This window comes from Aethalodelphis obliquidens, unplaced genomic scaffold (assembly GCF_003676395.1).
Source record: "Aethalodelphis obliquidens isolate GAN/ISIS:26980383/991018 unplaced genomic scaffold, ASM367639v1 scaffold8, whole genome shotgun sequence".
Lineage (NCBI taxonomy): Eukaryota > Metazoa > Chordata > Mammalia > Artiodactyla > Delphinidae > Aethalodelphis > Aethalodelphis obliquidens.
The window spans coordinates 6023537-6298578 of record NW_020837952.1 but is presented as its reverse complement, the minus strand read 5'-3'; the positions used below and the strand labels follow the sequence as shown (position 1 = coordinate 6298578).

General features: G+C 47.3%; 18 protein-coding genes across 44 annotated transcripts in view; 8 read left to right on the top strand and 10 right to left on the bottom strand.

Annotated features, from left to right (window-relative positions):
- The window catches only part of SUOX (sulfite oxidase), a 4601-nt gene extending 2403 nt beyond the window's left edge, over positions 1-2198 (bottom strand). Inside the window, exons 1-2 of one of the 2 annotated variants that reach the window (XM_027106605.1) lie at positions 1908-2198; positions 217-276 (exon numbers count right to left, since the gene is read on the bottom strand). In XM_027106605.1, coding sequence (XP_026962406.1) covers positions 217-266 — 50 coding nt within the window. In that variant the 5' untranslated portion in view covers positions 267-276; positions 1908-2198. Of the gene's footprint in view, positions 1-216; positions 277-1191; positions 1874-1907 lie in introns of those variants that run through there. The other variant, XM_027106606.1, reaches the window with a different exon arrangement.
- A 1691-nt stretch (positions 2199-3889) lies between these two features.
- Positions 3890-21529, bottom strand: RAB5B (RAB5B, member RAS oncogene family). 2 transcript variants are annotated; one of them, XM_027106608.1, is made up of 6 exons: positions 21406-21529; positions 9729-9991; positions 7844-7995; positions 7441-7563; positions 6782-6875; positions 3890-6462 (listed from the first exon to the last, which is right to left on the bottom strand). In XM_027106608.1, the coding sequence occupies exons 2-6, from the start codon at positions 9889-9891 to the stop codon at positions 6347-6349; spliced, it is 648 nt and encodes a 215-aa protein (XP_026962409.1). In that variant the 5' UTR covers positions 9892-9991; positions 21406-21529; the 3' UTR covers positions 3890-6346. The 2 variants fall into 2 exon arrangements, with proteins under 2 accessions (XP_026962409.1, XP_026962408.1); XM_027106607.1 differs by lacking the exon at positions 21406-21529 and adding an exon at positions 21211-21395.
- Positions 21530-22959: 1430 nt separating this feature from the next.
- Positions 22960-28650, bottom strand: CDK2 (cyclin dependent kinase 2). Of its 3 annotated transcripts, XM_027106592.1 has the most exons (8): positions 28297-28473; positions 27480-27557; positions 27251-27371; positions 26380-26550; positions 25806-25907; positions 24987-25130; positions 24480-24683; positions 22960-24204 (listed from the first exon to the last, which is right to left on the bottom strand). In XM_027106592.1, the coding sequence occupies exons 1-8, from the start codon at positions 28410-28412 to the stop codon at positions 24100-24102; spliced, it is 1041 nt and encodes a 346-aa protein (XP_026962393.1). In that variant the 5' UTR covers positions 28413-28473; the 3' UTR covers positions 22960-24099. The 3 variants fall into 3 exon arrangements, with proteins under 3 accessions (XP_026962393.1, XP_026962394.1, XP_026962396.1); XM_027106593.1 differs by lacking the exon at positions 24987-25130 and having other exon boundaries at positions 28297-28650; XM_027106595.1 differs by lacking the exon at positions 22960-24204 and having other exon boundaries at positions 24571-24683; positions 24987-25039; positions 28297-28650.
- A 469-nt stretch (positions 28651-29119) lies between these two features.
- On the bottom strand, positions 29120-58117 carry DGKA (diacylglycerol kinase alpha). Of its 4 annotated transcripts, XM_027106587.1 has the most exons (25): positions 57937-58096; positions 52178-52325; positions 51684-51757; positions 51229-51361; positions 50904-50978; positions 50398-50447; positions 49965-50039; positions 49646-49765; positions 49418-49532; positions 48759-48847; positions 48503-48622; positions 48209-48307; positions 47951-48034; positions 47674-47747; positions 47295-47369; positions 46799-46884; positions 46618-46707; positions 40079-40239; positions 39738-39802; positions 39409-39499; positions 38927-39125; positions 38693-38813; positions 38441-38501; positions 34404-34464; positions 29120-29232 (listed from the first exon to the last, which is right to left on the bottom strand). In XM_027106587.1, exons 2-24 carry the CDS (start codon positions 52239-52241, stop codon positions 34453-34455), a joined length of 2133 nt encoding a protein of 710 aa, XP_026962388.1. In that variant the 5' UTR covers positions 52242-52325; positions 57937-58096; the 3' UTR covers positions 29120-29232; positions 34404-34452. The 4 variants fall into 4 exon arrangements, with proteins under 4 accessions (XP_026962388.1, XP_026962387.1, XP_026962386.1 ...); XM_027106586.1 differs by lacking the exons at positions 29120-29232; positions 34404-34464; positions 57937-58096 and adding exons at positions 37815-38166; positions 56899-57041; XM_027106585.1 differs by lacking the exons at positions 29120-29232; positions 34404-34464 and adding an exon at positions 37819-38166 and having other exon boundaries at positions 57937-58117.
- PMEL (premelanosome protein) lies at positions 29387-37736 on the top strand. 3 transcript variants are annotated; one of them, XM_027106590.1, is made up of 12 exons: positions 29387-29508; positions 32266-32376; positions 32536-32682; positions 33494-33628; positions 34011-34172; positions 34425-34832; positions 34950-35183; positions 35930-36046; positions 36284-36368; positions 36479-36684; positions 36787-36874; positions 37485-37736. In XM_027106590.1, exons 1-12 carry the CDS (start codon positions 29433-29435, stop codon positions 37624-37626), a joined length of 1911 nt encoding a protein of 636 aa, XP_026962391.1. In that variant the 5' UTR covers positions 29387-29432; the 3' UTR covers positions 37627-37736. The 3 variants fall into 3 exon arrangements, with proteins under 3 accessions (XP_026962391.1, XP_026962392.1, XP_026962390.1); XM_027106591.1 differs by having other exon boundaries at positions 34710-35183; XM_027106589.1 differs by having other exon boundaries at positions 34425-35183.
- A 2631-nt stretch (positions 58118-60748) lies between the features above and the next one.
- Positions 60749-77682, top strand: PYM1 (PYM1 exon junction complex associated factor). Of its 3 annotated transcripts, none has more exons than XR_003432834.1 (3): positions 60749-60990; positions 76055-76148; positions 76538-76556. XR_003432834.1 is itself a non-coding variant. In XM_027106584.1 (3 exons), the coding sequence occupies exons 1-3, from the start codon at positions 61501-61503 to the stop codon at positions 77019-77021; spliced, it is 612 nt and encodes a 203-aa protein (XP_026962385.1). In that variant the 5' UTR covers positions 61050-61500; the 3' UTR covers positions 77022-77682. The 3 variants fall into 3 exon arrangements, 1 of the variants encoding a protein (XP_026962385.1); XM_027106584.1 differs by lacking the exon at positions 60749-60990 and adding an exon at positions 61050-61534 and having other exon boundaries at positions 76538-77682; XR_003432833.1 differs by lacking the exon at positions 76538-76556 and having other exon boundaries at positions 76055-76531.
- A 28449-nt stretch (positions 77683-106131) lies between these two features.
- Positions 106132-111986, top strand: MMP19 (matrix metallopeptidase 19). The gene is made up of 9 exons (XM_027106577.1): positions 106132-106368; positions 106661-106746; positions 107636-107766; positions 108013-108228; positions 108701-108946; positions 109529-109654; positions 110475-110639; positions 110801-110928; positions 111109-111986. Exons 1-9 carry the CDS (start codon positions 106279-106281, stop codon positions 111442-111444), a joined length of 1524 nt encoding a protein of 507 aa, XP_026962378.1. The 5' UTR covers positions 106132-106278; the 3' UTR covers positions 111445-111986.
- Positions 111987-112205: 219 nt separating this feature from the next.
- On the bottom strand, positions 112206-116665 carry LOC113620574 (transmembrane protein 198-like). Of its 5 annotated transcripts, none has more exons than XM_027106579.1 (5): positions 116471-116664; positions 115194-115453; positions 114040-114621; positions 113438-113595; positions 112206-113315 (listed from the first exon to the last, which is right to left on the bottom strand). In XM_027106579.1, exons 2-5 carry the CDS (start codon positions 115366-115368, stop codon positions 113178-113180), a joined length of 1053 nt encoding a protein of 350 aa, XP_026962380.1. In that variant the 5' UTR covers positions 115369-115453; positions 116471-116664; the 3' UTR covers positions 112206-113177. The 5 variants fall into 5 exon arrangements, with proteins under 5 accessions (XP_026962380.1, XP_026962379.1, XP_026962383.1 ...); XM_027106578.1 differs by having other exon boundaries at positions 112319-113315; positions 113438-113598; positions 116471-116665; XM_027106582.1 differs by having other exon boundaries at positions 112319-113315; positions 113438-113598; positions 115194-115301; positions 116471-116665.
- Positions 116666-117406: 741 nt separating this feature from the next.
- On the top strand, positions 117407-124984 carry DNAJC14 (DnaJ heat shock protein family (Hsp40) member C14). 2 transcript variants are annotated; one of them, XM_027106569.1, is made up of 7 exons: positions 117407-118049; positions 118495-119960; positions 122666-122772; positions 122980-123099; positions 123452-123612; positions 123716-123818; positions 124028-124984. In XM_027106569.1, exons 2-7 carry the CDS (start codon positions 118551-118553, stop codon positions 124236-124238), a joined length of 2112 nt encoding a protein of 703 aa, XP_026962370.1. In that variant the 5' UTR covers positions 117407-118049; positions 118495-118550; the 3' UTR covers positions 124239-124984. The 2 variants fall into 2 exon arrangements, with proteins under 2 accessions (XP_026962370.1, XP_026962371.1); XM_027106570.1 differs by lacking the exon at positions 123716-123818 and having other exon boundaries at positions 124028-124188.
- Positions 124985-125215: 231 nt separating this feature from the next.
- Positions 125216-127825, bottom strand: ORMDL2 (ORMDL sphingolipid biosynthesis regulator 2). 3 transcript variants are annotated; one of them, XM_027106576.1, is made up of 4 exons: positions 127718-127825; positions 126634-126808; positions 126313-126464; positions 125216-125705 (listed from the first exon to the last, which is right to left on the bottom strand). In XM_027106576.1, exons 2-4 carry the CDS (start codon positions 126805-126807, stop codon positions 125570-125572), a joined length of 462 nt encoding a protein of 153 aa, XP_026962377.1. In that variant the 5' UTR covers position 126808; positions 127718-127825; the 3' UTR covers positions 125216-125569. The 3 variants fall into 3 exon arrangements, with proteins under 3 accessions (XP_026962377.1, XP_026962375.1, XP_026962376.1); XM_027106574.1 differs by having other exon boundaries at positions 126634-127473; positions 127718-127822; XM_027106575.1 differs by lacking the exon at positions 127718-127825 and adding an exon at positions 127271-127703.
- A 135-nt stretch (positions 127826-127960) lies between these two features.
- On the top strand, positions 127961-180525 carry SARNP (SAP domain containing ribonucleoprotein). The gene is made up of 11 exons (XM_027106573.1): positions 127961-128185; positions 141173-141272; positions 143982-144028; positions 144252-144319; positions 147955-148006; positions 148846-148919; positions 149370-149398; positions 152586-152611; positions 154123-154191; positions 177223-177312; positions 180233-180525. Exons 1-11 carry the CDS (start codon positions 128150-128152, stop codon positions 180272-180274), a joined length of 633 nt encoding a protein of 210 aa, XP_026962374.1. The 5' UTR covers positions 127961-128149; the 3' UTR covers positions 180275-180525.
- Positions 172837-194223, bottom strand: GDF11 (growth differentiation factor 11). 2 transcript variants are annotated; one of them, XR_003432832.1, is made up of 4 exons: positions 193735-194223; positions 188412-188809; positions 185438-187883; positions 172837-173060 (listed from the first exon to the last, which is right to left on the bottom strand). XR_003432832.1 is itself a non-coding variant. In XM_027106571.1 (3 exons), the coding sequence occupies exons 1-3, from the start codon at positions 194189-194191 to the stop codon at positions 187503-187505; spliced, it is 1236 nt and encodes a 411-aa protein (XP_026962372.1). In that variant the 5' UTR covers positions 194192-194223; the 3' UTR covers positions 184494-187502. The 2 variants fall into 2 exon arrangements, 1 of the variants encoding a protein (XP_026962372.1); XM_027106571.1 differs by lacking the exon at positions 172837-173060 and having other exon boundaries at positions 184494-187883.
- An 11366-nt stretch (positions 194224-205589) lies between these two features.
- On the top strand, positions 205590-208854 carry CD63 (CD63 molecule). The gene is made up of 8 exons (XM_027106568.1): positions 205590-205764; positions 206327-206403; positions 207324-207512; positions 207680-207754; positions 207857-207952; positions 208059-208196; positions 208441-208524; positions 208694-208854. The coding sequence occupies exons 2-8, from the start codon at positions 206338-206340 to the stop codon at positions 208757-208759; spliced, it is 714 nt and encodes a 237-aa protein (XP_026962369.1). The 5' UTR covers positions 205590-205764; positions 206327-206337; the 3' UTR covers positions 208760-208854.
- A 1108-nt stretch (positions 208855-209962) lies between these two features.
- Positions 209963-213796, bottom strand: RDH5 (retinol dehydrogenase 5). 2 transcript variants are annotated; one of them, XM_027106567.1, is made up of 5 exons: positions 213423-213796; positions 212544-212871; positions 212118-212376; positions 210658-210821; positions 209963-210362 (listed from the first exon to the last, which is right to left on the bottom strand). In XM_027106567.1, the coding sequence occupies exons 2-5, from the start codon at positions 212851-212853 to the stop codon at positions 210139-210141; spliced, it is 957 nt and encodes a 318-aa protein (XP_026962368.1). In that variant the 5' UTR covers positions 212854-212871; positions 213423-213796; the 3' UTR covers positions 209963-210138. The 2 variants fall into 2 exon arrangements, with proteins under 2 accessions (XP_026962368.1, XP_026962367.1); XM_027106566.1 differs by having other exon boundaries at positions 209964-210362; positions 212544-212890.
- A 1029-nt stretch (positions 213797-214825) lies between these two features.
- On the bottom strand, positions 214826-218518 carry BLOC1S1 (biogenesis of lysosomal organelles complex 1 subunit 1). The gene is made up of 4 exons (XM_027106565.1): positions 218358-218518; positions 217550-217622; positions 215310-215442; positions 214826-215028 (listed from the first exon to the last, which is right to left on the bottom strand). The coding sequence occupies exons 1-4, from the start codon at positions 218416-218418 to the stop codon at positions 214918-214920; spliced, it is 378 nt and encodes a 125-aa protein (XP_026962366.1). The 5' UTR covers positions 218419-218518; the 3' UTR covers positions 214826-214917.
- Positions 218519-219645: 1127 nt separating this feature from the next.
- Positions 219646-244488, top strand: ITGA7 (integrin subunit alpha 7). Of its 7 annotated transcripts, XM_027106558.1 has the most exons (26): positions 219646-219687; positions 225758-225875; positions 229972-230099; positions 230199-230278; positions 231377-231632; positions 232124-232255; positions 233500-233707; positions 233817-234010; positions 234387-234475; positions 234600-234727; positions 234860-234955; positions 235102-235163; positions 235286-235455; positions 235877-236026; positions 236672-236787; positions 237368-237560; positions 237643-237723; positions 237830-237909; positions 238048-238122; positions 238275-238377; positions 238862-239038; positions 239205-239336; positions 241108-241221; positions 241450-241548; positions 241637-241762; positions 243789-244487. In XM_027106558.1, the coding sequence occupies exons 2-26, from the start codon at positions 225784-225786 to the stop codon at positions 244017-244019; spliced, it is 3312 nt and encodes a 1103-aa protein (XP_026962359.1). In that variant the 5' UTR covers positions 219646-219687; positions 225758-225783; the 3' UTR covers positions 244020-244487. The 7 variants fall into 7 exon arrangements, with proteins under 7 accessions (XP_026962359.1, XP_026962358.1, XP_026962357.1 ...); XM_027106557.1 differs by lacking the exon at positions 219646-219687 and having other exon boundaries at positions 225450-225875; positions 243789-244488; XM_027106556.1 differs by lacking the exons at positions 219646-219687; positions 232124-232255 and adding an exon at positions 232516-232635 and having other exon boundaries at positions 225482-225875; positions 243789-244488.
- A 110-nt stretch (positions 244489-244598) lies between these two features.
- On the bottom strand, positions 244599-248236 carry TMT1B (thiol methyltransferase 1B). Its single transcript, XM_027106563.1, has 2 exons — positions 246367-248236; positions 244599-245115 (listed from the first exon to the last, which is right to left on the bottom strand). The coding sequence occupies exons 1-2, from the start codon at positions 246862-246864 to the stop codon at positions 244879-244881; spliced, it is 735 nt and encodes a 244-aa protein (XP_026962364.1). The 5' UTR covers positions 246865-248236; the 3' UTR covers positions 244599-244878.
- A 6992-nt stretch (positions 248237-255228) lies between these two features.
- Positions 255229-258599, top strand: OR10P1 (olfactory receptor family 10 subfamily P member 1). Its single transcript, XM_027108205.1, is given in 7 exon segments — positions 255229-255318; positions 257735-257799; positions 257801-257837; positions 257840-258070; positions 258072-258424; positions 258426-258550; positions 258553-258599. Coding segments are annotated over 7 exon segments (948 nt in total).
- Positions 258600-275042: the final 16443 nt, after the last annotated feature.

Here is a 275042-nt window from a genome sequence, read left to right as displayed (position 1 = left end):
AGAAAGGGCTAGGGAAGGCCTGGGGTGTACCTCTCCCAGGTTAGCCATTGGTTTCTTCAGTTGGGACTTAGTTTCTCAGGGATGGGTGGGACAAGTGGGACATGGCTTTCCCTTTCCTCCCTGGCCACTACCTCAACCATCTTAATCTGGCAGATAAGATAAGAGTCATAAAGGTACAGGGAGTAGGAGATATGGGCTAGGAACTGGATGGCCTACCTGTAGGCCTGTCGGAGCCCTGGGACCACAGTTCTGTGCAGCAGCAGCATTACGGCAGACCTAGGATAGGAGGAAGATTCCAGGATCAAGACAGGGAGTCCTGCATCAGGGATGCGATTAGGGTAGCTTGAGGGAATGGGTGGGAGGACACAGAGATCAGCTAGGAGCTCTCTGGACAAATGGGTAAACTTTTTCTGTGGTAATGAGGCCAAAGAATGGAAGTGGGGGTCCAAATGGGCCCTTAGAGAAAACTTGGAGAACTTCGGAGACAGAATATGCTGACAGGATGGAAAGGAATGGGGGGTGGGAGAGAGTCTCCTAGAATCACCTGTCTCCCATCCTCCACTCTCTACTTTGTCCACTACAGAGAACAATGGGGGCCAGGGCCTAAAGGGCAGAAGCCAAAAGTCTACTGTCCAGTTTGTCAGTTTATTATTAATTTATTTATTGTTTATTTTATTTTATTTTTGGCTGTGTTGGGTCTTCATTTCTGTGCGTGGGCTTTCTCTAGTTGCAGCGAGCGGGGGCCGCTCTTCATCGCGGTGCGCAGGCCTCTCACTGTCACGGCCTCTCTTGTTAATTGACAGGCAGATTCTCAACCACTGCGCCACTGGGGAAGCCCTTGCCAGTTATTTCTGAAGTCAGCAGAGGACAACCGCGGGGTGTACTCACTTAAAGAGAGACAAAAAGGTGAAAAAAGAGTGGGAGGTGAAGGAGCTCGGATGCTGGAGTCAAACTGCTTTGCTTTTATAAAACCAGTACTGCCCTTAACCAGCCCTGCTCCTGGGCAGGATACCAAGCCTCTCTGAACTTGTGTCCTCATCTATGAAATGAGATCTACCTAGCAGAGCTGCTGTGATGAGCAAACAAGTAATAGCATTATCATTGAAGGCTTTTCCCTCCACCCACCCTAAAAAAATAAAATTGAACCCGGCTGGGAACTGGACCCCAATCTGGACCAACCCCAACCCCTACCTTGTCTATGCCATTCCATTGAGCTCAGCAAATTGAGGAGTTAATGGCCAGGATGTCAGGGGATGGGCTAGAGAAGGAAGAGGGTAATTTTTCTGCTCTGGCCTGCAGCAGTTTCTTCCTTACAGCACTGAGCAGATCACTGACCCCAGGAGGGCCAAAGCAGGGAGGGGTGAGAAGAGTCAGAACTGCTGATGAGATGCTAAAGAGGGGTGCCGGCACAGAAACTGCGAGGAAGCTAGGAATAGGAGCAGAGTCTGCATTTTACTCCTGGGCCTTGGGACCCTCACTCTCCCTCCCACTTTCCCTCAATCCCAGCAGCCCACTATAACCAGACTGGCAGTGCAGGTAGAGCTGACTTGTAGGTGAACTCGGTCAGCCCAGTGTCCCAGGTTTGGGAGAGGCAGTCTTCTGCTGCAAAACGGAGGCCACCCCCTTGTGCGGGTGGTGGCCAGTCACTTTGGGTAGAACATGGATATGTCCAGCACCGGGGCCCACGCACCCGGTTCCATGTCACTGCCCAACAGCTGGCCCAGGAGTGTCTTGTAGCAACGCCCCGCCGCGGCCCAGGAGCACAAAGCTAGCGGGAGTGGAGGCAGGTACTGGCAGTTTTGCTGTCCTTAGAATTCGGAGCACCCCTGGGTGCCAAGACCGCCGCCGCCGCCCAGGTTACTAACCCTGCTTCCTCCTCTTCCCTCTCCCGGCCCCAGCCTCCTTACCCAGCTCGGCGTCCGCAGTGTCTCTTTTACCCGCTCAGCGCCCAGCGGCTGCCGGTGAAGGGGCGGGGCCTGCGCCGTGACGTTGTGCCGGAGTAAAGGACCACTCTCTCCCCTCGGCTCGTCCCCCAGCCATTGGCGCGCGGCGGGCCGCCTCCCAGCTGCTGTGCCCGCCTCCTGGAAGCCGAGGCAGGCGGCGCGCCACCGGGGCTCGGAGCTAGGACGGGCTGTTTTTGCTTCCACCCCCGCCAGACGAGGAGTGGGACCTCATGTCGTCCGGAACCCGGGCAGTGGAAGGTGATGAGGACTCCAAAGGTTGGGCTGAGAGATGTCCCCAACCCGCCCCACCAGCTGAGACACAAGGTGCTTTCACTAGAGGCCTCGGGATCCAGCCGGCTTTCTCCCGGTGGTGAGCTCCGTCTCTAACTATTTTTTGACAAACGCCTGTGTTGCAACTACAACAGCCCTGTTTGCCTTTTAGAGAAAACAAGATCAAGCGCTCAATTCTTTTATGTCCAGGAATGAGATCAGAAATGGGGCCTAAAATGGTGGTTCAAAGCCTTCGAGATCCCTTGGACCAGCTGCATTTCTCCTCAAATTATAGAACCAACACTAAACAGACATCTTTTTAATTTTGCTTAGTTGTCAATTTATTTTAAAAAGTCGTCACTTGATGACATTTTAACGCCCCAAAGTAGGAAGACTGTAACTGCTCATGTCAGAATAAAGGATACTAACAGAAATTGTTTGCTATTACCCTTTTATCATTTGGTGTGGGAGTGAAAGCTTGTCATTGGCTAGCTGTGGACCCGGGGCAAACGTATCCACACTGCCCTCTAGAGACTAAAAGGTTGAGTTACAACCTTACTTTAAGTGAGGATCATTTCCCCTGCCTTTCTGCTTTCCTAAACTGGAACTAGAAGAGCTTTTTACTAGGAATGAAGAAGCCGTGGGGGAGTCCTAAGAGATATACAGTAAGGGGAATTAACAGTGAAAAGGTGATTTTGGCTCTAAGGTTTTTGGAAAAAGAAAGATTCCCAACTCAACTGTGTACAGTTAAATCATCGGAGAGGCCTGACGCCCAACCTATCCTACCCAGGATACAGAAGTCAGTTAAGGACTGTCTGAAGCCATGGGATGAGACTTCTGCCCAATAACAGTGTCACCCTACATAAAGCCACACACATGCTTTATATAATTGACGTTTAAATCTCAAATTTTCTTCATTTTACAGAAGAATCTGAGGCAGAAAGCAACTAAGTAACTTGATCAAGACCACAGCTGGTAAATTGTCAGAGATGGGACTGAATTCCAGGCTCTGTCTTTCCTGTCCTGCAGATTCTTTGGAATTCAAAACTCCTCCTGCAACCATACCTAATCTTTTCTCTGTATCATGCCCCCCCACCCACTTCCACTTAGACTTTGAGGGACTGAAGGCTTCAAGTACAGCAAGAAACGAGCAGAATTTCCTGCTGAAATTTTCCTGTTGGGGTAGAAGCCACATGATCAATCAATAATGTTAACTCAGTGATGTTTAAAAAACTTTCTTAGGTCATGGACCCCTTTGAGATACTAATTAAGGCAGTGGGCCCTCTCCCTAGAAAGCTGCACATAGATATTTGCATAATACTTCAAAGTATTCACAAATACCACCTCTCCCTCCAATCTCATCAATTGTCTGCCCAGAGGTCCACAGACCACCACCCCCTTCCATGTTAGGATGGCCTAAAAAAATTAGCTAGGAACAGATTTGGTGAGCTCTCTAGTGGCCTGGGAACAGGAGTGATTAAACAGCAATAAAGGGCCTATTTTCCAAATTGGGTTATCTCACTATTCAAGAAAATATTAATGAGAATAAGGAGGTACCAGGATGCAAGGGAGGGTGTGTTTCTGATTCAATAAAACATTACTGGGTTGCCTTCCAAATTTCTAGTAACAGACAGAGAAGTAGCAAAAAAAAAAAAAAAAGCAACACTCCAATACACTTTTTTTTTCTCCTTTTTTACTTACATTAAATACATTGGTAAATCAGCAGTCGCATTCTGTTACCACGATTGTTATGTTGGGAGAGGAAGAAAGGGGAAAAAAGGCAAATGCTTTCTTAGAAGCAAAAAAAAAAAAATCAGAAGAAAAAAATGAAGAGCTGGGAAATAAAAACTAAGATTCCCTAAGCCCAACAGAGCTCAAAGGAAAGCAGAAGAGCTAATAGGAAGTAGAAGGAAGGCAGCAGATAGGCCCAGAAGCTAAGGCCAATCCTGTTCCTAAGGGGAGGGGAGACGAAGCCTGGAGAAATGGTTTCCCAGCCCCAAGGCAACGAAACATCTTCACTACTGCTCCATGGGGAAAACTACACAGAGAAAGAACTTCATTTCTAAGAAACTTAAGAGAGCCATCGTAGTTCTTCCACTTGTAAGGATGCACTGGCTGCTCTAGGGGGCTAGTGGGTGCTGGGGAAAGGAGGGGAAAATGTGTATGTGTTTCAGGGCCATGGGAACTAAGGCTGCCCCTGGTAAAGGAAGGGAATTTAGGTGTAAGTGGAAGAACCTAAGCTGGGTCTTTCAGAATCTCAGCTTCATGGATTTCTCAGCTTCTCTGGGACAGAAGGCAGCTGCAAGCCAAAAGGGCAGAAAGGTTCCAATCCTAGGTCACTATGGCCTCTCCTCTCTTATTCCCCCCAAACTCCTCAAAACCCTGGGCTAGAACAAGAAGGATTTAGAGTTCTCTCTTGCCTTGATGGCTTCCCAAACACATCTTAAAATACCTGATGAGGGATGTGAAGAGAGACTAGAGATTTAGAAAGGACCAACAAACTCTGTTGATGTGAGACAGCTGTGAGGGACCTTCAGTGCCAGTCGTTCCCTGTCCACAGGAACAGGTATTATATTAGGGGGCCACAAGTAGGCCTCTGTGGTACTACCCCCCCTAGTGGTACGTGGATTAAACCACTGGTTGCATGGGGGATGGGTTTGGGGGGTAAGCATGGAGGGACCAAACTGAAGATACTAACAAAGGAGAAAAGAAATAGGGCCTGATGGGAGGTGGGGAACAGAACAGACTGTACAGTGGGAATAAAGATCATACCTATTTACAGGGAAGTAGAAAAGACATGGTAATGGGTGGATCAAATTGAATGGGAACCCTGGGAAAGGACAGAAAACTCCTCCCTCTTGCTGACTCCTCTTCACTCCCCTACAACGGCCTATGCTATCCTGAGACTGCTCTCCAGTTGCTCAGTTAATTCCTCAGGAAAGGTAAACCTATACCCAAGAGTTAGGCTGGCAAGAATACAGGTGAAGTAAGAATCAGAGTTGGAGGAAGCTAGCAGTGGAGACTGGGCTTGAGTAGCTGCCACCGGTACTGTTCTCTACAGCCCCTCCCCTAACCTCATATACACCTCGGATTCCACTTAATTAAAAAGTTAAGAGGGCAGGTAAATCAATCAAAACCCCCATAAAACAAGTATCACAACTGAACTACCATCAATTAAAGTGCAAACTGCAGGGGGATATCGTGGCTGGGGCTGAGGCCATCTGAAGGCCAGAGAGAAAAAAATGCATATGTGTAAGTCAGAGGATGGGTGTCAGAAACTGGTCCCTCCTCCATTTGATCACAGCAGAGCCAAAGATGCAGGCAACCAGTGAAGATTCTTTGGAGGACTCTGGGGTCCAGAATCTCCCCCACTATGGGGAAGAAGCTACCTAAGAGGCTGGGTGAGGGGAAAGTAAGCCTTAGAAGAGTTCCTGAGCCACAGATGACACTGCATCTCCACCTCTTCCACCTCTGCCCAGTTAGCTAACAAGACTCCAACCTGGTGCCTGAGAGCTTGCCTTCACATTCTCACCTCTACCTAGAAACACCCTCCACAAGGCCAACTCAGTGTTTTCAAATATGAGAAACTCCAACCAAATAAAAACAAAAAGGAAATGTTTCCTTACTCCCCCTTGCTCTGAGCCTTACTTTCCCCCAGGGTCCTTAATGTGACTGAACTGGAAACCTCCTTCCTCACTTCCTGGGTTCACTACCTTCTCCATCCTGGGGAGAGGAAGAAAAGGGAATCAAGAAGAGAGACTGACCAAAAGCAGAAGGGGAAGGGGCAGGAGACAAAAAAAGAGTTTTCTGAAAAAATGGGGAGGAGGAGGAAAGATAATTAGGTCACTGTCTTGCACCTATAATACAAAGTGAAGAAAGTTTGTTTTGGAAGGTAAGTCCTGGGGGATCTGACCCCCAAGCCCCAGAGCAGGGGTAGGAGGCCAGTGGCAACAGCTGCCTGGTGTTGTTGCTGAAGCGTTAAAAAGTGCCATGACGGAGCTGTCAAGAGGCAGCCCTTGGGAGCCAGGGCCCAGTGTGCTGTTACCGTAGGGGCTGTGTGCTGAGCGGTGGGGATGGAGGTTATTTCTGAGCTCTCGTGCTAGCTCCATACTTGTTTGCCGCTAGCCACCCCATCAGTTGCTACAACACTGGCTCTTGTTCTGCTGGGACTGCTCATGGAGATCCACACCCCGGCTTCGGCCTGCTGCACCCCCCAGATTCTGGGGTTCACTCTTTGGCAACTTCTTAGCTAGAGATAAAAACAGAAGGGAACAAAGTATGGTAGATTTTACTCATCCCCCCAGAAAAAGACTATTGGGGGAAAGTGGAAATGCGAGAAACTAAAAGAATGCTCCGAAGAGGGGAGGGTTCATTGTAAACTACATTGAAGATGAAGGGGCTCAAACTGCAGCCAAAGGATGGAGGTCACAATGGAAAGTTAAGGTATTTCCACACCTGAAGTTTTCATAAGAGGAGACGCTCCCATTTATCCTTATGACTTGGGTTAGTCATCTTGCCTAGAGGCAAGGGAAAACACACAGGAAGACCTTAGGCTGCTCTGACCTTACCTATTGCCAGGAAGAGATCGTTCACGTTCATAGCTGTCTTGGCTGAAGTCTCCATAAACAATAAGCTGTTGTCATCTGCATACGCCTGGGCCTCCTGCAAGGGGTGGGGTGTACTGGTACTCAGACTGTAGGGCAGGAACAAGTACTGCCTTTCCACTCCCACGTAGCACCAGAGCTAGACAATATCCTAGGTTCCCTCCCCTTAACTGCCCCTCTGAGCCAGCTGGCCCTGGACCCATATTTTGGAGATGACTCCCTCAAGGGATAACCCATGGTCTAAAGCACTTAATCCAACAAATAGATGTCAGGAATCTTAATTACTGGGGAGGAGGTTAAGTTGGTTGGGGGCTTTTGGATTCTGACACTTGAGTATCCCTTACCTCAAATTCAACTGCTCCCTCCTTCCTCTTTTCATACTGGTACCCCCACAGCTGGTACTGGTACTTCCCTACCCCTCTGCTCTGGAATTTTCTTCTGACTCCTCTAAAATCTCCTGGCTGGCATTAGGGTCACAGTGTTGCTGTATTTAACTTGGTGCAGAACTGGGGAATGAGATGATGAATGTCCTGAGATGAGATTTTCAGAAAGGGCAGGTTTGGTAAAAAGAGGTCCCAAGCACAGAGGGAGTGTGTCAGAGAGGGACTCTGTGGCCACCTTACTTCGTACTCCACCATGCGCTTGTTGGCCAGGTCAGCTTTGTTCCCCGCCAGGGCAATAACGATGCTAGGACTGGCCTGTCGCTGTAGTTCCTTTACCCATGTCTTTGCTCGGGCGAAGGTTTCCTAGGAAAACACAAGGATGAGAATGAGTAGGCTGGCTCATTCAGCCTACTGACTGCCAATCCAGGCCCATCAACTTCAAAGCCCAGTCTCAAAACTCACCTCTTCTAAGCAGCCTTCACTCATTGAAACCACCTGTCTCTGGTAATTCATTACCTGTCTTCTCAGCACTTGGAAGCATAATCTGTATTCTTATTTTGCTATTTCAAGAACAAGTTTTCTCTCCCCCACCTATTTTAATTCCTATAAATAAAAGCAAGGACAATCTTCTCGGCCCACTTACCTGATTAGTAATGTCATAAACGACAATTGCAGCTTGGGCACCTCTGTAGTACATGGGGGCCAAGCTATGGTATCGCTCCTGCCCAGCTGTGTCCCAGATCTCAAACTTGACTGTTGTGTCATCTAAACAAACCGACTGGGTGAGGAAGGCCGCTACGAATAAGAGAACAGAGAAGTTGTTGTAAGTGGGAGGATGCATGGGAACATCCCACCCTCCTTCAAAATATCTCTACTTTGGGTCTAAGACAAGTCACCACCCAGGCCATTCAGCTACAGGGAAGGTTTAGCATTCTCCTCCTTACACACAAGAAAGGTTTAGCATTTTCCTTCAGATCTTGGAACCAGAATTAAGCCTGCTCTTGGCTAAGTCCTCCCTGCCAGAAGTTTCTCTAGCTAAGGAATGGGGGAACATCATAAACTCTGAGGGACAGAAAGAACTGGCACTTATACCAGAGTCATCCCTCTTCTAACCAAAATAGAGGAGTAAGAGATAATGACGGAGATAATAAGCTTCAGATAAAAGTCACATCAAGAACTGATTAGAGGGCTTCCCTGGTGGCGCAGTGGTTGAGGGTCCGCCTGCCGATGCAGGGGACACAGGTTCGTGCCCCAGTCTGGGAAGATCCCATATGCCGCGGAGCGGCTGGGCCCGTGAGCCATGGCCGCTGAGCCTGCGCGTCCAGAGCCTGTGCTCTGCAACGGAAGAGGCCACAACAGTGAGAGGCCCGCGTACCGAAGAAAAAAAAAAAAGAACTGATTAGACAGGGACTTCCCAGGTGGCACAGTGGTTAAGAATCCGCCTGCCAATGCAGGGGACACGGGTTCAAGCCCTGGTCCGGGAAGATCTCACATGCCGCGGAGCAACTAAGCCCATGTGCCACAACTACTGAGCCCACACTTTAGAGCCTGTGAGCCACAACTGAGCCTGCCTGCCACAACTACTGAAGCTCACGCGCCTAGAGCCCGTGCTCTGCAACAAGCAAAGCCACTGCAATGAGAAGCCCGCGCACCACAACAAAGAGTAGCCCCCGCTCGCCGCAACTAGAGAAAGCCTGCACGCAGGAACGAAGACCCAACACAGCCAAAAATAAATAAATAAAATAATTAAAAAAAAAACTGATTAGACGATTTTAAAGCCTGTTGTGAGGTCCCACCATTATCAGTATTATTTGGCTGTTACTTTTCATATTACCTCTGCTGGTCAAAGAACACATTTCCAAGGTGACTTGGAAATAAGTCACCCCCCCAATAAAAGTGGGGAAGGAGTTAACATGGGAGTTCTCATAAAAGACCCTTTATTGAATTACCACCCTATTTTGGGGTAGTGGCAAAGAGAAGGTAGCAAAGGTGGGAAAAGCAGATTCCTTTACGTTTTGTATTTAGTTCTAACCTCTATTTTACCAGATATGTGCATCAGGATCAGCTAAGGAGCTTTTCCAAACATACATGTCTACACTGCCACCAACCTCACTCTACCTCCAATACTAATCAGTAGATCTAGGGTAGGGCCCAAGCATGCATAGGATGAAAATGCTCCCTAGGTGATTCTGATGTACATCTCTGATTATGAGCCACTGCCCCAAACCAACCCTGCTCAAGATGACACTCAACTGAACTTCACTGGCATTAAGATGAGAGTGGGAGGAGGAAAACAGATAAAAAAATTAGTGGTTTTCTTGCTGCTCAAAGGCCAACCTTTCTAACTTTCTTCTAGGAAGTAAGAGGATGAACATGGACTTGCTTTTGGGCATTATGGCAATTTTTTTTGTTTCTTAAAGGATTTCCATTCCAGGGAGCTAAGAGGGCCAGCTCCACAAACAGATCCCTAGATCTCCCTTCAAAAGCCCTTCTAAGCATTGAAACTCTTCTCTCCCTGAAGTACTCACCTCCAATGGTGCTCTCCTGGTACTCGTGGAACTGCCCTTTGACAAAACGTAATACCAGGCTAGACTTCCCCACTGCAGATTCACCCAGCAGGACCAATTTGAATTGGCATATTTTGCTGGCCTGGGGCTGCCCATTGGGCCTGGCTGTGCTTCTGCTAGTCATGGCTAGATTATCAGAATGGGAAAGGGTAGAGGGAGGGGGATGCCACAGAGCGGCAGAGGGGGGAGGGGGGAGGGGAGGGGACTTCCAGGCTTCAACAGTCCTGCAAGAAAAAAAGGAGGTAAAATTAAACACAGGGCCATTACAGCTGCAATCACTTTTTAGAAAAAGGACAGAATCTCTTCATTTCTTTGCTCCTATGAGGACTTAACTCTTACAATCACCCACCATTAAAAGGTTACACCACTGAGAGGGTCCCAGGCACCTGACACTCACTGGTAAGACTGGGGAACAGTAAAATAAGAATTGCATCTAAAGTAGAGTGTGCTGAAATGGAGAGACTGAAAACCATGTGAGAGTAGTTTTTAATCTCCCAATCATTCCCCACCAGGTCTTCAAAGAACAGCATATTGATCAACTTTTAGTTGGCTTGAAGAGCACCAGATCCACCCAAAAGTATCCTAGATCCCTCCTATCTCCTTGGTGTCCTGGTGCTGTCCTTTTTTTATCCCCTCTTTTTTCTAGCTTTCAAAATGAGAAATTCACTCTAGGGGTATGGGATAAGAGTCACCCATCCTAAGAGTAGAGGGATAGCTTCTGGTTCTATATCCTTCTTACACGACCATTTCTGAAAATTGACATTTCTGAAAATATAACCAGGGTCCAATGATCAGAAAATCCATCCTTTCTCATTTCTGATCAAAGGTAATAGAGAGGGCCTCCCTGGTGGCGCAGTGGTTGAGAGTCTGCCTGCTGATGCAGGGGATGCGGGTTCGTGCCCTGGTCCAGGAAGATCCCACATGCCGCGGAGCGGCTAGGCCCGTAAGCCATGGCCGCTGAGCCTGTGCGTCCGGAGCCTGTGCTCCGCAACGGGAGTGGCCACAAGAGTGAGAGGCCCGCGTACCGCAAAAAAAAAAAAAAAAAAGGTAATAGAGAAACAGACCACATTGAGTATTAATTCTTTCACTTTTCTTCTGCCACCTCTCCAAGTCTGAAAATCTATCAAGTCTGAGTCAGTAGGCCTGACTTACTCTCAACTTGCAGCTGTCTTCCTGGTGCCTAGGGATTAGATTACCCTCCACACTGAAAGGGCCTAACAGCTGTAGCCCTCCAAGTTAGAGGCAGAGAAAGAAGGTGTACCTTCTAAACACATGCGGGAATCTCCGGTAGATGGTATAGGGGATAAGTCTTCAAGCAATAAATACTTGATGAAAGAATAAAACTGAACCACCTTCTCTACCTTCCAAGCGGCTAGGAAAGCTGGTGGTGGAGGAGGAGACAGAGAGAGAGAGAAAGTTGGGACTTTGAGTGTCCAATCATCCAAACCTGAATATATTTCATCATCCTGACTCTGGCGGGAAAGGAACTGTGAGATTCAAAGAAGTGTTAGCATGATCACAGCATGTAAACCTATCCCCAAAACCTAAGCGTTGCTTGGATTATACTTTGCTTGTTCAAATTAATCTTTCCCTTCTCCAAGGTTGATTCTAGTGACTCCATAAACATCATACTCTGTGACATATATGGGGAAACATTATTTTTTCACTATAGCAAATTGCTTTGGGATCAAATCAGGGCTAAAAATATCTGCAATCCTAGTAAAGACAGAAAAACCATACAGGAGGAGGTGTAGAGGAACAAAGGCTGTGGAGTCCAATTCACTGGATTTATTTTATAGTTCTGATTACTAGCTTTAAATCTTTGGACAATTTACTAAATCTACCTGTGCATTTGTTTCCTCATCTGTAAAATGGGATAATAGCCTATGAGTACCTAATTCATAAGGTTGTTGTGAGGATTAAATGAGATAATACAGACAAAGAACTCAAATATTTGACAAAAAGTGCTATATCAATGAATATAAAGGTACTAATCATTACTAATATGATATCAAGAAAATTTCTCTGATGAGCCTTACCTTCCACCTTTTTTAAAAAAATTTATTTATTTAATTTATGTATTATTCTTGGCTGTGTTGGACCCTCGGTGCTGTGTGCGGGCCTTCTCTAGTTGCAGCAAGCGGGGCTTCTCTTGTTGTGGAGCACGGGGTCCAGGTGTGCAGGCTTCAGTAGTTGTGGCACGCGTGCTCAGCAGTTGTGGTGCACAGGCTTAGCTGCTGCGAGGCATGTGGGATCTTCCCGGACCAGGGCTCGAACCCGTGTCCCCTGCATTGGCAGGCGGATTCCCAACCACTGTGCCACCAGGGAAGCCCTCACCTTTATAAAATGGAAAAAATACCTACCTCATAGAGTAGCCCTGAGGATTAAGTGACACATTTGTGTAACATAGTATTAACGAATAGTAAGACAGGTATTGTTGGGCTTCCCTGGTGGCGCAGTGGTTGAGAATCCGCCTGCCAATGCAGTGGACACAGGTTCGAGCCCTGGTCTGGGAAGATCCCACATGCCACGGAGCAGCTAGGCCCGTGAGCCACAACTACTGAGCCTGTGCGTCTGGAGCCTGTGCTCCCAACAAGAGAGGCCGCAATAGTGAGAGGCCCACGCACCGCGATGAAGAGTGGCCCCCGCTTGCCGCAACTAGAGAAAGCCCTTGCACAGAAACGAAGACCCAACACAGCCAAAAATAAATAAATAAATTTTAAAAAAGAAAATAAAAAATGAAAAAAAGAAACTGCCAAAGTGTTTAAAAAACAAAAAGACAGCTATTGTTATTTAATGACCCTGATTCACAGAAAAGATCAATTTAATATATTAAAGGATATCTCAATATTAGTTGTTATCAATATATGCCTAATGAGCAGCCATGATATGAAAGAGGTAGAGAAAAAAACAGAAAAAAAAAGTGTAAAGAGGAAGTTAACGGAGAAATGAGATTGAAATGAGAACACAGACAAATCCCAAAGTAGACCAGATTAAGACAGAGGACTGTAAGAAATTACTCTGACCCTACTGGGTATTTTGTAGTCCCCTAGGCCAAGGAGTCCCAAGAATCCAGATATACATGTGCCACTTTGTGATGAAGTTTTCACTGGTCTGTGATGAAATGATTAAATAAAAATGATATATTGGGGACCTCCCTGGTGGTCCAGTGGCTAAGACTCCGAGCTCCCAATGCAGGGGGCCCGGGTTTGATCCCCGACCAGGGAACTAGATCCCGTGTGCCACAACTAAGACCTGATGCAGCCAAATAAATAAATAAATAAATAAATAAGTTGGGCTTCCCTGGTGGCGCAGTGGTTGAGAGTCCACCTGCCGATGCAGGGGACATGGGTTCGTGCCCCGGTCCGGGAGGATCCCACATGCCGCAGAGCGGCTGGTCCCGTGGGCCATGGCTGCTGAGCCCGTGCATCTGGAGCCTGTGCTCCGCAACGGGAGAGGCCACAACAGTGAGAAGCCCGCGTACCGCAAAAAAAAAAAAAAAAAAAAAAAGATATAGCAAGTTCTTCATAAAGCTAAATTTATTCATTTTAGGAGTTTCCTTTATAACAAGATTTCTAACTTACATTTTTTGTATCAGTTTTCCCTCAAAGGTAAATATGTATTTTTTGCATGGATAAACCTCTAAGACCTATTGTTAAAAGTTAAAAAAAAAAGTTGGAGAACAAAACATGTGGTTGATCCTGTTTCTATAAAACAAAGCAACATTCTGCAGAGAAAAAGGTACGGAAAGATACACACTGATCTGTTAACACTGGTTATCTCCCTCTAAGGGGAGTGGGATTGAGGAAAACGGTATGTGAAGGACTTAGGTGTTTTCATTCCACATAATTCTTTCTTTTTTTAACAGGAAATATATATTTTTAAAGTTTCCTACATAACTTTTAAAAAAATTGCTTTTTTTAAAAAAAATTACAAATAATGGTGTTGATAGGCAGTAGTAAGCTTTCTAAATATACTTATGTGGAAAAATAGAAACCCCCAAATTTAAATTAATTGGTCCATTAAATCCAAAATTCTGGGAACCAGTACTGCAAAAATCAGTATTAATTAGCTTCTTAACCACTAGTCACAGTTCTTTAGCTCTTTTCATCCTCAAACCTTTAGAGCAGTGTTTCTCAAACTGTGGGCTGTAAGCCAATAGTGACCTTGAAATCACTTGCTGGATCATGATCAGTATATTGAAAAAAAGAAAAAATAAATAGAAAAAAATCAAGTGGATTGCAAATAATAAGCATGAGAATAATTTTGTGAAAATGTTTCACTTGTGGGTGTATGTACATACACTGAATTATGATGTAAAAAAAATTTTTTTTTTAATGAGCCACAATCAAAAAAAGTTTAAAAAACACTGCTTTGGAGAGGCCTGAAACTGAAAGATGGGTTAGTAGGAAGTCTAGTCTCTGGCCAGCCTAAAAAAGCACTTCCAGGTGAAATTAAGATGAGGGTTTAATATAGCTCTCCAGGGGTCAGAGGTTCTCCAACCTGCTACTAAAGTTATAGAGCAATTATGAAAATGGAAAGTTAAAGTCGACAGAGGCAGTCCTGCACAGTGGTAAGGGCTCTGGAATCAGGCAAGCCTGAGTTTTATTCTCTGCTTTGCCAATTAACCCACTGTGATTTAGGCCACTCACTCCCTTTGCCTTTCTAAGCTTCAGTTTCCTTACCTATGAGGATCCGGGGATGGGGTAGGGAGTATAATAGGTGAAAGTAGTAAAAGGCAGAATTTGAATTCAATTCCAAAGTTCTGGGTACATTTAAGAAATGTGTTTCTCTTAGGGTTTCTCAGCATCTGCAAGAATTATTTTTAAAAACACATTTATGGGGCTTCCCTGATGGCGCAGTGGTTGAGAGTCCGCCTGCTGATGCAGGGGACACGGGTTCGTGCCCCGGTCCGGGAAGATCCCACATGCCGCGGAGCGGCTGGGCCCATGAGCCATGGCCGCTGAGCCTGCGCGTCCGGAGCCTGTGCTCCGCAACGGGAGAGGCCGCAACAGTGAGAGGCCCGCGTACTGCAAAAAACAAACAAACAAAAAAGACAAAAAAACACATTTACGTAGTACTTCATATACATTGTTTCATAGGAAAAGAGGATAGGCCATCATAACTCTACACTTTACAACAGAAAACAGATTACACAATAAGAAAAAAACCTCTACAGATCATAAGCTGATCAAGTTTCCTTTAGGTTGACACACATACACTATACTCTTAAAAAACAACAGAAAAAAAGTTACTAGATTCTTCAACTTACTCCCTCACATTTCAAAGCATGTGATCCAAAGAGCAGAACACTAAGTTAGAGTGGACTGAATTCTCATCGGCAGACACGTCTCTCTAGGCCTGGGAAAACAGTAGGGAGTTGGAGAAGTGTGAAGATAGGAAACAGTTGGGAATTCCCTGACGGTCCAGTGGTTAGGACTCTGTGCTTCCACTGCCGCAGCCCGGGTTCAACCTGCAAGCTGTGCAGCACGGCCAGAAAAAAAAAAAAAAAGAGGAAACAGTCACAGACACACGGATTGGTCACTAACCCCCACAGATAAGTCAACCCAGAGCCAATCGGCAAACTCTATTGAACTGTCAGAGATTAGTAACTATGGGGTTAGAAAAAACTATCTCCCATTCCAATGTTTCAGCTCAAGAATATGTCCTACCCTCTCTGTTCACAGTAATTGATGGGCTGCCCATCTCTGTGCCTTGATCTTTAATCCCAACATGTTAATAAGGGTATCATGTTTCTTACGCAATAGCTAGACTCTCAAAAGATCAGGGGTACAGAAATGGAATAATACATATAAGATTCAATTGATTTCTCCCCTATTCTAGCAGTGATTTTTTTGCTAACAGTTGACAGTGGGCAAATGATCCATCCAAAGGCAAAAAATAAATCACAGCCAACCAGTCAAGTGGTGCGATGATTATTACCTTCAAACCTGAGGCAAAAAAAGAGAGGTTTTTCTTCCCTTCAACACTTTCAGTTCAGATGAGAAGAAATGACAACTTCCCTCAGAAGTGCAGCCCCACAAGAATGGCTTATCAAATGACCATTAACTGGGCTTCCCTGGTGGTGCAGTGGTTAAGAATCCGCCTGCCAATGCAGGGGACACGGATTCAAGACCTGGCCGGGGAAGATCCCACATGCCGCGGAGCAACTAAGCCCGTGAGCCACAACTACTGAGCCTGCGCTGAGCCCACGTGCTGCAACTACCAAAGCCCATGAGCCTAGAGCCCGTGCTCCGCAACAAGAGAAGCCACTGCAATGAGAAGCCCACGAGCCACAAGAGGAGCCCCCGCTCACCGCAACTACAGAAAGCCGGCGTGCAGCAACGAAGACTCAACGCAGCCAAAAATAAATAAATAAATTTATATTAAAAAAATGACCATTAAGGAGGATTAAGGCATGACGTCATCAGTCTATTGGGGAAGGGAGAGGTGGAGGATGAGGGGCAAGTTCTTTAGTGTGAGCAGCTCTCCCAGCAGCACAGGGAAATATGAATAGGAAAGGTTTCTTAGGGAGTTCCCTGGCAGCCCAGTGGTTAAGACTCTGAGCTTCCACTGCAGGGGGCACGGGTTCAATCACTGGTTGGGGAACTAAGATCCCGCAAGCTGTGACCAAGAAAAAGGAAAGGTTTCTTAGCCTGCCGAAACCTGAGGAATGGAGTCTACCTAGGGCAAGACTCCATTCCTCAGATTCCTTCCCACTTGGTAGCTTTGGGTTCCTATGCCAACTACATATGAAGCCTCCAGAAGTCTGTCATCTACCAATAGAGACTGAGTTCAAGGCACAGAGCCACTGGAGTCTAGCCCCCTCCCAAATGTTAGCCCTGAAGTTCAGTTTGCCAGATAAGAGGCAGTTTAGAGGTCATCTAGTCCAGTCTATATTTTACAGAGAGGAAACTGAGGCAAATAAAATGAACCAGCTTGCCAGGTGTTATCACACAGCCAGTTTTCACACAACTGCTTAGTAGCAAGTCTCCTTCTAGCACATACTCTCAGCCAGGTACTCCTGCTCCTGTTATACCACTATACCTCTTCAGGAAGCAGGAGATGCTGAACTCTGAACTGAAATCCAAAGAAGGCACCAGGACAGGAACACGAGCTTAGATTGGATAGTTTCTGCTTCTATTCATTTTAGATAAGTACTTCCTTTGGGACTGAAAACAAGTTAGGAAGGCCCAGGCCTTTGCTGGGAACTGGAATCTACTCCCATATCCTTCTGACAGAAGGACTCACTCATTACTGTGCTTCTCTAAAAGGTCTTGACCAACTCCTGCCAGGACAGTTGAAACAGAAGCAATTCAATGGAAGGTGCTAGGAAAGCAATGGTAATTTCTGCAGAATTCAATGGGCTGTGGGATTAATGTGAGATTTACTGAGCTGGGAAGATAGAGCAGAAGCCAGTAAACACCTTCAACTCTCCAACTTTGTTTAGACCCCAAATTACCAAAACCTTAAACTGAATTCCACTACTTGGCTCATTGTGTTGATCCAATGTTAACCAATGAGTCACAGGCTTAAATGAGAGTCCTTCCACTTCACCCTCTCCCTTATATTTCCCCAACAGGCAAAAAAAGCATACTTATCTCTTATCAGCATGGTACTGCAAACTCCCTATTATTGACCTATGAAAGACTGGAATGCCTTTCCCCACTTTGTCTGCCTAGCAAACACCTAATGTGTCTTTTAAAGCCAAGCTCAAATGTCACCTTCTCTGTGAAACTGCATAATTACTCTCTCACCCCAGCAGAATTCATCACTGCTTCCTCTAGGATCCCACAGTATTAAAACTGTATTCTTGGGAATTCCCTGGCTGTCCAGTGGTTAGGACTCAGTGCTTTCACTGCCAGGGCCCGGGTTCAATCCCTGGTTGGGGAACTAAGATCCCACAAGCCGTGTGGCATGGGCAAAAAACAAAAACAATCAAACAAAAACCCTGTATTCTTATCACAGCATTTATTACATTATTTGACTTAATTGTTTGTGTCTGTCTGCTCTGCTAAACTATGAACTTCTCAAAAAGTGTGACTATTTTTTTTTTTTTTTTTTTTTTTAGTGTGACTATTTTTTATGTCATCTTGAATCTCCGGAGCAGAGCACAATGCCTGGTCCCTAGTAGCTGTTCATTAATTAAGGCCAAAGTAATCCTGCTTCCTTCCTCCATCTACTCCTCCCCTTCTGTGCCATCTAAATAGATTCTTACTCAGTTCCATTTGGGAATGTTTTTAACAGGCCAGTTCTCCCTCTTGCCTCTTTGTGATCTCCCCTGGATGGAGGGGCCTCTTGGGACCCAGCCCACAAGGTACTGTTGCAACTCACATGGGCTAACTGCTTTTCCTGTCACCGGTTACTATACCTCAGATGGCCTAATCACACCAAATATGCAGCCCTCCCACCGTAACACTGAGGCAACTGTGGCTAAAAACAAAGTTCTCTGAATCTTCAGTTGATGTTAAATGTTCAAAAAACTTCGGATCATTATCTCTATTAATTCCTGAACTTCAGAAACACAAGTTTAAAAAAAAAAAAATCATACTACCACTCTGACAAGGTACCCACTGCCCCTCAACAGAAACTACAACCTGGCCCAGAAATCTGCACACACTTTGCTCACCTAGGTGGCTCCTTATTCAGCTCAGTTACCATTGAGTCAGTGACTAAATCTTTCCTAAAACATTCTTGGGAAGTGGGAGTGTATTGTGTAGGGTTTCAAGGTATCCCTCCTCCAAGACGGCTGTTGTGTTTCCTTATTTTAAATTCAATGTCTCACACTTTGGTTACTTTCCAACCTGAAATGCCTTAGGATTAGGGAGCAGGCTATACACTTGCTTCTCCTACCCCACGTCTCCTCATAAGTCAAATTCGTATCAATGCGCACAAACAAGTAAACTATAAAAGAGCAATCCTTGCTCCTGGGCAAAGTAAGAGTTAGAAGGGATGAGGTATGACTTCAAGGGCAATGGGAAAGTCCTCTTCTCCAAATATATTTTTGTAACTCCAGATCTATGTTTGAAATTCTATATTGATGATTTCCACTCCTTAGCTCCCTCTTTAAGAAGCAAAAACTCTTGGAAGGATTAATACTTTAAGTGACTATTTGTTATTTACACCTTAATATGGAGCAATTCCAGATCAGTTTTTGAAAGAAGGCTTTGATTACAGGGAAGGTGGAAAAGACAAGAAGGGATGTATAGAAGAGGGACAGGATATCATCAGGATGTAGGAAATGGCAAAGCTTAGTGAGGATTTAAAAAACAAACACACACACACACATCTACACAACTTTCTCTAGGACTGGCTTTGCAGGAGAGAAAATAAAAGTTCCTGGGGGTACAATAATCAAGGTTTCTGAGGGCACTGTATAAAGGCTGGACACATCACAGGGCTTCTAAAGCCAGTAAGGACAAATTCAATTAATAAGGTGGTAAATAAAATGTCCCAGCTGTGCTGAGGTTTAGAGGAAAACCAGTTTCAAAGCCAGAGAAATCTGGAAGCTTCTCATATCATTATAGAAAGACAGACACAGGGGCCCCTTAGGAGAACCATCATCTTCTTCTGGGATAATGACGGGACAGTCGTATAACCTGAACATGCAGAGACCATGAACCAGAAGATAGAAGTCCCAAATTCCTCACATTAGCAGAGATGCCAATAATTCTCCCAAACAAAATCATTCACTTTAATGTTTCCTTCCTGCCCATAAAAGAGAAAGACGTTTTGGCCATCTATTTGGGCATTTCCTGGGATACCCAGTGCACAAGTGGGGTGTGTGCGTGTGTGTGCGCATGTGTGCGTAAGGATGTGAGTGATAACCCAGACTATAGCTCTCTGCTTGTCTGAATTTGATAAAAGCAAGACAAAATGAACTGGGAAAGGAGCATAATAAATAACAGAGTATGGTCCCAGAAGGGAAAACTGGAAAGAATGAGAAACCAGAGTTTGGTGGGAACATGAAAACAGAATTGCCTTTGGTGGCACATCCCCCAAAGTGAAGTAAGATTAGTCTCTACTGTCTCTTATCTCTGACCTTTCTGGATGAAATGAGTGAGGTATATGTGGGAGGATCTACACTTTTTACACTTCTATAAAACTTGAATATTTTAAAATACGTACTTATTACTTTTCTAATTAAGAAGAAATGTATTTATAAAATACAGTGGTATAAAAGGGAAAAAGGAGGAAGTATAATAAGGGAAAATCCAATAAGCTCCAATCTATGGGGGGGAACTAAGGAGGTCAGTAGACCGTTAAAAATATCTGGGAGGAGGGGATCCCTATGTCTTAGAAATCCATCTTCCTTTTCTCTACTCACCTCCTTCCCCAAGTGCCTCTCTGTTTGACCCAACTTTTTAATAGCTCAGAAACCCGGGCTCCTGAAGAAGTAGACAAAAAACAGGGGTGATGCCAACCTTCCGGAATGGAATTTCTCACTCTTCCCCAAATCCCTTCCTCAGTGATATCACCTCATATTTCCAGGCTTGGTTCCACATAACCATTACCTGCCTGTGAAATACCCAAGCCTAAGTGCCACAAAAGTTTCACCAACTATGGTCAGGAGATCTCTGGATGGCTGGGGATCCCTAAGCCCAGTTCCAATGCAGAAAATGAGTCACTGATTGCCCACGTCTAGGTGAGAGATATGGTCTCCAGTATAGACCACATTATTAAGTAGGAAAGACACGAACAAACATCCCCCAAATCTAACTTCTTAGCTTTTTCACAGGACATGAGAAACAGGAGGTTAGAAGAAATCCAGAGGCTGCAGCCTAAACCAGCTCGAGGCGAGGCCAAGGGAAAGTGCAGGGGCTGAGTCTGGAATAGCCAAGAGTCACAGAAAAAAAAAGTTACTTTTGTCTTCATTGGCTACCCTAGGAGTACCAAAAAACTTCAAGTTGCCACATCTCCACACTAATGGGAACAAAAGCGTGATTACTCGCGAGCCCCAGAGCCTCCAGCCCACCCTTCAGCATTCCCAGAAGCTCCCATTACTGATGGGAGGCCCTGCTTCCACTGCCCCGGCTACCTGAGTCTTCTAGATTAGAAAAGCTTTCTTCGCTTGTCTCAGTTCTCCCGCACTGAACCCAAATCCCTCTCAGCTCAACTTTGGGGCACCCTAGTTATTTTTATAAGTCACTTTCCCTGAAAACAATGCCTCTTACCCAGCTAAAAGCCCTTCCCTGGCCCTTGCAATGAGACCTCTCGAGAGAGCCCCAGCCCCGGTTCCCCTCCGGGCCCGGGCGCCGAGTCTGACCCCTCCTTACCTCCGGGAGAATGGACTTACCTCACCCGCCGCCCAGTCCCTTTCCCCCAGTTCCTCCCTCTTCGGCGCCGCTCAATGAGGCCTGCCCCTGCCCGCACACGAGCCCCGGCCTCCCGCGCCGGCCCCCATCCCGGCCGCCAACACCACCCGGCCGCCTCCCCGACTCACCAACTTCGGGCGCCCAGCCCGCCCGGCCCCCTCCTCAGCGCCCCCATTAGGCCTGCCGGGGCCCGGCCCCCTTCTCCTTTCTCTGGTGGGCCACTCTAACCCCTCGCAGAGGCCCAGACCCGCCTCTGCCCTCAGGCCGCACTCCTCTCCGGGACGCCTCCGCCCCTGCCCTTGCGGGCTCCATCAGCCCGGTACCTGGGGCTCCGTCTCCTCCGTCGGGCCCAAGCCTGTGTCGAACAGACAAACAGCTGCAGCTCAACCAAACCCTCCTGCCCCTCCTCCTCCTCCTCGCCCTGTGACGGGGGCCCCAGCCAATTGCACGATTACCCGCCTACCATCAAGGGTGGGCTCTGTGCGTGCTAATCCGCCAATCCTCTGGAGAAAGGCAGTGCTGTCACCGAGGCGTAAGAGCAGAGGACTGGACAGGCGGTGCCCCAGACCAATATAGAGAGGGAAACTTTGAAGATGGACGAGGTGAGGAGCCACTAAAGAGCGAGCTCCCCGAGATAGGGGGCGGTACCCTGTTGACAGGCGTATACTCTAACCAGTAGGCTCGCGACACCCTCATGACCCCGCCTTTTAACTCATAAACATCTAATCAGGTGAGCGATGGGGGCGGGTCAAAGTGAAACTTTAACCAGTACTGAGAAAATTCGGGACTTGAATGGCAGGCAAGGCGGGGTTGAAAGAGGCCTTAGGAAGGCCGCTACTGACCTTCGCCCCTCCCCTGGGATTTGGCGGGGCCTGCCTCTGGCGCCCCGCCTTCTATCACAAATTCGCGGGCGTGAAGGGAAATACCTCTCCTAGGGACCCGGAGCCTAGGAATTTAAGCGGCCCTCACGTCGGTGCTTCCTCCTTCTGGTGGGGCCCCAGAGCACAGGAATTTTAGGGATGGCCCGCGGCAGTCTGAGATGTTTTTTGGTGAGCTGAGACAATGGCACCTCCAAGAAGTGGTAGCTTGGGGAGGCTTTAGCCCCTTTATAATAATTTTTCATACAGACGATTGATGTATTCTAAATCGCATGTAAATGTGAATAAGTATTTTTAGAAAACTTTTCTGTTTGTGATATGGAACAAAAAGAAAACAAGACGAGGGCTTCCCTGGTGGCGCAGTGGTTGAGAGTCCGCCTGCCGATACAGGGGACGCGGGTTCGTGCCCCGGCCCGGGAGGGTCCCGCGTGCCGCGGAGCGGCTGTGCCCGTGGGCCATGTCCGCTGGGCCTGCGCGTCCGGAGCCAGTGCTCCGCGACGGGAGAGGCCACAGCAGTGAGAGGCCCGCGTGCCGCAAAAAAAAAAAAACAAAATAAAAACGGTAAAAAGAAAACAAGACGAGCTTACTGGGAAATGCAGCGTCAATGCGAATTAACCCTGGAGCCCACTTCCAACCATACTGCTGTTCCTGAGCCCTAACATTGAAAATCTGGAACTGGAGCCTTGTGTGTATGCGTATGTGATATGTGTGTCTGGGGGTGGGGTGGGGTGGGGGAGATGCTGGTTTAGGGGAAAGTAAAGTAGGAAATACATAAGCTTCACTTTCCTCAGCTGTAAAATGGGGGCAATAATTCCCACTTCACCCACCCGTGGCACTATCCCAATTGCATCGCAGAGGTTGAAATGGAGTGGGGTGGGTAGCCCTGCATAGAGTGATTAAGAAAAGGGGTCTGAAACCTATTATCACATGCACACATTCATATTCTCTCACACCATTCTTTCAGTAAATATGCAAAAGTAAAGGAGGAGAGACATGAACTATAAAACCAGGAACTTTTTTTTTAATCAATTACAAACTAAATTACAAATAATGTTAATAGCAAGAACACTCAAGGACAAAAGGTGGGAGAAGAGAGACAAAATCATAAAAAAGAAAAAAAGCTTTTTTTTTTGAACATTCGCGTTACAAACCCCAAGGTGCACATGGCAACAAATCCCCACCGATTCCCACTTAAAAAACTGCTATAACCTGAAATATAAATATAATTGTTCATCCTTCTTTTAAAGAAATATTTTTTTCCCAATGTCCCCACTCAGGCACAGCCCTAAAAAAGTGTCAGCATTCTCAAAATGAGGTCTTAACCTTAACTTTCACTCCTATGGGCTGGCCTTCAGAGGGAGATGGAACCTAGCACCTGAAGAACTAAGAATCTTAAAAAGAAGAGAAAAATTCAAACATCTTTCACTTGCCTCATAAGGCCTCAGTGAAGCACAGTCCCTGACCCAGAGCCTCCCAGAGACCCCTTGCCTGTAGGAGGGACAGGCAAGAAGACTAGGAGCAATCATTTCTACTGCAGTCCCACCAGGACTGCAGAGACTGGGAGTCTGAGACAGGGAGTCTTGAGTCTCCCAGACTGTTAGGTGAGATGAAGCACTAAAACTAGGGTATAAACTGGTTGGATCTATTTTTTTAACCTAATTCTTTAAAACAGACCCCTCGCCATGTTTTTGTTTTGCTTGGTTTTCAAAAGTTCCAACTTAGTGCCCCTGCTATCAGTTGGCCTTACACAGGGCTGTGGGAGGTTTGGGGTCTCTGTCACCTGAAACACAGAAAATAATAATTGCGGGGCTTTCAGAGACTGGGATGGCAAACCCTATGTGGAGGAAGGAGAAACAGTCTTTTAACTTTTTTTTTTTTTTAAATACCAGCCCTCCTAAGCAATGACTAAGAGGAAGGGGAGAGCATGGTGCAGATTAAGTGCATGTAATATTGACGCTTCCTTTCCATTTCACCTATTTCTCCCCTCCACCCCCTCTCCCCAGAGTTGGCTGGCTAAGAGGGGCAGGTGAGTGCTAAGGCAGCCAGACAAGATCAGTGAGCTAAGAGCCCTGGGCCAAGCCAGATCATGCCCCCACTGGAGGAGAGGGTGAGACTGGGAGTAGGGGCTTGAGAAAGCCATCAGAGTCGAAGGTGAGGTACTGGCTTGGTCACATCCTGGAAGAAAGGGTGAGCCAAAGCTGCCTTTGCTGAAATCCGCTTGTTGGGGTCGTAGTGCAGCATTTGCTGGAGGGAGAGATGTATGCTGACGTCAGTAATGTGATAATGGAGTAAATGAGCAGCAGGTGTTTTGAGAAATCGGGAAACAATTCCTTTCACCCAAGGCAGAGTTCCCATTTCCCTCCTTCCTGTATCTAATGGGTGCACAACAGCGAGAGGGAAGCAGGTGCTAGGGAAATGCTAAGACCAGGAGTCCAGGGCCTCATTCTTCCTTCATCCTGGAAAAACCCTGCCCTGGGGGAGTGAATGAGAGGAAATGGGTGCCCACTCCCCACTCTCACCGATAACAAGCTCCGTCCATCTTCATCCAGGGGGGGCACAACTTTGCTAAAATCTTGCCTGGCCCACTTGGGGAAACTTGGCTTATAATCAGGCATAGAAGTAACTCCTGGCCAAACCACCTCATCTGGGGTCCCCAGAGTCCGAAAGATCCGGAAGAGTTGGTCGATCTCAGAATCTCCTGGGAATAGGGCCCGCCGGGTCACCTGAAAATGGGGAAAGAGGAAAAGCCAAGACCCACATTGACGTCAGTCAAAACTGCCCACTGGATGATGGAGGTTCCCACAGGCAGTGGAAGGTCAGCAGGGCCCCATGACTCCCTCCCCAGGGCCTTTCATGGGGTCAGTCAAACAGAGCCTGAGACAATGAAGTCCCTTCATCTGTCTCCTCGCCCCCTCCTTCCTTCCCCCAACCATGGCTTTGCAGATCCCCAAGGCTGGGTGGGGCTGGGAGGGGGTGAATGTCTGGGGTGCCACTGACATGTAGCAAAGGGATCCCAAGCCACTCACGGGGTGTGGGGTAGACACTGCGGTCATCCCCCCTCCTTGTGGTGCAGACACTTCTAGATAGGAGCACAGCGGGCAGAGACTGTGTCTTCCATTTCTTCTGTGTTCCCCACAGCACCTAGCGTGGTGCTGGGTACACACTAGGTGCTTAACAAATATTTTTTGATGAATTGAGAGATGAATATGGGCAATTGTAAAGTAATGCACTGGGGGATAAATGCACATTATATATATGGGCTAATGGTCTCCATGCCCCCAGTTACAACCCAGATAAGGGACCATAAAACATACTGCTGCTTTGATTTGGAAACTTAGCTCACTCCACTGTTGTATTAAAGGGGATGAGAGCTCCCTTATAAGACTGGGCCTCAGGGATCCTTCAATCTGAAAAGCCAGAGGTTGAGGGGGGATGTGATGTAAGTCTGCAGTTTAAATAAAAGGTGTGGGTAAGGTGAACACAGTTGACCTCACCACATTCCTGGTGCCCTACAATAAGGTCTACAGGCCAAATGAAGGGGACACTAAATGGAACTCATTTCCCAAGTATATGCAGGCTAAAGCTAAAACAGTTGCAGAAATGATTTAGCTCAATTCAGAGATAAGATATGTATACTGCATGCTAAAGCTGTTTGAGGATATCCTAACATTGTGGTTGACATCAGGGATGACAGTCCTATCCTTTCCCCACCACCCACTTTGTGCTACTCTAGAGGAAGGACCCTGTGATAAGAGAAGGGCCATGGGTCTAGGCCAAGAAACAGTTCTGTTGTTCTTGAATGTGGGGAGGAGGGGGCTGGGTAGAACTCGGGCATGCCTCCGTACCATCTCAGCAAAGATGCAGCCCAGGCTCCAGATGTCCACAGCTGTGGAGTAGTATTTGCAGCCCAGAAGGATTTCAGGTGCTCGGTACCACAGAGTCACCACCTGAGGACAAGCGTAGGAAGGGGAGGGGTGGTGTATGGGGCATGGAGATTCCCACATCTCACTTCCTCAGGACTACTCTGCTAACTCAGCTTCTTAACAAGCAACTTCTTTCCCTCCATCCTTCCCTTCCCTCTGATTTCCCCTAAGTAAAATAACTGGGTACAACTTCTTAGCCCAGAGTTAGCCTAGTCCATGGTTCTGGGGACCATATTTTCTGAACCCCCAATTTGCAACCTTCTTGGAAAACTTGAGGCAATCGGTCATAATTTTAATGGTGTGCCATCCAGCTCTCCTGGCTTGTTATCTATCAAAATGTGAACTCCGTGTATACTCTAAGACCTCTTAGGGTGTCAGAGATACTTTCCATCTAGTGAGAGAGAAACTGCTGGCCAGATAGTTACTAAAAACGTTGTGAATGTCCCTGTTAACACCTCCCAGGAAGTTCAGAGAAGACATGCAGAGAGGGACTCACCTCGTGGGTGTAAGTACGAACAGGGACTCCAAAGGCTCTGGCTAGTCCAAAGTCTGCTAGCTTGATGGCCCCCTCTGCGTTGATAAGCAGATTCTGAGGTTTGAGGTCTCGGTGCAGGACCCGATGAGAATGGCAGAAAGCTAGGCCCTGGAGCAGCTGGAACAGGTAGCTCTGACAAGGGGAGAAAAAAGAATGTGTTTTTCCATCACCGTGAGAACATTAGGGTCTCCTCTGTGCCTCCATAGTTCTACTAAAGCCTTCACTAGTTAGATAATAATTCCATGTTTACAAGCCATTTCCCTGATTGGACTGTAATCCCAGTGAGGATAAGGATCAGGTTTTATTCAGTTTTGCATTTCTTTTCCATATCCTGTGTTCAGCACATTGAAGGTGTTCAATAAATGTGTGTTGGATAAACGTTTGTTGATAGATGGAAAGTAGCTCTGGGAGTAAAGAACCCAGAAAAACAGACAATAGAGACTCACTGGCTATTTCTCCCACCAAGCAGGTGGAAAGGCTTTTTGGAGGGGTCTACCAAGTGCCCTCCAGTCCCATTTATCTGAGTTTCATCTCACCTTCCACCTGAGCTGCTAAGCTGACTCACTAGAGTTTCAACTTCTTTGATTCTCCTGCCCAGCCTTAGGGTTAATAAGTATAATGAGCAGTGAAGGAGCCACAAAAAAGGTATGTGTGATTGTGTGTGTGTGAGTGAGTGTGTGTGTATGTGTGTGTGTGTGTGTGTGTGTGTGTGTGTAGGGGGATGAGGGCTGGGAAGGAAGCTAAGATCACAAATCAACACTCAGTCTGGATTGCCTGCCTTCAGTCCCCCCAAGACACGCCCATGTTGGGAGGAGTTGATGTGAAGGATTACCTTTATGAGGGGAAGAGGAATGCCAGTGAGAGCAGAGGCATCCATGAATTTCTTGAGATCCTGGTGCAGAAACTCAAAAACCAGGTAGAGTTTGTTTTCTGTATGAATGACATCCAGCAGCCTAGGGAAGGGAGGTCCAGGGATAGAGGTGAGGGAGAGAAATGCCCAGACAACACAAACAGAAGGCATCCTCCTTTACTGTCAGAGCACCTCCCAGATACATACTTACTTGACAATATTAGGGTGGTTAAGCTCCTTTAGCAGAGAGATCTCTCGTATGGCAGTACTGGGTACACCCTCCGTCTCACTTGGAGAAGTTGGGAGAGCAGAGATGGGAATGTGGTTACAAATATTCCTTTTCTCCCAGCCCAGTGATTCTACCCCACCCCCTGCCTCCCCAGAGACACCACCCCAGCATCCCCTAGGAAAGTGAGAGAAGAGAAGGGGTGCTTCAGGGGTTAATTCATGGATGGACAGGACTGGCTTTTGGACACATTAAGGTCATTATTTCTTCTTTGCCCAGGGTTAGGTTAGCAAAGCCTCCTGGTGAAGGTGAAGAAGGTAACAGGTAAAAAAAAAAGGGGGGGGGGCGGGAGTAGCAGCACCCAGCCTCTCTAGAGGGGCCAGTGAGGTTCAACTGCCATTCTTTTGAAAGGGGGAGAGAATTCTAAGATGGGGGTGGGGTTGGGGCAGCGAGGAGGGCTCGTCATTCAAAAAGGTGCTCTTTACAGCTTACTGCAAAACCCAGCTCCACAGGGAGTCCTGGAACCCCCATCTCAGAGGCCTCCTTCCTCTTCCTGAGTCTTTCTGACTGTACATTTAGGGGCATCACCCGCCTTTAGGGAGGAAATTTTCCATGGATTCTACACTACCCTATAGTCTCCCCCGGGAAACCCTCTACTCGTCCTTCAACCCACCTCTCCACTTCAAAAGAAGTCCCTCCCTGCTACCTTCCGGTCCCTGGATGGCCACCGCCGGTTGGGGTGGGGGTAGGGGGCACTCAAGGAGCTCCCGAGTAAGGAGTCCCGGGTACAGAGGCCACTCACGTGTCCAGGCGGATTTTTTTAAGCGCCACCACTTCTCCCGTCACCTTGTTTTTGGCTTTGTACACAACTCCGTACGTGCCCTCTCCGATCTTTTCCACTTTTTGGAAGTTCTCCATGAAGCGCTAGCGAGTCGGGTCAGCCCGGCCCTGGAGCGGGGGCCTGGGAACCCTGCAGAAAGCGGCACCCAGCTCTCGGGGGCCGAGGAGGGGAAACAGGGCCCAGTACCGTGGCCCCAGGTCGGGATGGAACGCAGTGTATCTCTCGCTCTTGTCAATTTGTCCAACTTGAAACAATGTTACCGCCTTCCCCCAGTTCCCTACCGCCACCAGAAGCCCCGCCCCTCCTTCCCGCGTTTCCCTGGCTCCGCCCTCAGATCTTCCTATTGGTCAACGTCAGAGCGGGAGGGGCCAGCCCTGCGTCCCTCTCTGCAAACGACCCCGACCCGCGCAAGTTTGGTTCCGAGGGGCATTAAGACAAGTTTCAACGTAGGTGGGGAGGCTGAACACCTTTTTCCAAGTATCTGATTTGGGATCGAGTTTCCTACCTGTGTCCTGAGTCTATAGGGATTTCCTGATCTCTAATTCGCCGTTTTCACCACCCCTAGGAAAATGTGTATTGACCTAAGATTGAATGCCACCTGGTCCAGGGAGCCTCCTCTGAAAGCAGGAAGCTGGGAATCTCATTGTAAGGGTCTCCCGGGCCTCGGAGGAGTCGTTGCCTCCGTCTCTCAGCCTACCCCGATACTGTCTCTCTTTGATTTTGGATACAGGGTCACTACTTCTACAGTCTTTTTGAGAGGTTCCTGGTTTGACTCACAATAAATTGATCCACTCTCCCATGATGAATCGTGTGTGTCCGGTACGTGTTTTGTTTTGTAGCTGCCCTTCAGTCAGTTCTTTCCACGGGGGGATGGAGTGCTTTAAGATGAGCGTGACCCTGTGAAACCAGAAACTGTCACTGAGTAGCGGGATGTTCAGGGACCAGGATCCCTCCTCAGTTCTGCCTTTCTCAGGTCCTCCTGCTCCTCCCAGGCCTCCCCTGCAGGGAGAGGAGGAAGGGCTATGCAAATGAGCATCCGTTTCTTATATAGGGGCTTGTCCTACGCCCTAGCGCCTTTGGTTGCTGGAAAGAACAGGATGGATCTGGTGCTGAGAAAATGCCTTCTCCATGTGGCTGTGATGGGTGCTCTTCTGGCTGTGGGGGCCACAGAAGGTGAGTGTGGGGTGTGTGGACATGAGCAAGTGTGAATTTGGGGTTGCACACTTGCTCTGGTTTTCCCTTCCCTAATGGGAGATAACCAGCAATGCTTCTGGCATCTTCCACCCATTTGATTCAGTGAGGACATGGGCAACTGAGCTCCCTCCCCACATGAAGATTTGGGACTCAGCCTGAAAATAACTCCATTTGCTTGGAAGGGCAAGAGAATAGTGGGTCTTGGTGGCCCTAATTCTGAGACCCCCTGGGCAGTGAGCTGGAGCGGGGGCTCCAAGGGAGTAAAATGAGTGGGAGACTCTTTTAGGCAATGTCTCAGGCACTTGGGATAGGGTATTTAAAGTGAGGAGCAAGAGAATGTATTGGATAGAGGGTAAAGAGGCACCACATCCCCTCTTTGGGATGGGCATAGACGATCACAGCCCAGGCTTTTGTTCTGGGGCTGGGAGAGACAGGCAGAGGGGTCTCAGCTGAGCATCACATGAAAGAGCTCTGGGGGATTGGGGCCTCGTGACAGGAGCAAGGGGGGGAGGTGGTGGTGAGAGGGTCTGGAATGTCCCGTGCTGCTCTGAGGAGGGAGGGTTGGGAGTGGAGAAAGAATGGGGCATCTTATAATTCTCTCGCTCTCATGGTGGGATGCTCAGTGGGATGATTCCAGATCCTCCCCCAGCAGAATCAACCAGGTTTCTGGTACATATTAGAAATGGAGTGAGGATAGTCTCTGCTGTGCTGAAATAGCTGCATCATATTCCAGTGCCCCCCTTTCTCTAGATCCCTGGTCTCACAGACTTCTAGGACATTCTCCTTGATCTGACTTCCCTCATTCATGGTGCAGTTTCAAGTCTTTTTCTTTTACTGTGCTCCTTATTGTACTCTGGAAACATTCTGTTCATACGTGTCCACCTGAGGCTCTTAAAATATTGTGCTTACTTTTTGGATCCTGATTTTTAAGATCATAAGAAGACATTTTTAGATATTCATGAAATTTTGTACGGACTGGTTTCAATAATTTTGTCTAGTGTGAACTAGCATTGTGTTTATTCAAGAAAATATTTCTTCTTTACAGATACATACTGAATTTGTACGGTTTTAAATAACATTATGTCTGGGATTTGCTTGTGAATGCTTTAGCCAGGGACTTTCCTGGTGGTCCAGTGGTAAAGAATCCACCTTCCAATGCAGGGGTCACGGGTTAGATCCCTGGTCGGGGAATTAAGATCCCACATGCCGCGGGGGAACTAAACCTGCACACCACAACTACTGAGCTCGCGCGCCTCAAGGAGAGAGTCCACGTGCCACAAACTACAGAGCCCATGCGCTCTGGAGCCCCCACATCCTGGAGCCCACGCACCACAACTAGAGAGAGAAAACCCACACGCCACAACTAGAGAGAAGCCCGCACGCTGCAACAAAAGATCCCACATGCTGCAACTAAGACCTGACACAGCCAAAAAAAATAAAGGAAGGAAGGAAGGAAGAAAGGAAGGAAAGAAAGGAAGGAAAGGAAGAAAGGAAAGAAGGAAAGAAAGAAAGAAAGAAAGAAAGAAAGAAAGAAAAGAAAGAAAGAAAGAAAGAAAGAAAGAAAGAAAGAAAGAAAGAAAGAAAGGAAGGAAGGAAGAAAGGAAGAAAGAAAGAGGGCTTCCCTGGTGGCGCAGTGGTTGAGAGTCCGCCTGCCGATGCAGGGGACACGGGTTCGTGCCCCGGTCCGGAAAGATCCCACATGCCGCGGTGCGGCTGGGCCTGTGAGCCATGGCTGCTGAGCCTGCGCGTCCGGAGCCTGTGCTCCGCAACGGGAGAGGCCACAAGGGTGAGAGGCCTGCGTACCGCAAAAAAAAAAAAAAGAAAGAAAGAAAGAAAGAAAAGTACAGCATTAAAAATGAATACTGTAAAAGAGAAAATTAAATGCTTTAACCAAAAAACAAACCAACAACAAAGGATCGATAAAGCAAATGTGGCAAAATGTTGATAGTTGTTGGATCTGGGTGAGGCATGTGGAGAGCCATCATATCCTTTTCTTTCAGACCTCTCTCTTGGTCAGTTATAATAATTTTGTTTGTCCCCACTCCCAATTTCTACCTGCCTCTGGTCCATCCTCCTCACTGCTTGCTGAAGTGATCCTTCTAAAACGCAAATCTGATCATATTCCAAAAGTTCTGAAGGGTAAATTTTATGGTATGTGAATTACATCTCAATACAACAAACAAAAATCATCTGAGGTGGTCTTGCCTACAAGATAAAGGCCAAACTCCTTCGCCTGGCACTCAAAGCCCCCACCCCATCTTCTTGGCCTCATCTCTCACGGTGTACCTCAACCACATTGCTGGTGGTCCCCTATCATGCCATGTGCTTCCATGCCTCCATGCATCTGCTCATGCTGGGCCTTCTGCCTAGAATGCTTTATGCCACAGGCCAGCTCCTCATTGGATCCTTCCCAGTCTACCAGAGTGGAATTAATCTGTTTATTCTGTCATTTTGTTGTACATCGTGCATGTTTATTATGGCTCATATTAAGCAGTGCCTTGAATTATAGTAATTTATGCATATGTCTGTTTCATCTACTTTAACCTGAATCTCTTTAGGACCATTTCTTTTTCATTTCTTAAGTTCTTTGCACCTAGCACAGTGCCTGGTACATGGTGGGTATTGGGTAAATTAAAATGCACTTTGAATGTGAGAATGAGTGATGTGACATGGGACACTGTGGTCCCCTGAGAAGGGAGTGATGACCTGAGGGTCCTCATTATACCTTCCTTTTAGGACCCAGAGACCGGGACTGGCTTGGTGTCTCAAGGCAGCTCAGAACTAAAGCATGGAATAGGCAGCTATATCCAGAGTGGACAGAAAGCCAGGGGCCTCACTGCTGGAGAGGTAGGAACTTGGCAATTTCTGGGAGGGTATGGTGGGAATGGGGTGGGGAGAGGAGAGGAGCAAGGACTGGGTTGAATGTCGGTTGAGAAGACAGAAAGGGAAAAGGCATATGGGGAGGGGAAGCCAAGGAGTCCCAGCTAACGCAGCTGCCCTTTCCAGGTGGCCAGGTATCTCTGAAGGTCAGCAATGATGGGCCTACACTGCGTGGGGCAAACGCCTCCTTCTCTATTGCCCTGCACTTCCCTGAAAGCCAAAAGGTGCTGTCAGATGGGCAGGTCATCTGGGCCAACAACACCATCATTAACGGTGGGTACCACTCCACTCCAGGCCTCATTCCCAGGGCTCAGCTCATGCCCTTTCTCCTTCTTCTTCTTTTTTTTAAACAAATTATATATGTACTTAGATTAGAAAACACAGATAAAGCACAAAGAAAAAAAAAATTGTAGTCCCCAAAATGGGGGACAGAAGACCCAGTGGATTTAGAAGTTGGACAGACTTGGATTTAAACCTGTTACCAGTATGTGACCCTGGGCAAGTCACTTAATTGTCTTGTGCTTCCATTCCCTTAATCTGTAGAATAGGGATGATACTACTTTAAAAGGTTGTTGTAAGGATTAAAATGTGATAATATATAAAGAATTTAGCATAATGCCTGCCCTAGCCTACAGTAAAGGCTCAATAGATGTTAGCTGGTGCTGTTATTTTTACTTTTATCCCACTAGCCAGAGCAAATCTTTCTAAACATTTTGATACATTTCCAATCTCTTTCTCTCCAATCTCTATGTATTATACTTACATAGGTATCTTTTTTTTTTTTTTTTTTTTTGGCCGCTCAACATGGAGGATCTTAGTTCCCTGACCAGGGATTGAACCCATGCCCCCTGCATTGGAAAAGTGGAGTCTTTTAACCACTGGACCACCAGAGAAGTCCCTACAAAGGAATCTTTAATTATAGTTTCCATTCTCCCCACTACCACCCACAGTGGGTTATATCAAGGAGAATATATTTTGTAGCTAGGGAGTATTCCCAGAGCCCTGCTCTGGGAGCCATGTTAAAGGTTTTGGTGTATAATAAGGAAAGCCAGGGTTTGCGGGTGACTTTGTATCTTCCTTTCAGGGAGCCAGGTGTGGGGAGGACAGCCAGTGTATCCCCAAGAACCTGATGATACCTGCATCTTCCCCGATGGGAGGGCCTGTCCGTCTGGCCCTTCACCTCAGAGAAGAAGCTTTGTTTATGTCTGGAAGACCTGGGGTGAGAGACTCCCTTCTCTGGCCTGTCACCCACACTTGGATTCATCTCTTCCTACCTGATCCCTTTTCTTTTGGTCCCACCCCTAAACTCTGTGAGTTTCCCTAATCTTCACCTCCCCATGATTCCGTCTTCTTCCACAGCACCTAGCTAACTCTATTACACTTCTTTCTGGGAACCCTTCTCCAATTACAGTCCCATCCCATGGAACCCCTCGTTAGGACTCCTTTCCTGCCCTCATATACAAACTTCCAAACACCCTCTGAAATAACCATCCTCTCAATATATCTCCTGACCTTCCTTCTCTGGTGCCCTGTCTCTAACCCTTCCCCAGTCCCCTTTGACCAGTAACCCCCTTCTCTACTCTTCTTTCTGAAAACCTCAGGCCAATACTGGCAAGTTCTCGGGGGCCCAGTGTCTGGACTGAGCATTGGGACAGGCAAGGCAGTGCTGGGCACACACATCATGGAAGTGACTGTCTACCACCGCCGGGGGTCCCAGAGCTACGTATCCCTCGCTCACTCCCGCTCAGCCTTCACCATTACTGGTAAGGACTTAGGAAGGGACAAGATGAGTCTCAGGGCAGGAGGAGGTGGGGAAGCTTGGCTGGGCAGGAAAGGGGAAAGAGGAAATGGTGTGTAGGGGCACCTTATAGGGGCAGAGCCAGGAAGACATGGGCAGAGGAATGTGGGGCTTGGAGCCAGTGAAGGGCCAGGCAGCTTGGGGTTAGAGGATGTGGCTGTGAAAGAAGAAGCTGTGGCCCAGACCTGGTTCTCACCTTTTCTGGCTCCAATCTCAGACCAGGTGCCCTTCTCTGTGAGCGTGTCTCAGCTGCAGGCCTTGGATGGAATGAACAATCACTTCCTGAGAAAGCAACCTCTGACCTTTGCCCTCCGGCTCCACGACCCCAGTGGCTATTTGGCTGGGGCTGACCTCTCCTACACCTGGGACTTTGGAGACAGTACTGGGACCCTGATCTCTCGGGCACTTGTGGTCACTCACACTTACCTAGAGTCTGGCCCAGTCACTGCACAGGTGGTGCTACAGGCTGCCATTCCTCTCACCTCCTGTGGCTCCTCCCCAGTTCCAGGCACCACAGCTGGGCATGTGCCAACTGCAGAAATCGTGGGCACTACACCTGCTCAGGTGCCAACTGCAGAGCCCTCTGGAACCACAGCTGTGCAAGTACCAACTGCAGAGGGCACAGGTACCACAGCTGGCCAAGTGCCTACTGCAGAAGTCGTGGGCACTACACCTGCTCAAGTGCCAACTGCAGAGCCCTCTGGAACCACAGCTGTGCAAATACCAACTGCAGAGGGCACAGGTACCACAGCTGAGCAGGTACTAGCCTCAGAAGTCATAAGTACCACACCTGCAGAGATGCCAACTGCAGAGGCCATAGGTACGACACCTGAAGTGTCAACTGCAGAACCCTCTGGAACCACAGTTGCACAGGTAACAACTACAGAGCTGGTGGAGACCACAGCTGGAGAGGTACCCACCCCTGAGCCTGACAGTCCAGATGCCAGCCCATTCTTGTCTACAGAAGGTATTACAGGTAAGAGGGCCAGAATGAATGAGGTTCATTGAGGTGGGGGCATTTGTCACAGCTCTAAAGACCTGAAAGACTTATTCTGGATCCAGATGTTACCCAATCCTTAGCTTACCAGTGGAGTCCCTTCAGAGTCTGCACTGGTTTTAAAGCCCCCCAAGTTCCCCTTAATGGTATGGAAGAGATCCAGAGTTCAGGAAACCAGGGTCTTCTCCTAGGCCATGGGGAGAGAGCTTGTTGCTCCTATGTCTCTGAAAAGACCTGTTCCCTAAAGTGAAGGTCAGGGAGCAGTCTGTGATCATTTACATAATACTTATATCTCATTTTCTGATTAAGTGTAAATGCATAGAAATCTTTCCCAGTTTCTAACACCATTTCCCACCTCTGGATTCCCATCCCAAAGTAGGTTTACCTGGAATTGTGGTAGAAACACTGAAAAGGGAGGAATAAGATAGTGACACTATAATGAGTTAACATACATCAAGTGTCTAACCCAGGACCTGGCACAGTGTGGGGTGTGATAAACATTTGGGATTTTTAAAACTCCAGCTCTACCCCTAAGTGTGACTCTGGGGCAGTCATTTCTCCTTCTGGGCCTCAGTTTCCTTATCTATAAAATGAGATTTCCCAGCTCTTGCCTGATTCCAAGCCTGGATCCAGTAGCTCTGGCTCTACCTGGAAAAATGCCTGCTTGGCCTGTTTCCAGGTGTCATTTGTCTCATGACTTTGCCTCTTCAATCCTCTCCTGCCAGGCTCCCAGAGCCCCCTGCTGGATGACACAGCCACCTTAATCCTGGTGAAGCGACAAGTCCCCCTGGATTGTGTTCTGTATCGATATGGCTCCTTTTCCCTCACCCTGGACATTGTCCGTGAGTCTTGCCTACTTTGGGAGCTGGTGGAGGGAAGGCGTGTGCGGCTTAGGGCTGCCCAGTGGAAGCACACCCTGGAAGGAGTTACCCACCTGAACAAGAATACCCAAATCCCAGGGTTTTCATTTGAAGGCATGAGGATGGGATCGGGGAGGTAGCCCGAGGACCTTCCTGTCCGTGGGCCTTTAGGGAGGACTGGTAGAGGAGTCCCAGACTTAAAACCTTGCACCTTTGCAGAGGGTATTGAGAGTGCTGAGATCCTGCAGGCTGTGCCATCCAGTGAAGGAGATGCATTTGAGCTGACTGTGTCTTGCCAAGGCGGGTGAGTGTCCCACTGATTGCCCCGAGAACTCTCGGGTTGACTGCTGCCCTGCTCTCTGGTGTCTACTGTTCCTTCCCAGACTCCCTGACATAAGCTGACATCTCTCCCAGGCTACCCAAGGAGGCCTGCATAGACATCTCATCGCCAGGGTGCCAGCCCCCTGCCCAGCGGCTGTGTCAGCCTGTGCCACCCAGCCCAGACTGCCAGCTGGTTCTGCACCAGGTACTGAAGGGCGGCTCGGGGACCTACTGCCTCAATGTGTCTTTGGCTGATGCCGACAGCCTGGCAATGGTCAGCACCCAGCTTGTCATGCCTGGTAGGTACTTGGACAAGAGGTAGGATGAAGAAGGGGAGTGGTAGAGGATATGTGACAGGAAGCAGATGCTGACTATAGCTATGTCTGGGATTCTGCCTGTAGGTCAAGAAGCAGGCTTCGGGCAGGCTCCCCTGTTCTTGGGCATCTTGCTGGTATTGATGGCTTTGCTGCTCGCATCTCTGGTATATAGGTGAGAGCCACACCACGCCGCTCACACCCCCTTATCCCTTAGCACCACCGCTCATGATGGAACCACCACCCCCTTCAAGAAAGCATAGTGTCCAGGAAAGAGCCCAGATTTGGAAGTTAAACAGGTCTAGGCTGCATGCAGTCTTGCTGGTGGGATCTTGGGGAAGTAGCTTAACCTTTCTGAGCCTCTGAAAGGTAGGAAAACTGATACCTGCCTTGTGAGGCTGTTGTCAGGATTCTGGACAATGGGTAAAGCACCTGGTTCTGAAGCAAGAGTGCAATAAATGATGATCTTGATGATTTTTGTTATGAATAATATCAAGAGTGGAGAAGGCTGGGTGAAGTGAGTTCTCCACCTGCATGAAGGGCAAATCCCTAGGTCTGGGGTGCCAAGGGCCTCAAAGCAGGGAAGCTTGTAGGGTGAGAGGGGAATGGACAGAGGTTACCACAGAAATAAGAAAGGATGAACTCTGTTGGTGAGAAGGAGGGGAAGGAGCCAGGATCAAGGCCAAGGAAACCTGGGATATGATTTATCCTCTTGGCTGGAGAAGCACAAACAGGTTGCCATTGACTACCACTAACCAGTATCCCTGCTTTTCTCCCAATATCAGGAGAAGACGTACAAAGCAGGGCCGAGCTCTCCCCCTTCCCCAGCTGCCACCCGGCAGAACCCAGTGGCTACGTCTGCCCTGGGTCTTCCGTTCTTGCCCCATTGGTGAGAGCAGCCCCCTCCTCAGTGGGCAGCAGGTCTGAGTACTCTCACGTGATGTCATGATTTACCCAGCGTGGACAGCAATGCCTATCTTTTCTCCAGTCTTCCCTTGGAAACTACCATTGCCTGAAATAAAGACTCAGAACCTGGAGCTGTTATTTCCTTACTTCTGGGAGAATCTATGTCAATAAAGGAGTGGAGGTATAAAGGAAGGAGGTGTACCACTTACTTAACAGATATCCCAGTGGGAAAAAAAGTCATTTTATTCAGATGAGGCACTTTCAATGTATTGTTTGTGACGTGTGTGTGTATGTGTGTGTGTGCACATGTGCATGGGGAATAGTGGAGATGGTGCAGGATAATAAATACTGTGAGGGTGAAGGAACACTCCCCTGAGCTGGCAGGAGTGTTTGGCAGCAATGTACAGAGCCTAGGGAGTAGAGTCCAGGCACAAGGAGGTGGGCTTAAGGCTGGCTTGGAGGCTGAGATGTCCCCCCTCAGCATAAGAAGCCAAAGAAATTGGAGGAGCGGGGGGGTGGGCCCACGAGCATGGGCATCTGGTTCCTGTGGGTAATCTTGATCTGGAAAGGAAGGAGGCGCATTCAGAGATAAGACCTAGTGCCTTGGGGCTGGAGCAGCAGAGATTTAGGGGAAAATCTGTAGGGTTCAGGGTGGGTTGCCAGGGTCCTAAAGAGGCCATGGTAGGAAGGCCAGGGGCTGAGAAATCAGGATTTGGGAGGAAGGGTGCACAGGGGAACTTGAGGCCTCAGCAGGAAGTAAAGAAGCTGTGGAATGGAAATTTAGGATCCACGGAGCCTGGGGGTTCAGTTTTTGGCAGGCATAGGCAATACTCACTGTACAGGGTGTCTGCATCCAGGGTTCTCCATCAATTTGCATGGGGAGGGTTTTTGTGGTGCTGTGTGAGGTCAAGGCAGATTGGTGGCAATTTCTTTATCAACCGAGTACCAAAACTCTGTTCTTAGGTTGGCCTTGAGACCCTTTGTTACTGAGGAAGGTCTGGTACAGTCCCTCCCCACCATTCCCATACCCTTCTGCTTTCCTGGTCCCACTCCTTCCCTCAGAGCCCCCAGCTTGAGTTTTCCTTACTGGAAGGTGATCTCAGAGCACTTGGCTAGCCGATGTCCAGCATTCTTGAGCTTGGTATAGATCTGGCCCATCTCAATTGCACCCTCCAGCCCTACTACTTCCAGCCGCTTGTCGCTTAGGTCTGGGGGGGTGGGAGGTAGGGAGACAGGTTTTGTAGAAGCAGGGTTCCTCTGAAGAGAGTCACACCTTCTCCTTAGTCCCCCCCACCTCAGCTCCCAAGGCTGCTCCTCTTACCTGGTACACAGGTTTTCAGGATATCAGGGTCGGTGATCACTTTGGCTGTAGCACCTAAGGCCTGGTTGATTCCGTGGATATCGCTGTGCGGTCTCTTGGTGTCACCCCAGAGATTGGAGCCCCCATGCGTGCTCGGGATGTTTAGCACTGCAATGCCTTCTAGGGACAGGTTGCTCAGATCCAGTGGTTTCCCACAGATCTGAGGGGAGGAGAGCACAGATCCTTGCCTCACGGCATCATGATGGACGTGACCGCTCCCTCCACCAGATAACACACTGGGATGACTAGGATTTGGAGGTTTGCAAGAGGTGGAGGGAAGTAGGGACTGGTGTATCTTACAAACTTGGGAAATCGGGATTAGAGAGCAGGGAGGTCAAAGTATAGGTTCAAGAATATGAGAAGTTCCTGAGGGCTCCTGTGGAGGGAGAAAGTAAGATATAAGGGGCTAAAAAGGATGTGGGGTTGGCTCTCATCACACCCACCTCAACTGTCAAAGATTCCTCCAGCTTTTTGCACGTTGAGAAGATGGATTCAGAAGTGGCAAATTCGAAGTACCATAGCTTGTTCTTCATTCTGTGTCGGCCCCAACACCAGGCCCAGGAGGGAGGGGACAAATTACACAGTGATGGCACAGGTGGGCTAAGTGACAGGGAAGGGCATCAACCTCCCAACTGCAGTCCCGTGGGGAACAGGGAAGCTTGGTTGAGGGGCTTCCTAGAGGTGTCACTGCCCGTCTAAGCACCGAGTCAAACTTGGCCACCACGTGGTCCCTGCTACTGTGTATGCCCACACCCGCCCCCTCTCCCCTCACCTGCTGTTGAACTTCTCAGGATATTTCTCCCGCATGATGTGAAATCGGTGAGCAATAGAGGCATCCTGGGGAGTCCAGGGCACATGAGATCAGAGGCTGCCTCATTCCTCAGCACAGAACCCTCTCTCTCTTTAACTCTCCAGTTTGGGAGTGATACGTCCCACATTCTGATTTTTTTTTTCGTCCCACATTCTTTTCTTGCAACTCACACCACTGTGCCCACTTCTGATTTCCCTGTGTCACAGCTCCTTTACCCTCTACCTTCCTTTTCTGCCCTCCTCCAGCCTCTGCCTGCTTAACCCCCACTTCCTCCCGTCCCCCCCATGCCCCACTCCACTGACCACACCAATGGAGAAGTAGTTATTGATGATTTGAAAGGGGACTGGGTCACTCTTTTCTTCAGTTTGTTGGGGTATCACCTCCACAGACCATCGATCCATGTGTACCACCTTACTCGTCTCTAAATCCTTGAGGATCTTGCCCAGATTCTGTCCCTCATACCCTAAGGATGGTATGAAGACAGGTTAGCACTGAACCCTGGGTCCCAAATGGACCTCCTCTCAGCTCCCAGATCCACAGATTCCCAGGGATCCTCTGCCCTGGTTCTGCAGATCCTCCAAGCCCTAAGCAGTGAAAGGGCAGGGTGTTCAGTCATGGCTCCCATGGACCAATCTTAAGGTCAGACTCTTACTGACCCTTTTCTCCACACTGTCACTGTCATGGAGGGTGAAAGTTCCCAATGTGTGTGCGCATCTAACAATAATGCCAAAGTTCATTTGGAAGAGTAAAGAAAACAGCCAGGAAAATGAAAAGTGCTGAAAAAGATAAGTAATGAATGGGAATAATCTCTCTCTTTCTCTGACGCTTCCTCTCCCCATTCTACCAGATAGAACACAGTATAGAGCAAGAGTATCAAAACAGGGTAATAACTGGCACAGTGACTGGAATAAAAAGTTCAATAGTAAAGAACAGAGTGCCCAGAAATAGACTCAAGTATATACGGGAATTTAGTATATCATGACATTTTAAATAAATGGGGAAAGATAGATTATTCAGTAAATGGTACTGGATGTAGAAGTCACCCCTTACACTAAAATAAATTCAAGATGGGTCAAAGAATTTAAATGTAAGCAGAATATGTACTAGCAGAAAACATGAGTGGATGTTTCATAATCTTTGAGCGGAAAAAGCCTTTCTAAAGCATAGTACAAAACTCAGAGCCAAGCAAGAAAAAGACTGAGAAATACAATTATATGAAAATTAAAAACTTCTGAAATCAAACAGAAGTAAAGCAAATATATTTGGAATTTTCAAAATTGCCACAAAATAAACTGAAATAGTTCTGACAAATAAATAAATAAAAAGACCTAAACAAGCAAACAAACAACTTCTGTACAGTTAAATAAACACACACCTAAATAAAAGACAAAAGACAAACTGGGAAAAAATATCTGCAGCACACATAACAGACTAACTTCTTCAACATTCAAAAAGTGCTTACAAATCACTATATTTAAAAAGTCAGGGGGACTTCCCTGGTGGCGCAGTGGTTAAGAATTTGCCTGCCAATGCAGGGGGCACGGGTTCGAGTCCTGGTCCAGGAAGATCCCACATGCCGCAGAGCAACTAAGCCCGTGCACCACAACTACTGAGCCTGCACTCTAGAGCCCGTGAGCCACAACTACTGAGCCCACGTGCCACAACTACTGAAGTCCATGCGCCTAGAGCCTGTGCTCTGCAACAAGAGAAGCCACCGCAATGAGAAGCCCGCGCACCACAATGAAGAGTGGCCCCTGCTTGCCACAACTAGAGAAAGCCCGCGTGCAGCAACAAAGACCCAATGCAGCCAAAAATAAATAAATTTAATAAAATATAATAATACCATTAAAAAAAAAATTAGGGACTTCCCTCGTGGTCCAGTGGTAAAGAATCTGCCTTCCAATGCAGGGGACACGGGTTCAACCTCTGGTCTGGGAACTAAGATCCCACATGCCACGGGGCAACTAAGCCCGCGCACAGCTACTGAGCTCATGCGCCTCAACTACAGAGTCCACATGGTCTGGAACCCATGCACCACAGCAAGAGAGAGAAAACCCGCAGGCTACAACTAGAGAGAAGCCCGAACGCTGCAACGAGCGCTGAGAGGAAAGATCCCACGTGCCGCAATGAAGACCGGAGGCAGCCAAATAAATAAATAAATATTTTTTTAAAAGTCAGTAGAAAAATGGCAAATAACTCAAGCCAATCACAGAAGAAATACAAATGGCCAATATTCATATTAAAGATGCTCAATATTACTAATAGTTAAAAGAATTGTAAATTAAAATTGTAAATTAGTTAACTTTTTGTGCCTATCAGATTGACAGACTATGAAGACACTGAGAAAACCAAACGCTAATGGGATTATTAATAAACTGGCACTCTCATTTGCTGTTAGTTGGAGCATAAATTGGTATTTCATTTTTGGAAGACAATTTGGCAACTTTTACCAAAACGTTATCAAATTTTATCAAAACATATTCTCCGACCCAGCAATTCCACTTTTAGGAATTTCTCCTACAGAAACAAAAATCCACAGAGATGGATGTATACGGATTTTTGCTGAGGTACTCTGTAAAACAGGAAAAAACTGGAAACAATCTAAATGTCCACCAGGAGGGGAAGGTTATATAAATTATGCCAAATCCATGCTATGAAATAATGTGCAGCTATTGAAATCAGAATGAAATCTCTATGTAGTATCATGGAGAGTTCTCCAAGACATATTCAATGAAAAAAGAAGTCCCAGGACAATGTGTGTAGTATGATCCCATTTATGTTTGTTTAAAAGTTATGTGTGTGTGTGAAAACAGGAAAATGAGTGCAAATAGGAAACAGTTATCTCTGGGGAGGAACGTGGAATTTGGTGAGGGGGTAGGGAAGAGGAAACCTGTATGTGAAGGCTCACACATTTTACTTTTTAAAACCTTCCACGGTGAAAATGTACTGATGCATTACTTGTGTAATTTTTAAAAAATAAAATAACTAGTAAAATATTTATACTTTGAGCCAGCAATTCCACTCCTAGAAATCTCTTCTAGAGAAATTCTCACATCTGTGTGCAGAGATAGACTGCAGTATGGTGTGTAATAAAAACCTGAATGCTACCCAAATGTCTATCAATACGGGACTAGTTAGGGAATTCCCTGGAGGTCCAGTGGTTAAGACTCCACGCTTCCACTGCAGGGGGCACGGATTCAATTCCTGGCTGGGGAACTAAAATCCCACATTCCGCGTGGTGCAGTAAAAAAAAAGAAAAGAAAAGAAAAAAGTCTTCACTTCCTCACATTCCACCAATGGTTCAACCCACTATAATTTGCCTTTCTCCATACCACCCTGCCGAAACTCTTTTGGCAAAGATTGCCAGTGATTCCTGCCAAAACCAATAGTATATCTTTAGCTCTCATTTTAACACATGAAACTCCTCACTCAGCCTCTAAAATACCACTAAAGTTACGGAGGACCTGTTCTGTTTTTTCTTAGTCTCTGTGGTAAGCAAAACAACGGCCTTTCAGAGGTGTGCACAACCTAATCTCCAGAATCTGTGCATATGTTGCCTTAAATGGCGAAAGAGACTTTGCAGATGTGATTAAGGATTTTAAGATGAGATTATCCTGGATTATCTGGCTGGGCCCTATGTAATCACAGGGCTCCTAATAAGTGAAAGAAGGCTACAAGAAAGAAGAGTCATGGAAGGAGATTTGACAACGGCAGCAGAGCTTGGAAGGATAACATTGCTGGTTGGAAGCGGGGGATATAAGCCAAGGAATACAGGTAGCCTGCAGTAACTGGAAAAGACAAGGCAAGGGATTCTCCCCTAGAGCCTCTAGAAAAAATACAGCCCTGCCAACATCTTGATTTTAGTACAGTGGAAATGATTTTGGATTTGTGCCCTCAAGAACTGTTAAGATAATACATTCGTGTTGTTTTAAGGCACCATGGTGATTTGTTACAGCAGCAAGAGGACACTAATACAGACTCCTTTAATAATTCATCTTCTTCTGTTCAACCCTTAAATAGGGTGTTTACCAGGATCTGGCTGTCCTTATCCACTTTCTCTTCTTACCTCTTTCCCTGGGTAACTCATCTACTCTGAGGATGTCAATTACCTCCTAGAAGTTGACTCTCAAACACATATCTTCATCCCTGACTTCTCTCCTAAATTCCTAACATCAATTTCTGACTACCCACCACACATCTCTACCTAGGTGCTCCACTAATACCTTAACTCAGTACATCCAAAACCAAATCTATCTTTCTTCCTTAAACTGGTCCTCCTCCTATATTCCCTATTTTTAAAAAAAATTTATTTATTTAATTTATTTTTGGCTGAGTTGGGTCTTCTTTGCTGCGCGCCGGCTTTCTCTAGTTGTGGCAAGCGAGAGCTACTCTTCGTTGCAGTGCGTCGGCTTCTCATTGCGGTGGCTTCTCTTGTTGCGGAGCATGGGCTCTAGGCCCGCAGGCTTCAGTAGTTGTGACATGTGGGCTCAGTAGTTGTGTCTCATGGGCTCTAGAGTGCAGGCTCTGTAGTTGTGGTGAACGGGCTTAGTTGCCCTGCAGCATGTGGGATCTTCCCGGACCAGGGCTTGAACCTGTGTCCCCTGCATTGGCAGGCAGATTCTCAACCACTGCGCCACCAGGGAAGCCCTATGTTCCCTATTTTAATAAATGGTATCCCCATCTGCTCAGTCCACAAACCTAGAAAATGTCTTAGACTTGTCTTTACCTCTTCCTCCACAATCCACTAGTTACCAAGTATTGTGGCTTCTACCCCATGACTCCACTGGTGCTGCCTTTGCTTTTGTGCTCATCATCTCTTGACTAGACAATTGCAATTGAGGTCCTGCCTTCTTCCTCCAATCCATCCTCCACAGAGCTCCCATAGCAGTATTCCTTCCATCAATCCCCCTTTGAATCTTAGGATTTTTTTCAATATCAACACAAGTTTTCATTAGTGCTGTATTTATATCATTATTTTCATGATTCAGATGGAATTAGCAGAAACTGCTATGAGAGTCTCATTTGCAAAACACAAAGTGAAGACTCAGGGCTTCCCTGGTGGCGCAGTGGTTGGAGGTCCGCCTTCCGATGCAGGAGACGTGGGTTTGTGACCCGGTCCTGGAGGATCCCACATGCCGCGGAGCGGCTGGGCCCGTGAGCCATGGCTGCTGAGCCTGCGCGTCCGGAGCCTGTGCTCCGCAATGGGAGAGGCCACAACAGTGAGAGGCCCGCGTACCGCAAAAAAAAAAAAAAAAAAAAAAGTGAAGACTCAAAGTTCATGATTTCAAAGTGTCTAATACTGTTAATGAAAAAAAAAGATGTTGAGGATTTAAGCATGCCTCCCCCACAAATGGTCATATGTTTACATACAAGATTTAAATTATATTATGCAGAGATATTTCTCCTTTCTGGAATAATATTTTATATAAAAAGTAATTTTTATTATATACAAACTATAATTTATATATATAAAGTATTATATATGCATACACACACACACACACACACACACACACCTATTTTTTCTTTTAGTTACATCTTTCATGAGTTCCAGAGCTCCCCATGGTTCAGGGATTGCACATTCAAACGCCTCAGAGGCTAGAAACGTAAAGTGAGTGACTGGAAGGGAGGTAAGAGGATTGTGGTGAATTGAAGGATACATGACCCACTTCTTAGAAATAACCAAGGTCAAAAAAATTCAAAACACTGCAAGACAAACAATACAAAACACTACACATCATTTCTGTCAGTTTTCAAACTCTGGCAGGATGAAGTTAAAAACTCCTCACTACAGCATTCATGACCCTGCATTTTCTGGACCCTGCACAATTCAGTCCTCCCTCTTCTCATTGCCCACTGTGCACCCTATGTCCCAGTCACAATGAACAACTCGCTTTCCAAAATGCACCACCATGTTGTTTGGTGACTCCTCTGGCCTTACACAACTTCTTCCACCTAGAATACTTTCTGCTCTCCTTAGCAGCCTCCTATTCCATAATCTCCTGTAAGATCTCAGAGCTGGACTCTGAATCCAAGAGCCTCAATTCCAAGACAACTTCCTCAGTTCCAGGACAATTTCAATCTGCCCCACACTGACCTCTTTATCTACCAATTACATCTCTCAAACTTTCTCTTTGAAGGGAAAAAGAGACTAGAAATGGGAGAGCAGCTAGGAGACTGTTGCAAAAGACATGGGAAAAATTATGAATGAATGAATGACCCTTGATTACAGCTGACCCTTGAATAACATGGGGGTTAATCTGTGTATAACTTATAGTTGGCCCTCCGTATCCACTGTTTCTCCACATCTGTGGATTCAACCAATCATGGACTGTGTAGTCCTATAGTATTTACTACTGAAAAATATCCTCAATAAGTGGACCGGCACAGTTCAAGACCATGCTGTTCAAGGGTCAACTGTAATTGGTTGGATAAATGAATGAATCATGGCCAAGCTCCCTGCTAGCTCCATCACTCAGCATCTGGCTTAGCTCTTATACAACCTTCCTTATTCCCACATTGTCCTCTCTACCCCCATATTCTTTGATTCTGAGCCCTAAGACTTGGGAGAAACAGAAGGATATTTTTAGGTTTATAGGGAAGAGGACTGTCACCCTTGACCCTTCTAGGTTCAGACTGTCATCCTTGACCCTTCAGGTCTTTGCTTCTTCCAGAGCTCTCTTCCTTTGGGACAATCCACTTTGGGACCCCCCCCCCCATCTGTGCCTCTCTTTTCCACCAAGGCTTTTTCTTCACCAGATGCCTAAATGCCTTCTCTGTGTGCCTTTCCCTACCTACCCAACTCCCCCATTCCCCAGGAAAACAATTTCTAACCACTTACCTCCTCCCCATCTTAGGCAACGAGCCAGATCATTTCCAGTGCCCAGGGGCAACACAGCAACAGGAGGCACAAAAGGCAAGTTGGCTTTGTCTGTGGAGGCAGGTAAGGAGACGGATGAAGGGAGTTAGCTCTGGAAGGCCACTGCCCCTGGGCCCAGCCCAGAGCCGCTCCCTGCACTGACCAATGGTCTCTAGAATCCAGCCTACTGTGCCATCTCCTCCACACACCAAAACCCGGTAATCAGGAACATCTCTGAAGAATCTGAGCCTGAGACAAAAGGTGAGAGAGAAGATGAGGAAGGATAACTGGACTGAGGCTACCCAACTCTTGGACAGGCAGAGTAAGTACTTCTTGTCTCTCGTTCCTTATAACACCCTTCCCCTTTGTCAAACGACTTGTTTCTATTAAGGGTAGAGAAAAAGTACAATGGGGAAATCTTATAGCCACTTCTTAGTGGTGAGGGAGAGACTGGTATCTCCATTCTTTGAGAGCAGAACAGAGATGAGCTGGAGAATTCAGAGGTAGGGATACCCAGCAAAAGGAGCATTCTGAAGTCTGGTTTCTTGGGCTTCCCCTGGACCTCCCCTCCCAACAGGCACTCTTTCCTGCTCTTTTCCAACATACACAGATAGGCAGACACACACAAACCTGCGATACAGCCCCTAACCTATACTCACCCTGGCTCGGGACCATCCTTTAGGAGGTTGAACACCTGTCGAGGGTTTAGTAGATACTGGAATTTCCAAAGCACCCTGTGTGGGGAAAAAGGAAAGCTCATGGCAGGGCACAGCATGGATATTCTGTACTCCACTCTCTCTCTCTCTTTTTTTTTTTTGGCCGTGCCGTGCAGCATGCAGGATCTTAGTTTCCCCACCAGGGATGGAACCCCCGCCCCCTGCAGTGGAAGCATGGAGTCCTAACCATTGGACCGCCAGGGAGGTCCCTGTACTCCACTCTCTTGATGTCCTCAAGGTATGTCCCCTGCATACACACAGATACCCAACCTCTGTCCATCTTCCCTCTCTATTTTACAAGACCTAGTAGAGCTCTTCTCACCTCTCCCCTTGCTTCCCACCACTCTTGGGGTTGACAAAGACCAGAAGTGGGTGGGTGTTAGAAACAGGGTCAATCTGCATTGAGGGAAGAAAACAAGGATAAGGAAAGCAGGATTTTGTCAGAGTTAAGATGGGTCCCGGAGACAGGAGCAGAGGGCTGGCATTCCCCCCAGGTGGCTTTCCCCTCCCCCAGGGAGCAGGAACCAGTCCCCAGGTTCCCCACTTCATTCCCTCCCATGAGGTCCCCACCACGAAGCCCAAGCCTCTCAGCCCTGTACCCGCAGTGCCTCAGAGGTGCTCAAATTTAAATCATCCACGGTCTTCTGGTTTGTTTTGCTAATTTTACGCTCCTGTCCAGAGGCCTAGGAAGGGAAGGAGGCAGAAGGAAGGAAAACTGGATTGTGTGAATCCATAAACAGATGAGAGTCTGACTTGAATCCTAAAAATATAGGCTCTCTGCTCTAAATGGCATTGTGTGCGTGTGTGAATGGGGGAAGCATTCCTGTCCCCTCCCAGCCGCTGTCCAGGGATCTCACAAGGACGCTGGGATAGATGGAAGATGGACGCAGGATGTGATCGCGGAGCAGCCCACAGTCACACTCATGGCCCATGGCTGGCAGGCAGTCGTCATGGATCTGAAAGACAAGGCAGGCACGGAGAGATTGTGGAGGGAACCTCGTCACCTCTCAGCTTGGGGTCTGCTACCGAAAGAGAGCCCTTGGGAGTAGGGCAACCAAGGCTGTAAGGGAGATGTGCCCGAGGGGGCCACCGGAGAGGGCAGCTTAGGGAGGGGCCCAAAGCAAGGCTGGAGGGATAGCTCCCGGACTGACCTCTAGGTGGCACCACACACAATGCAGCCCAACCAGACTGTGGTAGATCCGGATCTTTTTCTGGCAGCGGTCGCAGCGTCCAGACTCACAGCCTCCTCGCACCCACACATGTGATTGGACCTTGGGGAGAAAGGCAAACTCTTGTCTGAGAGGGTCTGAGCAGGGACTAGGGGAAGGCCTGAGGGCAGCAATGGGCCAAGAGCCAGGACCAGGGCCAGGACGGGGGTGGTGATCTGGTGGGCGTGGGGTCACTCACACCAATGTCCTTCCGAGACTTGGCATAGGTGCTGACTTCGCAGGGCTGGGCCTTCATGGCACAGTGGTCGTGAACGACGTATTTACAGACTGGGCAAGAGTGAAGAAGGTCAGAGGCTTAGCTGCAGCCCCTCCCCCTATTTCTTCCTTACCTGGGGGTGAGACAGCATCACTCACTGAAACATGGCATATAACCCCTTGCTGTGAGGGTGTAGTACAGAACTCAAGTTTGGGCTGGGAGCTCACCTCCAAGACCTGTGCTTTTTGCTCACTCTTCCCCTAAAAGAGCAATTGCTACTATATGCCCAACCCCACTCCATTCATGTGTCAGGAACTGAGCTGGATGATGTAAAGGAGGCCCAGATACAACAGCAACAATAACAACAACAATAATAATAGCTAATTTTTATTGCAGACTTAATAGTATGTACATGCACTACATGAAACACTTTTCTTGCATCAACTTATTTAAAGCTCACAATTACCTCATTCTCAGTTGAAGAAACTAAGACTTAAAGAAGTTATGTGGCTTTCCCAAGGTCACATAACCCCTCACTGGCGGAGCCCAGGATTCAAAGTCAGGTCTCTCTAAGTTCAGTGCTGTGTTCCCACAGATAGCTGGGCTGCCCCCCTCTTCCCACACTCCCAGGTTACACTCACGGTTACAGCTCAGCCCCTGTTTGCCAAGACCAATGCTCGACTCGCACAGGTTGCAGTAGACTGGTCGGGGGAACCTCTTGGGTCTCCACATGTGCTGCCCATTGTCCTTCAGGGTCTGGGAGGGCACAGCAGATGATCGGGAATGTCTAAGCCCTTAGAGTGCCAACCTCTGGCAAGTACAACCCAAGGCAACTGTTTTGCCCATCCTCACAAGTCTCTCCTACTCACCATCTCCAGACCCAGTAGCACTAGCAGTGGCACGGTGGTGGCACCAGCCCGGAGCCACTCAGCTAGGGAGACAGAGCCACTGCCATCATAGTCAATCTCTTTCATCATCTCCTGAAGAATCTGAGCAGAGAATGTGGGGAGGTGGACTTCTGGTGTGAGTAACCCCTCAGATCTCACACTTCTCCACTGTCCCCTAGGACAGCCAGCCTAGCCATCCTAGCCAAGGGCACCAGGCTGCCTGTCAGAGATGGGGGGAGGTAGATAAAGGTCTCACTAGGGAGCAGGTACAACAAGGGACATGCAGGAAGAATTGCCTTACCGGCCTCAGCTCAGACACCTCCCAATCCAGGTATTCAGCCACTCGCATCATCTGTATGATGATTTTGTCCACTTCCTGAGGGCCGAGAGGGTAAGAGCCACAGCCATACCCTGCCTCACTACCACCATCCAAACCCTCCTCTAGAAATCAGGGTTCCTGAGTTCCACCCACAGACCCCCTCTCATTCTCAGGTGTCTCTGCCAAGTAAATGAATGTCTATGTGTCTGTGTTTGCAACGGAGCCCCCAAGTCGTGTCTCCAGCATCCTCTTTTAGGGGTCAAGAGCTTGGGACCTACTCCCAGATTTAGTCCTAGAGGACTCAGCTTCTCCCTCTTGCTTCCTCTGCTTCTTAAGATCCTGAAAGAGTTGGGACGGGGGGCACAGACAAATGGACACATATTCCCTTGCACAGCATACAGGTCCCCCAACTCACTGAGCTGTCCAGGATCCCATTTCTGTCCGTGTCGTACAGCTTGAAGGTGACTGTGGGGTGTTTTAGGGGGCCAGGGTCAGTTTGTGAGGGATACCCAAAGAATTCATAACAGAATACAGGGGAAACAAAGAGATAAGGAGAGACTTTTTGGATGAAGAGCCCAGGACTTGGGGCTGGGACTGAGATGGGAGACAAAAAGGGAGGGGAAACAGGTCTGGATTCCACCCTTGGTGAACCTGATAGGCAAGACAGTACACACCTCCCACATCCCATCCCAGGTCCTCCACACGAAAATATACAAGACGTGGGAACTAGGGTGACTATGGTGGATGGCGTTAGGTATAAGGAGTCTGGGGAAACAGAGGAAATGGGTCCATTCTCTGGCCCCACCTTTGTCTGGCCTGTCAGCCTTTAGGAATCCTGAAAAAATGAGGGAAGGAAGGCTGGGGAATACCCTCTCTCCCTTCACCTTTCCTTCCCTCTCCCAGTCCAGAATGGTAACTCACACTCTAGCTTGTCTTCTGGCCGGCCACCCTCCAGAAGGGAAAAGTAGCAGGAGACATCACTGAGACACACCACATCTGGTTACAGAAAGTACAGCAGATCTGAGGTTGGGGCTCCCTCCAGTCTGGCTCTTCTCTTTTCCTTTGTTCCAACTCTTCCCTTTAACTTTCCTCCCTCTGGCTCCTAGGCAAGCCTGGCTACCCTCTACCTCTCCCTCCCACCACCCTGCCCCCAACATGTGACTCAATTCCACTCTCACCCCAAAACCCACACTTAATTTCACTTTTCCTCAGGAGGCCCAGCGCAGTCCCATCTACGTGACCATACCTTCTTTTACAGTCTCTTCTAAGCAGTAACTAGTCTGGAAGGATTGAAACAGTGCCAGGCTTAGGGGACTGGGAACATTATCCACTTCCAGATAGATTTTCAGGAATTGCTGGAATCCTTCGTACCCAATGGCCTACGATGAGAGCAAGCATTACCCTGGGGAGATCTGCAGGATGGGAGCTGGGGACTGAATTGGGAGTGGTGGGGACAGTGACAATAAGTGCAGAGTTGAGAAGCACCCAAGGCAGGAGTATGGTTTATTGGGCTAAGTCCTGAGTTACTAGAATCTCTTGTTTTGTCCTAAAGCAATAGTTGCAGTAACAATGGATGCTGGGGAGAGAGGATAGCAAGGGTTGGGCCCAGAATAATCCCTGGAAGTTGGGCATCCCGATGGAGTAGCAAAAACAAAGGTGGGAGGAGTTGGTGAAGGAGAGGATTTCCCAGCTGCCACTCACATCTCCTTGGAGATATTCAGCCATTTCACCATCCTCAAAGAGCTTTAGGACATCACTGACCTTTCTGGTGGAGTCTAGGATGTGAAGAGAGTGAAGAGAGCATGAGTTTGGTTCAGCTCTCCCTGCCCTCTGCCACAGTCCCACCCAGACATCCAACGGGAAAGAAGATTCCAGTGAGATGAAAAAGAAACTCCAAGAAGAAACACAGAAGTACAGAGAGAAAAACATTTCATGTCCTCCAAGGTGGTTGCCCTCTTTATCTCTCTTCTCTGAGATGTGGTGCAGGCAGTCAAGATTCAGAGAAGGTGGGTAGAGAGCTAAGACCACGGGCATCTTCCTATTTCCCTCGCCTCTTGCTCCCAGCCAGGCATATCTCAGGAGCATCCCGTCTCAAGGCCACTGGGGAAAAGAGGGGGAACTTGGGGGAATGAAGAGGAGGAGGTATTGTCTAAGGGTAAGGTCCCCAGGACTGAATGACTGAGAGGAAGACTCACATTCCATGTATTTTTGCAGCTGGGCAAAATCACTGGGGCTTATTAGGCCCCTCTCCTTGGCCATCTTTCTTTTTTTCTTAAGGATGGACACGAAGACAGCTTGGTAGTAGTACTTCTGGCTCCTGGAACTCTGCTTCCAAGGGTAGCTCTGGAGGAAGATGACAAGAGCATGTGGCAGGACTGGCCAGCTGTCTGGGTCTCTTTGCTTCTGTATACTCTGTTCATTTTCCACTCCTACTACTATTTCTGTTCTTTTCTTGTCTCTGAGTCCCTCCCTAAGTCTCTTCCTTTTCCTGTGTTCCTCTCCTCTGTGTCTCTGTCTCTCCCTGACAGTGTCTGTCCGCTGTCTCTGTTTCTCTGACTCATCCCTGACTTTCTCTCCAACGTTTCTGTATCCTTCTCCAGCTCTCTGATTTCTTCCCCAACCTGTCTTGATTCATCTCTGACCATCCCTCACATCCCTGCCCCCCACCCCTCTTTCCCAGGCTATACACGTCTCCGGGTGTGTGTCCCTCGCCTGCTCCTACCTTTTCTCCCTCCAACCCCAATCTCTGTAGTCTCTGCCGGGCCTAAGCTCTGTCCCATCTCCCTTCGCATCCCGCATCCCGCAGACCCGGCCCTCCGGCGGTTCTCACTGAGATGGCGGCACGCCTCCCGGGCCACTACCCCATCTTGCTCCGCCTCCAGCCCCGGTCCCCAGCCCTGCTCAGTTACCACTCCCAGAGCCACCCACGCCCCGCAGCAACGACCTCTAGCGCTCCTGGCGCGCGCGACAAAGAACCAGCTCTAGCCGGGTCCCCAGCCCCGGCCCCGCCTCGTCTGCGTCCCGCAGCGCTCCACTGGGGAAGGGCGGGACCCAGGCACGAGAGATTGGGGAGAAGGTAGGGGAAGAAAGCTCTGAGCATCTGCCGGGCGTCTCAGCTCCAGGAGGGTTGTGCTGAGTGCGGGAGCCTTCCTTCCACCCTGCTAGGTTAGCAGTGTTTAGGGAGCCCCAACTTTCAGCTATGGGACCCAGGGACCAAGGAGGAGCCATCACGTGGATCATGCTGACCACTGACCCAGGGGCCAAGCTGCAGAGGGCAACTTGCCTTGCGGATTCAGTAACAGCAATAACAATATCTTACATTAGCATAGTACAACACCACTTTGGAGTCAAACAAAACTGGGGTTAGTCATATCTGGGTTCCATTCTTAGCTGTGTTACCACTGTGTGACTTGGGCAAAGTACAGCTATAAAATGGCAGAATGCTACCTATCTTTCATAGTTGTGAGGATTAAGTCAAATAATGTATGGAAAGTACCTAGTATAACACCTGGCATATAGAGGGCCTACAAGGAATGGTAGTTATTGTATTAACAAGTAAAATCAAATTCTATGAGATAGGGAATTATTGGTATAGCCATTCTACAGATGAAGAAACGGGAGCTCAGAGAGGTTGGGACTTCCCAAGGCAGGTGACAAGGGGAGGAGCCAAGGCTCCAACCCAAGAACTTCGTGGTGCAACCCCCTCCCCCACCACCTCTCTGTCCTCCTCTTGTTCCACTCTCCCCTTCACACACTGCCTTCTAGTCTCACTGCCCTCCTCTCTGTTCCTCAAGCATGCCAAGTTTTTCCCTGCTCAGGGTCATGAGACTTACTGCTCTGTCGGCCTGGACCACCACTTCTTGCCTAAGCTGAAATGTCAGCTCCTCCCTGATCATTCTGTCCTAAGGTAGCCCCCCTCCTTTGCGTAGCACCCTCCTTTGTTTCCTTCATAGAATTTATCACAACTGGAGATTATCTTGCCCATTTATTTGCTTCTTTGTTTACTGTTTGTCTTTTCCTACCAAAATGTAAGTTCCACAGGGCAGGAACTTATCAGTCTTATTCACCACTGTATCCCCAATACCTAATGCCCATCATGTTATAAGTGCTCCATATTGGTTGTACAAATAGTTGTATGAAGCTAGGGAGTCATATATGGGGACTCTTAATCCAAGCGCGGTTAAATGGGATGCCAGAGTATCCATCTGGACAGTGAGGGGAACATGAGACAATGTGGGGCACGTATAGTAGGTGCTAAATTAATATTTGTTAAATGAATGAATGATGCTAAAAAGCACTTATTGTGGTACTCCATCCAAGGCCCTGACCTTCTGTCTCCGCTCCGCCCACTTATTTAGGGTGGTTGGGGCAGGCTTAAGGAGGCAGTTAGGGTCTACTAGAATTTTTTTTCTGATGGTGCAAGAAACTTCTCTGTAACCTCTGCCCTTGGGACATCTCTGCCACTCACCTCCATGTATAGCATTCCTGTTCTGGAGGCTCTCTGGGAACACTTAGAAGGGGGTTCTGAGACACTAATATTGTGGAGAAAGGACTCCACCCACCTGGTCCTTTCAATGACTATAATCTAACTTCTCCTCCCAACAGATCTAATGAATATATAATAGTCTTATGGCTAATGGGGTCTGTAAGGCTTAATTAGCCTCTCTGATTACCCCTGGGGATTCTTAGATGGCTCCAAGGTTCTAGGAAATGGAATCTGAGAGAGAAAGTGACAGGGAGAGAGCAAACAAGAGACAAATGGGAGAGAAGACAGAATACTTCTCTCTTGCCTGTCTTTTCACAAGCCCCCCCGGTCTTACATGTAGTATATAGGAGAAGTTCAAAGAAAGGACTTTTGAATTAGGTAGGCTTGGATTAGAATTCTAGCTCTTGGGACTTCCCTGGCGTTCCGGTGGTTAAGACTGCGCTTCCAATGCAAGGGGTGTGGGTTCGATCACTGGTCAGGGAACTAAGATTCCACATGCCACGCAGCGTGGCCAAAAAAAAAAAAAAAAAAAGAATTCTAGCTCTTGGGTGAGTTATTTCATCTCCCTGAACCTGTTTTCTTATCAGTAAAATGGTTACCTGGAGAAATCAGTCACCATGGGGGGGTTAAATAAGGTAATACATGCAATATACTTAGCAAACTGCATGGCACAGAGAAAGAACTCAGGAAACATTAGCTATTATTATAATTATTATTATTATTATTATTATACAAGGGTGGTACCTAGAGAAACATATCTGGAGATTAGGAAAAATGATGCCTTGGACCCAGGATGGCATAAATTCTAGGGACTCCCAGCAGCAGTGAACCCCAAGTTGTATACCTTCCCACTTGTGTCATGTCTCAGGCACAGGCATGTAATATCAGGATCCTGCATTTTGCCTCTGGGAGGGAGAGGAGGTGGCTATAGAAACTAGACTATCAGGGTCCAAGGACACTCCTGGGCTGGGACCTTGGACATAAAGGCTCCTGCGATTTTTTCAGTTGTGCAGGGCCTTAAAAATCTGGAACAAGTCCAATTTTGTCCTGCTCCATCCCAGCCCTGAGGCTGTAACCTGGGCTAGTCCAGACCAAGGCTAGGGCTAGGAGGGTGGGGTCTGCTGCCCAACCGCCAGCTATTTGTGACTCACCCTTCCCCTCCCTCCTCTGGTTTCCCTGCCTGCCCCTACCAACTTGGGGTGAGAAAGTAAGAAGTTGACTTGGAGGCAGAGAATCCTAGAACGTCCTCAGAGCTGGGAGGCACAAACTGTCTTATTTTACAGAGGAAGAAACTGAGGCCCAGATAGAGAGCCACTCTCTCAGGGTCACACCCAGACTCTAGACATAGTGTCCTTAGTCCATTCCATTAAATCTTAGTGTCTCTGGTCTTCTAGATCTTATTTTAAACATTAAATACTAAAATTGCTGGTAACTGAGAGATAACTATGATTTCCAAAGCCAGTGCTAACATTTAAAGTTTCCTTTTTCACATCAACACTCATTGCTCACATTCCAAGTCATGTAGGTTTACCATTACCCAAGAATCAGCTATGCCCCCAGAACACTCAGGCTGACCCAGCAAGGATCCCCAAGGGGCAGGCACTCCCTTTTGAGGGCCCAGACCTGATTACCTGGACTTCTGAATCCCTTAACCACACCAGGGCTTACATCCTCCTCCTGTTTCTGAAGACTGAGGGAGGGTCTCTTCCTTCCTGCCCATCCCTGCTACCAGTCAGTGGCCCCTGAGAGGGAATCATTTGGCTTGAAGCCTTAATATTTGTTAAGCCTCCACAAACATGGCAGATGGTAGTGTTGCCTGATTAAGGGGGTGGTGTTTGTGTGTGTGTGGGTGGGTGTCATTGTGCAGTACAGGAGGAAGTTACGATGTTGGCACGCTTGGGGGATGTGGGCTCATGTGGTTAAGAGGTTGAGGAGATGCCCAGCAATATTTGCATTTCTTCCTCAGTAAAGCTCATTTCCCCCACTGAAAGGTGAAAAGTAGGATTCAGACCCAGGTAGTTTCAGAAACTTCCCGGTGACAGGTGTGGAAAGGAGAGGGGTGGGAAGTTGGGGACCAGGAGGCCAAACAAGAACCCTTCTCCACCCGTGCAGCGGTGTGCAGGTTCCAAAATGGACTTTCCTCCGACTCGGGTCCCCAGGAGCCAGCTTCAGCATCTGTCCGAATCATCGGGACAGATGGAGGGCAAGGTCTGCGGGAAACACTACTTACGGGGTTCTGGGCCAGTCCTCCCGCTGCCCCCCGCTCCTGGCGCAAACCCTTCTAGCTACCCGCTCCAGCTGTCACGCTTCCTCCTTCTCGGCCCAGCAGCCCTACCCTAGCCCGTGGGGCGTCCCCTCCCGCGGCCCCCGCCCCGGCCTGCTCCGGTGCGGGAGGGCGGGAGGCGGCAGGGGGCTCGCGGGGGTCTCTACCTTGCCTGCGGAGGGCGCGCTGTCGGAGCTGGAGCGCCGGCGCGGGAGCTGGAGCCCGAGCTGGGCTGGAGGGGACGGGCCAGGCAGACGCGGCTGCCGCGGGGCCGCCCCGCTCCTGACGACACAGCTGCCCGCCCCCCACCCCAGAAGGCCCGCCCGCCGGCGCCCGCGCCCGGCGCCGGGCGCCCCTAACTCTGGAAACTTCTAGTTCACCAGACCCGATTCCTCCCTCCCCCGATTATCTCCAGGGCTCTGGTCTGTGCCACTTTCTCCACATTCCTGCGCAGCTCATCTTCCCGCCCCGTAACAGCTCTGTATCTGTCTTTCCAATCACTCACAGCCTCTCCCCGCATCCCAACCCTGGGAGGCCAAGGTAGGGGGCGGGGCCGCTGATGAGACAGCTTGGCTGTTGCCCACCCAACCAACTTCTCACCCTCTCCTAATTGCTGCCACCAGGGGCCTTCCCAGCTCCTTTCCATCCATCCACCATGGATTGAATTCACACTCAGGAGGCTCCGCAGGAGCAAGGCCAGAGTTTCAGACTGCACATCCTAAGACCAGACACCTCCCTGCCACCATGGGCTCCACACTGCTTGACACTACTTGAGAGAATCTGCCCATCTTTGCCTCCAGGTTCCTCACCTCCGTTAAACCCAAACCCCAGGTGCCTCAGATTTGTTTTCCCCAGGCTAAGGACACCTCCTTCTCTCAAGACTCAGATTCTTCCCTTAAGTCTGGGGTTGTGATTCAGGTGCAAAGAGCATTCTGGTCTGGGGGCTTCCCTGGTGGCGCAGTGTTTGAGGGTCCGCCTGCCGATGCAGGGGACGCGGGTTCGTGCCCCGGTCCGGGAGGATCCCGCATGCCGCGGAGCAGCTGGGCCCGTGAGCCATGGCCGCTGAGCCTGCGCGTCCTGAGCCTGTGCTCCGCAACGGGAGAGGCCACAGCAGTGAGAGGCCCACGTACCGCAAAAAAAAAAAAAAAAAAGAGCATTCTGGTCTGAATCCACCCTTTCTCCATGCCCTAACCCTCCCACTTTACCTGCTGGCCTTGGCAGGTGCTGTGGAAGGCCCTGGACAACAGTCGGGGTGAAAGGAGATCCTTTCAGCTTCTCCTGTCTGGAATCTGTTTGTAGTTAAGGCTCTTGGGGCAGCATGGATGGTGGTGAGGCTGGTAGAGCAAGGGAGAGAGGCTGAGGCCTAGGGACTTACTGGTAGGAACTGAAGACCCAGGCATCCTGCTCCCTGGCCCCGCCCCAACTCTGTCTAACCGCCTCCTAGCCTTCATTGAAGTAGGGCACAGTAACAAAGGCTTGAGTTCCTGGAATCTTCCCTCATACACCTGGTGGTGGAGAGGGGGAGGGAGAGCTCTGATTGGAAGGGTGTATGTGGGTGTTGTGTGTATGTTGTACGTGTACACACATACAAACACAAATGTAATATATACATACTTTTGGTGGAGGTTGGAGAGGAGAAGGAATGAATACACGAGGCCCTCTAGTGGAAACAGAGGGGTCTAAGCAGTTCTTGACTGTTCTGAGACTTGTTGGAAGAGAATCCTCCATTTTTATCAGAAATATAGCTGCTGAGTAATAGGGTTTGGAGTATCGTTGTTGCATCTGAACTGGAGATATGAGGCAGCGGTTGGAGAGGACCTGTCTCTCTGCTCCTGTCTCCCCTCTAATCTTAAAAAGACAAAGACACTCCCCATCCTTCATCTCCCCTTCCTACATGACCTCCTCAGTCAGTAAATCATAAGCACTTTTTTTTTAATTAAAAAAAAATTTATTTATTTTATTTATTTTTGGCTGCATTGGGTCTTGGTTGCTGTGTGTGGGTTTTCTCTAGTTGTGGCGAGCCGGGGCTTCTCTTGTTGCGGAGCCAGGCTCTAAGCATGGGGGCTTCAGTAGTTGTGGCATGCGGGCTCAGTAGTTGTGGCACGTGGGATCAGTTGTAGCACGTGGGCTCAGTAGTTGTGGCTCTCGGGCTTAGTTGCTCTGCGGCATGTGGGATCTTCCCGGACCAGGGCTTAGAACCCGTGTCCCCTGCATTGGCAGGCGGATTTTTAACCACTGTGCCACCAGGGAAGCCCCAAGCACTTTTGAAGGTTTATTACGCACCAAGTCCTGTACTTTGTTCTGCAGGACAGCCAAAGACATAGATAGCCCAGCTTAAGGACTGCACCAAACAGTGGCTTGGTTGTGTGGGTATGTGTATAAGCCATCCTAAACAAACATACAATATAAGTAAGAACAGGTCCCCTAGTTCCTCTTCCAATCAGTTTTCTGCCCCTGAGCCCCTCATCTAGAAATCCTGGAATGATACTAATCCTTAAGGCACTCAGCTTTCCTTGCAAATAACACTTGCAGTGCTACCACCCTATGTACGACCTGTGTTTTTTCACTCTGTCATCCTCAGCTATGTTCCTACATGAAGTTAAAGATGCTCCTTCTAAGACATTTTTTGAGACTTCAAAGTGGGGCATGAGGTGATCTCTCTAATAAGCAATAAGTTGGAATCGGTCATACTCTAGGCTTGCATCTTCTTTTGGATCTGTGCTCCATCATACCGCAGTCAGTTATTGGTGGGGGTGGGAGGAAGAAAGGCCAAGAAACATCTAAGGAGGAGGCGTCTAATGCCTACAGTTCCAGGTGCTCATTTCTTTAATCAACCACATCATAAAAATCAGAAAGAAAGAAACCGCAATGAACAAAGGGAAAGGAAAAAACAACAGCTTTGTTCTCCCCAGCCTCTTCGTTCCCCTCTTCCTCTTCAGGGTGGTGGGGGACACATCCGGGGTTCAGGGCTGGGTCCCAGGCAGGTCTGCTAGGCAGACAATTGAGTTTCACTTCCCGTCAACCCCAGAGCTGAGGCAGGATGTCTGAAGGCATAGTGGGGGGCCTAGGGTAGGGTGGTCAACAGGGGCCACTTTACGATTGCTTCTTGCAGAAAGGTCCTTTGATTAGCCCACTAGTACTCCTCAGGTAGTACAGTCAGTACCAACACATCCCTCTAGTTTTTAGATGCTTCAGCTCACTCTTACCTTTAGTAACAAGGCTATGGACAGGATACTAGACCAGCAGGGCTGAAGCACAATTGGTGAAAGAAGAGCAGGGATGAAGGATGGCAGTGTTAGAACATTTGCAATGACAGTGTATTGAATGCAAATCAGTTTTTAAATGAGTCTTTTTGAGATCTTCTGAGCTGGGCCTCTGGTGGAACTCAGGAAGGTGGAGTATGGAAGAGAAGCCAAGCTGTGACCCCATAAAACTTCTGAAGCTTCATTTCAAAGCTTTACTAAGTTCCTAGTCAGCCATTGCTTTGTTTTTTGTTTGTTTGTTTTTTAAGTGGGACATGCAGCCTAGTGTTGGAGGTGGTCACTAACTGGTTCTGTTGGACATTAACCTAAGCCAAAGTGGGGGATTTGGAGGAAGGTAAATGGGTTGATGAGGAAAAAGCAACATGGGGGGGGAAGGAAGAGGGCAGGGCAGACACCTGAGGAGAGGAACTTGCAGCCGGCCCCTCCCAAGCTGTGAGGGAAACGAGTTTAGCAGGACTTAGCCCAGAAGGAACAAGAGCTGCTGAAAGAGCGGGGGAGGGAAAACGTTTGGGTTCCTCTAAAGAATAGGGAGGCACGGGGCAGGGTAGGGCTGCAAAGGGAGTGACTGTACGGCTCAGATTGTTGGCGCGTTGCCCCGATATCGATCCCCATCGCCCAGAGACTTGGATGAGGTTAATTAGAATACTGACTGGGTCCGCCCAGAAGCCTTCGCCTTGCCCTCTGACCCTGGGGCGAAGCCCGAGGAGACTCCCGGGTCAAAGGCCAGAGCGGACTTGGGCCGTCGTCACTTCGCCGCCCGAGTCCCTGGGGCCGCCCCAGGGGCAGGGCCAGGCCCGGGCTGCCCGCCCAGCCCGGCCCGCCGCGCCTCCTCAGCCGTAGAAGCCGCCGGCAACCCTGAGGCTGCGGGGACAGGTGACCGACCGGCAGCGCCTTCGGCCTTGCACTCCCCTTTCTCGGGTCTCCGTCCAGAGGGTTGAGCTGAGCGGCCAAGGGCAATCGGCACGCGATTTCGACCTCCCCACCTTCTAAGAGAGGGTTAGTTGGGGTCTTGCGTTCGCCCCCAACATTGGTGCGCCCCAGTGCGTTCCCGGAGTTTGCCTGTCCCGTCCTATGTCCCCAAGCTGCTCTGGGACCTGGATGAAGGCCAGGGCCTGAATATTCTTCTTTTCCTCATTTATTAGCCGCCCCCCGCCCTTTCTGGATGCAGGTGGGCCTTGCCCCCTTTTCTCCCGCAGGTCCTAGACAGTCGAAGAGTGCCTTGAGGAGAGGGGCTGTGCCTCGGAACTTCTCTCGGCGCCCAGAGAACTGCTGTATACGCAGCAGGCGCTCACTAATGCTATCAGTGGCAGTAAAAGAGCCCACGGCTCTTATTTTTTAGAGTCTTCAGCTTCTACCCCATTCCTCCTCCTTCACTGCTGTCCATGAAATGGTGCACTCTTCCTTTAAGACTAAAATGGTGGCTTGCTACGATCAGGACTCCACTTCCGGTGGGGAGGGGGGCGGGACCCCAGCCCGCTCACGCCGGAAGTGGTTTGCGTTTTCAAGATGGCGACTCCCTATGTAACTGATGAGACCGGCGGTGAGTGCGGGAGATGTGGAGCCGCTTCTCCCCGGGCTCTCGGGGTAGGGGTTCGGACTTGGAAAGGGGTCTGTGCCCCGCCCATCCCGGGGCCCCTCCTTTGCCCCGCCCTCCGGACCGCCTTCCCCATTCATTCTCTCCTACGGGGTGTCACCTGCGCCCCCTTCTGGTCTCGTGTTTGGGGGGTCTCCGCTTCCGGTCACCCAAACCGTGGGGTCCTTCAATGCTGGACCTTGCTCCAGGACCCTCACGGGCCCTTAGCTTTCGTCCAGAAGTTGGAGCTGCCATATTTCTTTTGGGTTTTTCAGGCTTGGGGGCTCCTACACTCTCAGTTCCCTCCAATTCCTGCTCTCCCCCTCTTCCCCTCCCCCATCTCTCAGTGTACCTGCTTTCTGCCCTACCCTAGCCCCGTTTAAATTCTTTTTCTTGAAGCTGTATTTGTTGGAGACCTCCTCATTGCTACATAGTTCTTTTTTCCACTCTCCCTTATTTTCATTGTTGGGTCACTGAGGTACAGAGGTGTGAAGGGAAGAGGGACCTAATACAACTTTCAGCTAGAGTTTTCTCCTTGATGGCATCACCCTTCTGTACCTTCTCTGGCGATGGTGATGGGAGTTGAGGGATCTAAGGTGGTAGAAGGTGAACAAGAAGGTGTCTAGTGGCCTCTCAAGCCGTGTGACAAGTTTACAGAGCCCACTGTGCCTTCTGATCAGAGAAGATTTTCCAACCTGGCTGATTGAGATGCTGAAATATCTGTTGTGTATGTGAGGTTTATGTGTTGAAAACTGAAAATCAAGATTTTCATTTTGGCTATAGCCCATCCTAATTTCCCCACCTTCAGAAAAATGTGCATATCTACCCAGTGACAGTCAAATAAGATAGTATATGTGAAAGCAATTTATAAAACGCTGTGCAAGTCAAAGTATTACTGTTTTTTGTAGCCCTCATTGTGTATGTGTATTCTGTAGAAGTGACAGTGTGTGTGTGCTTTGGTACATGCGGTCTGTTTTAAAATGTACCTTTTATGCCTCTTGCTTTGCTTGTTCTCCATGTTACTTACATCTCAACCCACCCCTCCTATGGTATCTAATGACAACCCAAGTCTCTGCTACTTCTCTGCAGCCTCACCTTTCAAAGTGGTACAACCTCTTCTCTTGCTCTCTACATAGTAGGTACTTCTTCAGTTTGCTTCTTTTAATGTGTGCTTTGGATACTCGTTGTCCAGTACACTTCTCTTTATTCTTAATCGTTTTCTTTAAACTGATTTAACGGACATCCAGATATCACATCTCACCCTACCCTCCCACCAAGAGGTATCTTCTGTTCTCTGTGACTGTGTGGAAGAGAAGGAATCACACTGCTTTTTTGCTTTCTCTTACTATTTCCAGATCATTGATCTACCACTGTCACTGTAAGTCTCATGGAAGGTACTGCCATGCAATTATAGCATTTTCTCTAAAACCTGCCCATTCACTGCCCACAAGGACCCTGGTGTAGCATATCTTTTTCTTTTTTCTTTTCTTTTATTCTGTTTCTCAGTGTCTTCACTCATTCTCAGTGTCTTCAGCATCTTTGGAATACTCTTATTGTATAGTTCCTCAGCATGAGACCATTAACTTTCCTTTGAATTTTCAAACCAGCCACACATTAGAATCACTACAACCTGGACCTACTACATATCCTACCACATAGGACATCACCTACGACACTGCTTTCCCCTTCAGGTGTTCCCCATCACTTATTTTAGCTTCCTTACCCAGTCACCTTTTTTACTTCCACATGCCCATAGAATCAGCTTTTTGCCCTCCTTAGGTTCTCTGGTCCTTGACCTTTCCCATTTCATTGAGTCTACCAGTATCTTCATGACTACTTTTTTGTTTGGTTTTTTTTGCGGTTCGCGGGCCTCTCACTGTTGTGGTCTCTCCCGTTGCGGAGCACAGGCTTCGGACGCGCAGGCTCAGCAGCCATGGCTCACGGGGCCAGCCACTCCACGGCATGTGAGATCTTCCCGGACCGGGGCATGAACCCGTGTCCCCTGCATCGGCAGGTGGACTCTCAACCACTGCGCCACCAGGGAAGCCCTTCATGACTACTTTTGATGCTACCCTGCTAGACCTCTGTGAACAGTCACTATCGTCATTGCTTTCCTCATTCATTTTGATCTTCAATACTAAGCAAGCACTTCTGTTATCTTGAATCATACCCATCAACTGTTTTCTTGGCTTCAGCTTCTAGGCCACAGCACATGGCTAGAGAAAAGGCACAGACAGTAGCACATTCAGTATAATATAACTTAATGTTAACTTCTGCCAAGATCACAGCTTTTTTCCAATTCTTCTTTGTTGGTTTGCTTACATTCTACCATGGCTATTTCCCTTACCTTTCTCAGCTCTCGGTGACTTTCCCTTTTAATTCCCCTTCTTGTGGCAGATGGCCTCATTTTCTGTTTCATTGAGAAATCAAGGTCTGTTATTTCTGTTTCTTTCCTCTTCATAGCCTGATTTCTTGAATATCAGGCCCACACATACTATTTCCATTTCCTCACTGCTTACTTGTTCCTTAACTTTTTTTTTCTGGCCTTGTGGCTTTCAGGATCTTAGTTCCCTGACCAGGGATTGAACCTGGGCCACAGCAGTGAAAGCACCGAATCCTAAGGACTGGACTGCCGGGAATTCCCTGTTCCTTAACTCTTCAAAATGGTTTCTTTCTAGCACTAGCCTCTCTCCTGAGTTGTCAGTTCTAATTGTTTGGTGAGTAGCTTTCATTCTTGGATATACTGTCACACCTTAAATCCAGTCTGACCATAATCGATATCAGTTTTTCCTTCCTTATTTCTGTTAAAGGCACCATTGTTCTAGCCAACCCAAGATCAGCTTATTGCATCATTTCTCTCTTTCTTTATTTTAAATAGACTTTACTTTTTAGAACAGTTTTAGATTTATAGAAAAATTGAGAAAATGATACAGTTCCCATATACCTTAAACTCAGTTTCCCGTTATTAACATCTTACATTAGTATGGTATCGTTATTGCAATTAATGAACCGATATTCATACATTGTTATTAACTAAGGTCCATACATTATTAAGATTTCCTTAGTTTTTACCTAATTTTTTTTCTGTTCCAGGATCCCATATTACGTTTAGTTCTCGTCTCCTTAAACTCCTATTGGCTGTGACAATTTCTCAGACTTTCTTTGTTTTGGATGACTTTAACAGTTTTGAGGAGTATTGGTCAGTTATTTTTGTAGGATGCCCCTCTATTGGAATTTGATGTTTGTCTCATGATTAGACTGGGGTTATGTGTTTTTTAGGGGAGGACCATAGAAGTAAAGTGAGGTTTTCATCATATCGTATTGAGGATACATAGTATCACAAAGATTGTTTTACTCTTGATATTTACCATGATCTCCTGCCTGAGGTAGTGTTTGTAAAGTTTCTCCACTGTAAAGTTACTTTTTTCCCCTTCTCCTTTCCATTTTGTACTCTTAAGAAAGTCACTATTCACAGCCCACACTTAAAGAGTGGGGAGTTATGCTACCTTCCTTAAGGATGGAGTATTTATACACATCATTTGAAATTCTTTTGCACAGATTTGTCTCTTCTCTGCCATTTATTTATTTTTTCTGCCATTTATTTATTCAGTCAGTTATGTGTATCAATATGAACTTCGGGTTATTTATTTTATTGCTCAAATGTTTCAGCTTTGAACATTGGGAGCTCTTTTAGTTGGCCCTGTGTCCCTTTGACATATCCCCATCAGTGTAGGTTTTTTTTGTTTGTTTGTTTTGTTTTGTTAGCTCTTTCTTACTTTCTGGCACTAGAAGCTGCTCCAGGCTCATCTTGCATATTTCCTGGCCCAGTCCTAGAATCAGCTATTTCTCTAAGGAGCCCTCGTTCCTTTTACTTAAGAATGGTGTGGGAAACCAAGATCAGAGCACTAGGTGTTTTTGTTGTTATTAACAAAATGAACTGGGGTGTTGTTTTTGCATTGTCTTTTACTCCCTCTTCTACCCCCCACCCTCCAATTGTCAAAGTATCATTTTCTGTTTCTGCTGTTGTTACCCTTATCCCACCTTCAATGCTTGTTAGCTACATGGCCTGGGAATTTTAAGCCTAGGGAATCCAAGTTTTAGTTTTCTCATCAATGAAATAGGAATAATAACTCCTACAACATAGGATTATTGTGAGAATTAAAATTTAAATGAAATAATGTACATGTCTAGCACATAGAAAGTACCCAAGAAATGGTTCTGTAATTATTACTGTTATAAAGATTATGGATTAGAATAGATTACATGTGTAAAGTATCAAGCAGAGTACTTGAGTCAATCTAAGTGCCTGATAAAATTCTAGTTTCCTTTATCCTGCAAATATTGCTGTGACCTCCTAAACAGTTGTCCTACCTCTGTCTCTCTCTGTTTCAGTTCATTTGACACACTGTTACCAGATTACTGCTCCTTAAGTACAAATTTAATTATTTAATTTTTGTTCAATATAATTTGTCCACTGTTCAATTTGGCATATACCCTTTTGATCTCTATTTTTCTGTGCATTTTTAAAACATTTTTTAATCAGACGGTATTTACATTTTTATGTGTTGCCTTTTCGTTTAACCTCACGACATAAGTATTCTTCTTTGCTATTAAAAACTCTTTGAAAACATCTTTTAAAATACTGGCAGAGTGTTTTATTATTTGGGCATACACCCTCTCTTACCTTTCTTCTGTTATTGGACTTCTAGATTGTTTCCAGAATTTTTGTTATAAGAACTCTACGAATATTTTTGTACATAAATTTTTGTCTGCATTTAGGGTTATTTTTTCTTTTTTAAAAATTAATTAATTAATTTATTTTTGGCTGCATTGGGTCTTCGTTGCTGTGCGCGGGCTTTCCCTAGTTGCAGCAAGCGGGGGCTACTCTTTGTTGTGGTGCGTGAGCCTCTCACTGTAGTGGCTTCTGTTGTTGCGGAGCACAGGCTCCAGGGATGCGGGCTTCAGTAGTTGCAGCACATGGGCTCAGTAGTTGTGGCTTGCGGGCTTCAGAGCGCAGGCTCAGTAGTTGTGGCTCACGGGCTTAGTTGCTCCGCGGCATGTGGGAGCTTCCCAGACCAGGGCTCGAACCCGTGTACCCTGCATTGTCAGGCGGACTCTCAACCACTGCGCCACCAGGGAAGCCCTAGGGTTATTTTGTTAGGACAGATTTCTCAAAAGTCGAATTACTGGATTGGAGGATACAAACTTTTATTTATTTTTAAGTAATTATAAAATTAATTTATATTGATTGTAGAAAACTTGGAAAATATTTTCATAACTAGTATAAAATATAAGTCCCATGCATATTTGGTAATTGCAGAGCCCAAAGATAACTACAATTACATTTCCTTTTAGTTTTTCTTTCTCTGCATATATATAGCATATCTATTTAACATAATTTGGATCATACCGAATGGCTGTACTTCCCCAAGTATGATTCTCAGAACACTTAGTAGTCCTGTGAGATGTGCTGTAAAATAAAAAACTAAAATAAAAATAAGCTTCCTGTGGTCAAATAAATTTGGGAAACACTGTAAACCACATTTCCATTGGAATATTCACATGAACGAGAACATAACTCATTTAAGTCTTGCTGATAAGAACAAAAAAATTTTTTTCCTATGTTTAACCCAGAATTTCTCAAACTTATTTAACAATTTTTGGGGGTAACCTTACAGAAGTAGTGTTACAATATCTACAACACTACAGAAGTAGTGTTTTATTACATAACAATATTTAGGAAATGCTGCTCTATGTTAGGACTACCTTATACTCTCTCTCTTAGTTAGCCAGATTGCTTTCTTTCTTTCTTTTTTTTTGCGGTACACGGGCCTCTCCCATTGCGGAGCACAGGCTTCAGACGCGCAGGCCCAGCGGCCATGGCTCACGGGCCCAGCCGTTCTGCGGCATGTGGGATCTTCCCGGACCGGGGCATGAACCCGTGTCCCCTGCATCGGCAGGCGGACTCTCAACCACTGCGCCACCAGGGAAGCCCCCACATTGTTTTCTGAAGGGTTTTACCATTGACAGGATATGAATATACTGGTTTCATCACTTCTTGGACTACACTGGTATTCTGATCTTTAAAAATTCTACTGCTTTGATAGGTAAAAATGATATTTTATTGTTTTAATTTGTATTTCCTTTGATTACTAGTGAGGTTGAACTTTCTGGTATTCTTCTTCACTTATAACACAATACACAATAGTGTAAAAAGCACAGCCTTTGGAACCCACAGCCTGGATTCGAATTCTACTGCAGTTTACTGACATTGTAACTTCGGGCAAATTATTAAATTTCTCATCATCTGTGAAACGAATAATCCTTCATGGAGTTGTGAAAATGAAATAATATATATAAACAGGGACTTCCCTGGCAGTCCAGTGGTTAAGACTTTGTCTTCCAATGCAGGGGATGCGGGTTCAATCCCTGGTCAGGGAGCTAAGATCCTACATGGCTCGCAGCCAAAAAACCAAAACATAAAACGGAAGCAATATTGTAACAAATTCAATGAAGACTTTAAAAATGGTCCATGTCAAAAAAATCTTAAAAAAGAAAAATTATATATATATATATATATATACACACACACACACACACACACACACACACACAAACACTGAGTACTATCCTTGTCATGAAGCAAGCACTCAATAAGGGGTAGCTGCTGTTATCTTTTTGGAATTGACTCTCAAATTTACATATGGACCATTCACTTTTACATTTAAGATACTCCTCTCTAATATGAGCACAAACCACTTTTCAGTACAATATCATCACATACTATATCTCTGCCTAAACCCTGTAGTGAAACTGGGCAGTATAGTATAAAACAGGTGGAATAGGAATGTTCTGGTATGTAAGCTTTGGCGTCAGGACTGAGTTCAGACTGCAGCTACATGCTGCCTTTGTGATCTTGGACATATCTTCAACCTCTTGAAGGCTGTTTCCTCAGCTGTAGATCATAATAATCTACCTATTGTCTAGATTCAGTCAGGTAGTGTATGTAAAGTTCCTGGTGTAAAGTACCCACTCATTAATAAACATTCTTTCCTAATTGTTCTTAACATACTGTGAGTTTTACACTGCCATCATTTTGCTTGTTGTTATTCCTCTTAGAATGCCCTTTCCCTTCCTTTCTCTGCCTGCAAAAATATCAGCCACTGATTTACTGTTGTTATTATTACTACTGCTTCCTACTCTTTGAGGTCAAGTCCCTGAGATTTTCCTAATTTCCTGTCACCTTCCCCCATCAAATGGGGTGTGGTTATTTATTCTCTTGAAATCTCCTATTGGTTATGTGTCAGTGTCTCTTAGGGATACCTAAGACATTTATACTTTTGTCTTATTCTTTGTTTGCCTAACTTGCCCACCTTTTTCCTTACTTAAACTGTAAATTTCTTGAAAGTAGGGGCCATTTTACTGATCTTGATAATCCCTGTAGCACTTCATATAGTATTTTTCTCATAGGAGGCTTTCAATAAACATTCATTGCACTTAATTACAGTCTGGCTTCTGACCACTCTACTTGTCTGAGGCTGTATTCTTGAACATAATTAGGGATTTCCACATTTCCAAAATCAATAACCTTTTCCTACTCAGTTCTGCTTTTCCTTAATCTCTCTGTAATATTTAATACTGTTAATCACCTGCCGTTACTTCAAACTCTTTTGGTCTCCATGGAGTAGTACTGTCCTGGTCCTTTTTTTCTAAGAATTATTTCCTAGTGTTGCTGACACCTTTTCTTCTTTGAGGAAAATAATCATGACCGTTTTTCCAGGGTCATTCCTCCAGATTGGATCTTCTTTTTAATATTTTCTCTATGTTAGAAACCATGTCTGGATGACTAATAAAAAAAAAAAGAAAAAAAAGAAACCACATCTAAGTCTTATAATTGTTGGCCCTCAGGTCATCCTCAGGCTCAGATCTGTGACCCAGATCTCCTTTCTTAACTTTGAAACAGGCTCCAGAGATTCAGCACACCTTTAAGAGTCACTTCCACCTAACCCCTTGGAGTTCTTTCAAGCCTTGCTGTGTTGTCTTTTCACTGTCTTCCTGCCACCCCTGAAAACAAAGCCCTTTTCAGTTTAAGGAAATAGATTGAGGATTACAAAATAGCAGATGTGGGGAAATAACAAAGCTTACAAAGTTCTTATAGTAGCAGTCTCTAACCTCTAGTTTCTGGTTCTCTCAAAGATGCTACTGAAAATCATGGTATTCTGCCCATGGTTTTTATTTCTAGGGTTAGGAATCAGCAAACCTCTCCCCTCTTTTTGACTGTACCTTTGGATACCATCAAGGCCAGAGACTGAAACCAAGATAACATAAAATAGGTATTCCTTTGTGATAATGGGCTATTTGTATCTCTGAGGGCTTCCAGTTAGGATGGCCATTCAAGAAGCTTCTGCCCTATCTTTTCTCACACTCCATCTTTTTCTTTTTCTTTTTTTTGCTGTGTTTTATTATTTAATTTTTTTATTGGAGTGTATTTGCTTTGCATTGCTGTGTCAGTTTCTGCTGTACAGCTAAGTTAATCAGCCATATGTATACATATATCCCCTCTTTTTTGGATTTCCTTCCCATTTAGGTCACCACAGAGCACCGAGTAGAGTTCCCTGTGCTATACAGTAGATTCTCATTAGTCATCTATTTTATACATAGTATTGTATATATGTCAATCCCAATCTCCCAGTTCATCCCACCCACCCTGCCCTTTCTCCCTTGTTTTCCATACGTTTGTTCTCTCCGTCTCTGTCTCTATTTCTGCTTTACAGATAAGATCATCTATACCGTTTTTCTAGATTCCACATATATGCGTTAATATATGGTACTTGTTTTTCTCTTTGTGACTTACTTTACTCTGTATGAAAGGATCTAGGTCCATCCACGCCTTTGCCATCTTTACTAGTCTTAAGGCTTCAACTATAATCTCTGCAGTGTACTTAAATGTATGTTTCTAGCATTGTCCCTTTCTCCTTAATTCCATGTAAAAACACTGCCTGTCTAGAATTGAATTAGTTACTTTCACAAAACTGTCTTCTCCTATGGACTCTTTTTTTTTTTTTTTTAAATAAATTTATTTATTTTTGGCTGCGTTGGGTCTTCCTTGCTGTGCATGGACTTTCTCTAGTTGCGGCGAGCGGGGGTTACTCTTCGTTGTGGTCCGTAGGCTTCTCATTGCGGTGGCTTCTCTTGTTACAGAGCACAGGCTCTAGGCACAGGCTTCAGTAGTTGTTTCATGTGGGCCTCAGTAGTTGTGGCTCGCAGGCTCCATAGCTGTGGCTCGCAGGCTCTAGAGCGCAGGCTCAGTAGTTGTGGCACACGGGCTTAGTTGCTCTGCGGCATGTGGGATCTTCCCGGACCAGGGCTCGAACCTGTGTCCCCTGAATTGGCAGGCAGATTCTTAACCACTGCGCCACCAAGGAAGCCCTGCCTTTCTTTCTTTTTTTTTTTTTTTTTTTTTGGTCTACCTTTCTTTTTAATTGGAATGCATGCTCCAAGAAGGCAAGACCCTTGCTTGCTTTATTCATTCATTTTTGTATCCCTAGCTCCTGTTACATTGCCTGCCACAGCAGCAAGTACTCAATAAACATTTAAAATCCATGTGTGAATAATGTTATTACTATACGCACTACATGCCCACAGGGATGTTGTGAAAAATAAGAGAAAACGTGAAAAGCACCAGATTAAATCCACTGTAGCACAATGATTTCCTCTCTCTCATTCAAATCTTGGCAGTCTTCAGATCCTGACTACTTATTCTTCATAATGAATTTCTCTTTCATTTTCTTTTCAACACTTATAGAGACCATTTAAATCAAGTCTTCTCACATTGCAGCTATTGCTTTCATTTTTTTCTACCTTTAGTTTATGTTACACATTTTTCAGGTTAATCTTCTTAAAGCAATGCTTTGTGCAGATCATATGCACTCTCTTAATGGCCTTCAGTGTTCTCCCACCTTCTGAAGCTTGAGTCCAAACTCAAGAGGAGATTGGATACCTTTCATATTCTGACTAATTTACCTCTAGTCTCTTTTTCCATTACATATGCTTTTTGCCAAAACATACTGGATTCTTGCTATTCCCTAATATGATGCTTAACTTTATTTATTCATTAATTTGAATTAATTACAGTCTTTCATGGACCAGGCCCTTTGCTTCAAAGATCAAAGGCAAAGTTTCTGCTCTTAAGCAAACAATTATTTTAAACATTAGATCATGATAAAAGGCCACACCAGGTGCTGTGGGTGCACAAAGGTCAACTTCTAAACTGGTTTGGGTTGGTGAGGTCAGGAAGGACTTCACTGAGGAGTTCATACTTGAACTGGACCTTTAAAGACCAATAGGCGTTAACTAAGATAAGAATCAAGAAAAGTCTATTCCAAGCCAAAGGAAGATTGTTTTAAAAGCAAAAAGGCATAGAGAATAAAGACACAGGTGAGATTTGTGACTATTTCAGTGTCTGGAGCAGAGAGTGTGAATGACTGGGTGTGAAGAGGCTGGAGACTAGCAAGAGCTGGGTCAAGAAGGCCTTTGTGTGTGGTTCCATCTTCCATGTAAATACCCTGAGGGCAACAGGAATCCAGGAAGAATTTTAAGTAGGGGAATGACTAGTCTGATTTGTCCCTTTGTTTATGTTGTCCTATAAGCCTGAAATACTTCCCTTTCTCGTCTTTCCTCATAACCACACCCCAACGTCCACCTGTCTAAATCCTGCTCATCTTCCAAAGATCACAAAGATGCTTTGTCCTCCATAAAATTTTTACTTTACCTGGTCAAAAGTAATTTCACTCTCCTTTGTGTCTCCAAAGCCGCTTGGATTTGAAACCCAAAATGAGATTTTTAAAAACCTACAATATAGCAACAACATTAATTGGAATTTTTAAAAGGAAAAGTTATTAATAAAAAAAAAAAAAGGAAAAGTTATTTATAAGCCAATCACCAACATAACTTTTCGTATTGCATCTTCTTTTCTAAACTTATGAATATGCATAACATTTAATAATAAATCATAGTGTATATAACTTTATGTTTTTTTGGCGGTACGTGGGCCTCTCACCATTGTGGCCCCTCCCTTTGCGGAGCACAGGCTCCAGACGCACAGGCCCAGCGGCCATGGCTCACGGGCCCAGTCGCTCCGCGGCATGTGGGATCCTCCCGGACCGGGGCACGAACCCGTGTCCCCTGCATCGGCAGGCAGACTCTCAACCACTGCACCACCAGGGAAGACCTAACTTTATGTTTTATATTCCGTTATATCATATTAATGATTAAAATTTTTTGGTCATTTTTAATGGCTATATTATAAACCACTCCTGTATAACTGGATGTGAAGTTTGTTTTTAATTTTTAGCTATTTATAAATAATGCCATAGTTTTCACATGATTACTGTCCCATTCTTCTTTTTTCTGTTTTCGTTTTTTCCTGTTCGAATTATTTCCTTATGCTAAATTTTCAAGATTGGCATTGCTAAAACGAAGTGTGTTGAAGTGTCTTTGGCTTTAACCTCTTTACGCTTCCCCCAGTCAGTGAATTACCAAGAGAGGTTGATCCTTTGGTAACGTGGCTGGCATCATTCTCTTCCTTTTCATTCTCAGTCAGTTCTGTCTCTCATGCCAGGATTATTGCAGTCGTTTTTTTGAAAGATGACTTTTTAAAAAATTTACTTATTTTATTTATTTCTTTTTGGCTGCATTGGGTCTTTGTTGCTGTGCGCGGGCTTTCTCTAGTTGCGGTGAGCGGGAGCTACTCTTCATTGCAGCGCACGGGCTTCGCATTGCGGTGGCTTCTCTTGTTGCAGAGCACGGGCCCTAGGTGGACGGGCTTCAGTAGTTGTGGTGCACGGGCTTAGTTGCTCCACGGCATGTGGGATCATCCTGGACCAGGGCTCAAACCCGTGTCCCCTGCATTGGCAGGTGGATTTTTAACCACTGGGCCACCAGGGAAGTCCCTGTTTTTTCATTCTTGAATTTTTACTCTTGTCTCTAAACTGTTGCAGCTCAGCAAACAATATTCTCAGTGGCCCTCTTTTATTCACCAGATAAATTCCAAATTCCTTGACCTTGTTTTTAAGGCGTTCTACGGTCTGGCCCCATTTTTAATTTTCAACCTAGCTTCATGTTATTCCCCATCATGAACTGTCTGGTTCTCCTGGGCTCCTCTGTTTTCTGTTCTTTACATACTCAGGCCATCCCCACATCCAAGCCTTTCTTGGCGCATGTTTGTTCTCTCTCCCATCCCCTCTACCTGTCAAATCTTACCCATTTTCTTTAACATTTTTTGTTTTAGTTTTAATTTATTAATGATATTTGCCTTTTGAACAAAAACCCAATTCATGTAACAATGTATAATCCCCGTGGGAGGCTCTGGACTGGACTTTTTATTTTGTTAATCTTTTTTATTTTCTTCTTTTTCCTTTTTTTTTAACAAATTATACTAAAAAAAGTTATACTAAAAAAAAGAAAAACAAGACTAACACAAGATATAAATATATATATGTGTTTTTTTTAGGAATATGTTATTAAAGCTTAATGGTTTCTACCACCTCTTCTTCCAGGTTATCCCTCTTAAGGTAATCAGCATTAAAGTCTTGGTATCTTGGTATGTGTCCTTCCACACCTTTCTCTTTGCCCCTGTACACAAACTGTCTGGACCTCTAAGTGCTGCTCCTTGCCCCAAAAGGAATGGGAGCACCCTCTACACCAGCAGTTCTCAAAATGTTGTCCAGGACCCTTGGGGATTCCCTAAGACCCTATCAGGAGGTCTGCAAGCATAACTATTTTGATAATATACTGAGATGTTATTTGCCCTTTTACTGGGTTGACATTTGCACTGAGGGTACAAAAGCAATGGTGGGTAAAACTGCTGGCCTCTTAGCGTTAATCAAGGTGGTGGCGCCAAACCGTACTGGTCATTGTGTTCTTCACTGCCACATGCTTGCAGTAAATAATGCCAGTTTCACTTAAGAGTATCCTTGATGATGCAATAAAAATTATTAATTTTATTAAACCCTGGCTCTTTAATACACATCTTTTTATCTATTTTTCCAGGTTTATTGAGATATGACTGACATTTAACATTGTGTACAATGTTATAGGTGTACAAGGTGATGATTTGATACACATATATATTGCGAAAGGTTTACCACAATAAGGTTAGTTAACACATCCTTTACCTCACATAATTACCTTTTCATTGATTTATGGTGAGAACACTGAAACTCTACTCTCATAGCAACTTTCAAGTGTACAGTTCAGTTTTGCTGACGATAGTCACCATGCTGTACCTTATACCCCCAGAACTTACTCATCTTATAACTGAAAATTAAACATCTTTTTAGAGTTCTCTGTGAATTAAATGGGAAGTAAGCATGAAACACTGCTGCACACTGAAGTGGTGTCTCAAGGAAAAGCACTGGCGCAGTTGTTGGAGTTGTAAGCTAAACAAGCTTCCTTTTCATGGAACTCTATTTTTCCTTGAAGGAACCACTGACAAACTATAGTAATTCAGACCTGAGTACCTGATAGGCATTTTCCTGAAAAATGAAAGAAGTGAGCCTGTCATTTCAAGGAAAACAACTCTCAGTGTTTGTTGCCAGGGATAAGATTCAAGCCTTCAAGTGGAAATTAGAATTTTGGAAAACTTGTAACTGCCACTGGAAGCGTGACAGCTTTTCAGTAAAGGGTTTTCTGATGAGATTAACGGATGTGATTTTTTTAAAAAAGATTGCACAGTGAAATGCATAATATTACAAAATAAGAGCGTATGGGGGATTCTGAAAAAAGTTTAAGGATCTTTACACATTATTCTGCAACTTGCTTTTTCACTTAGTATATCATGAATACCATTCAAGGTCAGTACATCTGTATCTAACATTCTTTTTCATAATGGCACGGTGTTCCATCATGTGGATGACCCACGTCTATTTAGTCACTCATCTATTGATGGTCATTCAAGTTGCTTTCAGCTTTTTGCCAATTTAAATAATGCAGCAACATTATTATAATGCAAACATCTTTACATATAGCCTGTGTACTGGTGCTTTTATATCTACACTATGGATTCCTGAAAGTTGACCTATTTTTCACCATCCACCTTAATAAAACTTCCCCTTTTCTACATCCCTGGTCATTTCTCCTTCCTATGATTCTTGTTTTTGCCCTTTTTAGCCTCTTATTCATGTACTGTCCTTTGATGTCCTCATGCTGTTTTGTTTTTTTTAAACTTCCTCTATGCCTGCCCTGTCTTGCCAACTAGATTATAAAAGTAGAAACTCCCTGAGGGCAGGGATGGTGTATTATACAGTGTATAGGCACTCAGTAAATAATGAGAGTGGGATTGACGGTTGATATGAGAAAAGAATGCCTTAATGGATGCATTTAGTGGAAGGTGCTGGGGGATGCTGTGTGCATTCATGCATTCTTTCACCTTGGGGGCTATTTGAAAATTAGAAAGAGTAACTCTCCAATTTAATTCTCCCATTTCAGGCAAGTACATCGCTTCAACACAGCGACCTGACGGGACCTGGCGAAAGCAGCGGAGGGTGAAAGAAGGCTATGTGCCCCAGGAGGAGGTCCCAGTGTGCGTGGTTAGGCGTGAGGAGGGAGTATTTAGTGGGGTCCCTACAGCAAGAAAGAACATGTGTGCCTATGAGATCAGGGAAGAATTTCCTGATCCCAGGATCCTAGGAAAGGGAAGGAGGGGGCTGGGATTCAGGGATGAGTGAGGGATGAGTAACCAAGTGACTGACAAGTCCTGTTGCTATGGCCTCTATTCAGCAGAACCTGTAAATAGCATTCAGAGATCCAGAGCTTTAGGACCTAGGGATCCTACAACCTGCAGAGCAGAGGAAAGTTGGGGAGGGACCAGAGGCAGAGGAAGGAAGCAGGAAAGTGAAAAGGGTGAAATAAATTACAAGGTTAGGAAAAGGGCTCGAAAAGTCAGTGATTCTTTGACACTGTTCCCCGCAGGTATGAGAACAAGTATGTGAAGTTTTTCAAGAGTAAACCAGAACTGCCTCCCGGCCTGAGCCCGGAGGCCACTGCTCCGGTCACCCCATCCAGGCCGGAAGGTGGTGAACCAGGCCTCTCCAAGACAGCCAAACGCAACCTGAAGCGGAAGGAGAAGAGGCGGCAGCAGCAAGAGAAAGGGGAGGCAGAGGCCTTGAGCCGGACTCTCGAGAAGGTGTCCCTGGGAGAGACAGCCCAGGTCCCCAGTGCCCCACAGGCCTCCCGGGCAGCGCCTGCAGCTGCCTCCGACCAGCCTGACTCAGCTGCCACCGCTGAGAAGGCCAAGAAGATAAAGAACCTAAAGAAGAAGCTTCGGCAGGTGGAAGAGCTGCAGCAGCGGATCCAGGCTGGGGAAATCAGCCAGCCCAGCAAAGAGCAGCTGGAGAAGCTAGCGAGGAGGAGGGCATTGGAGGAGGAGCTAGAGGACTTGGAGCTGGGCCTGTGAGGCCTTTGGGGAATAGAGGATGGACAGCAGAACAAACCATGGGGCTCTCTGGGGTCCTGGGGAATGTGGGCAGCAGCAGTCAGGAGGGGTACCCCCGTACTGGCTCACTTTCACCTCTCATGGCCCAATTCCGTCCTCCAGAGCCTAACCTCTCCCTCATTCCTTCCCTTTTTTTCCCAACTCCTATTTTTTTGGACTTTTCTCCCTCCCATTCCCAGTGTTCAAAATCTCAGTGACTATCCCAGGTACCTTTGCTGCTGATTTGGGTGTCTTGTTTAAAAAAAAATTGGGTGGGTGGGAGTCTCTTGGAGAACTGAGGTTGAGGGTAGGGGGAGTACGCCCAAGTCTTGGAGTCTTGGTTCCTGTTCACAGTGTTTATGGGTTATTTCCCCCTCCATCCCTAACCTCTTTTTTTTTTTTTTTTTTAAAGAACAGAATAAACTCAAGTAGACAACATGTTTTGCCTCTCTTCTTTTCAGCTTCTAGTAGGTGTTTTATCCCCTTCAGTTTGGCACAGGAAGATAAGTATTGAGAGTAATATTCTTTTTAATTTTTAAAAATAATGTGTATCACCAAATTAGCAACACTGACTTCTGTACACATTTGCTCAGACTTCAGTGAATAGAAATTAGTGTTACAATAAAATGAAACTTAAAACAAATTTAATTTGATATTAATTTACATGTATCATCATTATTGTGCTGCATAGCAGTGGGGCCCTAGTATCTCCCTTACTGTTTACTTCTGAAGATCATTGACCTAATTTTTTTTTTTTTTTTTTGGCTGCATCACAGGGCTTGCAGGATCTTAGTTCTCCCACCAGGAATTGAACCGGGCCACTGCAGTGAAAGAGCCGAGTCCTAACCACTGGACCACCAGGGAATTCCTGGGACAGCTCTTTTGAAATTTTATCTTCTCAGATGCCATCCCAAGATGGCATTGTGGGGCAAACTAATGACACAGGACGAGGAATTTACAGCCAAAAAGAGCTGTCACTTAATTTTCGCATACCCTCTGATTTCCACACCTTCACTTGTCATCATCTTTCTTTCTAGCCAGCTGCCAGAATAGAAACCCACGGAGGAGAAGTCAGCCTTAGTTCTTAGCCTGACTCTTAAGGTTCTACCCAATCTGGCCTCATTTCTTGCCATTCTTTTAACTCTAGTCAAACTGCTTCAACTCTACTGAACTTTCATTTCATCGAATGAGCCATATTCTCTGAGCCTTAGTCCTTTGCCCCTGCTGGTCCCTCTGCCTAGAATACTCTTCCTGTCCCCTTCTCCCTAATCAACTCTTTCTTAGCCTTTGGATCTCTGCTTAAATGTTATCTTCTCTGGGAAGACTTTTGTTACCCTCAAATATTAATTAAGGTGTCTTTCTTAACCTGCTTCCTTAACACTCCACGCTTACATTTGTGGTGGCATTTATTATATTGTCACTTGTTTTCTTGTTAGCCCTTCTCCTCCTTATTAGATCATGTGCTCCTCGAGCATTGGGATTGTGTTTTTTATCATTGCATCCCGGTGCCCAATATAGTAAATTCTCAAATGTTTGGCTGAATGAATGAAGACACAAGCTATGTGGGGAAACAGAAGACGAGGGAAAATGTATGCCTTCCACACCTGAGCAGTTACTGAGAACTTGATTGGGCACATCAGTGTGAGACCAAAAGTTCAACTTCCCTTGTGTAAGAAAGACCCCTATGCAATTATAAAGATTTTAAATAAGATTTTTCAATACAAATTTATTTATTTATTTTTGGCTGGGTTGGGTCTTCGTTGCCGCGCGTGGGCTTTCTCTAGTTGTGGCGGGCAGGGGCTACTCTTCGTTGCAGTGTGTGGGCTTCTCATTGTGGTGGTTTCTCTTGTTGCAGAGCATGGCTCTAGGCGCGCGGGCTTCAGTAGCTGTGGCTCTCGGGCTTAGTTGCTCCACGGCATGTGGGATCTTCCCGGACCAGGACTCCAACACGTGTCCCCTGCATTGGCAGGCGGATTCTTAACCATTGCGCCACCAGGGAAGTCCCTTAAATAAGATTTAATTGGCTTATAAGTAGGTATTTGATGCTTTGTAAGTTCAGATGTTATAGAGGAATCTATACTTTAAAAGTCATTATTAGGGAGAGATTACTTGCTTTGCAAAAGCACAGTATTTACCACAGTAAACCTTTAAATTTCCTGGATCTTTAGTAGCTTGGTTAAAGTTTATTTTGATATTTTTTGGGTCCCATCAATCATTGCACTAGTCTGGAGGGATGAAATTAGGAACACATTTTACACAATTCTACACATTGTAGAACCTTCATTTAAGGAAGCTCTTAAGTCATGTAAATCACTAAGCACTGGCCAGATTTAATTAAGTGCTGTGGTAGAGGTATCAGCAATGAGTTGAGGGAGAGCTAAGAAAGAAACTGTTTATTCTAAGTGCGGGGATGGTGAGCCTTAATGGTGAAGTTGGATCTTAAAGAAGACTATGACTGGCATCTCAAGAAAGACAAGTAGTGGGGAGCAAGTATGTACAAAGGCTTGGCAGCATGAAAGGTATGTGGTAAATTTGCTTTCAATTTTGATTTTTTTTTTTTTTTTTTTTTGGCCGTGTGGCATGCAGGATCTTAGTTCCCAGAGCAGGGATCGAACCCACACTCCCTGCAGTGGAAGCGAGGAGTCTTAACCACTGGACTGCCAGTGAAGTCCCAATTTGCTTTCAATTTTGTAGGGGCACATTTTCTTACATAAAATCAACGTTAATTACTTGATTAATATTACACTAACTAAGTTAGTGTTTTTCTATATGTGGGTAATGAAATCAATTTAGAAACTTGTGACCAGTACTGCTTCTTAAGTAGAATATAATAGAGCAGAGACTGATGCTTTATAAGAGTAAATATGTCTCACAATAATTTTGTTTCAGATATATACTATATGAGTATTGGGTTAGAATGTAAGATGTTTTCCTTACCTTTGTTTGCAGGAAAATAAATTTCAAAGCCACTAATGAAATCAATACTGAGGGGCTGAAGCACCACACACACTTTCCTTCTGGTCTTTATATTTGGGATGGGTGGAATAGAAGGATATTAGTTTAATTATTTCCTCAAGGACCCTTATTGCTTATGGTGAAGGACATTAGCCCCTGGCTTTCTTTTTAATCCTGAGACTATATTACTATTTACTTACCATTTCTTTCCTCCTTGCAGATGAATCCTCTCTCCTATTGTGTAAATAGCAAAGATTCTAGGGATCCAGAAGTGAATTATTTTAGGATTGGCCTTTTACCCTCACAGGCTCAGAATCCACGTGTTAGTTTCTTATTGTCCACTAGGTGGTACTGTGAGGGGTCAATGTTTGCGACTTATCTTGTCCCTAGACTCCAGCTTGTTTTGAAATTAGCAGATAGGTTTACTCAGCTAGAAAATCTTTTTTCTTCAGGCTCCCAGGCACTCCAGGATGGGATATATAGATCTCCCTTCCCTACCCAACTATAACCTAGAGCTACAAATTGAGGAGGATAGAGAATCTGGGATCGAGAGGGTACCTTTTTTTGTCAGTAATGCCATCTCTCAAAAGAAACAGTAATGCTTTCCATTCTCTCCTGGAAATCAAAGATGCTGAACTGCAGTGGGAGGGAAGGAGATTATAACCCCAAATAGATAACTGACTGAGTGGGGGTAATAGAATTGGCTGAGAGGTGGGGAGAGAAATGTTAAAGGATCTCTTTTTTTGGGAAAGCAACAAGACATAGATTTTGATTAAATTCAGCAAACATTTTTCAAGAGTCTTCTACAGTCCAGGAGAACCCAAAGTTGGATAAATTTTGGTACCTCCCTTCTAGAACCTCAAGAAAAACAAAGAAGAAAACACTCAACAATAATAAAGTGTAAAAGATACTCTATTAGGGGCAAGCCGAGAGGGGACTCCTAAGTCCCCCATCTGCGGGGGTGGGGACAGGCAGGTGGTGATCACGGAAGGCTCCCCAGAGGACATGACTAGTCTGAGTCTGGAAGGATGAGTCCAACATTCTAGAAATCTACAAGGTTCTGCTGTACTCAAGTCTCCCCTGGTGACTTCATTTACTCTTGTGATTTCAATAATTACCTCTGTGCTAATAACTCCCAAACTTTCTCTAACCCGACCACCTCTAAAACCTGCCTATCCAATATCTCCTATTCGGATGTTGGTGCTTCAGATTCAATTTGTCTAAAACCCAGAACTGAAAGAAGCTTGAGGCTATTGGTTTTTACAGTAGTCATATAATTCTTATCCTTATTCATTATCTAGGTGGATATCCTAGTCACTATTTGTCTGAACTACTGCAAAAGCACACTAACTGGTCTCCAACTTAGATCTCTCTCCACCACCCACTTCCCCCAGTCAGTCCCACACACTTTGATCTTCAACAAGATTTGCTTCCTTTAAGCCCAATGTTGATGGTGTCATTTCATCAAACAACAACCTTTAATGCGTTCCGTTTGGTCTACCCAATGGAGATCAAGCTTATTCATCAGATAATCAAGGCAGTTACTATGGTCTGAATGTTCATGTCCCCCCCAAATTCATATGTTGAAATCCTAGTCCCCAAAGGGTATTAGGAGGTGGGACTTTTGGGAGGTGATTAGGTCATGAGGGTGGAGCCCTTGTGAATGAGATTAATGCTCTTATAAAAGAGACCCCACAAAACTTCCTACCCCCTTCCACTATGTGAGGATACAAGAAGTCTGAGACCTGGAAAAGGGCCCTCACCTGACCATGTTGGCACCCTGATCTCAGACTTTCAGCCTCCAGAATTGTGAGCAATAACATTTTTTTCTTTTTATCAAGGTATATTTGATTTACAATATTATGTAAGTTTCAGGTGTACAACATAGTGATTCACAACTTTAAAACATTATGCTCCATTTATAGTTATTATAAAATATTGGCTATATTCCCTGTGCTGTACAATATATTCTTGTATTTTATTTATTTCATACATAGTAGTTTCTACCTCTTAATTCCCTACTTCTGCCTTGGACTTTCCCACTGTGAGCAAAAACTTTCTGTTGTTTATAAGCTACCTAGTCTGTGGTATTTTGTTATAGCAGCCTGAATAGACTAAGATAGCACTCAATGTTTTGGTTCTGAATTACTCTTTCTACCTTATGTTCTGATTCCCTTAAGTGCCTTTTCTAGCTAAACTAACCTATACAATATTGATTTTCTAAATACAGCTCTTTATTTCTCAGTGTTTAAGCTTTTTTTCATTTATTTTTTAATTGAAGTATAGTTGATTTACAATGTTGTGTTAATTTCTGCTGTACATCAAAGTGACTCAGTTATATACATATATACATTCTTTTTTATATTCTGTTCCATTATGGTTTATCCTAGGATATTGAATATAGTCCCCTGTGCTATACAGTAGGACCTTGTTATTTATCCATTCTATATGTAATAGTTTCATCTACTAACCCCAAACTCCCAGTCCATTCCTCCCTCCCCCTCCCTACCCCCTTGGTAACCACAAGTCTGTTCTCTATGTCTGTGAGTCTGTTTCTGTTTCATAGATAGGTTCATTTGCACCACATTTTAGATTCCACATATAAGTGATACCATATGGTATTTGTCTTTCTGTCTTCACTTAGTATGATAATCTCTAGTTGCATCCATGTTGCTGCAAATGGCATTATTTCCTTCTTTTTTATGGCTGAGTAGTATTTCATTGTATATAAGTGCCACATCTTCTTTATCCATTCCTCTGTTGATGGACATTTATGTCGTTTCCATGGCTTGGCTATTGTGAACAGTGCATGTATCTTTTTGAATTATATGCCTAGGAGTGGGATTGCTGGATCATATGATAATTCTATTTTCAGTTTTCTGCGTCAGTGTTTAAGTTTATACTAATCTCATCTCCTTGTCAAAGTGCTATCTATTTTGGTCAGGGAAAGGTTTCCTGAGCATAACATTAAAGGCAGAAAACATATATAACAAAGCATTTATATTTTATTATATAAAGAGCTCTTGCAAATCAACATGAAAAGACAACCTCTCCAATAGAAAGATAGGCAAAATCCATAAAGAAACAATTCCAATTGATATGGTCAGGTTTAAGTTCCAACCACCATGCTATTTGTTTTCTACTTGTCCTATCCATTTTTACTTCTTTATTCCTGCTCACCTTGGACTATTTTTAATATTTCATTTTATCTCCTATTATTAATTATATTTCTTTAATTTTTTCAGTAGTTGCTCTAGGGTTTACGATATGTATCTTTTTTTTTTTTTTTTTTTTTGCGGTACGCGTGCCTCTCACTGTTGTGGCCTCTCCCGTTGCGGAGCACAGGCTCCGGACGTGCAGGCTCAGCGGCCATGGCTCACGGGCCCAGCCGCTCTGCGGCATGTGGGATCTTCCCAGACCGGGGCACAAACCCGTGTCCGAGACGGGAAGTCGGCAGGCAGACTCTCAACTACTACGCCACCAGGGAAGCCCAGCTTGCGGGATCTTAGTTCCCTGGCCAGGGATTGAGCCTGGGCCATAGAAGTAAAAGCACTGAGTCCTAACCACTGGACCACCAAGGAACTCCCTAAATTTTTAAAATGTCTTTTATATTTACCCACATGCTTACTATTTCCATGCCCTTAATTCTTTTGTGTAGATCTGTTTCCACTTGGTATCATCTTTCTTCAATCTGAAGAACCTCCTTTAATGGTTCTGGTAATGCAAGTGATATATATATATATATATATATATATATATATATATAAAATTTATTTTATTATTTATTTATTTTGGCTGCATTGGGTCTTTTGTTGCTGCACATGGGCTTTCTCTAGTTGCAGTAAGTGGGGGTTGCTCTTCTTTGCGGTGCACGGGCTTTTCATTGCAGTGGCTTCTCTTGTTGTGGAGCATGGGCTCTAGGCACGTGGGCTTCAGTAGTTGTGGCACATGGGCTCAGTAGCTGTGGCTCACGGGCTCTAGAGCACAGGCCCTGTAGTTGTGGCTCACGGGCTTAGTTGCTTCGTGGCATGTGGGATCTTCCTGGACCAGGGCACGAACCTGTGTCCCCTGCATTGGCAGGCGGATTCTTAATCACTGCACCACCAGGGAAGCCCGCAAGTGATATATATTTTTTCAGCTTTCGTTTGTTTTAAAATTTCTTCTTTGCTTTCATTTTTAATGGGTATTTCCACTGGGTATAGAATTCTAGATTGATACCTTTTTCATTTAGTACATTTTAAAGGTATAATTCCATTGTTTTCTGTCTTGAATTGTTTCTGAAGAGAGTTAATGGTTATTCTTATATTTGCTTCCATATACATAATGATCTTTTTCTCTGGCTTCTTTTCAGATGTCCTTTTTCTCATTGGTTTTCAGCAATTTTATTAATGCTGTGTCTTGATATAGTTTTCTTTGTGTTTATACTGCTTGTGGTTCATCAAACATTTTGATCTGGGTGTGTTGATATTTTCTTCATTAAATATGGTGAATTTTTTGCCATTATTTCTTCAAATATCCTTTTCTGTTCCTACTGTTTTCCAGTACTCCAAGTCACATGTATGGTAGTGTACTTGATATTGCCCAACAAGTCACTGAGGCTCTGTTCATTTTTCCCCCTTTCTTTTCTTTCTATGCTTCACTTTAGATAGTTCTTATTTCTATGTCTTCAAGTTCACTGATCTTTCAACTGTGTTGTGTAATTTGTTGTTAGGGCCATACAGTGGTATTTTTCATTTCTTTTATGTAGTCTCTATTTCTTTCCTCATTTTATTTATTGTTTTCTTTTCTCTTGAACTAATAATAGGTGTTGAAAAATTCTTATCCACTAATTCCATAACTTCTGTCATTTCTGGTTCTATTTTTTTTAAATTTCAGCATTATTGTGGTTTTTTAAATTTATTATTTTTATACAGCAGATTCTTATTAGTTATCAATTTTATACATATTAGTGTATATATGTCAATCCCAATCTCCCAATTCATCACACCACCACCACCACCCCCGCCCCTGCCACTTTCCCGACTTGGTGTTCATACATTTGTTCTCTACATCTGTGTCTCTGTTTCTGCCCTGCAAACTGGTTCATCTGTACCATTTTTCTAGGTTCCACATATATGCATTAATATACGATATTTGTTATTCTCTGACTTACTTCACTCTGTATGACAGTCTTGATCCATCCACCTCTCTACAAATGACCCAATTTCGTTCCTTTTTATGGCTGAGTAATATTCCATTGTATATATGTACCACATCTTCTTTATCCATTCATCTGTTGATGGGCATTTAGGTTGCTTCCATGACCTGGCTATTGTAAATAGCACTGCAATGAACATTGGGGTGCATGTGTCTTTTTGAATTATGGTTTTCTCTGGGTATAGGCCTAGTAGTGGGGATTGCTGGGTCATATGGTAATTCTATTTTTAGTTTTTTAAGGAATGTCCATAATGTTCTCCATAGTGGCTGTATCAATTTACATTCCCACCAACAGTGTAAGGGGGTTCCCTTCACACCCTCTCCAGCATTTGTTTTTTGTAGATTTTCTGATGATGCCCATTCTAACCGATGTGAGGTGATACCTCATTGTAGTTTTGATTTGCATTTCTCTAATAATTAGTGATGTTGAGCAGCTTTTCATATGCTTCTTGGCCATCTGTATGTCTTCTTTGGAGAAAAGTCTGTTTAGGTCTTCTGCCCATTTTTGGATTGGGTTGTTTGTTTTTTTTAATATTGAGCTGCATGAGCTGTTTATATATTTTGGAGATTAAACCTTTGTCCGTTGATTTGTTTGCAAATATTTTCTCCCATTCTGAGGGTTGTCTTTTCGTCTTGTTTATAGTTTCCTTTGCTGTGTAAAAGCTTTTAAGTTTCATTACGTCCCATTGGTTTATTTTTGTTTTTATTTCCATTACTCTAGGAGTTGGATCAAAAACGATCTTGCTGTGATTTATGTCAAAGAGTGTTCTTCCTATGTTTTCCTCTAAGAGTTTTATAGTGTCCAGTCTTACATTTAGGTCTCCAGTCCATTTTGAGTTTATTTTTGTGTATGGTGTTAGTGAGTGTTCTAATTTCATTCTTTTACATGTAGCTGTCCAGTTTTCCCAGCACCACTTATTGAAGAACTGTCTTTTCTCCATTGTGTATCTTTGCCTCCTTTGTCATAGATTAGTTGACCATAGGTGCATGGGTTTATCTTTGGGCTTTCTATCCTGTTCCATTGATCTATATTTCTGTTTTGTGCCAGTACCATGTTGTCTTGATTACTGTAGCTTTGTAGTATAGTCTGAAGTCAGGGAGCCTGATTCCTCCGGCTCCATTTTTTCCCTCAAAATGGCTTTGGCTATTCAGGGTCTTTTAGGTCTCCATACAAATTTTAAGATTTTTTGTTCTAGTTCTGTAAAAAATGCTATTGGTAATTTGATAGGGATTGCACTGAATCTGTAGATTGCTTTGGGTAGTGTAGTCATTTCACAATATTGATTCTTCCAATCCAAGAACATCTCTCCATCTGTTGATAGCATCTTTAATTTTTTTCATCAGTGTCTTATAGTTTTCTGCATACAGGTCTTTTGTCTCCCTAGGTAGGCTTATTCCTAGGTATTTTATTCATTTTGTTGGAATGGTAAATGGGAGTGTTTCCTTAACTTCTCTTTCAGATTTTTCATCATTAGTGTATAGGAATGCAAGAGATTTCTGTGCATTAATTTTGTATCCTGCAACTTTACTAAATTCACTGATTAGATCTAGTAGTTTTCTGGTGGCATCTTTAGGATTCTCTATGTATAGTATCATGTCATCTGCAAACAGTGACAGTTTTACTTCTTCTTTTCCAATTTGTATTCCTTGTATTTCTTTTTCTTCTCTGATTGCCGTGGCTAGGACTTCCAAAACTATGTTGAATAATAGTGGTGAGAGTAGACATCTTTGTCTTGTTCCTGATCTTAGAGGAAATGCTTTCAGCTTTTCACTATTGAGAATGATGTTTGCTGTGGGTTTGTTGTATATGGCCTTTATTATGTTGAGGTAGGTTCCCTCTATGCCCACCTTCTTGAGAGTTTTTATCATAAATGGGTGTTGCATTTTGTCAAAAGCTCTTTCTGCATCTATTGAGATGATCATATGTTTTTTATCCTTCAATTTGTTAATATGGTGTGTCACATTGATTGATTTGCATATATTGAAGAATCCTTGCATCCCTGGGATAAATCCCACTTGATCATGGTATATGATCCTTTTAATGTGTTGTTGGATTCTGTTTGCTAATATTTTGTTGAGGATTTTTGCATCTATATTGATGAGTGGTATTGGTCTGTGATTTTCTTTTTTTATAGTATCTTTGTCTGATTTTGGTATCAGGGTGATGGTGGCCTCATAGAATGAGTTTGGGAGTGTTCCTTCCTCTGCAATTTTTTGGAAGAGTTTGAGAAGCATAGGTGTTAGCTCTTCTCTAAATGTTTGATAGAATTCACCGTGAAGCCATCTGGTCCTGGACTTTTGTTTGTTGGAAGATTTTTAATACAGTTTCAATTTCATTACTTGTGATTTGTTTGTTCATATTTTCTATTTCTTCCTGTTTCAGTCTTGGAAGGTTATACCTTTCTAAGAATTTGTCCATTTCTTCCAGGTTGTACATTTTATTGGCATAGAGTTGCTTGTAGTAGTCTCTTAGGATGCTTTGTATTTCTGTGGTGTCTGTTGTAACTTCTCCTTTTTCATTTCTAATTTTATTGATTTGGGTCCTCTCCCTCTTTTTCTTTATGAGTCTGGCTAATGGTTTATCAACTTTGTTTATCTTCTTAAAGAACCAGCTTTTAGTTTTATTGATCTTTGCTATTGTTTTCTTTGTTTCTATTTCATTTATTTATGCTCTGATCTTTATGATTTCTTTCCTTCTACTAACTTTGGGGTTTTTTTTTGGTTCTTCTTCCTCTAATTGCTTTAGATGTAAGGTTAGGTTCTTCATTTGAGATTTTTCTTGTTTCTTGAGGTAGGCTTGTATTGCCATAAACTTCCCTCTTAGAACTTGCTGCATCCCATAGGGTTTGGATCGTCGTGTTTTCATTGTAATTTGTCTCTAAGTGTTTTTTGATTTCCTCTTTGATTTCTTCAGTGATCTCTTGGTTATTTAGTAACGTATTGTTTAGCCTCCATGTGTTTGTGTTTTTTATGTTTTTTCCCTGTAATTGATTTCTAATCTCATAGCATTGTGGTCAGAAAAGATGCTTGATATGATTTCAATTTTCTTAAACTTACTGAGGCTTGATTTGTGACCCAAGATGTGATCTATCCTGGAGAATGTTCCGTGTGCACTTGAGAAGAAAGTGTAATCTTCTGTTTTTGGATGAAATGTTCTATAAATATCAATTAAATCTATCTAGTCTATTGTGTCATTTAAAGCTTGTGTTTCCTTATTAATTTTCTGTTTGGATGATCTGTCCATTGGTGTAAGTGAGGTGTTAAAGTCCCCCACTATTACTGTGCTACTGTCGATTTCCTCTTTTATAGCTGTTAGCCGTTGCCTTATGTATTGTGGTCTCCTATGTTGGGTGCATATATGTTTTTTTTTTTTTTTTTTGTGGTATGCGGGCCTCTCACTGTCGTGGCCTCTCCCGTTGCAGAGCACAGGCTCCGGACGCGCAGGCTCAGCGGCCATGGCTCACGGGCCCAGCCGCTCCGCGGCATGTGGGATCCTCCCGGACCGGGGCACGAACCCGTGTCCCCTGCATCGGCAGGCGGACTCTCAACCACTGCGCCACCAGGGAAGCCCCATATATGTTTTTAATTGTTATATATTCTTCTTGGATTGATCCCTTGATCATTATGTAGTGTCCTTCCTTGTCTCTTATAACATTCTTTATTTTAAAATCTATTTTATCTGATATGAGTATTGCTACTCCAGCTTTCTTTTGATTTCCATTTGCATGGAATATCTTTTTCCATCCCCTCACTTTCAGTCTGTATGTGTCCCTAGGTCTGAAGTGGGTCTCTTGTAGACAGCATATATATGGGTCTTGTTTTTGTGTCCATTCAGCAAGTCTCTGGTTTTTGGTTGGAGCATTTAATTCATTCACATTTAAGGTAATTATCGATGTTTATGTTACTATGACCATTTTCTTAATTGTTTTGGGTTTTTTTTTGTAGGTCCTTTTCTTCCCTTGTGTTTCCCACTTAGAGAACTTCCTTTAGCATTTGTTGTAGAGCTGGTTTGGTGGTGCTTAATTCTCTTAGCTTTTGCTTGTCTGTAAAGCATTTGATTTCTCCATTGAATCTGAATGAGATCCTTGCCGGGTAGAGTAATCTTGGTTGTAGGTTCTTCCCTTTCATCACTTTAAGTATATCATGCCACTCCCTTCTGGCTTGTAGAGTTTCTGCTGAGAAATCAGCTGTTGACCTTATGGGAGTTCCTTTGTATGTTATTTGTCATTTTTCCCTTGTTGCTTTCAATAATTTTTCTTTGTCTTTAATTTTTTGCCAATTTGATTACTATGTGTCTCCACCTGTTTCTCCTTGGGTTTATCCTGCCTGGGACTCTCTGCACTTCCTGGACTTGGGTGGCTATTTCCTTTCCCATGTTAGGGAAGTTTTCAACTATAATCTCTTCAAATATTTTCTCGGGTCCTTTTTCTCTCTTTTCTCCTTCTGGGACCCCTATAATGTGAATGTTGTTGTGTTTAATGTCCCAGAGGTCTCTTAGGCTGTCTTCATTTCTTTTCATTCTTTTTTCTTTAGTCTGTTCCACAGCAGTGAATTCCACCATTCTGTCTTCCAGGGCACTTATCCATTATTCTGCCTCAGTTATTCTGCTATTGATTCCTTCTAGTGTATTTTTCATTTCAGTTATTGTATTGTTCACTCCTGTTTGTTTGTTCTTTAATTCTTCTAGGTCTTTGTTAAACATTTCTTGCATCTTCTTGATCTTTGCCTCCATTCTTTTTCCAGGGTCCTGGATCATCTTCTCTATCATTATTCTGAATTCTTTCTCTGGAATGTTGCCTATCTCCACTTCATTTAGTTGTTTTTCTGGGGTTTTATCTTGTTCCTTCATCTGGTACATAGCCCTCTGCCTTTTCATCTTGTCTATCTTTCTGTGAATGTCTCTGGGTCTATTTTTATTGTCTGATTTTTCTGATGGCTATAGATCCCATTTTCCCTTTTTATGTTATTTATTTACTTATTTATTTATTTGATGGTTGCAAGGAGTATGTCTAGTAATTTTTTTTTTTTTTTTTGTGGTACGCGGGCCTCTCACTGTTGTGGCCTCTCCCGTTGTGGAGCACAGGCTCCGGATGCGCAGGCTAAGAGGCCATGGATCACAGGCCCAGTCGCTCTGCGGCATGTGGGATCTTCCCAGACCAGGGCACGAACCCGCGTCCCCTGCATCGGCAGGTGGACTCCCAACCACTGCACCACCAGAGAAGCCCTATCTAGTAATTTTTTATTAGATGCTGGACATTGTGAATGTTACATTGTTGAGTTTCTGGATTTTATTTCCTTCCTTTAAAGAGTGTTGGGCTTTGTTCTGGCAGGCAGCTAATTTACTTGAATATCAGCTTGATACTTTTGAGGCATGTTTTTAAACTTTGTTAGGGTAGGTCTAGGGTAGCTTTACTCTCAGGCTTGTAGGTGCCCTACTCCTAAGGCATAGCTTTTGTGAAGTCTCTACTGAATACTCTGAGTATTCAACAACGTCTCTTCAGTCTGACTGGTTGGAAGTCTAATTTTCCCATCCCTGTGTAAGTGCCAGTAATTATACACTTTGTAATTCTTCAGCAGTTTTTTTTTTACCTGATAGTTGATTTTTGGCCAGTTTCATGGAGTCTCCCCTCTCATTCCCATTCATGAGCAGTCTATTGTTCAGTCAAAGACTCACAGGGCCACTATGAAAATTTGTGGAGCTCTTTCTTCACATAGCTCTTCTTTCTAGTACTCTCTTCCACAGAACACACCTCTTCAGCCTTCCCAAAATCTAATCTCTGTCCCTTTATTTCAGCAAAACCACTGTACTCTGCTTGGATTTCCCATTCCTGTGATATTGTCTGGAATGTATCTCTGGTCAGATAGATAGTTGGGAGAATTGAAAGGCTCACATAATTTGTTTTCTTTCCTTTTCTCTCATGGATTGTAATCCTGTGTTGCTTTTGCCCAATATCTGAAAACAGTTCATCTATTTTGTACAGTTTTCTAGTTTTTTTTTAAATTAAATGGTGGGATGGCTAATTTGTCGGATTACTTTGCCATGTAGAAATAAACAGACAATTCAATTTTCACTGGATATAGAATTATAGGTTGGCATTTTTTTTTTCAGTACTTCAAAGATGTCATTCCATTGTCTTCTGACTTGCACTGCTATCTTTGTTTTTCCAACTATAGTGTGTCTTTATCAGGAATGAAAAGTAAAACAACAATAGGATATACTTGATTATTATGTTGTTAAAAAAAAAAAAGAGTATAGTGTTCATAAGTACCAGAGAAATGGGCACAGTCATACTTCCGCTGGTGCAAATTGTTAAAGTCTTCTTGTAGGGACAATTTGTCAAAAATATTAAAGGCCTATAGCCAAAAGTCAGGAAAAGCCCAAGTTTCTGTCAGCAGATAAATGAATAAAGAAAATGTGATATATACATATAATAGAATGTTATTCAGCCATAAAATGAATAAAATTCTGACATATGCCAAAAATGGATGAATCTCGGTAACATCATGCAAGTGAAAGAAGCCAGACACAAAAAAGGACAAATATTATATGATTCCACTTAAATGAGGTACCTATAATAGGAAAATTCATAGAGATAATAGGTAGAGTAGAGATTAACAGGGGCTGGGAGAAGTGGAATGAGGAGTTACTGTTTTATGGGTAGAGAGTTTTTGCTTGAGTTAATGAAAAAGTTCTGGAAATAGATAGTGGTGATAGTTACACAATGTTGTAAATGTACTTAATGCCACTGCATTTTTACTTATAAAATGATTAAAATGTGTATATTTTACAACAATTTTTAAAAATGTTAATGAGAGGCCTGAAAAAGATATTTTTTGGACAAAGAAATTATTCTTGCAAGAAATTGTCCTAAGGAAAATACAAGGAGGTATGTAGAGATTTAGTCACAAGGATGTTTTGTTAAGAGTATTTTTACAAAAACAAAATGAGAAAAAATAACACAAAAATAAAGAATACAATTTTTTTTTGGCCATACCACATGGCTTGTGGGATATTAATTCTCCAACCAGGGCTTGAACCTGGGCCCTCAGCAGTGAAAATGTGGAGTCCTAACCACTGGACCACCAGAGAATTCCGAAGAGTACAATTTTAATGTCCCCAAACAAGCCATTGATGAAATATACTATGATGTATAACAGACTGCCATAGAGAAATTTAAAAAAACAACTATGTTCTTTTTAAGAAGAACACTTAATTACATGGAAAGACTAAGAGGAGATACTGCAAAATGTTAGTGGTGGTTATTTCTAGGTAGTGGGATTATAGATGATTTTTCTTTTCTTTTATGTAATTTTTATGTTCTAAATTTATTACAGTAAATATGCATTTTTAATAAACTAAAAATTGAAGTTTGTTTTATTTTTTATTTATTTATTTATTTATTTATAGCTGTGTCGGGTCTTAGATGCGGCACAGGGGATCTTCATGAGGCATATGGGATCTTTCGTTGTGGAGCAGGCTCTTCACTGTGGTGCACAGGCTTCTTTCTAGTTGTGGCTCGTGGGCTTCTCTCTATTTGTGGTGTGCGGGTTTTCTCGCTCTAGCTGTGGCTGGGCGGGCTCCAGGGCATGTGGGTTCTGTAGTTGTGGTGCGTGGGGTCCAGAGCGTGAGGGCTCTGTAGTTCGCAGCAAGCGGGCTCTCTCTTTGAGGCGCACGAGCCCAGTAGTTGTGGCGCACTGGCTTAGTTGCCCCTTGGCATGTAGGATCTCAGTTTCCCCACCAGGGATCAAACCCGTGTCCCCTGCATTGGATGGCTGATTCTTTACCCCTGGAGCACCAGGGAAGTCCCTGAAGTTTATTTTAAAATGTTTTATCCATCCTTCAGAGATCAGCTGCGAAGTTACTCATCTGTTAACTGTTCTCAGAATCTTCCAACTGAAAATGGTTGTTTCTGTCTCCAAATTCTATGGCCTCTTATATGTCTCTCATGGTACTTATCACATAGGCCCATGTATTAAAGTAATTTAAGAGTCTGGTTTAGCTCTCCTGCTCAGCACACATGAGACTATCTCACCAGGCACTACCTAAATCAGGAATATTGGTCCCCAGCTTTTTTGGCACCAGGGACCGGTTTTGTGGAAGACAGTTTTTCCACGGATGGCAGGGGTTGGAGGATGGTTCAGGCGGTAATGCGAACGATGGGAGCGGCAGATGAAGCTTCGCTCACGAGCTCACCGCTCACCTCCAGCTGTGCGGCCTGGTTCCTAACAAAACTACAATGAGGTATCACCTCACACCGGTTAGAATGGGCATCATCAGAAAATCTACAAACAACAAATGCTGGAGAGGGTGTGGAGAAAAGGGAACCTTCTTACACTGTTGGTGGGAATGTAAATTGATACAGCCACTATGGAGAACTGATCTAGAGAAAGGGTCGGGTCTTCCTGAGTTCAGGTATTTCTAAGGTTAATGATATTTGAATGGATTATTTAACCTAATTTAGAAACATGAAATTATTGGGAAGAACAACACTTTATAAACTACTTATATATTCAGCAAGCAGTTAACGTAGACAGACATAGAATTAGTTCCAAGTGTGTTTTTGTTTAATGTAAATCCCTCTGCTTAGAGTTCCTCTTCTTGGGTGGCAAGCTTGTTTTAATTGGATTGTACAAACAATATTTTATCTAGCAATAATGTCCCAGATAATAATGTGCAGGCTGTAACAATGCTAAAACACTCAAATACAAACACAGATTCAGTGAATTATAGTTTCTAATGTGCAACGTAAGGTACAGTGATTTCTGATCCACTTGTTTCTGCCCTTGGTATAAACATTTTTGCATTTTTTACATACTTATTCCTACTAGACTGGAAGCCCCTCATGGCAGTAGAAACAAGACTAGTTTTATTCGTATCTGAATTCCTGGTTCTTGGTACCTAGTGCATAATGAAACACAATATAGATGTTTGTTTGTTGAATGACTCTAGTCACTAGGGTTCAGACCTAGAAGACCTGGGTTCAAATCTCAGTTCCACTTGCCATGGGCAAAACTTAGTTGATCTGAATGTTACTTTGCTCCACTATAAAAATAAGAATAATGATAGGGCTTCCCTGGTGGCGCAGTGGTTGGGAGTCCGCCTGCTGATGCAGGGGGCGCGGGTTCGTGCCCCGGTCCGGGAGGATCGCATGCCGCAGAGCGGCTGGGCCCATGGGCCGTGGGCGCTGGGCCTGCGCGTCCAGAGCCTGCGCTCCGTGGTGGGAGAGGCCACGGCAGTGAGAGGCCTGCGTACCGCAAAAAAAAAAATAATAATAATAATGATAAAACCTAGTCTGCAACATTGTTATTATGAGAATTAAATGAGATAAGGAATATGAAGGCTTTTTAAACTGTCAGTCCCATGATAAAGTTATTATTAATGAAGTTTTGAAGTAGAGAACTGATGGTAAGATCATGGAATAACCAGGAGAGACCAGATATATGCCTCTCAAAAGACCTCAACAAGATGGTGTTAATTTTCTTGGTGTGTTTACCATGGCCAGGATCTTGCAAATAACCCCACAGGGTCAGACATCTGGTTTTGTCAGCACAGAGAGGAGATCTTGGGGTCAGACTCATATTAGTCAAGCTCACAAGACTTGCATAAACCAGAATATATAAACTATAGTGTCAATTTACCAATTTACACATACTACATCTGCCATGAGAAACAGAATACTTGGGTCAGCACAACCAGCCCTCTACCTTCCCACAAACATTGCTCCTGATTTGGTTCACCAAATTATATTCAGAAGGTCTCTTGGTGAACATGCATGTTTCCCATGACTGCTGTAACAAATTGCCACAAACATGGTGACTTAAAACAGCCAAAACTTATGCTCTCACAGTTCTGGATCCCAGAAGTTCAAAATCAGTGTCACTGGATCAAAATCAAGGTGCAGCAAAGGAGCACTCCCCTCAGAGGCTGTAAGGGAGATTCTATTCCTGGCCTTTTCCAGCTTCTGGTGGTCGCCAGCATTCCTTAGCTTGTGACAGCATCCCTCCAGCCTCTGCCTCTGTCGTCGCACTGTCTTCTCTTATTTGTATGTGAAATCTCCCTTTCTCTCTGTTTTGTAAGGATACATCTGATTGCATTTAGTGCCCATTCAGATAATCCAAAATAATCTCCGCTTCTCAAAATGCTTAATTTAATCACATCTGCAAAGTCCTCTCCCTCTTTTTTTTTTTTTTTTTTTTTTTTTGCCGTATAAGGTAATAAGTTCCAGGGATTCAGAGATGGATGTCTTTTTCGGGAGGCACATTTTTCAACCTACTGCAGGATGGAAATTGGGATTTGAAAAGTGAATTATACTACTAGAAGGACTGAAGGCATCAGACTACACTATGTGGTGCATTTACTTTCACAGTAGGAATGGCCTTGTCAAATGGCCTGAATACTCAAGTCTATTGCCAAGATTCATTTTCTCAATACAGTTCTTGGATGGCCATTGCCAGTGTCTGCTTCTGTGACTGCTATTTTTTTAAATAATTTTTAAAAAATTTAAAAAAACTTTGGCTGCGTTGGCCTTTCGTTGTGGCAAGCAGACTTTCTCTAGCTGCGGCGAGCAGGGGCTACTCTTTGTTGCAGCGCGCGGGCTTCTTGTTGTGGTGGCTTCTCTTGTTGCAGAGCACGGGCTCTAGGCTCACAGGCTTCAGTAGTTGTGGCACACGGGCTCAGTAGTTGTGGCTCGTGGGCTGTAGAGCACCGGCTCAGTAGTTGTGGGGCACGGACTTAGTTGCTCTGCGGCATGTGGGATCTACCCAGACCAGGGCTTGAACCCATGTCCCCTGAATTGGCAGGCGGATTCTTAACCAATGCACCACCAGGGAAGCCCCTGTGACTGCTTTTTAATGCCTCCATGACTAACAAAACTCCTTTCGATGGGCCTACTTTTTCTTTCCTCTTTTTCCTTTCTTTCTTTCTTCCTTTTTTTCCTTCTTCTTTTTCTTTCTTTCTTTTTTCTTTTTTTTGTCTTGCCTGGGAACTATTCTGTTTCTTTAATTGGAGGCCTTGCCTACCTCTGTTATGGTCCACTATCTGTCAATGTTTATAGTTTAATTTTTTTTTTTTTTCTTCACTGTGCAGCTTGCAGGGTCTTAGTTCCCCGACCAGGGATTGAACCTGGGCCACGGCAGTGAAAGCGTGGAATTCTAACCACTAAGCCACCAGGGAACTCCCCTAATTCATTTCTCTTTAAATTGAAGTATAACTGAACTACAGCACTATGTTAGTTCCAGGTGCACAAAATAGTTTCCATAGTTCTGTATGTTAGAAAATGATCACCACTATAGCATAATTTTAAAAAATTAATTAATTAATCTATTTGGCTGCTCCAGGTCTTAGTTGCGGTATGTGGGATCTTTGTTACTGAGTGCGGGATCTTCGTTGCAGCATGTGGGATCTTTCAGTTGCGGCCTGCGGGATCTAGTTCCCTGACCAGGGATCGAACCCAGGCCCCCTGCATTGGGAGCAAGAAGTCTTAACCACTGGACCTCCAGGGAAGTCCCATTAGCATGTTGAACTTTTCTTGTTTAAATTGCTATGTGGTTTCTCTTTCCTGGTTGGACCTGGACTGATACAATAACTCATCAGAACTATCAGGCAAGGACTTTAAAGGAGCTATTATAACGATTCTGAATGAAGTAAAGAAAAATATGTTCATAATAAGTGGAAAAATAGAAAATAGCAGAAGACTAGAAACTATAAAAAAGTGCCAAATGAAAATTCTAGAACTGAAAAATACAGTATTTGAAATTTAAAAATCACTGAATGGACTTAATAGCAGTTTGGAGATAGGAAAAATTCAGTGAACTTGAAGATAGTTCAAGAGAAATGATCCAGTGTGAAGAATATAGAGAAAAAGAAAAGACTGAAAAATGTGAACAGAACTTCAGAAACCTATAATGTCAGAAATCTAATATACATTTATTTAATTGGAGTCACAGGAGAGGAAAGGGAGAATGGGGTAGAAAACTCTGTGAAGAAATAATGGCTGAACACTTCCCGAATTTGGTGAAAGACATAAATTTTCAGATCAAAGAAGCTCAGCAACGGTTAGTGGAAATGTAACTTGGTCAGCCACAGCGAAAAACATTATGGAGATTCCTCAAAAAACTAAAAATAGAACTACCATGCTACCCAGCAATTCCATGCTTAGGTATATATATATGCACCCCAATGTTCATAGCAGCACTATTTGCCATAGCCAAGATGTGGAAGCACGGCTTCCCTGGTGGCGCAGTGGTTGAGAGTCCGCCTGCCGAGGCAGGGGATGCAGGTTCGTGCCCCGGTCCGGGAAGATCCCACATGCCGCGGAGCGGCTAGACCCGTGAGCCATGGCCGCTGAGCCTGCGCGTCCGGAGCCTGTGCTCCGCAACGGGAGAGGCCACAGCAGTGAGAGGCCCGCGTAACGCGAAAAAAAAAAAAAAAAAAAAAAAAGATGTGGAAGCAACCTAAGGGTCCATCAACAGATGAATGGATAATGAAGATGTGCATATATATGTATACACACACACACACACAATGGAATACTACTCAGCCATAAAAAGAAATTTTGCCATTTGCAACAACATAGATGGACTTGGAGGGTATTATGCTAAGTGAAATAAATCAGACCAAGAAAGACAAATATATCACTTACATGTGGAATCTAAAAAAATAAAACTAGTGAATATAACAAAAAAGAAACAGACTCACAGATATAGAGAACTAACTAGTGGTTACAAGTGGGGAGAGGAAAGAAGGGAGGGGCAAGATATGGATAGGGGATTAAGAGGTACATATTACTTTGCATAAAATAAATAAGTGGGACTTCCCTGGTGGTCCAGTAGGTAAGACTCCGTGCTCCCAATGCAGGGGGCCCGGGTTTGATCCCTGGTTGGGGAACTAGATCCTGCATGCATGCCGCAACTAAGAGTTCTCATGCTGCAACTAAAAGATCTCGCATGCTGCAAGTAAGAGCTGGTGCAGCCAAAATAAATAAATATTTTAAAAAATAAATAGGACGTCCCTGGTGGCGCAGTGGTTGAGAACCCGCCTGCCAATGCAGGGGACACGGGTTCGAGCCCTTGTCCCGGAAGATCCCACATGCCGCGGAGCAACTAAGCCCGTGTGCCACAGCTACTGAGCCTGTGCTCTGGAGCCCGCAAGCCACAACTACTGAAGCAAGCCTGCACACCTAGAGCCCATGCTCAGCAACAAGAGAAGCCACTGCAATGAGAAGCCTGCGCACCGCAATGAAAAGTAGCCCCCTCTCGTTGCAACCAGAGAAAGCCCGCAGCAACAAAGACCCAACAAAACCAAAAATAAATAAATTTTAAAAATAAATAAAATAAAAAAAGAAGCTCAGGGACTTCCCTGGCGGCACAGTGGTTAAGAATCCTCCTGCCAATGCACGGGACACGGGCTTGAGCCCTGCTCCCGGAAGATCCCACATGCCGCAGAGCAACTAAGGCATTGCGCCACAACTACTGAGCCTGCGCTCTAGAGCCAGCGAGCCACAATTACTGAGCCCATGTGCCACGACTACTGAAGCCCGCGTGCCCAGAGCCCATGCTCTGCAAGAAGAGAAGCCACTAGGTTGAGAAGCCCGCGCACTGCAGCGAACCACATTTAAGCACGTCACAGTCAAACTGTTGAAAACCAAAAATTAGAGGCAATCTTGAAAGCAGTTTGAGAAAAATGACACGTTACTATATAGAGGACCAATGATTTTTTTTTTTTTTTCTTTTTGGCTGCGTTGGGTCTTTGCTGCTGAGCGTGGGCTTTTTCCAGATGTGGTGAGCGGGGGCTACTCTTTGTTACGGTGCACGTGTTTCTCATTGCGGTACCTTCTCGTGTTGCGGAGCACGGGGCTCTAGGTGCGTGGGCTTCAGTAGTTGTGTCTTGCGGTCTCTTCAGCACAGGCTCAGTAGTTGTGGCACACAGGCTTAGTTGCTCCGCGGCAGGTGGGATCTCCCCGGACCAGGGCTTGAACCCGTGTCACCTGCATTGGTAGGCAGATTCTTAACCACTGCACCACCAGGGAAGTCCAGGACCAATGATTTGAATTACCATGGGTTTCTCAACAGAAACTGTGGAGATCAGCAGACAGTTTAAAGTACTCAAAGGAAAAAAAAGAAACCTATTGACATAGAATTCTATATTTAGTTTTACATGGCATAAACATGGCTGCTGGAAGTCACCCATTTGACCCTGTGGAAGGGGGACAGAGAAGGGGTAATCATTGTGAGATGGACAAATACCCTGAGGAAGTAACCACCACAGTTATGTACATACACCTCTACCCTCTACATACTCATTTTCATGATCTATCTGGGAATTTTGTCAGAAAAGGTTTTTCCCCCCGGGGTTTATGATATACTTTATTTAAAAAAAATTTTTTTTTTTTGGCTGCATTGGGTCTTCGTTGATTCTCGCGGGCTTTCTCTAGTTGTGACGAGCGGAGGCTACTCTTCACTGCGGTGCGCAGGCTTCTCATTGCCATGGCTTTTCTTGTTGTGGAGCACAGGCTCTAGGCACTCTGGCTTCAGTAGTTGTGGCACGTGGGCTCAGTAGTTGTTGCTCGCAGGCTCTAGAGCGCAGGCTCAGTGGTTGTGGCGCATGGGCTTAGTTGCTTCTCGGCATGTGGGATCTTCCTGGACCAGGGCTCGAACCCATGTGCCCTGCACTGGTAGGCGGATTCTTAGCCACTGCACCACCAGGGAAAGCCCCTATTTTTTAAATTTTTATTGGGGTATAGTTGATTTACAATGTTGTGTTAGTTTCAGGTTTACAACAAAGTGCACCTGTTATACATACATATATCCACTCTTTTTTAGATTCTTTTCCCATATAGGCCATTACAGAGTATTGAGTAGAGTTCCCTGTGCTATACAGTAGATCCTTATTAGTTCTTTATTTTATATATAGTAGTGTGTATGTGTCAATTGGCAGGAAAGTTTAAAAAGCGCTGACAGAGTCAATAAGTAAAGCAATGAACGACAGCTGAATACTCATTCCTTGTATTTGTCTAGTCAGAAAAGCAACTTTCAATTTGCCTTCAATACATGACCTTAATCTAAGCTGGGTTTGGTTTCCTGTGCTTCTTCAGCTCCCCAACCTGACTGCCCTTTTCTCTTGCTTCTCTTTTACACTCTTTTTGCCACTGGCCACTACCATTGGCCTCACATTGGCCTCTTGCCAACCAGTTCTTTCTGATCTTATTGATCACCATGGCTACTCTGGTCAGTGGCCAGCCTTATTTTGTGGCCAGCGATCAACTGGATAGTTTTCCACCTGTTCCAGCTTTTGGTTTTCAAAGATCTCTCTGATTTTTCCTCCCAGTGTGCTTCCTTCCCATCAAAATCTGGCTTCCTTTTTGAAAGTAGGCAGATAGTTATGTATCATCCCAATTTTTTATAACATAGAAGCATCACTCCTGTGATAACACACATGTGCACACACACACACACTAGGGGTCTTACAAAACTGGGTAACAGGCAAGCGCACATTTGTAGGAATAGCTTCTGTATAAAAAAAAAATCTGAGAATACAGTCTTCCTTAGGATCAATGGTCTTCTTTCTCAGCTATCTTTTCCCATTTCCCTTTTCAGAAACTTCCTTCACAGCTGAGGAGTGGTGCTCCCTACGCCAAAGCAGCTCCGACTCAGGCTGAAATATGGTGTCTCTGTCACTTTTAAGTCCTTGAGCTCTTTCGTCCTCACTCTGTGCAGGATATACTTGTAATGTGTCAATGCTTCCCCCATTGTCAAACTAATGAGTTCACTACAGAGCAAAAACAAAACTACACTGGTGAACACCCACTATTTTTCTGAAGTAAGTTAGGGGCAAAACAGGGGATGCAGAAGAGAACTGTCTCCCTACATACCCCCTCCACCCAGGTCAAGGGCAGCCTTCTCACCCCAACATCCCTCTCCTCCGCAGTTGCTGCCCTGACAGAAAACAGAGAAACTTGTGTCTTTCCCAAGGTCTCCGTCCCACATCTGGTTACTACCTTCTTCAAAAGGGGAAGTCAGTGTTGAACTCCTTCCCTGGCTAACCCCCTATCAAACACTTTTGCCAACACCAAAGGGAGCCAAATGTGGCTTTTCCAGGCCCATGACAGTCCCCAAACATTGCGGCAGACCTGGGGTCACAGAGTGAGGACAGAAGGCCAAATTGCTCCCCAACATCCCACTTCACTTGGGAAAATCAATAAAGATCAGTTTGGGTTTTGTTAAGGAAAAGGCTGCCATTCCCGGAAGGAGGAAAAATCCTTTGTGTTACCATCATTTCCTTATCATCCCAGATGCTGAAAGAACACTTACACTCATTCCTCTACTCCCTTCCTTATTTCAGATGCTAGAATTTATCCTCTCATGCAGCCCTTTGGCACTGTGCTGGGTAATGGGACCACCAGCAGAAGCCTCCAGCATCTCCAGGGGAGTCCTGTGGGATAACACCTTTGTATGTGGATTGGAGAAGGGGAGCAGACCTTGGTCTCCCCAACACTTGACAGGAACCGAAGAGCTCAGGGATTTGAGTCTGATGTCCTCTCAACCGAGCCAGTTTAGGCTAGTGCCTGTGCGGGTGGGAGGGAATGCCAGAAAGTGTTTGTAATGGGGGTTGAGGAAGTTTGGGGTATCCTGGGAACAGAATATGCTGGCCCAGGCCTGAGCCATCCCCACGCCCCTCCCACTTCCCGGTTAGTAACCAGATCCAGCTGTGCACAGTCCTGGCCATTGCTTCCCATCTGGCTTCTAGGAACTCATAACTAATTAAAGGAGTGTGTGTGTTTGTTGGGGGAGGGGTCCTCTTAAAAACAGAGGTTTCCAAGATAACAACTTGGCGAGAACTCAATCCCATTCAGCCAGGCAAACTGCCCTCTCTCCTGACCCCCTCAGGGCCCTGAGGGGAAAACAGGCCAGAGGCTGACACTATATTTCTCCCACGTTTCTCTAGATCAAGAGCAGTATCTAGGCCAGCCCTAACTTGGTTACACCCTACGTTTTTCTCACCTCCAGTTTCCAGTTTCAGACCCCAGACTTGCTCTTTATATACCAGAATGTCCAGCCCTCCAGGTCACCCCGTTAGGGTGAGGATGCTGTCAGAGGGGGGCGGGTGATGATTCGGAGATTGGCTTCTCCTGGGCTTAGAGAGCTCTGCCAACCTTTGCCCTTCACCCACAGCCCCATAGCTCCTGAACATGAGAAAATACTCTCAGAATCTTACCTACTTCCTGCCGCTACAGTTTAAAATATTTTAATTAAAAATATTTCTATACAAACTCTTCTCCCACAATCTGTGGGCAGAGAGGGAAAGCAGTTTGCAGGATGGGAGCAAGCCCGCCAAAGAACCCAGGAGTTATTTCTCTCAGACTCAAGTTCTCTGGGGCAGGCAGACCGCATGTCCTAACCCTTCGCACACATTCACACATGTCCCCCAGTGAGAGATGACAAATTCAGAGGGAAAAAGAGCTGGGTCAGCTCGGCTCAGGGGGTGGGGACTGGCGGAAATGGAGGTCATTATGCCGTTATGGGAACAGTTAGTCACGCAGTCTTGCACACATGCCCAGCTTGCAGTTCCTGGCTCTAAGGGGTTTGTTTGGGGGCCTGTGGAAACTCTTGGGAGACTGCGAAGATCATAGCTTGGGCCTGAGGCTCTGCTGCTTCTTCCTAGCTGTGTGACCCAAAGTAACCTGTTAGAGACTCAGTCTCCTTTTCCATAGAAGGTGATAATACCAGCCCACAGGGCTGTTGTCGAGAGTTAAATGAGATAAACTATTTGGCAAATTTTACTGTTTCACTCTGTTCTTTCCCTGGCTCCTTAGTGTCTAGAATGTGGCTCCGAGGCCAGCATGAGAGCCCACCCTCACTAACGTACTAACATACACTCCTAAGCATTATTCCCCCACCCCCGCTTTTTTTTGTTGTTGTTGTTGCTATATGAGGTGCCCAAGGGGAGGGAGTAATCTGCTATCACATTCATCTTACTTTACTCCTTTCCCTTTCCCCACACCCTTCTCAGCTCCTGTCCCTCCCCCACTATGCTCACTACTTCCTTTCACTTTCTGTCTCATCCCACCCACAGTCTCCATCCAGGGGCTGAGGCTGGGCTGGCAGAGCTGGAGCTGAACTCTGAGCCACTGACAGTTCCAAGTAAATGCATCAAAATATTACTAGTGGTTTTCTTCTGGGTAGAATTTACTGGTGGTTTTCATTCTCTTCCTTGCTTATTTTGGTATTTTCCAAATTTACTATAATGAGCAATGGATATCTTATTCAGAAAAAAAAGAAATAGAAGGCTTCCCTGGTGGTGCAGTGGATAAGAATCTGCCTGCCAATGCAGGGGACACAGGTTCAATCCCTGGTCCAGGAAGATCCCACATGCCACGGAGCAACTAAGCCCGTGCGCCACAACAACTGAGCCTGTGCTCTAGAGCCTGCAAGCCACAACTACTGAGCCCGCGCACCTAGAGCCCGTGCTCCACAACAAGAGAAGCCACCACAATGAGAAGCCCGTGCATCGCAACAAAGAGTAGCCCCTGCTCGCCACAACTAGAGAAAGCCCACGTGCAGCCACGAGGACCCAACACAGCCAAAAGTAAATAAAATAAAAATTTTTAAAAAAGAAAAAAAATAGAGAAGACTTTAATCAGAAAAAAATATATAATTTTCAATTGGCCCATGTCCTCTTCTCAAAAGAAGAGGGATTGAGGGATGGAGGGGTGGAAAGAGGAAGAGAAGGGCAGGGCTGAGAAAAGCCCTGCAGGGGGCTGAATGGAGCTGGTTCCCAAGCTTCCTCGTTTCCTGGGGGCAGCAGCCTTGATCATGGCCTCAGTCACGGCCTCTGTTACTCATCAGTCAGAGGCTATGTCCTTGCTTGCCTGTCACTGGCCATTTGGGACTTAGTCACTTTATTACTCAGTTGCGTGCTGAGTGGGTCAAGAGGACCAGCATCATTGAGGGCAACGATATGAGTCAGGAGGATCCCCCGCCTCCATCCTGGGGTGTGAAGGGTTCCCCTGTGGCCTGCCAGCCTTGCAGTCTGGGATGTGGGGAAGGGCTCAGAACTGGGGTCCCACTGAAAACATGAGTTCAGTAACCCCTTCCCCCATTCCTATCCCTACTTCCCTGTGCATTTGAATGGTATGTAAGTGTTGTGTGATGCACTAAGAGTCAGCTTGGTGCATGGAAAGAGTGCGGGTTAGGAGTTGGCAGAGGGATTTGAATATATGCCAGGCCAGTTAGGAGTTCCATGTCCTTAGTCAAGTTTCCCTCTCTGAATCTCCATTTCCTCTCTTTAAAAAATGGCCAGAGGGACTGCCCTGGTGGTGCAGTGGTTAAGACTCTGCCTGCCAATGCAGGGGGCACGGGTTCAAGCCCTGGTCCGGGAAGATCCCACGTGCCGCGGAGCAACTAAGCCCGTGCGCCACAACTACTGAGCCTGCGCTCTAGAGCCCCCGAGCCACAACTACTGAGCCCATGTGCCACAACTACTGAAGCCCGTGCTCCTAGAGCCCATGCTCCACAACAAGAGAAGCCACCACAATGAGAAGCCCATGCACTGCAACAAAGAGCAGCCCCCACTCACCACAACTAGAGAAAGCCCATGTGCAGCAACGAAGACCCAACACAGCCATAAATAAATTAATTAATTAATTAAAAAAAAAGAATAATTCCTCCCTCATAGGAGGATAGTGAGAATTAAATGAGATAATATATGAATCACCTAACACAAAGTAGTTCTTTAACTGTAAGGTTTTCTTTTCTTTCTTACATAGTATTCAAGACCGTCTCTAAACTCTGGCTCCCAGCCACTCTCCCAGCCTGGTCATTCATTTGACAGACATATTAAGCAGCACCCGAAGCACTGACCTAGCCTGGGGTAGGAACGAAGCACAGCCTCAGAACCTCTCACTGGGTACAGCTGGCTTTTTTCCCCTCTGCACTTTTGCTCAAGACCTGCACTGTCCCTGTTCCTCAGGACTCTTTTACTCCATCCAACTCATAGCCAGCCTTCACAGCCCAGCTCAAAGCCTGCCTCCTCTGTGAGCCTTCCCACAGCCCCATGGCCCTCAGGCTGGGGCACCCCCTGCCTGGCACTCTGGTTCCCCTCATTTCAGGTGCTTGTGTTGGTCTCACCCTACCTGTAATGTCCCTGCAGGCAGGCTCTGGCCCTTTATTTCCTTGTATCCTTGTTATCCCTCCCCGCAACCCACACATTCCAGGTACATTAAATGCTTGAAATGATGACTTTTTTTTTTTTTTTTTTTGCGGTACGCAGGCCTCTCACTGCTGTGGCCTCTCCTGTTGCGGAGCACAGACTCCGGACGCACAGGCTCAGTGGCCATGGCTCACGGGCCCAGCCGCTCTGCGGCACGTGGGATCTTCCCGGACCGGGGCACGAACCTGTGTCCCCTGCATCAGCAGGTGGACTCTCAACCACTGCGCCACCAGGGAAGCCCGAAATGATGACTTTTTATTAAAGCAGACACAAGCAGGTTTCAAGAGCATCTGAATTCCCAACTTGGTTTTGGATGCAAAGAAACTGAGATCTCATCCTTCATTCCTTCACCTGAAACCCAAGCACCTAAGCAACTTGCTTCCTACCTCTTAGTTTTATTATTATTTTTCCTATCCTAGAGCAGACAGGGAGACATGAAGGTTGCAGACGAGGGGTTTGCTACCCAAGGGTCACTGGGGCACAGGAATGTCCAGCTTCAGAGGATGGCCATGGTCCCTATCCCTAGTCTTTGCAGATATTCTGCCTCTGATCCTGCCAGGATACCCACCCACAGGACAATATGGAAAGTCTTTCGGTCTCCAGCAGAGGACCCTGGGGGATAGGGTTGGAGGCTCTTCTTGACTTCCGCTCTCTGGCAGGGCAGAGGTTAATGGTGAATTGCAACACATCTCTGGGCTGAGTCACCTCCTACTGATGCTCCCCCCAATTGCCCTCCTCTGAAGTTTTATGAAGAGGACCAGAGACTAGAGAGTGAAAAGAACTGAAGGGAAGAGACCCCCACCTAGCCCTGCTCCCCCAGGCTCCCAGAAATCTCAGGGCAGAGGGCACAAACAGCCTCTGGAGCTCTTGCCTGGTGGGACCATGAACTGGCAGCGGCTGTGGCTGGGCTTCCTACTCCCCATGACAGTCTCGTGCTGGGCCCTGGGGCCTGGAGAGAGGGAGGCAGCAGTGGTGAGTGCCCTGGGAAGGTCAGACCCAGGCTGGGGGAGGGATGGAGGAACTGCTCCATGGTCCCATCCAAGCCTCCCTTCTGACCTACAACTGCCTTCCTTTCCCTTCCTTCCTCTATTCCATGATCCACCCCTACCCATCTCCACTCCTTCCCCTTTTTCCTCCCCTAACGTGCCTCTCCTTTAGTCCTTCCACATCTGTCCCCTCCTGTCCTTATGGGCTGTTAGGTCACTTAGAGCTTCACCCAGAGACTGACCTCCTTTTATTCTGCTGACCCCTACCCTCATCATAGGATTACTTGTTGCAATACGGGTACCTACAGAAGCCTCTAGAAGGACCTGATGACTTCAGGCCAGAAGATATCACAGAAGCTCTGAGGTGAGAGGTCATAAGGTGCATGCCTTCAGGGTCAAGGTCACAAGGTCTCCTTTCTCTCTTCTAAACCCTTTCAGTCCCCAGGCCCACCTCTGCTTAACCCAGGTCCACGCTGGGGATCTAGAGAATGGGTGGTGGGGCCTGGGGTGAGATGGGGATTCAAAGATGAGGGCACAGTCATTGGATCTTCCTAGGCCCTAAGCACTTCTTTGGAGGCTCCATGCCATGTTATATCCAAAATACTATTATTTGGTCACATTCCACATGAAGTATAATTTATATGTAAAACTGTGAGTTGAGTTGGAGCTGAGTTGTTGACATGATGTTGCCTTTCGTAGACATTTAATATGGGATTTATTTATTTCTATTTTGAAGTTTTCATATTTTGGATCTAATGGGTCATTTTTCTTTCTGCTCTCAGATATGTTCCCAGGCCCTTGAAAAGTCACAGTACCTGTGGCGCCTGATGGATGAAATTGCCCCAGAGCAGGCTGGGCTGGGAGGGACGGGTCCAGCCAGGAGGGGAGAAAGCAAAGGGAGGACAGGCCCTCAGGTGGCAGCAGTGGTGGGAGAGTCTCCAGAGCAGGAGGCAGGACACTTACCTAGATCAGAAGGAGGTTAGAAATTGCAGTAGAGGAAGAAGGCAACGCCAGATGGCACTTTACCCAAATAAGAGCATGAACACAGGAGGTGAAGCTGGAGTATTGCCTTTATGCAGAACAGGAAGTCCCAATTATGAGGACTGGATCCTGGAGTGATCCCATCAGCTTCAGAGCTTTTGGGCCATTCTCAGCCACCACCTTGGGCAGCGGGGGGCCAAAGAGCTATCCCCAGTTCTCAGTCATTCCAGATGCCCCTTCCCTGCTGGATCCATCCCTCTCCCTCTTTCTAGAGCTTTTCAGGAAGCATCTGAGCTGCCAGTCTCAGGTCAGCTAGATGACGCCACGAGGGCCCGTATGAGGCAGCCCCGTTGTGGTCTGGAGGACCCCTTCAACCAGAAGACCTTTAAATACCTGCTGCTGGGTGAGGGCTGAGCCTGGGAAAGGGAGGGAGAGGAGGGGTTGGCATGGCTGTGGAGCACAGGTGGCACTGAGACAGCCTGGATGAGCTCAGTGTTGAATGGATGGTCACCTGGTTATTAACTGATCATCACTTGCCTGGAGGGGTTGTTTCACAGCTTTGCTAAGGGAGTGCCCAGACTCAGGGGAACTCTTCGGAGCTGGCAAAAGTATCTGTGCTTCTAATCTATTTTCTGGTCCAATTAACCAGGCCGCTGGAGAAAGAAGCACCTGACCTTCCGCATCTTGAACCTGCCCTCCACCCTCCCATCCAACACAGCCCGGGCAGCCCTGCTTCAAGCCTTCCAGTACTGGAGCAATGTGGCTCCCTTGACCTTCCGGGAGGTGAAGGCTGGCTGGGCTGACATCCGCCTCTCCTTCCATGGCCGCCAAAGCCCATACTGCTCCAGTACCTTTGATGGGCCTGGTAGGCACCAGCTCTCAACTCTCACTTCACAGACCTCTGTCCCCTTGAGTCAGTGACTCTGGAACCTTAATGTCAGGCCACCCCCATGCTCAACTGTACCCTACACTCTCTAACCACCTTCTAATATTCCCTTGGGGAGCAGCATGTCACCTCCCTGGGGCCTTACCAAGCCTCTTCTTTGAAGCTTATGCCTTCTTTGTTGGTTTAAGTTCCTCTGCTCAAGGCATACCTCAAAGAGGACAGGGCCAGAGATGACAGAGTGGCTGGGAGGTAAAGGGACAGAGTGATGGGCATCCCTGAGAGAACGGAGTGATGACAGCAGAATCTGAACGGAGTGAGAGGTATCCAAGAGACAGTGAATATACATGGGGGAATTTTAAGGGAATGGAGTAATTGGAGTTTATAACAGGCAGGGGATGCTCCACCCTAGGAGACTCTGACCTCCTTCCTGTCTACCTTTGCCTTTGTCCAGGGCGGGTCCTGGCCCATGCCGACATCCCAGAGCTGGGCAGTGTGCACTTTGATGAAGATGAGCTCTGGACTGAGGAGACCTACCGGGGGGTGAACCTGCGCATCATTGCAGCCCACGAACTGGGCCACGCCCTGGGGCTTGGGCACTCCCGATACACCCAGGCCCTCATGGCCCCTGTCTATGCTGGCTACCGGCCCCACTTCAAGCTGCACCCGGATGATGTGGCTGGGATCCAGGCTCTCTATGGTCAGTCCTTTCCCCTAGTGATCGTGAAGGTCAGTCTGACCAGTATCTCTTCAGGCATGAAGAGACAGGTCTAATCTTCATGGAGGGAAATGGCTTGGCTTCTTTCTCTTCCTCCTGCCCAGTTACTTGGCCTTCTTCATTTCAGGAGCTGTTTTTCTTTCCTTTTTTTTTTGGCCTTGCCGCATGGCTTGTGGGATCTCAGTTCCCCAACCAGGGATTGAACCCAGGCCACGAGACCGCTGCAGTGGAAGCCCGGAATCCTAACCACTAGGCCACTAGGGAACTCCCAAGAGCTGTTTTTCTGACACTTCTAGATCTAATCTTTCTGCCAGAGCTCTCTCCCCTCATACCTGTTCTAGGGGATGAAGAATGAACATTCCAGCAAACCCCCTTCTCCCTTTCTAGTGCCTCTCAAAACTAAAAACATGTCTCCTGCTGATATCAATATGATCTTTCCTCCCACCAAGGAAAGCTCTCTAGGTTTCCCTTTTCCTCTCTATGGGACCTCTGAGCTGAACTTACAGTAGAAGAGTGGGGAGGCCAGTGCCTTCTCTCCCTGAGCAGGATTATGTTACCTTGCAGGCAAGAAAAGCCCAGAGACAGAGGATGAGGAAGAAGAGACGGAGCTCCCCACTGTACCCCAAGTGCCCACAGAACCCAGTCCCATGCCAGACCCCTGCAGTGGTGAACTGGACGCCATGATGCTGGGTAAGACCCTTCTCCTCTAGGCTGTAGGCAGGCAGTGGGGTGGCCTGCTGACCTTGAGATGGGAGTGACATTGGACCTCGGCGTGAGCAATGGCAGTTTACCACCAGACAGGGGTTTGTGGCCATGGAAGGAGGCATGTGGTATGGGGAGGGAGGATTCAGAACCAAATTAAAGGTGGGCCAGGCTGGAATTTACCTCTGCTGCCACCCTATGAGGGCCACTAAAAAATATCTGGAAATACAGCAGGATGGAGAAAACAGTCTTAACTGGAATGTCTATTAGAGAGGGTGTTATACCCACATGGAAGTACAACTTGGAAGCCACCTGGGGTAGGAGGGGAGGTCCCCAAGGGGGAACAGCTACCTGCAGGGCTTTTGTTTTGTTTTGTTGGGCCAGGGCTGATTTGCTGTGAACAATAAAGGAGAGGCTGAACACTGGGTCCTCCTTCTCTGCCCTTAATCTTCTCTCTGAATTAAAGTTGAATGAATTTTTGAGAAATCAGCCTGTGAGAGGACAGCAAATGATTAGTCTGCCTGAGATACCCACAAGTCTTTATTTGACCTCTGCCTTTTTTTTTTTTTTTTTTGCTTTACGCGGGCCTCTCACTGCTGTGGCCTCTCCCGCTGCGGAGCACAGGCTCCGGATGCGCAGGCTCAGAGGCCATGGCTCACGGGCCCAGCCGCTCCGCGGCATGTGGGATCCTCCCGGACCGGGGCACGAACCCGCGTACCCTGCATCGGCAGGTGGACTCTCAACCACTGCGCCACCAGGGAAGCCCGACCCCTGTCTTTTTGACTTGTTGACACGCTTATGCTCTCAGGGCCCCGAGGGAAGACCTACGCTTTCAAGGGAAACTACGTGTGGACCGTGACAGATTCAGGGATGGGTCCCTTGTTCCAAGTGTCTGCCCTTTGGGAGGGGCTCCCAGGAAACCTGGATGCTGCTGTCTACTCTCCTCGGACGCAATGGATTCACTTCTTTAAGGGTGAGGGGACTAGTTTACAGTGTGTTACCTGAGGAGGGCCTATAATCAGAGAATCCATAAAAGGAGGGAGGGATGAGAAGTTTCTGAGACGGTGGAATGGAGGAACTGAAAGCTATCACCTGGCGACAGAGGTGTCTTGTTCTTTCCTTACATGCTCTCAGGAGACAAGGTGTGGCGCTACGTTAATTTCAAGATGTCTCCTGGCTTCCCTAAGAAGCTGAATAGGGTAGAACCCAACCTGGATGCTGCTCTCTATTGGCCTCTCAACAAAAAGGTGTTCCTCTTTAAGGTATAAAGTTCAAAGCAAGGGCAAATCCCTTCTTAGGAGGGGCGGGCTACCTCACACGGAGAAGCAGACTTGCTCTTGAAGGGAGTTCTTCTGCAGCTGCTGTGGGCGGAGGGTAGACCTCTGGGGGGTCCCTAAGCTCTCTTCTCATCCTCCTTTTCTCCCTGTCTGCCCCACACCTAGGGTTCCGGTTACTGGCAGTGGGACGAGCTGGCCCAAACTGATTTCAGCCGCTACCCCAAACCAACCAAGGGGTTGTTTACAGGAGTGCCAGACCAGCCCGCAGGTGCCATGAGTTGGCGGGATGGCCGCGTCTACTTCTTTAAGGGAAAACAGTACTGGAGCCTCAATCGACAGCTTCGAGTAGAGAAAGGCTATCCCAGAGATATCGCCCACAACTGGATGCACTGTCGTCCCCAGACCCCAGACACCACCCCATCAGATGGGGATACCACTTCCTCAGCCACAGGAACAACCTTGGATACCACTTCCTTGGCCATAGATATCACATCACTTTGAACACTGACCACTCAGCCAGAGATACGATCTTGGACATTACCCCCTCAGTCACAGCCTCCACCACCCTTTTATTCCGTGGCAACGTCACCCTCCCAGAGATCTAAGACCTCAATCAAACGTCTGCTGCAGCACGAGCATGAACCATGGACCTCACGCCTCTAAATGTCCCAGCCCCAGCCACCACTCCCCTGTATTCTTTCCCTCCTGGGCAGTGACTCTCTAACTCAGCCCCCAAATCCATCCATTTCTTCCCCGTCTACTCTCTGGAGGACATTGGTAGAGGAAAGGCAGCCATTAGGCCTTTAGCTGACAGGAGGCCACAACTGGGAAAGCCTGGGTCCTGTTTTTCCTAGATAAAGTGCAAGAAAACAGCATAGCCAGTAAAATGAGCAATGGCTTTGTAATCCTTGAGAATCACATTTACTTGCTTATGACTTTGGGCAAGTTAATTAACCTCGTTAAGCCTTGGATTTCCCGTCTGCAAAATAAGGTTAATACCAATCCTGCAGGGTTGTTGCATTAAATGAAATACTATATGTGAAGTGCCTGGAGCATTTGTGCTTAATAAAGGTTAACTTCATGAGAGAGCAGTGAACAACTCTTCCTCTGGCTGTGCGTGTGCAGCTCCTACGGTAGTCCAGTCTGATAAAGGTACCCTCATCAGATCTTTAAGGGACAGAGGACTTGTCAGTATGGCTAACCCTTTGTTCTGGGGTGCAAAGAAAGAAAAGAGCAGCAACAGTAGAGGCTGGACTCCCTGATTCAATGTTCAATGCCATTTTATTCACATGCTCCCGTGTTCTTCCTCCCTCCCATCATAACCCTGCTTCCCCAGGGCAGGGACATATCTTCCTTCATGCTGTCTGGGGAATCAGGGTACAGACTTTGGGCAGGAGAATCAGGGGTAGTGGAGAGTTAGAATGGGTTAGTGGCTGGGACAATGTTCTGGTTAAGGAGATTAGTGTCACCTATGATGAGAGGCAGAGAAGGCACTTGTCTTCCACGCAGCCCTGAAGACCAGGCTCCTTTGGGCAAAAGGGCAAGACTCTGGCATGTGGGCCAATGCTCTCTCCTTGGAGCAAGAAGCCAGCTTTGGGAGAAGGGGGGTGCTGAGCCAGGCACTGCCCTGTGGTCTTCCCCACATTAAGAAGAAGGGAAAGGGAAGCACCATGGAGGACAGTACCCCCAACTGAGGTAGGAGAAGGGGGCTTGAGCCTACGGGGTCCAGAGGGAAAGGCTAAGCAGGAACCCAACTGCCCCCTAATGAGGGACCTGGGGATTAGGGACCCTTGAGCTCCTCTGTTGCCCTTCTCCCCATCAAAAAGCTATCAAGTGCTTTAGGAGGCTTCCTGATTTTCTTTAGGTCCTACAAAAACGAAACCCCTTATTTTACCATTGTGAGGCAAACTGAGGCGGGTATATAGAAGGCTATCTGGGTAACGGTCCTCCTTGGTTTGGTTTGGAGGGAATTAGGGAGTCAGTTACTTTAGGGACCAGGGCACCTCTATTATTGGACAGAGGTATGTACTCATATTTCCATTCGTCTCCCTTCCCTAAAAGATTCTTCTCTATCTATACCTAAAACATATCCCTACAGGGCTGCTCTGGGTTGGAGCACAGATTCCATCCCCAAGAGGTGGGGAAGTTTGTGTTGGATCCTGTGGGCCCAGGCCCTGCCCACCTAGTGTTCCCAGGCCCTTGCTAGGGGTGAGGGCATCAGTGGAGGTTTAGGCTCAGGTCCGGGTGGAACCAGAAGGTGTGGTGAGGGGTACAGTGGAACCACAGTCAGAATCCAGGTCCAGGACAGTGTGGGGAGCTGTGGCCTGGGTGCCTGGTCCCAGCTGGCGCTCTCGAAGGCTCTGGAGATAGCTCTGGAGGGGCACAGGGCAGAGAGGGCAGAAGAAAGGGCCTGGGTCAGAGCCCCCCTCCACCCTGAGCATCCCCATGTGCCCTCTCTCCCATGCCCCTGAGCACCCCCTACCCCTCCACTCACTGGAGCCAGACTGTCAGCAGGGCTCCGGGCGCTGGGGTGGAGCGGGCGCCGGTAGCTGCCCTCACAGAGCCCCACCCCAGGGGAGGTCCGGTGCCACTTAGCCTCTTGCTGACGGATCCGAAGGAGTTGGAGATGCCTTCGCTGGTGGCTCAAGACCACTGCTTGGGAGGGGGCAATACAGACTCAGGGAGGCCTCTTTAGACTCTGAAACCCACCCCCAAATACACTCATATTCTAGAGAAACCCATTCAGTGTCCCTGTTACGTCTCTCTCAAATCTCATTCCCCCTCCAGTTATTCTAAAGAAAGTTTTCTTTGTAATCCTCCTACCCTTTCCTTCTGGACTTCCCTGACACCTTCCTTTTCTTCCATATCAGTCCCCAGTAACTCTTCCCTGCACCCCCCTCCCCCGACATGACTCTTCTCATTCTTACCCAGAACTTTGGCTCCTCCAACTCTGTCTTCAAAGCCCTGCCCCATTCACCTTAGACACCTCTGCCTTTTGCCTCAAGTGGATTTTCCCCCTTCCCCTCCTCAAGTCTGGGAACCAGGGACAAGAGAAGGCACAGGTTGGCTGCTTTCTGTACCATGGCAGTAACTCACCATTGGCGTGGCCTCCACGTTCGTCATCCATGAGCTTCCACTGGGCCAGGGCCCCAAGGGCCCCCAGGGCTGGCCAGGTCCCCAGCAAGACCCAGCTATACCAGCAGAGAGGAGGCAAGGCTGGAAGTGCCTGCAAGCGCTGGCCCAGCCGACTGCCCAGTGCCAGCCCCTCCAGGAAGTAGTCAGCACAGGCCACCAGCACCGCAGCACCCAGCAGGGCTGTGCCCAGAACTGTGAATGGACGTGGCCACCGAAGTGTGAGCAGGGCTCCCAGCAGTGCCAGCCCCACCAGCCCCCCGGCCGGCACCCAGGCTGAAGGTGGTTGGTAGATGGGCTCAGTGCCCAGCAGGACCCCGGCGCCCAGGGTTAGGCCTAGCAGGAGACCAGTCAGGAAGAGACCGACACTGCGAACCAGCATGGTGACTAGGCCGCAGAGGAGTCCGATGCCTAGCGCAATGCCCGCGCTCACCTCCAGGCTCAGCTGTGTCTCTAGCACACGCTCCTTGTGGCACAGCAGGAAGATCACCAGGGCTCCTGATAGCAGGCCGGAGAGAAACATCACTGCCTTGAAGCAGCGGTAGCCTGGGAAGGGAGGCAGGAGGCACTGAGAGGCAGAAAGAGGTCTCCAGGGATGGCTCTGATGAATCAGGAGGGAGAGGAATGGCTGACCAGAGGAGCAGAAGGCAGGAGCAGCACACACAGGGACCTCAAGGCAAAGGGCAGAAAGGGATCATCTAGGGAGGGTAGGGACTTTTCAGGAACTGAGAGGGGATGGGAGAGCAAATCAGCAGGTAAGACGGTAAGACGGATGCATTGAGGGGAATAAGTACAGAAACAAGGTTTCGTCCTTCCAGGGATGGTAGATGGGAAGAAATCGGCACAGTCTGGTTCAGATTATTGGGGAAGGGTGAAGAAGCCTTAAGCATAGAGGGTAATTTGGGAATGGAATCCTGAGGTAGGAGGCAAGGCTCAGAGCTGGAGGGTGTGGGCATGGGGGATGAAAAAGAGCTGGCAAGAGCAGATCAGCCACACTGAAGGTAGCATCCCCCGACAGAGGAGGAGAGGTGGCTCAGGAGCAAAGGAGAAAGTTGGCATCATCCTTGAGGGTGACGGTCTTGGGCAGCTGCCCCCCAGAACCCTGGCCCTGCCCTCACCGAAGCAGCAGTAGATGATTCCAAAGCAGCAGCAAAGAGCACACACCAGGGCGGGTGCCAATTCAGGATTGTCCTGGGGTTCCAAGACACATCTTGGGTCTGGAGGCTCTGGGAGTTGTTGATTAAAGGGCCTGGGGTCAGAGGTCATGGCCAGGGGCAGCAAGGCTTCCTCCATGGCCGAAGAGAAGGTGGTCACAGAGAGGAAGGTCAGTGTCAGCTCCTCTCATCCATCCATGAATGTCTTGAGGGGGCTGGGAAACCTGCAAGGGGGTAGGGGGCAGGAACTCAGGTGCCCATGAATCTTGAGGACTCTGTACCTCTATTTCTTTTAAAGAAAGGCCAATTTCAGGACGGAGCTTAGCCCTGCTGGGGTAACTGAAGAAACCTACAGGACCGGGTTAAGGGGAGCCAGCTGTCTCTTTATCACCCTCTGAAACAAGGACATTAAGTAGGACTTCAAATCTTATAAAGGTAATGAGTCTTTGTCCCCTGGCTTTTCAGGATGGGGTGGGAGCAGTAGGAAGTCCTCGGTCTGTGGAGGGAGGGGCCCAGGGGTACTAGTGAGACTGGAGGCTAAAGACTCAGCAGCTTGTTCCAGCCGAAAAGAAAGCTTGCCCCATCTGCAGCTGGGACTCAAAATTATCACACTGGACTGGGAAGAATGGACTTAATAGAGGGGGGAGAAGGAGAAGGAAGGGGAGAGAATGAATCATGGTGGGGGTCTCCCGACAATTGCTCCAACCCAAGAGAAGGAAGAGGGGGAAAAATCAGACACCAAGAGTTTGAGACAAGAAATCAAGTAGAGACAGAAAGCCACACTTTATCAGGGTTTTGAAGCCTTGGCTTCAGGTGGAGGAGTTATTGGGGGAAGGGGCGTTCAGCCACAGTCCAACTCCCACGATCCCCCACGGACTAAGCAGGCACCTTGCCCACAGACAACATCTCACATCCTGGTAGTATTTTGCTCCTCCCCTCAGGACACTGGTGGGACTTTTCCTACCTCCCCCTTTCCCCTGGGGTGCCAGGGCTGCCAGTGGGATATGATCTCAGTTCCTGAAAGGAGAACACCAAGGAGGAGGGGCTGGCAGTGGGGGCACTATGGGAGTGGGGTAGGGTGGGTGCAGGCACTTCCCTTCAGCTGTCTTCTTTTGGACATCAAGGTCTTAACAAGCAGGAGAGTTGGCTTGGGCAATCCCTGGGGATTCTCTCCCCAATCCGCTTGGAAGTCTGGGGACTCTAAACAAGGAGAGGTTTGGGAGGGGGTGTTAACTACTCACCACCCTGTCAGGGCTGAGGAGAGGAGGGGGTAGATGTGCTTCCCTAGACCCCCAGCTGCATCCCTGCCTGGAGTCCTAGGCGTTCAGGCGGCTGTCGGGCGTGGGTACCCGTAGGGCCACTCTGTTCGTTGCCCCCTAAACTCTTGCAAGTCGTAGCCCAAGCCCCGTGAGCTAAAAGCAACCAGCTTGGGGGCGGGGTGGGGGTGGGGGTGGAGGAAGGGGACAGGGTGGGGGGGTGACATCACGGGGCGGGACCCTCCAACTCTTTTCCCTGTGTGTGGGGGGAACCAGTTTGCCTACGGCTCTAGGCTGGGATCAGAGACCCCCTTCCATAGCAGGGAACGGTGTTGGGGGAGCCACAAGAGGTTTGGGGAAAGGTCTCTGAATACTTAGGCGCTGACTCAACAACCAGAAGCTTTCGAAACCCCTACTGGTGTCCCAGCGCCCCCCTACTCCGGCTTGGTTTCTTCCACTTCCCAGAGAATTGGAGTATTGTCTTCTGGAGAACTTGGTGGTCGGGATCGGGGACCCCGGGAAGGTGCTCTTACTGGTCTGGGGGCGCCGACGAGGGGTTCATGGGTAGAAAAACTTGCGGAGCAAAGACGGGGTCTGGAAGGGGGACTAACGGAGAGGCGTGTGCAGAGGAGGGGACCGACAGAGAGGGTACCCAAGCCGGGTCTGAGTGGGGGCGGGGGCGCTTGTCAACGTCGACTGAACAGCTTGGTATGCAAACGAGATGCAAAGCAGCATGCAGATGAGTGCAGTGTTTTTTGGCACTCCGCTCGGGTCCTAAGCCCAGTGGAGCCACGCTCTCAGTCCTCCGGTCCCGTTTCGTGACGGGGACTGAGAGCTGCACCCAGAGGCGCGGATCCGGGCCGTGGGAGCTGCAGTTATACGGGGCAGTTCGCCAGCTGGGTCAGGCGCGGTGGCGGGGGGGGGGGAGCGAGGGTTGGTGGGAAGAAAGGGGCAGCGTAGGAGGGCCAGGGCGGGGCCAGGCCCGGGGCGTCCTCCCCTCCGCTCCACCCCCGCATGATACAAAAGGGCCTCTGTCCTCATTACAGCAAGGGATCAGTGCGGTGGCTCCCCTACGCTCCCTGGTTTTGACTGCAAGGGAAAAAGACTGGCTCGGTGGCTTTCCTCTATCTCCCGGTCTCGGCACAAGCCCAAGAATACAGCCAGAGGAACTTGAGACTCTGCCCCGAGTCCGCAGGCACTGCTGCAGCGCCCACTTGCTTCGCTTCCTGTGGCGCAACCTTCGGGGATCCCACTTCAGCACGCGGAGGGCGGCAGCAGAGAGCCCTTTAAGGGGCGGGGCCAGTGCTTCCTCAGGACCGCCCCCACTGGTTCGACTCCGCGCTTGCAGCACTGGCTCGCGCCTCCGCCAACCGCTTTTACTTTTCCTTCCCGTGTCTTCCCCGGTGACCCCGGAGGTGGAAGTAGCCCCAGGTCGGCGGCCGCGGCGGGGACGGAAGGCGGAAGCAGAGAGTGAACGGGAGGCGGAGCCGGGGGAGCTGCTCTCGTAGCTCCCCCTGGCCCTCGGCCCAGCTGCTCGAGGGGGAGGAGTTACCGCCGCTCTTCTGTACGTTACCTTGGTCCCCTCTACCCAGCCCGAGGGTTCACGGTTTTCTCTGTCAGGGGCAACCACAAGCTCCGCCCCCAGATTTTCCTTAAAGACCGCACGGTCCCCACCCTTTTCTGGCAGTCTGCGGCCCCCTTTCCGGTCGTCTTTCCTTTTTTCCCAAGAGTGACCCCAGGACCACACCCTTTGTGGTACCTCTTTTTTTCCCTGATTCAGCATTATAGCTTTCTGGGGAAAGAAAAAAATAAGGGGATTTGGAGGAGGGGGGAGGGAACAGGGTTGTCGTTAATGTAGTATTGGCTTTATTGCTGGGGTAATGAATGCCCAAAGAACTCGGGAAAACAAGGGAGGTGGGTCCGTTAAATATATCTCCCCAATTTAAGATTATGTAACCTCTCTCTTGATCCTATCCTTGATCATCCCCACCTTGATACCTTTGTTACAGGCATCAGAACTTACCATGATGGCTGTGACCTAAAATCCTCAGGAAGCCCTGGGGTCATGGCCCAGAAGCACCCCGGAGAAGGAGGGTTGTGTGGAGCCCACCACAGTGGTGGTGCCTCCCTCAGGACTTTAGGACCCTCTGTGGACCCTGAAATACTTTCATTCTCAGGACTCAGGGACTCAGCTGGGCCTGCTCCTAATGGTACCCGCTGCCTCACAGAGCACTCTAGTCCTAAGTACACACAGCCCCCAAATCCAGCCCACTGGTCAGATCCAAGCCATGGCCCTCCAAGGGGTCCAGGACCCCCTAGGGATGGAGAGGACCCTGATCAGAGTGAGGCATCTTCAGAAGAGTCAGGAGTGGACCAGGAACTCTCAAGAGAGAATGAGGCTGACTACCAGGAAGATGGGAACCCTTCTTTTCTTTCCATTCCACCTGCTTGTAACTGCCAGGGAACCCCTGGAATCCCTGAAGGGCCTTACTCTGAGGGAGGAGACAGCTCTTCTAGCAACTTTTGCCACCATTGTACCTCTCCAGCTTTGGGGGAAGATGAAGAGTTGGAAGAGGAATATGATGAGGAGGAACCTCTTAAGTTTCCCAGTGATTTTTCACGTGTGCCCAGTGGAAAGAAACCTGCACCCCGGAGACAACGGCACCGCGTTCCAGCCAAGGAGGATACTCGGGAGGGTGGACGCAGAGATCCCAGATCCCCTGGTCGACATCGGCTGGGTCGGAAACGGAGTCAGGCAGATAAGCGCAGAGGACTGGGATTGTGGGGAGCAGAGGAACTGTGTCAGCTTGGACAGGCAGGCTTCTGGTGGCTGATCGAACTGCTGGTATTAGTGGGGGAGTACGTGGAAACTTGTGGCCATCTCATCTATGCATGCAGGCAGCTGAAAGGCAGTGATCTGGACCTTTTTTGGGTCTGGGTTGGAGTCTGGGCAGGGCGGCTGGGGGGCAGGGCCCAGGTGATGTTCCAGTTTCTGAGCCAAGGGTTTTGCTATGGGGCAGGGCTGTTCACCCGTTTTCTTAGGCTACTGGGTGCTTTGCTGCTTCTGGCTCTGGCCCTTTTGTTGGGCTGTCTACAGTTGGGCTGGCGGTTTCTGGTAGGACTGAGTGACCGGTTAGGTTGGAGGGGTAAAGCCACCTGGCTCTTCTCTTGGCTAGCTTCTCCCACCTGGCAGCGGTGCCTGATTCTGCTGAGAGAGAGCAGGCCGTGGCAGCAGCTGGTAAGAATAGTTCAGTGGGGTTGGCTGGAGTTGCCTTGGGTCAAGCAGAGGACCAGTAGGCAGGGGAATGCACCTGTAGCTAGTGGTCGCTACTGCCAGCCTGAAGAGGAAGTGGCTCGACTGTTGACCATGGCTGGGGTTCCTGAGGATGAGCTAAACCCTTTTCATGTGCTGGGGGTTGAAGCCACGGCATCAGATGTTGAACTGAAGAAGGCCTATAGGCAGCTGGCAGTGATGGTGAGTACCCTTCCCCTCTGTTTCCAGTTCTTTGTTCCCATATTTTATTTTCTATTACAATTTTTGGGAGAGTGGAATAAAGGGAAGGCAGAGTAGAAAGTCAACTTGAAGACGAAGAGCATCTTTAATTCTTAGGAAAGAGTCATAAAGACTTTCCCCCCCTTTACTATGGGATCTGACTTTCCCTTAAAGTTTTTTGTCATGAGATTCTTTTTCTTAATGAAAATCAACGAACCTGGTGTATTAGACAGTGTTGGACTCACTCATCTGGAATAACCAGGTGAAATCCTGAGTAGGGTGGAGAAGAGACCTAGTCAGAAAGCCTGGCAGTTCTTCTCTCCTAAACAAATGAGGGTTTTTTGAATACAGGGAAATCCAACTGTCTGTCGCAGTGAGGCAAGTGTGGACTAGTGTGGGAACGTTCAGGGAGTACATGTGAGTGATTATTCCAGGACCAGGTGAGAAAAGACAGCTGTTTCAAGACCAACAACCCAGAGTGGGAAAGGAAAGGAGAATGGGACATAAATCTTGGAGAGGCATGTACATACATTTTCAGGTCATACATGAAAATATGGTTGCTTTTACTGGTAAGCGGGTATAGGTGGGAGTTGTGACGTATCATGCTCAAGGGAAATGGTTTAATACAAGCATGCAATCAAATTGCTTTTAGAAGTAGCTATTCAGGGACTTCCCTGGTGGCGCAGTGGTTGGGAATCTGCCTGCCGGTACAGGGGACAAGGGTTCGAGCCCTGGTCCGGGAGGATCCCACATGCCATGGAGCGACTGGGCCCGTAAGCCACAGCTACTGAGCCTGCGCGTCTGGAGCCTGTGCTCCGCAACAGGAGAGGCCACGATAGTGAGAGGCCCGCGCACCGCGATGAAGAGTGGCCCCCGCTTGCCACAACTAGGGAAAGCCCTTGCATAGAAATGAAGACCCAACACAGCAAAAATAAATAAATTAATTAATAAACTCCTACCCCCAACATCTTAAAAAAACAAAAAAAAAAAAAAGAAAAGAAGTAGCTATTCAGATGCTATTTTTAGATATGCCATTTCTATACAAGTAAAGCTATTATGAATGTAAGTAGTGTGTGTAAATTGCATTGGAGGCCTATTTGAGTGTATGGAACTTGACTGGTAAAATATCACAGTGTGTAAATTATCTCAATGGTTGCATGACACTAAAGGGGAATGGGCAACCAAAGTTTCCATTAACCATTCAAGGCACAATAAAGTACCAGGCCTGTAACTTACCAGAGGACTAAATTATCAAGTTTGGTGGGAAATGTATGCCCCTTAGTGGATGGCCTGGGATATTCTGAGAGTGGGGAACAGTGTTCACACTCAAATTGTTACTAATGGTAGAGTTCTTTTCTCACCTTTATGTCTTTTAGCAGACATCCTCTCTTGGGGAGTATCATTCAAAAATTCTCATTTTCAACTTACTTTCTTGAAATAGAGCTGTAGTAAAGTTCCCTGATCCTCAGTAGACCTGCTCTACTATCCAAAGTTCTCCCTCTTGTTCTGGGCCACAGTATCCGTGGGCTTCTTTTTTTGGCCGTGCCACATGGCATGTGGCATCTTAGTTCCCCGACCAGCGATTGAACCCGTGCCCCTTGCATTGAAAACGCAGAGTCTTAACCACTGGACCACCAGGCGAGTCCCTGTGGGCTTCTTTTATACAACCTCTCACTGCCTTTAATAGGCCCTAAATTGACCATTACCCACATTCTATAAGTTTGGGAATGTGAGAGATTTAATAGCATTCTGTTTATTTGGCCTCAGTCAAGAGACTAGCTTTATCTCTGTTTTTGGTGTATGTGGATGGGAACAATCAGGAAGCTGTAGAAAGTGAGGATATTATCTGTCTTGGAGAAAAGGCTGAAAAGTGGATAAAAAGCCTGTGAGGATCGTGGTATGTTATCAATATTTCACTCCTGGGACAGAAAGGCAAACTACTGTAGGAAGTTTTGAGTATATATGAGAATTTCCTAGTTAGAAAATAGAGTTTGAGTATGTTGGAACTCTTAACTTTATGACTGACAGTAAAGTTAAAAGATGAGGGTTTAGTACGTGTGTGCCAGGTAGTCACACACATACTAAACCAACCATCCCTGCTTGCCTGGGATTGAAAGGTTTCCTGAGACATGAAATTTCAGTGCTAAAACTGGGACAATCCCAGGCACACTGGGACGGCAGATCGCCATAGTGCCAGATTCTGTGCCATATGCTTCGTGTGTTTTCTCATTTAATACTCCCAACAATCCATGATAGATAAAATATTCTACGTCATACAGCTAATAAGTGACAGAGGTGGGACTTAAACCCAGATCTGTCTGCAGAGCCACAGCAATTAACCATTAAGCTATACTGACTCTTCAAAAAGATGGTGAAGGAGAACGCTTTTTTTTTTTTTTTTTTTTTGCGTTACGCGGGCCTCTCACTGTTGTGGCCTCTCCCGTTGCGAGCACAGGCTCCGGATGCACAGGCTCAGTGGCCATGGCGCATGGGACTAGCCACTCCGCGGCATGTGGGATCTTCCCGGACCGGGTCATGAACCCATGTCCCCTGCATTGGCAGGCGGACTCTCAACCACTGCGCCACCAGGGAAGACCCCGAAGGAGAACCCTTTGATATGAGGTTATTTTGACCCAAAATGGGGAGAGGGTTGGAATGGATATGTGATGAAATCTGTGTTTTGGTAGGTTCATCCTGACAAAAATAACCATCCTCGGGCTGAGGAGGCCTTCAAGGTTTTGCGGGCAGCTTGGGACATTGTCAGCAACCCTGAAAGACGGAAGGAATATGAGATGTAAGTTGGAGCTAGGAAATTGTCAGGTGGGGTAAATGAATAATCTTCAATAGCAGAGATCATTGGACTTGTGGATGGAGGCTCTCTGAGGCAGAGAGAACTGAGGTGGCTTGTCTAGCTGGCCAGGGGCCTCAAGAAGCCAATAGATCTGTCTCCCTTTGTCCCTCACTCAGTACTCTCTGACTTACAAAGCCTTTTTTCTCTCAGGAAGCGAATGGCAGAGAATGAGCTGAGCCGGTCAGTGAATGAGTTTCTGTCCAAGCTGCAGGACGACCTCAAAGAAGCAATGAATACTATGATGTGCAGCCGATGCCAGGGAAAGCATAGGTATGACTTAAATAGGACAGGAGTGGGACAGCCACAGTTTAGGGATTGGGTAGCTAAAAACCTTCCTTGTATTGTCAGTAGTTGTGGGATCCAGATGGTAAGTAACAAGACCCTGAGGTTTCTACTTTTGCTATATTGTTAAGAGACTGAGGATTTGAATTAGCAAGAAGAAAAGATAATAGTTCTAGCTTTAAGATAGAAGGTTGAGGGCAGGGTGTACATAGGCATTTGTAACAACTGAGTCAGTAACCATATTTGTCAGTAATGATGAGATGTCAGTAATGGAGACTACAGCAATGCTCTAGGTAAGCTTGATAGATTATTAAGGAACTGCCCTTTTGTTGGATTGCAGGAGGTTTGAAATGGATCGGGAACCTAAGAGTGCCAGATACTGTGCTGAGTGTAATAGACTGCATCCTGCTGAGGAAGGAGACTTTTGGGCAGAGTCAAGCCTGTTGGGCCTCAAGATCACCTACTTTGCGCTGATGGATGGAAAGGTGTATGACATCACAGGTATACTTCTGTCCTCTGGAAGTATGGGCTCATATATCCAGCCCATCTGTGATATCACAGCCAAAACTGTGATATTTTGGCTAATTATCTCTCATGCTTGCAGAGTGGGCTGGATGCCAGCGTGTGGGAATCTCCCCAGATACCCACAGAGTCCCCTATCACATCTCATTTGGTTCACGGATGCCAGGCACCAGTGGGCGGCAGAGGTAGGTGGTATTCCTCTCAATAATCTATCCACTATTCTAGTTCTGAACATGGTTTCATGACATGCTGTTTAGGACATGTAGGTGTCTCACCCTATAAGGAGTTTGGGAACTGACTCGGTATATCTTTAAAATAGGTATAAATAGGTAACATAGGTAACCATTTGACTCCAGTATCTCTTGCTTCATCATGTCTTCTGTTTTCCTGTCAGAGCTACCCCAGATGCCCCTCCTGCTGACCTTCAGGATTTCTTGAGCCGGATCTTTCAAGTACCCCCAGGCCAGATGTCCAACGGGAACTTCTTTGCAGCTCCTCAGCCGGGCCCTGGGGCCACTGCAGCCTCCAAGCCCAACAGCACAGTACCCAAGGGAGAAGCCAAACCGAAGCGGCGGAAGAAAGTGAGGAGGCCTTTCCAACGTTGACACACCCCCTCTTTCCTCAAATCAATGTCAGGGAGTCAAAAGGGCTGTGTACAGCACAGGATGGAGTTTGATTTGTTTATTTTTAAATATTTAAAAAAGGGAAAATTTTAAGCTCAAATTGTTCACTCAGTACTTATAGGAAGCCCTGGAACCACTCTCCCTCCTCCACCAGCACCCAGGAACTGAATCTTGTCTTCTGACAATACCAAAGAAATAGGGGGTGGCTAGAACAAAGAACCTAGGGCCTGGACCTGGGCTGGACGATATCTCCCATAGTAGTGTGGGAACTGGGTAATTCCCTGGGATCTGTATGCCTTTGTCTTGTCTTTTGCTTCTACAGCAGATGACACTTTCCCCCCTCTTTTTAAACGTGTCTGTATTCTTTCTTGACCCATTTCAGGAGGGAGCCCCCTCCTTTGCCCCAATATACTAGTAAAATGACAGAACGAGAAAGCATGTAACCCTAATTATAGGAGATACATAGAGTTCAGAGAGTGGGAACTCTCACCTTGTGGGTAATCACCCAACTTCGTGCTTATTGCTGCAGGGATGGCCAAAACTAATAATTTTTAAAAAATAGAATCACGCTCTCTGCCCTTGGGTGAGGGGGAAGGATAGAGGGGCTCCCGGCAGCCCCCTTATGATCCAAGGGTTTGTATTTTTTTAAGTTTGTTCATATTTGTATGTATCTATCTATTTAAAGCCAGGGGATTATCTTTCTATAAATACATAACTGGCAACCTGTATCTTCCCTCTCTTCTTTGCCCATATAGCTGGAGCCCTTTTTTTTTCATTTGAGAATCTTTTCCCTCCTAAGTGTTAGCTGAGAGTGAAGGGCATCTCCTACTGGACCAAGGGAGAGGGGACAAAAAAACCTTAGAGAAATTTTGTAGTTCTGTAAGTCATTATTGCATCTTTCTTCCCCAGCCTTATGAATACATCTCCCTACCCTTCCTGCTGACCACACTGTAGCCATATCTGAAAATACTTATCTTTATTATAAGGAAAATACACAGTAAAACAGAGCTGGATGGAAGGTGGTGGGAGTGGATGATATGGAAAAACTTAATCAACCAAAAAGCTGCCCCAACATGGCTTCCTGCTGTGGAGAGTGATTTGCCCCTTACCTCACTTGTCTTTCCTCAGTCAAAGAAACCTGCTCCTAGCAGGGCTGGGCCCAGGGAACCCCATTTTCCAATGAAAATTTGGGAAAGTTGAGTTTCCACTGGGAGTTTGGGAAACATAGTTCTCAGGCTTTCAAGATATAGAAGACAGTATAGAAAAAGGAGGGATGTTACAGCCCTTTGTTCCAACGTCCCCAGCCCCATCCCTCAGTATTTATTGATGCCAAAGAGACGGACCCCATGGAATTGGGGCAGCTTGGGCAGCAGTACACTCAGCAGTGAGGCTGTGTTGATGAGGAAATGAGCAGCATCATACTTGGTATAGAAGCTGGCCAGGAGGTAGCTGGGGAGAGAAGAAATAGGTTGAATGAAGTTGGCCTTCCCTATCCATATTCAGGCCTTTCCAGCAACTTTCTCTTCAATTTTAAATGACCAGTTTTACTGCGTGCAGTCCTAGGATATCTGAAAATATTCCAGCTATATTAACAGCATTTACTTTGGGGTTGGGGAGATAATCAGATAGCACCTTTAACTGGAGATTTATAAATTAGTTTTTTTTTTTATTGTTAATGACAGGTGGCAAATGACAGCTGAAGCAGTTTCAGCCTGCATGACTGTTAGAATCCTTTCTGCTTCCACTTCTCAGTTAGTTCTTACAGATTCACATCAGTTCTGCCTTTATTTATTCACTTCTTTTGGAAGTGTAAAATAATTTCTTTTACTTGGTGTTTTGTCTTTTCTCAGTCCCATCTCCATTCCCCTACCACCAAGGAGGCAGCAAGTAATGCTTGATTACTGTCTTCTACTTTTTACTGTTCTCTCTAGATTTAGACCTAGTATATCATATCTTCACAGGGTCTAAGTGAGTAGAAGTCTGCTTTTTTAAAGATTCCCTGTGGACCTTTGTACCCGGCTTTTGAAGGATCTCCCGTATCTCCCCCTGGACTCACAGTACAATGGGAGAGATGCTGAGGAATTTTCGGGAAGAGGTAAATTGGAGCCCATAGTCCATCTGTTCCCAGTGTGTCAGTAGCCGAGCCTTTCCTTGGTCAGGGGTCTCAAAGGGTGTCCCTTTCACCGTATGTAGGAAGACATACATAGCCTGGGAGGAGGGAAGTGGGTAGTGTGAGGGGGGCAGAAAGCAGTCCTTCAGCCCAAGAAGTATGCTAAGATCCCAAAAGGAAGACAAACCCCCAAATAATTGGTGATTTTATTTTGTTTTTGGTTGGGAAAAGCCTGGGGTGGGTAAAAGGTCATGGTTTAGTGCTCACCAAGTTATGGATGACGTTGGTCAGGGTCCAGACAACAGGAATGCTGAAGAAGGGGATGCTGAGTAGGACCACATGCAGCAGTCCTACCAAGATGATGTAGGCCAGCCAGATGCCCCGGCTATTCATCACTCGAGTGTTGGGGTTCACTTCGCTGTGTGCCACCCCGACATTCATCCTACCACAGCGGGGGATCAGGCAGGAGTCCAGCTTAATTTCTTCTCAACCCCTCTTTGAGTTTGTTCTTCGAAGTTGTACCCTGAATAGCCCAAATCCCCCGGACTCTATTGGGAATGAGAGAACTTCCCCATCATGCACAAAGGAAAAACTGAAGCCTTGGGGAAAAAAACTTAGAAGGCAAGCAGAGTCCTCTCTACATCTTAGAGACGTATTACAGTAATCTTTCTTCTGATCCTTACACTTCAACTGTAACTTGAAGGAGTAAGCATAGGCTTGGCGCGCTTCAAGGAGCAAGGGAACCAGATGTATGTCATTTTACCTTCCTGAAGAAGTTAATAAGGAACCATGAAGACATTAGGTACACCCAAAATTCCAGAAGAGGGTCATGGGAAACAATCAAGGAACCACTAAGGAAGGTTGAGGGGATAAAGCTACCTTTTCTAATCTATTCTAACCCCACCTTTTGCTCTGGGGCTTGCCCCTCCTGTGTCATCTTGGCATGTAAGCAGGCAGCATCCTAATTCTTCCTCTCAAGCGTGGGGTGCTCCAAGAATGTGAACTAGGAAGGGACGTGAGCTGAGCGTCTCGAGAGATGGAGCCCTAGTCCCGACTCCAGGGCGGCTCTGATCGTCGGAACTTGGCCGTTTTAAAATCGTGCTCGCCCTAAAGTTGATGACGCCTGGTTAGGAAGCAGCTCTGGCCCGCCCTCTACCTAAAATTCCCTAAACCCTAGTGCTGAATCCGCCCCTTGCTCCCCCAGGCTCCCCCTCTCCTTCGTCGGCTCCCCTCAGGGCTGTCGTCTTCGCCCCTCTCTCGGTCTGTCGTTCGCCGCCGCTCCACCCCGCACCCCACTTTCACGTCCCACCATTTTTCCTTAGTACCGCTTCCCAGTCTCCCGTAACCCTACCTGCCAGCTTCGGAAGCCCGTCCAGCTTGGGGCGCGGCGCGACGCTTGCTTCTACACCTGCGGTCTCCAGGAAGCAGCAGCCCCGGCCCATCTGCGCTCTCCCTATTGGTGAAGCGGAGTCAGCGTCGCCACCACCCATTGGCTGGCGGTCTGCCACCGGGACTCACAATTGGTCACCATTTGCGTCCTTCGGAAGGTGCCGAACCCGCCCTTCTCCAGGTCCCAGCTTTTGAGAGAGGTGGGGAAAGCCGCCTGAAGGAGTGAGGGCGACTCCAGCTATTGACTAATAGAAAGAGTTGATGGTAGGAGGCGGGAGTAAAATCCGCAGCGATTGGCCGACCGTGGCTGTCGGCGCCGAGGCGGGAGCTCCCGGAGGCGGAGGCGGAGGCGGAGGCAGCGGGTGGGGGCCTGGCGGAGTGAAGGGGTAACAAGATGGCGACTGAAATGGTGGAGCTCCATAAACTGAAGGTACCGTGAAGGTGGGGAGGGCCGGGTCGGACTTTTACGGAGACTGAATTCTGCCGGCTGGTTTGCGCCTTTTCCTTGCAGGCTCTTCCACTTCGTTTTCCGGCTCCCGCCGTAGTTCTGTTCTTTTGTGCCTCCCTTCTTCCCCACTACGCCTTCCCTAATTTCCCATTTCTCCTCACGGTTTTACTGTATCTTTACTTGTTATTCGGCTCCTTCCTCCACTGTGGTGTCGTCCGCCACTTCCCCATCGGGTTGTGTAAGTGCCTTCAACCTGTTCTGCTCTCTTTTCCTTTCTGGTCAGACAGCATTACGTCAGTGGTCCCCTCCTCTTGGACCCGTGCCGGGCCCAGGACCCCTTTTTCTTCCCTGGGTTAATGCTTTCCAGTCTCTTGTCCAAAGCTGAGATTCACGGTAGCAGATGATGGCAGCTTCGTGTATTTCTGTCTGTCTAGGTCTCAAACTTGATCCAGAAAATGCTTCCCCCTCCCTTTTTTTAGGTGGGGTGACGCCCCCGGGACAAACTTGGAAACCTGAGGAGAGCCCTCCGAAGATGGGCCTCCCCTTAGAGGCCTGAGGTTTAGGAGACCTTAAGAGGTAGTGAAGGCACAGATACCCCAGATTGAAAAGTTTTTCGAGTTCTCTCAACGCTCCGCCAGCCTTCCCCCAACCCTGCCCTCCACCACCCAAGAGACAAGTCACTCAGGGCTGTAATATTTTGGGAAAACGTTTCCAAGGTTAGGGTTACCTCTGTCCCATTTCCTATCGCGGACGGACCCTGCATCTCTTGGTCTCACCACTGGGTGACACTCAATCACAGAAGCCGGTTTAAGTTGTGTCTTGGGAATCTTAATAAATGTTTCGTGTTTAGGTTATTATCTTCCTGGAAGAAAAGAGTAGTTTCTTTTAGGATGAATTAAGAGGGTATCTCGATTAGTTGTACATTTGTGGTTTCACAAGTAGTTTTCCCATCACATGTTTCGGTCATGTTTTGGTCACATCCCGGGAACCTTTGACAAACCAGGCTGAAAACTGATCCTTTAAAGTTTGATGAGCTTAAAAAAAAAAAAAAAAGTATAAGGAGAGTAAGGGCAGAGAGAGATACTTGTAATCACTTATTAGTTGACAAGAATTAGACTTTCTGTGAAAGTTGCTAGGTTTCTTGCTATTGGATTCTAAGCTGTACTAGTGGGGTTTTGTGTTATCCTGGAGTTACTGTTAACTTGGTGGTGCTGAAATGTGTAGATTGTATCAGTGGTCTACTAATAAAATGACAGGTAGAAAAAGTTGAGCAACTACCTCCATTATGTGTATGCTTACTTGTATAAATTATGTACTACTATAGTGTTATGTATGTTATAAAATATACACAGAAAAGGAATTTTTGAATGAATGGGATAAAAAGGAAATATGAATGGAAGGTCTAATACTTTCTTCCTATTAGTTCCAAAATTTTATTTATTTATTTATTGCTGCATTGGGTCTTCGTTGCTTCGTGGGGGCTTTCTCTAGTTGTGGCGAGCAGGAGCTACTCTTCGTTGCAGTGCGCGGGCTTCTCATTGCGATGGCTTTTCTTGTTGTGGAGCATGGGCTCTAGGCGCGCAAGCTTCAGTAGTTGCAGCACATGGGTTCAGTAGTTGTGGCACACGTGGGCTCAGTAGTTGTGGCGCACAGGCTTAGTTGCTCTGTGGCATGTGGGATCTTCCCGGACCAGGGATCAAACCCGTGTCCCCTGCACTGGCAGGCGGACTCTCAACTGCTGTGTCACCAAGGAGGTCCCCTTATTAGTTCCATTTTTGAAACCCCTAGAGTAAGTCACCAGCCTTATGAGTTGCCTTTATGGATTTTATGTTGGTTTATGGAGTTCCACCTTACGTAAAACTCTGTATTTGTCAGTTCTATATTAAATTTGATTTTGGGGCTTCCCTGGTGGCGCAGTGGTTAAGAATCCGCCTGCCAATGCAGGGGACACGGGTTTGAACCCTGGCCTGGGAAGATCCCACGTGCCGCGGAGCAACTAAGCCCATTCGTCATAACTACTGAGCCTGCGCTCTAGAGCCTGCGTGCCACAACTGCTGAAGCCCTCACGCCTAGAGCCCATGCTCCGCAATAAGATAAGCCACTGCAATGAGAAGCCTGCACACCGCAGTGAAGAGTAGCCCCCGCTCACCGCAACCAGAGAAAGCCCGCGCACAGCAACGAAGACCCAACACAGCCAAAAATAAAAATAAATAAAATAAAAATGTATTTAAAAAAGAAAATGGGCCTGCCAGTGCAGGGGACATGGGTTCGATCCCTGGTCCGGGAAGATCCCACATGCTGCGGAGCCACTAAGCCCATGTGCCACAACTACTGAGCCTGCGCTCTAGAGCCCGCAAGCCAGAACTACTGAGCCTGTGTGCTACAACTACTGAGGCCCGCGTGCCTAGAGCCCGTGCTCCGCAACAAGAGAAGCCACCACAATGAGAAGCCTGGTCACCGCAACAAAGAGTAGCCCCCGCCCGCTGCAACCAGTGAAAGCCCTTACGCAGCAACGAAGACCCAACGCAGCCGAAAATAAAAACTAATTAATTAATCTTAAAAAAGGAAAGAAAAGAAAAGGTGTATTTAAAAAAAAGAAAAAATTTTGATTTTGATTGGATAATGTTCTCTGACTTGATTTCAGGTAGTCTTAGAGAACATGAGGCAGTCCTGACAGCCTAAAAAGGGTTCATCCTTTTAATCATATTTGCTTGTCTTTGCTTTTTCTCTAGAGCACTTCTTAACCTTTTGGAGGTCCCAGATATCTTTGAAACTCTGATGAAAGATATGGACCCTTTCCCAGAAAAAGGCATGTACACATACTTTGCATGCGATTTGAGGGGCTTCATCAAATTACCTTGTAGCCCTGGACCTCTGGTTAAGAACCCATGCCTTTGATTCTGACTTCCAGGACGGTTAATGTTTGGTTCCACTGTTGCTCTTGATGGTGTGATCCTGACTTTTGGGTTGACCTAGGGTTTATCTCTTTAAAAAAAAAAACCTTTCCATTTTTATAAAGGGAATTTGGGGCTTTAGCTTGGGGTCTCAGAGGAAAGGAACAGGCTTTGAAGTAGGAAGGAAAAATATTATCTACCTGAATTGATATGTAAATCCACATCAACTGCAAATTTCTGAAGATTTTGTAGAAATGGAATCATTCCAACACAGTTGGAAAGAGAGACTGAATTGTGGGTGAAAATGCTCTGAACTGTAATAGTACCAGATTTCCAGTCTGTGTGAGAAAAGGGACTACAGAGGAGAGAACAAGAAGGGTGTACTAGTTTCACAGTGCTGCGAACAGTGAAACATTGTAATATTGAAGCATATAGTGCATATATGTTGGTGTTTGAAGATAGTTTGGAAAGGAAAGTAGGTGAACTGTGCGACTGGAGGTATATTGGAGTGATACTGAAAAGGACTTCTAAGTTGTGTAAGGTGTTCGGTTTTTGTCATGTAGGCAGAAAGTGGGGAACCTTTGGAGATTGGAAAGGAGAGCTGATGTGATCAGTTTGTGTTTTTTGTTTTGTTTTGTTTTGTTTTTTTCTTTGCTGCATGGCTTGTGGGATCCTAGTTCCTCCACCAGGGATCAAACCCCGGGCCCTCGGCAGTGAAAGTGTGGAGTCCTAACCACTGGACTTATAGGGAATTCCCAGTTTGTGTTCTTTTGGCAGTAAGAAGGATGGGGTTTGGAGAGGAAGAAATGTCACCAGCTAGATTTTTATTACAGTAGTCACTCCCCTGCTTAAAACCCTTTAGTTATATGCCTGCCAATCTCTCCAGCTTGGTTTCTCACATTCCAGCTACAGTGGCTTTATTTCATTTCTCAGAATGGCTATTCATTAATTGCTAACATTTACATAGCATTTACTATGTGGTAAACACTGGTCAAATCTGTTTGTATACATTAATTGATTTAATTCTCATGATAATCCTAAGGCAGTAAGGTAAATGCCTGTGTTGTCCCCATTTAAAACTGAGGAAAAACGGAAGCTCAGAGAGGTTGGATAACTTGCCCTAGGTTGCGCAGGTAATAAGTGGTGGCTCAAATCCAGGCAGTCTGTCTCCAGAATTCCTGTCCTTAATCACTGTGCACAACTGCCTTTCTTTACCTTAGTGCTCAGAACATTTACACATGCTTTTGGCTGCAGTGCCCTTGCCACCCCCATCCCCCATACCTTTGTCTAATTAACTGTTAGTTGCCCTTCAGATATCGGTCAAACATCATTTAACCAAGGAACCCTTAGGTAGGATGGGTTCCATCTATCCACACACAAGGTCAGACCACTTTTTAAACGCTTTTATAGGACATTGTACTTCTTTTTTTTAAAATCAGTTGAACATTATGTATATGATCATTGATTGCCTTGTTTCCCTACTAGATTGTAAGCTCCATGTGAGCAAGAACTCTTTCCGTTTTGCTTATGATTATTTTCCTGTATCTAAGATAATGCTTGACACACAGTGGATACTCAGTAACTATTTGTCAAGTGAATAAACTTACTAAGACCTGAAATAAGGTAGTGGCTTTTAGAGTAGGAATGAATTTGAAAGAAATTTGGAATATAGAATTACAAGCATTTATAGATCAGTTAGATGTGGGAGGAATGAAAGATGACGCCAAGTAGTGATACCTTTAGTCTAAGTTGGGAGGAGGAGGAGAAGCCAGTTTTTTGTAGGAGAGAAGATAAGTTCAGTTTTGGGCGTAAATGTCTTTGAGATATTCACTTGGAGATATCTAGTAGTCATTTGGAAATGTGGGTCTCCTGCTTAAGAGCTGAGAGTTGTCTCCAAAGAAGACATACAGATGGCCAAGAGGCACGTGAAAAGCTGCTCAACATCACTAATTATTAGAGAAATGCAAATCAAAACTACAATGAGGTATCACCTCACATCAGTTAGAATGGGCATCATCAGAAAATCTACAAACAACAAATGCTGGAGAGGGTGTGAAGGGAACCCCCTTACACTGTTGGTGGGAATGTAAATTGATACAGCCACTATGGAGAACAGTATGGACGTTCCTTAAAAAACTAAAAATAGAATTACCATATGACCCAGCAATCCCACTACTGGGCCTATACCCAGAGAAAACCATAATTCAAAAAGACACATGCACCCCAATGTTCATTGCAGCGCTATTTACAATAGCCAGGTCATGGAAGCAGCCTAAATGCCTATCAACAGATGAATGGATAAAAAAGATGTGGTACATATATACAGTGGAATGTTACTCAGCCATCAAAAGGAACGAAATTGGGTCATTTGTAGAGATGTGGATGGACCTAGAGACTGTCATACAGAGTGAAGTAAGTCAGAAAGAGAAAAACAAATATATGTTAATGCATATATGTGGAATCTAGAAAAATGGTACAGGTGAACCAGTTTGCAAGGCAGAAATAGAGACACAGATGTAGAGAACAAACGTTTGAACACCAAAGGGGGAAGCGGAGGTGGGCGTGATAGTGGTGGGATGAATTGGGAGATTGGGATTGACATATATACACTAATATGTATAAAATAGATAACTAATAAGAACCTGCTGTATAAAAAATAATAAATAAAATTAGTTTTTTAAAAAGAGCTGAGTGCTGATAATAAAGATTTGGGACTTATTCAGAAATATTTATGAATTGCCTACCATGTGCCAGCTACCATAGGCACTGGAGATACAGCAGTGAACAAAGCAAAAAGAAAAATACAAAATTCTTACTTTCATGGAGCCTATATATATATATATATATATATATGTGTGTGTGTGTATATAAATATATATGTGTATATATATAAATATATGTGTGTGTATATATATATTTGGAGCTTATATTAGGGGAAAGTACAATAAATAAGTAAAATTTATAGTATGTCAAATAGTGATTTGTAGAGAAAAATAGGAAGAGGGAGTACAGTGGGAAGAGAAGGGTACTATAATTTTAAATAGGATGACTAGGGGGAAGGCCTCATTGAAAAGGTGGTGTTTAAGCAAAGACTTGAAGGATGTGAAAGAGTGAGCCTTGTGCAAAGTATTATAAGAGGACCTTAGAGGTGATCATTAGGACTCTGGCTTTTACCCTTAATGAGATAGGAAACCAATGGAGGATTTTTGAATAGAGGAATGACATGTTCTGACTTAAACTGTCAAAGATCACTCTACCTTGTTGAGAATAAACTATAGTGAGGTTCAAGGGCTGAAGAGTTTTTACAATGATCTGTATGAAAGAAAGACAAGAGGGATTAGATTCTGGATATATATATATATATATATATATATATATATATATTTGATTCTGGATATATTTTGAAGGTAGAGCTGACAGGATTTGCCAATAATTGGATTCTGGGAAGTGAAAAAGCCTTTGGTACAAGTGAAAGGATGAGAAGGCCAAAGTCTCCTTAGTGAATGTCTTAATGAATATCTGTATTTACAGGGTTGGGTGGAAGAAGAGCTAGCAAAGAGGCTGAGGAGGTGAGGTAAGAGGAAAATGGTAAGAGAGATAGAGTGTGCACATGAAAGCAGTCCTTCATCTTGGTATTTAAAATTGGGCTTGGGACTTCCCTGGTGGCACAGTGGATAAGGCTCTGCGCTTCCAATGCAGGGAGCCTGGGTTCGATCCCTGGTCAGGGAACTGGGTCCCACTTGTATGCTGCAACTAAGAGTTCGCATGCCGCAACTAAGGAGCCCGCCTGCTGCAACTAAGACCTGGTGCAACCAAAATAAGTAAATAATAAATATTTTTTAAAAAAACCATAAAATTGGGCTTAAATCAGAGAGATCTGAGCTGGCATATTGGCTCCACTATTTTCTAGCTGGGTGATTTTTTTAGCAAATTATTGAGTCTCTTTGAGCTTCAATTTCTTAATTTATGAAATGCAGTCATAATACCAACCACATAGATGTTTTGAGAATTAAATGAGGAAATGATGTCCAAAGAACTTAGCCTTTTGCCTGGCATGTATTAATACTTGAAACTTGAGTTCCTATCATATGAAATGTTTAAATGGTGTAAAATGCCTCTGTCTTCAAAGGTTTACAAACTAGATTGAGAGTTAACAGATGAAAATGATTTGAATCAAAATTCAAGATTAGTAAATTAGAAATCACAGGGTGATGAATGATTGATGTCAAATGTATTATGTAGTCAGTTAATCAGTCCTTTCTCTGCTGTTTGGATAGGTAGCATGAAAAATGCCTTATTAATACTGAGAAATGGGATTTTTAGATTGATATTGAAAATTTAATTTTTGAATAGGTAATTCATGCTCAACCTCATAATATTAAAGGTATAAAAGGGTGCGTGGTAAAAAGTTTCCCTCCTACATGTGTCCTCAACAAACTTCTTCGCAGATTCAACTAGTGTTAACTTACCTGTTTCTTGTCCAGGCATCTTGTGTATACACATTTGAGTGGTGTGTGTGCACATGTTATTTTTTACATTAATGTTAGTATCATATATACAATGTTCTGTAACTTGGCGTTTTTAAGTAGCCTTATTGAGATACAATTCACATACCATACAATTCACTCAGTATACCTTGCTTTTTAAATATTGAGTTGGCCAAAATGTTCCTTCGGTTTTTAAGTAAAAATAAAAGACACATTTTTCATTTTCACCAAGAACTTTATTAAACAATGTATTCACTGTTTTGTTCCACTACCTTCTGCCATTTTTCAGTCAAGTTCATAATTCCATCTTCCCAAAACTTTTTTTTTTTTTTTTTTTTGCGGTACGCAGGCCTCTCACTGTTGTGGCTTCTCCTGTTGTGGAGCACAGGCTCTGGACGCGCAGGCTCAGAGGCCATGGCTCACGGGCCTAGCTGCTCCGTGGCATGTGGGATCTTCCCGGCCCAGGGCACAAACCCGTGTCCCCTGCATCGGCAGGCGGACTCTCAACCACTGTGCCACCAGGGGAGCCCTTCCCAAAACTTTTTATCTTTTTGAGCAAAGAACTGTTCCAGGTGCCTTTTACAGTCTTCCAGGGAATTGAAATTTTTTCCATTAAGAGATTTTGTAAAGACCAAAATAAATAAAAATCTGAAGGTGCAATGTCTGCTGAATACAGTGGATGAATCAGAACTTCCCAGCCAAGCTGTAACAGTTTTTGCGTGGTCATCAAAGAAACATGTGGTCTTGCATTATCCTGATGGAAGATTATGCGATTTCTATTGACTAATTCTGGACGCTTTTCGTCGAGTGCTGCTTTCAGTTCAGAAGCAGTACTTGTTGGAATTAATCGTTTGGTTTTCCAGAAGGAGCTCATAATAGAGGACACCCTTCCAATCTCACCATATACACACCATCACCTTCTTTGGATGAAGACCAGCCTTTGGTGTGGTTTGGTAGTGGTTCATTTCGCTTGCCCCACAATCTCTTCCGTTCTACATTATTGTACAGTATCCACTTTTCATTGCGCGTCACAATTTGTTTAAAAACGAAACATTTACGTTTAATTAGAAAATCAGAAATAAGGTCAAGAGGTTTTTTCCTGCTTAAGTTATGTGGAACCCAAACATCGAAGCGATTAACATAACCAAGCTGGTGCAAATGTTTTTCAGCTCTTGATTTTGATATTTTGAGTATGCCGGCTATCTCCTGCATGGTATAATGTTGATTGTTCTCAATTAATGTCTTGATTTGATCACTATCAACTTCATCTGGTCTGCCCAACCGAGGAGCATCGTCCAGCAAGAAATCTCCAGCACGGAACTTTGCAAACCACTTTTGACACGTTCGATCAGTCACAGCACCTTTTCCATACACGGCATAAATCTTTCTTTGCGTTTCAGTTGCGCTTTTACCTTTCTTGAAATAATAAAGCATAATATGCCGAAAATGTTCCTTTTTTTCTTCCATCTTCAATATTAAAATGGCTACACAAAAATTCACCAGTTTTGATGTTTTCTTTTAAATGTACACTGATATGACAGCTGTCACAATACAGTCTAACCAAATTGTTTCTAATGAAGTTAAAGACAACTAAGCACTACTAGAGTCATCTTATGGAAGAAAACTGAACGAACTTTTTGGCCAACCCAGTATGTTGTTTTAAAACATTTTGAAGTCAAATGCATATAAAAATGGGTAAGATTTGGGCTTCCCTGGTGGTACAGTGGTTGGGAGATTGCCTGCCAATGCAGGGGACACAGGTTCAAGCCCTGGTCTGGGAAGATCCCACATGCTATGGAACAACTAAGTCAGTGTGCCACAACTACTGAGCCTGTGCTCTAGAGCCTGTGAGTCACAACTACTGAGCCCACATGCCACAACTACTGAAGCCTGTGCACCTAGAGACCATGCTCTGCAGGAAGAGAAGCCACCGCAAAGAGAAGCCAGTGCACCGAAACGAAGAGCAGCTCCCACTCGCCACGACTAGAGAAAGCCCGTGCGTGCAGCAGTGAGACCCAGTGCAGGCAAAAATAAATAAAATGAATAAATTTATTTTAAAAAGTGGGTAAGATTTGATATTATAAGTTATTTATTTATTTATTTGATTGTGCCGGGTCTAGTTGCGGCTCAAGGGCTTCTCAGGCGTAGTGGCATGCGACCTGTTAGTTGCAGGATGCATGTGGGATCTAGTTCCCTGACCAGGGATCAAACCTGGGCCCCCTGCCTTACGAGCACAGAGTCTTAACCACTGTGCCACCAGGGAAGTCCCTATAAATTCTTATTTGAGGCTTTAAAAGTGTTTTGTTCTACTAATGTAATTGTGCCCAAATGAAATGTGTGAAATGATTTCATTTTCAGCTATTTTGTTTTTACTCATCTATTTCCCTTTTGAAATAATGTCCCAGTATAGGAGCAGAACCCATAATATAATAATAAAGTAATACAACAGTGTGTAAAAACTACATGTAACATTCTCATTTGACCAGAGAAGGGGACGTGGAGGTGCTGAGAAGACTGCTGAATGAGCCAGAGACCTGAGGTTAGGGACTGGGAGCCAGTGGGGGACTGAGATTTCAGTTACCAACAGCAATAGCAAGGTCAGTGGTCAACAGTGGTGGATGCTATCCAAGCTAAACAACCAGTTGTACCAGTCTGTCAGCTTCAAGTCTACCAGATCAGCATCCTCTGCAGAATCCATCACCGACTGTCTGTTTCCCTGTCATCTGGAGGTTTTTGTAAACTTTTGTCCATATCTACACAGTTTTGGGAAGGAAGGAGAAGGGAGGAACAACTCTATTAGAAAGTTGAATTTTGAATTGCTTGAGTATTTACATTCCTTTTCCCTAGGTGGTCTTAGTGTTACTTAAACGAGGAGAAGAAAGAAGGAATAGAGTCTTCTGAGGAAGATTAGGAGTTATAGGAAGTAAAGAAATTGTATTGCTTTGTAAACAAACACCCTCTAAACATACACACACACACACACACACACAGAGTAAATGATATATTTAAAATGTTAGGTGATCTCTAAGTGCCAGGGTTACATAAGACTTTTTTTTCCTCTATACTTTTCAGAATTCTCTGACTATTCTACAGTGAACATAATACTTTTATAACCAACAAAATTCTTAAAAGTGTAACTAAAATCAAAAGACTTGTTCTCCAGGAAACTGAGAAAAAATAAAGTACCAACATGGGAAAGATCAAGATTCTTACTTAAGGTCCATTACTTAAGAAATGGACCTTAGAGATCACTTAGAATCTAGATTCTAGATTAATACTATTCACTGTATCATCTGTAGGCCAGTGCTCATCCATGAACTGTTACTGGTTAATGATGAGATAAGGTTAAAAAAGAAATTAAGCTTTTAGAAACTTTTATAGCAGTTTGACATCACTGCTACATCCAAGTGTATGATCATTTTTCTAGTAATTGATTTTATTGTTTCTTTACAAAAGTATTGGTCCACAACCTGGTTGGAATGCTATAAAAACTTGGCAGCCCTATCAGTCTACCCATTTAAAAATATATTGATCTATGAAATGCAGAAATCTGAGAAGCAGTCATTCTGTCTGATCTTGTCTAACCCTTCACCGGTGTCTGTCTAACACAAAGTGTTAGTAGCTGCCAAGCACTATTGTAAATGCTTTATGAGTATTTGCTGGTTCAATCTTCATAACAACCCTATGCTGTAGGTACTGTTGCATTATCCCCATTTCATAGGAAACTGAGGCACAGAGAGGTTATGTTACTCACCCAAGGTTACACAGCTGTAAGTGGTAAAACTGGAATTTGAACCCAAGGTAGTCTGACTTCAGAGGCCATGTTATGCTTTGCAGCCACTCCACACTTAATGGGTGATTACCTACCATGTTTCTCAATAGAGGGTGCTGTTGGCTTGTTGAGTAGAACAAGTGTTCCACATAGTATCCCTCCCTGCCTGCCTGTCCCACTCACTGAATGCCCAATGAGAAAAAAAAAAAAAAAAGCTCCCCTCTCCATTTCCAAATGTTTCCTTGGTTGAAAACCTTCTAGAGCTGACCAGCATATTCCCTTAGTTGTAAAGTTCTATAGGAATCTGCTTTCTAACTTCTGGTTGGTCTTAGATCTATACTTCGAAACTAGTAAAGTCTTTTTTCAGGACAAATATCTATCTGTGCACTGATCTGCATATAGGATTTTTGGAGCCTTCCTTTTCTTGGTTGTTCTCCTTGGATCAGCATGTCATTACACTCCTTAAAATGAGAATATAGAGCCCAGTAAGGCTATTAATCACTTAATATAGATTCTGGGGCTTCCCTGGTGGCACAGTGGTTAAGAATCCACCTGCCAATGCAGGGGACATGGGTTCGATCCCTGGTCCGGGAAGATCCCACGTGCCGCGGAGCAACTAAGCCCATGCGCCACAGCTACTGAGCCCGTGTGCCGCAACTACTGAAGCCCATGCGCCTAGAGCCCGTGCTCTGCAACAAGAGCCTCAACAAGAGAAGCCACCACAATGAGAAGCCCGCGTACCACAACGAAGAATAGCCCCCACTCGCCGCAAGCGGAGAAAAGCCTGCGCGAAGCAACAAAGACCCAACGCAGCCCAAAACAATAAACAAATAAAATAAATAAATTTAAAAATATATATAGATTCTGTTTTTTTTTAGTTACCCTTAACCTAGAATTACTTTGGTAGCAAATCATACTGTTAGCCCTCTTTGCACTTGTAATTATCTAAAACCCTGACTGAGGTCTTTATCCTTTGAGTTACTGTTGAGCCAGATCTTGTTCATCTGTTTTTTTTAACAATTTAAGTTTTGAATATAAGTGTAGTACTTATAGGTATACCTTATTTCTTCTAAATTGAGTCTTCATTTTGGCTTTTTGTTTTCCCTGAAGAGCCAGCAACACCCCCTGACATCCCCACCCACCCACCTTTAGTTCTGTCAGTAATCCAACAATTCTTCCTCCTTCTGTTGTCTGCAAAGTTGATAAGTATACCTGTTGTATCTTTAGTCAAGTTACTGATTTAAAAATCTTCAACTCATGCCATGTCGTGGCATGCCATTACATATTTTTTTCCATTTTGGCAAAGATCCTTTATGTGATTCATTATTGACATTAATCTAGCTAACACATCTACCTAATTCTGTGGTGGACAAACTTGTATGCATGTATATGGTAGATTGCAGTAAAGGATCTGGGATAATAGATAGTAAGGAAAATCTGCTTTTAGATAAGTAGATATTCTACTTAAAGATTGATTCTTTCCTTATATGAGCTGGTACAGTAATTGTTCAGGAAAAAAAGACCACCCCCCCCTTAGAAGTAGCTAAAGACTTATGTAATAAATGTATGAATAGATCAGAATTTGATTAAAGTAGGTTTATTCTTCACCATCTGTTAGAAAAGTCCTCTTGCATATTGAATATTGTTAGGGGGAAGCAGATCATCTTTGTGGACCTAGAAGCTTGGTGGGATTAAGACAGTAGTTTTGGGTGGATCTTTCATTTCTTTTTCTTTCTTGTGAGAACTACCTCTTTTTTTTTCTCCCCCACCAGGTTCATTCTGTAAATTAAGGAAAAGCTTTATTCTTTTTTCTCAGCTTGCTGAACTAAAGCAGGAGTGTCTTGCTCGTGGTTTGGAGACCAAGGGAATAAAACAAGATCTCATCAACAGGCTCCAGGCATATCTTGAAGAGCATGGTGAGTTCTTTGCGGAGGCAAAGAGTGATGTGAGTGAGGGGATTAATTTTTTTTTAATAAATTTATTTATTTATTTTTGGTTGCGTTGCGTCTTCATTGCTGCCTGCAGGCTTTCTCTAGTTGCGGTGTGTGGGGGCTACTCTTCCTTGCGGTGCGCGGGCTTCTCATTGCGGTGGCTTCTCGTTGCAGAGCACGGGCTCTAGGCGCACAGGCTTCATTCAGTAGTTGGGCTCGCGGGCTCTAGAGCGCAGGCTCAGTAGTTGTGGTGTACGGGCTTAGTTGCTCCGCGGCATGTGAGATCTTCCCGGACCAGGGCTTGAACCCGTGTTCCCTGCATTGGCAGGCAGATTCTTAACCACTGTGCCACCAGGGAAGCCCGAGAGGATTAATTTTTAGGCTCTGCCATACAGAAGATTTCTTCTTTTCCTTTAGGTTGTTGATGATGTAAGATTTTAATTAACTCTATCAAGAAAACTCTTGTCATCTAAAATAGTGGTTATAATGAGAAGAAATACCCCCCTTTTAAAAAGACATTGTAATTTTATTTCAACAAATTATTTTCAAGGAAGTATGGGAAAGCAAGCATCATTAGACTGAGAATCGGAAGATTTGAAGTCTAATTCCTCTTGAGCCAGAAATTTACTAGGTAACTTTGGACAGCTGCTGTTTTCAGGCTAAGTGTCTTTTGTAGTCTGTGAAGTGAGACAAGTGTCTCCACCCTTGAAATCCATAAACCTAAGTAATCTCTGGTCCCTTCTAGCTCTGACATTCTCCAATTCCACTTTAAAAAACAAACATACACTTCATTTAAGGCATAGTATCATCCCTCTCTAATTTTAATTTATTCCCTTTTATTCCCATTCCTTTTATCCCAACTCTCTTAGGCAACTATTCTAATGTGTTTGATATATATTTTTTGTCTTTGTCCTTATAAACCGTGTAGTGTTGTTTGGTCTACAGTAATTTTATGTAATTGGCAATGAGGCCATAGCCTTACTTTATTGCATTCTTTTTTCTCCAAGTACTGTGTGTTTTTCTGTTTGTTTGTTTTTGTTTTTTTCTTTTGTGGTACGCGGGCCTCTCACTGTTGTGGCCTCTCCCGTTGCGGAGCACAGGCTCCAGACGCACAGGCTCAGCGGCCATGGCTCACGGGTCTAGCCGCTCCGGGGCATGAACCCGCGTCCCCTGCATCGGCAGGCGGACTCTCAACCACTGCGCCGCCAGGGAATCCCCAGTACTGTGTTTTTTTAAGATGTAGCAGTCATCTAGTCTATTGATTCTAATTCCTGCATGGTATTCTATAATGTAAAGAATTCACCATGGGCTTCCCTGGTGGTGCAGTGGTAGAGAGTCCGCCTGCCGATGCAGGGGACGCGGGTTCATGCCCCGGTCCGGGAAGATCCCACATGCCGCGGAGCGGCTGGACCCGTGAGCCATGGCTGCTGAGCCTGCGCGTCTGGAGCCTGTGCTCCGCAACGGGAGAGGCCACAACAGTGAGAGGCCCGCGTACAGAAAAAAAAAAAAAGAATTCACCATGTTTTATTTAGTTCACCCAGTGACTGACTCCTGAACTACTTCTTTCATATTCCCTTATATTCCTGTGTGAGAGTCTTGGGGGTATATACCCAGGAATGGGGTTGCTAATAAATATCTGTTCATAAATGTATACTTAATATGACTAAACACCACTAAATTGTTTTTCTGAATTGCTGTATAAATTTCATCATCAGCACATGAGGATTCACTGTCCTAACAAGTGACCTAATTTTTGGTAATCTGTTAGTGGTTTCAGTTTACATTCCTCTACTTACTAAAAAGTTTAAACATGTCCTTTGTTCGTGGTTCTTTGGCTTTCTCCTTTGCCCATTTTTCTTTTGGGGTTCTCATCGTTTGCTTGTTAGTTCGCAGGCATATCATATATTCTAGTGACCGTTCCCATGTTGGTTTTAGATACAAATATCTTCTTTGACAGTCGTTTCTTTTTCTGTGGTATCCTTTCCTATTTTGGGGTGTTTTTTTTTTGTACTTAAAAAAATATCATCTTAATCTTTTTTTTTATTAATTAATTATTTTTTGGCTGTGTTGGGTCTTCATTGCTGGCCGTGGGCTTTCTCTAGTTGCGGCAAGCAGGGGCTACACTTTCGTGGCATTGGGCAGGCTTCTCATTGCAGTGGCTTCTCTTGTTGCGGAACACGGGCTGTAGGCGCACAGGCTTCAGTAGTTGTGGCACACGGGCTTAGTTGCTCCGCGGCATGTGGGATCTTCCTGGACCAGGGCTCGAACCCATGTCCCCTGCGTTGGCAGGCGGATTCTTAACCAGTGCGCCACCAGGGAAGCCCCCTTTCCTAGTTCTGAAAAATAAGTTTTTTGCATAGTACTTTTGCTTCTGGGTTTTTTGTTTTGTTTTTGTTGTTTTAGAAATTCTTCCCCACCACTAAATTCTGCCACAGTACTTTTTAATTAATGTTATAGTTTGACCTCATCATGTTTAGTTCTTCAGTGCAGCTGGAGTTCAACCTCTTAATTGATGTTAGTTAGGTAGAGAATATAGTTTTTATCTCCTCCACGTGGAGCAAATTTTATGAACATTTCTGCCTTCATTATTGAATTTTATTTTGGGAAAGCAAAATGATTATAATTTTAGCCTAAGTACAGTTATCAAGATGGTTTTGTAGCAGGGCTTGACCTGATTATTTTAATATTCTTTAGCTGAAGAGGAGGCAAATGAAGAAGATGTACTGGGAGATGAAACAGAGGTGAGTTGGAGAGAGTAAGGTTAGTCACTGGCCTGGCAGTGTGCCACTGCCTTGGTCACGTTGCTAAACATCAATCATTAGAGGGCTTCAATGCTAACTCGTTAGGGGAGCATAAAGGGGGAATGAAGGTTCTGAAAGATTGGTTCGTTTTGGAGTTCTCATATTCTTTTGATAGGTATTTACTCTTGATTTATTTTAACCATCTTGTTTCATTTGGTTTTAGGAAGAAGAACCGAAGCCCATAGAACTGCCTGTCAAAGAGGAAGAACCTCCTGAAAAAACTGTTGATGTGTAACTATCCGTTTTTTATAATGAGGACAGAGCAGACGGTTCTGGATTTTTTAGTGTTACACTGTTGATCTCTTATACATTCCCATTGGAATGTATACGTTCCCTTTTTTTTTTTAAATTTGGTTGCATCGGGTTTAGTTGTGGCTTGCTTGCTCCTTAGTTGTGGCATGCGAACTCTTAGTTGCGGCGTGCATGTGGGATCTAGTTCCCTGACCAGGGATTGAACTCAGGCCCCCTGCACTGGAAGGCGGATTCTTTACCACTGTGCCACCAGGGAAGTCCCCCATTGGCTTTTTCATTTCTCATTAGATCATACATTTTCAGAAAGGTCTTGTTCATTTCAAGTACATGGTCCCAGTGAAGCAAAGTAACTTTGTCTCTAGGTTATGTAATAGATACTTAGGACCAAGAGACTTCAAGCCCAGATAAAGTTTAGTTCTCTTAGCCTTTGTTGTATCACCGTAATAGATGATTCTTTTTCTGTATAGAGAATCATGCACATTTTCTGCATATAAGGAATTTTGTAAGGGAAGAGGGTGCTGAGCAAGGTTATGTCTCAACACTGTATTCTCTTTTCCTTTTTGATTTACAGTGGAGGAGGGGAGGACAAAGTACTAGAGTGAATAGTGGATCTTGATTTATTTAAATTATTACACAAGGTTGATCATAAACATTTTTTTTTTTTTTGCGGTACGTGGGCCTCACTGTTGTGGCCTCTCCCCGTTGCAGAGCACAGGCTCCGGACGCGCAGGCTCAGCGGCCATGGCTCACGGGCCCAGCCGCTCCGCGGCATGTGGGATCTTCTCCGAATGGGGCACGAACCCGTGTCCCCTGCATCGGCAGGCGGACTCTCAACCACTGCGCCACCAGGGAAGCCCGATCATAAACATTTTTTATTTGGGGTTTCCCCGCAAATGTCCGGCCATCTTATACTCCAGCATGTCAAGAGCAGTTGAGTCCTTTTTAACATTTTTGTTCCTCATAGCTGTATTAATCCATTTAATTATAAAAGACAATTAAAAAAAAAAGACAATAGATGTAAAAAGTCAAAGTCAAACATTACATAGAGGAATATATAAATTGAAAATTAAGTACCCTTGTCTGCACCCCCACCTGACTTCCCAGAGGTTTTCAATATATTCTTTTGGAATATTTTATATGTGCATATACAGATACATATGTACATGCATATTGTCAGTTTCTTGATTTTTTTTTCACATATGGAGATCTTTCTATATCATCATATAATGTCTTTATTTAAATACTAGTTATAGGGACTTCCCTGGCGGTCCAGTGGTTAAGACTCCATGCTTCCACTGAAAGGGGCACAGGTTTGATCCCTGGTTGGGGAACTAAGATCGTGCATGCCTCATGGCACGGCCAAAAAAAATTAGTTATATATAGGCAAGGTTCTAAGTGTTTTACATGTATTCTCATTTAATCGTCACGTCAACGCTATGAAATGAGAATAATTATCCTAGTAAGTGGTAGGTCTCTTTTTTTTTTTAGCTTGTTGTTATGGGATATTACAAGTATATACAAAACTTAGGAGAATAGTAAATAGACCCCCATGAACCCATCACCTAGATTTAGTTGTTATCAACTTAGAATCTCATTCTTTCTGGCAGCTAACAGTATACTCCATTCTATGGATGAACAGTAATTTCACCAGTCTCCTGTTGATGGACATTTAGATTATTCATAATTGCAAAAAATACAGTGCATGTTCACATACAACTAATTGTAAATTGATGCAGGTATATCCAAAGGATAAGTTTCTAGCAATGGATTTTCTGCATTAGAGAAGATGTGCATTTAATGTTTTATTAGATTTTGTCAAATATTACTGCTTTCTAAAGCCATTTAGTTATCATCCATCATAGGAGGTTTATGTTTAGATATAATGCCTTGAGGAAATGGCCGATGGGATAGCTTTAAAATAGAGATGTTTTGGGGAGTTATGGGGCAAGAAGGAAGATGAAATAAATACAATGATAATTGGCCTGTGTGGGTTAAAAATTATGAAGTTTGAAAATCTGTAGTTTATTTTTATAATATGTAAAATGTGTAATTCCCTTGTTTAGAGGGCTTTAATTTTATCAGTGAATTTCTAAACAAATTGAAAATGTGTGTGGGAGGGGTTGTGTTTTTGCTTGTTAGAGGGATAGTAGTGGTTAAACTAAAGTATGTACAGAAAGATTCTGGGTCCCCGTAGTATGGAGAATGTTTTGTATGTGACTATGGGTAGGGGCGAAACTTCTGAGTGAAGAGAAGAAATTTCACATGAGCCCCAGAATATGACGTTATTTATTGCTTGAGCTTAATTGTGCCTGAGGGAGTTGGAACAGAGCTGAAGGAAGCTTCTTCTTTCTGGTTCCCTTTCTGCCATGAAGTGTACTGATGGGAATGTGGAGGAAGTCATTAGCCTGGTGGTTTGGTGAAGAGGGCTGCTATTTTAATGGCATTGGACTTCAAGTAGAACATTAAACTTCAGTGTCCCTTTTTGTCTGCACAAAACAGAGAGGATTGGGGAAGGAAAGATGGCTGGGAAATGGAAAGAAATCGGAAATTTCTTTAAAGTCAGAATGTACAGGGCTAATTTAGGTCCTTAGAACATTCAAAAGGAGATCCCCTTGCTTTGTCTTTTGCTTGAGTTTCTCCAAAAAGATACCTCTGTTTCTAGTTTGATTTTTTCCCCCCTCCTCAAGCCACAGCAGTTAAATATTGCAGGACTTAGTTATGGTCAGCAGGGGGCTCCCACTGCTTATCTGTCAGTCCAGGGACCTCCAACAAAAGGATGGAGGAGAGAATAAGTTCCTGTTCCAGAATTGCTTCCTCTGAAAATGCCATTAAACCATTACTACCTTTCAGGGCATCAAATGGGAAAAGTGTCTGGGATATTGGAACAAAAGCCTCCCATGTCTCTAAATGAGGGACCTTAATGAGACTGGTTATGACCCACAGTTTTATGGGAGTTGTTTGGTGGAGGGTTAATGCCCTTCCATTTATCCTGAGTACTTCCGAACTTTGTCTCCCGCCCCCCTGGTCCCCCCTCTTTTGTTTTCTCTTAAACCTTTTGACTGGTAACTTACCATGTTTTCCTAATTCAAACTCCCCTTAGCCTTTTTTCTTCCCACTCCCTTTGGCATTTTTATTTATCCCACTTTGACTGTTCCAGCTGGAGCTATGGTCCCATGGGAGATATAAGGGATTTGTAAAAGAAGGAAACCAGACCTTGTAGAGCACTCATTAATTGTGATGAAAATTGAGAGCTGGTATTTAAATGAGGGTTAGAGGAATAATCATTAGTCCAAAAGTACATTTAAAGTTCCTAAAAGTAAATGAAATGATTTCCGGTGTCCTTTGAGCATTTCCCTCAGTTCAGTATATTTAACCAGACTTCTTTCCTTGTTACTTTCTTATACTCTAGCAAAGTAGCTTAGTCTGTTATTTAAACTCTTTTATCAGTAGACGACACTTCAAGGAACTAAAGGTCTAATGGGCTTCATGTTTTTTTGGTCTGAAGGGTGGTAGAGAGATATGGGACAGAGGACATGATTCAGGTGAATTCTTATACACTTCAAAGGTTTTGGTTTAGAATATCAGTCTTCTGATTTTAAAAATCCCTTTTCCAGGGCAGCAGAGAAAAAAGTGGTAAAAATTACATCTGAAATACCACAGACTGAGGTAGGTATTCTTTCAGAAGAGCAGTCTATATATATATATCTTTCTGTTTCTTACCCTTTATTTTGTCTGTATCATCACTTTAAAATATTTACTCATAGGCAGAAAATCAGTATTGACAGATTTTGGTATTGATACATTTTTCTACCGGCCACACTTGGGAATATATTTGGGCTGGCATAGTCACCTTTGAGGCCGTAGTCTTTTTGCATAGTATTCTGGTCTTAGTGGTAACTCTTTTTAAGATGTTTACAAACTAAGATTAGAGTTTGAGAGGATTGTACCTTGGAAGAGATGAAAAGTTACAAGGGAAGATGTCACTCTTAAGTTACTACTAGCTAGCTGGTGAGATTGAAATTTCTCTGGATCCTATCTCAAGATCTCTGAAAGTAGGTTTCAGTGAAGATCTGTGGGTTTTTTTTGTACTATTAAAGTAGAGATGGCATAGGACAACGCTGCCTCATTTCTAACTGAAAGAGTACAACTAGTGTTGGAACCAAGCTGTTCCTTTGATCCATTTTCAAAGGTCAGTCAAACACAGCTTTTGTCTTCTTGGCTTGATACAGAATGCGGGTTTTATTTTATTCCTTCCCTTTTGTTTTTGAGGACATGAATGTAATAATAGTCTTTTTGTGTTTGCTTTCTGGAAAGGACTGTTGAGTTAAGCCCTGGGATGGATACAACCTGATATCCTCTGTGATTGTCAGTATAACTCAGTTTGGACCTTAAGAAATTAATCCCGATGTTCTAGAGATACACACCTCTAAATGACTTTTCTCTTAAAAGAAGGAAACCAGAAATTGAATTTTTCTCTTTCCCTTCTTTTGTCTGTTATCACTTAGAGGATGCAGAAGAGAGCTGAACGATTCAATGTACCTGTGAGCTTGGAGAGTAAGAAAGCTGCCAGGGCAGCTAGGTGAGTGTTCCCAGCCCTTTAGACCTGAGATCGTGGTAATATGAAGGTGAGGGAATGTGTTCCTAGGTTTTAAATATAGTTGTTGATTTTAAGTAGAATAGAGGCCTTGCTGGAAAGAAATACTCTCTTGGCTCTATTCAGAACGTATCTGCTGATTGGTTGTAGTAGCTATAGATTGGGTTTTATTACCCAGCAGGGTTTTTGTAATAGGTAAAAGTCAGGAACTGACTGCTACTCCCAGTTCTGATAAGGCTACCTTTTAACTTATTCTCTGGACTCTTGGTGAGAAAAAGAGTCAACTGAACCTCTTTCATGGGGTTGTTAGAATTAGCTAATGATTGCAAGGCTTGAGATCACAAGCAAGAAGTGCCATATGTATACTTGACACGGAGACAGACAACCAGGAGTGTGAACAGCTTCCTAAAATTTAGCTTGTTTTTCTTTCTACAGATTTGGGATTTCTTCAGTTCCATCAAAAGGTAAGAGTACAGAGACTTCTGAGAAAGTTATCTTTATGTTTTTACTTTTTTGGCACAACAGATTCCATTTCTCCAAATTAAGGTAAACTTGTTAGCTCTAGAAGCCTGTAAGAGGTTATTATATCCACCTCTTTGCTCTAGGTAAAACCATACTTAAGCCTTCCTGGGCAATTTAGAGAAGGTGCTAAAGTTATGAGAGAATAGGAGGAAGTGCCAACATTTGTTTTCCTTTACTTGGATCTCTTCAGAGAAGTTTCTAATACCTTCTTTATTCTGATGTCTCAAGTTAGCATGTAATTATTGTGTACTGTCCAGTGTTATATTGCCTAGTGTGAGTGGCAAAAGGAAGAAAAGAGTCCTTTTTATTTTTTTTTTCTCTTTTACCTTCTAGGAATTTACAAGGGAATAATCTTGGATAAAAGACTTAGCCACAAGGATTATCACAGCGTTATTTATAGTGATCAATAACTGGAAACAATGTAATATACAATAGAGAATTGGTTGAGTAAATGTGTACCATAGTACAGTTAGAAGACCATGAAGATGTTTAAAATTATACTGAAGAATATTTGTCAGACAGATAAATGGAAAAAGCAAGTTATAAGATATTTGTAGTATGTTCCTATTTCCCAATAAAAGTGCAAGTATGGTTAGGAAAAAAGATTAGAGGGATATATACTAAATTGATAACACTCATTGTCTCTGGTGGAAATTTGAGTGACTTCTTTTAGCTTGTCTGTGTTATTAAAATTTCTACATTGAATATGTATTTGTAATAAATTAGGGGGAAAAGTTACTCTTTTTATTTTATTTTTATTATTATTTTTACTTTATTTATTTATTTTTGGCTGCATTTGGGTCCGTTACTGCTCACGGGCTTTCTCTAGTTGTGGTGAGCGGGGGCTGCTGCAGTGTGCGGGCTTCTCATTGCAGTGGCTTGTCTTTGTTGTGGAGCATGGGCTCTAGGTGCCTGGGCTTCAGTAGTTGTGGCACGCGGGCTCAGTAGTTGTGGCTTACAGGCTCTAGAGCGCAGGCTCAGTAGTTGTGGTGCGTGGGCTTAGTTGCTCTGCGGCATGTGGGATCTTCCCAGACCAGGGATCAAACCTGTGTCCTCTGCATTGGCAGGCGGACTCTTATCCACAGTGCCACCAGGGAAGTCCCTCAGAGACTTTAAATGTAGTCTTCTGATCCAATGCAGTCTTCCTAGTGACCTGTTAGTAGTGTCAAGTCTGTTAAGAAAATGTCCTCCAAAGATCTTGTAGAGTTTTGCTGTGCCTTTTAAAAGACCAGCAAGGGACTTCCCTGGTGGTTCAGTGGTTAAGACTCCACCTTCCAATGCAGGGGACGCGGGTTTGATCCCTGGTCGGGGAACTAAGATCCCACATGCTGCGGGGCAGCTAAGCCCATACACCACAACTAGAGAGCCCGCTTGCCCCTTAACTACTGAACTTGTGTGCTCTGGAGCCTGTGTGCCACAACTAGAGAAGCCTACGTACCACAACGAAAGATCCCACCTGCCACAAATCAGACCCGATGCAGTCAAAAAAATAAATAAGTAAAAATAAAAGACCAGCAAAATTCTGGTCACTGTCACTACATGCTTTAGAAACAGAATATTCTCTGACATTTAGTTATATCAAGAGAGAGATAATAGGATTGGTGATGGTACAACAAAAATTTTTAATATTTATTTATTTATTTGGCTGCACCAAGTCTCAGTTGCAGCACACAGGATCTTCGTTGCCATGTGCAGGATCTTTTTAGTTGTGGCATGCAGGATCTTTAGTCGAGGCATGTGGGATCTAGTTCCCTGACCAGGGATTGAACCCGGGCCCCCTGCATTTGGAGTGTGGAGTTCTAGCCACTAGACCACTAGGGAAGTCCCAGAAGTTTTTAAAGATATTATTAAATGGTGCTATTTGAAGAAAGGCAAAAGTTAAAATTAATACTTAGCCTGAAGAGGAAAACTGACCAATAAAATAATGTGTAGGTTACATTCAGTGTTATTCATATAATCCTAGAACTACAGAGTAGCTCTTAAAAGAGTAGAATTTGGCAACATGTAAAAGGAAATACTGTTTTATGAGTGAGGACATAAAAATATGTAACAGTTCCTAGTACATAGGTTATGGTAAAAATTGAGTCCATACCTGAAAGTTTACAGTGGAAAGTTAGGGAACCAATTACAATATTGAGATTGCTTAAAATAAAATTCTGAGAAGTTTTAAGTAAATAATTATTGACTAGATTGGGGTTGGGCCTACAGGCTAATATGCTATTTGCTTCTTAGTGATAATTTCAGGACAGAACATTCGCTTTAAGAAGCCATAATTTTAACTCATTATAATAGTAACTCTGGTCTTTTGTCCAGATAAGATGTTTTTCTCTTTTTTTTAACAGCTTTATTGAGATATAATTCATATATCATACAACTCATCCATTTAAAGTATATAATTCAGTGTTTTTTATATATTCACAGGGTTGTACAGCTATCATCATAGTCTAATATTAGGACATACTCATCATCCCCAAAATAAACCCCATACCCATTAGCAGTTTTTCTCATCCGCTCCCTCTGCCCCACCCCACTAATCAACCACTAAGTTTTTTCTATATATGTAAGTTTGCCTTCATATAAATGGTATCATACAATTCATGGTCTTTTGTGACTGGCTTCTTTCACTTAACATAATGTATTCCAGGTTTATCCCTGTTTTAGGATGTATCATTACTTCATTTCTTTTTATTGTTAGATAATCTTAGGTTGTATTGATATATCACATTTTATCTACCCCTCAGTTGATGCACATTTGGGTTTTCATTTTGTGGCTACTATGGCTAATGTTGCTGTGAACATTCATATACAAGTTTTCGTGTGGATATATGTTTTCATTTCTCCTGGGTATATACCTAGGAGTAGAATTGCTAGGTCATATAGTAAACTCCATGTTTAACTTTGAGGAACTACCAAACTGTTTTCCAAAGTGGCTGTACTATTTTATGTTCCCAACAGCAATGGGTGCAGACATGGTCTCTAGATGTAATCTGTGCCTTTTCTTTAACTTCATAAGATAAAGGACATTTGTCCTATATATGATTTCTATGCTATCTAACTTGATTCAAAGACATCAGCTTCCTTTATGACTTTTAAGAATATTAAATAAAACTTTTAAATTTATTTCCTTAGGCCTGTCATCTGATGCCAAGCCTATGGTAAGAAATCTTTTTTTTTTTTCTTAACCTTGAGAGCCAAATCTTAACTCTGTATAGTTAGTTAAGTTACAGATTTCCTTCTCCCCAGATCAGAGGAAACTGAGATAATATGAGTTTGGTGACTGTTTTCAGTACAGTGTCTTATGTCCTAAAGAGAAAGAATTGTTTGAGGCACTGAGAGGTCAGGAAAATTGCTGCATCTTCAAAGTCATTATAAACATCTTCCTTCCTACCACTCCTCTTGAAAAGGGTAGATTTTGTTAGCTGGAGGACAATCCATATAACTCTTTGTTTTATGGTACTGGAGTTTTAGGGCCTCATGCAGTGGCTTTGGATAATGTCAGACTCTTAATTACCACAAGAGAATCTGTGGAAGCAACTTATGAGTTCTATTTTGTAGGTACTGATAATTTTCAACACTACCTGTCAAATACCAGAGAATAAAGACTAGGATAGTACGCCTTCTGGACCATTATGACTTGTCCGCATGTTTAGAAAATGCAAGCAAATGCTGTGAAATATGTTTAGCTTTATGAAATCCTGCTCTTGGAATTACAGTTTAATAATATAAGTGAAGGTGAAATGTTTTAGTAGTAGTAGTAGTAGAAGTTAGTAACAGTAGTAGTAGTAATGATAATGTCCCAAATATCCTTATGATAAGTCTTCTATATCAAGGCTTCCAAGAAAAAGGAAGGAAGAAAATTGAATTGGGTACTGGTAGTAGATTTGTGTTCTGAAGAACGGAGAGCTGCAGTGATAGTTTCTCTTTGCTAGGGCATAGGGTTAAGAACTAGTTGCAAAGGCTATGTATAGGAATTAACAATTTTGGACTGTGAATGATGGACTTGTTTGGAGGTGATGATTTAGACATTTGTTTGCTTTTTCAAGCAGTGTTTGGCCTACTTTGATCTTAAACCCTCCCTAGGCTTTTGCCACCTTTGATGAATGAAAGAGGCAGGGCTGAATCTTTCACTGCATTCCAGGAGAGAACTTTTAATAATTAGTGGCATGGATGAGTTCTGCTTAGTTTCCTAATTTGACACATAGGGTATCTTTGATGTTGTATAGGCTTATTTGAACTCTTAGCTTTGGACCACAGTTTGTGCCTTCTGTGTTTTCTGTTTTGATTTTTTTCTTTTTTAAAATTTATTTTTGGCTGCATTAGGTCTTCATTGCTGCGTGCGGGCTTTCTCTAGTTGCGGTGAGCAGGGTCTACTCTTCGTTGCGGCACCTGGGCTTTTCATTGCGGTGGCTTCTCTTGTGGAGCATGGGCTCTAGGCGCGCAGGCTTCAGTAGTTGTGGCGCGTGGGCTCAGTAGTTGTGGCTCGCAGGCTTTAGGGCGTAGGCTCAGTAGTTGTGGGGCACAGGCTTAGTTGCTCCGCATGTGGGATCTTCCTGGACCAGGGCTCAAACCTGTGTCCCCTGCATTGGCAGGCAGATTCTTAGCTACTGCACCACCAGGGAAGTCCCTGATTTTTTTTTTAATATTTTTTTTCCTATGTTTTTTGTAGGTTAACCTGGATAAGTTAAAGGAAAGAGCGCAAAGATTTGGTTTGAATGTCTCTTCAATCTCCAGAAAGGTAAGGTACTATTTTTGCAACATTAGAGCAGCTTGGGGCTACATAGTTTGGAAATGACTGTCCTAAGAATAGAACTGGCTACTCAGCACTTCATTTAATGCAGTCCTTTGACTATCACCTCCTCTCACTGACTATTGATTACATTATGGCTATTGTTTAACAAAGTTAATTGTTTTTTTTCTACAGATTGTTTGCATAGCTGCCATGCTGGCTATTAGAACAAGGTTTATATTTCTCTTTGTTGAGTTCAGTGACGTTACATCTGCTTTAACTTCTGATATAGGCATAATGGAAATTAAATAATCAGGGGAAGACAGTCTTGTCTTTAGGTCAGAGGTACCTAAAAGTAAAATTTGGAGGTTCTTTGGAACAAAACTGAGAAAATTGTTTCATTCTTTCTGCCCCTCTGCTAACTGATACTATTTAGTGTAAGCAAGATGACTTTGTTGATACCATGCAGTGGGGAGTGATCAATTCTACAGGGATTGTTATGTTTGGAGTTTTGCTATGTACATTGGAGAAAATGCTAAGGACTTTCCTGTTTGCCTAGAGCCGGTAGTCTCTTAATCTTTGTTCTGTGAGAATGAGAGCATGTTTCTTGGTTGCTCAAGTGGTGGCAGGATTAAAGGAAGACTATTTCAAACCAGAAAAACCATCATTAGGAAAAAAAAAATTATTTCCCACTAAATATGGAAGCATTTAGCTCTCTAGAAATCCATTAGAAAAAACTTACCTGACGGTAGTTATATTTTTGCTCAGAAAAGAAAAATTGAGTATATAAAAATAAACATTAGTTGTGTCCCTGTGAGACTCATAACCTTGTACACAACTGTGCTTCATCTTCCTTCCCTTTGGGTTACATTTTTTGTGTTTACCAGAAATATAACATCATGTCTTTTTTGCCCAACTTGATGCTGAGACCATCGGTATTCAGTAGGTGTATTTGGTGGTTTATGTGGAATAAAGTAAAGGAGTTGAGAGGTAGGCAGAATATATGATTCTTAAACCACAAGCAGCTTAATAGGGAAGAATTATTATAAACCAGAAGTCATTTGTGTTTTGCAAGATGGTCAGGGGAAAAGGTGCCTTGGATCCGTGGCCCTTCTTATCATCTATCTCCTTGTTTTGTATATGAGGCCTAGGTATCTGAGAATCTCATCAATAACTTCACTCCTTTAGGGAATTGTATGAGTTTGTGTGTTGGAGGACGGAGGGAACAAAAGGTACCCACTGAACTGAGAAGGTATCTTGATATTGAAAAATGAGGCAGGCAGCTCCATATATATAATCAATTGAGTAGTTTATTACAGGGTAACTTACTTACAGGGTAGGATGAGGTAGACGACAATCTGGAAGCATTCACAGCTGCACTCCACACTGCTGAGGGGCCATTGGGCCAATTTTATACTTATAGTTAACCCAGGGTTTGGGGGTACATGCTTGGAAACAGGAAGTGCATTCCCAAGTCAAGATTTATGAATGGGTAACTAGTCTTGTGGGCACCATGAATATATCAGTGAAGGTCGTCATTGTTGTTTAGAGACTAACAGAGTATAGAGACCACCCAGACCTAATGATCATTAAACAATATCTATTAACTACAGAGCCCTTGATGACAGAGAAGAGTTGTACTACACAGTACAGCCCTAGGTAGAGTCAGTGGAAGGACAGGAAGAACTGAATGGACACAAGATGGCATCAGTTATGCCAACAGCCATACACTGTGTGTTCTATCAAAATTAACAAAATTGAACACGATATCTCCTACTACTTAGCTCATAGGGACACATTCCTAAGAGGAATTTGTCTGTCACTCTGTGCTGCCCACCTGAGTTATACAAGGATATCAATCTTTTCCCTTCCCTTCCCTGGAATCTTTCTCTACATTTGACCTGTTTTCAGCCTCCACAGGAGGCTGAGTAAAACATGAAGGGATACATTTATTGATTTTGAGCAAATGACTAAACTTCTTCGATCCTCATCTATAAAACTGGAAGTAACACCTAACATCATGTTTGTGTAGAATAAATGTATATTTGTAGTTCCCTAACGTAGTGACACTTTGACCCTCTATAAATTTTATTTTTGTTTTTATGTATTTTTAATGTATTTTTTAATGCTTTAAAATTTTTATTTACTTATTTTTTTTTTGGCTGCGTTGGGTCTTTGTTGCTGCGCACAGGCTTTCTCTAGTTGTAGCGAGCAGGGACTACTTTTTGTTGCAGTGCGTGGGCTTCTCATTGTGGTGCATGGGCTTCTCATTGTGGTGCCTTCTCTTGTTGAGGAGGTCGGGCTCTAGGTACACGGGCTTCAGCAGTTGTGGCACCAGGGCTCAGTAGTTGTGGCTCTCAGGCTCTAGAGTTCAGGCTCAGTAGTTGTGGCGCATGGGCTTAGTTGCTCCGCAGCATGTGGGATCTTCCCGGACCAGGGATCAAACCTGTGTCCCCTGCATTGGCAGGAGGATTCTTAACCACTGTGCCACCAGGGACGTCCAGACCCTCAATAAATTTTAGTTTCCTTCCTTGGTTTTCAGTTCTGGTTTTATCACTTTGAGTCAATTAACTTCTGTGTTTCAGTTGATCATTGATAGGATTACAGTTCCCATTTTAAATTCTAAAGGGTTAAAATGAGATAGTGGTAATTGGCAGAACTCTAACTATGAGCTCTGTTCTCTAATAACATTCATTGTCACACATATGTTCTAGAGTAGTGCTTTGCGAATTCTGTGACGAAAGACTAGTTTTTAAAAATTTCCAATTCATTGTCGAGAGGTACTTTTGCGAAATAAAATAAAAATGTCAAAGAAATGTTAAATTACTTGGAAGTTTCTAAACTCTCAATTTCTGGACCTATTTCTAGATTGATAAACGGTTTAGGGATCAAGCACTAGGAGGCAGACCACATTTTGAGTAGCACTGTACTAGAGTATACACGATTTCTTCCAAGGACCACTTTGCTTGGAGGCTTGTGACTTTCTGAGATGTCCTTTTTGAGTATAGGTTCCATTTACATTGATCATAAATCCTGATTTTCAGAATTATCCTAATTTCAATGGTTTGTTCTAAGTTGCCTCACAAACCATTAAAATGTCCCTGCTATTTTGCTATCTAGACCACCACTGTTCAGTAGAACCTTCTGTGATGATAGAAATATTCTACAAAATATTGTTCTGTTAAATAATGTTATCTAATATAGGCATATCTCAGAAATATTGTGGATTCAGTTGCAGACCACCACAATACAGTGAATATTGCAGTAAAGTGAGTCACAAATAAGCAGTGTACATACCTAAATTGAAAACTACTTTATTGCTAAAATAAAAGTGCTAACCATCATCTGAGCCTTCAGCAAGTTGTGATCATTTTGCCAGTGGAGGGTCTTGCCTCTATGTTGACGGCTGCTGACTGATCAGGATGGTGGTTGCTGAAGGTTGGGGTGGCTGTGACAGCTTCTTTTCTTTTCTTCCTTTTTTTTTTGCCAAAAATGCATTTTTTATTTAAAAAATTCTTGCTTTTAATGTCCTCAAACAACCAATGCAACCAAGTGGCATTCTGAACCTCAGACTGCCAAGGAGTGACTAAGATGCAGCTGAAATAATTGTGTTGTAAGATAATTTATGCTTATTATTTATTTTTAAAAATTCAGCTTTATATACGAAAAAAGATGTTTCAGTTCCTTCCTAAATTTAGTACAAAATGCAGTGTATAGAAATATTATATCTATTCCTTGTTCCTGAATGTTACTTTCACATAATTAATAGATTCTCCAAATTACTTTGCATTACAAAATCACTTGAAGTAGAATTAAGGATGGGACAGATATATAAATTACATTATAAAATTAATTTAGAACTATATAAAATAAATCATCTTTGTCCAGGAGTTGTACAAAATGAAGGAAATATTATATGTAGTTTAATATATATGTAGTAAATATAAATCATATGCTGTGTGGTGTTCTAGACAAATGTGTTTCCTAGGCAACTTCTTAAAATAAAACAACAATGGGGCTTCCCTGGTGGTGCAGTGGCTGAAAGTCCGCCTGCCGATGCAGGGGACACGGGTTCGTGCCCTGGTCCAGGAAGATCCCACGTGCCACAGAGCGGCTAGGCCCGTGAGCCATGGCCGCTGAGCCTGTGCGTCTGGAGCCTGTGCTCCGCAATGGGAGAGGCCACAACAGTGAGAGGCCCGTGTACCGCAAAAAAACCCCAAAAAACAATGAAGTTTGCCACGTTGATTGACTGACTCTTCCTTTCACAAATTATTTCTCTGTAACATGCAATGCTGTTTGATATCATCTTACCTACAGTAAGTTCTTTCAGAATTGGAGTCAATCCTTTCAAACCTGGCTGCTGCTTTATCAATTAAGTTTATGTAACATTCTAAATTCTTTGTTGTCATTTCAGCAATATTCACAGCATCTTCTCCAGGAGTATATTCCATCTCAGGAAATCACTGTCTTTGCTCATCTGTAAGCAACTCCTCATCCGTTCAAGTTTTACCATGAATCGTAGCAATTCAGTCCCATCTTCAGGCTCCACTTCTAATTCTAGTTCTTTAGCTGTTTGCACCACATCTGCAGTTACTTCCTCTACTGAAGTCTTGAACCCCTCAAAGTCATCCATGAGGGTTGGAATCAACTCTTTCCAAACTCCTGTTAATGTTGATTTTTTTTTTACCTCTCTCCATGAATCACAGATGTTCTTAATGGCATCCAGAATGGTGAATCCTTTCCAGAAGGTTTTCAATTTGCTTTGCCCAGATCCATCAAAGGAATCACTACGTGTGGCCTTATGAAAAGTATTTCTTAAATAATAAGATTTGAAAGTTGAAATTACTCCTTGATCCGTAGGCTGCAGAAGGGATGTTGTGTTAGAAGGAGTGGAAACAACATTAATCTCACTGTACATCTCCGTCAGAGCTCTTGGGTGGTGACCAGGTGCATTGTCAGTGAGTAGTAATACTTTGAAAGGAATCTTTTTTTCTGAGCAATATGTCTCAACAGTAGGCTTAAAATATTCAGTAAACCATGTTGTAAGCAGACGCGCTGTCATCCAGGCTTTGTTGTTCCATTTATAGAACACAGGCAGAGCCCTAGGATTTTCGGAATGGTAAATGAGCATTAGCTCCAACTTAAAGTCACCAGCTGCATTAGCCCCTAACAAGGGAGTCAGCCTGTCCTTTGAAGCTTTGAAGCCAGGCATTAACCTCTCCTCTCTAGCTGTGAAAGTCCTAGATGGCACCTTCTTCCAATGTAAGGCTGTTTCATCTATATTGAAAATCTGTTGTTTGGTGTAGCCACCTTCATTAATTATCTTAACTAGATCTGGACAACTTGCTGCAGCTTCTACATCAGCACTTGCTGCTTCACCTTACACCTCTATGTTATGGAAGTGGCTTCTTTCCTTAAACCTCAGGAACCAAGCTCTGCTAGCTTCAGACTTTTGCAGCTTTCTCACCTCTGTCAGCAGCCTTCATAGAATTGAAGAGAGTTAGCACTTTCCTCTGGATTAGGCTTTGATTTAAGGGAATGTTATGGCTGGTTTGATCTTCTATCCAGACCACTTAAACTTTTTTTCACATTAGCAATAAGGCTGTTTCTCTTCTCTTTCTAAAGTTCCTTGCAGTAGCACTTTTAATTTCCTTCAAGGACTTTTTCTTTGTATTCACATCTTGGCTAACTGTTTGGTACAAGAGGCCTAGCTTTTGGCCTCTCTCAGCTTTTGACATGCCTTTCTAGCTTTTGATTTAAAGTGAGAGATGTACAACTCTTCCTTTCACTTGAACAGTTAAACACCATTGTAGGGTTATTAATTGGCCTCATTTCCGTATTGTTGTGTCTCAGGAAATAGGGAGGCCTGAGAAGAGGGAGAGAGATGGGAACGGCCGGTTGGTGGAGCAGTCAGAGCACACATATTTATTGATTAAGTTCTCTGTCTTTTATGGGCATGGTTTGTGGTGCCCCCAAACAATTACAGTAGTAACATCAAAGATCACTGATCACAGATCGTCATAACACATATAATAACGATGAAAAAGTTTGAAATGTTGCAAGAATTACGAAAATGTGACACAGACATGAAGTGAGCAAATGCTGTTGGAAAAATGGCTCCAGTAGACTTGCTCAACATAGGGTTGCTGCAGACCTTCAGTTTGTGAAAAGTACAATATCTGTGAAGTACAAGTCAAAGCACAATGAAACAAGGTATACCTATACACTAGTCATTAGCCACATGTGGTTATTGATCACCTGAAATGTGATCAGTAGTCACATGCGGCTAATGATCAGTATAGTCACACAATAGCTAGTGTGACTAGGAACTGAATTTTTAATTATTTTAAATTTAAGTAGCCACATGTGTATTGGACAACTCAAGTCCAGCTTATATCTCCCACACAGCTTTCATACTTGGAAGTAGAATAGAAATCTTATCAGACCACCTGTTTGGATCACTGTTTCCATAGCCCAGAGTTTTTTAGTACTTGTAGAATATAAGCAGTTTCAGAGTGAATTTGTAGGAGGAGAGAAATTGGAGGAAAGGGAATAAGAGATAAGCAGAGGAACTGTTCTTTTTTTCAAGTAACTTTTTTTCTAGAACTTAGTGTTCTAGACCCAAATCATGAAATTGCAACTGGCTGCGTTCTCAGTAAGAGTTGCTTTGTTCGGAGTCCTGTGTTTAACAGTTCTCTATCACCAGAGATGATTTGCAACCTAGTATTGGCTTGGCCAGAGGTTAGTGATATGATTAAATTTGTATTTATGGAACAGCCAGAGCAGCACAATTATGTCCACCTCATCCTGGGGTCCTGGGTTCCAGTATAGCCTCCTCCTGTGTAATTTGGTCATCTGTCTTTAAGTCTTACAGTTGTCCAGGCACAGATTTTATTCGGTTAGATATGGTGCAAATAGTGGAGGTTAACAGGTGATGTGAAGAAACCTCTTCTTCATCCTAGTATCCTAAAAGGGGCAATGAGAGAGACCCACTCTCTGTCACCTCATTGCATGGAGTTTGTGTTTGCTTGATCCAGCTTAAGGCCCTCATTGCATCATGGTTTCTCCTCAGTAGAATCCGCTGCATACCAGTGGATATGATAAAGAGAGAGAATGGTGTGAGAGGAGTGAGCCGTAGTGTATGTGACAGATTTTTTTTTTTAATTTTTATTTATTTATTTATTTATTTTTGGCTGTGTTGGGTCTTCGTTTCTGTGCGAGGGCATTCTCTAGTTGCGGCGAGAGGGGGCCACTCTTCATCTCTGTGCACAGGCCTCTCATTATCGTGGCCTCTCTTGTTGCGGAGCACAGGCTCCAGACGCGCAGGCTCAGTAGTTGTGGCTCACGGGGCTAGTTGCTCCGCGGCGTGTGGTATCTTCCCAGACCAGAGGTCGAACCCGTGTCCCCTGCATTAGCAGGCAGATTCTCAACCACTGCGCCACCAGGGAAGCCCCCAGATTTTTTTTTTTAACTGTCACAATCTGACCATCTCCTCTTCATATTTTAGATATATGGCTTCAGCATATTATAAATTTGAGGGTATCGAATTTCTGCTATTCTTCCTTGGCTAACTTTTGCATGACTGCTTATATATTTCACTTTTCAGCTCCACTAGTATACTGTACACATTAGGCAGTACACAGAAACTTCAAGAAATGTGCCCCCCCCAACCATCTTCCCTCTCTCCCCCTGCCCAAGAAAAAGACCTGTCTGTTCATGTTTCCAGCTCAAGTCTCAGTAAATAGAATCCTGTTGGTTTAGGATAATGGGAAGTGACAGGGCAAAGAATGGCACTGGCATTTATGGACATTTTTTACACAAGAGGCTGTAAATTGTCCCCTCCAACTCTTTCGAGTATTTGAGGGTAGAATGGCATGCCTTTTCTCCTATAAGCTTCATAGTGACAGTGGGCTGAGAAACCTCCCAGCCCCTCAAACAAAACAAAACCCAGATAAATAACCTCTGCCTGGTTGGTTCTGATTGATCACCAGCTAAGTTTTCAGTCTTGTGCTTAACTGGTTGTTTTTTTTTTCTCTGTCAGTTTTCCATGCCTCCCAAGAGAAGTAGTGTTTGGGTCAGTCCTCTTGGTGGAGGACTTGGCCTGGCACATAAGAAATTCATCTCTAAAAGGAATGGGTAAGGGAAATAGATGGGAAGCCAGCTCAGTTAATATATGATGGTCATAGGACATTAGTTTTGGTAGAAACTAGGTCTGGGCTTAGAGATGTATTGTTAACTGATGTAGCTAATTTGCATGAATTGTTTTTTTCATTTGTTTATTTTCAAACATTGACACATTTGGGAAAGTGAAACTTGATACTTGAGGAAGTTACAGGAAATCCAGCTAGGTAAGTATTACAAAGAAACACAAACAAAAACACCAGGCCCAGGCACTAAGCAGAAAACTGGAGTGTGGTTTATACTTTTCTCCCTTCCCGAGAATGTGAGGGGCATGTGTTACTGCTTCTTGATTCTTGATTAGTAGTAGTAAATGTTGACATTAGTACATCTTCCTTACTTCTCTACTAGGATATTACTGAGTTTTCCCTACTTGTAGTTCTTCATATAGGTAACTGTCCTAATGAGTTAATCTTAAGGGGCCTGTAAACCCTAAAGGCTACTTTTTCCATGTTCGTGCTTTTTGCCAGTTTTCTTCCCTGATGAATGTTCTGTGATACACAGTGTTAGAATATATTGATAAAAAGGTTGAAAACGAATTAAATATTCCTCCACTGACTATCTTCTTATTGCTGAGGCTGGTAACTAAAAGAGTATTGGGTGGCTGCAGTGATTAGTTTCATGAACCTTTCATATAATTGTATATTTTTGCTCACCATTTGTTGGGGATGGACCACTTCAGAGTGAGAGAGACATTGGACCTATTGTTTTTGAGGAGCTTGTCGCTGAAATGTGTTGAGATATCAAAGAGGAAGCTGGGACAAAGAGTCAGTTCCAAGCACAGGAGGGCACAAGTGTCTTCTGTCATAGCGGGTCCCCAACCTTTTTGGCACCAGGGACCGGTTTCATGGAAGACAATTTTTCCTCGGCCGAGGGGGGTGTGGGTGGGGGGAGGGTGGGGGTGGTTCAGGGGGTGATGGGAGCGATGGGGAGCGGCAGATAAAGCTTTGCTCGCTAGCCCGCCGCTCACCTCCTGCTGTGCGGCCCAGTTCCTGACAGGCCGTGGACCGGTACTGGTCCGTGGTCCAGGGATTGGGGACCCCTGTTCTAGCACACAAATTTCATTATGGCTTGTCTCCATTCACTCTCTTCTGGAAGGCCTATTTGTTTCTATCGAGATTCCCTTCCACCATCTGAAATAAATGAAGAATGTTTCTTCCCTTCAGCAGTGGGTTTTGGTACAGAGGTTAGTCAGTGGGATATGGAAAGAAGGAAGTTCACACTATAGATTTACTTTCTGTTTTTAAAATTATTTAATTCGTTTTTGGCTGTGTTGGGTCTTCGTTGCTGCGTGCGGGCTTTGAGCGGGGGCTACTCTGTTGCATTGCGCGGGCTTCTCATTGCGGTGGCTTCTGTTGTTGCGGAGCATGGGCTCTAGGTGTGTGGGCTTCAGTAGTTGCAGCGCGCAGGCTCAGTAGTTGTGGCTCGCCTGCTCTAGAGCGCAGGCTCAGTAGTTGTGACGCACGGGCCTAGTTGCTCCATGGCATGTGGGATCTTCCCGGACCAGGGCTCGAACCTGTGTCCCCTGCACTGGCAGGCGGATTCTTAACCACTACGCCTCCAGTGAAGCCCCCACAGTATAAATTTAGAAGTTGAGGGAATTCCCTACTGGCCTAGTCATTAGGACTCTGAGCTTCCACTGCCAGGGGCCCGGGTTCAGTCTCTGATCGAGGAACTAAGATCCTGCAAGCTGCGTGGCATGGCCACAAAAAAAAATTTGGTCACCAGCCTTCTCAGAGGGTCTATAATTGGGATTTGTTAACTAGTTTAGGCATGTATATACGAACCTGTTCCAAAGGAAGAACTGTGGGACTGTGCATAGGACATTGTCAACGTGGAACTGTAAGGACCTGAGGAACCATAAGCTATGGTGAGGAGTTTGGTAGAATATTTTTTAAAGAGGTAGGAGATTTAGATCCCAGGAAAAGTAGCATGCTGAGTAGGTTTGGGTTCTTTCCAACCACATATATTCAAGCAGCGGTACTTAGGCCAAGGGCAACACTTAATTCTCTATTTCCTTTTCTCATGGTGCCCCATGAGACCAAGAAAAATGCAGGTAGTAGGATTGCAGATAGAAAAAACTTCAGTGTAGATCCTCTCAGTCATCGTATTTCATTGATAAAGGGCTTTGGGGGAAAATTTCCCTCCCCTCCTCCTTCATCCTAGATTGTCATTTTCCCCAAAAATGCTTCTTCCACTTGAAAAATTGTATTATTTTAACTTACATTAACCAACAAGAAAAGACGATAAGAACAGGTTATATAGTACATAGAGATGGCAGTTGAGAGTGGCTATTAGAGAAGATGAATTTCAGAAAAGCCAAGACCCAACCCCACATAGTCCTCAGCATTTCTGAGAGCATTTTAGGGCCCAACTAAAGTCTAACCAGTCCTTTAAATCCCCTTCTTAATTCATAATAATTTGAAAATAAATATTTGGCTTTTTTTTTCTTCTACCTCCTCCTCTCTAAGATAAAAACACATACGCTGCTGTTTCTATACCCATCCATTGGAACAAACCTTGAGGGAGTGGTGAAGGAGCTGTTTAAAGAGGAAACAATAGGGAAAACTCTCTGACCTCAGTTTATCCCTTCATCTGGTTCTTCATTTGTCCCTGTTGAGGAACAGAACTTGTCTTTTGTCTGTAACACAAATACATCTTTACCTCCCTTCCTTCCCACTTCCCCCCCACACCCGCTCTTCTCACTCCCTTCTATTATGATTCCAATCAATGATGTCATTATGTGTGCCATTCAAATGCTGTTGAACCACTTGGCTATAGGAATTTGGAAGAGCAAAGAGGCAGAATGGAATTTTTCTCTCTTGCCCGGGGCTGTTGAAAATGGATTCTAATTTTAACTAGAGAAATAGGAATCAGGTTTTTCTTTGCTCAACTTCTACCCTCCCTCTATACCCTAAACCTCAAACACATACTTTTTACCTGGCCATGGTTGAGAAAAAAGTTGGACAAGAAATGTTAGGAATATAAATTGACCACTTCAGAGGAAAAACTTTAAAAATTGGGGGAAGCAAGATAAAATTTTGGGTGCTATATCCGCATTTGTGGCTGGTGTTTTGCCCTGTTCACTGTAAATTGGATCTTTGAGAAGTTTGTGATGGAGGGTTTATACTTCCCTAAGGTACGTGGTTGAGACCACTAGGATCTTGTACCATTTCATTTTATTTTTCTCTCTCTGATTTCATTCATTGAGTTCGAACCTAAAGAACTAGAGGCACAAAAGTTTGTAGTAAGAAAAAAACTTACTCTCTTTTCTGTTTCCTCTGCTTGATACCCCGCCCCCACTAATGTCTTTGCATTCCTTCTTCTAACGTGTCAGAATTGATGACTTCGATAAAAAACAAGTTTTATGCCTGTCCGTGGTCCCCCTTAGTCTTTGCCCCAAGAGTAAACATACCCTGGAAAAGGAGGGGAATACTGCATTCTGTTAAGTCTGTTTTACTTTTAAATACCTTCAGCTGTTTTTGCCAACCAAGTTCTTCGGGTGGTGTCATTCTCTGAGTGCCAGTTTTTATTTTTTTTAAAAAAATTTTTGGCTGTGCTGCACGGCATGTGGGATCTTAGTTCCCCAACCGGGGATTGAACCTGTGCCCCCTGCATTGGAAGCATGGAGTCTTAACCACTGGACTGCCAGGATAGTCCCTGAGTGCCAGTTTTTTAACAAGTGCCACTCTTAGACTCTTAGCATGTAAGGTTTTAAAAACCCACCTGTAAATCATATCTGATTGTATATCTAGTTGTATGTCTAATTTTGAGGTGACAGGTAGCTAGCTGGCTCTCTAAACAGAGCAATATCTGTCTGATCACTCCAGATACTCTCCCTAGCTATGGTAAAATGTGAGCTAACCCTCTGAATCCAAGTCTGTCCATCCTTCAAAATCTGTATGGGAGGAAAAAGTGTGGGGTGTTCTTTTGTTGTTTTTTTGGTTTGTGTTTGTGTTATTAATTTTTTGGGGGGTATGAAATTTTGGTGTTCAAACGCTCCTCACGATGTGAGCAGTAGCAGTATAGAAATGTTTAAGATGTATTTTAATACTTGAGAGACTAATACTTGAGTAATACTGTTTGTTAGGCTGATACTGATAAGGAGAGGTAACATTTTAAAGAATACATATGGGTTTGGTTCAAGTAAGGTTTAATAATAACATGATAGTTCATCCTCTTATGTACTCACTAAAATAGTAAAGTTGCTTTTTATGCTTGAAAGCTGAAACAGGTCAAATAAAATCCTATAGATTTTGAAGTTGCAAATGGGAATGAGACAGGGCATCAGATCGTGAGATGTTTTATAGGAAGATACTTGGTAGTGATTTTTGCAAACTAGCAAAGTCCCTGTTTTTAATAAAATCTGAGGCCCCTTGTTAAGATCTAGAAAATGTTAACTCCTTTCCTCCCTTCCTTTTCCTTTGCTATTCTTTTCTCATATTTTTAAAGATAGTATTTTAATCCATTTTTACCTTCTCATCCCCAGAGCAGATTGTTAGGACAGATATAGAAATGTATTTTCAGAGGGTTCCACATTTGGATTTTATATCACATATTGAATCTTTAAATCCCTAGCAATGAAGATATCTTATTGAGAAGGAGATTATATTTGAAATGCTTGGTGTCTGGATGTCAGAAAGTATTTATTGGGTGAAGAGTTTATTTAGGTAGAGTAGAGGGGGGCAGTTTCAGAATTTTCACTGTCATGCTCATCTTGGGTATGAAATGTTTCAGGAGGAAGAGCAACTGGAAATGAACGAACAGACTCACAAGATGAGAGGTTTTATATGATGGACCTGTTTAGTGCTCTATATGTACAAGTAAAACACATGAGCCTTAAGACAAAAGCCGTCTGTTCCCCTGTCTGTTCTCCACTTTATTGATACTCTCCCTCTTTCTCTATATCAGTTCTACAGAGAAAAAAAATACCTTTGTGTGCTTGAACCTGGTTGCCTCTCTCTTTTCCCCACGTATCTGAGGTGTTCCCGGATCTTGCTTGGGCATGTTCTTCCTGTATTGAACTCCCCTGGTAAAAGAGTTTCTGTTCCTCTATTTGAATTCTAGGAAGGCAGCAAGACAGGTGTGCCTTAGAGCCAGCTGTGATTCCTTAATAGCTTTCTTTTCCCCTTCACATTCCTGCAGCTGAGATAACCTGTTTGTAGGAAGCATAAGCTTTTTTGGAAGGCCCCTAGTGCTTTGGGGGGAAAGTTGGAGTGGAGTAGCAGCCTATTGGGTTTTTGTGAGGGTTTTTTTGTTGTGGGGGTGGGGTGGGGTGGGGGTTTGTTTGTTTGTTTTGGTTTTTTGGTCTAAACTGTCTCAAAGCTATTTGCAATTATTCTCAACTGTTTCTGCACACAAGGGTCACCAGGGGTCCCTTACAGTTCTCTAGGCTCTTCCTTTTGAGATTCAGATTTATTAGGTTGGGGCGAAGCCAGAAATCTGCGTTTTAAAATGTTAGGTGAAAAGAATCTGCTTTCCTAGCGCTCATTGTAAATTTCTGAATGCTCAGGTAACTGTTGTCCTTCATTCTCTGTATATTTTGGCTAAGACAGAATTCACCTCCCCTTAGAAGGTTTTAGCTTCCCTCTATTGACTTTACATTTCTGCCAAGCTCTGCATCGCTTATCCTTAAAAGCAGCAGCTTCCTGACGTTTAAGGGAGGGAGGTGGGGACTTTTAATAGAAACTTGGTTTCCAGGGGTCTCAAGTGTGAAACCTTCATTTCCTCCACCTTCCTTGCTTTGTCCTACAGTCAGCTAGAGCAAGACCGAGACGACCTCCTCCGGGGTTGGACAAGAGTGGGGGTTGGGGAAGAAGCTTGATTTGGACAAGAGAGAAGAAGTGATGGGAGCTAGTGACTCAGAAGAGTGTTTGGTTTTGAGCTGACTGTGTACTGGGGCTTCAAATACTGTAAAGATAGGCGGAGATACAGTTCCTGGTAGTCTCTAATTCTGGTGTTGCTTTACAGTTCCTGGCATCCTTCTGGCTCTAGAAGGTTGAATCCGATCTCAACAGTTAAAAGATTGTTGAGAGTAGGTAAGATTGTTGTACTGGGAGGTGTGTTATGTGTATATGTGTGGCAGTATTAGAGTATCTCTTTACTCTGTGTGTGCTAAGATGATGGACTAGACCCTCTGCTAGTCCAGTCCTTCACCTTTACTCCTGCTTATGCTCTGTGCATTGGTCTTTAGGACCACCTCGTGTTCTGTGGTCTGGCTGGCATAAATGCTGAGGAATAAACATGTTCAAATGAATTTCAGAAACTGGGGCAGGGAGGTGACAGCTGTGTGTTTAAGCTTTAAAGTGTTTCTGAGAGAAAAACCATCAGTTGCTGTCATTCACCCTGAGAGTATGAAATTAGAAGCCCACTCACCCTGGAGTGTTTCATAACCTTTACCTCTGGGAAGTCAAGGCCATGTCATTATTAATCTACCATTGCCTGAAAGCCCCCAGGCACTGCTTTTCATCCTGCCATCAGTCACGTGGCAGTGAAAGTCAGGAAAGTCACCAGAAGGCTCCCTGTCTTCCTTTTTGCCTCACTCTTACCTTACATTCCCTTGGAAAATCAAATTGGCCTGAGAACTATTAACATCTTAGTATGGTAATTCAATTACAAAAGGAGGCAATTATTTGGGTTTTTTTTTTTTTTTTTGCAAACTGATCATCCGTAGCTCACTATCAGCCTCTCTTCCATTACTCCAGGGAAAAGACTTCTGAGAAAATAACTGTTAAAGTAGGATAAATAAAATGGCGTGGTTTAGGTCCTGTTGGGAATATATATGAGACTCTTACACATTGAACAGTGTTGGATGTGGGCAGTAGCTCAGTCATTAAAACAGCTATAGGAGAAGGGCCAACTCCAACTCAGCAGTACCTAAGCTTCCCTGAAATGTCCCTTTCTACTTGTAAGGATATCTCTGACTGAATTGTTTAGATTGGAATTTCTGCTTCTCATACATAGTGTAAGGAGGAATGGTGTGGGTGAGCTCGTTGTACTGACCAGAAAAAATACCTGGCTTGGTTAATTCTTTTGGTCTCCTATAAGAACAGTGAGGATATCTTTTATTTGAATTCAGTAAATACTCTTGCTTTGTGTTTTGGGATTTACTGAGTTCAAATTCCCTACATAAGCCTGGTTACATTTGGGTCACTGTTTTGTTTCTCCTAGTTTATCTCTGTGATCCAGAGTGGCACTGGTAATAAGACTGAAAAAGGTGAATGCTTGGGCTTCCCTGGTGGCACAGTAGTTAAGAATCTGCCTGCTAATGCAAGGGACACGGGTTGGAGCCCTGGCCCAGTAAGATCCCACATGCCCCGGAGCAACCAGGCCCGTGCACCACAACTACTGAGCCTGAGCTCAAGAGCCTGCAAGCCACAACTACTGAGCCCACGCACCACAACTACTGAAGCCTGCAAGCCTACAGCCTATGCTCTGCAACAAGAGAAGCCACCGCAATGAAAAGCCCGCGCACCACAACTGGAGAAAGCCCGCGCACAGCAACAACGACCCAACACAGCCAAAAATAAAAACAAATAAAGGACTTCCCTGGTGGCGCAGTGGTTAAGAATCTGCCTGCCAATGCAGGGGATGCAGGTTCGAGCCCTGGTCTGGGAAGACCCCACATACTGCGGAGCAACTAAGCTCGTGTGCCACAACTACTGAGCCTGTGCTCTAAGAGTGCCCATGAGCCACAACTACTGAAGCCCACGCGCCTAGAGCCCGTGCTCCGCCACAAGAGAAGCCATCACATGAGAAGCCCGCACACCACAATGAAGAGTAGCCCCCGCTCGCCGCAACTAGAGAAAGCCCGCACACAGCAACAAAGACCCAACGCAGCCGAAAATAAATAAATAAATTTATTTATTAAAAAAAAAAAAGTGAATGCTTTAGCACAGCCCATGGGGTGCTAATTAAATCAAAGTAGACTCCTTTTGGCAGAGCAAATAACCCTAGCACACTAAGCTTGAAGCAGTATTCTTTATTGTATTCAGGATAAAATTAGTAAGTTTTGAAAAATGTTCACCTGAATTTGAATCTTGAAGACACAAGTTGGGTTTGGAAGGTAAAGCTGGAACTCCATTTTGGGTAGAGATTTTATTTCATTTATTTTATAAAATTATTTATTTGTTTAGGCTGCACCGGGTCTTAATTGCGGCACACGGGATCCTTAGTTGTGGCATGCGGGATCTAGTTCCCTGACCAGGGATCGAACCCCAGCCCCCTGCATTGGGAGTATGGAGTCTTACCCACTGGACCACCAAGGAAGTCCCTGGGTAGAGATTTTATCTATGGTACTCTTTGCTATAAAAAGAGGCAATCACTTTAGAAAGCATCTGTGTGATATTCACACTGCCACGTGTTGCAGCTGATCTTCCACTTGGGACTTAATTCCTGGCTACAGTGTATATGCCATGGAAACCACTGACAAGAGCCCTTCCTTAATTTAAAATTTTGAGCTATAACTTTGTACTTCCATTCCCTCTCCTTTTCCTTCTTGGGGCACTGAGGTTGTTTTGGGTTTTTTTGTTTTTTTAAAAAAATTAATTCCATTGTATTTGGAGAGGAATAAGTTCTTAAAGGACCAGCACCAACCTTGTGACTAACTTTATGTCATCTTGTCTTCTAAGTTTCTACCTCTGGATCTGGGTGTTTGATCTCCACCTCTCCCCCTCTCCCCCCCTCCCCCCCCCTCTCTCCCCCCCCCCCCCCCCCCCCCTCTCTTTTTTTTTTTTGCCGTGCCACACCACACAGTTTGCCGGACCTTAGTTCCCCGAACAGGGATTGAACCACAGGCCTTGGCAGTGAAAGTCCCAAGTCCTAACCACTGGACCACCAGGAAATTCCCTGATCTCCATCTCTTGATCTCATGTTTCTCTCTCACCTCAATACTTCTGGCCTCTCCTTTCTAATAGAAATACTTTCAAAACCACTTGCCAGGGACAGACCACACATTTTGCTCCAAACTTTATAGCAGTCAGTAGAAACAGGAAAACACAATTGTACTGTTTACAGTGATTTTCAAAAGGTAAAACTAACAAGTTGTTCAGCAAAAGCATAATTATTTGGGGTCTGGGAATCAGAAATAAAATTTCCCCATGAGTCCTCAATATGCAGTAATGTAATGAACAATGGCACACATCTTTATAGTCATTCAGTTGTGAATTCATAAGCCCTGTGAGGTTAAAGATTTTTGTCTTATTCATCTCTCTATTCCCAATGCCAGAAAACAGTGCCTGACCCAAAGTAGGCTCTCAGTGGTTATTTGAATGACTAGTGGATGAATGGTTTAATTTTATGGTTTCAGTGTTATTGACAGTGTTGATAGAAGCTGATGTTGTGTAATTCAGTGAAGCCAATTCCTCAGGGGCCTTTAGAGTACCTGGAATTTGATCTACAGAGTTAGAGGTCGGATCCTTGCTCAGTTCCCTTGGACATTACCTTATATAGATATCTGTTTTTGTAGTCATTAATTGTTAGGGATGTTGATGTCAGTTAAAGCCTGACAGCATAGTTTTTTTTTTTAGGGTCCCAGAAAGAGAAGGTGGTTAATAGTACCTGATGGAGAAGACTGTGGTTTTGCTGAGTTACTGTTGTGCTACACTTTAACCTTAAATCTGATCCTCTTTCCAAATATCATTTGCCTTGCAACTGAAGGGAATTTCCTTGTTGCCTTGGTAATGTCTGTTTCTTGACAACTTTTGATGACTTCACTTGTAGTGTAGAAGAAGAATGAATGGCATTGTTAGTTTCAAAATTCTGTTGGTGGTCTCAGACTTTGTTTCAAGGACCAGAATGAAGCAATAGAAATAATGGCTAACATTTATTGAATACTTATATGATAGTTCCTATGTACTAAGCACTTTCACACATGTAATTTGTATCTTGGGGCAACCTGGAATGTCTCCGTCTTTTCTTTCAGCAGGTATCATTTTCTTTATATTGTCCAAGGATGTGCCAAATGTGAAAGGGAAACAAGAAGAAAAGTGAATTTTGAAAAGTTGAAGATGTCTTCTGAAAGGTTCAGTTAGGAACTATCTTATTCCATGATGGAAAATACAGTGATAGTGATTCATGGGGGCATTTGGCTTTATTAAATATATATCATGCTTTCTGCCCTGTGCTTCTTTAGTAGTTTTTTGGGGTTTTTTTTTGCAGTACGCCGGCCTCTCACTGTTGCGGCCTCTCCCGTTGCGGAGCACAGGCTTCGGACGCGCAGGCTCAGCAGCCATGGCTCACGGGCCCGGCTGCTCCGCGGCATGTGGGATCTTCCTGGACCGGGGCACGAACCCATGTCCCCTGCATGGGCAGGCGGACTCTCAACCACTGCGCCACCAGGGAAGCCCTGCCCTGTGCTTCTTATATGACCTCTCTCTTTTACACAGTTCTCTTTCTTGTTTTTATCACCAAACTTCTGAAAAGAAAAACAAGGCAGTTATTGGGAGATAGGAGTGAGGATCATGTATGCTGAAGTTATTGGCGTCGGTCAGTTAGTTGGCTTGCTCTTTAAGTCTTGAGTGGGAGAATGAGGGAAGTGAAGTACATGGATCAATCTGAATATCCAGTGCCTGTGTTTAGTCAGTGAGGACAGGTTTCTCTTCTGATTTTGGATGCAAGTGGTGTGTTTTGAAGAGTTTTCACTTGATAGCAAATAAGGGCGTTTCAGATTCCAGCACTATTCTTCCCACACGGGAGCAACCCTGGGAAGAAAAAAGATTTGTTAGTGGTTGAGGGTTTGTGGGAGGGAAGTGGGGGAGGGATGAAGAAGGGAAAGGTTTGCAAATGCATATGACACTGAGCTAGAGGGGTCAGTGCTGCCTGCAGATGCACAACCCCATTTGTGCACTTGAGCATGGCCTGGGGGAGCATTGGCCTGATGAATGCAGAGGGAGATGCATTTTGATCGAGGTAATTTCCTTCAGATGGGTCTCACCATCCCATGAATCAAAACCTGTCAGCAAGGAGCTAAAGATGGAGTGAAGTTTATTGTACGTTTGTTTCCATGCGACACCGTCACGCTAGAAGGGTCAAGTGAGAGAGATCATTAGAACTGTGTTGATTTACTGGGCCTGTTGTGCACTTTCCCTGCAGGGCAAGGAGGAAAGAGGCTTTAGGAGGGGAGCTGAGGGGCACTGGGTAGGAGAGAAGGGCAGGCATGCACAAAATAAATAAAACCCTCGCTGGTCTCTGCGGGTGAGGGGTGGGCAGGCTCTTCATAGGGGGTGGGAGGTGGGGGCATATGTATTGTTTTTTTCCCCCTAGAGCCCCTGGTATATGTGGAGCAGATGCTCTGCCTAGATCTCCAGGAGAAGGCACCAGAGAATTAAAAAAGGAATCTCAAGGGGAAATCTCTGATACTAGCCTTAGTGGCTAGAGAAATATATCCATCTGACCCCCCCCCCCCCCCCGCCGCCTTCTTTTCCTCCGTCGTTCTTTCCTCACCTTTGAGCTCAAAAAGAAACACAGGAAATTTAATTTAGAAGTCAAACTCCCCATTTTGGGATACAGTGAAGTAGAGAACCAGAGGAAAGGCTGTCCTACACGTTCCAAATGGATGTAGGCTTTGTGATGAGATTTGTGAAGGGAATGGCCCCAAGATTTGTGCAGAGAGAGTAGATAGGTTTCAGCAGTAACATCTCCCTCTGTGATGTGAATGTGCTGAAGTATCCCTAGCGCTGAATTGAATGAAAAAAGTAAATAGTGGTAGTTCAGCAAGATACGATCTAGTCCTGCCTATCCCCAAGAAGGGTAGGTATGGTATGCTCCTTTTATTTCCCTTAAAGCTGTTTCCTCCTTGGCCTGGAGGCTTAATGAAATGGAGAATTTTTCATCTAGAATGTTCTATAGAGGTTCTTATTTTGACATCTCCATTTATATCCCTTATTCACTTTTTATCTTAGTGGTGGTAGACAAAATCAAGAAAAGCTTCATAGTGACTTTGGTAGGAAAAATACAGTGAGGCCTGTGTTCATTGGAAACCCTAATTCTTTTCATCCAGTTCAACAGATGGAATAGCCAATTAGCCAAAGTTAGAAACAAATTGAGTTGAGAAAATCTTTAGTATGAGACTACTAATTGGAGCCCTAGTTAGTTATGAAGTAGAGGCATATGGTATGGTAGAAAGGGGGTAGGATCCTTGCATTGACCCAGTCATTTGAGTGATGTAGAAGTTGTTGAAGTAGTTTACAACTACTTTTTTAAAAAATTTAATTAATTAATTTCTTTTTGGCTGCGTTGGGTTTTCATTGCTGCGTGCGGGCTTTCTCTAGTTGCGGCGAGTGGTGGCTTCTCTTGCTGCGGAGCATGGGCTCTAGGCATGCGGGCTTCAGTAGTTGTGGTTCTCAGGCTCTAGAGCACAGGCTCAGTAGTTGTGGCACACGGGCTTAGTTGCCCCGCGGCATGTGGGATCTTCCTGGACCAGGGCTCGAACCTGTGTCCCCTGCATTGGCAGGTGGATTCTTAACCACTGCGCCACCAGGGAAGCCCTACAACTACTTTTAGCTAAGGATCCTAGTGATCCTTCTTCCCTTGGAAATTAAGCACTACTTCCATTCTGCTACTCTTCTTCCAAAGAAGTGCTTAGGTAAGATACCTGAGGTTTTGGTAAAGTTAAGAAAGTGGGTTCTCGAGTAAAATGTCTTGGGTTCCATTTCTGGCTCTGCCACTTAACTATTTGTGAGACTTGGGAAAGTTACTTACTCTCTCAAAGCCTCAGTTTTCTTATCTATAAAATGACCTGCTACGTATGTCATGGTACCTGATATGTTTAAGATGGTTAAAACAACTAAATGAGATACTGAATGTAATGAACTTCGTATAGTACCTGGCACATAGTAAGCACCCAAATGTTAGTGGCTATAATGTAATCATTATTATTTTAATTTATGATTATTAAAGACAGGAAGACTTTTTTCCTTTGGAACCTGCCTCAGTGTTTTACAGTAGTTTAGATTACATTAATTATGCACCTACTGTGGATTTGCTGATGGTTATAAGGAAAAAGGCAGGAAAAGTATGTAGGCAGTATTCTATTCTAGTAATACACTGTGATTAAGGGATAACTTGTGTGTAGGATTCTTCAGTCCTTCAATAGCCACCAACCTTTCTTAGCTTCTTTCTTACTTGCTAGAAGGCAGGTGGCGCAAAAGCGAGAAAATGAATGTTTCTCAAGCTGAAAGAGCCAAAGTAAGACTGAGAAAGTACTCCTGACTACTGTGTTCAGAGAGCTGCGCTAGCTAGACAGATTGAACACAGAAGGCTGTATAGCTGCCCTGCTTTTGACCAAGAGGTGGTTCCTGTGGTCGTAGGGACAAAGGCAGCTCCATGGTTGGCGTTGAGAGTAAAGGTATTTTAAAAGTTCTTGTGTCTCTGTAGGCCTCTTGGTTGCCTTTCCTTTTGACTCTGGTTTTTGGGACACTCAGAGACACAACCTGCCTACGTAAGTCAGGAATATGAACTTCTTGGGTTTTTAAAAAACAAAATCCAGCTCAGGAGCACCACACGTAAGCTTGCTCAAAAGTTTGTTTAAGCAACTATACCCCAGTTAAAAAAAAAAAAAAAAGTTTGTTTCAGCACGTTTGACCTGACCTTATGTTGGTTAACTTTTGTAAATAAAGTCAAAGAAACTGTCCTGGCTCATGATTAGGGTGTTACGTGTGTATGGAGTAGAGGGTCCCCTGGGATATCTGAGAAGATAGGATCTTTGTCTAGATGTGTCAAGTTCTAGGAAATGCTTTTGGGGGAGAAAAAACACCCAGGAAGCCCACATACAGTTAGATGTTTCTAATCCTAGGGCTGGGCTTTTGATTGCTGGTGACAGGGTATTAGGGGAAGGTGGAAAAGGAGAAAATAAATAACTGTTAAAGTGGGATAAATAAAGTGGCAGGGTTTAGGTCCTGGTGAGAATATAATATATATGAGACTCTGACATTGAACAGTGCTGGATGTGAACAGTAGTAGCTCAGTCTTTAAAATGCTATAGGAGAATGGCCAGCTCCAATTCATAGTATGCTGGAACATTCTCTCCAATTACAGGGCAGACACCATGAGTCTCTTGGATGCTTGGAAAAGGTCCAGAGCATCTCTCTCAGAGAGATGACTACAGCTGTTTCCTTATTTCAAAATCATTTCAAACTCTTCAGAGCCTTTTATGACTTTGCTGGGTATTCATAACACTTAGCTTTCTTTGTAAGTTCTTCAGAAACACCACTCTGGCCCCCTTCCCCTTCCCTTTTTTAGCAAGAAAATGGAACTTGAAAGCAGTGTTCGACAAATAGTTTGGGTGCCTTCTACCAACCTGCTCTCTGCAGGTATTATTATTTTTTTTTTTTTTGCTGTACGCGGGCCTCTCACTGTTGTGGCCTCTCCCGTTGCGGAGCACGGGCTCCGGACGCGCAGGCTCAGCGGCCATGGCTCACGGGCCCAGCCGCTCCGCGGCATGTGGGATCTTCCCAGACTGGGGCATGAACCCGTGTCCCCTGCATCGGCAGGCGGACTCCCAACCACTGTGCCACCAGGGAAGCCCTCTGCAGGTATTATTAGTAAAGCCTCAGTTTTCCATATCTCTGAACTACAAAAATTTCTTTAGCACAGAAATTTGTTTTATGGGTGTTTCCTACTGTTTTCTTGACTCTCCTTGTCTTATGAGTATTGAAGCCCTACTTAACATTAAGTTTTTAGTCATTCTAGGGACAATATGCTAGCTTATTCAGTTTCCTATCTGTTTTTTTCTGTGGGTGTGATCCTTAGTTCTTGACACAAGGTTGGCTAGCATATTGTAGCGAATAAGTTGTAATTTCATTCCCATTTACCTTGTGAATGGAGGGATAGCTTGTTTCAGCCCTTTTCTTTGTCCCTGAACAGTCTGAGGATGACGAGAAGCTGAAAAAGAGGAAGGAGCGATTTGGGATTGTCACAAGTTCAGCTGGAACAGGAACCACAGAGGATACAGAGGTAAAATATACCTGGAATGCTTCACAGGGCCCTTGAAGGGAAAATGAAGACAAACAAACAGAATGGAGAAACATTGTTATTTCCCTGGCCTACTTCTTAAGTGCCTAAATGACAAGATTTTTGGTCCTTTGCTTGATACCTGTTTTCTGGATAAAGTGGCCCCACTGAATTCCATCAGTATACTTAAGTAATTCACTATTAAGAGCCAGTTAACCTAGTAGGAAAGAGCACAAGATTTGGAATCAATTAAGCTTGGATAAGTGACTGTGCCACTTAGTATTACTATATTTCTTACAAGTTATTGTAATTTTCTGAGCCTCAGTTTCATCATCTGGAAAGTGGAGATAATAAAACCTACCTCGAAGTGGTATTTTAAGCATGAAATGATTCTGTGTAAAATGTCAAGTATTCAGTAAGTAGCAGTGTTTCTGATTATCTGCCAAGCAAATTTCTTACATCATTTAATGAAGGCCATATCCAACCCAGACACAAATATAGTTGTGCGGCATGTGGGATCTTTTAGTTGTGGCATGTGGGCTCTAGTTCCCTGACCAGGGATCGAACCTGGGCCCCCTGCATTGGGAGCATAGAGTCTTACCCACTGGACCACCAGGGAAGTCCCTGGAAGTGCAGAGTCTTAACCACTGGACCGCCAGGGAAGTCCTCAAATGTGACTTGTTCTTATCACTTTATTTACAGATAGTTTCTCAAAATGAAAGAATGGCTTTTTGTTTGTTTGTTTGTTCCTTTAAGACTTGTGTGCATCTATATCCCAGCATTTTCTGGAGTAACATTCATTGAGACTCTGAGCATTGGCAGACTTCTCAGAGCATTGACAGACAATATTGATTTGCTGGTTTGAGAGTATCTATAATGGAGACCAAGCATTAGCAGAGGTGTACATGAACAGTTGAAACAATGAATATGTTTAGGGACTTCCCTGGTGGTCCAGTGGTTAAGACTGGAAGCTCCCAAGGCAGGGGGCCTGGGTTCAATCCCTGGTCAGAGAACTAGATCCCACATGCCGCAACAAAGATCCCGCACATGACAGCGAAGATCCCGCCTGCCGCAACCTAGACCCTGTGCAGCCTATGTTTAGAATTATAGAAATTTCTTAGGTGGTGAGGAATTTGAAATGTTACTTCTTCCATTTAATCCAAATTTACTTCTTTCCATCTACTTCTAGAGATGGCCTCTGAAACGCTATTACCTGACACACTCAAAATCTTTTTTTTATTATTTATTTATTTATTTATTTTTGGCTGCGTTGTGTCTTTGTTGCTGCACGTGGGCTTTCTCTAGTTGCGGCGACCGGGAGCTACTCTTCTTTGCGGTGCGTGAGCTTCTCATTGCGGTGGCTTCTCTTGTTGTGGAGCATGGGCTCTAGGCACGCGGGCTCAGTAGTTGTGGCACACAGGCTTAGTTGCCTCGCGGCATGTGGGGTCTTACCGGGCCAGGGCTCGAACCCATGTCCCCTGAATTGGCAGGGGGATTCTTAACCACTGCACCACCAGGGAAGCCCCCCACATTCAGAATATAGTCTCTTTATGAATAAATATCAGAGTCAATCTTGTAATAAACCCTGAAAATTTCAGAATCTGATCAGTTTACATTCTCTACTATGAAAAAACTAAAGCGTTTTATATTCTTCTTTGTGCTACTAATTCAGAATAAAGCATTACCTGTTGTAAGTAAATGTCTGCTTACTTGCTGACTTGCCAGGATGAGCTAGAAGTAAACTTAGGCTTGTTTTAATTCTAGTTAAAATTACTCCCTCTTTGCCAAGGAAACTGTCATTAGACCAGGCATGCTTACTGAGTTGGTACATTTGACCTCCAAGATAAGGTAGATGAGGATTTTGTTGAGTAGAAAGGAATAGTGGCTTTTATTGGGAGAGGTAGTATATGTAAGGGAGTAGTAACTTTTGAGGCTGATAGAGTTTATATGAACCAGATGACTTTCATTTGATTCCAAAGAATTGTGTCAGTAATCCAGGTGGAAGTGAGCTTGGCTTGTATGCACTCAGCTTTTCTTTTCTTTTCTTTTTTTTTGGCCGTGCACAATGCGGCATGTGGGATCTTAGTTTCCCCGACCAGGGATCAAACCCGCACCCACTGCATTGGAAACGCAGAGTCTTAACCACTGGACCGCCAGCGAAGTCCCACGCAGCTTTTCTTTTTAATATAACTTTAACCTCCTCTGTGAATGGAATAAAAAAAAAGCCCCCTCTTTTCTGGGGGCAGTGGTTAGAGTGAGGACTCGGTAGTGTTTTATGAATCACTCCCAGAACAAAAATATCTTTCTCTTTCTCTCCCCCACCCATTTTGTGCCCTCTCTCCCACACTGCCTCCCTTAAGAGATCCATGTTGGGGCCTCCCCACCCCCCATTTATTCTGTTGGCATTGAAGATTTATATGCCTCTTTGTGGATTTGGAGGCCGAAGGAATAGTTGCTGATTGGGCCTAACTGCCCAGAAGGGCATCCCCTTCACCTTCTCCATGAAATAGCATTGGTCAACCTTTTGTCCTTTGAAATTTCCCATCTCCCCACTGACTGGAAGACTTTTCCCAGCCTGTTTAAGGATCCATTGTTTCCAGGCTAACTTGCTGTAAGGCTGAGTGGCTCTTTCTCCTTCAGGAATCTTTCCATTTTCTACCACTATTCTCTTCCTCCTCTCCCTCCCCCACCCCCTACTCCCCACAGTCTTCTCCCCTCCTTATTCTCCTTTCCCATCAAACCAGCTCTAACTGGATAACTAGAGAGATTCAGACATTAAATCTCTGGCTGCCAAGCATAAGCCTGGCTTTCCCTCCTTCTTGGACCTTGTGACAGTCCATGTGAGTTTGGATTAAAGCAGCCAGGAACCCAGGCCACTGTTGTCTTGCAATCTAATTTTTTTCTTCTTGCTTCTTCCTTATAGGCAAAGAAGAGGAAAAGAGCAGAGCGCTTTGGGATTGCCTGATGAAAAGCTTTTGATGCTTTCTGTTCTCCAGTGGTTTCCATCTCTTCAACTCTTCCTGGTCACATATATACCTAAATGCACAGTCGTGTGCCTAGGTCCTGCCTTGCAGTGAGGGAGCATGTACCCCAGGTACATCTGTGAACTCCAGCAGCAGTTTGACTTACTGCAGTTCCAACTTCAAGGTTTTTGTTCTTGTGTTGTTGTTTTTTAATTATTATTTTGCTTGTTAATAAAAAAAATAGAAAAAAGAACAGTGTGTTTTATCAGGTGCTCTTCTGAGTTCTTAGTGCCAGATTAGACCAGATAAGGAGAGCTTCAGGGGCAAATATTATAGCGAATTAGCCATAATGCCTTTATCCTTTAGAAAAGAGAACAAGGAAAAGGATTGAGTATGTCCCTTTAAGCCTATTTATTTCCTTCTCTCATACTCACAGGCATCCTTTTACTTCTTTATCCTCCATGAAGAGGCCAAGTTTCACCCTGAATCTTTGCTTTTAGCAGGTTGACATGACCCACTGGAATAAGATAGGGAAAACACTGTGGGTTTTAGGAGGTGCAAAGGATATAAACACAAGGACTAGTGATTGGTAGTCTATAATGGAATGGAGTCCAGAGTCCCTCCCTATTCTGGAGTCCGGAAGGGCCCTATTTTCAAGAGTGACTTGTCTGGTTTCAGTCGAAGCCAATATGTGGGATCCTGTTGGTTATGCAGTTCAGGAAAGGAGATTGGCTGGGTACCCCTCAGAGCTAGAAGTATGGGGATGCAGAGTGTGACAGGATGTGAGAGGTATTAAGCATTATTACCTACATCATTGGGAACGTAAGCTGTGGACTGGAGGCTTCTATTTTCTAGTCAAGCCTTATGCTAGTTTAGTTTGTCTTCTATTGCAGAAATATACTTTAGCAGTTTTGGTGGCAGTGTTTCTTAGATACTACTAAAATCCGTTTTCCTTGCTGAGCCTCCTATTTAGAAAGATTTGGCTCTCCCTAAGCAGAGTTGCTTGTTTGCATTTGAAGTTTCATGTAGATGTGAGACCTGCTACTTAATCTTTTTGGACATGTTGGTATAGGGTTTCTCCTCTTAATCTTTACTTCTGTACATCTATATAAGGTTGGGTTTTGTTTGGTTTTCTGATAATAAAACTTAAGAGCTTGGCACCGTACCTGAAGACTTTGGTCTCATGATCAGATCCCACGTTGATGTGGTGTAATTCCTCATTCCCATTTCTACCAACACCTCTGTCTGGTTTTGTAATTAATAGAAAAGTAATGATTTGATCACCTTCCTAACAAGAATCTCTTTCCACAAAGTCTCTTTGGTTGCTGGAGGACAAGGACCTAAGTTTAGACTGAGGAGATCCAAAGATTGCCCATTTGTTGTGAATTTTGCCCCATTCTGAAACTTTGGAGGAATGAACAAAAAGGAATGCCGGTTAAAGTTCTTCCTCCTATCATCTCTGGCCTATACTGTCTGCCTCCCTTTTCTTCAGGCCCCGATTCTGAGGCTAGCTTTTCCTTTCTCTTACTGTCTCTCTGAAAACAGAACCAGAGAGAATTAGTTCAGTTTTGTAGCTTTACAGAGATCATAGATTCAGGAAGGGTTTTCTACCCAAAATAAAAAAGAGGTAAAGGAATAGAGCAGATGCTGATAATGGAGTGGAACACTAGGTCCTTCAGAAGTTTTCTTCACTTTGTCTCCTTATCCTCTATAATGTTCCAGAAAGGGATTCAGCCTCCCCACCCCCAACCCCTGCCCCCAGGATTCTCTTCCTGAAGCCTAAATCAGTCTTTTCCACACTTAAACTGGCCTTCCCCATATCTCTGACACAGTGTTTCTCAATTTGTGTGGATTTTTTACTAGCCCTTTTCATCCCATCCCAGTAGCTGTTCTTAAGTTGGTCAGAAGTCTCTCACCTCCAACTCCTCTTCCTGTCTCATTGTAATCATTCCACACATACTTTTTGAGTGTGAATAGTTCAGGATGCCTATGTCTTTTTTACTAATTCAGTCTTAAAATAGTTAAGTCCCTTGAACGGCAGAACAGGCATCCAAGCTTGCAGTTCTTTATCTGGGATCCAAGTACCCTTCCTTCCTATCCCCTAGTCTCTTTAGTGTAGCTAATCTGAGATCCAGATGTAGTTAGCTGACTTCAGGCTTCTTTTCCCTGTTCTGAAGCTGTGACATTCTCTGCATACCTGGAAGCTCTTAATGAGGGAGTCTATAAAGATGCGGAGGGAACCAGCTCCGTCAGCTGTAAATCTGCACCTTTTTATGGTTCTCTAGGATCATTCTCTTTTTCTCCACCATCACTCTAAACTGCCCTTCCCCCAGCCCCAAATCCTGGGAACTTACTTCTGAAGATACAAGGCTAGAAGCTTCTGTGGGGATGAGGGCTATAAGGAAGGAAGATGTGAATAAGAGCAACACTTCTTGGTGTTGAGTCCTGTTGCCATAGCTGACATGAGAAACAGATCAGGGGGAAGGAAAGACCTTATATAAATAAGTGAGAATAGCTATTTTTCCCTGTTCTCTTTTATGAGGGACCCTGACAGTGTCACTCACCTCTGATTATTGGAATCCAAAATCTAATGTCCCCCCTCTCTTGCAACATGTCCACACATCTTGTTTTCCCTTCCAAAGGGACTGAAAAATGTCAGGTTTTACAACTTTGGGGATCCTTTTTGAGCCCAAAGTACTCCCAGCTTTCTCTTTATTTCTTTTCCTTTCTCAGTTGTCCCAGCCTTTAATTTTTCCACCTCTCAGATCACTATTAATAGATTAGAATGAAATATTGTATAGCAGCTACTTTGGTGTAATTCCTTGTTCTACCACACTAGCTCAACTGGGTCCAAGACCCTGGGCAAATTACTTAATCACTCTTGACTCTTTCTAGACTCTGTGCCAGTAGCACCCCTATTGTGAAAGTTGCTGTGAAAATTGATATTATCATATTGATGTACGGAGCATAATTTTCTTACCATAGTTTGCAGAGTAATCATTCAGTAATTATTGGCTCTTAATTTTACTAGGTGATTTACAATAGAAGTATTTTCTTTTCCTTGAGTAGGTTCCAGCTAGAGGGTGGGGGTCTGAGTGGACTAGTTTGCAAGTGTGTATGTGTATTGCATACCACATATACAGATGCATTTGGGGGTTCAGAGAGTGGGAAGAGGTAGGAGGAGTCCCAGTTGCTCCCTTACCCCCAGCTCACTGGCAGGAAAGCTGACGTTGTGGCTGGGGGCATTGACTTCCCTGCTTCTGCCTTACTACACACCAGAAGCTCTAAGTGCCACTGCCTGCTGGTTCTTAGCTTGGGGCCCCTGACACAGGCAAAGACCAAGTATAGGTCAGCTCCTCATCCATTAGGTTGCAGGATGTTTGGGGATAAACGTCATCTTGCAGTCTCTTCTGTGTGTCCTCTCAATGTAGGAAACAATGAGCAATGGAGGGGGGGATCCTATTTTTAGCTCAGGCCAAAAGTTAAGGGTAGATGTAGATAAAGCAGTTCATTGGGGAGAGGATACAATGTAGCACTTCAGTCCTCCCTCAACTTGTAGTTGGTCTGAGGTGGGGTCAATCTGCTGACAGAACTGACAGGACAGGGAAAGCATGGTGGCACACTGAACCCACATTGTCCCCCATTCTGGATCAGATTGATGTTACAGGAACTTTCCTGTCTTTTCAGTTATAAAGCAAGATTCCTTTGCTACCCCCCACTCTCATGCCCTGGGAAGTGTGCTCTAGGTATATGGGCAACATTTTTATAGTAGAATCAAAGAATACTTAAGATGCTTTAACCACTCTTGGTACACTGGAAGTTCAAAGTTGGGTTGGTTTGTGGATTTTGTTGAAATTTTGCTGAGGAAACCTAGGGTCAGGGAACTGCAGAATAGGATAGACATTAGCTGGACCATCTCAAGAGGACTTTTAGATCTTCTGTTCTGTGGAGGCTGGGAGAGGGTTTTGTAGTCTTTGGGACTGTTTAGGATCAAGCCTCCAGTGAAGCGTTGTACTAGGTTCCCTTTCTTTCCCATCCTCTGCCCAACCTCCCTTGGGCTGCATGTCCCAGCCCTCGTCCCAAATGACCCTAGTGTTCATTGCTTCCAAGACCCCCATCTTCTTAGTCCTTGAGCACAAAGTTTCATTCTCCCTCAGATCCTCTGCTTCCTGGTCTCCAAGGTGTAAACATGGCACTTGATTAGGGAGGAGAGCTCATCACTGAATTCTAAACTCTTTGACTGCTTTTATTTTTCTTTTTTCAGGTTCAAGTGCTGGATTGTGTCATGTGACCATCCCAAAACTCAGAGCACCCTATGGCCATCTTTGCCCTCTGTCACATAACTTGAAAACTGCCTGATGGCCTTTTTGCAGTGGTTTCCTCCAGGAAGCCTTGATCTCAGTGAAGAAGTCCTTTCCCGGCATTCCAGTGCCCCTGTCAGCCCCATACTCCTCAGACACCCTTAACAAACAAAGGCAATCACGCACAGGGTGTAACAAATACACAAATAATAATTACACTAATTATGATCAGAGGGGCACTGGCCAGGTCCACACACATCATAAGGTGGGAGAGGGGAGTACTAGTTCCCACTAGGTTGCTGGGCTGTGCCCCCAAGCCTCTTTACCCCATGCCTCTTTGGGGGTGAGGAGGACCAGGGGAATGAGACTTCAACTCATAGATTTATGTTCATAAGAGAAAGACCCTCCCCCAAAGGTCTTTATTTGGTGGCATTAAAGGGGCATATTCTAAGTGTCCCCCAAGTCTAATGCCCCAGCTCTCTAGAATTTGTAGAGGGAAGTCACCTGATGCCTATTGCCCAGCCCCCACCCTGTGCCAAGATCAAGAGACACGGGCATTTGCCCTTGGAGGAGGCGTCTTCTGCTCTTCACTTCTCTGTTCCTTTCTTTCCACCAAGGAAATGTGAATGGTGTTGATGGTCAGGTGTATCTTGTTCTCCAAGATTGGGGCATAAGGAATGATGAAGAACGGGGCCAGAGAGGAGAGGCTGGGGGTTAGTATAGCTGCTATCTGGGAGGAAGCAAGTTGAAACACTTAACAGCCCTTGCCCGTTCTGGTACCGAAATATCTCACTTTTTCACTGTGGGAATGGGAATAAGATGCCAAAACTCACCAACATCACCTTTCCAAGGGTGGCCACATACCTTTGCCCCTTCCACCAGCTGGGCCAGGCAGGAAAGTCATGCTCTTGGGAAGAACAAGCCTTCCAGGTCAGCTCTCCAGCTTGGGCTTACTTTAGTTCAGTACTGTTTGCATCAGACCCACAACTGCTGGCTTTACTTAGAGTGACTATTTTGCTGAAGGTTCTTTCTCCCTCCTCTCCTGACATGCTCTAGGCTCTTGCCTGGAGCCAAGAGGTCTGGAGGTGAGGTACGGATAGGGTGTGGATCCGGAGGTTCTCAGCTCCTTGTCTTCAGGCACTGTCCAGCTGGGAGGCAGAGGGGAACGTGTACTCTGAAGCCTGTGACTCCTCTAAGCCTCACATCTCTTCACCACTACTCTGGTGCCCTGGTTATCTGTCCCACAGCGAGAGGTATTTTATGTCCATAAAGTGCCCGTGGTAAGTGCTCAGAATTCATCTCTTGGCTGTGGCGGGTGCTGCTATTTCTCATTCCATTGAGGGGAAGAAACTGAGGCACAGTGAGTCCAGAGGAGGGTGGGTCAGGATTGTGGGAGGAATGAATAGGCCCAGCTAGTGACCTGGAGTGGCAACCAGTCCCTGCCTGCTTCCTAGCTTTCCAAACCAGGGAGTCTCCATCCTTCCCAACCTCTGCCCTAACTGGCCTTGTCAGGTGCTTTCCCCCACTTGTATTGTCCCCTCCCTGCTGCCAGGTACTGCTAGATTCCAAAAATAAAAGATAAAAATAATTATAGACACTCTGCTCCTTTGTTCTACCCCCTTCCACCCTGAGCTTTGGGGTTGGGGGACTAAAATGTCCCCCTTCCAGAATCCCTTCCACCTTGGTCTGCTGGCTCTATTCCCTAGCCCAGAGCAGTGATTTGGATTCAAATGCCCTGTAACCTTCAGCCTCCTTACAACTCCTTTCTTGACCCCTCCTGACCCTTCCCAGAACTGGGGACTCTGGGCTCTCTCTACTCTTCTTTTTATTGACCTGAAGATAGAGGCTGGGAGCAGAGGCATTCCACAGGCTCTTTGGTCTCTCTCTTGGCTGGGGGGAATTTGGGCATAAGCAGGCCACACCTGTGCCTAAGTCAGTACTATGAGGGTAGACCTGAGGGTTAGTTTCGTGGCTCTCATACAGATACTGGATGTTGAGCCCCTCCCTCCCACCCCCCACCCCCCCAGCTCCTAAACCCTAACCTCTTACTGTTTCTGTGACTGCTGGAATTCAGTTCAACCCGTTTGGCTCAGGAAGGTTAAGTAGGGTGATTTTGGGTTGGAAACTTCCATGTGTCAGCCCTCTTGCCCTCTACTCCCATTCTCAACCCTGGAAGCTTTAAACAAGTGCTTAAGTAGGTGAGTATTGAGGAAGAACAGGGTTTGGGAGATAAGGGACAAATAGGGCACAGTGGGCAGGGGCCCATCTATTTCAGTAAAGCCAAATACCAAAAAATGAAAAGTCATAATAAATAAATAAATAAAATTCCCAAATCCTCACTTTTGCCCCTGCCCTCACTTCCCTTCCCCCACCCACTGCTGGAGGGAGAAAGGGAAGAAGCTAAGAATGGGTTTTGATTTCCTCTCTTACTGAGAATGGTAGTCAGGGGATCTCCCCAGACCATACCAAGCCCCTCACCTTGCCAGTGGAAGAAAGGAGGCTTGGTGTGGGGCTTTCTCAATACTACATTTCTGTCTCTTTCTCAGGGTTTATCTCTGCCTAGTCTCTGTCTCTTCTGCATCTATCCCTTTGCCTTCTTCTCACTGCTGCTCTTTTTGTTCCTCTGTCTCTATTCCTCTGCACTACCTCTGTCTCTACGTCTCTCTGTCTTCTTGCCAAACCTTCTCACCTCAAACCTCAAAAACTCCCCACCTGACCATGCCCCCTCTTCTTCCCCCTTTCCCCCAAACCCCTCACCCCTGAATTCCCCACCTGCCTCCCTCGGTTGTATTGCACACTGCTTGGGCAGGGAACAAGGTGTGATGTTCATCGGAAGAGGTGGAGGGAGCTCTAGGGCCTGGGGGGAGGGGGTCAGGGCTGGGGGGTCTAGGGGGAGGGTCTGCTGGGGAGGCATCCTCTGTCCCCCACCTTAGGAGCAGCCACAGCGGTCCACCACCATGCCAGGAATCTTGCCGTAGATAATCTGCTGCTTGTCATTGAAGTAGAGCATGTTGATCGGGGACATCTTGGTGGGGGTACAGCAGGGCCCAGCAGAGCCTCTTGGGTTAGCCTGTTGCACCAAGTGGGTGTGCGGATACTTTTGCATGAACATGTACTCGCACTGGCCAGAGCAGTAGTTGGCCTTGTAGCGTTTAGGTGCGATGATCCAGTCCCAGCCAAAAGCCTCAAAGTCCACAGTGAGGGGGTATCGGCAGCAGCGGGACTCACTTGAGTGCTCATCGCAGTCCAGGCCCAGGTTCCGCCGGGACCGTTTTGTGTTCTCTAGGACTCGAAGCTCCATGAAAGGATGCTGGGGGTGAGGGAGAGGAGAAATAGATGTGATAGAGCCTGGCAGAGCTCTTACTCCCTGTTTCTACTCACCTGCCCCTCAACAGGGGCATCAGAACAGAGACTATTGATTTCTCAGCTTCTCCAACGCTCCCATCCCCAGCCTGCCTTTTACCCACTTTTCTTGCCAGCTAGCCACCTCTCCCTCAACTCACCTTCCCCAATTCTGTCTCTTCTGGCAACCTGATCCTCATCAGCCCCTTGGCCCAAGGTCTCAACAACAGCCCATCTTTGTCGTCCCATGAATCTATTTACTCAAATAGATTTACTTCACCCCAAATCCAGTTTTCAACTGTTGCCCCCTTGGATCTCTGAAAAGGGATAGCACCCCATTACCACCACCTAACTCTCCTCTAGAATCAGCTCTGGGCCCTAGAAAAATAATGCTGGTCCCTAACCCACTTTACGTTTCTGGTCTACCATTTCCAACACCCCACCTCCTCAGGGCCAGGTTATACATATCTGCCAGTATCTCAGGCTCCCTGCTCACCAGCCCCTCGGCTCCCGGCCCCAGGGAGGTGACAGCCAGGTCTGTGCCACTGGGATCAAAGGCGTTGATCTCGATGCCCCAGTTGCTCTGTGGCTGGCGGAACCAGCTATGTAGTACTTGCTTGAAGTCGATGCTTTGCCAGTGGCCGGAGCGTGAGTGCAGGTCAATTTTGAGCGAGCGGATACGGATGTGACGCCGGCCTCCGCCCCCTCCCCCTGCGGTCCCTTCCCCAGTTAGGGGTTTCAGTCGCAAGATCTGCAGGTAGACTGTGGCTGGACGGGGCACAGGCCGGAGATAAACCCACAGCTGGGCCTTCAGTACCTTTGTGAACATCACCTTGGGGCTGAAGTGGAAATGGCAGCAGAGAGGGCTGCCATCTGTCTGCACCGCAGGGTCGGCTGATGAGAGAGAAGGGGGCACAGTATCAGCAAAGGGTGTCTGTGGAGGGGGACACTGGCAACTCAGACTCCTCAGCCTGTGTTTTCCAGTTCCTTACCCTTCTTCCCTGCCTGTCTTCTTGACTACCATGTCACTGGTACCTAGAACAGCACCCCTGCTCTCCCTGTAAGATAACAGCTCTGTCAGGCCTTACTGATCTACACCCCTTCCTTAATCTGTCTGCCCTAATGCAAAGGTTCCTCTCTACCAGATAACCTGCAAAGATAGTTGTTAGGGAATTCTTCCACCTGCAGTCTTCCCTTCCTCCAACTTTCCCTAGCATGTAGGGCTCCAACTTTTCCTGAACCTTTGATGCTCTCCATAAAAGCCAAAGCTCGTATCACACCTGCTGTCCTCAGGTCACCTTGCCCCATTTCTGCTCTGTTTTGTCTGGTGGCCAGGTGGAGCCCGGCACACCCCCCGAAACAGATGGCCTCAGGGAATGGATAACCCAGGGTCCAGATAGGGAGTGTGGGCTAAATTTATTCCATGAAGTAAACCAGAATTCAAATCTAGGCTTCTTCCATCATTCCCAGCAGAAATAACACACCCAAGAGAATGGAACTACTCAAACACTCCCCATGCATCTGACTGCTCAGTCCCTTGACCCTGAGAAAAGTTCCCTCAGCTGCTGCTTCCTCATCACCATTAATGCCTCCACTTTTAAGACAGGGAAGCACTACCTTCATGTATTTTTTCTCCTACTTTCCCAAAGCATCAGAAATAGTATTCAGCACATCAGATCAACTTTAATCAGTCTTCTCTCCCCTAAGCTTCCTTTGGTTTCTCAGTCCAGTGCCAATAAGTCTTTACAAAGGTTTAACATCCCAACTTTACATTTTGGCCAATTTCCCCTTGTTTTGGATCGTAAACTGACCCTTCTTGAGTTTAAAGGATGATTCTCAATACCTGCCTCTGCTTCCATTTCATCTCCTCTCAGCTCCCCTTTCTAATCTCTTAAATCAGTTGGGAGTGCACTAAATCATGTTTCTATTGGATATTAATATCCATTCTCACGCTAAATAGCCTGAGGAAGAGTCAGGAATGAGCTTCCAGAGCGATGTAAGGATGATCAGGAAGTCCAAGCCCTTAGTATCATGCCCAGGTCTGCATAATCATGGAGAATTTATCATCTGTTGTTTCATCAGCACTCCCCCACCCCCACCCTAGGAGAAGGAGGATACTTCAAGTGACATGGGGAGGAGTACTTAAAGATCTTCACATATTCGGGGCACAAGACAAAAAGTTCCTTTGCAGCTTTCCCTTGGTTCTTTTCGAAAGTCCCAGGGCACTGGTAGTCCAGTTATCCTCCAGCTGGAGCTTCAGTGATAGTGCCATGGGGTAGGGTTTGGGGAGTGGAGATTGGGGATTAGGAGAGTCCCTGGGGCAGGGTAGCTGCTGGTGAGATGGAGAGTGGCAAGCAGCAATCCAAATAGCACGCTATGCCTAATTTCAGTGTAGGGATTGTTTTATTTCCCTGCCTGTCTTCACCATTAGGTACTAACCTCCATGAGAGTAGACACTGTCGATGCTGTTTCTGTTTTGCTCACCATTGTAGCATTACTGCCTCCCATAGCACCCGGGCAGTGTTCAGTAAGTGCATGCTGAATGAACTCTCTAAACTCCCAATCTTAAATTATATAGGCAAGTGCCTGAAAGTTCTTCCTGGCATCTAAACACTGTTCTTTGACTACAGTTGCAGTGGGTTTAATCACTGCCTGACTCGTTAACCAGTATCTGAGCTTATTCACCAAGCTTCTCAGTGCTGCCGACAATAATCCTTGCTTCACAGGAGTGCTGAGCATTAAATAATGTGAAAATAGCAGTAGTTTCTCAGTTGGTTTATCGCTAGTTTTCTAAACTCTAAACATATGTCCCTATGTAAGTTGACCCAAGGCTTAGTAATGGGGGACTGGGCTCCAGGGCCCCATCTCTCTAAGTCTTTGGTTCCTTCAGGCAGAGTCCCCCATCCTCACCCCCGGGAATCACCATACACTTCTCCCCCACTGGATATGAGGACAGTTGGTATCACAGGGGGACAGGATGAAGACATTTGGAGAAAGAAAAGGGAAAGGAGAAGAAACGGGACTGGAGATGGTGAGGGAGATAAGAATAGAGAAGAGACAGAGATGAAGGCATGTTAGAAGAGACTGGCAGAGAAATGGAGAAAAGAAGGAAGAGAGTGGAAGATCATGGTAGGGGGAGAAGAAATAGGTTTGGGAACTGGAGAACACTGGGAGAGGAGGAGGGATGCAAAAGGAGTGAGTGGGGTTAAGAAGCCGAAAGGAGGGAAGTAGCTAAGACTAGTGGGGTAGAGAGAAAGGTTGGAAGGAAACAGAGGGAGGAACAAAGAAGCAGGTAGAGCCACAGAGGGAAACAAGGGGCTTGAGAGAGTCCCTAACACACACACAGGCCCAGCTCCCAAAGGGAGGGGAAGGAGCCACATCTGTGTTGGATTGATCCGGGTTGGTGGCAGGCAGCAGGTCAGGTTTAGTAGGCGGCTCTGTTCTGGAGAGAGGTCATTGCACTATTTTCAGCAAAAGCCCAACCCCCTCTCTGCTCACCACCTCCTCCTCTTCCCTCACGCCCCACTCCCAAACACCAAACACACTTTCCTTACCCTGGCTGGAAGGCCTAGGGGCAGGAGGTTGGACTGAGAGGGCAGGGGCCTCTTGGTGTAGGGAGGAGAGAGAGAAACTGAGGGGCTGGGCTTGGCTCCCAGAAGGGCAAGGGGGCTGGGTTCCCAGGATGAAGGCTGTGGTGGGAGAGCCTGAGAGGGTGGAGGAACTAGGGCAGGCACTGCAGCCTAGGAGAGGTGGGGGCTGGGGTCCAGGGTTGAGGGCTGGGGGAGGGGAGGAAGGGGGAGGGGAGCAGAGGCCATCGCTGCTGACAAACACCTCCCCCGATTAGCAGAGCACAAGTCTCTTATTAAAGCGGGTCCCTGGGGATTAGACTATAAAAGTCTCTTTTTCCTTTTCCCCTCTCTCCCTCCCCGCCCCTCGGCTCCCCCTCCCTCCCTTAAGAGCTCAGCTTGGCTCTTAAAGGGGACGTACAATACCTGGATGGAGACCCAGTTCCCTAGTTATCCAAGTCCCGGAGTGGCAGAAGGGTAGAAGACGAGGTGGGACCCCACCTGCTGGTGTCCTTCCCCGTCCTCCCCAGCCCCTGAGTCTAACCGGCATTTCCCAAACTGTGCGCGCAGTGTCTGTTCACTTCCTGCATCCCCATTACCAGAGCTAACTCTGGGCTCAGGCCTATTGGTTAAGAGATGCTAGGGATAGAATGAGCAAGGGAAGTCCTCAGCTCCATCACTCATTCTGGAAATCCTCACACACTGCACCACACAGACCAAAGTATCTTTTTCCTCTGCACCCTTCACCTTCTTCCAGCAAACTCTTTTCAGAATCCCTCTACCACTTTCCGTTTCTAACTCTGTTGGTATCCCCACCCCCACCCCTGCCCTCAGCCAGTCTCAGACTGACCCTAGCTTCTATAAAGCAGACGCCTTAAGAGCAGAAGGGAGACTGAGGAACTCAAGACCAGATCCTAGGCCTTCCCCCCCCCCACCCCAGGTTAGTTTCCTAGTCCTCCGAGAGTTCTTTACAGCCCTGACCGGTACTGTGGAGTTAGGGTCACAGAAAAACTGGTGGCAGTGTGAGGCACTCAGCCTCCCGGATGCACGCCTGGGTTCCTGTGCCTCTCCCTGGGGGGCGGGCCACTAGGACTCCCCTCAGCCCCCAGCTTTTTATGACCCATCTGCCAATAAACCGGTCTCCCCCTCTTCTGTTCAGAGCCATAAAACCAAACAGTTGTGGGGTCGGGGGCGACTTGCCAAACCACTAGGGCATAAGGGAGGGCCTGGCTCCCTAGAGTTGCTGGGATGGGGGAGACCTCAGTGGGGGAGGGGAAAAGGGAGTCATCTGACCTTAGGGGGAGCTGGGGGGTTTGAGGGGGGGGACAGTGTTGGCCTGGATTTTCCAGGCCATAAAATTTCAAAGCAGCTCAAGTCTATTAACATGTTCATCTTCCGTTTGGCCAGGGACTAGGACGCCTGGGTCCCCCCCCCCCCCCCATCTATTGCTTTCTTTATCCCCCTAGGTCTTCCTCTCTCTCCTCAACTCTGGTTGCGGCTAAGGGCGTGTGAACATGCGATACAACACTAAGGTTTGAGCTGCCAAATCGGTGCCCTAAGCGCCAGCGCAATGGAGTTGAGTTCTCTGAGCTCGGTTAGTACCAAGAAGGCACAGCTTTCCCGGCCCCTTGGGAGACCTGGTGTCAGAAGGGCTCCCGATGGGACGGGTGCCAGCTGGGCTGACGGGAGAAATACAGGGCTCTGGGATCTCATTCCTGGGAGAAGGAGAGGAGCACTAGGTTTTCTGCAGCCCCGGGGGGCGCGTTGCAAAGCCCAAGGTGGAAGGGGTGCTGAGTTGGTGCCAGGGCCATTGGGAGGCGGAGAGCACGGCAGCCCGGCTGGGACTGCGGGGGTTCCGAAGCCTCCCGCTTCTGTTCTCCAGCCTCTCCACCAGGGCCCTTCAGGACTGAGTTGCTGTCCCTTGCCCTCTGTTGCAGGGGGACCCCAGCTTCCCCGAACCCCCCCACCACCACCACACGCGCACACACACAGGGTGGGAAGCGGTATCTCGCAACCCCTTCCGTTTGCCCCCTCACCTCCGGGAGCGGGGCGTGCACACAACTCCGCAGCCCATCTCCACAGCTCGAAAAACTTGTGGAGCAGCCCCCGCCCCCCAATCCATCAAGTTTTCGCAGAAAAGGCTTTCCGGCCGGAGCAACCGGGAGCTCCCCGCTTCGGAGCGGGAGCCACTCACTTTCCCGGAGCCGGAGTGGGAGCCAGCACCCCACCGCTCATGCCCCGCCTCCCACTTACTCTCCTGGGCCATGCTAATGACAGTCTCGGTGGTGGCGTGGTACTCGTCCTCCTCCAGGAAGTCCTCGGGCTGCAAAGCGTCGCCCTGGAAGTCGTGCAGGTCCAGGATCTGCTGCAGCGGCGGCGCCTTGGGCAGCAGCTGCTTCACCACCTCGCGGCTGATGTTGGGCGCCTCCTTGAGCCGCAGTTTGCTCAAGATCTGCGACTTGATGCTCTCCAGGCGCAGCTCGCGGCTGTGCTGCCGCCACACGCACACGGGGCAGCCGTCGGGCTCGGGCGCCACGGACGGGGCCGGCCGGCTCGAGCGCTCCCCCCCGGCCCCCGCCGCCGCCGCCGCCGCCGCCGCCGCCGCCGCCGCCGCCGCCGCCGCCGAGGGGCCCTCGGCCGCCTCCCCCCGGGGCCGCAGCTCCAGGGCGAGGAGCAGGAAGCCCAGCAGCAGCGGGGCCGCGAGCACCATGCTGGAGGGGAGGGGTGGGAGGACTGGGGGGCGGGGACGCCGGAGTCCCGCGGGGAGGGGGCGGAGGGAGGAGGGAGGGAGGAGGAGGGGGTCCGGGCGGCGCGGGATTGGGGGCTGCCCGGCCGAGGGGGGGCCGGGGGGGCCGGGGGCGGCGGGCGCGCGGGCGGGGCGGGCGGGCGGCCGGGGCGGGCGGCTGGGGGGGGCCCGAGCCCGGGCCAGGCCCTTTATAGCCCCGGCCCCCGTGTCGTCAGCGGCCGCGATTGGCTGCGGAGCCAACAAAAGAGGCAGCGCTGTCATCCGAGGCGAGAGAGGGAGCCGGAGAGAGCCGAGGAAAAGAGAGAGAGGGAGGGAGCGAGGGCTCAGAGAGACGGAGAGACAGAGATATTGGGGTGGGGGAAAGGAAAGGAGAGATAGAGAAAGTCAGAGTCAGAGAGACCAAGGAGAGACTGAGAGATAAAGGGGGGAAGACACAGACCAGAGGCACAGAGATAGAGCGGGAGGAAGAGGAGGGAGAGACAAAGGGGGGAGGGGGAGAGGGTCAGAGGGGGGAAGACACAGAGAGGAGAGACTTAACTAGAGACAGAGAAGGAAAGTGACAGGCATAACTAGTGGGGGAGTGATGAGACAAAGATAGGGGAGAGAGACTAGAGGGAGGAGAGAGGGTATGGCTAGACAGCGGGGAGAGCTGGAGGTCTACAGATCCAGACCACAGGAGGTCAGGGGTGCATAGAGATGGGAACAGGGCAGAGGAGCTGATGGGACGGAGACCAGAACCCTGGGAATGAGAGAGGGAGAGAAATCAGGAGGGGGAGGCGGGGGAAGCCCAGAGACTGGGCAGTGCCAAGGGAGCCCCTTGGTAGACACAGAGAAGGCAGACACGGAGGATCAGGGGAAGGCAGAGATGGCAAGACAGAGACTCCTGAGGGAAGAGACAGAGACAGCCCAGCGATGAGAGTCAGCGTTGGTGGGAGCATTGAGAGCCCAAGGGGGAGGAGGTGAATTTGAGCCCAGAGGAGCCCCAGCTATCAGAAGTAGCCCAGTACCAGAAGTGGGGAGGGTGTGGAGGGAAGCATCAGGCTGGGCTCATCAAGGGGATCAAGAAGCAAGAGATGGACATGGGGGTTAGTGAGGAAGAATAGGAGGAGAAGAGACCAGGGACAATCTGAGAAGGTGGAGAGCTGGTGGGAAGCCCTGAGACCAGAGGAAGACTTAGAGCTGGGAAGAACGTGTACTTGAAACTGAGGGTTGATAAGGGGATAAGGGAGTCAGTAGGCTGGAAAAGGCAGGAACTGGGGACCACTAGGGGAGGAGTGCGAGGAAACAGGGCCAGAGACCACTGTGCTTGCAGAGGAATCTGGACCTCTGGATTTTTGGATCTGCAGGGTCTTGGAAGTCTGAGAAGGGGCTTGTAGTTGCAGGGGTGAGGATGAGAGAGAGGTCTGCCTTCAGATGCCTTAGTTGGAGAACGTAAGTCTCAAGGGGAGAAACCCAGATGTAGGACAAGCCCTAGTCTTCAGGTGTAACCCTGGGTACAGCCAGAGGGCAGAGTATAAGAGTGCCAAGGTATTAAAATGCTCCTGAAGTGCTTAACTTCTTCTGGTTCTGCATACCTCTTCCCAGACCTCAGTTTCTTCAGGCTGATTTCTTGAGTCTAAAGCCCTAGAGGTTAATAGACAAATAACCAGTAGATTGAAAATATTTGAGGGGATCAGATCAGATCTTGCTTGCTTCCTGGCACACACAATGTTTACTGAATACGTGGATGAACGTTATTGGGCTTCTCAGGCAGAAAAGAGAGACATTGGTTTCCACTTTGCATTAGATGGAGCACTGGGTGTAAGGACAGAGTTGGTCTGGGGAGCTGGAGTGGAATGAGGTTAGAAACTGGGGGTCCAGGTGTGAAGGAAGAAGGTTGGGTAGGGATGAGGAGGACCAAGCTGGGGAGCTTTGAAGAGATGATCCATTCCATGGAGAGCAGGAACTAAGACTGCAGCAGAATGAAAAAAAGCAAAAAAAACAAAAAACTTAGACAGCTGGTTCCCTCCAAGACACGAGCATCTCAACATTTCATCAAGTTTTTTCATCTATAAAATAGGATCACATTGCTTGCCCTCAACTGGCTGTGAGGATTACACAACAATCAATTAATCGTGGCCTTCATGGGCTTCTTTTTCATGATTATTTGCTTTCCTTTCTGATTTCCCAGAGCAGGGATTACCTTCACCACATATTCTGGCATATCCTGTTCTCCAAAATGTTTCTCTGATGTCATTTCCTCAGCAAAATTGCAAACTCCTTGAGAGCAGAGGTGGTGTCACCTCTTTCTCCCTCAGAGGAGGTGGCCCAGCTTTCACTTCCCTACCAGACATGTAGCTAGCGGCAGGTCTATGAGAGATGCAAAGGTAAGTAAGACTTGGCCCCCTTTTTCAGGGGCCAGATGCCTCCTTGATATCGCCATCTGGACACACCCTCAAATATCATAGATTAAATATGGTAAACAGAGAACTTCTCTCCCCTGAACTGTGCCCCCATCCTGCTCTGTATCGTTTTAGTGAATGACAATCACCCAGGTCAAAAATCTGGATGTAGCCTTCACCCTCTTTCTCTTGATCATTTCCGAATCTTTGCACAAGTTGTTTCCTCTTCTTGAACAACTCCCCTTCCTACCTCCACTCCCTCCCTCCGCCCCCCAACTTACTCTTTCTTCAGGTCTCAGTATAGATGAGATTCTGGACATGTCCTCCAGGAGTCCATTCCTGACTCCCAAGAGTAGAGTAGATGCTACTCCTAGCTATACCTGCACCATCCTGTGTGTCATGGAGGTTAATCACATAGCTTCTAGACTCAAACTAGGCTGCCTGGGATCAAGCCCCAGAGCTCTCTCCCTTTTCTGGCTGTGTGAACTTGGCTCTATGCCTCAGATTCCTCACCTGTAAGGTGGAGATAACAATACTGTACCTCTCTCATAAAGTTATGAAGATTAACTGCCTGACACACAGTTCTAAATGAGATAATTAGTCATTACTACTACCTAACTTATCAGCCTCACACTGTGAGACCCAAGAGAGCGGGAGCTTTTTTCACCAAAGTATTCCTTAACGGCTTTGAATAAAGAATGAATGAACCCTGCTCACTGGCTCTGGTCAGAGCCAGGTTAGGGAAAGAAAACTGTATATTTATGGCCATAAGGAGTTATGGGTACCTGCCAAATACTAGAGAGCAAGAGTCTGGAACTTGTGAGACAGGATTTTCTGCCTCCTGGCTTCCTCCCGCGGGTTACAGGACTGCATTTAATCCAATGAGTGGGCAAGACTGCCATCTGGTGGTCGAATCTGGAATCTCTGCTTGGAGGTGGGTCTAAAACGACTTTTTTTTTTTTTTTGCATACTTTGTGTATTTTCACTTTAGATTTCTAGTCCAAGAAGTTCTATATCATAAAGTATTAAGCCTTGTTTCTCGCTCCACCCCCTCCTAGATCTTGCCTCTTTCCTTGAGTTCTCTCAGGCTTGGTACTGTTGGGTTCCCTTGAGTTGTAGGTAAACCTTGGGAGGTCTCTTTCAGGAGCTTCAGACTTCCAGCTGCCCTAGACCCAGTCCCGAGGAGGGGACCCTGCTGGCTTTAAGGAAAAGGAATTTGGAGAGATGTGGACATTTAGATCCTTCCTCATCACAACACTAGCTAACCAGCGTTTGGGGCCCCGCCCACTGCCCTGGTCTCCCAGGCAACTGTCTTCCTGCCAAGGGTGCCCCTCTCCCGGTGTTACCCAGGCAACCTTCTGGCCCGCCTCCTTCAAGGTCCTGACTGGTTCATAGCAAATGTGGGTTGGGGCGTAAGGGAGGCACTGAGCTTTGAAGGGTGTGAGCTGCTGGGAGAGAAGCAGGGATGAGGTTTCAAGAGCTGCTGTAGGCAAGAGGTGCTTGTGTAGCCCTGGGTAGAGGGTCCCTTATGTTACATCCTCAGGAAAAGGAACTGCAGGTCCCAGGAGCTGGTCACCAGGGTCCGAGGCCAGAGACACCTGGACCACTTTCAGAGCTGCAGACCCCAGCACTGGGAGCCACTGTGAGGAGGAGGGGCTCCTGCTATCCTGCACTGCTACCATGCACCAAAACTGCCTTGTCCATCAGAGCTGGGCTTAGTGGGCAGTAACTCATGACCTCTAATCCCATCTCTTCTTGCTTCGTCCTCCTAAAGACCCTATTACTAGGGTCAGTGGACTCATTCCCTGGCACTGCAGGTCCTTCCAAGGAGGGGAAAGGCTGGGCCATTGAGAAGCAGCTGGGAAGGGGGGCTTCCCTAGGAGGGGCTTTCCCCTCCTGGCCCTCCCAGCAGGAGCCTCAGGGAACGTGGTGTGGGGAGGCTATTCTGGGCTGGGGAGAGTTTGTTTGTGGAATGGGCCCCTCCCAGGTCCCTGCCCACAAACCCTGAAGCCCTCAGAGAGAACCTCCCTGTGTAATTACCATCCTCTCCCACATCACTGTTCTAAACCCTATAATTACCCTGCCTGGATTGTCGGGCAGGCCTGTTAACCTCTTTAACCTCGAGGCCCTCTAGGAGAAGTTGGAAGTTGGGAAGAGGGAGCCAAAGACTTAGCGTTTTGGAGGGAGGGGGTGGAAGTGGGTGGGATACAAGTAGGGAACCCTGAGAATCACTAGGACTCACATCTTCCTCCAGTGCCCCTGCCCCCATCCGCTCCCCCTACCTTCTCAGGGCAGGCCCAGCCCTCTCAGTCCTTGGGTGTGCCCTCTTTCTACCTTCACTCTCGGTCTCCCCAGGCCTGCCCACCTCTTCCTGTCTTTCTTTCCTGTTGCTCCTTCTCCAGGCCCGTGGTGGGGTCCTGCTGGGGGCGGTGGCCAAGGCTGGCCCCTTGGCCCAACTATGCTGGCAGGAGGCACCACTATTCCAGCTGTTGGTCAAAGAAAAGGAGGGGTCTGAGCACAAAGTCTGCTTCTCTAGGGACTTCAAACCCCTGGTAGATGTGCTGATCCAGCCCCAAGGAACAGAAACCTGGGCTAAACACCCCGCCCCGCATTGCCTCTTTCTCCTTTCTCGCAGATTCATTTATTTTTTTTAAAGATTTATTATTATTATTTTTGATGTGGACCATTTTTTCAAAGTCTTCATTGAATTCGTTACAATATTGCTTCTGTTCCATGTTTTGATTTTTGGCCGCGAGGCATGTGGGATCCCAGCTCCCCGACCGGGGATGGAGCCCGCACCCCCTGCACTGGAAGGCGAAGTCTGGACTGCCAGGGAAGTCCCTCTCCCGTATTCTTGTGTGCTACCTCTCAGGAGATACTCTAGTTGTGCTAACTCTCAGGTGGAGACCACTGCGCTCCCGACCAGGTCCTGGTCCAGACCCACACAGCAGCCGAGCTCCTGGCCCAGGTGGTGCATGGAAGGCCAGGGGCTGCAGCTGCCTCTCCTGCCCCGTCACCAGCTGGGCGTCTGGATTGACCCTGTTGTAACAGTGACACAGGCTGGGAGGAGGCTGGGACCGGAGTCAGGCAAGGGTAGGGGGAAGGAGTGGCCAGAGGTCAGGGGCTGGGGGCCCCAGGAGCAGTGAAAGAAATGGGTAAGAATGTGGGGGGAGAGCTGAGGATGCAGCCTGGCAGCGGGGCTGGGGTGGAGCCGGAGCTGGAACTCTGGGCCAAGGCCAAGTTGAGTAGGACCTAAAGGAGGCTGGGTTGTCGCTCCCAACCCTTTCCTTGGCCATCTCAAGTGGGGCGGCGTCCAGATATTTCTCAAAGCGAAATCATCGTAACTCCCATGAGTCTAAAAACAGGGTATGATCAAGACTTTATCATTCTTAAGGTAACAAAATTGATCCCCTTCATTCTCCTCTGATCCTCCCAACTGCCCTGTGAGGTGAGGGAGTAGTCTCCCTCCTACCTAAGTGGCAGAAAGCTGAGGCTCAGGGAGGGCGAGAGTTTGGTCCAAGTCACCCACTCACGTGGGGGAGAACGTGTCTCTCACCAAGGCTTCTGACCTCAGGGCGCTGATGCTGACGGCGAACGTGGTGCACCCAGCCCCGGAGCTGGTGTGTCAAGACCCTGGTTCTCATCTGCAGGTGGTGGCTGAGTCGGTGGCTTCATCTCTCTGGGCCTTACTTTGCTCACAGTGAGGAGGTAAGCTGACTTTGGCAGTGATGATGTTCTCCTGGGTACTATGGTGCGCTGTGACTGGAGGCCCCTCTCTATGCCCACAGACTCCAACAATCAGAACATCTCCAACCTTGCCCTTGTTTTGATCTAACCCTGCCCTCTGGGAGCTGCTATCAAGCACCCATGCCTCCCTCATATCTAAAGCTGGGGCCTCTGGATTGAAATCTCAGGCCCCCAATTCAGACCCAACCTCTTGACCTTAAGTCCCAGCATCACCCTTCCTACCTTCCCCAGTGTAGAGATGCACCCTTTTCCTTTCTCTCTCCCATCCGTGTCTCCTCCTCTTCTTTCTCTCCACCCCCTCCTTCATGTCTGTTTCCCCTCTCCTATCCCGCAACCTCTCCCTTGTCTTCCACTCTCCTCTATTTGCTCCTGTATCTCTGTGTCCCTCTCCAACCCTCCTCAACTCTTCCCTCTCTTTCCTCCTCTCCTTCCCCATGCCTCCTGGCTCCTCTACCATGCTCCCCTGCCCCCAAGGGCTTCTGCAGGTAGAAGTTCCCAGTTCACTGGGGCCTCTACTACCAGGGCACCTGCGTCTTATCTCTGAGCCGGCCCCTCCCAGTGGGGCTCAGGCAGGGGTCCTGCTGACTGGAGGGAAGGTGTCTGCAGCAGGCGCTGGACTCTGTACGGATCTGAGCTTTGGGAGGCCTTGGGCGCTGGCTACAAGCTACTGTGTGTTGCACTGGCTCTGGCCGATGCCTACATGCTCTCAGATGGCAACCACCCTTGCTTGGGACGCCTGAGGCCCCCATGCCCTGCTGCTGGCCCTGGTTGGAGAGCTAGAGGGCAGCCTGGCTCTGCTGTGTGGGCAGGGGACAAGCCCACCCCACTCACCCACCACCAGCCAGTGCCAGGCGCTGAAGGGACGGAAGCCTGAGCTAATCAGGCGGCTTGGTGGCATTTCTGGACACTAGCACTTGGAGTTGGTGCTGAAAGCTCTGAAGGATGTGATGTGAAGGCCAAGTCTGAGGTCAGCCTCCTCCCCACTCAGAGGTACACAGGGCTCTATGCCTACTTCCCAGGCTAGAGGGGTAGGCCATCCTCTTTTAAAAAATTGTGTTAGGGACATAGAGAACAGACTGGCGGTTGCCAAGGGGGAGGGGGCCGGGGGAGGAATGGAGTGCGAGGTTGGGGTTAGCAGATGGAAACTTTTTTTTTTTTGGCCTCATCAAGGGATCTCGATGAGGGATCTTACTTCCCCGACCAGGGATCAAACCCGTGGCCCCTGCAGTGGAAGCACAGAGTCCTAACCACTGGACCGCCAGGGAATTCCCCAAGCTTTTATATATATAGAATGGATAAACAACAAGGTCCTACTGTATAGCACAGGGAACTACATTCAATACCTTATGATAAACCATAGTGGAAAAGAATATAAAAAAAGAATGTATATACGTGTATAACTGAATCACTTTGCCGTACAGCAGTAATTAACACAACTTTGTAAGTCAACTATACTTCAATAAAAAATTATGTTAAATAAAATTAAAAAATAAAAAATTATGTATACATAACACAAAATTTACCATTTTAACCATTTTTTTAAGTGTTCAGCGGCTCTAAGTATATTCACGTGTTGTGCAACTGTCACTACCATTCATCACCAGAACTCTTCCATCTTCCTAAACAGAAACTGCACACCCAGTGGAACAACAACCCCCTATTCCTCCCAGCCCCCGGCAGCCACCACACTACTCTCTGTCTCTGTGAAGGTGACCAGGAATGGACTTTTCTTGCCCTCTCCCTTCCAGCTCCACACAGGTCTGTTCTCCGGGGTTTCCCTGTCCCCATCCTTTCTCTCCCATTGCGTGACCAAGCTGCTGCAGTACTCTGCACTGGCCACAGTTTGCTCCCTGCCCTTCCCCTGGTGTTCCTCTAGGAGGGTCCCATTCTCCTGACCTTCACCTCAGCTCCACCCCTGCCTACCTGGATGCCTCCACTCCCCACTCAGCAGGTACTTGGGATCCTGCCCTGACATTGCCCTGGAAAAGGCCACCTCATCCAATGGCCTTCTCTGGCATCTCACCTTTCTTTACTATTTGGTGCTTCTGGCCACTGTCCCCTCCTCCTGTCATGGAGTTCTCTTTTCTCTTGACCTCTGAGAGAGAGAGGAAAAAGCACGGGCTTTGGAACCCCCAGAGATATGGGTTCAAATCCTAACACTGCCCTTTACCTGCTTGGACTCTGGGCACATCACTCCCTGTCTCTGAGCCTCAGTTTCCTTATCTCTAAAACAGGACAAATCATACGGACCTCACCAGGTTGTCATGAGGATTAAATGAACTCATGGCTCTAAGTGCCCAGCACAGTGCCTGGCAGAGTGCAGGGGTCCAGCTCCGCAACTTCCTTTCCCTTTCAGCTCCTTTACTCCCCCATGTTCCTTAAACATAAGGGTTTCCCAAAACTCTGTCTCTGTTTTCTTCTCTTGCTCTGGCCTTCACCCATCTACGGATTTAGATATCACTTTATATATATATATTTTATTTATTTTTGGCTGCTCCGGGCCTTTGCTGCATGTGGGCTTTCTCTAGTTGCTGTGAGCGGGGCCTACTCTTCGTTGCGGTGCGCGGGCTTCTCATTGCGGTGGCTTCTCTTGCTGTGGAGCACAGGCTCTAGGCACACGGGCTTCAGTAGTTGTGGTGCACGGGCTTCAGTAGTTGCGGCTCACGAGCTCTAGAGCACAGGCTCAGTAGTTGTGGCCCACAGGCTTAGTTGCTCCGCGGCATGTGGGATCTTCCCGGGCCAGGGATTGAACCTGTGCTCCCTGCATTGGCAGGCGGATTCTTAACCACTGCGCCACCAGGGAAGTCCTAGATATCACTTTTTATCTCCAGTCTGACTACTCCCTCCCGAGTTTCACATCCCCAATTCTAGGTGGGACATCTCCACCCAGCTGCCTCTCATGTGCCTCCTGCCTTGGGTGACAACCACCTCTCCCCTGGGTGCCCAGGTTTGGAAACTCTGAGTCATCTCAGACTCTTCCCACTTCCTCTCCTGCTCCCACAGGTAAGCAGTCACCCCATTCTTTGATCTTCCCTCTCTGAAGGGCTTTTCCAAGGCTTTTCCCCTCCTTTCCCTGGTTCTGGCCTTCATCAGCTCTCCCTTGGACCATGTTGTGCCAGCTACCCTCCAGACACTCATCTCTCCTTTCACGGTAGGGCCAATCCCAAGAGAGTTCACCCACCCTCTCCCCTCTGCCTCTAGAACACACCCCACACAGCCACTAGGTTCTCAACAGTCCTGTCACCCAGACTGTCTTCTTCTTTTGCTTCATCTATTGTTTTATGAAGTATTTCAAAATAAATTACAGACAGGACATCTCACCCTTAAATATTTTCGTATGCAACTTCAAAAAATAATTTTCCTATATAGTCATACTATCGTCACAGCTAACAAAATTACTTTCTCATGTCTAATCCTCCGTTTATATTCACATTTGCCTAGCTGTTCCCAAGATGTCTTTCACAGTTTGTTCAGGCAAAGATTCAGTCAAAGACCAAGCATTATACTTGGTGGTGAGGTAGCTAAAGTTTCTACATCTTGACTTCAGCCCGCCTTCCCCCACTCCCATCTGTCACCACATCCTTCCCCAGCCCTGTGAGCTGGCCAACCCCAACGTGTCATGGACTTTTTTTTTTTTTTTTAATATTTATTTATTTATTTGGCTGCACCGGGTCTTAGTTGCGGCAGGCATGTGGGATCTAGTTCCCTGACCAGGGATCGAACCCGGGTCCCCTGCATTGGGAGCTCAGAGTCTTAACCACTGGACCACCGAAGTCCCCATGGACTTTGAAAACTACTCCTTTTTTACACTTGGCCCTTTCCTTGTACCTGGAACGGAGCGACTACCCTTTTATTGTCTAAGGTCACCTGGGAGCGCACCACCCACCTCTGTGAAATCAGTTCTTTTGCTTTCTTCTCTGGGGCAGAGGCACCACCTGTCCCTCCCTCTGTGCTCATCCAGCTGCCACCAGGGGTTTCTGCCTCTGTTCACAGTGTGGGCTCGGTTCTGCCTGCTGGTAGAGGACGGGGCCACCAATTGCCTCACCTCGCTGGCCCTGCGCCCAGCACGTGCCTGGCAGAAACAGATGAAACTCCTTTCTTCAGCTTCTTTGCTCCTCCTCCACGGCCTGCCTGCCGTGATAATTGGGAAGCAAAATCCAGAAGGGGCTTGGTGTGTCTTGCTGGAAGATTGTGATCCTGGAAACTGGTCCTCAGCCCAGCCCAGATCTCCTTCCTTCTGCTCTTATAGTTTCCTTCCTTGTGCACACATACTGAAGGCTCAGGAAACGGTTCTTCAGGCAGGACGAGAAGAACCTAAGGGGTTGGGTCCAGGCCAGGGGGGCAGGGGTGTTGTGGTTGGTTCTGTCCTTTGCTTGTTCACCCAGCTCCTTCTGCGGACCACCACGCAGAAGAGGTGCGTGGCAGCTTGAGACCAACCCCCTCACCTTCCAGTCCTCTCCTGGCCTTGCCCTCTGGGCTGTCCGCTAGAATGGGATGGAGAAATCCAGGGGATATGTGCCATGCCCGCCTTAGTGTCTCCCCACGCCTCTACCGTTAACAGGCTGATCCAGGAGGGGTGGGAGCTGACCTCAGCAATCCTCTCCCAGAGGGAGGGACCTGACTCTGACGTGCCATGATTGGGTGGAATGGTGCTGCGAAGGGCTTCCTCCACGTCTCGGCTCACTACTCAGGAGCCCTAGACAATGGAGAAGGGACTAAGAGAGAGAGGGACAGGAACACCCACTCTAGAACGCTGGGGGATTCCCAGGATGTGAGGCTGGGGACTTTCTGAAAGTTTATTCTGCCCCCACCCGATTCCAGAGAGCCAGCAGCGCCCTCTGCTGACTCAGGGAAGGGGTGGAATGGAGCTGGAGCGAGAGGAAGGGAGTGGGCTCTGGGTGGAGAATGCAGGCCTCTTGAAGACCATCTTGTCACCTCGACTCAGCTCTGCCGCCCGGCCGGGCGCTCAGAGAGTAACTTCGGGCCGCTCATCCCTCCTTTGGCTCTCACACGTCTCCTCCGTTTCCCTGAGCCAGAGAGAACCAGGCGGCGCCGGATCCCGCTCTCCTACCCCGAGGTGGCCCCCTTCTGGCGGCGCCAGGAGGGCGCCAGGCACCCCGAGGTCCTGCCCTGGGCGTCCTCTCTTTGCGGGGGTGGGCGCTGTCTTACGGGCAGGGGCCACGTGGCCTCGACCGGGCTGGGGGCTCGGCCTTCCCCACGCGGGCCGGGTGACTCAGGCCGCAGCTGTTCCCGCGTCACATGAGGGAGGCTGGGGCCACTCGGCGGGGGAGGGGGCTGTGGCTGGAGTCGGGGCGGGGCCGCGCGCCGGGCGGGGCCAGAGCCGGGGGGCGCAGCTAGAGAGCCCCTGAGCCGCGGCAGGAGAGCAGCGCACAGCGTCGGGGAGCCCAGGTGAGGACGCGGGGCTCGCGCCGGCTTCCGCGTGGGGTGGGGAGGGGCTCGCCCCGGGCCTCCGAAGATCCGCCGCGCTCCTCGCCGCTCCCGAGGCCCTTGCAACTTTCCAAAGTTCCGGAGGCCCGGGCGGAGTGGGGGTTGGGGGGCGCCGGCCGCACTTCTGTTTGGCGGTGGTCAGAGCCCAGGGGAAAGGGCCTGGGGGTCGGGCTGGGGCTGAGGACTGTTTCTCGTGACTAGTTGGGTGGGGAGGGGGTGTTTAACGCCTGGGGGCTGGAGGGTCGAGGGTGGGCGTCCGGCCCTGGCCCCCGCCGGCGCCCTGGGTTGGGTCCCGGGCCGCGGAGGCGGCGGGGCGGGGTCCGGGCTGGGCGGCGGGCGCCCCCACCCCTCTCCTGCGGGGAGAAGAGGGGGCTGGGAGACGTGGATCTGACCGCGGGTTTCCGGGTGGGAGGGGCCTGGAATGGGGGCCCCGCAGGGAAGGTCTCGAGGCCCGGCAGGGAGCTCGGAAGCCGAGATCCCCCTTCGACAGGTTCTGATCCCCCTGCCGTCCCCTCTGCCCCAGGCCAGGCAGCCATGGCGGTGGAAGGAGGAATGAAATGTGTCAAGTTCTTGCTCTACGTTCTTCTGTTGGCCTTTTGCGTGAGTGGGGAGCGGGGACGGTGAGGGCGCGCTGGCAGGGTGCGGGGAGACCTGGCTCCGGAGTGGTGAGGGCTGAGGGGCCAGGAATGAAGGCAGCTGGGGACCAGATGTGGAAGGAAAGCCCGGGAACGAGCGAGGCCAGCGCGGCCGTCCTCTTCTCCAGCTTTCAGGAACCTCTGAGGCTGGTTTGGACCGACAATGGCGGGCCACCCTCCCCGTAACCCCTCCGGGCCCTTCCTGTCTGGTGACCCAGTCTCTTGTGATATGGGGCAGTGGGGCAACCAGCCAACCGCCTGATGCTATCGCCACCCTCCTCTCTCCCCCTCCACTCCCTCATTTCTTGCCATTCTCTCATCACCCCTCCCGGCTGCTTGGGGTGGGTAAGGGCTCTGCCCACCTCCATTGCTCCCGTCCTGGGCTCCTGGCTGAGACGCTACCGTTTGTCCAGGAAGGGGCAGGCTACTTTTACCCCCTTTTCCTCCTCCCTGGCCTAGTTGGCTTGAGGAACCCTAGTCACAGCTGATGAGGATGTGGTGGGCATTGGGGGATAGTGAGAGGACAGTTCTGGGAGCCCTAGAGGCCCATAGGAAGAGGCTCAGAGGAAGCACTGCTCTTTGTTAGTGTTAAGCACTGCCCTGGGGTCAAGGCTTTCTGAGAACGTCTCTGTTTGCTTTTGGTGAGGAGCTTCTTGAAAGAAGGCGTGGTTCCTCCTGGTTGCCTTCTCCCAGAGAGCCTTGAACAATTTCCCAGCCCTCACTGTGGGGCAAGGATGCGTCCTCCTTCTCCCCCATAGTCAGAAGTTTCCTGGGGCTGTGAGAATCGGCCTCTATGGCGCAGGGTTCCGCCTGTGTCCTGGGTGCACCACCGTGAAGGGCTGATGGGTTGTGGGTCTTCTGAATCCTGACCTGCCCTCCTCCCAGGCCTTTGCAGTGGGGCTGATCGCTGTGGGCATAGGGGCCCAGCTTGTCCTGAATCAGGCCATCACCCCGGGGACCACCCCTGGCTCCCTGTTGCCCGTGGTCATCATCGCAGTGGGTGCCTTCCTCTTCCTGGTGGCCTTTGTGGGCTGCTGCGGAGCCTGCAAGGAGAACTACTGTCTCATGATCACGGTGAGTGGGTACGGGCCAGCCTGGGTGCCTGGGACTGCGGAAGGGCATTTCTCTGGAGGGGGCTTGTCGGGGTGGGTGGGTGAGGGAAACCTTGGTGAACGTTCCCGAGACCGGCAGGCCCCTCTCACCCAGACTCCAAACGTGACTCCCGTCCTTTGCACCTGCAGTTTGCCATCTTCCTGTCCCTTATCATGCTGGTGGAGGTGGCTGCAGCCATTGCTGGCTATGTGTTTAGAGACAAGGTAAGCAGGGAGTAAAGGGAGGGCCTTGCCTCAGAGGCCTGGAGACTCTGGGACCCAGGTGCCCTGAATTCTGGCCTCAACAGTGCTCCTCCCTACTCCCAGGTGATATCAGAATTTAATAAGGATTTCCGGCAGCAGATGCAGAATTATCCCCAAAACAACCATACAGCATCGCTCCTGGACAGTATGCAGGAAGAAGTGAGTGGGGTTGCTGGGAGCAGGGGTAATGGGGGAAGGAGATTCTCATCTCTATGTTGAAGATGGAGGTTCACCTAACAGCCTTTTCCCCCATATCTTTCCGCAGTTTAAGTGCTGCGGGGCGGCTAACTACACAGACTGGGAGAAGATCCTGATGGTGGCCAAGCGAGTCCCTGACTCCTGCTGTGTCAATGTCACTCAGGGCTGTGGGATTAATTTCAACGTGAAGGATATCCATACTGAGGTAGGGAGGGGGCTGAGATAGTAGGGGACTTGGGGAAGCTGGGAAATGTTTCAGGAGGAAAGAGGGACCCGGGGTGGAGGTGGAGAGGGTTGGGGCTCTGGGAAGTTGGGCGTCAGGGGTGGGGAGGGAATTTGGGTATACTAGGGGTGGGGTTAAAGGTACAGAGGGTGGGGGAGAGACAGATGGTCCAAGGAAGGTGGGTGGGAAGTTTCTGATGGTGTCTTGTGTGCCTGCCACCCTTCAGGGCTGTGTGGAGAAGATCGGGGGCTGGCTGAGGGACAAACTGCTGGTGGTGGCTGCAGCAGCCCTGGGCATTGCCTTTGTGGAGGTGAGAGACGCCCTTGAGCATCTGGGATCTAGGGGCAGTGGGAGGGTGCTGAGCAGGAGGTGCTGGCCTGGGGAGGGGAGGCCTGGTGGTGTTTGGGGTCTCTTGGGTGGGCCCCGGGTACCTTACTTCCCTGACTCCTCTTCACCCCCATCTCTGTCTTTGCTTCTAGGTCCTGGGTATCGTCTTTGCCTGCTGCCTTGTGAAGAGCATCCGAAGTGGCTATGAGGTGATGTAGGGGGTCTAGTCTCTTCAGCCCCCTCATCCAGGGGAGTGGGTAGTATACTCCAGGTTTTTCAATTAAACGGATTATTTTTTCAGACCGAAAAGAGAGAGAGTCTCAGTTTGTCTTAAAGAGTGATACTTTATCCCTTCCCCCTCCTCATCCATGTTCCTGTCCTCTGGGACCCCGTTCTGTTTGCACCTCTGGAAAGGCAGGCCTACTTTGGGGGGTGTGGAGGAAAGGAGGATTGTGCTGAAGGCGTTCGTTGGGCTGGCAGTGGAAGTGGGGATCCTGAGGCGGCTGAGGCCCACTGCCCTCCCTGTCTCCTAGTCTTGTGCTGCCAGGCTCAGTGCTGAAGTGTTCGTGAAGCCATTTCCCACGTCAAAGGGATTCTCTACCAAGGTCCTACCTGGGAGAGACCAGCCCACATCCGCTGTCGACATCTTCTCCCTGGCCTTCTGCCCACCTCTGAGGGCCCAGCAACTCCTTGCCACCCTGACCCTCAAGGGGGCCTGGCTCCTTTCAGGATGGTGACAAGTTGCTTTTATACCTGTGTGGCCAGTGTCTATCCTTCTTGACTTACGTTAGATAACAGAAGAATTTAAGAGGGTATTGGCTTTTTTCCCATGGAAACCACCCAGCTTGGCCTTGACCCCTCTTCATCACCTCCCCATGCCCCCCTTCCCACTCCAAACACTGAATTTCAACCTTACTCCAGGAAGAAAGGAAACATCCAACAGTGCCCTCTAGTGGCCACCCCTCCAGGTGCAGCTTCAAAGATGCCTTACAGATGCAAGACAATCCCCTTGCGCCCCCGAGTGGGTGCTGGTTGTTTTGCAGGTACTAAATGGGCCAGAGACCCTGGAGGATGTCAGCCTAGGTTAGTTAGGAGTTACATAGGGTCTTCCACTGGGCACCTTCATTTTTGCCCACCTACAGTGTTTTTTGTTTTGTTTTGAACAACACACATTTTAATTAATTAATTAATTTTTGGCTGTGTTGGGTCTTCGTTGCTGTGCGTGGGCTTTCTCTATTTGCGGCGAGCGGGTGCTATTCTTCATTGCGGTGTGCGGGTTTCTCATCGTCATGGCTTCTAGTGTTGCAGAGCACAGGCTCTAGGTGCCCGGGCTTCAGTAGTTGTGGCACGCGGGCTCAGCACTTGTGGCGCACGGGCTTAGTAACTCCGCAGCCTGTGCGATCTTCCCGGACCAGGGCTCGAACCCGTGTCCCCTGCACTGGCAGGCGGATTCTTAACCACTGCGCCACCAGGGAAGCCCCAATACACATTTATTGAGTGCCTGTTTTGTACCAAGCACCAGGCAGTGCCAGGGTGGGGGACAGAAATAAATCAAAGTCCTTGCCTTGAACGACAACCTCTTGCTGGAGGGCTGAGTTCAGCAGACCGCCTGAGCAGGCTTGGGAAGGACCCAGGTGAGCACAGCATCCACCAGGCTGGCTGGCAGGTAGGAGGCTGGCAGCCAGAGCAGCTTGGCGTCCCAGCCTGGGCTGTAGCGGGTTCTGGGGTGACGGGCAGTCAGGGCATGCTCCAGGCACTTGCTCACCTTGGTCAGGTCCGGGTCACAGATCAGGTTCATGATGCGCTGCTGCACTCTCAGATCTGCGGCCCAGCGGACGGTTGTCATCAGTGTCCCTGTCCTGTTCCAGCCTACCTCAGGCCCTATCTCCTGGGGCCTGGGGCTTGCTGCCCAGTAGAGGTGAGAGGGGTCCTCAGTCCCCTCCCCAGTTTGGGGAGTGGGCAGGTTGCACATGGCCTGGGTGTTCTATGGCATCCCGTTCACCCTCACCCTTTCCCTGACTGCTCTACCCACCTCCTCCCAGCAGGCTGGTGCAGGCCTGGCCTTTGTGGCACTCTCATTTCCCTTCATATGCCCCTGCGTGGGCCCATCACTCACATTTGGTGAGGAAGGTCTCCCCATAGAGGGCCTGTGTGGCTGGAGGCAGCCGTGCCCAGCAGGCCTGCAGGCTGTCCTCCAGACTTTCCAGGTTTGTCACGGGGGTTCGGAAGAAGCCAGGCTCCACGATAGAGACTCGTACCCCGAAAGGAGCCACGTCCCGCCTGGAGTGGGGGCAGAGGGAGGTTTCTGGGTTCTTGTCTTTATAGGGAGAGGACTTTAGGGACATGGGTAGGGAGGCTAAGATAGGAAAGCATCACAGGGTCAGTGGTCATGACAGGAAGGGATATCCCCGCTGCCCTGGGATGAGGGGCAAGTGGGGCAGAGGGAAGGAGGTATTTTTGAGGTTTGTTTTCCTTTGTATTCTCTTCTAGCATCTAGAGCAGGGACTTGCAAACTTCTTAAAGGGCCAGACAGTAAATATTTTCCACGTTGCAGATCTAAAATTAATGGTATTATGTAGCTACTTATATAACCATTTACACTGTCGCCATTTAAAAATGTAAAAGCCATTATTAGCTTGTAGGCCAGTGGCGGGATCTGGCCTGAGAACCACAATCTGCCAACTCCTGAACTGGAAGAACCACAGTCCCCAGATCCCAAAACACAGGGTTGAGCCCCAACTGCTGGATATGGAGGGTGTAGACTGGTGTTTGCTGGGGGAAGGCGGGAGTACTCAGCACAGACTGCAGAAGTTCAAGTATAAAGTACGTGTTCTGTGATGCTGGTTGGAAAATTAAAAGACTGAGGCATAGGGACAAAAGTAGATATTGATGTCGTTTGCTGAGTGATGGTGACAGAGGAAGACTTCCTTCAGGAGGTGGGCCCAGCTTGGGGGAATCGAACTCTGCTCCTGTGTCATCCTTAAGTCTCCCTTGTGCTCTCGTGGGACTTTGAACATTATTGTCTAAAGATGAGGGGCAGGAGAATGTAATGACCAGGGTCTGTAGGCAAGCAGACCTGGGCATACGTGGCAGTGCTCCCACTAACTATCATGTGGTCTTGGGTAACTTATGTTACCTAAGGGTGTTAACACCTACCCTTACAGGATTTTTGGGAGAATTGAATGAGAAAGTGTTCAGTAGAGGTACTAGCTCATGGTAAGTAATAGTTGTTATTAGTAATAATAACATTAATAAGAATGAGAGCGGGCTTTTGGGGGCATTTTCTACGTGCCAGGCTCTGTTGGGGCCTCACATGTACCTCATTTTACTCACCCATGAGGCGGGCCTTCTCATCCTGATTTAACAGAGGAGGAACAAACTGGGGAAAAGAGAAGTAACTGACTAAGGTCACCAAGCTCACATGAGAGAAGGCTGGGATTTGAACCCACAAACTCGAGCCCTAAACTGTCTCTAAGTTTCCACCACGCCCTGCTTTCATCAGCTCTGCAGGGCAGATGCTAACCTGCTTGTTGAGTGGCTCCCCCCGGACTGGGAGCAGGGCCCTGCGCCCCTCACCTCAGGCTGTCAGAGAACGCCTCCAGGCCAAACTTGGAGACACAGTAGCCCCCTCCATTGGCTGCCAGGCGGCCCAGCACACTGGTGATGTTGATCACCCGGCCCTGGGCCTGCCGCAGCAGGGGCAGCAGGGCGAGGGTGACCCCGATGGGACCCAGTGTGTTCACATTCAGCACCCGCTGGAAATCCTCCTGTGTCTGCCAAGGTGTGGGCCCGATGATGCCAGCCGTGCCGGCATTATTCACCAGACCAAAAAGCCCTGTGGGGAGGTGAGACAGGCACAGGGTAGGTGAGGCATTCCAATGGGCCCTCTCCTTTCCGGGAGGATCTGAGCCCTGCTCCTCCCCCGCAGTCCCTCTAGCTTCCCACAGCCCCTGCGAGTGCACACCTTACGCCCCGTTCCCGGTGGCCCCTTACCATACTCACCTGCTTCCCCGACGTGTGTTTCCACCCACTTGGCTGCCTGCCGGACGCTCTGGGGATCTGTGACATCCAGCAGGGTGGTGTGGAGTCGGGAGGAGGCCACCCGCTCGAGGTCCTCTGCCCCTGAGGGGGTCAGGCAGCTGGCCAGGACTCGGAAGCCTCTCTGGTCCAGCCTCAGTGCCAGAAGCCGCCCAAAGCCCGAGTCACAGCCGGTGACAAAGACGAAAGCATCGCTGGCGGGCAGGCTCTGCCGGTCCCTGAGCAACCACAGTGCTGCCCAGAGCGAGACTCCAAGAAGCAGAGGCAGCCACATGGCCGGACCCCAAGTGACCTGCAGGTGGCAGCCGAAGCTGGGCAGGGAGACTTGTCTAGTTTACTCTGGCCCACCAGCCCTCACCCCTCATATCTTCCCCCTAACTGGAAGTCCCTGGTTTGAGCAGTCTGAGACTCGCAAACTACAGTTCATCTAAGTAAAGCGAAGATCTGGGCAGACCCTGTATCTGTGGGTAACTTAACTAAAACCAGATGAGCTGGGTCCTGTGTGCAGACCCGCCACGCAGGAGCAGAGGGATCTTGTTATCACCTCTTACCTCCTGCTAAACCAGCTGGGCCTTATTTTTGGAGACACATACGGAGCCCCTGCATTTTAGTCCTGCTGGCTCCAAGCTTACTGTGTGAGGCCGAGCACCTCACTGTGTCTCGGAACCTGTTTTCTCATCTACCAAGTGGGACTAACACCCAGCACACCCACCTGGGAACCGCGGGGGATCAAAGGGGATAAAGTGTGAGGAGGCGCATGAAAAGCTTTAGGCTTTGAGTTATCAATACATGAACATCTTGCCAGTCTTCTCATAGCCCCCGAGCTCCCAGTACCCTGCTTACCTTCTCAGGGGAAAGCTAGCAGGCACTACAACACCTGAAGTTTCTTCTTTTGCTTTGCTTGAGAAACTTTGCTCCAGGGCTTCCCAGGCTCCCACTAGCTACCACTGAGGCCAAAGTCCGAGGCAGGTGGACTGGGTGCCAGAAGTATTAAGTGCATGTGGGGCGGGGTGGGGGAGGAGGAGCCAGGGAGGCTGAGGCCTGTGGGTTGAAGCCAGGGCTTGCTACAGGCCAGAAGCGCCCAGTGCCCTGCTTGGCTCTCTTTTCCAGTGGGGCTCCCTGACCACCTCTGTCACAGATTCTTTTCTTTTTCTTTTTTTTCCTAAATTTTTGAATTCCACAAGGCTTAGTCGTTTTTTTTTTTTTTTTGCGGTACGCGGGCCTCTCACTGTTGTGGCCTCTCCCGTTGTGGAGCACAGGCTCCAGACGCGCAGGCTCAGCGGCCATGCCCAGGGGCCCAGGCGCTCCGCGGCATGTGGGATCTTCCCGGACCAAGGCACGAACCCGTGTCCTGCAGGTGGACTCTCAACCACTGCGCCACCAGGGAAGCCCCGTTTTTTTTTTGTTGTTTTTTGTTCTTTCTTTTAATTTATTTTTTGGCTGCGTCGGGTCTTCATTGCTGTGTGCAGGCTTTCTCTAGTTGCGGCGAGCGGGGGCTACTCTTTGTTGCGGTGCGCGGGCTTCTCATTGCAGTGGTTTCTCTTGTTGCAGAGCACGGGCTCTCGGTGCCCGGGCTTCAGTAGTTGCAGCTCGCGGGCTCTAGAGCGCAGGCTCAGTAGTTGTCGCCCACGGGCTTAGTAGCTCCGCGGCATGTGGGATCTTCCTGGACCAGGGCTCGAACCCGTGTCCCCTGCATTGGCAGGCGGATTCTTAACCGCTGCGCCACAAGGGAAGTCCTGTCACAGATTCTTAAGAGGAGGGATCTATCAAGGATGGCAGCTGCCCCTCTCTGTTGGTGACCTTGGACCTGTCACTCCTCCCCCTTCCCTGCCCTGAAGTGCTCCCATGCCCAAGAATTAATCTCCCAACTGGTCCAGACTCATGACACTGCTTAGCACCAGGCTGGGAGAGGCCGTGAGCACGTGGAGAGGCAGAGAGCCAGAGCTGGACCAGGCCTGCTCCCTGTCTTGTTTCTCCTCTTCGGGAAATGGAAGTCCTGGGTTAGGAAGCTTGGGACAGGGCCCCCTGCCCTTCTCTGGGGAGGGGTGGGAAACTCCCACCCTCTGCTTACCCAACAGTACCTGCATCAGGTACCAGGCCCAAGGAGGAGAAGAGAGTTGAGCTTGTAAGAGGAAGCTAGTTCCAGCCTCTACCCAAAAGGTACCATTGCTCAGAGGAAGAGTCTTCGAACCTTCCATTCCTACCCCCCACACTGAGCTAGTAGCTCCTTGAGACACACACAGAGAAATGGAGGCTTGTGTTTTATTCATGGCCTGTCACCCTGCTTCCTGCCCACCTGGGGGAGGTAGGAGGAGTGGGGGAGGGGAGGGCAGTGGGGCTAGGAGGGGGCCGACTGCAGCTGCCCTTTGTAGACGTACTCCAGCGCAGTGGCAATGGTGCGCATGTCCAGCTCGATGCTCCGAGCCCAGTTCTCCACATCCCCGATTTCCTGGAAGGTGGTGGTGGGGTGTGGAGTCCGGGAGTCAGGGTGGGTGGGGTGTGGCTCTAGGGGATGGATGGGGGTACTTTCATTCCATCCCCTACAAAGGGCTTCGCGTGGACCCACCAGCTGCTTTTACTTCTCTAGCTTCTGTGACACTGGGGCCATAGATTTCTGGGGTTTCTGGGACGATCCCCACTTCCTCCTCAACCCCAGGCCTGAGGTGACCGCACTGGAGGCAGCCAGTGGGGGCGCAGGATGTGGCTGGAGACGTAGGGAGCGTGGCCTACCTTGAGCGCCTGGTTGAAGTTCTCCACCATCCCGATCCACTGGCCTGTCTGCTTGGCAAACTGGGCAGCCTGGACCTGTAGGGTCTTCACCTCGTGGTCCAGCTTTCTCTGGTTCATGTAGGCCTGGGCCACGCTAGAGGTTGCAGGAGGAAGGAGGTCAACTCGCCCAGCTGGTGGGGAGTGGTCTCCAGAACTGATACCCCACTGCCAGAGTGGGAGGCCGGTCAGGAGTCAGGCTGGAGAAAACCGTGTGATTTTGGCCATTCCTGGATGTGAGGCAAATGACTACGATGTACATGCAAATGAGCACGGTCCCTTCCTTCCATTCCCAGGATTCCCAGGAGAGCCTAGCCGGGAGCTGACCAGAAACATACCATTTCCTACCCCCAGAGGAGTTCTTGAAGCTGGGTGAGAAAAGGGAGGGTTAACCTGGTGGGGCTGAGGGGTATCACCGAGGAAGAGGCTGGGAGGGAAAAGGGGGCGTGGGGAAACTTGGGAAATCCAGCGGCAGGGACACATCTGGCAATGATTGGAAGGCCAGAGATCCGTGTGAGAAGTTGGGAAGGGAAATTGGGCTCCTCCCTAAATCTGGGGTGGGATGGGAGAGCAACCCCCTCCCCAGGAACTCAGGGTCAAGGGAAGATATCCCAAGGGCTGCTTCTTGGCTCTCTCTCCCAGTCCTCCTCTCGCCCACATAGATGAACGAACACACACACACACTCTCTCTCTCTCTCTTCCTTCTGCTCTAGGCAACTGTTTTTCTATTCTCCTCGATCATGGTTGCCTGCAGTTACATTACTGCTCCAAGGCTGGTATCCCTGCCCCCCGCTCACCCTCCCCCCCCGCAATAACTGTGCAATAACTGTTCCCCCTTGCTGGCTGATGAATCTTTCATTCCCCACCCCAAAGCTCTGGGTCAGCTGAGAGACTCCACATCCGCTGCCCCCCCCCCCCACTGGAATCTGTGGGGACTGGAGGGGACAAGGGGATGGGGCGGGGGGGGGTGTCTAGAGAGTGGGAAGGACACCTGACAGGGGCTGAGATAGACTGAGCCTTTGTTTTCCTTTCTGGGGAATGAGAGGAGCCGTGGGCAGCAACACAAAACCCTTTCTAATCTGGCTTTGGCTTAGCTGCCCTCTAAGCTGAAAGTGGGGTGGCCCCTAGCAAAGGAAGAGAAGCAGGAGAAGCCTGGGCCAACCACAGAGCAGAGCCCAGGAGGCGCCAATGTGGGAGGGAGGGAAGCCACAGACCCTGTCTCTTCTCTCTGGGGGACAGCTGGGTCACAGTACGGAGTGTTGGAGGAGCTGAAACAGTCATAGCAGGGTGCTCCCAATGCTTCAAGATTCCCCTGGGAGTTCCTGAAATCCTTATTTTCCCTGTTGACCTCTTGCTTTCTCTCATTCACACTGCGTGGAGGGAGAGGCCTGGAGGGAAGGGAGATCAGAGGCCCCAACCACAGCCTTCTCTCCCTCTAATCTTCCCGAGATGAGCAATGAAGGTGACAGTTCCTGCCTGGCTCACTTAGGTGACTCAGCCTCTGACTTCACAGCCAAGCTATTCGACTTGCCCTGGGGTGGAAGGCATCATACTGCCTCCTTTCTCCCAACAGATGGCCTGGCTATCAGATCATCATCTCTCCACTTTTCTGGGTCACTCAGGGTCAAGAGACAATGTTCTTTGCTCCTTCCCAAGTCACTGGTCATTACTGGCATCCTCACTTAGGACCAAAGCAAGGGGTGGTCTCTGGAGACCCAGAAGGAAGGGAAGTGACAGCCTGGCTCTAAGGTGGCTCCTGGCATAGGTTCTGCCCTCACCCTCACCAGCTGTGCCATCTCTTTCCTGCCAGCTGCTCTCCAGGTCTGCCAGAGGGTGGGACGTGGAGAAGGAGGGGCTGGGAAGCTGTGGTGAAGGACGGTGCTCTCCCTCCTGCTGGAAGTGACAGCTGCACTTGGACGGGTGAAGAGAGGTGGCCAGACGGCATCACGTTGTGAGCACCAGGGAAGTTATTGTTGGGAAGGGGAAATCTGGCTGCTTTTCCAACCACCGCAGCTGTTCCTCTCTGCCCTTGTTAGGGGTCAGAGCTGGCTCAAGCCTCTCTCCATAAAAGTTAAGCTGGGTGGGAGGAGGATAGGGGAATGAGCAGAACATCTCATCTCCTCAAGAGCAGTCTGAGAGCTAGACCTTGCCAGTGCCTAAACTTGGGGGGGGCGGGGTTGGTGTTGATGGGAAGAGGTTCATACCCCACATTGAGGTGATCCACCAAAGCTTCTGTCAGGCAGGTCGCTGCAGTGATAGCCTCTCGCCTCCTCTTCTCTGGGTGGAGGGGGAAAAGGGATTAGAATGGAGACTTGGTTTTTTGAGGGGTGGTGCTTAAGGTTCCCCCACCCATTCATTATTATTCTGCTAGTTGTGGGAACATTTCAACTAATCTCAGAGTGCCAGAGCTGAAAGGACCTTGCAAAACATAAAGCAAGCCCTTTCATTTTAGCGGTGAGGAAACTGGTACCCTGAGAAGGGAAGCAATTCGCCCGGGGACGCTAACGAGTCTGTGGCAGCGCCCCGGACTCCAGCCTCTCAGGCACGCTTTTCCCCATGTCTTGGCTTTAGGATTGGTAACTCCGGGATTCCCAGCCCGGATTCAGGAAACAAGGGCCCCACCCCCATTTCGGTGGTTTCAGGCCTCCAAGAATCCCAGCTCTGCTGGGTCCCCAACACCCGCTTCCTTTCAGGAGCGTTCCTTCCCACTTCCAGGATGAGCGGCTCCGTGGACCAATCGGCACAGCGTTCCGTGACAGAGGGCGGGGCTAGGATGCCGCGGAGACAGCGTGGGGGGGCGTTGCCGTGGGGTACTGGAGCGCTGCTACAGACCAGGGCCCGTTGGCAAGAGAACGGAGCTCCCCAAAAAGCTCCTCTAATTCCCTCTCCCACATGCCCGTGCCCACTGGCCTGCGCCCTTCCTTGGATTTGGGCCGTTACTCAAGGTCCAGGCTCTGGGCTGAGGCTAGGCCGCGGCGGGAGAGAAAACGGCGGACTGGATATTTGGCTCACCCTGCAGCTCCTTGCGTTCATTCTGCTTGGCCTGGTGTTCTTTCAGCAGGCGGGACAGCATGGTCGCGGCGGGCTGGGGGCAGGGCGCGCCCGGCCCCCTCCGGCTCCCGGAACTGGAACGAGCTGCTCGGCTCCCGCTGGGCCGGGGGTCACGTGACTGCAGTGTCACGTGAGGCCCGGAAAACCGCCCTCCTTTTGAGACTTGGGGTGGTAGGTAATGAGGATCTTGGCTGGGAAGGGAGGGGATAGTAGGGCCAGGTGAGCTCTTGTCTTTATTGGGAGCTCACTTTTGGTGAGTGTGGGAACGTGGGTTTCGTACCCACATTGCAGAACCAGTTTTTAATCTCCTCTGGATCTCAGGCTCCCAGGAGGGTGGTTGTTGCCAGGCTGTCCATCACGGTTCGGTTGTTGCGGGAGCAGAGGCTCCCAGGACTCATTGAAATTCTTTGCCTTCTCTGGCCGTTCCCTCCTGGCAGCTCTGGTCGGTTTTCAGTTGATCCTCAGCTCCTCCCTCTAGGGGGGGAATGCTTTCCTCTCTCTTCCAGCTCGCTCTCTTCTCACCACCCCACCAAAGTCCCTCAGCTCTGGCTGCTCATTGTCCAGAAGAAACATTTTAGGCCCTTACAGCGGCCTCCTAGGGAGCTTTGCTAATTTGGCTGGCTATGTGTGGTGAATGTGCAATTCCATCTCTGTCCTTTTGTGGTCAGGGAATGCAAACCCATTTATTTCAGTCTTACCAGTAGAATAAGCTGCTGCCAAAGTAAAAGGTAAATTATATAATACCTCTGTGAACTAAAGAGAAATGCTTCTGGGATTAATCCCAACAAGAAAAAATTATAAACATCAGCAACATATTCTTGCTATTACAACATTCTCTCTTGGTGTACTGTGCACTGACATGCCGGGTGACTTTGGGCAAGTTGCTTATCCACTCCGGATGTTGGTTTTCTCCTTAGGAAAATTAGAAGATCGGATTAAATCAGTGGTTCTCAGCCCTGGCTATACATTAGAATCATCTGGGGAAGTTTTAAAAACTATGCCTTGGTTGAAGACCAATTAACTAGATCTCTGAGGGTGGAGGCCTGGTATAATTATTTTTTAAAAAGTTGTTCAGGTGATTTTTTTTTTTTTTTTTTTTGGTATGCGGGCCTCTCACTGTTGTGGTCTCTCCCGTTGCGGAGCACAGGCTCCGGACGCACAGGCTCAGCGGCCATGGCTCACGGGCTCAGCCGCTCCGCGGCATGTGGGATCTTCCCGGACCGGGGCACGAACCCGTGTCCCCTGCATCGGCAGGCGGACTCTCAACCGCTGCGCCACCAGGGAAGCCCAGGTGATTCTTTTTTTAAAAAAAATTAATTAATTTTTTGGGCTGTGTTGGGTCTTCATTGCTGCTTGCTGCGGGCTTTCTCTAGTTGCTATGAGCGGGGGCTACTGTTCGTTCTGGTGTGCAGGCTTCTCATTTTGTTGGCTTCTCTTGTTGTGGAGCACAGGCTCTAGGTGCGCGGGCTTCAGTAGTTGTGGCTCGCGGGCTCTAGAGCACAGGCTCAGTAGTTGTGGTGCGCGGACCTAGTTGCTCCGTGGCATGTGGGATCTTCCTGGACCAGGGCTCGAACCTGTGTCCCCCCCCTGCATTAGCAGGCGGATTCTTAACCACTGCGCCACCAGGGAAGCCCTGTTCAGGTGATTCTAGTGTGCATCCAAGGTTGAGAATCACTGCACTAAACCATATCTAAGGCTATTTCCAACTTTGGCATTCTCTCACTTTGTGATTCAGTTACATAGTTGGAAATTGACTTTATTATATCTACTTGCAGGGGGAGGAGAAATGGATGCTGATTTATTTATTTATTTATCTCTGGCTGCGTTGGCTCTGAGTTGCTGCGCGCGGGCTTTCTCTAGTTGCTGTGCGCGGGGGCTACTTTTCGTTGCGTTGCGCGGGCTTCTCATCGCGGTGGCTTCTCTTGTTGAGCACGGGATCTAGGCATGCTGGCTTTAGTAGTTGTGGCTCGTGGGCTAAGAGCGCAGGCTCAGTAGTTGTGGCACACGGGCTTAGTTGCTCCACGGCATGTGGGATCTTCCCGGACCAGGGCTCGAACCCGTGTCCCCTGCATTGGCAGGCTTCTTAACCACTGCTCCACCAGGGAAGTCCCGTTGATTGGTTTAGAATAGAACATTCTTGAATTTTCTGAGTCAGAGCTGAAGATTACTGATTAGTTCACTCAACTCTTTGCAGACTAGCATCTTAAATCCCGGGATATGTACAAGTGTCAAAGGATTAGTGAGTTGAAATGGTTAAGTGGCAGCATAAAGCAGAACATTAAGTGCCAAAATAAAAACTCTGAATAAAAAGTGTTGGATACTGTGTGTATGTGTTTTTGCTTATATGTGTACTTCTTTAACAACATATCCTGAGTGCTTACCATGTGTGAATCACTTTACGTGTATTATTTCATTTAATTCCTAGAACAATCATGTGAAGTATAATAACTGTCATCCCCAGTTTGCAGAGGAAGAATCTGCAGTACAGAGCAGTGCAGTAATAGAGTTCATAAGTGGTCTAGCTAGGATACAGATCTGGGCTATCTGAGGCCAGAGCTTGAGTGTAACCACTGTACTATACTATAGAAACCATGGGAGAGAACCCAGGAGGGGGAGGCCCAGAAGCACTTTTGGGGACGGCCCCATGTCTCTTGTCATTATATCTCTCTATGCTTGTGGGTCATCAGTTGGAGGGAATCCTGGTAGTGGGGGGAGTGTTTGGGAAGAGGCTCCGCTCCAGAGAGGAACTGATCAATAGAAGCGGGAAGAGTGAGAGCATTGCAGGGCAGCCTGGCCCAGTCCTCCCCCACTCTGGCTTTCGCTTCCAACCGCAGTGAGCCAGCAAAACAGAGGCAGACTGGAAGATGCCTGGTGCCTCACTCGCAAAGCTGGGAAAGAAAGGCAGGGGTTGGCCGGCGTGCCAGAGAATGGTGACAAGCGGATCGTGAAACAGAGGGCAGGGGCTAACGATGGAGGGTTGGTGTTGGGGGTTTCAGTGGTGAGTCTGTACTGTTAAGATCAGGATGACTCATGGAGAGTGCCAGGCTCATCCTGTATTACCCTCACCCCATTGGTACAACTGCCTGACATTTTCACAACGGTATAGAGGCTGCCAGGACTCTGTGGACAACAGCCCCGCCCTCCTCTCCCACACACTGGCTGTTCCTTTGCCCTAGAGCTGGGCAGAGGACATGGGTGCCTGTATCTGGGGACTCCAGTTGATCTCTCCAGGGTCATCCTCCACCTACTGTTTTTCTGGGCCCTTGTTGCTCACTGTCTAACCTCAGTGTCTACTGTGGTCGAAACTCAGCTCCACCTGCCTTTGGTAGAGGTGGACACTGGCTGCATGAATATCTGGAGAATGACTCTTGAAATTTGAAATCTCTTTCTGCCCACCTCTGCTTACAATTTCCCACTCAGATTATTTTTCTCTTAGAATAAATGAATGCAACTCTATACTCTTTTCGTCCACTCATTTCCCTGTTCTTTTGAGGTGTCTTTCAGATAGCTTTAATTAGCAAGCTCCAAGCTGACTAGCCGGGCCAAGCCTTAGGGCCAGATGCTGCTGAGCTGTTAGGAGTTGGGTGAGGACTGAGGGAGGACATGGTGTGAGTGCAGAAGGCTTCTCATACTGGGAAATCTGGCTGGGCTTCAAGAGGGGGCCGTTGGTGGTGTGGCCAAGTTCCAAATGTTGGCCTGAAGCCCGTGCTCAAAGAAAAGGGGCCCTCAAGACAGTCTAAATGGCTCACTGTGGGAAGTGACCTCACAGTCCTTCTCCCCAAGACGCAAGGGGTTTCCCTGGGATCCTCAAAGACCAGAGCGGTCAAGTCGTTTCCCCGCTGACTGTCCTCAATCACGTTTATATTCTTTCTCTCCCAGTCGCTCCCATAGTTTGAACTTTGGTTCCAGCCAGAATTCAGAGGCTAGCAGAAGGATTCCAGTGCTGGAGAGGTGGGTGGGGTGAGAAAGTCCTCATGTATGTTGGGGAGGAAGAGGCTGACCCTGGGACATATGCTCCAAGGCTCTGCTGCCAGATGAGGTATAGGGAGAAGTTAACCCTGCAGTGTGTGTCCTGGAAGTGTCTGCTCCTAAGCTAGAGACAGCAGCTGGGAAATGTGTGATCTGGGGGAGGTGAAAAACAGGGATCCCTGTCAGAGGGGAAGAGGGCTGTTAGAGGGGGAGGGGCTGCCAGACAAGGGCCAAAGTCTTTGCTGGGTCTGGAATCCATCAATGTTTAAAATGTTTTGAAATTATTTTGAAATAGTTGTAGACTCAGAGGAAGCTGCAAAAAAAAATAGTGTGTGAAATCCTGTGTACCCCTTCACCCAGCTTCCCCCAGAGGCGGCATCTTATATAACTGTAGCACAGTAGCAAAACCAGGACGCTGACATAGGTACAATACTGTTAACTAGCCTACAAGCCTTATTCAAGTTTCCCCAGTTTTTTTTTTTAACATGCATTCATTTGTGTATGTGCATAGTTCTATGCAATCTTATCCCACGGATAGGTTTGATAACCACCACCAAAATCAAGAGACAGAGCTCTTCATCCCCAGGAAGGAACTCCCTATGCTATCCTTTTATATTCACACCTCCACCTCCCCCATCCCTGTACCCCGGCAATCACCAATCTGTTCTTCATCTCCACAGTTTTGTTATATTAGTGGAAACACGTAGTATCAGCATTGGTGTTTGTTTTTTTTCTTTTGCCGTGCCGCAGGGCTTGTGGGATCTTAGCTTCCCGACCAGGGATCAAACCCGCGCCCACCGCAGTAAAAGTGCGCGGGGTTCTAACCACTGGACCACCAGGGAATTCCCAGCATTGGTTTTAGTTTAATGAATTCCTGAACTTTGAACTCAAATACAAAAGTTCTCTGGCAGGTTGTTTATTCGAATATTAAGCTTGTTCCATTCTCTGGATTCCTCCGGCTTCTTCATTCCCCCTTAACCTGAAATACTGCTCCCCACTCCAACAATCTGGTTTCATTTCTCCTTTAGGGAAAATCTACACATCTACATTTACTAGGCTGGTCTGGGGCCGGTCTGGGAAAGGGAACCGCCCTCCCTTTCTCGGCTATTTATAGCCAGGCTAATTTTGGGTGGCCTGTCTCTCTCTCTTCTTTCCTGCTCCTGCCTCCTGTGGCGGGTGAGGTGACTTCTCAAATATTTGGGCAGAGGAGGTCAGAAGCAGATTCTTGGCGTCTGATTTCAGTCTCGGATTTAGCAGGAGCCAGTGGAATAGAGATGCAGGGAGGCAAGGATTGCAGGTGCAGAGAGAGAGGCAGCTGGGGCTCTGAAGGCATTTTGACCCCGGTCGGATGTTTGGGCTGAGAGTCAGGAGTCTGGGTTCTATCCTGATTTTACTCCTCTGCAGTCTCCTAGCAGCTCTTCTCCATTGTCTGGGCTCTGAGATAGAAAAGGAATGGAGAGCGCATACCTGGGGGATGATAAAAGTAGGATCTAGGGGCCAGCCTGCTGAATTACCTGGACAGCACCTGTTTAGAGGTGTGCTGGTCCCCTGGAGGGGATGGCCACAAGTGTAGTGTTGCAGAAATGGAGGCCCAAACTTTCAAACGTGTAGAAACTTACACAGGGCAAGGATTGTCCCACTGGGCAGCAGAGTGAGAGCCTATTTAAAAAATTAAAAAAAAAAATTTAAGTATAATCCTGGAAAAAGAAGTAAGAGAGACAAAGGGAACATGGGAAAAGGAATTAGGGAGAACACATACTGGAGCTTTGAAGACAGGGAGGGAGAACAGAGAGTCTTAAGGATATGATAGTGTTTGGGGGGCAAAGGAAATACTAGAGACATTGAGAAATAGTCTAGAAAGATTCCAAGTGACAGAGACAAGAAGGGGGATAAAGACAGAGCTGGGGATGAAACAAAACCAGAGGGTGAGAGAGAGAAGGGAGAAAAATGGAAAGATGGGTATACCCAAGACCAACACCCAGTAAGAAAGAGAACCAGGAACGGGATGTGGCAGCAAGTGAGGTTCCAGTTGTGTCAAATTATTTCCTATCTCTCTTCTTGGCCCCATTTCTGGATTAGAGTTATAAATAGCACAGTTGGAAAATGTCCTCCCCCCCTTTGCCTTTGTCTCAGCCTGGGGGAAAGGGAGAGGCAGAGGGGCAAGTCCCTGTGCACATCCCTGGGAAGCCCCACCCCGATCCTGCCTGGGCCAGCGCAGGACCCTGTCCCCTCCAATCCCTTCCCCTTTGGAGGGTAGGAAATGTACGGTTCTGGGAAGGATCTGGAAGCCAGAGACATCTTTCCCATCTCTCTCCCTCTTGGGGCCAATCTCTCACATTTTTGGCCTTCTTTGACAGTCCATGCTTTCCCCCCAGCTTAATTTCCTCTTCCTATATCACCCTCAGTCTTTTCCTTGTTTTCTCCCTTCATTCCGTCCTTGTTGATCGAACTCTTACCCTTCTTTCTCAATCTCTTTTCTCTTTCAGTTTTCTTTCTACCTGCCTCCTTTGTTCCCCTCCCCAGGCCTGCTGAGTTTTTCTTTCTTCTCGCCTCTCTTTTCCTCTGCTTCTCTGAACGCTGACGATGTATGTGTCTAGCAGAGCCGTCGCCAAGGCCGGACTCTGAGAGGTGGGATGGGATGGGATGGGAAATGGTTTGATTCAAACAGCAGGAGAGGTGCTCTGTGTGTCCATGAGGAGAAGGTAGCATTAAGGGACCACTCCGGACTCATCTGCATCTTTCTCTCTGCATTTCTCTCTTCCCAGACTGCCCTTGAGCCTCATCCACTTCCCATCTCTTACCCGTCCCGCCCCCCGCCGCTCGTCTTTTTCGGCGCCTTTCTATCCGTATTTCTCACTCCCTCCCCGTTCCCAGACGCCGCCTCCACCGCTCGCGGGCTAGGGCAGGAGTCGGGGGAAAGGGAGAGCGCTGGCGGGGGCGGCGCCCGAGGTGGGGTGGGGCTGGGAGTGTTCCCACCCGGAGCCACCCTCCTGGGCATCCCTCTGCGACTCCGGCGGCCTCCACCTGCAGCGAGGCCGAGGGGCGGGGCGAGGGCGGGGCCGGGGCGGCACCCGTGGGAGAGGAGGCGGGAGCCGGAGTGGACCAGAGGTTGCGGCCGCTGCAGTCGTCCTGGCTGGTGCTGGGGCGGCGGAGCGGCGGGAGAGGGGTGGCGAGGCGGAAGACTGGGAGACCCCCTGAAGGACCAGCGAGACTCGGAGACCACAGACCCGCCTCGGGAGATCTGGGACTCGGGGCGCGAGCGGATTTCCTTGCGCTCTCCCGGAGCGCGCGCGGGGGTCGCCCCATGGCAGGGACTCCGGGCCGCGATCCATGGGGGGCCCCTGGCATTTGTTACCTTCTTGGCTCCCTGCTTGTCGGACTGCTCTTCCCAGGGGCTGTCGCCTTCAATCTGGACGTGATGGGCGCCCTGCGCAAGGAGGGCGAGCCAGGGAGCCTCTTTGGCTTCTCTGTGGCTCTGCATCGGCAGTTGCAGCCCGGACCCCAAAGCTGGTGAGTCACCACACCCGCGCAGAATCCCCGTGCCCGAGCCACAGGTGCCCCCCCGGCCCGCCCCATCTCTCAATCTTCCAACCCCATCAAGACTCAGGCTGTCTACAGATAACCCACACCCCAGCCTGGAGCCTTGCCTGTCTTGGGTCTGAGACCCAGCATCTTGCTTTGGGGATAAGTTGGAGAACAAGGTCCTTGTCTTGGCTGCGAGCTGTCTCCTTTCACCTTTCACCCCAACTTGCATTCTTGCTCCAGTCCCAGGGCTTGTGGCTCCCCTCCTTCCGGGGGCCGAACTCCCTCAGGGAGGGAGATTGAGCATTTGGCCTCTGGTTAGGTCAGGAGGAGAGGGAAAGGACAGAGATGCTGAAGGTGCCGTGAAGGGATGGAGGGTAGACTCCAGAAATAACTTCCTGCCAGGCCATTGCCATGGGATGGAAAGAGAGCATCAGGACACTGGGCTGCCGCTTCTGTGGCTCAGGACCACAGGAAGGCTGGGAGAGGACCTGGGAGGGTCTGGCAGTCTGAACTATGTGGTTTGGTGATAAGAGGGTGGCAGACAACAGAGCCTCCAAAGTTGTAGCAGCAGCAGCAGCAGTGAGAGAGATCCAGGAAGGATGCTGGCCAGGCTGTTCCCCTTCCTCCTCCTCAGGAAATTTCCAGCTCCAGGAATCTCACAGTGGGGAGAGGCAGGGAGAGTGAGGGGCAGAGGACAATTCTGGTTATTTTCTAATCAGTTCGGGACCCGTAGGAGAAAGACACACTTATGGGGCCTGTGACTGTCATGCTTCCTGTACTATTGGCCCCAGCTCCTTATACGATTTTAAAAAGACAGGCAGGAAGGGGAAGAAAGCGGCCCACCCCTTCCTGCCTGGGGACTTTTCTCTCCTAGGCCAGTGCCTAAGCCACACTAAGTGTCCATTACTGGGATCAGTGCTGTCCACTGGGACTATCTTCTCCCCACTGCTATTAGCCTGGGGGCAGAGTGTAGGGACAAGAGCTCATTTCTCTCCCCTGCTCAGGGAGGAGGGGCTCGCTCTGATTCTTCTTCCATTATCCCTGTCATCAGGGAGCAGGGTCAAGCAGTCCCCCAAACTTTGGGAGCAATGGAAAGCTACCGACTTCATCTCTTCTTCAGCCTTCTATCTGCTTCCTCCCTCATCTCTGTCTCCCTCCCTCCCCCCTCCCCCCATGTGCTAGAGTTCTAGGACTGGAGGCCTTTTTAGGACATGCTGAGCTCTCTGAGCTATTTCCAGGCAAATTCTAGGTTATTTTTAATAGCTTGGTCTCTTGTCATTTCCCCCTCGTCTCTGATGGTGGCCCCTGAGCCAAACTGGGGGCCTTCTCAGAGGGGCCTGACCGCCTCACCCTGCTCTTGTCCCAGCAGGGGGCGCTCTGCTGTCTGGTGGCCTGTGAGAGGCCAGATACCTCGCTACGTCCCTGGCTTTGGGGTTGCAGGTCACCTTCCCCAGCACTCGCTGATCGAAAGACATCACCAAGTTTGATGTCCTTCAATCTGGCCCCGGATGAGACTTTGAAGTGTAACCTTCTTTGCTCTGTGGTTTCAGCCTCATTTATTTCCATCAACCGTAATACCGTCAAGTGTACTACCATATAGAGTTGTTGTGAGCATTGAAAGAGTTGTTAACACATGTAAGACGCTGAGAATAGTGCGAGGCCCACAGTGGGTGCTATGAAAGTGTTGGTACCTTTTTCTTGTATGGTGATCCACAGAGCTGGAGCGTAGCTTTAGTGCCTTCCAGCGAGCCTGGATCCAAAGGCTTGGCTGGAGCACCCCCCGGGCTGAGCCAACCTTTCAGGCCAAGCACCCTCCCCAGAGGGCCACCCAGATTGAGAGAGTCAGAGTGGGCTGGACTTGGGTTGGGGCCTGGAGCGAACGGGGAATTGCGAAGTGCAGAGGTACTGGGCTACTCCTTCACCTCCACTTAGCCAGGCTCCCAAGGAGTCCTTGGCTCCTAGCTGCCTTTCTCTCTGCAGTGGCTGTATCTGTGGATACTGTTCTGTCCAGAGGCCTGGGGTGGCTGGGGACCATGGGATGAAGCCAGGAGGGAGTGTGTGGCTGGGGCAGAGGTGGAGGGACTGGAGAGGCTGTGTGTGGGAACTCTTGTTCCAGGTGGGATGGTCTGGTCATAGCTATGCACTCAGCTTCTTTCCTCCATATGGACCCCTCCCCTCCTTTCTACTCCCTACTCATGACCTCCAGGGGAGATGTGAGCATTAAACACGACCGTTAGCTTCTCCTGGTGCTTAGTTCTGCGCTGACCAGCTGAGACACTGCGTGTCTCTGTGAGCCTACATAATGTGTGGGTCCAGGTGTCCTTCATATGGACACCTCCTAGGGGGCAAATGCAAAGATGAATGAGGCAGCCCCAGTCCTCCAAGGGCTCCCCATCTCTGTGTTTGGAGGTGGGAGCACCATGGACGTGTCTGAAGGTTGGCCATGCCACCTAGCTTCTTTTTCTGCTTGGGTACCCTCCTCTCCTCATCCCTGTCTTCCTTTTCGGAAGGTGGCCAGTCATTGGGTGGAAAAGGCATGGATATTGGAATTAGGCATGTGTGGGTTTGAATTCCAGCATCCAACTAATGTCTCTGAGTGAGTTTCCTCATCTGAAAGAGAAGCAAAGAATCCTCACATAGGATTGTTGTGCAGGTTAAATGAGATAATGCAGGTAACATGCCTAGCCTGGTGCCCGGCACCCAGTAGAGAGTCATAAACGTTAGCTCCTCATATCCCTGGCATCTAGCCTAGGGCCTGACCTATAGTAGGTGCTGAATAAATATTACTTCCTTGTATCACCAGTGCCTGACACAGGGCTTGGCAGATGGTAGGTTCTCAATAAATAGTTGTTAACGAATGCCCAGTGTATGCTCTCTTCCCTGACACTTCCCATCCCCCTCTCTCGTGACATTGGCTCTGACACGGGGTGACAGCTGCTAAGAGACGAGGAGGAGCTGTGGGAAGGGAGAATGGCTCTGTGCCCCATCAGAACTGGCACAGTGCCCCACAGATGCCTGTCTGCAGTATTGCCCCACACAGTTTTGGGCCTTGCGCCCCAGCGAGGGCGATGGAGGAAAAGAGCTGGGGAGAGAGGCCTCGAGGTTTGTCTTGCTGACGCTTTTGAGTCTTCTTCTGCGAAGAGAAGATCCTTGTAGCCAGCTGGGTGCCAATCACCTCACGTCTCTCTCTCCTTCACTCCTGGCCTGGGGGTCCTCCCCAGGGGACCCAGGCAACCTCCATTGCCAGCACAGTCCTCCCCTGGGGAAGAAGCCTTGGCTGTGATCATGGAAAATTGTCCTGCCAAGAAAGTTGTAGCTGGGAAAGCGTCTGAGGGGGAGGTAGGAGAGCAGGCTGGGCCGGGGTGGGGCGGGGGGAGGAATGGGGAAAATCATGGACAGGGGGAGCAGAAGGAAGGATGGGGTAGGGCATTCAGGACGTATGGGGAGAACGGGGCTAGGATTGGAGACAGAAAGAGAAACTTGCCCCTACCTCCATGCCAGCCGGCGTGACTGATAGAATCCTGGGCTGGCACGGTTGCTGGGCGGTGGGTCTTTGACAGATCCCCGAGGAGAGGGTGAGGGAGGCGGACCCATATCTCGTCTCTTGCTTGGCCCCCCAAGGCTGGTCCCTGGTCCACCTCATGGTGCTGTTACTTTTGCTCCCAGCATTTTTGGCATTTCTTGGAAGGTTTCAACTGAACTGTGGTTGGGGAGGAGGGCAGAGCTTGGGGATGGGGCCAGGGAGTGGGGGTAGGAAGGGCTGGTCAGGAACAGGTGCTGGGAACAGGCGGTTCTTTCAAACCAGCAGTGCTGGCCAGGCTGCTTGGGTGGCGTGTGTGTGTGTGTGTGTGTGTGTGTGTGTGTATCTACTATGTATGTGGTTCTTCATCCAGATGGTATGTGCATGCGTAATGTGATGATTGCACGGCCAAGTGTGTTAATTTGCCCGTATCAGGACATGGGAAAACCGGCTTTTGGCCCTTTGCCTTAGTCCTTCAACACTCTGCCTGGTACCGAGGAGTTGGGCCTGGGCAGCTCTGGGGAGGTGGCCACCAACTCCTGCCGCTGCCCCACCGTGCAGGCTGCTGGTGGGCGCTCCCCAGGCCCTGGCCCTGCCTGGGCAGCAGGCGAATCGTACTGGAGGCCTCTTCGCTTGCCCCCTGAGCCTGGAAGAGACTGACTGCTACAGAGTGGACATCGACCGGGGAGGTGAGGGCCCTGTGGGGGTGGGGTGGGGGGCACAGGAGGAGGGGAGGGGAGGACTTGGCTTCCTCTTTCCTCCCCTAATTCCCAGTGTCCCGCCTCCAGCTGACGTGCAGAAGGAGAGTAAGGAGAACCAGTGGTTGGGAGTCAGTGTTCGGAGCCAGGGACCTGGGGGCAAGATTGTTGTGAGTACCATATCTTTTTTTTGTTGACTTTTAATGTTTACTATTTTTATTGAAAAAGGTCATGAAAATTAATTTTTAAAAAGAAGGAAAAACAGTTTGACTCTGTAACGGTAATATAATTGCAGTGGGTACCACTTCTTGTGACTTATGCAAGGGTGGTGTGTGTGTGTGTGTGTGTGTGTGTGTGTGTGTATGGTGTGTGCATATGCACAGATGTGCTTACAGAACTCAGGTTGGCAATATGGTATGATGGTCCGCTTCTGAGGACCTCAGAGAGATACAAAAAGGTGTAAGACATGGTCCCTGTCCTTATAAATTTAAAAATATCTAACCGTTCTTCCATCCACTGATTTGTCAAACTTACTGAGAACCTTTTATACATCAGGCATTGTGCTAGTTACTGAGAGAGGACGTGTAAACTCAGGGAAAAGCCTGGTTCTCAGCTAGCCTCCTGCATAGTTCCAGAGATTCTCATTCTCTCTCTCTGTGTTATCACTAACGTGCACAAACAATAAGTCCCTATGGGGCAGAATATGGTTAATGCTAAGTGAGTGGTATGGTCCCCAGTCTATACAAGTTCAAGGGAGGAGTGGAGAGCAAAGACTCCTGCAGGTGGGGTGATTTGAGCCAGGATTTCCAGAATAAGCAACACTTGGAGAGTGGAGAAGGGAGGGAGTTCTTTGCAGACAAGGTGGCGGTGCTTAGAAAGGTTCAGAGGCAGTACCAAGCTGGGCATGTTGGGGGTAGTCCCATCTGGCGGGATCGAGGAGACACGAGTTCTGGGTGCTGGCTTAGTTGTGCTGTGGGTGCCCGGGCAGAATGTACAACAGCGTTTCTTCCTGCCAGGGTGAAGAAGTGGGTGCAGAGAAGATAGGGCAGGGGATTATATATATACTTGCCTTACACTGGGCTGGGGGGCGGTGCCCGAGTGATGCTGGCAGATGTGTCTGTGTGTGTGCGCGCGCCTGTACGCACCTGCGTGCGTGCACCCGTGTGCAAGTGAACCAGTGTCTGCCAAACGTCTGCACACAGGCAGTGTGGCTCGAGCAGGGTCCTGGCCCTCACAGTGGAATGACCCCCTCTCCTTTTCTCCCACAGACCTGTGCACACCGATACGAGGCGCGGCAGCGTGTGGACCAGACACTGGAGACGAGGGACGTGATTGGTCGCTGCTTTGTGCTAAGCCAGGATCTGGCCCTCCGCGATGAGCTGGATGGCGGGGAGTGGAAGTTCTGTGAGGGACGCCCCCAGGGCCACGAGCAATTTGGGTTCTGCCAGCAGGGCACGGCTGCTGCCTTCTCCCCCGACAGCCACTACCTCCTCTTTGGGGCCCCAGGAACCTATAACTGGAAGGGTGAGTGACTCCCTGGGGAGGGGAGAAGGGAACCAAAATGTCCAGTACCTCAGAGAGGGGGTTGGGGGCAGCATGTGGCCAAGCACGCCCACATGTTCACTGCCGTGGAGCCCTGGGGCCCTGCCACGCTTCTCACCACAGCCATGCCAGCACGCACACGAACGGGGCCATCGCCTCTCCTCCGCATGGCTGAGAGTTCCGCAGCGTGCTGGCATGAGCTCCCACATGCCCAGCCGGGGCCCGCATGCTCCAACACACCAGCCCACACCTCATCACTCCCATTCCCATCTCCGCACGCTGCCGCTGGCCGGGCTGACACTCGGTGAGTGTGATGCCAAGTCTGGGGGACCCCAGGCAGCTTGGGCCGGGAGGGGGTGGAGATAGGGCTGGAAAGGAGAGAAGGGGCTTCCCTGGGTGCCTGTCTAACTAGCGCCCGGCCTGCGGGTGCTCCGTGCTCCCTGCCCTGGGCACTAACAGGTCTGTCCTTGCAGGCACGGCCAGGGTGGAGCTCTGTGTGCAGGGCTCAGCGGACCTGGCACATCTGGACGACGGGCCCTACGAGGCGGGGGGTGAGAAGGAGCAGGACCCCCGCCTCATCCCCGTCCCTGCCAACAGCTACTTTGGTAGGGACCCCTCCCCGGCCCGGAGCCGCTCTAACCCTCTGCTTCTCTCTCTTGTCCTCTCTCTCCATGCTCCCATCCTTCCGTCTCTGTCTCTGTCCCTCACTCTGTCTCTGTCTCTGATTCTTATCTCTCTGGTCTGTTTGTCTCTCTCGTATTCTTTCTCCACTTCTTCCTCTTTCTGTCTGCCTCTGTCTCCCCACTCTGTGGCCCCTCCTCTGGATGTCCCTCCCCTGGTGTCTCCCCTGCCCCACCCCCCGCAGGGTTGCTCTTTGTGACCAACATTGATAGCTCAGACCCTGACCAGCTGGTGTATAAAACTTTGGACCCTGCTGACCGGCTCCCAGGACCAGCCGGAGACTTGGCCCTGAATAGCTACTTAGGTTTGTAAACGCCCCTCCACGTCCTCCTGGGCCCTGGGGGCTTGGCCTGGCCTCCCCACCTCTCCTGCCCTGCCCCCCAACACGTACCCAGAGAAACACCCACTGGGCCCAGGTTACAGACAAGAGCTGAGCACAGTAACCAGGCCCAAGGAGAAGAGGCCCCAGGGGTGAAGCCTCGGGGCTGTGAACGGGGGTCTCCATGGAGGAAGATCCAGATGGGCTGAGGCTGTACTAGGAAGGAAGGAGGCTAGGCCTCTGGGGGACTTTCTCTGAGGGATGGATGGTGGGCATGTGCGGAGAAAGGTCCAGCTGTGTTGGTAAGTCCCTCTCCTTTCTCATCCGGGTCCTTCTGCAGAAGAGGAGGAAACGAGGCCTGGGAGAAGCTTGTGTGAATCAAACTCTTCCCCATCTCCCCCCGTTTCTTCCTCTCCCGTCCGTGTGAAGTCTTCCTCTTCCTGCCAGGATGGTGGGCATAGGGGGCAAAGAAGGTGCATTGGATGGGATGGGGGTCTCCTGGGTGTGCAGAGAGGAGAGCAGTTCCAGGGAATCATATGGGGGCGCCCTGGCCCAGCTCCTGCCAGTGCCTCAGCCCCCAGCCCAGCGGCCTGGCCTTCTCAGCCATTGCCTTTCTCCTTCCTCCCCAGTCCCTGAGGCCGACCTCATCGCGCTTCTCGTGCCAGACCTTAGCCTCTGGGTGGGGAGGGCTTCCGGGCCTCTGGAGGGGAAGAGGAGTGGTCCAGCTGTGGTGGTGATGCCTCAGGGGGCACCTCTCCCTTTTAGGGAGGGGCAGGGTGGGAGGAGCTGTGACCTACCCTGGCTGGGAGTCTGGTGGGGAGAGCTCACTGGTGAGTCGCCCCCATCCAGGTTTCTCCATCGACTCGGGGAAGAGTCTGGTGCGAGCAGAGGAGCTGAGCTTTGTGGCAGGGGCCCCCCGTGCCAACCACAAGGGTGCTGTGGTCATTCTGCGCAAAGACAGCGCCAGTCGCCTGGTGCCTGAAGTTATGCTGTCCGGGGAGCGCCTGACCTCTGGCTTTGGCTACTCGCTGGCGGTGGCTGACCTTAACAATGACGGGTGAGGGTGGGCTGAGGCGGGGGGGGCCTGGGGGCGGCTGGGTCTAGGAGGGGTGAGGGGCCTCTGGCCTCTCCTCCTGACTCCACTGGCTGTCTCTCTCTCTCCATAGCTGGACAGATCTGGTAGTGGGTGCCCCCTACTTCTTTGAGCGCCAGGAAGAACTGGGGGGTGCCGTGTATGTGTACATGAACCAGGGGGGTCACTGGGCTGGGGTCTCCCCTCTCCGGCTCTGCGGCTCTCCTGACTCCATGTTTGGGATCAGTCTGGCTGTCCTGGGGGACCTCAACCAAGATGGCTTCCCAGGTGTGACTGGGGACAGGGAAGGCTGGGGAAGGGGGGGAGGGAAGGGGGAGGGGCAGGGGTGCAGAAGTGCCTCTGAGGTCAAGGGGAAGGTCTTCTGAGGGCTCAGGGAGAGGAGCAACCTGGGCTCCTGCCTGAGCTTTACCATTTACCAGCTTTGTGACCTTGGGCACGTACCCTTTCTGAGCTAGTGATGCCTGCAGAGAGTAGCTGAAAGGATTAAAAATGACATGTGTAAGGTGCCCAGGACTTAGTAGCCTCTCAATAAAATAGAAAACACAGGGTATGGAACTGAGTGACTGAGGGAAAGTAGGGGCCTGGACCTCAGGCCTCTCACCCTCAGCCCCCAGGTCTGATTGCCTTCCTCCCACTCCTGCAGACCTTGCTGTAGGGGCTCCCTTCGACGGGGATGGGAAAGTCTTTATCTACCACGGGAGCAGCCTGGGGCTTGTTGTCAAACCTTCCCAGGTGAGGGGAGTGGTGGGGATGAGGGAATGGGTGTCTGGGGGACCCAGGGGGCACAGCAGCAGAGGGCGGGGGAGGCAGAGGCTGGGGTGTGATGGGTGGGGAGGCTGATGGTCTGGTCCCCCAGGTGCTGGAGGGCGAGGCTGTGGGCATAAGGAGCTTTGGCTACTCTCTGTCGGGCGGCCTGGATGTGGATGGGAACCGCTACCCGGACCTGCTGGTGGGCTCCCTGGCCGACGCTGCCGTGCTCTTCAGGTGAGCCGTCCTCCTCTGCTGGCCTCCCCCTCCCCAAGGCCCAGCCGCTTTGCAGTGCCAGATCTGCCGCCTCCCCTCTTTCCCAGCCTCATGTTCTCATGTCTCCTGTGCCCTGGACTCCCCCTTCCCCAGGGCCAGGCCTGTCCTCCACGTCTCCCACGAGGTCTCTATTCTTCCAAGAAGCATTGACCTAGAACAGCCCAACTGCGCCAGTGGCCACTCGGTCTGGTGAGGCGGGGTCCGAGGGGAGGGTGGAGGGGAGCTTCCAGGGTCCAGTTCTCCCCTGTCTACCCAGTTTGGGGCTGGGGCTGGGGCAGGAATGGGCAGGGTTGGGGTGTGGCTTGGGCCTGTCAGCCTTGTCTTCGTCCCCGCAGCATGGACCTCAGGGTCTGTTTCAGCTACATTGCATCGCCCAGCAGCTACAGCCCCGCTGTGGGTGAGTGAGGCCCCTCCACGCTCACCCCGTTGGGTGTCAGGGTGGGTCACTCCGGGGTGCAGAGAAGGGCCCATTGGAGCTGCTCTGCAGCTCACCCGCCCCTCCTCTCCCACCTGCCACAGCCCTGGAGTACACGTTAGATGGGGACACGGACCGGAGGCTCCGGGGACAGGTGCCCCGTGTAACCTTCCTGAGCCGTGGCCCGGATGACCCCAAGCACCAGGCCTCGGGCACCGTGTGGCTGAAACACCAGCATGACCGAGTCTGTGGAGACACTATGCTTCAGCTCCAGGTGGATGCTGACCCCTTGGCCTCTGAGGGCCATTGTCATCGCATCGTCTCTTTTCCCGGCTTCCTCTCATCTTCTTCCCAAACACACTCACACGTCAGTCTAAGATCTCGACTTTTGGGAAGGCTCCCTTTCGGGCCTCTCTTTTACCTGCCGTTTTCTTGCATCTCCTGTCAAGTTCTATACGCCCTGGAGATGGCCACGGCAGGTTCCATCTTCTCGTCTGGTCCCCGAAGCTCTAAATCCTGGCTGTCCTCCCTTCTCCACCCCAGTTGCTCTCCCCCTGCTAGCCCAGTTCTCCACCTCTCTCCTTTGTCTCCCTGAGCCTCTTTCCAGGATCTGTCCTAGGTCTGGCTGGGGCTTTGGGCAGGGCTGGGGTCTGGGGGTTGCTCTTGTATTCACGTCTATCTTTTCCCTTCCCCAGGAGAATGTCAAAGACAAGCTTCGGGCCATCGTGGTGACTCTGTCCTATAGTCTCCAGACCCCTCGGCTCCGGCGACAGGCTCCTGCCCAGGGGCTGCCCCCCGTGGCCCCCATCCTCAATGCCCACCAGCCCAGCACCCAGCGGACAGAGGTGAGCATGCGTTCTGGTTTAGCCCAGGAAAAGAAGCTGGGAGGGACAGGGATCGTGAATCCCTCGCCAGTGACATTCATAGCTTGCAAAATTCTTTCATGCTACCCCAGTTGTTCCTCATATCTCTAGATGCTGTAACAGGCGGGCCACAGATGTAAAATGGCCCATATTATCATGCGTTCCTAGTCAGAGGGAACAGGCAGTCATTCAGGGGCCCAGGGTGCTGGGGGTCTGCCGTGTTCAAATGTGGCCTCCAAGGTCCTTAGGTCACCTCTATCCCATCAGTTGGAGGGGGGCGGGGACTTCCTTGTATGGGTCTTATGGCCAGTCCGGAAGTGATGCTCTTTACTTCTCTTCACGTTCTAAGTCTGGGACTTAGTTACATGCAAGAAAGGCCAAGGAAATGCAGCCTCGCTGTGGACTAGCCTGCTGCTCTCTACCACGGCATCGTAATACTCCCATCATTTTACTGATGAGGACACAGCTCAGAGCGGTTAGGTGACCAGCTGGGTGTCACACAGCTAGGAAGCAGCAGATCTGCGGGTTGAACTCAGGTTGTTTATTCCCGTGATCCTCTACCCCGCCATACGCCTTGGCGATACATGCACCCCCTGGGAATGACCCCCTCTTCAAATCTCTCCCCAGATCCACTTTCTGAAGCAAGGCTGTGGTGAAGACAAGGTGTGTCAGAGCAACCTGCAGCTGGTCCACGCCCGGTTCTGCACCCGTGTCAGCGACACGGAGTTTCAGCCTCTGCCCATGTGAGGGGGAGCGAGGGAGCAGGTGGGGTGGGAAGGCAAGAGATCAAGGGACGGAAGGAAGTCCCCTTGGGAGGGCCAGCGGGAGCGGGGGCTGAGCCTGCAGGGAGAGGGTGGAAGGTGGAAGGTGGGGAGAACCTGCCGAGAGCTGAGAAGTTTGCAGGATGAGGGCAGTGAGGGGCCCACAGGGGCTCCTCTGGCAGGGAGTGACAAGCCTTCACCATATAAAAAAAATTACACAGTTCACACACATCTCACTGTTAAGTCTTCACAACCCCATGAAGCGGAAAATATTACTAGTCCCACTTTAGAGATGGAGAACGGAGGCCTAGAGAGGTTAAGTTACTTGCCCAAGGTCAGTAAGTGCTGGAGCTGGGGCCAGAAACAAAGGTCCCCTGACTCCCAGTCTTGACTCTCTTGAGTCTGATGCTTGGACCAGTGTGTGCGGAGATTCGGGAGAGCCAGGGTGGGAGGAGAGGTTCGGGGAGTGGGGGCAGGCAGCATGCACTGGCGGGGGAAGGAGGAAGGGAGAGGCGGGGGCAGGTGTTCCGGTCTTAGAGTGAGTGGGATCTGACCCCCCCAGGGATGCGGATGGGACGACAGCCCTGTTTGCACTGAGTGGGCAGCCAGTCATCGGCCTGGAGCTGAGGGTCACCAATCTGCCTTCGGACCCAGCCCAGCCCCAGGCTGATGGGGATGACGCCCATGAAGCCCAGCTCCTGGTCACCCTCCCTGCCTCTCTGCACTATTCAGGAGTCCGGGCCCTGGACCCTGCGGTGAGGGCCCGGGGCAGGGCAGGGGTGGGGTCTTGGGGGCTCCAGTAACCCAAGCTGATCTCTCCTTCTCTCCCCACTCCAGGAGAAGCCGCTGTGCCTGTCCAATGAGAACGCCTCCCATGTTGAGTGTGAGCTGGGGAACCCTATGAAGAGAGGTGCCCAGGTCGGCATATCTGCCCTTATCCCTATCCGAGTGGCTCTCTCACCCCTGACCCCTCCTCAAGCCCCTCGCCCTCCCGGACTCTAATCTCGCTCCACCCTTTGCCTAGGTCACCTTCTACCTCATCCTTAGCACCTCAGGGATCACCATTGAGACCACAGAGCTGGAGGTGGAGCTGCTGTTGGCCACGTAAGGCTGGCGGGGCAGGGTGGGTGAGGGTGGGGGCAGTGGCTTGAAGTCCACCTAGAAAGGGCTCTGCTGTCCTCACCTGATCCCTTGGGGCGGGGCCTGTGCCCGCCACCCACGCCTGCCCCTGCCACACTCCAGGATCAGCGAGCAGGAGCTGCAGCCGGTCTCTGCCCGAGCCCGTGTCTTCATCGAGCTGCCGCTGTCCATCACGGGGTAAGCCCTGTCCAGGGGGGCGCCTCCGCCAGAGGGGTGGGCATTGTTACCCCCAGACCCAGGCCTGGGCTCTGCCTCACCTGGCCTGACCCTCCTGACCCTCCATCAGGCCCCAGGCCTCCTCAGCCCCTGTTTTGACCCCTCCTCACCAGGGTGGCCATTCCCCAGCAGCTCTTCTTCTCTGGCGTGGTGCGGGGCGAGAGCGCCATGCAGTCTGAGCGGGATGTGGGCAGCAAGGTCAAGTATGAGGTTACGGTAAGTGGCCTGGTGAGGTCCCTCCCTTCTTGGCACAGAGGAGAAGCTGAGACATGTCCCAAGGGCTGTGGCTTTTCTCCCATCTGGCGCCTGGTTCGAGGCCTCCCCCAGTTCCTGGGCCTTGGCCGTGTGCAGGTGTTTGTGTTGAGGGCTCAGTTGACCATTTCCTGCTCATTCCTGACTGGACATCTCACCTGCTGGTCTGGGGAGGCCAGGAGGGCCCAGGGGCCTCTGCTGGTGGATGGGGACAGTGGGGAGGGCTGATGTCTCTCCCTAGAACCCTGCCCTTGCTTGGCTGGGGCCTCCCCGCATTTCCCGGGGACATCTCCAGGTTTTCCTGGGTTTGGGGTGGGCAGAGAATGGTGCCTGGATCTAGGATCCTGAGTCTTTGTAGAAGCTATGCTTCCTGAGGCTTCCCCGCAGCCCTGTCCCCTCCATCTCTGGGGATTTAGAACCTGTCCTTTGCACTCTCTTGTGCCCACAGGTCTCCAACCAAGGCCAGTCACTCAAGACCCTGGGCTCGGCCTTCCTCAACATCATGTGGCCCCACGAGATTGCCAACGGGAAGTGGCTGCTGTACCCCATGCGGGTGGAGCTGGAGGGCGGGCAGGGGCCGGGGACGAGGGGACTCTGTTCCCCCAGGCCCAACGTCCTCCACCTGGTGAGGCTTAGGCGAGGTGGGTGGGGCTGCAGAAGCAGGGTGGGGCGTGGTCAGACTTTGGGAAGGATGCCATGGGGCTGGGGGTCTGCGGCCGGTCGGGGGCCAGGAGGAGGGTGCTGGGGAGGAGGTGCCACCTGTCCCTCACTGGGCCCCCTCCCCACCTCAGGATGTGGACAGCAGGGACAGGAGGCGGCGGGAGCTGGGGCAGCCGGAGCCACGGGAGCCTCACGAGCAGCCGGAGCCCAGCACGTCCTGGTGGCCAGTGTCCTCTGCTGAGAAGAAGAAAAACGTCACCCTGGTGAGGGCGGGGCACACGTGGCCCAGGCAGGATGGGGTGGGGCACGTGGTAGGACAGAGGATGGCGGGGGGAGGGGAGGGCAGGGAGCTTCAGGGTGCCGGGTGGCCTGTCAATAGCTGTGATGGTCACAGACACCGGGGGCAAGGTGACAGGGCACTTCACATCACACCGGTGAAGCAGCTGCCGCCGCCGCCGCTCCCCCATGCCCACCAGGTGTTCACTCCAGAGCAGGGCACTTACCATAGCCCGTGACCCACGCGGCTGATTCTCCCTGCCTGTGTATGAAAGGTCACATTTTATAGGGGGTCGTTTTAGCCATCTCTGAGATCTGTTTGTTATTCTTTTGAATTCTTTTAGGCCAGAAAGTCAATTTGCATAAGGAAACCTGCTTGATTTTCACAATGTCAAAAAACACTTGAAGGTTTTAAAAGTTCTAATAATTGAATCGATAGTATATTTATGTGATTCATTAAGCCTATCCTTTTCGAGCCCTTTTGCCTCCCCGTTTCCTCCTTGTTTCACGCGGTTTTGTTCCTGGCGGGGCTCACTGAGCGGATTAGCGCAGACTCTGTGTACTCGTCCCTTTTAGGATGGCGCTGGCAGTGAGAGTGGGGGGGGGGCACAGATCGGGGGGGTGCTTGGCCTGGTGGCAGAAGGTGAATCCCAGGTGTGGAAAGGATGGGCAATAGAGGCAAAAAGAGGCAAAGAGACCTTGGCAGGGGGAGGGCAGCAGTTGGGCCAGCTCTGGTGGCATCTGTCTGGGAGGAAGTTCCGCTGCCACAGCCCATCCTTCCTGGGGGCCCTCAGCTTCCCTGCCCCCCTGAGAGCATGGTGGAAAGCAAATGAAGTCACCTCAGGGGTGGTAAGAGCTTGTGTAACTGCTGTTTCCCTGTTACATGGATAGTCCTGCTTTCTCCAGGTGAATGATTTCTTCTGAAAGGCCACCCTTTTTGCTAAGAACTTTGAAATGGATTCTTTTACTTAAAATGACTTTTAGACAAATTGACCAAGGATTCTTGAATTGCTCGAAAGTGGCCATTCTTCTGTATAGGCAGCGTGATGGATAGAACATTAATTTTTAGGCAAATGGGCCATTAGGTGGGATTGGGCCAAATGGATTTAGGTCAGGCGTGGAAGGAGAAGGGCCTAAGTCCCCTGTCCCCCCAGCCGCTCCGGGCATCCTCCTGCTCATTCAGTGAGTTTGGGCTTCACGGAGGAGCGCAGCTTTGCCCACTCTGGACCTGGGTTCAAGTATCCGTTCCACCTCTTTCCAGCTTTGCTAGCTGTGTGACCTGAGGCAGGTCACCTGGCCTCTTTGAACTTTAATTTCCTAGTTTGAAAAATGGGGATGATAATAACATGCACCTTGCAGGACAGTTGTGAATTTAAATGAGATAAGTACCTTGCAGATAGATGCTCAATATATGGGACTGTCATTAGGTAACATGAGCATCTACTGGGGAAGATACTCTTCCTGCTGCTGTCAAGAGACCTCCTCCCTGCTCCCCATGCATTTCAAAGCCAAATAGCCCAGATTTGGGGTAGGCTGCTCTTTTGGACCACAGGGTTAGTTTGGGAAGACTTCTTGGAGGAGGGGAGTTTGAAGCCAGGTAAGGAAAATGGGAGAGATATTGAATGAAGAGCCAGGGGAAAATGGGGGGGGGGGATGGAGGGATGGAGGGAAGGCTCTGGGCAGACAGTGTCTGTGTGACCACGTTTGTGAGGGTGCTGGGGCCAAGCAGCTCAGAGCCCTGCGGGTCCTGGTCCACAGGACTGCACCCGGGGCACGGCCAGCTGCGTGGTGTTCAGCTGCCCTCTCTACAGCTTTGACCGTGCAGCTGTGCTGCATGTCTGGGGCCGCCTCTGGAACAGCACCTTCCTGGAGGTGAGAGTCAGGCTGGGGCGCTGGGCTGGGCATCCTCTTCCCCAACCCCCGCCCTGGGGCTCACTTCTCCTTCTTCCTCCTTCCTGTCCAAATGCAGCACACTCTCAACCCAAGACAGGCAGAAACACCCTCCGTGTTGGGCACCATTCCGTTTACAACTTCAGGAGCTTGGGGGAGGTGGGGGCGTGGGGGCATTTAGGAGGAGGGTCTCCTTCCCTGCTCCCTTAGGAGTACTCAGCTGTGAAGTCCCTGGAAGTGATTGTTCAAGCCAACATCACCGTGAAGTCCTCCATCAAGAACTTGCTGCTCAGAGATGCCTCCACAGTGGTGAGCTGCTGGGCTGGGGGCATGAAGCAGGGGAAGCTCTTCTGTCCCGTTGCTCCAGCCCTTGTTCCCTTAACCCCTTGCTCCCCAGATCCCAGTGATGGTATACCTGGACCCCGTGGCTGTGGTGGCAGAAGGAGTCCCCTGGTGGGCCATCCTTCTGGCTGTACTGGCCGGGCTGCTGGTGCTGGCGCTGCTGGTGCTGCTGATGTGGAAGGTGAGGCTTGGGGAGGGTGATGCCGCTGGGAGCAGGGCTCCCCTGTCAGGCAGGTGGCCTTTCATGGTGTGGTTCTCTCACCCAGTCTCCCATTTATTCAGCAAATCTGCATTGAGTACTTACCCTGCGTGTACCAGGGTCTATCAGGCCCTGGATGTTTCAGAGATAAGTCAGATGTAGATCCTGTTCTCAGGGGTTTTATAGTCTAGTTGGGGAGGGGAGTAGTCCAGGACGAGGCAGTGGACTGAGTCAAGAAAGTGCAGTGGGAGCTCAGGTGAGGGAAAGCTTGAGAGCAGGTGGCCCTGGAGCTGCGCCTTAGAAGGTGGGGTGGTAGGATCTGGATGTGGGGAGAGGGATGGGTGGGTGTGGGCCTTTCAGGACTATGAGGGGCCAAGCCATGGAGGCAGGGAAGTGTGGTCTGAATTAACTAGAGCATGGTGGGTAAGGCTGGGAAGGAAACTGTGGCCAAGAAAGCCAAGCAGTGTGGAGAACTGCCTGCAGGGGACTGTTGCCAGGACTGAACTCGGAACCTCCACATACCAGGCTCTACCTGGAGCCATTCTCATACACACAGAGTGTAGCCAGAATCACGTGTGCGTCTGGGGCTGCACATTAAAAGCCCGTTCATGCGCGTGTCAGTACAGAGAATCACGCCCATCACCAGCAGTCATCCCCTGAACCACATGCCACATCTGGGCCATGGGGAGCCATGCATGCCCTTGGGGCCTCCCCAGGACCAAGCACACCCTCTGGCAAATGTGAGTCATCAGTGGACCAGGCCTCTGGGCATCCAGACTGTTGGGGACCTTGCCATTCTTAGGGGGGATTGATGCCTCCGAGAAACTGGCTCCAGAATCTCTGCTTCCTGCTCCCATGCAAGGGGGACAAGGCAGAGGTAGAGGCACCCATCCTTCCTCAGTCTTCCCATCCTCCACCTCTTCTGCTCCCTTCCTCCCTTACGTCCCAGTGTGGCTTCTTCCATCGGGACAGCCAGAGCTCATCTTTCCCCACCAACTTCCACCGGGCCCGTCTGGCCGTGCAGCCCTCAGCTGCGGAAGCTGGGGGTCCAGGGACCGTGGGGTAATTGTTGTGTGTGAGCATGTGTGTGCGCGCGTGTGTGTGCGTGTGTGGGTATGTATGTGAGTGTGGGTCGAGCTCCCAGCATTCAGGCGACCAGGAATGTGCAGGGTGTAGAAAGGAGATTGCATGAGGGTGGTGTGAGTTCCAGGAACTGAGGGGAGGTGGTTGTCAGGGTGAGGCCCTAAGGGTGAGTGTGCACGGCCTGGGGCACGCACAAGGGTTGGGCGGGCTCCTGGGGTTGTGAGCATGTGGGGAGTGCAGGAAGGTGCCGTGCATGTCTTTTCTGTGGGCATGAGTGTGCAGAGACACATGTGCAAGGAGGTGCCATGCAGTCCAGCATGTAGGAGTCCTGGGAAGTCCTGAGTGTGAGTGTGCAAGGGGCACATTTCTGTCTTGGTAGGTAAGGGCCAGCATGTTCATGACTTAGCGAGGGGCCAGGCTACCATATTCATAGAGGAGAGGGCCCGCCCTAAGGGCGATGCTGCCCAGTACACAGGGGTTGTGCATATGAGGCTTGGGAGGAATCATTCTGGAGTTTGCGGGGCTCTAGGAAGCCATGTTTTCCCTCTGCTCCTGTTTGTGTTCTAGGGGATGCTACTGGGTCTCTTAAAAATCTTGGGGGTGTGGAAACCTTTGGGGTCAGCAGTCCTGATGTTCTACCTTCAACCCCCTCTTTCAGGCACCAAGGGAGATGTCCTTGGTCCTGCACCTCAGGCCCCTCCTGGTCTTTCTCTTGCTGTCAGTGAGAACCTGGGGACCCAGCACTGATGGTGGCACCTGTGAGGGCTGCTTCCTGCACGAGCTGCTGCCCAGCCAGCCCCTTTCTGCTGCTGTTGGTTCTTTCTGTCCCAGGGATGGTGGAGGCAGGAGGCTGGGCTGTGCTGGGCATCTGCTCCAGGGACCTCAGCCCCGCAGCCTGCTCACGTCTGGCCTGCTGTTCTTCCAGATGGGATTCTTCAAGCGGGCGCGGTACCCCGAAGCCACTGTGCCCCAGTACCACGCGGTGAAGATCCCACGGGAAGACCGGCAACAGTTCAAGGAAGAGAAGACGGGCACCATCCTGAGGAATAACTGGGGCGGCCCCCGGGGCGGGGGGCCCGATGCACACCCCATCCTGGCTGCGAATGGGCACCCGGAGCCGGGCTCCGATGGGCACCCTGTGCCAGGCACTGCCTAGCCTCCTCCTTCCCAGCCTGGCCCATGGGTCCCCTGCACCCCTTCCCCAGAGATGGCTCCTAGGGATGAAGGGGGCAGGCTGGGTTGCCGGTGTCCCATCAGGATGTGGCAGGATCTGTTTCCTCAGGGGCACAGACCTCTCTCCCCGTGAGGACCACACCCCCCCCCCCAAACCTCCCCTTAGGATGCTGTGAGATGAGAGGGGGTAAATCAGGGATGGGTGAGGAGGGCAGTGGTGTCCTGATGCAAAAGTGGGGAGAAGGGACCCTAATCCTTCCCTCTCCCATTCACCCTGTATGATGAGACCCCGAGGACCTATCTCCCTGAAAGTGCCTTAAGCCCAGAGGGTGGGGAGGAGGTTATGTCGCTGACTCAGGGGCTCTTCCCTCCCTGGCTTCCCCTCTCCTCTGACCTTAGTTTGCTGCATCCATCAGTGGGTTTTGTCTATTTATTAAAAACGATGTGAGGACGAAGCCTCTGGCTTCTTTGCTGAGTGCTGCAGGCTCTCCAGAGAGGACTGGTTCTCTCTGCATCCCCACAGCCCAGGACAAAGGTGGTGGTTGGAGGGAGCCCAGGGCGCCTGGCAGGGATACTGGTGACTTTTGTGACCAGGTCCTGGGGGCATGTGGGTGTGGTCTCAGAAGTGGGGGGGAACACGGGGAAGGGACGGGGAGCTGTCCTAGGGGTAGTGGGCAAAAACTGGGAGACCCAGTCGAGGAATTTGCAGTTAGGGATATGACAGGGTATAACTGTTTCCTCCCCGTAGTCAGGGTGGGAATAGAGCTTTCTCACTGCACAAGGAAGGGTTGAAGTTAGAGAAGGAGAGGGGCTCCCCGCGGAGAGGTGGGAGAAGGAGGGGCTTATTTCACCGCCTTTCCCATGATATGGGGCCCAACAGGTAACCACTTGATGGGAGGGGGTTGTCGTTCCATTTGGAGTTCAGAGAACTGGGCATTCTCCAGATCTTTCCAGGTCTCTCTGGTGAGGCAGCAGCCGTCCCCAATGTGTTTCCAGGTGGGCTCTAAAACCTGCTGCCACAGGAAGGCCCAGCTTCCACGCGGCTCAGCCACGTGCTCCCAGAAAAAAAACATTCCTCCCTGGGAGAGAAGAGAGCGCGTCACTTACCTGCTCCATTCCACAACCTTCCTCTACTCTCACCTCCATCCCGCTGACCAAGCCTGGTCAGAACCTCTTGGTGGAGTGGGAGGTGCTGGCCTGCGAGTTTAGGGAGACCGTCCGGCTCTGTGACCTTCTCTGCATCCCCCGGCTCTTACCCCCCAACTCAAAGTGAGTGTGAAGAGCCTCCTGTGACCTAGGGGCCATGACCGGTGAGAGATTTTTAAACAATGACCCGAAGGCCAGCGTAGCTGAGGGCAGACAGATGGGGAGGCGGGGAACCAGGAGCAGAGATCTCATTGGATACAGAGATGCTCGCGCTGAGCCCTCTCCCGAGACCAAGACGGCTGCATCCCGGACATCTCAGCCAGCATCCCACGGAAGGGTGCACTGGGCTCCTGAGTGAGCTGGGGTTCCTCCAGCTCTTCCCTCCTCACTGTACCCTCCCTAGGTGATCCCATGCACCCAAAACAAAAAAACCAACCAAAAGTTATAAGTAACTCTTAACGTTAATGAATTTAAACCTTCCAGAAAGCATGAATCTAAAAGGAAATGTCCAACAGGTGATACAAGCCAGATATTCTACGGCCTTTCCTGTTTCGGTCTCAAATTCCAACGCGCTTGGAATTTACCAGCTACAAGCTGATGACGTCCAAACCTAAATCTCCAGCTACGTCTTTTTCTGACCTCCAGATCTGGACTTAGAGTGCCTCTGGGTTTCTGCCCGGCTGTCTCCATGGGACCACAGGCCTAACAAGTCCAAAACAGGCTGCTTCTGTCCTGCAAATGGTACTTCTCTCTACCCTCCCTCACTCCCTCCACCATTCGCTCATGCCAGAAACCTGGAAATCATCCTAAACTCCTTTCTGTCCACACCCAGTTCCAAACTTTATGGATTCCACTACCCCAATACCTCTACTTAGAACACTCTTTTGTTTCCGCCACTCCCTCCACCCCCTGCTTAACCCCTCAGATCTCAGTTTAAACACCACATCCCTAGGTGTCCTTCACCCCTCTTTCCCCCTTTGTTAGGTGGATCACCTGTGTGATTCCACAGCCCCCTATCCTGCCCCATCCAGGCCCTGGTCATATCTCCTGTTCACCAGCAGGTGGCGGTGGGTGGGTGTCTAATGCACTAGTGCCTGAGATTCCCCATCCTGGGTGCCCTGGACACCGGGGTGGCTGATGCGACGTTTGTTGCCCCGTGCCCATACACTTCCCATTCTGCTCACCGGCCTCAGTACTCTCCGAACTTCCTGCAGGACCCTCTTTGGGCTCTGCACCGAGCACAGCACCAAGGTGCTGACCACCACGTCCATGGAGCCACTGGCCAGCTGTTTCATGTCCTCTCCGAAAGCCACCACAAACCGTTCATATTCAAGATGCCTATTCTTGGCCATACTCTTTGTCAGGAACTTCTCAAAGTGAGGGTTCGGGTCCAGGCAGGTGATCCTGCAGCCACATGGGTAGAACTGGAAGTTGGCGCCAGTGCCACAGCCCAGCTCCAGCAGGGCCACCTTCCCCGAGGCTCCTGCCAGCCCCTTTATCTGGCTGAAGAGCTCCTGTTTCTTGCTGTCCATCTTGCGGTTGCACTTGACTGTCAGCATGGCCATCAGGTAGGGGAAATAGGTCTTGCACAGGGGCTCCCAGAAACCCAGCAGAGCCATGAGGTGCAGGGTCAGGGTCAGGATTAGCACCAGCAGCTGCAGGAGTCGGACCAGGGTGTCCATGGTAGCCTGGCTCTGAGTGGAGCTTCCCTTGGGTGGCTGGCCTGTCTCTCTGCTCCGCCGCTGCAGACTCGAGTCTCCTTTCGCCCAGCGATAGGACTTTGTTCCCTGTCTCCTACTTGGCCGTTTCCTCTTTGCCGGGGAGGAGTTGATGTATGAAATCTCTCCAGAGGGCGCAGGTCCCAAAATCCCGTAGGCTCTTCAACCAATTTTATTACGTGGGGGCGAAGAAACAGGTGGTGCCAGTGTGTCCTGAGTTCTGGAACGCTGTGCCCAGTTGAAGAGGCTGGTGTGTGCTGATCATCTCAGAGGGACACGGGAAGGGGGAGGGGAGCTACGTCTCAGATCACAGCTTCACGGGGGCCAAATGCCCCGGCAGAGCAGACTCCTGCGGCACGTCCTGGCCTCATTCCGGGCTCAGGTTCTGCTCAGTTTATGCAAGTTGGAAATTCTGGTTGGGTGCCCCTGGAACACCCCCAGGGCTTTGTAAACTGTAACATGCCTCTGCCCCAGATAGAAGCCAAACACAGAGAAGGATGTGTCAACCCCAGGGGGGCGGTCACAAAACTTCTCTGCTGGGCAGCTGCACAGGGGCTGCCCTGGCTCCAGCAGCACCGTGTGGGAGACACTTTCCTGAAATAGCTCATCCCTGCCTGACTCAGGAATTGTCCCAGACCTTATCCCTCAGCCCCGCGCTGGCCGGGGCACAGTGGGTTTGACCGGCAGGACAGAGGCAGTGGACTTGGACAGAGCACCCGCCCCAACCAGGGACTTTGTTTAAAGTCGTCCTCCGCCAGAGGCCACCAATGACCCTGGGAAATGCTCCTCGTGAGACTTGAGGCTATTGGACTTTCCCTCTTGCAGAGTGCCCATGCGTAGTGGCTGAAGGAAGTTTTGTTTAGAGAAAAGAAAATCAACATTCATTTTATTGTTGAGTGGTATTCCATTTTATGGAGTTACCATAAATTATTTATCCATCCAGCTGTTGACGGATATTTGGATTGTGTCCAGTTTTTGTCTATTACAAATAGAACTGCTATGAACGTTTATGTCCATGTCTTTGTGTGGATATATGCTTATATTTCCTGTGTGTAAATACCTGCATGTGGAATGGCTATTCATTTATTTAAAATGTGTAATTATTCTTTTGTTTTGGTGGTATCATTTAATTTTTTTTTCTTCTTTTTTTTTGGTTGTAGTAAAATGCACATAACAAAACTTACCATCTTCACTATTTTAATTGTACAATTCAGTGGTATTAAATATATTAACACTGTTGTGGACCCATCACCGCCATCCACCCCCATAATTCTTTTTTTTTTTTTTTTTGCGGTACGCGGGCCTCTCACTGCTGTGGCCTCTCCCATTGTGGAGCACAGGCTCCGGTCGCGCAGGCTCAGCGGCCATGGCTCACGGGCCCAGCCGCTCCGCGGCATGTGGGATCTTCCCGGACCGGGGCACGAACCCGTGTCCCCTGCATCGGCAGGCGGACTCTCAACCACTGCGCCACCAGGGAAGCCCGACATGACAATATTAAAGAAGTAACACTCTGTAAACAATGATATGCTATATAAAAAGCACTGAACTGTGAGTCAGAAATTCTGCACTTAGTTCCCATTCTACCATTTGCAAGCTAAGTAGCCTGTCATTTATCTGAGCCTTAGTTTCTTCCTTTGTTCCAAGGGAAAAATATGTTGTCCCTACCTCTCAGATGAGGCTCAAATGAAATAATGCAAGTGAGAGTGCTTTGTAAACCACTTGTATCATTCAGAGCTAAGATATCACTGTATGGTTATTATTATTTTGCCTAGTAAACATCAAGATGTGGAAGGTCAGAGTAAAGCTTCAATCAAAGCCAGATAGCTGCTTTTACTGAGCTCTCTTTTTTTCTTCTCTCAGGGAAGAGTGTTGTGGATGGGAACTTGAAGTTTGCACCTGACCTAGGAGGCGGTGTGTGACCTAGCAGAGCTAATGCAGGCTTGGGAAGAAGTCATGTGTTCCCTAGCATAGGTTGTCATTTTGTAAGGAATAGAATCCAAATCTTAACATGAGGGGCTATATATATATATATATATATATTTTTTTTTTTTTTGTGGTACGCGGGCCTCTCACTGTTGCGGCCTCTCCCGTTGCGGAGCACAGGCTCCGGACGCGCAGGCTCAGTGGCCATGGCTCACAGGCCTACCTGGACCGGGGCACGAACCCGTGTCCCCTGTATCGGCAGGCGGACTCTCAACCACTGCGCCACCAGGGAAGCCCGCAATATATTCTTAATGTGAAACCAGATTTTACTGGCTAGAGAAAAATTAATCCTTGCTATAGTGAGGTGTGCTTGCTTTTTAGATAACTTGTGAGGAAACTGGCTACCGCACGCAAACCTACTCCATTCATGCTATCAGAGCGCTCCTCCCCACTTTGGATCTGGTAAAATCTGGACAGAGGAGAGCTTCTATCGACATTTGGCTAAAATCTGAAGCTTGAACATGGTTTGAGAAAGAGGAAGAAGAAACCTTTTTCTTCTTAAGTCCTGGGTCTTTAAGGACTCCTTTGCTGTGTGATACAGGGATTAGTTAAATAAAGCTGCCGTCTAGTCCTTTTATTCTGGACTGCTCTGTCCAGAGTTCCCTGGCCAGACAGGAAAGAAATGGTGTAAATATCCATTATAGCACTGGGAGTGATTTTTTTTTTCACTTGGGGAAGCCTGGAGAGGCAGAAGGATGCTGCCAGGGGCTGAGATAGGGCCGTGGATGGAGGGGATGAACTTCTCCCCACCTCCTTGGGTTTGCTGGGAGGAGGCATCACTTTGACCTACTATAGGTGCTCTCCTGGTAAGAGAGAACTGGAGGTTGACTTATCTGAATTCTCACTCCCTACCTCCCATGGGGAGCAGAGAAATTCCCATGAGGACAGAAAGGAAGGCTCTTGTTATCACGCAGGGAACCAGGAGAGCTTTTTGGCCTTGGCCTTGTATTCCTGAAGGCCCTCAAGTATAGATTTTGCTATTATTGCCAAGTAAGGCCACATTGTCTTTGCATTTATTGATTGTATTAGAAGTTTTGGTTGGTTAAAAATAAACATAAAAAATAGACCAATGTTTTATATATACACTTACACTACCAAATGTAAAGTAGATAGCTAGTGGGAAGCAGCCGCATAGCACAGGGAGATCAGCTCGGTGCTTTGTGTCCACCTAGAGGGGTGGGATAGGGAGGGTGGGAGGGAGGGAGACGCAAGAGGGAGGAGATATGGGGATATATGTATACGTATAGCTGATTCACTTTGCTATACAGCAGCAACTAACACAACATTGTAAAGCAATTATCCTTCAATAAAGATGTTAAAAAAATACCAATGTTTTAGTAACTCTGTTCTGGCACTCATTCATTTTCTAATATACCCACAGTCTGAAAAATGGAAGAACACTAGCCCTCTCTCACTCTTGGGGTGACCTCGCCTACCACATGCAAATTGTAGATAGGATGTGAAATCAGTTATGACAGTTGTAGAAAGTTAACTCATGGTTTCGTATGTTCTGAAACAGTGCAGAAACTGCATTTCCCCTTTCAAGAAAGGCACTAAAAACAATGGAAAACCGTGAGTGCCAGTCTTATGGGCCAACTTATTAATATCACAGAAAGCTGTGACCTCACTCCACACCCAAGCAACTCCAGTCCTGCCAGGCTCCTGAAGCACTCCCCAAAGAGCAGAACCCCAGAGAATTGTCACTGTTTGACCTTTCTGGAAGATCCCTGGAAAAGCCCCACTCACAGGCCTTGTCTTTATCTGGTCAGTGAGGAAAGCCCTATCATCAGGGCATTGGTCAAATAATCAGTGACAATATTTTAAGATTGAAGCTGCCCCGTGTGGATGGACCTAGAGACTATCATACTAAGTGAAGTCAGACAGAGAAAGGCAAATATCATATGATATCACTTATGTGTGGTATCTAAAAAATGAGTATAAATAAATACATCTTCCTTTTAAAACAACACCACCACCACAACATAGAGCTCATACCAACAATTCCATTCCTAGGTATATACCAAAGAGAACTGAAAACATATCCACTCAAAAATTTGTACATGGGGCTTCCCTGCTGGCACAGTGGTTAAGAATCCACCTGCCAATGCAGGGGACACGGGTTCGAGCCCTGGTCCGAGAAGATCCCACATGCTTTGGAGTAACTAAGCCCACGAGCCACAACTACTGGGCCCAAGCGCCACAACTACTGAAGCCCACGCGCCTAGAGCGCCATGCTCTGCAACAAGAGAAGCCACCACAATGAGAAGCCCATGCATGGAAGAGTAGGCCCTGCTTGCTGCAGCTAGAGAAAGCCTGCTCACAGCAACGAAGACCCAACGCAGCCAAAAATAAATCAATAAAATAAATAAATTAAAAAAAATTTGTACGTGTGGGAACTACACTCAATATTTTGTAAACCTATAAGGGAAAAGAATCTGAAAAAAAAGATATATATGTACGTATAACTGAATCACTTTGCTGTACACCTGAAACTAACACAATGTAAATCAACTATAATTCAAAAAAAAAATTGTGAGGGTTTGTTGCAGAGTTATTCATAGTAGCCCCAAAGTGTAAACAACCAAAGTGCCCTTAAACTGATGTGTGGATAAATAAAATATGATATATCCATACAATGGAATATTATTTGGCAATAAAAAGGATATAAACTGATACATGCTACAACATGGATGAAACTTGGAAACGTTACGTTAAGTGAAAGAGGCCTGATACAAAACTCCACATGTTGCATGATTCTATTTATATGAAATATCCAGAAGAAGCAAATCCATTTGAGAGACACTGGGGGAGGGATGAATGGGAAGTGGCCGCTAAGGGGTACAGAGTAACTTTTTGAAGTGATGAAAATGTTCTAAAATTAGGTAGTGGTGGTGGTTACACAACCCTGTGAATATACTAAAACCCACTGAATTGTGCACTTTATATTTTTTAAACTATATATTTTAAAATTATTTGGCTGTGCCATGTGGCATGCAGGATCTTAGTTCCCTGACTAGGGATTGAACCCGGGCCCCAGCAGTGAAAGCGCTGAGTCCTAACCACTGGACCACCAGGGAATTCCCAAGAATTGCGTACTTTAAATGAGTGGATTTTGTATTACGTAAATAAGCACTCAATAAAGCTGTAAAAAATAATAAAAATAAAACGAGGTTCCTTTTGTCTCTCCACATTAAAAAGAAAATAGAAGCAATGATTTCTACCCTTGGGTCAGTAGTTCTCAACTGGGGGCGGTTAGACTAGGTCTGGAGACACTTTGTCACAACTGGGGAAAAGGGTGTTACTGGCATCTAGTGGACAGAGGCCAAGGATGCTGCCAGCCATCCTACAAGGCAAGAACAGCCCCTCACAAGCAAGAATGACCTGGCCGCAAATGTCAATCATACCAAGATTGAGAAATCCTGCCCTAGATCAAAGTCCATGAGGACAGAGCTGGGTACATGGTGCACCCGGTCCCTCCCACAGCTGCCAAAGTCCTTTGGTGCAACGGCATCGCCTGTGTTGAGAGCAGTTGTTAGAATCCATCCCAAGAAACTCCCTTTTAAAGCAATGGTAAGGACGTGAACCACAATCATCTCTCTAGGGGTGTCCTTGGGAGAGCCTTCTGTCTGGTCTTAGCTCCAAGAACAGTTATACTGCCCTGAGTAGTCTATCTCTGTTTTATCTCATGGACACCGTGAACTCTGGAACTGACTGCACTTTCCTTTCTGGGTTGGCTGCTAAACAGTTTTGAGCCAAACTTGTGGCCCAACCTTAGGAAGGGCATAGGTCTTATATTTTGCATTTTAAAGTTTCATTCTTGGCTCTATTTTATATCCCTAACTTTTTCTTTTTCTTTTTTTTTTTTTTTGCGGTACATGGGCCTCTCACTGCTGTGGCCTCTCCCGCTGCGGAGCACAAGGCTCCGGACGCGCAGGCTCAGCGGCCATGGCTCACGGGCCCAGCCGCTCCGCGGCATGTGGGATCCTCCCAGACCGGGGCACGAACCCGCGTCCCCTGCATCGGCAGGCGGACTCTCAACCACTGCGCCACCAGGGAAGCCCCCTAACTTTTTCTTTTTTAAAAATTTATTTTCTTTCTCTTTATTTCCTTTGCTCCTACTTTTCCCCTTTTTTTGGTTTGTTTGTTATGTCTTTGTAAGCTATTTATGCTGGGCAACAAGAAACGAAACACTGAATCGACAAATATAAACAGCGAGTCTCCCCTTAGCTCTGGGATGGAAGTTCATAGGGCAGAGTGGTGGGTAGGTTATAGACGCATCGTGAGGACCGTGCGCAGGGGCCAATGACCTCCCCAAAGGATGCCCTCGTTCTTGCTCCAGAAGCCTGGCTGGATGCTGAGGGGGCAGGATGTGAGAAAGTAGGGGGATTCTTAGAGGAGGTCAGCTGTTCCTGGGTTGCCATGTAAGACACTGTGGCCTCTTGATGTTGGAAGGAGCTGGGCTTTCAGAGGACAGGTCACAGATGTGGGGACAGAGCTGGTAAGGGAGGGATTCCCAGCTGGGCAGGGCTGGGTAGTGTATTAGAGTGTCTTGGACTGGGAGCCAGAGATTTGGCTTCTAGGTTTCAAGTCCCAGCTCCACCCTCGTTGGCCAAGTGACTTTGCAGTCACGTCGTAGCTCCTTAGTTTTCTGTTTTTACTAAAACATGGTAGTAACACCTGCTAGGCCTGTCTCTACGGTTGATTCGAGGACCAAATGAGATCATGAAATTGCTGAATTGCTCTATTCATTGCTAGGCTGCAAACTTTTTCTTTTTATTTATTTATAAAAATTGAAGTATAGTTGATTTACAGTATCATGTTAGTTTCAGGTGTACAGCACAGTGATTCAGTTACACACACACATATATAACTGAGTATATATATTCTTTTTTTTTATATATATATATTCTTTTTCAGATTCTCTTCTCTTACAGGTTATTACAAAATATTGGGTATAGTTCCCTGTGTTCTTCTTTCTTTCTTCTTTTTTTTTTTTTTAACGTTGAGGGACAAAATTAATTGTTCAGTTATTGTGGCTGTGATTACCATTGTACTTGTGGAGATGTTCTCATTTGAGGTCATTACTGCTGCCAAGGCTCTGGGGTCTGCGGGGCTGGTGGGCAGACCTGAGGGAGACCTGGCTGACCCCGAGGAATTAGTTAAAACTTACACAGCAACCCAGAAGAGAAAGTATTTGTTAATCATTAAGTTACATGTGGATGTACGTAAAACGCTCCTTAGACTTTCAGAGCTAAAAGGATCTCAGGGGGTTGGAGAGCCAGTCTCCTGCCCCAAGCTCACTCTCTCAGGAGCTCTTAGCACCTGTGAGATCTTCACTTACCCATTTTCCCCACGAAGTGAAAGCTCAGCCCCGGAGAGTCAGGAAGCTCTGGGGTTCAGGATACATGGATTTCCTAGACTTACGTGTGTCTTTGTGATCTCTAGGCTGGAGGCCACTATAGCTCTAGTTCCCTGGGTCTAACCTGATGTTTTCAGCTGCAACTTGAGACCCGTTTCATCTTCTAATCTTTGTGGGCTTGGCTGACAGCCACGGATCCCGTTTCTCTTTTTATTATTCTTCAGTTCTTTTTCCCTCTCCTTGGCTCCCCTCATGTCCACCCATCAACCCACACCCCAGATACTGCAGCCAACCAATTTCTATTTTCATCTGAATAAAAATGTTGTTATGAGAAAGGTCACAGGACATGATGAAGAAAACCCGCTCCTTGCCCTAGAGGCTGGGAGCAGAGGGCCTCCTGAAGCTCCTCTCTACTCAAAGTAGTAACTTTCAAGGCACTTTTCCTTCAACCTTGGTATCCTTTGGGTAGCTTCTTTTTTGGTTTTGAAATTTTATTGTCTTCCCAGACCAGGGTGGAAATGGACACGGTGAACTCACCTTCTCCCTCTCCCGATTCATGTGACACAAGGCTGAGTTTTATTATATACCAGACACTGTGCTAAGTGCTTTTCATACATTATGTTATTTAATTCCTACAACAACCCTATGACGTAGGAATTATCTTTGTTTTACAGATGAGAAAACCGAGTCTCTGAGAGGTCAGAGTCACACAGCTTGGTGGTGAAACCAGGAGTCTAACCTGGAGAGTGATCAGTGATAGGCAGCTGAGGTAGAAAGGGCATTGGACTTGGGGTCAGAGGCTTGGGTTTGGGTCCTGGCTCGATTACTGACTAATGGGACTTGGGCAAGTCACACCTATCACATGTCCCGGCCTCAGCCTTCTCATCTGCAAAGAGATAATAATAACACCTGGTTCACTAGGCAGATGATGGGATTTAACTGAAGTGATTATTCAACTAGGGCTAGACTCAGCAGATGCTCGGGCAATGTCCACTGTAGCAGAGCTGCACACGTGTGGCAGGCAGCCCCCGCAGCTGGCCCCCAGCCACTCTACCTCCTGGAGCTCAGGCTCTCATGTAATCCCCTGCCCTTGAGTAAACGGACACACCAGGTCCTTGACACGTTGGGGCTCACAACGTGGCAGATGCCTTTCCTCTGAGCGAGCGAGGGAGCGTGAGAGAGTGATCAAGATCACAGGCACGGTCTTTTGTAACCTGCACATTTTGGGGCTAAAATTAGGGACTTACTTCTAACTGATTGTGCACAGCAAAAGTAATAGACTGTTGGGCTTCCCTGGTGGTACAGTGGTTAAGACTTCACGCTTCCACTGCAGGAGGCTTGGGTTCGATCTCTGGGTGGGGAAGTTCCACCTGTCGCAAGGTGCGGCCAAAAAAAAAAGAAGTAATCGGCTGCCACTTTTGAGATTGGGTAACAAAAAGCCTCTGACTTCCATCTTGGTGGCTCACGCTCTCTCCCTCTCTCCCTCGCTCACTCCCTCGGAGGGAAGGTAGCTGTGCCATGGTATAAGCTGGAACCGATGGCAAGGAATGGGTGTCCCCAGCCAGTGAGCGCCTGAGACCTGACAGCAGCCCCAGGAGTGAGCCTTGGAAGCAGCCCCTCTCCCAGGGGAGCCTTGGGATAAGGGCATCCTGGTTGCCATCTTGACCGCAGTCTTATGAGAGCCACAGGCACCCAGCTAAGTCACACTCGGATTTTTTTTTTTAATGTTTTTACTTTACAGTTGTCAACCTTCAGATATCTTTTTAAAATTTTATTTATTTGGCTGCCGTTGGGTCTTCGTTGCTGCACGCAGGCTTTCTCTGGTTGCAGCAAGCAGGGGCTACTCTTTGTTGCGGTGCTCAGGCTTCTCATTGAGGTGTCTTCTCTTGTTGTGGAGCACGGGCTCTAGACACGTGGGCTTCAGTACTTGCAGCACGCAGGCTCAGTAGTTGTGGCTCACGGGCTCTAGAGCACAGGCTCAGTAGTTGTGGCACACAGGCTTAGTTGCTCCATGGCATGTGGGATCTTCCCAGACCAGGGCTCGAACCCGTGTCCCCTGCATTGGCAGGCGGATTCTCAGCCACTGTGCCACCAGGGAAGCCCCGCACATTCGAAATTTTGACTCAGAAACATTGAGTTTATAAATGCTTGTTGTTTCAAGTTACTAAGTTTTGAAATGATACAGCATGGAAGGCTGTGGAGGGGATGTGGTTTTTCTGGGAGAAGCAGAGGAGACTTCTTAGAGGGTGTGTGTCTGTGCTTGGCCTGGAAAGGTGGGCAGGACGCAAACTTGAGGAGAAGAGGAGAAAGGTTCTCAGGCAGGGGAATGGCAAGCAGGTGTATTCCAGGAATGTGAAATCTGGTCTGGCGGAAATCACCTCACCTACCTATGGACCTGATGGAAACATCCTACCTGAGGCGAGAGTGGGCTCTTCCCTGTCAGGCGTGCTCGGCTCTGCCCTTAATTCACTGAATGATCCAGGATGAACCAGATGAGCTTTTCCAGATCTCAGCTTCCTCCTCTGTAGACTGGAGTCTGGATAAGTAGATCTTTCAAGTCCCCTTCCTTTTACCATCTCCTCACCCACAGCTCAGAGAGAGGGGATGACCCGGAACGTGGCTACTCAGAGATTCACCACACGGGGGAGATGTGATATCATTTTGAATACCTCCACAGTTACACTGCTCTTCTGGAAAGAAGTCTGCCTTTTTGGGTCCATTGCCCGGACTCTCTACCACCTCCTTCCTGTTTTTTATTTATAACTATTTTATTATTTTATTTTATTCAAATACTATCTTTTATTTCACTTAAAAATTTTAAAGTGGTAGAGCAAAAATACCTAAGGCAGCCAGGACTTTGGTGTTAAATGAGGTTTAAAAGAAGTTTTTTTTTTTTTTTTTTTTTTTTTTCCGGTACGCGGGCCTCTCACTGTTGTGGCCTCTCCCGTTGCAGAGCACAGGCTCCGGATGCACAGGCTCAGCGGCCATGGCTCACGGGCCCAGCCGCTCCGCAGCATGTGGGATCTTCCCAGACCGGGGCACGAACCCGTGTCCCCTGCATCGGCAGGCGGACTCTCAACCACTGAGCCACCAATCTACCTAAAATCTAGTTTCTGAGAACGAAGCAATGCATTCTGTGGTTAAGATTGATTGCAGAAATTTTACTTCAATCAAGAGAACTTAAAATTTTACCGAACTTTACAGGAACTTGTAGAAATGCTCAAATCGTAAACCTGGAAACAACCTAAGTGCTCTTCTCATAGCCTTTCTATGACGCATATGTCTGAAAAATGTGCACTGACAATCGGAAACATTCGCTATTCACCAAATTGCAAAATTAAACTACTGATAAAAACATTTCCAAAGGCACAAGTAGGCATAATTGGTTGAAAGTAAATCAGATATTTAAAAATACCAAAATATGTTAAAACAAATTCCATCTTTTCCTTTTCATGTTTCATATATGATTTTTTCTTATTGTGTGATCAACAGATCAAAAACACATGTTTGGGGGTGCTTCTGGTCTACCGGGTCACCCTGCTGGGCAACTCGCTGATCCCTCCTCACCCTGGCAGACGCTGCCCTGCACTCACCCATATGCACTTCTTCCTGCGCCACTTCTCTGTGGCGGGGCTCCTCTACACCAAGACCATCGTGCCCAGGATGCTGGCCGACCTCCTCTCCGCCGTCCCCGCCATCCCGCCCACCGGCTGCTTCACCCAGCTGTACTTCTCGCTCCCTGTCATCGCTGAACGCGGCCTGCTCACGGCCATGGCCAGTGACCGCTATGCTGCCGTCTGCCGGCAGCTGCATCACTCCACCCTGATGGGGCCAGGGAGCGTGTGTGCGCATGGTGGGCACCTCCTACCACATGGGCATCATCACCGGCACCACTCACTCCATCTTCATCTTCACTTTGCCTTTCCTTGGTGCCAACACCATCCATCACTTCCTGTGTGACATCCTGCCTGTGCTGAGGCTGGCCAGCTTGAGCACCTTGTGGGGTGAAGTGGGCAATCTTGCCCTCACGATAGCCTTTATCCTGACCCCCTTCTCACTGACTGTAGCCTCCTATGCCCGTATTCTTAGCATCATCCTTGGGGTCGCGACATCCCAGGGACGTTGAAGAATCTTCTCTACCTGTTCCTCCCACCTACTTGCAATCATGCTCTTTTTTGGGACGGGCTGTTGCTTACATGAGGCCATGGGCAGGCTCCTCCCAGGACGGGGACCAGATCCTTGCCATCTTCTACACAGCTGTCACTCCCATGTTCAACCCTTTGGTCTACACTCTGAGAAACAAGGAGGTCGCGGGGCAATGAGGCAGCTCGTGAAGAGATATGTCTGGAGCCCTTGACCCCCTCAAGTTCTTGGAGATAAGGGCCTGATCCTTGGAGATTTTCAAGGAGGAGGGCTCAGCTGGAGTCCCTGCTCTGGGTGGTGTGGGTGCCAGCTCGAGGGCCCAGGGCTCTGACCTGCTGCTCAGAGCTTGGCTTCTGGGGCCTGTTCTTACGGCCTTGACCTGACTTGTTCGTAGGTACAAAGCTGGAGAGACATGCACTTGGGGGAGGTTGAGGAGGTGCCCATTTTGTGCGATGATTGAGCAATTCTGGTCTTTCATGAGGTTCAGGGTGCCTTCCTGGGCTACGATTCCTGTAGACAGTGTTTCTCCCCCTTCTCCCAGACTCCTCACTGGAAGCCTTTCTCTTTCCCAGCAGTCACCTCCGCTACCACATGAGCTCCTTTACTTCAGGTGCGAGGTCTGACCTGGGGTAGGAACAGGGCACGGAATAGTTGACCTGGCTTTGGCGGTTCAGGTGCCGAGTCTTGCTTGGTGTTGCTTTAGGTCTGGAAGCATCTGTCTCGTTACTTTGCTGTGACTTACATGTTCTCTCCCGGGATCCCGGAGATGTTGATATTCTCTACTTAGCTTCTTTCTCACCCATGGACTGACTTCCTCTTCATCTCCTCTGATCCTAGGGTAGAAATGCACATACATCTCTAGACTCTGACTCTGATCAGAAGGTCTGGTCTGGCTCCTGGACTCCCACGATGATGCTTTTGTTTCTTGTAAACTGTCCACTATTTGTGCTTGAAGCCACCTTAATTTGCCTGCCGGGAGGATCTAACACCACTTTACTTTTCTTGGGCAGCCCATTCTTGCTTGTTTATAAACTCTCCTTTAGCACTAAGCTGCAAGAGGGACAGTGTAATATAAGCAGGAAAATCACTCTCAAGGCACAGTACATGAGGGCCTTTAAAATAGCATTGATTTTCATTTACAAAAGTAACACTGTTAATTGCAGGGAATTTTGCGTCCAGAAGAAAAGACAGTAACTATTAATACTTCGGTGTTAATAATGCCCTTGGGAAATTATTGTGGTCTGGTTTCCCTCTGTATATGTATATATGCGTATTTTTAAAAATTAAAAAAATGGGATTATATTGTGTGAATTGCTCACGACTTTTGTTTTCCACTTTATCAAAATATATTGTAACGTTTTACCATATAAATAGGCTTCTAAAGCATTATTTTAATATCTATATAGTTGGATACTAAAATTTAGAGCAATCTTCTATTATTGGAATTAAATATTTTTGTTATTGCTTTTGCTGAGATAGATATCACTGCAGTTATATCTTTGTATACTTATGCTTTTCAGAGCACAAACTTCTAGAAATGGAATTGCTGAGTCAAAACATACGCACAATTTCAGAGCTTTTGAAACATACTGCCAAATTGCCGTCCAAAAGAATTTTTGTTGTTTTACCGTCCAACTGAGGGCAGTCCAATCTTCAGGGCAAGGAAATGGACTAAGGGTCAGGAGGGGTTAGATAGCCCAGGGAAGAACAGGGTGGGGAAGGAATGGATGTCTAGGATCTTGTAATGCAGAAAAGACCTGATGAGAAGGACATGAACTCACTTCCCCTCAGTCTACCAAGGACTGGCTGAGACACACTTGGACTGAGAGTGCAACACGAGGCATCAAAGCTAGACTCAAGGAATGACTTCCTGATAGAGTTGGTATCTGAACAAGACAAGAGGAGAGACTTTTTCCTCATGTTCTGAGCTAAGGGTGGAGGCAAGAGGAGGAGGATGTGTTGAAATTGGACGGGCTCAGCCCTAAGTGGCTTCTTGCTTCTTTCACGTGAGGTGGTGACCATCAGCTCTGGAGGCTGAGGTCCCCTATTTTCAGGAACCCCATACAGAGTTGCCAAAACAATACTGGATGTTCTGTTAAATTTGAATTTCAGATGAACAACAAGTAATTTTGTTTGTTTGTTTTTTTTTGTGTTTTTTTGTTTGGTTTTTTTTCTCGGTACGTGGGCCTCTCACCGCCGCGGCCCCTCCCGTTGTGGAGCACAGGCTCCGGACGTGCAGGCTCAGTGGCCATGGCTCACGGGCCCAGCCGCTCCACGGCATGTGGGATCTTCCCGGACCAGGGCACGAACCCGCGTCCCCTGCATCGGCAGGCGGACTCTCAACCACTGCGCCACCAGGGAAGCCCAACAACAAGTAATTTTTTGGTATAAGTGTGTTCTGTGAAATATTTGGCCAGAAGGATTTTTAGCACCATTTTATCTTTCTTGAGAAAGCAATATTTGGGACATGCGTACATTAAAAAATTATTCTTTGTTCATCAGAAAATCAAATTTGATTAGATGTCTTATATTTTTATTTGCTATATCTGGCAACTCTATCCCCAGGTGCTATTCAAGCAGGGCTGGAACTGCAGGTGGAGGTCAGGATCTAAGTAGAAAGCTCTGATCATCTCCATTTAGGAAGAAGGAAGCCACTTGGGAAAAAGTAATTTCCTCTGATGTGAGTCCTTTGTTTGAGCAGAAACTCACTCTTAGTACTTGCGTGAATGCTGGTCTTCCTGTAAGTGCAAAAGAGGATATGGAAGGCTGGGGATGGAGGAGTCCATGTCTGTCCTTGGGAATAAGGGACATTAAAGAGTGGAATAGGGTTCCTTAATATATTAGCAAGTCTAGGAGTGGAGAATATGGAGCTGGCTAAGGAAGGTTTACCAGAAGGCTGGTTACAGATAGCACTGTGGCACAGTGGTTTAGAGCTTGGCTTTGGTGCTAGAAAGCTCCAAGATCCAATCCTGATTGCCATTTACTATCTGTGAGATCTTGGGAGGTTTCTTAACATTCTTATACCTTAATTTTTCCTAATGTGTAAAACAATGATTTCCATCATTTCTATGCTTCACAGGATAGTCGTGAGGATAAGATGTAGCCTTCCCAGTCATTCTTTGCTATATGGTCACTTAGCATCATCTGAAATCAACTTATTAGTTTATGGTTTCTCTCCTTTCACTAGAATACTTGTCCTATAAAGGCAGGGATGCTGCCTGTCTTGTTCACTAGTGTATTCCTAGTGCCTAGAATAGTGCCTGGCACATGGTAGATGTTCAAGAAATGTTTGTTGAATAGATAAATATTAAAAAAATTGCTCAGCACAGTGCATGGCAAATAGTAAAGTGTTAAATAGTTTATTTTGATTACTAGTATGATTGGTACTGCTACCATTTGCATTTCTGTGAACTTCAGTGAAAACTTTCATTGAGGTTTTTAGACATCTTAAAAATTTGGGGGCTTCCCTGGTGGCGCAGTGGTTGAGAGTCCGCCTGCCGATGCAGGGGACGTGGGTTCGTGCCCCGGTCCGGGAGGATCCCACATGCCGCGGAGTGGCTGGGCCCGTGAGCCATGGCCGCTGAGCCTGCGCGTCTGGAGCCTGTGTTCTGCAACGGGAGAGGCCACAGCAGTGAGAGGCCCGCGTACCGCAAAAAAAAATATAAATAAATAAATAAATAAAATAAAAATTAAATATTTCTATATATGGGCATGTAAAATATATAAGTTAAATATCTATAAAATTATAATGACCTCTATTTCTCATCTGTTAAGTGATACAATAATATTTTCTGGAAAAAGATCTGTTACATTCCAAATCATTTGTTTACATATAAGAACAGCTGACAGATATGTGTAATTTTACAAGGCTCGGAGAACAATACTTTTCCTAAAAGTAAAAGATGAGTTTTAATAATTTGTTGAATCTTAAAAGTCGAAAGGTAAAAATGTGATACATTTGCTAACTATAGACACAAGTGATGTAATATAGGCTTATACTTCTCAAAGATGGAAACAGCAGAAGTATTATTTTCTCTAAAACAATGTACAAAAAAGGAACATACATAGAATAAGAAAATACAAAAAATGACAAAAGTGAAGTAAAATAGATTTAACAATGAATGTAAATGAGATATACTACCTTTATTTTAAGAGAATTACATTTGTGACAAAGAAAAGGAAATCTGATTTATAAAAATCTCAGCTATAAGAGATTTCATAGAAAAACTGAAATTCAAAGCATAATATATAATATATTGTAGATGATATACTACATTGTGGGTAAATATAATAGACTTCTCTTGAGTTTTCTAAATTATGTTTGGTGGTTGAAGAAAAATTCTAATACAGTCTTCTGTAGTTCTAACTGTATAATATATAGATCAAATATTTAAGAAAATTCAATTTTAAATAAGAGAGGGTAAACAAACATAAACAGAGAGTAAATTCCTATATATAAACATAAGTGATGCATATAATTTAAGCTTATATTTCTCAAAGGTGAAAGTGAATGGGTAATTATTTATTTAAAAGCAAAATACAAAAAAAAAGGAACATAGAACAAAGATATTAAAATGGCAAAAGTAAAGAACAATAACAGATCTTTACAGTCAATGTAAATGAGATAAATCCCTCCCGTTTCAAAATATGGTGTCTACTATATATGTGGGAGTGCGGGGAAAAGCTGAATCTTTAAAAAGTCACAGCTATAAAATGCTACATAAAAAAGTTAAAAATCAAAGTTTTAATAAGATACACCATATAAAAAATTTTAAGTCAGCACCATAGTGATGTGAGACGTTCTCTTTGTTTCTCCCCTTCAATCTACAACCAGTAAAACATCCATAATTCAACAAAGGTACCTCTGCCCAACACACCAGGACACCAGAGAATGCCACACATCTGCACATCTAAAGCGGGGGTGGGTGGGTAGGCGGGAAACAGAGGAGGCAGAGCCAGGGGATAAGCAGATTTGGCACATGTGGTCCCAGACCCCCCAGCTGAGCCTGTAGTCCCAGAGAAGCCGGTGGCTGCAGGGAAGGTGGCACACATGACTCAGGCCTGCATGATGCAATAGCGACCACAGCCACAAGAAATCATGCAACAGCAGAGCCCGCCACCCCATTTCTTTAGCTGGAGAGGCACTCGTGACTCTGGCCCCTTGCCCACAGCAGCAGCACCTGTGAACTCAGCAACTCCAGATGCAGCAGAGGAACCCGTGACCACAGCTTCCCCGAAACTTTTGCCTTCCCCCTGGGGTGGTGGAACCTGCATCCCAGGAGACCCCGAAGGTAGCAGAGATGCCAGCCATCCCAGAACCCCAGGTGGTGACATTCGCCACAGCAGCAGCAAGGCACCAGTGACCCTGGATGCACAAGCAGCAACAATGAGGGCACTGGGCAACTACCTCTGGCAGAGGTAGTGGAGGGTGGAAAGTGTCAAATCTCTAATATAACCAGAGGCAGCTCAGGTAAGAGGGACCGAAAACTGGTGTTATAGTACCACCTACTGAAAACAAGAGAAAGACCGCTAATTACTAACCTGTTGAATCATTATAATCTTTTTTTTTTAAAGCAGCTTTTCCTAAAGAAGAAAGCTGTTCACTACTTCAAATGTACCAGCAGAGAAACAACTCATCAAACACCATGAAAAACCACAGTAACACAGTAGCACGAAATTAAAATGACAATTCTCCAGAAATGAAACTCAAAGCCACTTCATTTGTTACATACACACATTTCTGGTTTCAACAGAAACATTTTTCTTTTAAAAGACAGAAATGTAACTAAAACCATCTAAAAGTAAAGAGTTTGGAAAATATGAGACAGTCTCATGACTGGATATGATTCCTTGTACTCCTTACAGTAGAGTAAACCCTCTACCAACTATGAAATCAAGTAATTCATGAATAAACAAAAGTATGAAAAGAAGCAAATATTTGTTTAACAGGAAGTAATTTTGCAACGTGGATTGCATTTCTTCACTGTTTAGATCATGAGTTAAATTTGTTAAAATGAACAAGTACTAGGGAAAAATATGTAGCTTCTCTCTCTCTCTCTCTCTCTCTTTAGTTCTCTGTACTTTTTTAGTGACTAGACCAACAAGCAAGCATACCCGTGATGGGTCCTGAGAGAAATTCTCTCCTGGGGAGGAAAACCGGAGTAGTGGCCATTCCCTCTGCAAGGGACCTAAATGTCTCTCTGACCAGTAATGTGTTTTCTATCATAATGCAAAAAGAAAAATAAGAGAGAAAATTATTAATTAGTAAACTCACCCGACCTTTGGAAAACTAGAATGGCTCCTGGTCCGGCACCTGGCTCAGCTCTTGCGACACCGCCTGGAGCGAGGAGGAGCTGGCGCCCGGCGCCCGAGGAGGTGGGCCTCGTGCTGGAGCGCGGCGGCCTGACGCTCGACGTGAACCGGCGGCTGCGCGAGCCTGCTGCTTCCTGGATGACGACCTGCAGAAGGAGCGCAGGCCTGCGCCCTGTGGCAGTCCTTGGGGCGCCGCGCAGACGGCGCCGTGTGGCACGAGGTGGCCCGCGACCGCGGAAGCTGCGCGAACGCGAGGCGCACCCGGACGCCCTGCTGCGCGGGAACCTGGAGCTCACCGAGCAGCTGCTGCTGCTGGACCGGGAGCGCGGGGCGCGGGCGGCGGCTCCTGCAGCTCCATCGATAGCCAGGCCGGCTTGAGCGGGCCAATGGCGGGCGACGCGGCGGGAAACACGGGCGACTGCAACAGCCCAGACGCCCACCAGCACTTCCCGGCCCCGCTGCTGCCCCCCGGACCGCACAGGGCCCGCAAACAAGGCCGTCGCCACTTGCATGTCCCTGGACGACCTGTTGGCGCCATCTCACCACCGAAGCATCCCCAACGGCCTGCACGGTAAGGAAGGCACTGGCCGGGCAGCGCGGGTCTCGGGCGCACAACCCCTTCCCCCACAGGTGGCCGCCACTCTAGAGCCCTCCTCCAGCTGGCGTCCGGCTCTGGGCAGGGAGATCCCAAGCCCACCTGCAGTGGGGCTTTGGGTGGTGATTTTCTGGTTAAAAGATGGAGGCGTGGAATCAGCAGTGGGCCCGGGACCCGCCAGACCCCAGAAAAGTTTCTCTCCGGCGGAGTTATGAGTATTAGAGGCTGGAACTGTGGGGCTGGCTGGAGGCGCCGCATCCCAGCCTGGAAACCCTTGTCCGGGAGCGGGAAGTTTTTCATGGAAAAACAAACAAACAAAACAAAACCCCGAAAGGCCTTTTGCGCAAAAGTGAAATTTCCCCTCTTATTTGGGACAACAGGCAGCCCCAAACGTGAGCAGCGTTCACGTGTGTGCTGGGGCTGGAATGCCTCCCGGGCTTCTCCGTGCTGCCTGCCCGCTGGGAACGGGCACAGGCAGCTGGGCCAGAGGACCAGGGCTAAGAGCCTTCCTGGTTGGCTCTTAATCCTGCGCTTCTCAGGGTCCAGGGACCTTTCTCAGCCGAGGCTGTAAGACTTCGCAGAGGAGTATGTGCTTGGAATGGATCCTGGCTTTTCATCTCCGCGTGCCTCAGTTTCCTTCTCTGTAGAATGGAGACGATGATCCCTACCACCTGGATTTGAGGTGGATAAAAGCCTCTGAAGGGATTTGTAAACTGTTGGTTACCTTACGGGAAGCGCCACGGTTGTGGGCGGCCAGGCTGTGTGTGGGAGGACCTTTGGCCTCAGGAAAGCATGGCGACCGTCTCCCACACCCGTGTGACTGTCCGACCCAGGGCAGAGGGCTCTGTAGGGGCGGAGCAGCCGGGCCCCAGTTGCCAGCCCTCTGATCAGTAACTCCTCCCTGTTGCCTCGCCCCTCTCCTGCCTCCGTGTCCTTCCACATTTTTGGTGGATTGGCTCCTGCTTCTGGTGGTAATTGCTGCTGCCTGGATATGTGCCTGAAGGTGGAGATGAAACAGCCCTTTCTGGTTCTCTTTGAAGGCTTTCCTAGTTCAGAGAAAATGTATCTCGTCATCTTAAATGACTGTTCTTCCCCAGATAGACAGCCTGGGGATGGGGTGGGGACCGGACCCTCTCTGTTTGGTTCCATGGCCAAGTGGCCTGTGCAGGTGCCTTGCCGTGGGGGTGGGGGTCTGTGCCCGGGAAGGTCGGGTGCTAGCCAGGCAGTTCTTCCTTTACCTTCTCAGTCTGTGAGTTCAGGGCAGGACTAGGGTCCGCGGGATATTTTGCTACTGATTAGCAATCTGAGGCTCCAACTTGGGTTTCTCTTTATAACTCTGTGTACACCCCAAGCTCCCAGCGTGGGCTCCTTAAGGCCAGTGGGAGTAGCTCAAAGTGAAGTGGTTTAATTTGTTAGGGTTGCATGGTCTGGGGAGTGAGGAGTCCCTGCCCCAGCCTCTCTGGCCTCACCTTCTGGGGGGCCTTGTGAGGCTCAGATTTCTGGGCCTCGGTTTCCCCAGGTACAGTATGAAGCAGGGGATTGCAGTAGTCCTGTGGCTAGGAAAGGAACTCTTTCTGGTTTTCAGCTGTGTCATCGATAACACTTGGCGAGAGTGATTCTCTGCAGCCACCGAAGTGCCGGAGTGTCAGAGCATATTTGCAGGGAAGTTCTGTCATGTTTTGGACAAGGAGACACAGACCCTGTCTGGCTCAGGGTTTTGCTGCCGCGGTCAGTGGTGCAGGAGTCGAGGACTGGGCTGCACTTGAGGTTTCCCACCCCACTAGGCAGTGGGCGGGGTGGAGCTCTGGGTTTTCCTGCGGAATACGTGCTCCCCCCAAGTCCCACGCGCGCTCGGAACAAGGCTGCCGCAGATTTTGTGTGTTGAAATAAAAATTCAGCATTATTACCACAAATTTCAGTTACAGGTGGGACTGCTGTCATTTAGTTTTGTTTCTTAAAGTCCTGTGTGACCTTGAGATGTTTTCCCAACCATATGAGTAGGAAGCCTGGAAACAAGGAGAGGCCCTTCTCTTAGAAACCACTTTTCTGTACTTGGACCTGTAGTTTTAAGGTGAGTGGAGAGCAAGCTGGAGATGAGAAAGCGGACAAGCCTCTGTCTGGGTGCTGGCAAAGCTGGCGTCAAATACCAGGCTGGTGCCTTACGTGCTTGCTCTCAGCTCATCCTCACGGGAACCCTGGAGGGCAGTAGTATTTCTGTTTCACAGCCAAACCCGTGGAGACTCAGAGAGGTCCTGAGCATTTCCTAGAAAAAAACTGAGATTGAAATGTCTCAGTTCCAGCTCCCTGGGGGCGGCTCCCAGGGGTCCTCTACTGCTCAGGCCATAGGCTGGCTTGCATCTCTGGCTCACTGTCATTTTGGCGGATAATATTAATCAGCAGACACTGGTCACTCCCCATTTCTTGATTCCTGACGGAGGTTTGCCCTCCTTCTCCCATCCTGGGAAGTGTCACTTCATTATTGGTGACCACTGAGCAAGATGCTTGATAACCCCATTACCCAGAGGGGTCAGGCTGTCTTGTGTTCAAATCTCTACTCTTCCTCTCCTCTTGGGCAAGTTACTTCACTTCCCTGAGCCTCTCTCTGTTCTTCTGTAAAGTGGGGCAAAACCCGTAGTGCCCCCTTTATCCATGCAAGGTCTAGGGAGGTCAGGATCTGCACACAGTCGGCCTCAACAGTTGTCAGAATCTGTCATCCATATTCCTTCCAAGCTTCCTCACAAAGAAAGATAAGGACCTCTTGGGGGTTTGCCAAACAGACAGCAGTGTTCTCTTTGAAACTGAGTTTGCGGTTTAGACAGACAACTTGCTTCGGTTTGCAACCAAGCCAGTGTCTAGCTGCACCTGCTCGTGGTCCGGGGAACAGTGACCCTGTAGTCCTCTCTTGAGGTGCCCTGAAAGCCCTAAGTGGCTGTGGCGGGAGGTGGCCCATCTGTATTCCAGGCAGTCCCTCGCAGGGGCTGGGCCTGGTGGACCAGTGAATGCGGATGCAAATGGACCTTTCTCCCAGTGCTTTTTTTTTTTTTTTTTTTTTTGCGGTAGGCGGGCCTCTCAGTGGCCTCTCCCGTTGCGGAGCACAGGCTCCGGACGCGCAGACTCAGCGGCCATGCCTCACGGGCCCAGGCGCTCCGCGGCATGTGGGATCTTCCCGGACCGGGGCACCAACCAGTGTCCCCTGCATCGGCAGGTGGACTCTCAACCACTGCGCCACCAGGGAAGCCCCTGTGACGTTTATTGATCCTAGTTTTCTCTACATAAATCTGTCAAGACATCCATGTCATCTCAAACTTTTCTAAATAAGAGAAAAAAAGTTGAACTTTCATTATAAGGAACCAATCAAAAATGTTAACTGTGTAAAAGAATATATTAGATTAGATAGCAAATTTTACTGAACTCTTAATATGATGGTTAGAGCTCAGTAGTTTTAAGAACAAATAAATATTGATTTCCCAGGAGCATCCAAATTAACCTGTTTGCATTTGGATGACCTGTTAAGTAACCTGTTAAGACAACTGGTTAGTTTGAAATATTTCTGTTATTTCTCTATGAAGCAACACATTCATTGTCAATTAAGTCGTCTAGCAATTAGGGATAATCTTACACATCTTTTCTTCTAGGCGGCATTTAAACCAAATGTCATGTATCCTTCCAGAGAGTGGTATGGATAATAAAAACCAGCCAACGATCCACAAAATGTCTTTACCAAATTAAAATGAATGACATAGTAACAATCAAAATTAGAGAGTATGCTGAGTTTCTTTTTGACTCTCAAAATTCCCTCAATTGTAAGAGCTTTTATTTTTTGTTTTTCTCTGGTCTGCAAAAATCCCTTGGATCCTAAAGCCTTCATGATCTTCTCTGCTTCTTTCACTTGTTTCTCCCAATAACTTTCTCAAAAAAGGACATGAGGGAATTCCCTGGCAGTCCAGTGGTTAAGACTCCACGCTTTCACTGCCGAGAGCCTGGGTTTGATCCCTGGTCGGGGAACTAAGATCTCACAGGCCACGCACTGCACGCGCCCCCCAAAAAATGACATAAAGTTAATTCATATAAATTCAAATCAAGGGGGAACAAAATAATAGTACTATTCTCAGTCTCCATCCTCACTCCACTGCTCTACTACATATTTGAAATCCGTTCAAATAATTGTATAGCAATTTGGTTTTATTAGAGGATGAGGGAATGAATTAAGTTTACAGGTTAACATACATGAAGACAATTATCTTTTATTCTAGAACTAATAGAATGACTCTTTTTAGGCATAAAGCTGAAGGGAGCAGTTTCAGCCATCATGTGTTGGTTTGCAATCAGGAAAAGAAGATTTAGAATAGAAAGCACTTCTGAAACATGCTAAAATCATTTCACAAAACTTCTTTCTGCAAAGAGACACAAGATTCATAGGCCTTGCACTTTGCTTCTATTTAAAAAGGAGGAGGAGGAGAAGAGGAAGAAGGAGGAGCAGAAGATGGAGAAGGAGAAGAAATTTTGTTCTTAAGCCAAGTCAAATGTTACTTTTTTGATGCTATATCAATAAAAGTAACATATTAATATTTCAAGGATAACCTAACCTAGGATAATATAATAGAATAATATCATTTATATTGCTTTTGTACAAAAGTATAGAATATAAACTAAGAAAAGATTCACCTCTGTTCATAGAATTATAAAGAGTCCATATTAGGCAAGAAATAATAAAAATAGAGACAATGGAGGATTTTTATAATTTTGAATTCTTCTAAGAAGTGGAACGAGAGAAAAAAAGAGATCATACAATATACATCATTAGTACTATTTTAAACATCAGTTATCATATTACCAGTCTGATTTAACCATGATCTTTCTTAAAGCAATGAAATATGAATTATCAGGCTTTACTTTTATCTCGATAATATCTCCCTCGTGGCACAGCACATTTTGAAATTCAAGAAAAATGTATTTTAATCATATAGAAAATGTTCTTGGCTGCCTTCTAGGTGCTCATTGAAATAATTTTTGAACAGAAATACTTCAAGATTGCTTGGTAATGCCTCCTTAAAGGTTTATGAAGATCTATTAATTAATTTAAGAGGTGTACACTTGTTAAATCACTATAAATCCAGCTTTGTTTTCACAGAGACTCTAGGATAGCTCATTAACATAAAGATACCTGAGGGACCTTCAAGATGGCAGAGGAGTAAGATGTGGAGATCACCTTCCTCCCCACAAATACATCAAAAATACATCTACATGTGGGGCTTCCCCGGTGGTGCGGCGGTTGAGAGTCCGCCTGCCGATGCAGGGGACAGGGGTTCGTGCCCCGGTCTGGGAAGATCCCACATGCTGCGGAGCGGCTAGGACCGTGAGCCATGGCCGCTGAGCCTGTGCGTCCGGAGCCTGTGCTCCGCAACGCGAGAGGCCACAACAGTGAGAGGCCCGCGTACCGCAAAACAACAACAACCCCCCCCCCCCGCAAAAAAAAACCAGAGACCTTTGAAGGAAAAACAGAAAATGTTAAATTTGCTAAATTGAGGAAGTTCCTAGATGGCCATATATTACACTGTTTTCAGTACTTTCCACAGCGGTGAAGTATTTTAGTTGTTTTAAAAATTGAAATAGAGATAATGAGAGGTTGTCTCAGCAAAAAGTAATGAGCACAGGCTTACTCTCTGTCCTGACTCCCTGGTCCTTGAATGACACATGAAATCACTTTTTTCCTTTCTCTCTAGCTGCTAACCCACATGTGATACCGGTCAGAATAAGTTGACATCAGCCAATCCCAAATTCTACCTGCTGACCTAATCTTACACGCCAGCTTACCGCTTACTTCTCTTTTTGTGTTATAGTTTGGAAGAGTAATTTCACCACATGCTTAGATGAACCATTAAGTGGCCAGCAGCTCTTCCAGACTCAAAAATCTCCCCACACATATCAACCAATTGCTGTTGACTAAAAACAGTAAATTTTGCTCAAGATGCATGTTTTTTTAAGACACAGTGACTTTATACAGAGCAAAACATCAGAGGTGTCTTTTCCTCTGAATGGGAATTGGAGCTCCAAGGATCAAGCCCCAGACTTGAAAGAACAGCTCCACCGTTCTATCTTCTCCAGAGCTCCCCTTCAGCTTCATTAGACTTTGAAGAAGAGAGGTACAATATAAAAGTGATATGAGCACATACATTTCCAAATATTTCCAAAGTGCTTAGATCTATACTTTAGTATCTATATTTTTAAAGCAATATTTGTAAAGTACCTATGACAACATAAAAGAGGTACATACTGAAACTGTTCATTATTGTTCATACAATAAATCCTGATTGAGTGCTCATTAGCAGTAAGGCGCTGTGCTAGCAAAGCTCTCTGTATAATGGGACATGTGTGCATGGTACTGAACAATGTATTTTCTAAAAACTACTCAGGAAAAAATTGGCTTATGTGTATGACAGAAATACCTTTTATTCTAAGTTTAAGAAATAACTGATTTTAAATCTCATAACTTCATAAAATGGATTCATCTTTTTAATCAAAAAAAATTATGTGTATAGATGTGGTACATGATCACTTATAGGGTCAGTCAGTAGAAACAAGCTCAGCTGTAGAGTATTGCATCCCAAAGCTTCCAAATGCTAAGCAAATATCTGTATTCCTTTAGGAGAAACCAGTATTAAAATGTAATATCAAATCAGAAATTTTTGAAACGAGTGAATGCGGACAACCGAAAATACCATGTGGTGGCAGCACGTCCCTGTGATAACACTGCTTCCACACTGACTTGTCCGTGGTCAGAAAGAAAACCTTGAGTGAGATGTCCCCATTAAATCCTAAGTGTTAACCTTAGGAAGAACTTCAGGATCAATTTAGCCCAAGTTTCCCTTCACCTTCCAAAGAGGAAACCTAATTTCTGAAAAATTAAGGCATTTTTCCAAAGTCAAACAAGCAGTTAGTGGACAGAACTGGGATCTGAACCTTGTCTTCTAGCCCCCAGGGCACACTCCCTAATGGTAAAAACCCTTCATCGTGCCATTTCTCTACCCCAAAGCCTCCAGACGACGGTTATCGCTAAGAGAAATGATTCTATGGAATAAAATACGTAAACTGAGCAGCAAGCAGTTTTTTCGTGGGGCCTTCTTCTCCTCTTTCTCTGGTCCCAGCTCCCCATGACCTGAAGATCTCCTTTTGGTACCTTCCCATTTTCTAACCCCTCCCCACAAAATGGGAGTGATTTAGGTCTCAATAGGCTCATTCATTTTTCTGGCTGAACCTCATATATTTACTTTAAATGTAAAACGAATGGATGTTGCGCAAATTAAAGTAATATTAGGCTATAGAAATAGATAAACCTTTAAGTTGACTTTACAATCATTCTCCTTAAGGCTAAGTGCAGTCATTTAGTCATTCCTAGTCATTCCTAGTTTGCCTGGGCCTGAGAGGTTTCCCAGAATGTAACATTTTTACTGTACACGCTTTAGGGAAGCTCCCACACCAGCCTGGTTTATTTTAGAACTCCAGTAAATCAAACCATCTTTATGCTTATTTCTAACAAAACCTATTCATTTTTTAAAAACTAGAATGTATGTAGTAATAGCTAACTTTTGCCAAGTGCTTGCGAATTTCCTGGGATTCTGCTATTTGACGCATAATAACCTTTTGAGAGAAAATCTTTTATTGTTCTTATGCTTCAAACCAGTGAATTGAGGCTTAAAGAAGATAAGTAATTTAAGATTATACAACTCATAGTGGAAAAGCTAGGTTTCAAGCCCAAATCTGTTGATTCTCAGAGCCTGTGCCCTCATTCACTTCATTACACCATTTCTCCTATAGAGAGGATTTTGTTCTGTCTAGAACTTTCTGCATCAGTGGAAATGTTCTATATCTGCTCTGTCCAGTAGGGTAGCCCCTGGCCACCTGTGACTACTGAACATTTGAAATATGGCTTATGTGACTGAGAAACAGAATTTTAATTTTCCTTCATTTCAATTAATTTAAATTTAAATATCTGTCTGTGACTAGTGGACAGCAGAGGTCTTGGTGTGTTACATCAACATACAGGCAGACCTCAGGGATAGTGCAGGTTCGGTTCCAGACCACCACAATATAAATCAAATATCGCAATAAAGCGAGTCACACAAATCTTTTGGTTTCCCAGTGCGTATAAAAGTTATGTTTACATTATAGTGTAGTCGGTTAAGTATGCAATAGCATTATGTCCAAAAAAAACCAGTGTACATACCTGAATTTTAAAATATTGCTAAAAAATGCTAACATCATCTGAGCCTCCGGTGAGTAGTAATCTTTTTACTGGTGGGGCGTCTTGCCCTGTTGTTGATGGCTGGTGACTGATTGGGGTGGTAATTGCTGTAAGGTAGGGTGGCTATTGTAATTGCTTCCAATAAGACAACAATGAATTTTGCCACATGAATTGACTGTTCCTTTCACAAATGATTTCTCTGTAGCATGCAATACTGTTTGATAGCATTTTACCCACAGAAGAATTTCTTTCAAATTTGGAATTAATCTTCTCAAACCCTGTCACTGTTTTTTCAACTAAATTTGCATTATATTCTAAATCCCTTGTTGTCATTTCAACAATCAATTAAGTTGACCATTTATATGGGTGCGATTCATGGCCCCCTAAAACAATTACAGTAGTAACCTTAAAGATCACTGATCACAGATCACCAATATTTCAAGAATTATAAAAATGAAGATTTTGCTCACGCAGTGAGCAAATGCTCTCGGAAAAATGCTTCCGATAGACTTGCTCCACTTAGGGTTACCACAGACCTTCAATGTGTAAAAATTGCAGTATCTGCAAGGTACAATAAAGGGAAGTGCAATATTAATCAAGGTGTGCGTGTAATATAATAAAAAGAGAAAGGGCATTAGGGTCAGCCGCCAGCTGTGTGAACTAGAGTGACATTTTTAACTTTAAATGTCTAAGATTCGCTTGACTCATGTATAAAATGAGGATAATTATAATTGCACCAGGGAATTGTTGTTTTAATGAGATATATAAAATGTTTGGCACTAATAATCACTAAATATGTTTCATTTGCCCCTTAAAGATCTAAAGGGTTTGGGCAGGAAATTGCATAAGCGCCACTTAGCACTTCTTCCAATGTTTGACAGTTCATGTCAGAAAATTCTCCAGTGTCTCTCCCATTGTAGAATAATTTGGGTTCTTTCACTACATTCTCTCTTAGAATTATTGCTGGGCTTAAACTTCTAATGACAAATGTAAAGTACCCCACAGTTATCTCAGTGACCAGAACACAGTAATGTGCAATAATGTTTCTTTTCCCCCTTACCTCCCTTAGGACTTGGAATAATTTGTCTTTTAAACCCCACAAAACATCCTTGATGAAGAAGGTAGGAAAGGGTGGGAGGAATATCCTATCTGAATATCCTATCTCTACTTCTCTGAGATCAAAGGATACTTGAACTCACTTTGGGCTCAGGCATGTTCAAGAAACTAGTGCTATACTATCTCTGCGATCATTTGATATGTGAGTACAGTCGTCCCTCTGTATCCACAGGGAATTTGTTCCAGGACCCCTGTGGATACCAAAATCAGCAGATGCTCAAGTCCCTTATATAAAATGGCATAGTATTTGCATATAACCTACACACATCCTCCCGTATACTGTAAATCATCTCTAGACTACTTATAATACCTAATACAATGTAGATGGTATGTAAATAGTTGCCAGAGCGGGGTAAATTCAAAACGCTTTTTGGAACTTTCTGGAATTTTTT

Bases quoted from the DNA above. Each gene is read 5' to 3' on its own strand.
- TMT1B (XM_027106563.1), bottom strand. From the start codon at position 246,864: ATGGACACCCTGGTCCGACTCCTGCAGCTGCTGGTGCTAATCCTGACC. The intron at 245,116-246,366 runs GTGAGCAGAATG...CTTCTCTCCCAG, and splicing joins TTCGGAGAGTACTGAGGCCG to GGAGGAATGTTTTTTTTCTG.
- PMEL (XM_027106589.1), top strand. From the start codon at position 29,433: ATGGATCTGGTGCTGAGAAAATGCCTTCTCCATGTGGCTGTGATGGGT. The intron at 36,047-36,283 runs GTGAGTCTTGCC...GCACCTTTGCAG, and splicing joins CCTCACCCTGGACATTGTCC to AGGGTATTGAGAGTGCTGAG. The intron at 36,875-37,484 runs GTGAGAGCCACA...TCCCAATATCAG, and splicing joins CTCGCATCTCTGGTATATAG to GAGAAGACGTACAAAGCAGG.
- ITGA7 (XM_027106557.1), top strand. From the start codon at position 225,670: ATGGCAGGGACTCCGGGCCGCGATCCATGGGGGGCCCCTGGCATTTGT. The intron at 232,256-233,499 runs GTAGGGACCCCT...GCCCCCATCCAG, and splicing joins CCCTGCCAACAGCTACTTTG to GTTTCTCCATCGACTCGGGG. The intron at 237,561-237,642 runs GTGAGGGCCCGG...TCCCCACTCCAG, and splicing joins TCCGGGCCCTGGACCCTGCG to GAGAAGCCGCTGTGCCTGTC.
- CDK2 (XM_027106592.1), bottom strand. From the start codon at position 28,412: ATGGAGAACTTCCAAAAAGTGGAAAAGATCGGAGAGGGCACGTACGGA. The intron at 27,558-28,296 runs GTGAGTGGCCTC...AACTTCTCCAAG, and splicing joins AAAAAAATCCGCCTGGACAC to TGAGACGGAGGGTGTACCCA. The intron at 24,205-24,479 runs GTGAGAGTGGGG...CTCTCCCTCCAG, and splicing joins ATGGACGGAGCTTGTTATCG to CAAATGCTGCACTACGACCC.
- RAB5B (XM_027106607.1), bottom strand. From the start codon at position 21,257: ATGGGGGCGCTGAGGAGGGGGCCGGGCGGGCTGGGCGCCCGAAGTTG. The intron at 7,564-7,843 runs GTAAGTGGGCCG...GTGTTTTCCTAG, and splicing joins TTTATGACATTACTAATCAG to GAAACCTTCGCCCGAGCAAA. The intron at 6,463-6,781 runs GTAAGGTCAGAG...TTTTATCTCTAG, and splicing joins CGATCTCTTCCTGGCAATAG to CTAAGAAGTTGCCAAAGAGT.
- LOC113620574 (XM_027106578.1), bottom strand. From the start codon at position 115,368: ATGGAGGAAGCCTTGCTGCCCCTGGCCATGACCTCTGACCCCAGGCCC. The intron at 113,599-114,039 runs GTGAGTTACTGC...CCCCCTCCCAAG, and splicing joins ACGTGGAGGCCACGCCAATG to CAGTGGTCTTGAGCCACCAG. The intron at 113,316-113,437 runs GTGAGTGGAGGG...GTGCCCCTCCAG, and splicing joins CTGCTGACAGTCTGGCTCCA to AGCTATCTCCAGAGCCTTCG.
- CD63 (XM_027106568.1), top strand. From the start codon at position 206,338: ATGGCGGTGGAAGGAGGAATGAAATGTGTCAAGTTCTTGCTCTACGTT. The intron at 207,513-207,679 runs GTGAGTGGGTAC...TTGCACCTGCAG, and splicing joins ACTACTGTCTCATGATCACG to TTTGCCATCTTCCTGTCCCT. The intron at 207,755-207,856 runs GTAAGCAGGGAG...CCCTACTCCCAG, and splicing joins GCTATGTGTTTAGAGACAAG to GTGATATCAGAATTTAATAA.
- SARNP (XM_027106573.1), top strand. From the start codon at position 128,150: ATGGCGACTGAAATGGTGGAGCTCCATAAACTGAAG. The intron at 141,273-143,981 runs GTGAGTTCTTTG...AATATTCTTTAG, and splicing joins GGCATATCTTGAAGAGCATG to CTGAAGAGGAGGCAAATGAA. The intron at 177,313-180,232 runs GTAAAATATACC...TCTTCCTTATAG, and splicing joins GAACCACAGAGGATACAGAG to GCAAAGAAGAGGAAAAGAGC.
- ORMDL2 (XM_027106576.1), bottom strand. From the start codon at position 126,807: ATGAATGTCGGGGTGGCACACAGCGAAGTGAACCCCAACACTCGAGTG. The intron at 126,465-126,633 runs GTGAGCACTAAA...CCCTCCTCCCAG, and splicing joins CCAACGTCATCCATAACTTG to GCTATGTATGTCTTCCTACA. The intron at 125,706-126,312 runs GTGAGTCCAGGG...TTCTCTCCCCAG, and splicing joins AGCATCTCTCCCATTGTACT to CTACCTCCTGGCCAGCTTCT.
- GDF11 (XM_027106571.1), bottom strand. From the start codon at position 194,191: ATGGTGCTCGCGGCCCCGCTGCTGCTGGGCTTCCTGCTCCTCGCCCTG. The intron at 188,810-193,734 runs GTAAGTGGGAGG...CTCTCTCATCAG, and splicing joins CATTAGCATGGCCCAGGAGA to CCGACCCTGCGGTGCAGACA. The intron at 187,884-188,411 runs GTGAGCAGGGAG...CCTCACCCCCAG, and splicing joins GGCCGGGAGCCGAGGGGCTG to CATCCTTTCATGGAGCTTCG.
- DNAJC14 (XM_027106569.1), top strand. From the start codon at position 118,551: ATGGCCCAGAAGCACCCCGGAGAAGGAGGGTTGTGTGGAGCCCACCAC. The intron at 122,773-122,979 runs GTAAGTTGGAGC...TTTTTCTCTCAG, and splicing joins AGACGGAAGGAATATGAGAT to GAAGCGAATGGCAGAGAATG. The intron at 123,819-124,027 runs GTAGGTGGTATT...TTTTCCTGTCAG, and splicing joins GGCACCAGTGGGCGGCAGAG to AGCTACCCCAGATGCCCCTC.
- MMP19 (XM_027106577.1), top strand. From the start codon at position 106,279: ATGAACTGGCAGCGGCTGTGGCTGGGCTTCCTACTCCCCATGACAGTC. The intron at 106,747-107,635 runs GTGAGAGGTCAT...CCCTCTTTCTAG, and splicing joins GATATCACAGAAGCTCTGAG to AGCTTTTCAGGAAGCATCTG. The intron at 110,640-110,800 runs GTGAGGGGACTA...ACATGCTCTCAG, and splicing joins ATGGATTCACTTCTTTAAGG to GAGACAAGGTGTGGCGCTAC.
- BLOC1S1 (XM_027106565.1), bottom strand. From the start codon at position 218,418: ATGCTGTCCCGCCTGCTGAAAGAACACCAGGCCAAGCAGAATGAACGC. The intron at 217,623-218,357 runs GTGAGCCAAATA...CCCTCCACCCAG, and splicing joins TGAACGCAAGGAGCTGCAGG to AGAAGAGGAGGCGAGAGGCT. The intron at 215,029-215,309 runs GTAGGCCACGCT...ACCACCTTCCAG, and splicing joins ACTTCAACCAGGCGCTCAAG to GAAATCGGGGATGTGGAGAA.
- DGKA (XM_027106585.1), bottom strand. From the start codon at position 52,241: ATGGCCAAGGAGAGGGGCCTAATAAGCCCCAGTGATTTTGCCCAGCTG. The intron at 51,362-51,683 runs GTGAGTGGCAGC...CTCTCATCGTAG, and splicing joins CTGAATATCTCCAAGGAGAT to GCCATTGGGTACGAAGGATT. The intron at 40,240-46,617 runs GTAAGTGGTTAG...TACCATCCTTAG, and splicing joins TTGCCTAAGATGGGGAGGAG to GGTATGAGGGACAGAATCTG.
- RDH5 (XM_027106567.1), bottom strand. From the start codon at position 212,853: ATGTGGCTGCCTCTGCTTCTTGGAGTCTCGCTCTGGGCAGCACTGTGG. The intron at 212,377-212,543 runs GTGAGTATGGTA...ACCTCCCCACAG, and splicing joins AACACACGTCGGGGAAGCAG to GGCTTTTTGGTCTGGTGAAT. The intron at 210,822-212,117 runs GTGAGGGGCGCA...CCCCCACTCCAG, and splicing joins GCGTTCTCTGACAGCCTGAG to GCGGGACGTGGCTCCTTTCG.
- PYM1 (XM_027106584.1), top strand. From the start codon at position 61,501: ATGGCGACTCCCTATGTAACTGATGAGACCGGCG. The intron at 61,535-76,054 runs GTGAGTGCGGGA...CTCCCATTTCAG, and splicing joins TGTAACTGATGAGACCGGCG to GCAAGTACATCGCTTCAACA. The intron at 76,149-76,537 runs GTGCGTGGTTAG...TGTTCCCCGCAG, and splicing joins CCCCAGGAGGAGGTCCCAGT to GTATGAGAACAAGTATGTGA.